This window comes from Ixodes scapularis, unplaced genomic scaffold (genome assembly GCF_016920785.2).
Source record: "Ixodes scapularis isolate PalLabHiFi unplaced genomic scaffold, ASM1692078v2 PGA_scaffold4__175_contigs__length_147842914, whole genome shotgun sequence".
Taxonomy (NCBI): domain Eukaryota; kingdom Metazoa; phylum Arthropoda; class Arachnida; order Ixodida; family Ixodidae; genus Ixodes; species Ixodes scapularis.
In genome coordinates this window covers 43,947,594-44,226,570 of record NW_024609879.1, presented here as the reverse complement: position 1 = coordinate 44,226,570, position 278,977 = coordinate 43,947,594, and the positions used below count along the sequence as shown (strand labels likewise).

The 278,977-nt window shown below is 45.6% G+C and overlaps 2 protein-coding genes across 2 annotated transcripts; one reads left to right on the top strand and one right to left on the bottom strand.

Moving 5' to 3' along the window:
• Nucleotides 1–39,741: 39,741 nt before the first annotated feature.
• On the top strand, nt 39,742–43,199 carry LOC115318724 (the record flags this gene model as incomplete). Its single annotated transcript, XM_029978440.2, has 2 exons — nt 39,742–40,236; nt 43,164–43,199. Coding segments are annotated over 2 exons (531 nt in total), but the record flags the coding sequence as incomplete, so codon positions are not given.
• Nucleotides 43,200–53,749: 10,550 nt separating this feature from the next.
• LOC8028428 (medium-chain acyl-CoA ligase ACSF2, mitochondrial) lies at nt 53,750–200,438 on the bottom strand. The gene is made up of 16 exons (XM_002399246.4): nt 200,356–200,438; nt 180,154–180,319; nt 168,090–168,218; nt 167,943–167,996; nt 152,825–152,943; nt 152,687–152,734; nt 106,118–106,235; nt 97,922–98,017; nt 89,746–89,894; nt 86,044–86,135; nt 81,578–81,654; nt 81,374–81,481; nt 67,341–67,486; nt 59,745–59,886; nt 56,538–56,648; nt 53,750–53,916 (listed from the first exon to the last, which is right to left on the bottom strand). The coding sequence occupies exons 1-16, from the start codon at nt 200,436–200,438 to the stop codon at nt 53,797–53,799; spliced, it is 1,758 nt and encodes a 585-aa protein (XP_002399287.3). The 3' UTR covers nt 53,750–53,796.
• Nucleotides 200,439–278,977: the final 78,539 nt, after the last annotated feature.

The window sequence follows — 278,977 nt, the reverse complement described above, 5'->3', positions numbered from 1 at the left end:
GAGAGGAGCACGTGGTAAACCATTATTCCTCGAAAACTCTGTGATGTGCAGTTTTTTATTATTCTCCGTGAAATATCACATTTTAAGCCTAAATAATATTTGTGTTTGTCTTTTAGCCACCTTATTTTTCTACAAGTCTAAGGGCGCACCTGAATAAGTATTGCTTTAAAACCTCCGACCGTCGTGTCCCCACTAGCCAAAAATCACCTGCATTTACGAGTTTCCATTGCGATGTGCACGACCTTTTCCTTTTAGCAGCTCCATTTTTCCGCAAAGTTCTCACTGAAGTAGCTAAATAGCGCCCGACAGCAACAAACCACGTCGGAGTCTCACGGTCGCCCCAGTTACGCCATCGAAAGGGATGGACGACGACGAGCTTTTGGGTATGGTTTGGTGGCTTCAACAGCAGTTATTCCAGTTTAGCTAGATGGAGGAGCGGATCCAAGCAATGGAAGCAGAAGCGGACAAACTCGGAATAGGGCTCACAGTGGTCCATCGCGTTCGGGTTCGTAGCAGACATTGTTTTCCACGTGCCGCCGCTGCTACCTGCTAGATGGAGTATGGGCTCCTCGGTGATGTGTCGTCCTATCAGATTTGCGCTCGAAATCATTTCATAATTCGCTACTTATATATAGTATTCAGGTAAATTGTCAGCTAGAACGAGAGGGACAAACACAGACAGGGAGAAACAGAGACATACACACCGCTGACTATCAACTAAGACTTTATATTTCTTCTTCATCACTGTGTAGAAGAAATATAAAGTCTTAGTTGATAGTCAGCGGTGTGTATGTCTGTGTTTCTCCCTCTCTGTGTTTGTCCCTCTCGTTCTAGCTGACCATTTACCTAAATTATGTACCAACTAGCTCAACTTCAGCCTGTTATATAGTATTCAATTTTTTATAATGCTATAGGGAAGATATATTTCTATATCTGTGGTTTTTATCTTCAGATCATGGGTCCGAGGCTACTCCCTGTAAATGTAAAGGAAGCTTGGCAAGCTCCGTTTAACACAGCACCTCCCTTAGTGAACGGGGCTTTTATGCACCGTGTGATTACGATTTCCAGATCCTTTTTCTACAGGGACCTGTGCCCAAGGTACCGTTGCGCTGCCCTATGAATTCGGTATAAGACGATACACTTTTTTTCAGATTTTAGAGCGCACGTCTAACTCCGACGAAAAGCCCTTCCGCCGAATGTCTTCGGCTCAACAACACGTGAGAGCGCCTGTGGAACAGTGGCATTGGTCAATAACGTTGCGTGTGAGCGTACGGGAGTCCCATTAGCACTGGTTAGAGGGGCGGTGAAACGATTTTTTTACTTTCCTAAATACTACTCAGATTCACTCCCACGCTAACAGCCGAATAAACTTGCCTTACTTTTTCTTTCTAAGAAATGACGGCAAAATATTTTGAAAAAATACCAGCATTGTTCATCCCCTCATCTCGGAGTCAGAACAAACGGCCACGCAGCTTCGTCTCTATCCTATGCCGCAAACGGTAATCAAAGGCACGCGCTGGGGTCGGAAAAGTGGAAAACGCTTGCTCTACCCATTGTTAGAGTTCCGCTATTATCACCACTGCACTGAAAAAGAGGAAGTAGACGGCGTTTGGAAGAATCGGAAGCCTTCCGCACCTTGGAAAAACGATACTTTTTGCTTTTGAGGCCCCTACGCCGAAATATTTGTCTACGAAGGTCAAGCGGCTAGTTCCTGGACCCGAGAAACTTGCCGCTGGACCTTTGATGGAGTTCCTGGACCGGAGGAACTCCACCGTGCAACGTTTAGTTACCTTGGTTTTGCCGAAGCGACAGAACAACGTAGAGGCATTCTGGAGGATCAAGAAACTTGCCTTCATTACCTTCTACTTGCCTTACACACTTATGTCCATCCCTTATCTAAAGAAATTCTTTGACGAACTGAGTGTCTCTTTTTTTGTCGCTCTGTCGACTTGCCACCTTGCCCATGGTATTCCCTTATCACTCGCTTTGACCTCCATGTCTGCCTAATTCACATTGGACAGTTTTCTTCCAAATATACAGACTTAGATTCTACGATTGGTATCCAAATAATTCGGTAACTCCTATGGTTGCCACAGTGATGTTCCCAATTTATTTAGAAGGGCAGTACAAGGGTGATGATACTCATGGTTATGCTGACGAGCCAACCTCAAAAAAAGGATAAATTTCAGCTTAAACTTTCCAGATGTTGAACTCATTCCAAAGTTTCCGAATATCACAGTTAAAGGCATTTGCGAGAAAAGTTGCTACAAGACTGACACGTTTCTGAGTAGTTTTACGAGTCATTTTAGCATGGAAATGTGTTTTTTTTTGGGACACCCTCTAGTTGTTACACGTTTCTTGCAGTTGACAAGAGTCCCTGACTTAAAATTTTATGAGGGGCCTTTCTTATTGAATTGAGTCGAAAACAGGCCTACAGTGGCAAACAATGCAATAGAGCGATCGTTCCTAAAACCGAAGGAACAGGTGGCTTTATTTCAAGACCTTCTGAGAAGGCTGCGGACTTATGTCGAAATGAAAAAGAGGAACGATTGAGGGTTTATGCAGGAACTTTACTTCGAAACCTGAATTCTCTACGACACCCCGATATCGATGTTGCAGTACCGAACGACACATACGTGTGTACGTGAAGCCTAAAAAAAACCGCCTTTTCTCAAGAGACCGCTAACTGGCTTCTTCGACGACAAACGCTCCACGTCTGTCGTCAATAACCGTAACCAAGATAACCATATAACGGACACCCAGAGCAAGCCAATCCTGTCGACCGGGTAAGCGTAAAGTGTCCCTGCTACCTGTGGTTCGGGATTACCTCATTTATGGGGGGGGGGGGGGGGGGGAAGGGGGGGGGGTCACATTTTTTCACCCGGTTTTTATGTCTTATAACAGAAATGTTCATCCCTTGCTAAAGGAGGGGAAGAAACTGTTTACAATCCACTCAGGTGTTCACCTTCGTTTTTTTGTTTTTTTTTACTTAAACGCAGAATTCATTCGAAGTAATTATGATTACTTAAGCATCATTTTAGAAGGTTTTAAATTTCTTTTTTATGTAATTATGTTCACTCATACGCGGGCTGACGCGAAAACTGATATTCCAATTTTACAAATCGCATTCCGTAAACCCCTCTTCACAGCATGCAGACGGTGTTTATGTGTATGTAAAAACTAATTTTAACGGCACCAAAATTAGCGAATTCATGAAAATGCAACGCGATTTTAGTTTTTACGGCCAAACATTTTAAGTGCGTGTACTGCATAATATATCGCCCTCGGAATGGCAATATTTCTTGCACCTTAAGGTTCATTGACGATTTGTTTGTTTTTATTGATGAAAATATACTTACTTTGTTCTTTGGTGACTCTTAAATCACGATATGCTCACCTCATCAGCGAGGCAGCTAGAGTTTTTCTCCTTATATCAGTCGTCCGGATACCTCAACCCAATCTCTAAACCCACGCGAATAACTACTTAAAGGAACACTACTTTATTTGTTTCTAACAAATGCCGACGAATATCCCGTCTCATGGGAAGCACCATGAGTGACCACTATTTATATGCTTGTCGACTTGAAAGTCGGCATACAAAAGGGTGGAGACGACTGCCCAAGTCATAATCGAAATATCACTACTGAAGGTCTAGAGGCTTTTTAAGCTGAGATTTACCTTACTGATTGGAGAACGATGTTGTGTAGTTTTTAAGCTGACGAAGCATACGATTACTTTATTGGGAATTTTACAAAGATTTATTAGAATAGCTTCCCGGACAAAAAAAAAAAATAAAAACTTTCCCACACGAAGGATCGGAAGCCCTGGTTTATGAAGGAGGTAGTAAAAATGAATAAAAAGAAAGACGCCTTCAACAAAAAAATCACGAAATCCAGAAAACCAGGCGTGCTGGCGTTATTTAAAAATCGCTGAAATACTCTGACAAGTGATTTACGTAAGGCTAAGCGTCCGTATTTTTGTGCTGCCTTTGAAAATGAGCGAAGAATAGATATTACATGGAAGAAGCATAACCCATTTCTGTGATGTTTCAACGACCGCTCACCCCACGGCGCTGCGTGTCCCTCAGCGCGGAGCGTCCAAGGCAGACTTGTACGTAAGGCGTTACAAGTAATTGATTACTTGTAATCAATTACAGTTAAGTGTAATTTTGTAACGCTTCAATTACATTTGTCAAGCTGTAACGCTCGGAGTAATTCAATTACTTTTTTTCTGTAATCAATTACAAAATCAATTACACAATTACCAATTACATTTTTCATCCCACAATTTTTTTTTTCTCACAAAAATCAGCATAGTCACTCAGCCATGGAGCAAAAATGATTGACATTTTTTAACATCTAAAAAAAATAAAACTAGGATTAGTCGGCAAATCCTTTTTTCTTTTACGCCACGCTCTTCTACAAGCGCGCCACCAGCCTTGGCTGGGGAGTTCCGGATCTCGTTGCAGATTGCTGATAAAGTCGACGGGAAGCGGGAACTCGCTATTGACTTTTTAGTGGGCTTTGTTCCTTAGGTCGACGCGTCAGCTACACGACAAGGTCCGGGTCTGAAAACAAAAAAGGAAACAATAACCAAACAAAATTGTGTACGCAATATTTTACTGTGTATTTGTGTATTTCTGTCATCGCAATAAAAAGTAACGTGAAAGTAACGTGAAAACTAATCAATTACTTTGCAGTAATTGTTCAATTACTTCTGCGAGGCAGTAATCAGTAACGGTAATCGGTTACTTTTTTGACTGTAGTGATTGTAATTGTAATCGGTTACTTTTTTTCAGTAACGTGTACAAGTCTGGTCCAAGGTAACCAGAGGAGCACACGCGCCGACCTGAGACGAAATTTAGGCAGCAGACGAAAAAGGGAGTGGACGAGCGGCTTTTACGCTTTCGCATTCACAACTCATAAAGAATGCTTAGGTGTACCTCGATCTTTTTTCCTGTCACTAAAGATAGTCGTGAGTTGCTCTCTTTTCTATCCTGTTCTTCTCTGTATTTAGTCCGCTAAATACATCAATATATTAATATCTGGATATGTTTGTTCCACTGTTCTTACCTTTCTACTGCTTTTGTTAAAAAAAGATTGTAGTAGCGATTACAACTACAAAGTATTTGGCTATGGCTCCTAGAACTTTTAAAAGGCAATACAGGCTTATTGGCTAAACTAAAACGGCAAGCAAACCCAGGTTTTGTTTTAGACAGTAAAGTACGTCAAGTGGAACCCAATACACGAATGCAGCACAAGAAATAAATCTACTAAAAAACATGGTATCAAAACATAATTTTCTCTTTCGCATTGGGCAAAAAAGGCCGTCGTAGAAGGTAGATATGCAAACTTGAAAGCATAAAACAGCGAGGACAAGGACGGGAACGGGACATCCGTCATTTAGCAACAGCATAAAATGCCACAACAATAAAAGCGCCCCCAAAGTTTATAACGTTCTCAAAGAAGGAATGCAGATGATTGCTATAAAGAACAGGGAATTTACTGTTAACATTAAAGTTTAAAAAGCGCTGGTGTCACGACGAGGTATCACTTATCTAGTTATATCTGATTACTTAGAATTCGAACTTTGTCATCTTCAATGATAATGAAGGCGCAGATATAAGGTTGTTTACAGTCCCGAAGGGAAATGTACTGTAAATATAAAAGTTTAAAAAACTTTAGCGTTACGACGAGATGTCAGTTTTCCAGTCACCTCTGGTGTTAAGAATTATACCTTTGCCTTTGTCAATGATAATGAAGGTGCAGAAATGTTGTTGTTTGCAGTGCCCATGTCAAATAATTCAATGATTTCTCTCTCAAATCTGTTGTTGTGCCCGCCCAGTATTCTAGTATCAGACAAAGAAGGAGTAGAGACATCGCACGCGTGGCTGTGAATGACATTTAGTTAAAGGGATACTGAAGCGAAACTTGAAATACACCTATTATGGTCATAAGTAGGTTTAATATGATCAATGATATCCGTAAATCATAATCGCGCGTTTGTATTTTGAACGGATGGCTATATTTTTCACCCTGAGGGGCCCGATTGGGCGCGCGCTAAAAAATCAGCCATCGGAGTGCGCGATGCGTCTTGGGATATTGGGCGCATTCGTGACGTCACTTGTTCTAGACGGGAAAGGCTACGGCGTGGATGTCGTGGTTACGAGCGTTGCCACTTGGTGCCGCGTCGACGATTTACGACCTGCGACAACGTGGCCGTTTGAGATGTGCAAGGGCTGCACGCACGCTGCACCATGGCAAGTCGGCTACCACGGCACCACTGACAAAACCAGCTCTGGGTCCAGATTTTCAAAGCGAACTTACGACGAAAAAAGTGCGTACGACAAATTTGAAAGAAAACCCGTATTCTGGAAACGAAATTGTCGTACGTTTGCGCAGGTTACGAGAGAATCCTACGACAGCTCCGAAGCTGTCTTGCGCACTTTTTACGATCAAATCATCATGGCCGACAGCGTCGCTCAGTTACTTTGTAGCGACGACCAACGGACATTTATTTTTCTACGTGCTCTTCTCGTGCGTCCCGACTTCAACCAGCAAGAAAAAAGGAAGGAGTGCTTGAAACAGACCACGACGATCAAGAACGCACGATTCACAAACACCGAGAAGAGCTACAACGGCCACGATTCTACCGACCAAGCGAGCTCGGCACAATATAGTAGGCCTAGCAGCAACACCGACTCGGCGCACCACTGCTCCGGTGGGCCTTGGCCAAGACCGTCTGCCCATGACCGGCTGGCCTTCTGAATGGAATATGCACGCGCGACCCTTGTGGGGCCTTCCCGGATGAATAGTTTGATCCCTGAACTAAATTTCAGAGGTCAATCTTTTCCCCTTGTCATCTCGATCTGCTTGTTTTCCGAGACAGCTGTGATGAACGCTGTCGTCGAAAAGGGACTCTCATTGATTCTATCTCCTTGTTTTGTGTGATATAGAGCTCAAATAAACGCCATACGGATTACCTTCGCAACACGGTATGTACACTTTGTTATTAGTATGCCATCTTTATTCTGACACGACGCTACGTCACTGTCGAGCTATAGCAGTTCGTTGGAGCTACGCGATGTCGGTCCAACCTTTCTTTGCCGAGTGTCTTGTCAGTATCGAGTTGCAATCGTAAAAGATCGGTCCAGAAGCGCTTACCGAAACGCGGTCTAACAGAGCGAATCCAGCACTTCGATCAAACGCGCGTGTCCGCTCCGAGTGTGAACAGGTATTTGCGTGGCTCTTGCTGACACTCTCGTAGTTCAAACATATCTTTTTAACAGTGTTGTACGGAACGGCGTTCCAAGGAACGGCGTTCCTGGAACGCGTTCCTTTTCGGAGGAACGAAGGAACGCCGCCGTTTCATTTTGCATCAGTGGAACTGGAACGGGAACGCGTGACTTTTTTACTGAAACTGAAAAAAGAACTGCGTTCCTTTTTTTTCGTCCAGTGGGGTGGTTTGTAATTCATTTCTAAAAGGGAAATTCTGAAATGTATAAAAACAATATCGTTACGAAGAGCAGGTTCTCGTTAACTTTGTGTTACTTATCTTAAGGCACACTTGTGCAAGCGCGTACGACATTGAGAGACAAGACCTATTTTTTAGCAACTTATGACGGCGAAGGACCTGCTCCGCAGCAGCGCGCCTGGTCCTACGCCGTCATGAGAGGCTTAAAAACCGGCATTATCTCGCTGAGTACTTGGTTGCAAGTATGTGAACGACCCTTTAAGGCCCGTACACCCACTTGCAACCAAGCCGGACCGACCGAGACAAGACCGGTTTTTAAGCTTGTTGCGACGACTTAGGACCGGACGCGCTGCTGTGGAACTGGTCCCAACACGTCGCAAGAGGCTTAAAAACCGGTCTTTTGTCTCTCAGTTGTACTTGGCTGAAATTGTGTGAATGGCGCTTTAGGGTTTATTTTGTGAGGTTTTCTCTTGGTAACAGTTAAGTGCAGGAAAGCTAATGGACATCGATACATTTGTTTTCAGTGGCCGAGACTGCAGTACAAAAAAAACCAAAACTTTTAGTCGAAAGAAAAGACACAGAAAGAGGGACGTCTCAAACTCAGTTACTTTCTTTGATTCCACGAATCTTCATACACCAGAAATGAAACGCCGACTACAGCCATCACTGAGCTTTCAGAAAGAGACCTACAGTGACAAGAGAACAACAGGTGACCAGATATCAAACGCAACCTTGTATCCCGAACATGGGTCACTTAAAGTATACACAGGAATTAACCTTTATTCATTCTCCCGTTGTCCCCCACCTTAAAACAGAACAAGAAATCCAACCTTCACGAAGGACTTGCAGCTTTCAAGGCTGGCCTTCCAAAAACCCTACCTTCTTCTCCACTTGCTCGTCTTGCGGACAGAAGCATCGAGAAGCAAGTGTTGTTAAGTTCGTGCACTGTTAGCGAAAATGTAATATTACGCCTGTTTACACGCCATTTTCACTCGTTAGCATATTATTACACGCTCTGCTAGTGATAAATCGTCAAAAAATTACTTGGGGTAGTAAAAATTGGTGTTTCGGTTTCGGTTTACACGACTAGGCGTGTAAGCAACACTGAAAACACCCCAGCCCAACACCCCAAAACGTCGCCTCGAAGCCGTACGGCGGATGTAGCAGTCGAAGGTGAGTGCTTGATTTTTTTTATTAAGTTTGTATAGAATGTAGCACGTCTCAGATTTTTATTACGTGCCGTTCAAGAACGTTAGATTTGCTTTGAGCAAGCCGGCTCAGGTGTTAAGCCCGATTCACACAACCGGCGTTTAGCCACCCCGTCGATTGGAAACGACTCGACTGCTCGCCGGTTCTTTTGCGCGAGCTTTCGCTCGGGCGCTGTGAACCCTATGAACTGTGGTGCTCAAAGCTAGCACAATTAGGCACGGCTAGCGTCCCGGTGGAAGCTGCAGAGAGCGGAAACCGAAGACACCGTCGCATAAGAGTGGCGAAGCCGCGATCCTGCACTGATCGTTGTCTTGCCGCTCTCTCCGGCAATATCGACACTTCGCTGCTGGGTGTCTCGTATTTCGACGTTGTGGAGAAACTTGGCAAGCGCGAGGAGTCTCTATATCGTTTTCTCCGTCGCCTGCGTGGAGGAAACACGGTGGCGATAGAAACATATGCTCATGGAGTCAGTCACTCAACTTGGACAATCCCCCTGTTGTCCCTCAATCCTATGACATTCTTTGACTGCGTTTGTGACAACAACAACGTTTCCCCAGTGTGAAAGCTTTCAGTCACAACGGGCTACAAACTGTGTTGTGCATTGCATGTAGCCCTGAGGGAATTCTTCGCCGGAGACACCAGCACATTAGTTTCATTGGTAAGGTGACCGGCCACTAACGTGTTTGGCAAATGAAGCGATCACGGGTATGTAGAAATGCAAACAATGTTGAATGAATATTAAGGTGGTTGTAGCCAGAGCCTGCCAGTTGAAATTTCTAAACAGCAACCTTTAACAGTATAGTCTGCGGTAACTTCTTTTTGCACTTGGGATTGCAATTTTAAACACAAAGCCACTCAATATAACTGTCAAAAATCGTGTAAACAACAGCAGTCATCGTCCCCGGTTGGGATGAGCGAAGCCTTAGCTTGATGAAAAGAATGGCGGTCTATACTTCTTGGTTGTTTCAATCACAACCTCGCACAGATGAATACACAAACAAATCAAGGAAATATATCCCGCGCTGGCTTGCAAATCACAGCACACAAGCAGGGTACATAGCAGAGCAGAAAACACTGGCAATGAGCACACGGAGGCATGCAGCTTTCTTTCTTTTTCCCTCGGCGAATGGTTGGTTTGCTGCAGCATTCCGTAAGCACGTCGACATTCAAAAGTTGAGCCTGATCTGTCTTGCAGTGCCTTGTGGAACGGCAAGTATCGCCCACCATTCCACAAGGCACTGCAGGACTTGCAAATGTGTTAACATTGCTTTGCAATAAAGGCCATGATCGGGCAGCAGGTGCCCATCTAAAGCCATTTAATATTGATTGGCATTGAACTAAGCTTTGGGCTTCATCACGTAGCAAGCATGGGTGAGGTGTAATTCAAGAACATTTAATGTTCGACGAGTTTGATACTTTGTGGTGCTTTATCATCTGTTTCGGTGTCACGAAGTGGGGTTCAAATTAATAAAAATAATTCAATGATCCACTCTGAGGATAAACGAGAAATTACGGGAAAAGAACAAAAGAGCTAAGTTCGACCAGTGACTAGCGCTAGGTCCACGCCTGGTGTATAATCAGTAGAGAAAGACAATGACACAGGGAAGATAAGCAAACAAAAGATTAGATTTGATAAAGTGAAAAACTAAGCTGTACACGGCAATAGAGCACTCAACACAAACCACATTCCAGCTCAAAGCTATGGAGCCCTGCGAGCCAGAAACTAATACTAAAAAGACTCGACGCTCATAAAACCGGAATAAGCCAACAAAACAGTGACGAAAACCAGACACTAACAACGAGAGCAAACCGAGATGGAACTCGAACGTTGCCGTTACACACATGGGATAATCCCCCAAAACAGTCGTGACAGAAAGTAGCACTGCGTAAAAATCTTCCCTATGTTGAACAGTTCATACTTCAGAGCCAGAGGATGAAGTAGACAAGTCGTAGAAAACCAGGCTTAGCGTTCCGGTAGGTGCTGAGTCCAGAGTAGTGCGTAGTCTGGAGTTGTCGGCCGAAGAACGACGTCTCGGAGTCCGGCGGTCCGGTTAGAAGCTTGATGAGGTCAACACCGCACACCGCACAGCCACGCGAGCTTCAGCACAACAAATTCAAACACTTGCCCGACAGACAGGGCAAAAGCCAAAAATTACACATTCCAAGACTCATCTGCAGGGAGTAACCGTGTCGAGCAGCGGCCCGGCCAGCTCCGGGGTTCGACTACCTCCTTTGTTCCCGAACCCCCTTTTATAGGCTCGTCTACCGACCAGACTCCCGTTTCCCCGCCTTTTGGGTCAGTCAACTTCCCAGAAAAACAAAGCTGCCCGGCATCGACCCAAATGGCAAAACCTATTACATTTTTCTAACAACCAAGCCGTCCATTCCCCCGTACGAGTCCAAAAACATCGATTATCGCCGATACGTAGAACACGACAACCACGACAGGTGACAGACTGGGCAAAGCCGCTGCCTTCAAAAAGCACGCTAGCCAGCGTAAACATCTTTGTATCCCGGCGGCACCCCCTCATGTCAAATCGGCACCATATGCGAGCCAGCATACGCACCCCTCTGTCCGAGAGGTCAAAGCCACAAACTATGCGCCGGGATGATCCGCATTGCCCGTCAACAAAAACCCATCCCGCAAACGAGCAAACCTGTTAGGGACTTAGAAAGGAACTACGACGTGACGAACTGAGATTAAAAGTGGCAGCTGACCGTACAGACACTTAGAGTGGTCCAAAAAAATATCATAAAAATATTTAAAAAATAAAGAAAAGCCTGAATTTGCGACACCCCTCCCCACTTAAAGAATTTTTCACGCGTGAAAATTTAAACACAGCACGAATTCAGGCACATTGACGCCAAAGCAGCCGCTTCAAAATATAACGAGAAAAAAAACGACCACATATGTCTCCAGGCGGTAAAAAGCATATACACAAATGAACAAGAGAGAGCGGTCCAACGCCTCTGAAGTCAAAACCCTACAAAGAGAAAATAGCAATAATAAAAAAATGATAAAAAGAAAAAGAAAACTCTTAAAGCCGACCTAAATAATCGGCTCCAACGTTTTCCCTGCCCTTTATGTACTAAACTTGCTGTTCGATGACGGCTCATACTGCATATGGTAGCAGGTACTGCTTCGTTCGCACTGGCAGATCAGTAGAGGTTTTTGGTTCATATCCAAGGAGATCTGTCCTTCTCGGAAAGTCAGAGAAGATGTTATGGAACCTCTCTACTACGGCCTCGACATCCGTTTTCTGTTGAAGGCTAAGGCCCGTGCCAAACACAGCGTCTTTCGAGCTCTCACTTGCTTCCATTAGTAAAAAGAAATCCCGTTCGCGTTCCTTTTCTTCGTAAGTTACTATGTTGCAGGCATTGGTCACCCCTCCGTCTGTCGCTCTTCGTACTTCGTCAGCAGGTTGCCGTGAAACAAATTTGTCAAGTGCCCCAGATCCACCTCCTTGATAAAGAACTCGCAAGGATGTCTCTGCTTCTTGAAAGTCATTTCCTTGCCCTCGTTCAGGAAACAGTTCCAGAGGCCCTCATCCTTACGTTGTTCTGCCCACAGAGCTTCGGGACTGACGGTTTCATTTTGGATTTCTGGGACCTTTAGTTGCTTAGATCCAGCCGTCTTGCTGCTCTTCTTTTGAAGCCTGGTTTCCACGGCGGCACTCATGGCAGACTCGACTTCATCTTTCCTGTGGGCTTCGGTGGTGATCTCATCATCAGCTGCCTCTACATCACACTCGGGATCGGGCCCTCCCGGGAATGTTGCCCAGAATTATGTCGAGTAATGGACTCTCCATGCAGAGTGCTGTTACCTCGCTACTGAAGAAGGGAGTGCGCATCGACAGCCTGGCTTCGGGGAGTACCCTGACCGTGCCATCCACCAGGTAAACCGCTTTAGACGTTCCCGTGAGGTCCTCATCTGCGATAAGGCTTTTTCAAACGACAACGGTGTTGCACCCGGTGTCGCGGAGGATCGTGACGACCCGTTTTCCCACTTTTCCAGTTCGTACTGGTCCTCCATCCGTCAATGCTTCGTTTCGGCCGCAGTGATCGAACTTACGATTGGGAGTCACTCCCCTTTCTGAATGAGCCCGTTCTGAATGAGCCCGTTGGTCATCTGGGCGTTTTCAGCAGCCACGCAGCAGAAAGCTTGAGATCGCCCTCAGGGTCCTTCTTGGGATCCTCCCTGGTAGGAACTTGCGGTGTGGCCCGTCCGACCACATCTCCAGCAGGAGGAAGTCTTCGGGCCTTTCTCCCGGCAGTCAGCAGCCCAATGTCCCATGCAGTCGCAGAGAAAGTGTCTCAAGGGAGGCCGTTCTACTCCCGCAGGTTCCTTGTTGATGTCTCGTGGAGTATGAGGGTTCGGTTTCTTCTCTTCCGCCTTGAATCCAAGAGATTGGGCCCTTTGTGCTTCCAAAAACCGATCAACCAAGTCGGCCATGTCGTCCAGAGCCTTAGATCCTCTTTCCTTGATAAAGATGGCGAGCTTCAGCGAGCACCCCTTTATGAATTGTTTGGTGAGCACTAAATTCCGGGAAGTGTCGTAGCCCTTGATCGTCTCGGCAAGTTTGACCCAACGGTCGAATAGGCTCGCCAGGCGTGCTGCAAACTGTGCTCCCGTTTTCCCGCTTTCTGGTTTGGCGTTCCAATACTTTCCCGGAATCCCTCTGCAGTCAGACGGAACCGTCTCATCAATGCCTTCATAGTCAACGGACTCCTTCAGTGTGAGTCGAGAAATTACCGACAGTGCCTCGCCCTTCAAACACAATGCGAGAATCATAGCCCATTGGTCGCGAGGCCAAAGTTGTCCAAGGGCTAAACGCTCGAATCGAAGGAGATATGCGTCTAAGTCGTCCTTCTTCTCATCAAAGGCCGCCATCCAGCGTTGAGGGCTTGTTAGGACGGCGCTGTGATTTGCCAGAGCCCCATTCGTAGGGCTCGCATTTTCGACTTCTTTAAGCCGAATCTTCAACTCTATCATTTCCTTTGCCTTGACTTGCCGCTCGTCCTCCTGATTCATCGCATCTTTCACCCAGTTTCGCACTTCTACCCCCTCGTAGCCCAGCTCTCTCCCAAGCGTGGTTAATTCTACTCGTGACATGGTAGCACAATAACTCTCACACTCAAAGCAAGAAACAAACAATTACTCAAATCGCCCGCCCTCGTTCTTCCTCGTGGCCCTCCTCCGCAGTGGGGTCATCTCCCTAACCTTACACCCAGAGCCGTTATATTGGGAGAGTTTGGCCAGTGGGTGTGGCGACGAAGGCGCCAGAGGGGAGAAAAGTAAATGAAAGGGAGGAGAGTGCCGAAGGAGCGAGAGAGAAAGAAAGGAGCAGAGAGGAGACGACTGCCATTTTTTCGCAACGCTGTCGGAGACTGGTCGGAGAAGAGCACTGCTGAGGCTACGCGTCGTCTGCTACGTGCCGACTTCTTTTACTCCTGGATAAAAGTTTGTGGCCATACGTCGAGAAAACTTCATTTATTCGCTTTTTAACCCACCGAGGAATAACAGTATATCCTTCTCTTGCCAGAGCCAGTGATATAAAAGGAAATAATCGAGATTTAGATGCCGATCACATGCATTCCGCCGGGAGAATAAACGAAAATGGCGGCCCTCCCTACTCAGCTGCGAGCAGCCGGGAGTTCACGCGCATGCGCTCATGCCTCTTGCTCTGTGCAGCGTGCTGATTGGCTTGCTTGGGAGGAGAGCGTTACGGCGGCGAGATCATAGACTGACCAAGCTCTCCCCATATACGGCTCTGCTTACACCATGCCACTAGAGTTACTGTATATGCTCCGCTTGCGGAGCAGAGTACCGCAATGGTGACATTCTGGAGCCAAGCACTGCGGGAAGCCACGATCGGTTTTTGCAGGGGCACGAAGGCGCAGACGCGAGGAGGCGGCGTGCTGAGGCGTGCTGCGGCGCGCTGCGGAAGGAAAATAGTGCGGCGTGCGGCGACGAGCCGCGCATGCGCCGTAATCGTTGTCCCGTCGTTTCCTGTCTCCTTCCCGCAAAAAGCGCACCCGCGTACGCACCCGCGGGACCCGCGGGTCGCGTGTGGAATGAAGTCGTCAAGTCGCTGTTGCTGGGCCGCAGATAGCGTCGTGAGCCCGCCGTGTGCCCAACTTTTTGAGGACCTTTTCCCTCGAGCGATCGCAAGCAGCAAAAGAACGCAGGCCTGCTTATTTCCCTCTTGTGTTTAATTGAAGAGCAAGTGCCGCTGCTCAACCTGACTATTTTTTTCCAGCAGACAGTTTACTAGATATTATGTAGACGGAAAGGTGCTTTACCTTCGTGCGTTCCAATTATATGCGAATATGAGGAATGTCGAGCACCTGCACTTTCATGCTAAATTAGAGTACAACTTTTCTTTTTCTTTTTTATCCGAAGTTTTTGCCATTTCACGAATTCGAGACGCCCGAATTGAGAGCTCTTGGAGACCGGAATTTTCGCAAGCTTCCAAGTTCGGCTAAATTTTGAATTCGCTTGAATCGCAAACATTAGGGGCTCGCGAATAATAAATGTTAGACGGTGCTCCGAACTCTGGGAGATGCCGCAAGGTGCAAACTGCTAATATAAAAAAAGTCCACCGACGTTCCACTTTCATTGCGGATAAGGCTTTGAAAACGCTGTCCAATTCGTTGCAGGGACCAGAACGATGCCGAGACTGACTGTTTTTCTATTGACCAGTTTATTCCGCCCCGAGAATAAGGCGATACTAGAGCTCTGTCTACTTTCAGTGCGTGACACCAACCTACCATCTCACTTTCTCTTCTATTTTGAACATTTTGCTGAACCTATTAAACTGTTTTACTACCACCGACATGGCAGAAATCTTTTGGGGTATTGTAAAAGGGCAGACAATGATTAAAAATGATCTCCTTTCCATACGAAAAAGCCAGACGAGGGAGCGTCTCACACCTTGTCTCGTCGTCGGAATCCGGTACAAGCTTTTGCCACTGTCTGCGCGTATTGTGCACTTGGTAACACTACAGCCTGTCATTTTCACGGGGCTCTTTCTACGCGCATGCAAAATTTAATGCGGCAAACGACGTAGCGGCTGACGAAAACGCCGTCCCCACGCTTTCAAACTAGAGCTCGGCGACTCGCCAAGAAGGCCGGATGTGCCGGTCGCGTATCGGTATCGCGTATCACTCCGCGAGAGCCGCAGACGCGGGGAACGCGATCGCCGTCCGTGTCGTCTGCTTCACATACCCTGAAAACGAATGTCCCAGAACATCGCTCGCGTTATAACAAAAAGGGATTCTACTGTACCCAGTTGATACGCATAATGTTCAATGACTTTGGACGCTTTCGGTTTGTTCGATTTTGGTCTAGGATCTATATTTTGCGAACGCAAAGCGGAAAATAGGTTACCCCCGAAACTCAGCCCTCTGGAAGGCCACTTTCCCGCACGAAACTCGGCTCCAGTTCTGCGCACGCGACCACTCCTCCGCCAATCCGGAGATGGCGGCGAAAGGAAAAGGAACGCGCTACTCTGGCTCTGCAAGCAGAGCCTATACAGTTACTCTACATGCCACCGGCCCTGTTGCGGACGCCAGTTTGTCACGGAGTGGGGGTCAAATTTATAAAAATAAATTAATGATCCACTCTGAGGATAAACGAAAAATTACGGATAAACGAGAGAAAGAACAAAAGAGCTAAGTTCGACCGGTGACTAGCGCTAGGTCCACGCCTGGTGTATAATCAGTAGAGAAAGACAATGGCACAGGGAGGATAAGCAAACAGAAGATTAGATTTAATAAAGTGAAAAACTAAGTCGCGCACGGCAATACAGTCAAACCCGTATATAACGCACAGCATGAAACGCTCCAATCAGTTCGATATAGCAAAAACCATTTACAACGAACTTCCACGATGCGTTCGTTGTAAGGTGAGAGTTTCTTTTTCTCTCTCATCTCTTTTCTTCCACCTTGTAACAAAGTGCTGGAATGTTTTTTATTGTTTTTTTTTTGTTTTTTTTATTTTTTTGCATGCTTGCAGCCTTTGTTTTTTAGCCTATCTCCCCTTCCGAATCACTTCTCTTTGTAGGCTTTGGAATGAGTTTTTTTTTTGGGGTTTTTGTTTGAGTACGTGCAGTTTTTTCTTTTTAGTTTTCTCCCCTTCTTAATCGCTTCTCTTTGTCAACTTCGTTCGCGGCTTCAGCTTTTAGAACTTGGTTTCTTTCCTAGATTTTTTTATGGATTGGAAGGGACAGGCTAGAAGGCGATTGTTGGCACGTTTTTGGAACCCTTCTCGGATGGAAAAAGTTCGATATAGCCAATATGTTGTTCGTTATAAAAAGTACTTTTTACATGCATTTTTATTTATATTTTCCGTGAGTTCGATATCGACAATAATTCGCTGTATCCGTGTTCATTCTAAACGGGTTTCACTGTAGAGCACTCAACACAAACTACACTCCAGCTCAACGCTATGGATCCCTGCGAGCGAGAAACTAATACTAAAAAGACTCAACCCTCATAAAACAGGAACAAGCCAACAAAACAGTGACGAAAACCCGACACTAACTAACAACGAGAGCAAACCGAGATGGAACTCGAACGTTACCGCTAGACACATGGGATAATCCCCCAAAACAGCCGCGACAGAAAGTAGCACTGTGTAAAAATCTTCCCAACATTCAACAATTCATACTTCAGAGCCAGAGAATGAAGTAGACAAGTTCTAGAAAACCAGGCTTAGCTTTCCGGTGGGTGCTGAGTCCAGAGCAGTCCGTAGTCTGGAGTTGTCGGCCGAAGAACTTCGTCTCGGAGTCCGGCGGTCCGGTTACAAGCTTGATGAGGTCGACACCGCGCACCACACAGCCGCACACGCTTCAGCACAACAAACTCAAACACTTGCCCGACAGGCAGGGCAGAAGCCAAAAATTACACGTTGCAAGACTCATCTGCAGGGAGTAACCGCGTTGAGCAGCGACCCGGCCAGCTCTGGGGTTGGACTACCTCCTTTGTTCCCGAACCCCCTTTTATAGGCTCGTCTACTGACCAACCTCCCGTTTCCCCCCCCCCCCCCCCCCCCCCCCCGCCTTTCGGGTCAGTCAACTTTCAAGAAAAACAAAGCTACACAGCAACGACCCAAATGGCAAAACCTATTACATTTTTTCAGATAACCAAACATATGTACCCATCCATTCCCCCGTACGAGTCCAAAAACGTCAATTATCGCCGATACATAGAACACGACAGGCGGCAGACTGAGCAAAGTCGCCGCTTTCAAAAAGCGCGCTAGCCAGCGTAAACATCTTTGTATCCCGGCGGCGCCCCCGCATGTCAAATCGGCACCATACGCGAGCCAGCACACGCACCCCTCCGTCCGCGAGGTCAAAGCCACAAACTGTGACCTGGGATGATCTACGTCGCCCGTTAACAAAAACCCATTCCTCAAACGAGCAAATTCGTTAGGGGCTTAGAAAGGAACTACGACGGGACGAACTGATATTAAAAGTGGAACCACACTCCCCCTTTTTGACCGTACCGACACTTAAAATGCTCCAAAAAAAAGATCATAAAAGTATTTAAAAAAAATAAAGAGAAGCTTGAATTTGTGACACCCGGTTTCTCCATCTTGTGTTTTTTTTTGTGCTTTTTCTATTACAAAGCAAGACATTATTCCAGCCGTAGGCACCAGATGTAATTCCCGTCTGCGATCATAAGATTATAGGATCTTAACTGCCGGCAGCTAAGTGTCAATTACATCCGGTTTGTGCATACGGTGCAACATCTTGTGCTATTCAACCAATCATCACTTTACAGCCTGGGTATCTGTTCTTGTAAACGACAGTAGTGCTACATGTTAAACGGCTCTAAAGTGATAGAGCAAACTCACATCTCATTATTTTTTAGCTGAATAAACTGTTTGTTTGGTTATGCTTGTTATCCAATCTTTGTTTTAAATTTAATTTTCTCATAGAAACACCTTACATTATAGAAAAAAAAATTTTTATAATACGAAGGTGACATGACTGTTTCATCTTTGAAACTAGTTTGCCACAGCCAGTGTTATAACATGTATTGATTTTTTATGCAGTGCCTGTCTTTTCTTGCCCCTTGTGAGGACGACTGAGAAAGCGACTTTGCGCCACAACGACGGATGGCAAGTATCCCAAGTGTCGTCACCTATGGTGGTCATGTGCTATGTGTTCACAACATTGTAGGCCGACCGTGGAGCACTTTCAAAAGGGAACTTTCGCAGTGTGCACAGTATGACCGTGTACGATACGGGGCACGTACAGTCAGAAGAATTATGAGAGGGAACATGCGGGCGTGTGTCACTTGGTACAGGCGGAGCAGCCTAGCAAGTGTCATGCTTGTGCACTGAGGGGCCCTGGTTTGAAGAGCCGAGGCAGATGTTTCAGCGGCGGTGTCACCGCCCTGGCGGCTTGTCGCCGAAGCAGAAACGGGGTTAGCTAGCTTTGCTCGTGGCTGGCTTTGTGTAGTGTGTGTAGACCGGGAACGTAGGCTTATGAACTTCGGCAAGAAGAATACTACGCGGCTTTGGTGTTTTGGTACGAGCAACAAACGTGATACTATCTGCTACGACTAGCTACGACCACCCACCGCAGCGGTGAAGGCATCGAAGAAGCAGAACCTGTGTATTACGCCGTTGCAGTAACCCAACAGTGCTCATTTGTCATGGAGGGCTTTCCGCCCAGAGACTTTGCTCGTCACAGAGTGTTATTTCCCGTGTTTCTCTTTGTGTGCTCAGTGGCTGTACGGGCCTCATACAGCAGTTCTTCAGGCTCAAAGGTGACTAAACGTTGAGGGTGGATAGACTTGCAGCAATCCCCTCGGTTGGTGCGTGTGACAGAACCTTTGTACGGCATCACCGGGAGGACGCTGTTGTAAGTTAGCAAGTTTCCAATTGTATGTTCATTATGCTAATATTTGAAAAATCTTGTTTAAAAGGATGCTGGACCAAAATTTGGATTTCATAAAATAAGGCCACGAAAGCTTTCAATGGGAGCTCTACAAACTCCGAAACATCACTCATACATTAATATCTCAAACGGATGACCGTATTCTTGGAAAGGAAAGGGCGCAATCAAACAAGAAATGTGACATCATACTTCTCCCGGTACACTTTAGAATGAGGGGAAGCGGCCTCGTTTCTTTTATTCCCGCTTCGGTACACCTGCTTAAGGGGATGAAACCTAGAGGAGAGGGAATGAGAATCGCGACATCACATGTCTCCTCGGTCTTGTTTAATCCCACATGTTTCCAAAAATACGGCAATCCGTTAGAAATAATGCTCTATGTGTGATGTTTTGGGGTTTTTTCAGCGTCCCGCCTACCGCCCCAGTGTTGTTTTGCAAGCTTAGAATTTCGGTTAAGCATACCTTTTAATATGAATAATTGTGTCATCAGAATGTTAGAATATGTCAGTTCTACACAGCTACTCTCAAACATTTTCGAGTGGTCTCGCCTGCCAGATTCAAAGGGGGGGGGGGGGGGGGGGGGGGGGGCAACATGTACATGTTTTTATGTCTACAGCACAAATAGTTCCTATCATGCACTGTAAATAGCTGTCAATTGACAGACTGGGTAAAAGAGTGAGCACAAACAAGTCCAACTACCAACAATGCCGTCCATGGCGAATCTTGGACAGCATGTCTTACGTTATGTGGCCTCAGCGGTCTTTGTATAGTTCTTGTCATTGTTTCCAGTAGAGCAGCTACCGATAAGGGGGGTTGCGAGGACGTCAACTTTGAAATGCAGTTTCTTCACATAATGTTTGCATTTTGGGAAGTTTCTACACATATACCTTGAAGTCGCTATTGTACGGATAAAACAACTTTGTAAAAGTGTCTATGAAAACTTTGGCAGGGTTCTCTTTAACGTGCCTGACTTACAACAAGGCTGTCCTGCTTGAGAAATTTCACTGGTGGGAAGCTTATTTTCATATAAGAATGGTGTAATTTTTCACAGCGCTGTATGAATGCAACAGAAACTCCAGATGTGTTCAATAAAAGTAGCATTTGCTAATATTGTGTTCTCTGTGCATCTGATGCTCTAGGTTGTATTTGTTTTGAATGCTTGCTACGTTTAGGCTATAAAAATAGTCTAAATTTTATGAGCATTCAAAACCAGTTTAACTTAAATCCGACAAGCTTATTGAGAAAGAAGTGTTCGGTCTGAATAAAAGATTCCAGAAATTACACTAAAATAAATTGCTACTTGGGGTAGCAAAAATGGTGTTTTACAGTCGACTCTCATTTTTTCAAACTCCAGGGCCCGTTTGCTCGAAGCGCTAACCGCGGCTGAAGTTAGCCGCAGTACCTAGGAGAGGGATTTTCAAATCACTTGACTGGCTCGGTAGGGATGCGGGGAAGCGTGGCGGTGCCCCGGTGAGTGAGCGCCGCACGCTTTGGAACTAATATGTCGTTGTAGCTGCAATACCGGGCGCGTTAGTCAGCAACGAATGGTGCAGGAGGCTTTCGCTTTGCCTTACCTCACTTCATCACAAAGCATGAGCAAGGCTCTCGCCGCATTTTTTAGATAGTCTTTCGACTCTGGCCATTCCTAAGCCTAAATGAATGCGGTAATTGTCAACTTGGCAACATCTTTCGAAAGCGGATTGTCTTGACTCAATCGGTCGGGTATTGATTGCACACAAAAGCAGACAGCATCCCTATAGACCTTCTTCTAAATTACCCAAGCATCAAGAAGAACGCTGGAAGTGTAATTCTGCGGTCCGCGCGCACTGGCCTTCCTCTTATAAAAGATTCAAAGTAAATAATCATAATAAAGCTTTGACCAACGCACGTGCAAGACACAATTTGTTTTAGACTTTTTGCTTTAGAACAGTTACTACTTCAGACGCCAGCACGTGCAACGCGTGTAACTACACTTGTAGCATGCACCTCGGTGCTTGGGAAATTTAGAGAAAGGTCTATTATGGTCTATTGGGACGCTGTCTGCTTTTGTGTGCTATTAATACCCGGCCGATTGAGTCAAGGCAATCCACTTTCCAAAGACATTGCCATGCTAACATTTATCACGTTCATTTAGGCTTAGGAATGGCCAGAATCGAAAGACTATAAAACAATGCGGCGAGGTCATATGCTCATGCTTTGCAATTTAAATGAGGTAAGGCAAAGCGAAAGCCTTTGGCACCATTCATTGCTGACTAACGCGCCCAATATTGCAGCTACAATGACATATTAGTTCCAAAGCGAGCGGCGCTCCCTTACTGGGGCACCGCCATGTTTCCCAGCATCCCTGCCGAGCCAGTCCCGTGATTTCAAAATCCCTCTCCTAGGTACTGCGGCTAACCTTAGCCGCGGTTAGCGCTTGAGCAAACAAGCCCTGGAGCCACACACTTTAGTTTGAAATATCAGAAGATTGAATTATCAAAATTAATCTAAATATTGTCACGAATAAAAACATACTTATTTATTAAACTTAATATCAGTGTGAAATGCGCCGAACTTGTGCTGAGAGACATAAATTAACAAAGACCTTTGATGGTGTCGGAAGGACAACTGCCTCAAGCACCCATGCGAAGGTACTTTTGTAAGCGCGTGGGTATCTAGAAGTTTCTGAGCTCGAACAAAAAAAATTTAGAGTCATCTCATCATTCCAGTCACGCAAACAAAGGAAAGAAGGGCATGCGCTGGCGGGGTCAGCGGCATGAGAGTCGATCACGCTGGTGACTCGGCTATTTGCACGTGGCATTGTGAAAGACTCGTCTCTATGCAACACAAAATTAAATTAACAGCTTAAACAAGACTAGGTCACAATACAGAGTCACGTAAATAGCAGATTTTCACAGTCCTACCGAGCATACCTAGTTCAGTTGAGTCGGAAGACGTGAATCGCCTTCGGGTCGCAGAGGGCAGCGTGACAATATTGATGTGCCATTGGCCAACGACTTACAACTTAGGTCTCATGTAGCGAATAACCTTGAGGTCAAAGCACCACTTTAACAGTTCCTTGCCGCGACGATGAATTCTTGTTTAGATTCACAGTGGGTAGCCAGGCCGAAACTGGGCGTCGTGGCGACAAAGATTGTATCAGTCATCGTCAGGTAGTTGTGGCTTGCATCAAAATGCGACCAAGCTGGCAAACTTCCTCCGTTCGTTGAGTGACATACCAGGCGTCGTCGTCCTGTTCGTCTTCGTGGCAGATACCACACTTGCCGTAGGTATCGTCATCGGGTTCATCATCAAGGTCGCCGTCAAGTTTGTAGTCGTGGTTGTCGTTAAAGGGCAACTCCGGACCATACTTTCAACTTTGGGATTATGACTGTTTTTAGTGCAGTCAGCGTCCCTGAAATGCAAGGTGTAATTTTTTCCTCGTTATTGTGCGTAGTGTAAAGATATGGACGCCTCAAAGTTTTGTTTGCGGCACGGCCAACAAACCGAAACTAGCCGCTCGAGGCCCTGGCAGCACTAGAAATCAGCCGCTATGTGAACGTGACGTCAGGATCGTTCTCGTTCAACGAGTACGCAGGCCGAGCAGCCGCTACTTCTGTTGCGCTAGCCGTCTAAAGGTAGGAGGTAAGCTGATTTTATTTTAATTCTGTATCCGTGGTAGTTATCAAGCATATGTAGTGAGAGTTAGTGCGTATACCCAAAAGCTAGCAACTGGAAAACCTGTAAACTCATACAGTGCCGTACTCGGCGGCCGCTGCCACCGTGCGTGCGCCATGCCATACTTGTCGCTAGTATACGCAAAAGGTAGCGACTGGAAAACGAGTGAACTAGTTCAGTACCGTACTCAGCGGCTGTCGCCGTGTGTGCGGTCTTCCGTACTCTGTCGCTAGGCCTAAATTGTCATCGGGGCTCCGTGGATGGAGCGGCATTGCTCTACGACGCGCTGCCAGTGAAGTACACTACTGGGGGCCCTCTCGCTTTCGCTCTGCGGGTCAGTAACAGACACAAAGCTTTGAGGCTTTCCGGCACGGGCTGCTGCGTTAGGGCTGTACATGTCTGTTTTTGCGTTCTTTTTTCCTTGGGCGCGTAAAAGCCAAAGTCCACTCGTCGAACAGCGTTTACCCACACCTTCTTCAATTCTGGTACGTTGGAAACTTGTGAAAAAGCACCTCCGGGTTGTGCAGCGGGTTGTTTGAGCAGCCCACAGCACTACAAGTTGTACTCGGCATCCTTCGAGGAGCAGCTGGGCAGTCTTGAGCGCTACGAGTTGCTCGCTAAAACCAGTCTTTGAGTCCTCACAAGCAAATAAACGAAAGGCTATACCGAAGCTACACGGGCTACAGATGAAAGCAACGGGTAAACATGACAATCACAAGTCCAAGTAGTGGTGGTAGCGGCTCAAAGAAGCGCACTCCGCGTAACGCTCGGACTGGAGGAAAAAAAGAGAACGATACTGACGTCACGGCCCAATGTTGCTTCAGTGATCGGCAACCCGCTAGCCGCCCGCTAAGGTGCAGCGGCTCGCGGCGGGTCACATTTTTACTATCGGCATTAGTTGAGAATGCGGCGTCCCACGGACGTAGTATTTTGGCTGGGGTCGTATTTTGTGTCACTACAGCGATGCCAGTAATTTCTTTAATCTCGAGTTTTGGCCGGAGTTGCCCTTTGAAGTCATCGTCTGGATTGTCCTTGGGTAACTCTCAAAGCCGTAGTCGGGATCGTCTTCGATGAAATTGTTTGAGTCTTCGCCTGGGTCATCATCAGTGTCGTCATCAGTCTCGTCATCACGGTTGAAGACTGTTTGTCATCGAGGCCGTTGTCAGGTTGGTTGTTGACATTGTAGCCGGGTTTGGTCTTTGGAGTTGTCGTCCGTTTCATCATCAGCGTAGAAGTCGTCATGATGTTTTCGTCTAAGTGTGGTAGCCAGGGGCTTTGTCAAGTTTATTGTCCGGGTCGCTTCCGAGGCCATAGTTGAGGTCGTCGTTGATGTCACAGTTGGAGTCGTCCTCGGATGATTTCAAGGACGTCGCCTTTACAATCGTCGTCTTCAGAGTTATCGTGTTCACAGATGGTACGCTTTATGGGCATAGACTGCGTTACCCTGCACATCCACCAATATGTCATGAACAAAAACAAACTTGATTAATAAAACTTCAGATCAATGTTATATGCAGCGAACTTGTGCCGAGAAACATAAAGTAACAAAGGCCGCACATACTTTGACAGCGACAAAAGAACGACTGACTCGAGCAGCCATGCGAAGTTCTTTTTGTAAGCTCGTAGGTATCTAGAAGGTTCCGAGCTCGAACAAACAAGATTCTCGAGTCATCTCAAACGTTCTAGGCATGCAAACAAACGAAAGATTCCCCATTCCACCCAACTCCATTCCAGAGAATTGGAATTTTCTAATACTAATTCCATTCCTTTGAACTCCTGGAAAGGAAAAACTGGGCCCATCCCCACACCTGGAATGGCTGAACTGCTGCATTCCATTCCTCTCAATCCCTCCCAATTGTGAAAATGCCACTTGACAGCTAGTACTAAGTTACCGGAAAATAACGTCAGCGTAAAGCTGACGTTGTGAAATGCGTAGACAACTGCAAAATTCAAAACCCTACCCGCAATCATTGATTTTACTGACTTGAGCGTTGGTCACACATAGCACTAGTGGCAATTGGTATGGGGGCACTGCAGATATCGATCGCACCACCAGGCGTAAAAGCCTCATAACAGAGAGGAAAACTAAGTCGCCCATCTTTTCCACAAAAGAACCGTATATGTCCTCCACTTTTACGAGATACATAATAAGTGAGGAGTCACGGGTATTAACGAAATGCGGGCGGTGTGACATTGTCCCTGCCTGGTGGCCTGCAACTGGTGCTGTAATCACACATGGTCCCAACAGCCTTTTGGTTGCATCTCGCAGCGCCAGGAACGACACTTTGGCTGTGTTCCAAATCTTACCCAAATGAGTCCGAGTTACTCCGGTGGGTTGTGTCACGTGACTACACAGATTGAAAAGTGCTGGGCACGGGTAGGTTTTGGAACGCCGAGGTACAAAACCCTTACCCTGGGGTAAGATCGAGTAAATTGCCCTTGTCCGTCTACAACTCTACAGTTTGGGTTGCTTCACTGGGGTTGCCACTTTCATCCTCGAAGGAGCATAAGCAGTCAGATAACCAAACCGTCAGTTACCAAAGTGCAATAATGCCGTTTCGAAAGCCCCTTTGACGGCATCGACGCAGCTCGCATTACAACAAAGCCTATTTCATTCCTACTCTATTCTGGGCAAAATGTAACTACCAATTTCATTCCCATTCCATTCCAGTGCTGCCACCATTTTATTTGCATTCGATTTCAGGGTTGTGGAAGTGCGGAATCGTTCCAACTCTGGAGTGGCAACTCCTCAACACTGGTAATAGTCACCGAGGCACCCAGTTCAGTGCGAATGCTGTCCTCACAGCCCATCCAAAGCTGTTATTACTGTAACAGACTCCAGTACGACGAAGTAGTTGAATTCGGAAGCCTGTTGTGGAGATTTGTACCTTGCATTGTTTCCGGTATTTTGTATTTCTTTTGCATTTTATAATGGATAACTCTTCTTTGTTAAGAGGGTAACAAGTGTTGTAATCTCGGTATTGTTGCCAAACCTGAAGGTTTTATCATCGGTGCACTTTTAAATAAATATATGCCACAGCCGCAGCTCAGCGACGAGCACTTACACTGCGACTAAGGTGTTTCGTAAGTATTTATTTTGATTGCGCGATAATGATGTTTGTCTTTTGTTAGAATTAAAAAAAACCAAAACAATATTCAACATGATGGATAATTTTGGACACCCGCGGCATGTGTGATCTGAGCATTTGTTCTTTTCATCTGAAGTGTGTCTCTTGCTTACTACCTATAGAGTATACGATGTTGTGGACGGAAAAGATGCTGCGACCGACTCCTAGCAATAAAAACATTCTGTTTATTCTCATGTCGTTGAGCTCGTGGCAACGAGTATGAGTAGCATTGTCATCTTTCGCGAGGCCAAGGCTGAACCGATAGACTGCTGCAGAGCTATCACCCTCAGCTCTGCACTGTGAGGAATTGCACAATTTCGTTGAAGTGATTGCGGCTCCAGAGAGGTGTTGTTGCTGTTGACATGTACCGCAAGCAGAATGACATACTAGAGAGCAGGAAAGAGAGCGTTCGGAAGCCGTGCATGGTAGTCGACGCCGAGGTCAGGAAATGAGGCAGCAGACGGGGGAAATCGACACTGTCGTGCGTTCAGTCCGGCTCGATCAGTTTGGAGTGTACAGCCTCGGACTGAAAGGGGGATGCCGGCCGACTGCGGGGCCGATGCAACATCCCCTAAGATGAGGAACCGAACTGAGAGCGAATGCCTGACGTGGCAACGATGAGGAGACCCTGGTCGGCTAGCAACATGCCTTGTGAACAGTGTGAAAATGTCGATGAATATTCACTTGCCGAGCCGGTGGGGCAAGCAAGGTGGTCGCTGCCCATTGCTGGGAGATGCCGGCGCTAGATGCGACAGAGCAGAGCGGTTGCGGAGGCGCTGCAGATGTGGAGGCTGAGAAAGTTGATTATGTGCCTACTGCCTTTTCGTCCGAAAAGGCAGAGCCGTTGCCGTGCCCTTGGCCACGAAGAACATTCCCCTGGATAACAGGTGCTCGGAGTCAATCATTATGTCCAGGTCACCAATTTGTAGCACTTTCGATCTTGAGGATGGAAGAGACGGTGCAACAGACTCTGAGTTTAACTGTGAAAACATTCTTTTTATTCTCGTACTGTCAAGCTCATTCCGACGAGTAGCTTGCTTTTATACACTGCAGTCATTAGCCTTATAGTTGATCTAAGTATTTTGCAACACCATTAATACGGCAGATTGGGCGAGTTGGTACGGCATAATTACGAGCCAGCGCACAGGTAGACAGTTACTCAAAATCCAAATACACAAAAATATACACTCGCACAGCACTGATGTGAGTTTTTTGTGTTTGGATTTTGGGTAACTGCCTACCTGTGCGCTGGTTCGTAATATTGCAACACTGCCGTCTTTAGGCGGTGTGGAGGCTGAACGGATGGACCGCCAGAGGCCCATCTCTGTATCTGTTTCATATACTGAATGCCTTTTTGCACGGCTCTGTGTTTACCTTTGTCTTCCAGATTTTTACTGCTCACTTTTTTTAAAATTTTATTTAGAGGATACTACAGGCCATTGAAGGCCCAAGTAGGAGTGGGTACAACATATGCATTCACACACCTACAACAACAAACAAATATAACATGACATTAAGAGGTTTACAACAACTAACCAGCAAATATACAGGATATATATATTTAAAAGGGGGGGGAGGGGGGGGCGGCAACACAGCATGCATCAAGCAGCATGGAATTCAACCATTTGTAATAATAGATGTGAAATTTAAAACTCATATTTAAGATTGAACATTATCAAACAAATGTGAATTTAATTAAGCTATAAATTTTATATAGACTTACTTTTTATACAATCTTGTTTAGATTTGTCAGGATACAATCTGCAAGTACGCATAAAGTAACTGGAACGTTGAAAGAAGCAAATTAGAGATTGCAAAACCTACTTCTCAATAGATATTTTTTTCCCAAAGTATTTACATGATAGTGCAGCTGAATTAAGGCTGCTTTTTCAGTTTTTTTATTTGAAATACCTTAAAAATACATTGTTTTCTAAGATTTTTTTATTATTATACTTGGAAAATTAAGTTACCGATTGTGTTCAGTTTATTCTAAACTATTTATATGAAATGCCAGAGTGCTTTTGTGCATAACAGTGGCTAGATAAGGTTTTTATAATTTCTGATAAAACAAACTGACTAGTTTCTCTTTAGTGACAGTTTCGCCAAGGTGACAACAGAACAAGTAACGGATCCCGACGTCAAACTGCAGGAATTTGAGATACATGTTTTCTTAGCGAATGCACGCCACTGTTGTGACATATTTGAATATCCTTATCGCTTGCTTGGGCTCAGCTGGTAATGCAGGTCGGCACTAGCGTGAGTATAAAGGCTGAACTGCGTAAAGCGATTTAGCGAGCGACGGCGACAGCGACGTATTACGAAGATTTCTTATTATTGCTCGTCGCGTCACTCGGTTTTTGGATTTCTAGAAAACATCGTTCCGCTTGCATGCGGCTTGCGTCGTCGCGCGAGTGGACCGAGCGTCAGCGAAGCGGGTCGCCGTTGCTTTTCTCGTCGCTCGCAAAATCGTTTACATTCGGTTTATACTTCACGCTGTCAATAATATCGACTCGAGCGCGCATAATTTCATTTCCACGGGAGCGCGTGTAAATCAAACCCTAAACCAAGACGGGGGCTGCAGCCAGAAGCTTTGAGAGCGTCATACAATGGATTATAGTTTGACAGAAGCAAGCACACACTTCGCTAGCGCATTCCAGCCTTGAGCGCTCGAACTTCCGAAAACGAAACCAGATTTTGCTACATTTTGGCTAGCTCGAAACATTTTTTTTTTAATATACGGTGTTTTTTAGCCATAATCTAGACTAAGAGAAATGTGTAGCTTCCCAAATTATATTTATGTCACCGTACTATATAAGTAATAATTGTGTAGTATCGTTACGTTCATGTAAAATACGGTGGGGGTCACCGGACCTTCGTCTGAAACAAAAAGTCTGCTATATATACCGAGCGGGTTACTAATGGAATTGAGTAGGAGTGTCGGGTCTTGTGGTATGTACTGTGATGTATGTGTTGGTATGCCGCCGTCCGTGTTCGAGCGTGTCTCTTCCAAAAATGCCGAAATGCCCTTCATATTTGTAGTTTTCCGCATACTCACTAGGTGGCGCAAGCTGCCGCCCAATTTTGTTTTAGCTTTGTTCGTACGTAGTCCACTTAGTGTGTAAGGAAAACCACACCACTATAGCTACGGTCTAGTAGAAAAGTAACCGCGTGTTTAAATGGCGCATAGCGCCGGCGTTCAGTTCGTCTTCGTTCGCTGGCCGTTTCGGTAGCTGATTCGTACCCGGAAAGCCGCAAAATTTGCGTACACACGAGATATGAGTGGATACGTCGAAACGTCGCGTACAACTTTGCTCGCGGTAAAGAGGTGAGCGGGACGTCGGTAACGCCGGTCGGGTCGGGTCGGTGTCGGAGATATTCGTCGTCGCTCACGACAAACGGGCTTTTTCAATAAAGTTCATGTTTGTGGTCGCGAAAAGATAACTCCTGTGGAAATTACTCGGCGTCGGTGACAATGCAACCGGCTTGAGGCCTCGGCGATCGGCTGAACCGCCACGCGAACGGGACCTGCTCGATGGGGAAACACGCTGCTGGATGCAGTCGATGGTCGCCCCCACTGTCGCGTAATCACCGTAATGGATACGGCGTCGGCACTTGGGGGTGAATGCCTGCGGTAGTTCAGCACGTATGGACGATTACGAACGAACACGTGCAAACTACGCTTTCCCTGCGGCGAAAAGCCGTGTAAAGCGCTGGGCCTTGCTCGTAGAACCCATCTTACGTCAAACGGCCGCCATTGTAAAAAAACACCCCTAGACGTGTGATCGCAGAACGAAGTACACGTTCAAAGATGTTCATTTTACATGAGACCTCGGGTGCAAACGAAATACACTGAGCCTCGCGTGTAAAACGAACACCCTTTGGGGAGTCCGCCCTGGGACAACGGTTTACACGTCCAGGGCTGTACTTTTTCGCTGTGTGTGTGTGAGATTGTTTTAAAACACGCGTGCAACAGTACATTTGGCTGGTCTGAACTGCCCACCACAAAGATGAATATGGCTCAAAGCTGAGATTTTAAAGTGCAGCTTTTAGGGGCCCGTTTCCAGCCTGAGCGGCGTCGGCGTCGGCGTCGGCGTAACCGGGGGGGCGGGGGGTCACGTGACCCCCCCCAGGTCAGGTGACCCCAGCCCCCGAGATCACGTGACACCCCCCCCCCCCCGAGGTGACGTGACCCCCCCCCCCCGAGGTCACGTGACTACCCGCAGGTGACGTGACCCCCCTCAGTACCCTTTCCTACTCCTCCTCAAGAGCTGCGCTCCAATTCGGCACAACAGGGATTTGTAAACGGCTTTCATTTTAGAGCGCAGCTCTTAGGGGCCCGCTTCCGGCTTGAGCGGCGTCGGCGTCGCCGTCGCCGTCGCCGTTGCCGTCGGCGTAACCGCGCGGTGCATTATGGGTAAATTTCCCCGCTAAATATAGCGGAAAAATTTCCCCGCTAGATTTAGCGGAAAAATTTCTACGCTAAATCTAGTATAAAAATTTTCCCCGCTAGATTTAGCGGAAAAAATTCCCCGCTAAATGTAGCGGAAAAATTTCTCGCTAAATCTAGCGGGAAAAATTCCCCGCTAACTCTAGCGAAAAGATATCACCGCTAGATTTAGCGGAAAAATTTCCCCGCTAAATCTAGCGGAAAAATTTTCCCCGCTAGATTTAGCGGAAAAACTTCCCCGCTAAATCTACCAGAAAATTTTTCCCGCTAAATCTAGCGGAAAAAGTTCTCCGCTAAATCTAGCGGAAAAATTTCTCCGCTAAGTTTAGCGGGAAAAATGCCCCGCTAAATCTAGCGGAAAAATTAACCCGCTAAATTTAGCGGAAAAATTTCCGCGCTAAATCTAGCGGAAAAATTTCCCTGCTAGATTTAGCAGAAAAAATTCCCCGCTAAATCTAGCGGAAAAATTTTCTCGTTAAACCTAGCGGAAAAATTTCCCCGCTAAATCTAGCGGAAAAAATTCCCCGCTAAATCTGGCGGAAAAGTTTTTCTGGGGGTCACGTGACCCCCCAAGGTCACATGACCCCCCCCCCCCCCGTCCCGAGAACAGGTAACCCTCAGTACCCTTCCCTCCTCCTCCTCAAGAGCTGCGCTCCAATTCGGTGTTACAGGGAGTTGTAAACGGCTTTAATTTTTTTAAACGTGAATACATCAACAAATGAAACCTTGCTTCTGCTTGTCTTCTTCTCCTGTCCTTCCATCACGGCATTCAAATTCGCTTGTTGCCTTTTGATGGGATATATAAAAAAATAAGAAAAACAACTATGTTTGATCCAATTGAATATGGTAGTTGTGGCCACGCGCCACTATGACATCTCTAGAAAAAGAAGAGAAGGTCGAAGCGCGAGGGGATTAGAATAAAAAGCCCAGTTGGATTTCGGACATCAACCTGGTCGGTCGTCTCTATAGATTTGGTGACCCGGACGTGATCAACCGAACTACTCTATCATGACCGACGAAGGACAACCGGGCACTAGCGGCACGACCGGCCGCCAACCAGGCAACACCGGTCCACCCACCCTTCAACCACACGGCGACATTGACGAAGCAAGCGGGGCTCAAGTGACCGGAACTCTGCCTCTGCGGTTACCACCATTCTGGCCAAAAAACCCTCAGGTTTGGTTTACGCAGGTGGAGGCGCACTTCCATCTGCGAAAAATCACTACGCAGATATCCCGTTTTTTCCATGTCGTCGCCAGCCTACCACCGCAGGTTGCAGACGAAATAGACGACGCGCTGTCGCAAATACCACCCTACAACGTGAACGACCATCTAAAGTCTGTCCTCCTGACTCGGACAATGGCAACAGAGCGCTCACGGATCCAACAGCTGCTGACCGCACAAGAGCTTGGTGATAGCCGGCCGTCGCAGCTCCTCCATCAGATGCGTCAACTGCTCGGCTCACATAACCACGACGGTCATGACGCAATCCTGCGTGAGCTCTTCTTACAAAAGCTACCAGAAGGCATGAGAATGATCCTAGCCGCTGCAGACGACATATCGCTGGATCGTCTCGCAATACTAGCAGACCGAACCGCTGACTACTCCGCTCCGGCTGTTCGTGCAGTCACAACACCTGCTTCACAATCGTGGGAAACGGCCGCCGCCAAAATTGAATCGAAAATCGAGCAATTGGCTGCTGCCATTGCCGCCTTCGGACCTGCCCAGGACCGACCAGATCGATCAAGGCCGCGCAGTTCTTCTCGTGGCCGATCGCCCTCTCGCCGCACTACCAACTCCGGTGGCCTGTCCATCTGCTGGTACCATCGCACCTTTGGTGACCAAGCAAGACGCTGCACCCACCCCTGTTCATGGACGGGAAATGCCGAGGTCCGACACTAACGGCGGCGAGTGATCCCGGCCAACCCAGCAGCCGCCTGTTCTATGTTCGCGACACTCTCTCAGGCATCCTGTTCCTCGTGGATACTGGCGCGGAGGTCAGCGTGTTACCTGCTTCCCCTGCCGACCGCAAGCTACAACCGACTAGACCGTCTCTTCGGGCAGTCAACAGCTCCGCAATAGCCACATACGGTCAACGTTCCCTGACGATTAACATTGGGCTCAGGCGGACGTTCAGATGGGTATTCGTCATCGCGGACCTACAACAGGCCATAATAGGCGCTGATTTCCTGGATCAATTCGGAATTACAGTCAACATTAGCAGCCTCACACTGTTGTCTGTTCAGGGTATCATATCAAACCTGAAAGTTTCCCCAATACGACGTTCTTCGGCTCCATCAGCGTATGAAGCCATCCTTGCCCAGTTCCCATCTATCACAAAACCATGTAACATGGAGTCTTCTGTAAAACATGGAGTCATGCACCATATCACCACAACAGGTGCGCCCGTGTCTGCGCGACCTCGTCGACTCGCTGGTGAGCGTCTGCAGATCGCGAAGAGAGAGTTTGAACACATGTTACAGTTAGGCATCATCCGGCCATCTTCTAGCAACTGGGCATCACCACTTCACATGGTCCCGAAAAAGGATCCAAATGACTGGCGCCCGTGTGGAGACTATCGGGCACTCAATGCTTCCACAGTGCCCGACCGATATCCTCTCCCACATATACAGGATTTTTCTGCTAACCTCTCTGGAACCATAAATTATTCCAAGATAGACTTAGTCAAGGCGTACCATCAAATTCCTGTGGCGCCCAGTGATATCCCTAAAACAGCTATCACCACCCCATTCGGCCTTTTCGAATATATCAGAATGCCCTTCGGTCTGAGGAATTCGGCCCAGACATTTCAAAGGTTCATTGACGAAGTCACCAGAGGGCTCCATTTCATATTGGCCTATGTCGATGACATCCTCGTAGCCAGTTCAACCCCGGCCGAGCACGAACGACACCTCCACCTGCTTTTCGATCGACTTCAAAAAGCAGGCATTGTCGTCAACCCAAGCAAATGCCAATTCGGGGTCAACGACTTGGAATTTTTAGGTCACCGCGTCACGCCCCAAGGAATCTTGCCTCTTCCAGAAAAAGGTAAGGCAATCCGTGAATTTCCTCGCCCCACTTCTCTCCGAAAACTTCAGGAATTTCTGGGCCTGGTCAACTTTCACCGCAGGTTTATACCTAACTGCGCCGGCCTCCTGCAACCACTAACGGATCTTCTAAAGACCACAAAGGGCCCCCAAGCGCCTCTACCATGGAGCGAACACGCTGAATCAGCATTTTCATCGGTAAGGGACGCTCTGGCAAGTGCAACGCTTCTTGTTCATCCGCGGCCAGACGCTAATACTCGCGTTATAACTGATGCGTCAGACACTGCTGTAGGCGCGGTGCTACAGCAATATCTGGACCGCGAGTGGAAGCCCATAGGTTTTTTCTCCCAGAAGTTAAAACCAGCAGAAACACGCTACAGTACATTCGGGCGAGAGCTGCTAGCCATATAGCTAACTCTGAGGCATTACCGATACTTTCTCGAAGGAAGACAGTTCTATGTCCTAACAGACCACAAGCCGCTGACGTTTGCTTTTAAAGGTAACCACAACGCCTATTCTGCACGGGAAATTCGACACCTAGCTTTCATCTCAGAATGTACCGTCGAGCTTCGTCATATCAAAGGACAAGATAACGCAGCGGCTGATGCCCTGTCACGTGTCGGAGCTATGTCCTCGCCCTGCGTAGACCTCGACCTGGAGACACTGACTGCAGCGCAAAAGGAAGCCTCTGTACTTCAGCATCTCCGAAACACATCCACGTCTCTGCAGCTGAAAGAGATACTCTTCCCACAATGTCCCACAAAAGTCATCTGCGACATATCCATGGGGACCAACCGACCCTACATTCCTCCCAAATTACGTCGACAAATTTTCGAACAACTCCATGGCCTCAGCCACCCGGGCGTGCGAGCTACGCAACGCCTTATTGGTGCACGTTACGTGTGGCCACGGATGAACACTGACGTTCGAGATTGGACTAAACAGTGTCTCTCGTGCCAGCGATCAAAAATTACTCGACATACCAACACACCTCTCATGCCATTTCGCACCCCGGATGCCCGCTTCGATCATATCCACGTTGACATTGTGGGACCTCTTCCTCCATCCCGCGGTTTCACCTACATTCTAACATGTGTCGACCGCTACACTCGTTGGCCGGAAGCAGCGCCGATTCCAGACATTACGGCACAGACAGTTGCGGCGACCTTCGTTAACATATGGGTCAGCCGTTTTGGGTGTCCATCCATTGTCACAACAGACAGAGGTCAACAGTTCCAGTCCGCTTTATTCTCATCATTAACACAGTTGCTAGGAACTCGCCACATCCATACAACGGCCTACCACCCCTCTGCCAACGGCATGGTGGAATGCCTACATCGGCAGCTCAAAACCGCCATCGTAGCACGTGAAGGCCGAGCTAACTGGGTAGACCACATACCCATGGTGCTCCTAGGTCTACGCTCTTCATTCAAAGAGGACCTCAGCTCTACATCAGCAGAGCTGGTGTATGGCTCACCATTACGTCTACCGGGCGAGTTCTTTGTTGCCACACCGGACCACGGCAACGCCCCTACCCCTCACCAGTATCTCGATGAGTTACGAAACTTCATTCGTCGCTTGCAACCTGTGCCACCACGCCAACCAGCTCATCCAAAGGTTTTCACCAGCCAAAACCTTACCACTTTTGCCCATGCATTCTTACGCAAGGAAGGAATTAAGAAGGGCCTCACTCCACCGTACAATGGTCCCTACAAAGTTCTGACGCGGACTTCCAAAACATTCACGCCGGACATCAACGGTCGCGAAGAAGTTGTAGCGGCCGACCGCATAAAACCTGCGTTATGGATTGCGCTGGCCCCACACTCGCCAACAGCGTACCACATCTTCCTGGTCGACCCATCAAGCAGGTTTCGTGGCATTGATAGCATCGCTTCTTCAGCTCGCAACTTTGGGACTCCATCGTTCATAGCCCACGACATGGATTCCCCCTAAACACCATGCGCACCTCCCTCGCGCCACCTTCGCCAGAACTGTCCTGCCTTCATCAGAATACAAGCCTATTAGCCTTGATTCCTGGGGGGGAATCCTGTGGCCACGCGCCACTATGACATATCTAGAAAAAGAAGAGAAGGTCGAAGCGCGAGGGGATTAGAATAAAAAACCCAGTTGGATTTCGGACATCAACCTGGTCGGTCGTCTCTATATTAGTCATCGAAATACAAATGTAAGGCATATGTAACCGCACGTTCCACTTTTTAAACTGTAACTGGAACGAGTTCCTTTTTCACGAATGGAACTTGTAACGGGAACGTGTTCCGAAAATCAGAAGGAACGAGGAACGAGCTTTCGTTCCTTGTTTTGAAGAACGTGTACAACACTGCTTTTTAACGTCGGCTCGAGGGTCGCGACTCGCAGCAAGTAATACCGGCCGTGCCAGAAGCATGCTCGGGTCGTGTCGTGCAAAGTGCCGCAACGAGAACGAGCTCACTGTGGCCAACTACGCTTTGACTTTCTCCGCCAAGGCTTTGCAAACGCGTTCAGGCCTAGGCTAATTCTACCGGCACGCATTATTGCCGCAGAACGGCGCTGCTCCTATGCCAAAAGTGGTGTCACGAGAACTTTCCCACCATCCACCAGATGTGAATTTGAAATTGTTTAATTAGGTTTAAAATTAGTTCTCCTGTGTTTTGCAGCGCGATATTCATATTTCCGAGGTGGTGCCTGTCCCTAGTTCATATTTATGCAGAAAGATCGGCGCTAAAATTTCGTTTTCGTACCTCTTTAATCCGACTCATTTGAAGCCTTTCATGCTTCCAAGTTGTGTTCTCCGAGCCGAAGGTTAGCGCATCTCCCAGTCTGTTCAGTGTACTGACTGCCACAGCTTAGTGGAAGTTAATAAACCTTTCTTCACATTCTACGGACTTGTGGGCATGCTTCACATTGCACCCTCTGAGACTGTCGCTAGCATTAACCTTTTTACACATGTGTTTCAGGCGCATACGACAGAAAAAAATAACACTTGTGTCGAACTTGGACGCCGTAGATATTAAACTGTTCGCGGAATTGTGCATGTAAGGAATCACAGGGAAACGACCTTTTTTTTTGCAACAGTTTTCGGAATATGTGGTTTGAGAATAAATCTCTCAAAGGTGGAACAAAGTGGGTCAGCAGGAAAGCCTGCTTGAGGTTACTTTCGGAGAAATGCATGCACGACTTGGAGAATGAGGACTTGAAAAGTGACCTTACTATACCATGCTTGACTGTCTTGGAGTGGGCACTGGTGAAAGGGAGGACTGCCTTCTCCGATCTCTATTGGAAGGCCCAACAATGACCTGAGGAATGAGGATGTAACCGTATATCCAGGAATTGTAATCCTTCCTTTGAACGATTTTCCCAGGTAAAAGTTAGTTCTGCCGCACAGTCTTTCAAAGCTTCAAAGATGCTGTCAGTGGATACAGCGTCTGAATAAATGACAAAGCAATCGTCAATGTACATACATACTAGGCAAACCTAGAAGGACTTGTGCAACTGATCGTTGATATAGGCCTGTCAACAAAGAGAAAACAATATTTTACTAAGGACAGGTGCAAGGCGAGAGCCTATACAAACGCCCTTCTTTTGTCTGTAAATATTTCCTTCGTATTCTGCTAAAGTGGACTGCAAGTAAATATTTATCAGGCCGATGAGGCCCTCAACCGAAACGCCGGAAAAATTTTGAAAGTCGCAAATTCCGTGTTCATAGAACGCATTAGTCACCGAATCCACGATGAGTTTTGGTTCTAGGCTGTAAAACATATTGCCGCGAGCGCAGCTGACCAAACAGGCAGAGCGCCCTTGGCCTAGCGGTTATCGCGCTTGCCTTCCACGCAGAAGGCCAGGGTTTGAGTCCTGGCCGTGGCTACACATTTTTATTGACACTGTAATGTGATGCTCTGGTGAATTCGGGAACCGTCTTGCTGATTCGAGGTTAGAATGTTCTACGCGCCGAACCTTCTACGGCGAATGCTCCTGAAGCCCACGCGTGTACAAAGGCATCTTAGCGTGGTAAGGCGGAGTCAGTCTCGCCCCTGCGCTCGATCCTGCGGTTTCGCCGACATCGACGCCCGCGACGCTCTACTGTTTTCTTCTGTTTCCTTTTGTTTTGGGCAGAAGTTCGCCCTATTAAACGCTTAGTGTCTCCAGTTATTTTTGCCTCATCAATTGTCAATCGTGACAGTATATTCAATGTGTAAAGACTTAATTTGAGTGCGGAATGGAACGAAAATAAAGTGAATTGAAGCGGGGATTAATTCAAAGGAGTTCTGGACTTTGAAAGGCTGAGGGAGGATGATATTAGATATTTTTTTGTAGATATCGAGCCAGAGGTTTTTTCCCAACTGCCAATTTCTAGAATTATGCTCCTGAAGGGAACCCCGTACTTGTGAGTCGTCACAGTAAAAATACAGACAAGTATTGTTGGCAGGACTAGCAATGACGCTCTTTAGAAAGGTCAGGTTCAAGGAGGAACACGGTTCCTTTGCCCTCTAGCGCAGTCTACCCGGTGGTTTAGATTTTAGGGGCTAAACATTTTTTTAACAAGGCATCAATAACCTTCTCATCAAAATCACCTTTCTTCAAAATTACAAAAAAAAAAACACATTTTTTTTTCGATTCAAGTAATTTTATGTGTTCTTGACGAGGTTCTTGCAGAGCCGCACATAGGGAAAATCTGCTTGGCCGAGTGGGTGGATGGTGACACACTGCGCGCACTGCAGATGCCAGAAAGTCTTGCCGTTGATTTTCAGGGCCTTCCAGCAGAGATCGGAGAAGCCATCCTGCCTTTTAATCAGTGTTCACTCCAAGTCAGTTAAGCATGGCATAGTCAGGTCACTTTCAAGTCCTCATTCTCCAAGACGTACAAGCATTTCTCCTTAATTAGGCTCAATTTGCAGCAGCAGAGGTTGGAAAAAGCAGGCTCTCCTGCTGACCTACTTCGTTCCACCCTTGAGTGATTCATTCTCAAACCACAGCTTCCGCAAGCTGTTGCCAAAAAGAAAGGATGTTTCGCTGTGATTCCCTACATGCAAAATTCCGCGCACCGTTTAAGATCTATCGTGTCCACCTTCGACCCGAGTGTTGTTTTTTCGTCTCGTATCCGCCTTAAACGGATGTGTAAAAAGGTTAATGGGAGCGACAGTCCTAGAGGGTGCAATGTAAAGCACGCCAACAAAGTTCGCAGAATGCCCGAAGAAAGAATGGCTTATTGAATTCCACTAACCTATGGCAGGCAGTGCATTGGACAGACTGGGAGATGCATCAACCATCGGCTCAGAGAACACAACTTGGATGCATGAAAGGCTTCAAATGTGTCGTATCACCCAATTGTCGTTCACAGCCGCTCTTGCGATGACTGTGAAGCGATATCTTACATCGCTGGCTACGCGCCAGCATATCGCTGCGTCATGCTGCCTGGGCAGACACTACAAAAGGATTGAAAAAGAATAAACGGGGGCTTTTTGGCTCTGCACAGAACTTCTTGCTGGTCGTTCCTTCGTGGCTTCCGTCGAAACGGGACATGTTGTCAGGAGTGGGGTCCGTCTGACCGGGAATATGCACGAAGAGCAAGCCATGGGGACGCCGGTACTAGCTCAAGGGGGTCTAGGACTGCAACCACCACCTAAACTGAACTTTGAAAAAGCGTCAGAATGGCCAGTGTGGATTCAAGAGTTCGAAGACTACCGGCTCGCAAGCGGTCTCAACGAAAGAAGCGGCCAGGCTCAGGTCAGAACCCTCCTCTATACCCTAGGAAGGCAGGGACGACAAATTTTTGCAACCTTCGGCCTGAGCGAGGAAGACTCGAAAGACTGCGAGAAAGTCCAATAGAAGTTTAATGAGCACCTCGTGAAAGAAAGAAACGTCGTCTACAGAGCGCCTGCTTTCATCGGCGTGTGCAGAATCCAGACGAGACTATCGACCAGTACGTGACAGCGCTTCACACCCTAGCAGACCGCTGTGATTTTGGGGACTTTAAACAACGAATGCTGCGTGATCGACTGGTTGTCGGCATGCGGGACGGAAAGCTGTCGGAAACGCTTGAGATAGACTCGCAGCTTACGCTTGCTTCTGCGTTGGCGAAAGCAAGGTTGAAAGAGACAGTACGACAGCAGCAACGAGAACTGCGTCCCGAGGAATCGCCGGTAACATCCGAGGACGTGAACATCGATGAAGTAAGGCGGTACAGTGGAACATCGTGGCGTCAAGGAAGTGAAAAACTGGCGTCTTCTCGGAAGGGGCCCTGTTCGTCCTGTGAAGGGAACCAGCACCCACGGTCAGCCTGTCCAGCGAGAGCGGCCAAATGCTTCAACTGCAGCAACCGAGGCCATTTCAGCAAGGTTTGCAGAACTGGAGCGGGGAAACCGAAAAAGGTACGAGAGGTTGCCCTTGAAGAAAAACCTGTATATTTGTGTAAACAACCTGCAGATACAGCGGCCGCGAAAGCACGGTATGTGCAGATAACCGTTAATGGTGTTCCTGTTTTTGCAAAAGTAGACTCGGGTGCCGAAGTGTCTGTTGTGCCATGTACAGCTGCAACGGAAAAAGAGTAGCACAAGTGAGCGACGACCGGAGCGGCAAAATCGCGACACGCGGCGCTATTGTTCCAGAGCGCGCCGATAGCGAGAGTGCCAATCACGTTCCATGTCTCAACGGGGGGGGGGGGGGGGGGGGGGGGGGGGTTGGCCGGCAAAAAACAGCCCATCCTAAAGCCCTCATTTTAACAGCTATCTTATCTTTCCATTTTCTGCCGGCCACCCCCGCGTTGAGACATGCAACGTGACTGGCACTCTCGCTATCGGCACGCTTGGGAACAAGAGCGCCGCGTGTCGCGATTTCGCCGCTCCGGTCGTCGGTCACTTGTGCTACTCTTTTTCCGTTGCAGCTGTACGTTTCCAGGCATCCCGACTAAGCTGGATCGAGTCGAGGAAATCTTGGTGGGGGCAAACGAAAAACGATTGACGGTCTTGGGACAATTTACGACATAAATACAATAGAAAGATAAGGTGTCTTGTCAAACAGTGTATGTCATGAGCCCTTTGCGTGAAGTGTTGCTAGGCCTACCGGCAATTTTGTCCTTGGGGGCCATTAAATTTCTAGATAGCATCGGCAAAAACGAACGCTACGACGTTTTGTATCCGCAGCTGTTCAACAGCTTAGGTACGCTTCAAGGGGAATACACCATCCAGCTCACCCCGCACGCCGCACCTTGCGCTGTTAACACAGCCACGGTGGGTTCCCATTCCTATGATGGAAGCTGTAAAAAGCGAAATAACCAAAATGGAAAAAAACTAGGCGTAATACGTAAGGTGGAAGGACCCACGGAATGGTGCGCAGGAATTGTGCCAGTCCTAAAACCGTCAGGCGCGGTTCGTATTTGCGTGGATTTGACGCATTTAAATAAAAGTGTCCGCCGGGAACGGTATGTGCTGCCAACAGTCGAACAAACACTCGGCCTGCTTGGTGACGCATCGGTTTTTTCAAAGCTGGATGCAAACTCGGGTTTTCACCAGATTAAACTATCGGAAGCATGCCAAGAACTGACAACGTTTATCACGCCATTTGGCAGACACTGTTTCACAAGGCTGCCCTTTGGAATAACGTCCGCTTCAGAATATTTTCAAAAACGGATGTCGGAAATTTTAGAAGGCCTTCCTGGTGTGGCCAATCTAATGGACGACAGTTTGGTGCACGGAAAGAATCAGGCGGAGCACGATGAAAGACTAAAGAAAGTTTTCGACAGGCTGGTGGAGTTTAATGTTACGCTGAACAAAGAGAAGTGTGGGTTCAACGTCAGGGAAGTCACATTTTTGGGCTACAGCATAAGCGGAGAAGGCATAAAACCCGACGCAAATAAAGTTAGAGCCATCAAAGATTTAAAGTCTCCGACCAATGTATCTGAAGTCAGAAGGGTGCTCGGAATGCCAATCACTTAAGTCGCTTTCTACCCCACCTGTCAGCAAAAACAGCTCCGCTACAGGAGTTACTCCAGAAAAACACTGTGTGGGTATGGGGCCCAGCGGAAGAAATGGCGCTTGCTAGCGTTAAAGATATGATCTGCTCCGCGGAATGCATGGTCAAGTACAACTCAAGCTTACGGATAATAGTCTCGGCAGACGCGTCATATTTTGGTCTCGGAGCGGTTCTCCTACAAGAACAAACAACTGGTGAACGCCGGCCGGTGGCGTTTGTTTCTCGGTCACTTGCGCCTGCAGAAACGCGTTACGCGCAAATTGAGAAAGAGACTCTGGCCTTAACGTGGGCAGCAGAACGGTTTGACGAATACCTAAGAGGGCTTGACGCAGTATTCGAGATCGATCATAAACCTTTTGCTGGGGCAAACGCCGGTTGACATTTTACCACCTCGGATACGAAGGTTTCGCTTGAGACTCATGCGGTACAGGTTTAAAGTTGTATACGTTCCCGGCAAGCTGGTTGCCACTCCAGATACTTTGTCCCGTGCCCCGCTCGCCGAGACAGACAGCGTTCTTTCAGTAGCGGAAATTTCAAGCTATACGCAAGGTTGCTTGATGAGCCTAGAGGGAGGAGAGAACTTTTTGAGAAAAGTAAAAGAATATCAAAGGATGGACGAGGTTTGTGATCCTTTAACACGCCTATGTCGAGAGGGCTGGCCGAGAAAGTCGTCACTGCCTTGTTTTCTTCAACCATACTGGCAGGACAGAGCTCTGATGACGGAAGCGAATGGATTTTTGCTAAACGGTAACCGGATAATTGTGCCACAATAACTACGGTCGGAAGTGTTGTCTCGGTTGCACGAAGGCCACCAAGGCGTCAACAGGTGCCGCGCACGTGCTCGAGAGTGTGTTTGGTGGCCAGGCTTGAGCAAGCAGATTTTCATTACGGTCCGTAACTGTAAAGTATGTGCTCAATTCGCTAACCAAAGCTCGGACCCAATAATGCCTTCGTCTACCCCAGACTTTCCGTGGCAAAAGCTGGGAATCGATCTTTGTCAGATAAAAGGTGCGAACTTGTTGGTGGTGGTGGATTATCTCTCCAGATATCCCGAGGTTTCAGCTCTTTCATCAACTACGACAGCAGCGGTGATCGAACATTTGAAGCGTATTTTTGCGCGTTATGAAATCCCGGAAACGGTGATTTCCGATAACGAACCGCAGTTTGTTTCGCCGGAGTTTGGAAATTTCGCCGAAACGTACGGCTTTTGCCACCGAACAAGTCCGCGATACCCATAGGCCAATGGGGAGGCAGAACGAATGGTCCAAACAGTCAAAAGGTTGATGCAAATGTCGTCCGATGCTAACCTTGCGTTGTAGGCTTACAGGTCGACTCCTGGTATAACTGGGAAGAGTCCCGCTGAGATACTAATGGGTCGACGGCTCAGAACGAGACTACCCATGATACCCGAACAACTGCATCCAACAAACCTGAGTCAAGCGGAGTTGATCTGAAAAGACCAGAGCGCAAGAGATAAGCAGCGTCAAGGGTTTAACAGACACGGAGCGAAAGCGTTGCGGACTCTTCACATCGGCGATCGGGTATGGGTGACGGACATGAAGGCGAATGCGGAGGTCGTAGCTCCAGCCAGAAGGCCAAGGTCCTACTAGGTACAAACGTAATCTGGGATTACCCTAGTGCGGAACAGGACGAGTTTGCGGTTTTTGCCGCGACAACAAGAAACCGGAGGAAGCTACGACTTCCCAGCCAGCATGAACAGAGGGGAGGACGAGATGGTATCGAACACAGTTCATTCAAGTGCTTTGGTTTCCGCGCCTGTAACGTCAAAAGAGTCCAATGACTCTCCCGTTGTCATCACGCGGTATGGGCAAACAATTCGGAAACCTAAAAGATTGGGTATTGATGAGTAGGTAAAAAAAGAAAAGTTACAGATGCTTGAAATTGCTGAGTGAAGTGTCAATGTTTCTGGTTGTGTATTCAAGTGATACGAGTTAGTCCTGAAAAGGTACCGTAAGAATTATATAAATGCGTAGTTTATGTAACAGCGTTTTTTGCTTCGTTGTTTCGTTTTCTTTTTTACAATCTGAGTTCTGATTGGAAGTTCTGTTTTGCTTTTGTGAAAAAAAAGATGAAGCGATATCTTATAGTGCTGGCTACGCGCCAGCATATCGCTGCATCATGCTGCCTGGGCAGACAGTATAAAATGATTGAAAAAGAATAAACGGGGGCTTTTTGGCTCTGCACATAACTTCGTGCTGGTCGTTCCTTCGTGGCTTCCGTCGAAATGCGACAGACTGTACTCCTTCTTTCTCTGATAGGGCACAACAACAGATTTACTAGAGAAATCATTGAATCATTTGACACGGGGACTGTAAATAACAACATTTCTGCACCTTCATTATCATTGACAAAGACAGAGGTCAAACTCCTAACAGCAGGGAGGACTAGATCACTTGCACTTTGTCGTGACGCTAGAGCTTTTTAAACCTTTATATTTATAGTCCATTTGGGACTGTAAACAAAAATATTTCTGTCTCTTCATTGTCATTGACAATGACAAAGGTCAAATTCTAAGTAATCAGAGATCACCAGATTAGTGTTACCTCGTCGCGACGCCAGCGCTCTTTAAACTTTTATATTTATAGTAAATTCTCTTTCCTTCATAACAATTATCTTCTTTCCCTCTTTGAGAACGTTGAAACCCTTGGGGGCCGGTGTTATCATTCCGGCATTTTGTGTTACTGCTAAGTAAAAGATGTCCTGTTCCCGTCCTTTCCCTCGCTGTTTTGTACTTTCAAGTTTTCACATCAAATAACCAACACGCCTGTATTCAATTGTTACTAGAAGGTACAATTTGCAGCGTTATAAAATTAAAAAAAAATTCATTTAAGTTCATTAGGATGGTGATTATCTATCAGTATAAATTTCACGAAAATTTAATATTTTTTTTCATTGCCCCCAATACTTCCTAACGTTGTTGTTTAGAACAGGTTTGAAGCAATATTATGCCTTATTTTTGGGGTGAGAAAACAATGGTTTATATATCATTCGAAACAATGTTTGTGTGAGAATAAATGACATAAAATTCAATGTTGTAGCTATTTATTCTTTTAGGTAACGGCACAGAAGTCTAGTGACAAAACGTCAAAGAAAACATGTTTTGCTATTTGACGCAAAATGTATGCACCTCGCAATGGTGTACATATCAAAATAAAGTTCCCATGATATGTTATAAGTGGTAAATATATCAGATTCATCACGTTTCTAGTTAGCGTAGAAGGTGCCACCAAACTTGGCATAAACGAAAACTGCAGAAATAGAATCTGCAGTTCTGCTGCACTGAACACTTGTTTTCCTAATATATTAAGTTCTATGTAGAATTGTTTGTATTACTTTTTCTACACATGTTGAGAAATAATACAAAAACAGCTAATAACAAATATTGGTCCGGTCTCGCCTGCATGATCTTATCCGAACATAGTCTAAAGAGAAATATTGCGTCTTCATTCTATAAACCATCTCGAAAAATGGTATTTTTTACACTAAGTTGGTCTGTATTGGAGAGCACGGCACACTAAGGTGGCCTGATGTCCACAACAAGGGCACTAATCTGGAAACTTAGAGGAAAAGTCGTCGAAAAACCCTTCGGCCATGATTGGCAGGCGCCATGGTCAAGTCAGTTATCGTCCTATGACGTCGTTAGAGTTCTCGCAGACGGTTTCGTCAAGTGTCCAAATTAGGGCCCCAGTGCTCTGTTGTGGAGTGCACACCAAAACACTCTAAGCTGGTCTGAGCTGCATATGAGGATCCATTATCCGGTGTGTTGTGCACACATATACGCACTAAGCCGCTTTGATGTGTCCACGAGGATACATTACATGGTGCGGTGCACCCGCCAAAGAAGACTAGGCCACCCTTATGTGCACGTCAGTATGCACTAGGCTGGGTGTTGTGCACACCGAAACACACAAGCATTACTGAAGTGCACATCAGGGTACATTAGGTGGTTTAAACAGATTAGCCCACTCTCATATGCACGTCAGGATACACAAGACTGGTTGATGTCCACGCCAAAACACACAAGCCGCTTCGATGTTCAGACCAAAATACACAAAGCCGCTCCAATGCACACACCAAAACACAACGAGTCGTTATGACATGCAGATTAATACACATTAGGTGGGGCTGACCTGCACATCAAGACACAATAAGTGTAGACACAGTAACACTGGAGCTAGGGAACAAAATAGAAGAACAGACACGAAACTTCTAACACAGCTTAATTCTTATGTTTTAGAACACCTTCTTAAATAGGCCCACAAACCTAAAAAGAGACACACGTTGCCCAAGGACACACCCGTGGCAGGTAAGAAGCAAGAGCAAGAAAACGAAATACACACGCTGCCCGTGGTGTGTGAACTTGGGCAGCGTGTGTCTTCTGGTGGGTTTGTGGGCATATTTAAGGAGGTGTTCTGAAAAATAAATCGTTAGCTGTATTCGGAGTTTCGTGTCTGTCCATCCCCTTTTGTTCTCTAGCTCCCATGTGTGGCTGATGTTTCCTAGTGTACCCTGGCTCCCTAGTCCCCTATTGTGTCTGATGTGCACACCAAAACCATTAGGTTATTTGATGTGCACCCCAAAAACATTAGGTGGGTCTGATGTGCACACCAAGACATACGATGTGGGTCTCATGTGCACACCAAGACATACGAGGTGGGTCTCATGTGCACACCAAAACAGATTAGGTGGGTCTGATGCGCATACGAAAACAGGTTAGGTAGGTTTGATGTGCACACCAAAACATATTACAATAGTGTGGTATTTACATCAGAAAACACATAAACAGACCAGGTCTGGTGGATCTTTGTATAGGGCGTGACAAATCTTTATTGAAGTTAAAGGAAAATGCATCGATTTTTACTGCCGAGCTTTATGGTCTGATAACTATAGTTGACCACATGGTCAAGCATCTTTATAGAAAGTATGTTACTTTCCCTGTGTCGCTAGGCTCTCTAAAAGCGCTCAACTGTGCAACCTCTTGGAGCACCCTCTTGTTGTACAACGTTATAATGCAGTAGAAAAAGCACTGGCAAAGAAAATACAGATTGGGCGCTGCTGGGTTCTAAGACATATTAGCATTGATGGCGACAAGGCAGGTGATGGTGCAGCTTGTGGATATGCAGAAAGGACAATTGTCTAGGACAATATCCCTGCTATTGATTACGGAGCACCACTAAATGGCCGATAAAACACACATGGCTGAGGGTATGGGATTCCGATTTACAAAAGGAACTCAACTTAATTAAACCCATATGTTAAGTAACGAAGGATTTTGTTAGAAATACGTAAGATTTGTTTTAGAAAAGTCTATCTTTCTACAGTTGCGTCGGCATTGTTTTTTTAACTGCCTATGTTTGTGTCCATACTTTTTGGGCGTTCGCTCGCAGACCTGCGACAGGGGCTGAGAGCGTGAACGGGGAGTCGTCTTGTTCTCTCAAGCGCGGGGGGCTTGGAGCAGCCGCGGGGCTCGGTAGAGAAGAGTCGGACCCCGGTCGTTAACAAACGGATTGGGTTTCAGTTGGGGCGCCGGAACACCCCTTCCTTGGGCTTCGGTCCGCACTTGTGGCTTTTGAGCGGGTGTGCATGTGTCCGGCGTATTTCGCCGCTTAGTGTAGAAACCCATATCTCTTACCAGCACATGCTCCAAACTGCTCGAACATATCGTATCAAAACATCTTCTCAGTTATTTAGATAGCAATGATTTCTTTTATCATTCGCAGCACGGGTTCAGAAAGGGCCTTTCTACTACAACCCAGCTGATCGAAACCGTTCACGAGCTAGCCCAAACAATTAATCATCGCGGTCAGACTGATATAGTATTCTTAGACTTCGCTAAGGCTTTTGATAAAGTGTCTCATCAGAAGTTATTACTAAAACTGAACAATTTGTTTAAAAACACAAGCATAGCACAATGGTTTCATTCTTATCTATCTTCTCGAGTGCAGTTTGTTGAAACTGGTGGTCGCACATCAAGTTTTGCTCCAGTGCTTTCTGGGGTGCCTCAGGGAAGTGTTTTGGGTCCGCTGTTATTTCTAATCTTTATAAATGACCTCCACAATGTAATTAACATGCCAATACGATTGTTCGCAGATGGCTGCGTGATATATAATGAAATAAGAACACCCGATGATCACGCCAAATTAAATAAAAATCTACATAATATTAACAAATGGTGTCAAGATTGGCAAATGGTTTTAAATCCAGGAAAATCAGTCTTTATGACAGTTACGAGGAAAAACAATTTCTGAGGTACGACTACTGTATCAACGAGCATGAACTCGCAAGGGTAATTGAGCACAAGTGTTTAGACTTAACATTCACTTCAGATTTACGTTGGAATGCTCATATAGACATAGTGTCTGCAAAAGCCAATAGATCGCTATGGTACCTAAAAAAAAAACTTGTCGTATGCCTCACCGGAAGTAAAAAACCTCGCCTATAAGACCCTTGTCAGGCCAGTCATAGAGCACGTCAAAATAGCATGGGTTCCACATACTGTCACTAATGCATTTAAATTAGAAAAAGTTCAGCGCTTAGCTGCTAGGTTCATTTATAACAAATACCGGCGCGATCATTCTCCTACTGAGCTGTGTCAAATGGCTAATCTTCCAACCCTCGAGTCTAGGACGCATTTTGAGAGAATAAAATTAATTTTCTTAATTATTAATGAATATGTAAAGATAAACAAAGATAATTATCTCGAAGTTCTTATATACGAAAAATCAAGGCACAGGCATAGTCTATACATAAGAAAATATTCTGTGAAAAACGATTCCTTTAAATTTAGTTTTTTCCCAAGAGCCGTCAGGGAATGGAATAAACTGTCGAGTGAAACGGTGACATCATCATGCATTACGACCTTCCTTCACTGCATTGAAAACGTTTTCATATGTGCGAGTAACTGAATGAGTATCGTGTGTATCGTCTTGATTATGTGCCAGCACGGGAAGTTATCTATGAAGTGTCAGTATTTTTATGAAACCAAGCGAAATGCGAGAACTGTGTGTATTTACATCTTGTATCTTTTTGCTTTTTATCGTTTGTACCTTCCACTGTAATGGCCCTGTGATGGGGCTAACACTATCAATAAATAAATAAATAAATAAATAAATAAAAACTTTGCATTTAGTGGATGCAATAACTTATCTTGGTGGCGCCAGCCAGACGGCTGAGAAAGCATGTTGTTACTCTACAGAGAATTTGGGTTTGACCGTTGAGGTGTCGGAAAGGGGTCACATTGACAGCTGGCTGGTCATTGGGTAAGAGTGTACCACGTGACGATGGGCAAATTTGAAGTGATTGGCCAGTCTCTGGAGGGAAAGGAGGAACCTACGAGTCTATAAAAGGGCTCTCAAAAGGATTCTTGGGGATTCGGCTTTTGAGATTAGGCAGAATCGGCTCTTGAGACTGGGAGACTAAAGTATGGGTTTTAATTTTGGAAGTTTTGTAAATTACTGTTGACTTGTTGTCGTTTTGTTTTGAAATAAACGGGGCCACACTGGCCGTCCTAAACCAACCAACGTCATTATGTGTCCAGCAGGATAGAACAAATTTTAGTTCTTTTTTCTTATTCGACTTTCTGGGGCACTTCCATCGGGCGAATACCATCACCGGTCGTCACCATCCTAAATGACCGGGCCCCTCTGCCTCCTGGGAAAGTTGACTTCATCCTAATTGTGCTGCTCAGTGCGAACGCAGGAAGCGTTTTTACGGAGTACCTAAATGTCGGTTGAGAATTGGACATACAAACTTTACTCGTAGCTACTTCCGCGTAGGGAAAGTGGACCGACCTGTGACGTTTGTTATGAGCCATTACGTATCCTTTACATTTTGATAGTTGTTCCACATTATGAAGAACACCGGCTAACGCGTGGTTCTATATTTTATCGGGAACATTTACCATTTCACTTTCCTCTTTATTGGGTCAAAAGCCTCTCGTCGCAATCTCAGAAGTTCTGATTTTTTAAGGGAAATACAATTCTGCGAAAATTATCAACACTGCGTAAGATGTCTAGTTAATTGTAGGGTTCACTTCGATGTTTTAGTCAGCCTAGAAAGAATGTAGTCGTCCTTTACACAATTGTTCTAGGGCAGTATAGTCCCAATACTGCTGTGGCGAAAAGACTCCAAACTAACCTAAACGAACCTAAGGATGCTGCCCTACGAGCCAGCGGGCGATTGGAGCTACGACGCCTGAGTGGTTGCTCAACGTGCAGAAGAACTGCGCCAGCTGGCCGGACCGCGATTCAAAACCTGCAACGCGTTGACCGCGGCCGCTACAACCATCGTCCTCCGGACGTTATTCAGAAGAAATTGTGCTATATTCATATAAAATACTGTACGCTCTACGGACACGCTGATCCCTGTATTACACGCAGGCCACCTGTTGATCAGGTGATCGACAGGTGGTTATACTTTTTAGCATAAGCCTTGTCTGTGGCGTCGGGGTGGAGTGCTGGCGTCCGGACCACCAGATTACGGATTCGAATCCCGGCTAACACGTTCAAGATCCGGCGAATGGAGTGTTACGATAAGGACACAGAGTACGGAATAATTCAGTAACCGTCAGAAGGGTCCCAGATGGTCTCGACTAATCCTCAGTCCTTCGTTGGGTTGTAGATGGTTGTAGCGGCCGCGTTGACCGCGGCCGCTACAACCATCGTCCTCCGGACGTTATTCAGAAGAAATTGTGCTATATTCATATAAAATACTGTATGCTCTACGGACACGCCGATCCCTGTATTACACGCAGGCCACCTGTTGATCAGGTGATCGACAGGTGGTTATACTTTTTAGCATAAGCCTTGTCTGTGGCGTCGGGGTGGAGTGCTGGCGTCCGGACCACCAGATTACGGATTCGAATCCCGGCTAACACGTTCAAGATCCGGCGAATGGAGTGTTACGATAAGGACACAGTGTACGGAATAATTCAGTAACCGTCAGAAGGGTCCCAGATGGTCTCGACTAATCCTCAGTCCTTCGTTGGGACGTCCTAGATAGGCTGAGTAGATTTGACACGTAAACCCCAAAATTAATTCTTTGCTTGTTTCATACGATGCTTGCGTAACGAAATAAAGCTGGTGTCCAGCTCATTTCCAACAAATTTTCTGCCTCTTTGAATTTATCAGTTTGATCAATACAAGGCGAATGCTTGACCGAATACGTAAGCTAAATGTAACGGTGATAAAAAAAAAACAATGAGTGGCACGACAGAAACGCAAGCACACTGGGCACTTGAATATTGCGACTAGAGTCTCTGAAATACTTCTAAAAAATTGGACCGACGAATTTTGAAGTCAGTAAAATTAAACAACTTTGGTGTCCCCCGCAAACTATAACAAGAATCCCATGACCTAGAATGAGTTTGCATGCACTCTAGAGGTTTGAAAACAAGAACGCTTGCCCTGCCAGCCAGATTTATCTTTATAGTTACACCAACCGCACCGTTACGAAGTCCGAGTACAGAGCTGTTGCTACTCTTGTTCCCAACGTACGAGGCAGTCGTCTAAACCGTAACCCCATAACGCGTACGCTAATACTTGGCGGCTCGAGGTGACACGTCCATGGTGTTCAGTAGAGCCCCACTTAACCTCTTGTAGAAAAACCCCTTACGCAGCAGGCTTCCGTCTAGAGACAGATTTATATGTTGTGTGTGAGAGAAGTGATGAGCATTTCCTGGAAATTGCAGTGTTTGGGATCAGCTCTTCAAGCTCAGACCTTCATTCCTCTAATGCCAGAGTGCGACAAATTTGATGGGGGATCCCTTTTGCTCCCTCAATGTAACAGTTCTTATTACCGTTAGCTGCCTCAAATATAAAACAAAAACACAGGCAAAGTGCCATAAGGCGAACTGTGTTTCATCTGGCTTACGTTAAATCTCATACATTGCTCGCATAAAGGTGTCGAGTCTTTATCAGGAATTTGAACATGAGAATCACAAGGGTAAACATCGCCAAGAAATACATTGCTAAACAAAAGACGTAAAGTCTCAGCCAAAAGGGCCCATTTGAAGAGGTATCTACCTGGTTGCAATTCACTTAGTACAGGATCAATGAGTAGAGCACCAGGTTCTCTAATTTGTATAGCGTTTTGAACTTTTAGATTTTTATAGACCTCGGTGCAATCCTCACATCTTTGTGGTGGCTTGATGCTGAAATGCCTGATGTCGAGTTCTGCAATGTCCCGCCTCACTAAACAGTTTTTCCACAAACCTCAGGTCAGTAATTTGGAAAGTGGCTTGCTCTGCCAAGCAAAACACAGTGCCTAAAGTGCAGGAAAAATCCCCAGACTATACTGAAGTGCTCAAGGTTAATGAGGGTGCAAACGGTCTTTACACCCTAGGGAACAGTCCCAGTTTGAGACGCGAACTGCGTGGCTCTCTGCCTTTGATTGTCTGAGTGCTCCTCGAGATCATCTTCCAGCATTAGATACTTAACTGAACCCCACCGTATTCACCAATGTGCAATAGCCGGTTTCAACCATAGTAGCCATTTAACCGTACAGTCCCTTGCATGGGGCCGCGTGAGACCAAATTTACTGCTGAGGAAATGCAAAAGGTCTTAAAATGTTATAGACAGAGGGTACACGAAGGCTAGTGGGAGCCTGTGTGAAAATTGTTCTGCACTACAACTGCAACGAAAGCTTTCTGAAAAATATCCCATTTTGGCTTGCTCTTCCCAAACTAAAGTGTTCTAAGTACTATTCTCTTCATTCGATCTTTGGGTTGTATTTCTTTTGCCGAGAGTTATATAGGCCATATGGCTGTTGATAACCTAAACACCGGGGCACCATCTGCTTTGAGCGTATCGCTTACGCTATGCCCAGTATGTGCAGTGTCGTTACAAGAGCCCGACAAATACTCTCATATGAAATGTCACACATAGGGTTTGCATCAACTAAAAGCCTCGTGAGGTTCGGAACGTTTCCATCTTTCAGAACCTTTGTAATTGAGGCCTAACCGCAAACGTGATTAAAATGGTTTATCTGAAACGCTAAACACCTTAGACGCCTAGCCGCACTAAGGTCATTGAACACGAGTGCAGCTTGCATCCAGTTAAAGAAAAAACTGCTGCAACAAGAGGAATTAAAATTGGCACCGCCATCACCAAAAATTTTTCCAAAGTACCGCGCCTTAGGCAAGATGAGCTCAGTAAAGCAGTTGTTCATCATTTTTTATAATGTGAGTTAGATCTCTGAAAGTGAGTTTGTTCGTTGCAGCATGGTTCAGCACCATACCGAGAGTGTCACCCCAGGTTAGCTCTACTCGTTCTTCAAGAATTCGAAAAGAACATTGCAAATTAACTTGCCAATTTCGGTGCTTTCATGTCTACACCAGACGCGACCTCTTCTGACGTGTCTTGACCCAGTACGGTAAAAATCTGCAAATCGTTGTCCGGTGATGTCCATTTATTATCATTTTGTACATCTTTTTTGCAACTAATGATCGTAGAATAATCTTTCCATTCATTACTGTACTTTTCGATTTTTTTTTATTTTTGTTCCATTTCGTTAATGTTTTGTAGAATCCTTTCTCACACCCCTGTAATTGCTCCACTACTTGAAGGACTTGTCCCTGCGTGCAGTGTTTAAAAGTAAATAAAACAAAATATATGCCAGAGTTGGTGATCCGAGCCTTAGTATTGTATTCCACACATCCCATGAAATGCGTGGATAGAGTCGAGGTTGCAAGGATAATTGTAAGGGAACTACTAAAAAAAAAGTAGGAAGCACTGAAAGTCCCTACAGCTTTTGGTTTTTTGGCTCGGAGACTTTCTGGTAACTTCCTGCAGTTCCCACATGTTTAACAAAAGAGTGATCGTGGTCGATGACGTATTTCGTCCCTGTAGCTTTCATTTAAACCTGATTGAAACATCCGTTGAAGTTGCATTGATGTATTGTAGAAATAATTCTTCATTGTTTTTATTTGTTTTTTGTCTTATTCACTGCTTGAAGAGCCGCACGCTTTCCTCCCGCATCTTGTGCTTCTGAACTTTTCCAGTCTGAGTCCTCGGGAAGGAATTCACGAACAGCACGTGTTCAGGTACCATGAACCATGACAGCTGTAATAAGACATTTGGTTTTGTTACGTGCACACTTCACAAAAAAGGACTTCAATTAATTTTTTTCTCTGTCTTGGTATTTCTTCTTGTGTGCCGCACGGAGGTTGTGAGAAGATTTTTACTGCCGTCAAGCGGCTACCAAGTTTAGTCATGTTTAAGCCTGTTGAGGCGGAAAACTTGAGGTAGCTTTTGCACCCCTTGACTCTGATGTTCCAAAGAATTCGCACAATGTAGGGTTAGGCGAAATTGAAATTTTTCAGTAGGACATTGATTGGAGCAATGAATGTCGAGCAAATAGCACACTAGCTCTAGAAACATTACCTCAAACATAAAATTATACCAGAAATGTCTGCTACTAGGGTCAGCGCTTAGCTGTTTATAATGAAAACAGCGCGTTTCTTTATGACAAAATTTAAAGATTGTTATGGAGGCAATTTTTATGAGTTCAGAATGCATTAGAATACAAAATGGTTCTCTCTGCACAAGCGCGAATCAAGATTCCAGTCACGTGAGTTCCATTCGCCTTCGTAGCCTAAGCGGACTGCGGTAGACAATACACTGCACTAAAGAAACAGCGAGTATACTTCATTATTGAAAAGTGCCACTTCCTACCTCGATATTTTAATGATTTTTAGTTGCAGCATGTTTTTCCAATACCGGTTTTTAAACTTGCAACTTGAATTCGCTCAGCAGCGGGGGGTCGTGCAGGCTTAACGATTTGTACAATGATGGATTTTTGGCAGAACTGGCTTCAACTTTAGTGCCGCAACTTAAACTTGCCTCGCCGCTGAAAGTATGAATGATGCAGGTCTAAAGCTGTCTCTCGGGTACCGGCCAATTAAGGTTCAATCGCTCTAGAAATGTTGCGTATTGTGAATTACGACCACGGGGAAAGCACGCACCATCCTTTAGTTGAAGGCGTAATGTTTTCTTTTGATTTACTACTCCGTATAATTTTGTAGACATTTTGTGTAAAGCTTCTGATATTTTGGGTACTTCCGCCAAAATGTAAACTAGCTCTATATGAGCGGAGCAAGTACTGATAAGCGAAATGAAAAAGTAGCGCTACAATTCTCACGGTAGGGTTTGCCACATAAACCATGGACACTTGATTATTTGTATACAAATTCAAATGACCGCGCACGAGTACGCACACAAGCCAGTTTCGTTTGTCAGCCGATGCAAGAGGAATAAGATGGGGTTCTCAGAAGTGACGATTGTTGCCCAGATATGCTTCAACAGAGCTGCCCTGAAACACTTGCGTCAGTTGTTCAGTGCCAAGAAACGACAAAACAGTCAAGAGGGGTGTCCTCGTAAGGGACATGTCGTCATATCTTAGTATCATTTTGGTGTTCAACGGGGAGATTCGTGGCGATAGGACGGGTAAAGAATGTCAAGGTAATTAATCTTAACGAACGCAGCATACTTAGTATGCTTGCTGGAGCAGCCCCTTGTACTAAAAGGCTAAAATAAAATATTATAACAAAAATAGCGGTCTGAAAATGTTATTATATTCTCTAGTAATAAATGATAACCTGACCACTTTTTTACATGCTCGTTGTATTTCGCGCCTTTCTCGTTTTATTAGAACACGGTTTACAATTAATTTGCTTTGCTGCGCCTTCCAGGTTACGGATGGTGCCATGTTGATAGTGGCTCATAAGTTATAAAGTGCAGGACCCTTCTCAATCACCGGGAGATGAAAAGAATCGCCTCAAAACCTGGTCTATGCCATATGACAGTGTGCCGAGCTTCTACCGCTCTTTATAAACCCGGTGCCTGAATCGGGCAAAAACATTCGGAAATAACTCGATGAATATCCATAAGCCATAAGTAATATTTAGCATGTTTTATAAATTGATTCATTCAAAATATTTTGGCTGTTTTTAGAACCGTATTTTGAAAAGGCGTAAAAGAATTTTACACACTCATTTCATAGAATCAGTGAATAATAATAATTATTTTATCGCGACGGTCAACCTTCCACTTATCCTCTATCTGACAAGCTTTTAGTGCCGGTAAAATCAAGCTCTCGAGACGGTGGCTTTATATAATGCTATATGAACTTGTGAACTCACGCATAGAACATTATTTCGAAAGCCTTATGGTCGCAAAGCTTTATGGTCGCACCCAGGCTTCTACCAAGGCTAAGAACAAGTTAAGAGATATTGTGTAATGTTTGCCGAGCCTAATAAACAGAGAACAAGGAAAGCATTTGCGTAGCAGTAACATATTTATAAAAATATTTTGCCTCAATTAAAAATAAACACCGTGTTTATAGCTGTATTATGGTTATCTGAAAATGTCGGCATCCCAATGCAGTACTCTTGCACCAATGTGGTTAGTAACGTTGGATGCCAATATTCTTTTAAAGTCCCCTCTAACATCTGTTCGATGACTAAACCCTTTGTTAAGTGATGTCTGAAAAACTGTTATGACCATGCCAGATTGAGATATTGTTAGTATTTATGCTGTTAATAAGTCGTAATATCTAAACGCTCATTCCAAGGTTATCAAAGGTAGCCTCTCTGAGGCCTTGGCTGTTGTAATGATTAATTTCGTTTTGTCTTAATTGCTTATGTTGAATTGTAGCCACTATACATCATCAGCTACTCACATACCTTGTCTTTACAAAAGGCTTTGATCTCTTCTTGGATTAATGATTTATTTGGTTGCAGCTTGATCCACGCGCAAATCTTCTCCCCCACCGTTTCGTCTGGTACTCCAATCACCTGCCGAAAATATGAAGAAAATGAAAACCAATTCTAATTCAACTTTAGCCACTTTATGAAACCACGAAACAAGTTTTTTTATCAGTATCTAGTAAAAAGTACGAAAGAGTGGCTATTTAAGGTGTACCGGCATTGCTTACTGCATTTAAAATATAGCAGGCAAAAACCCCAAGTACAACATTGTTTTCCAAAATGCTTGGAAAATGGCCCCTATTTTACCTATCAGTATCGAAATCCGGGTCCGAAAAAATAGAACTTATCAAAATCGCACAAGGACATGTCCTCGGGGATGAAAATTTTCATGAAGAATATTTATCATCCAGAGACTTCTCCCTGTGTTTAAATATACAAAATATAACCCGCTTGATCCACAAATGGGTCAATAGATATGAGAGAACCATAGACGTTCGTAAAGTATAACGATACTTCTTTAGTTTTGCATAAAACATAAAAGTTTCTCAGAAACAATGGCATTAAGCACGCCACCAGCGCCACGCGCCATCGATCTACAAATCGCAAGTGCTGAGAAAAAAATTAAACTGTAAAACTGACATGCAAGCACTCATGGCTCGTGCTCAGAGAGCATACCACGTTAATTTTCAGTGGAAAACAGGACCCTGGCAATGTCTCGTGTTCGGCGAGAACTACCGATTGCGATTTCTTGCTTGAAGAGATGTGACCAGCAAGTAAATTATCCTAAGCAATATTCAGATAATTCACGAAACATTGCTGTCGACTGTGTTGTCTTCGGGAGGAGAGTTTTAGAGAAACCAACCAGGTTACCATGAACTGCTAGAGCGAATATTGGTAATGGTACATGTTTTGAATGCCTACACGTGATGATCCGAGACGCCACAGGGACAGCAGGTGAAAATTGATGCGGCGATGCATGAGTATTTTTTGTCATCTGCAGGCCCAACATCAATGGCCAATCCGGTAGGAGACAGGCCAGCAGGAAGGCTAGTGGATGACAGTAGCGCATGAATTGTTCACAACACCGCTACTGTGACACCCGCGACGTTTGTTGTCCTTCCGATCCCATCCACACACACGGCACCGTAATCAGCGCGAAACCGTCGTCCAAGGCCTAACGAGCTTCTAAAAGGTGCAACGTGAATGAAAACGGGCACAGCGCTGCAGTTTCCATGGCAACCTGCGCGAATGCTGTAGCGTGAACTTATGGCATGCTGCCACGTCACAGCGTTCGCGCGAATTGCTATGGAAACTGGCACACGGCGCCCGTTTTCATTGCTCATGTGTCCGCGGTTTATCGATTGGTTTACACCATAAGGCGTCGGCATCAGAGAGACGATCGCCAACGCAGGTGTTGTGTCAGGGGTTTGCACAAGTGTTCTGTTCGCTGTGCGCTTCCAGAAGACCACCTGATTACGCGAGACACAAAGGATCTGATCTTTGCGGGACGCGGAATCGTCGACAGGATTGTGAAGAGTTAATGCTTTAAGCTGGCGAGGTCCGGCGCAGGGGGGCCCATCTTCTGCGTGTTCTGACTGACAAGTATAGCTTTGCTTCGTTTATATTTTTCTACCGGCAAACAGAACAATAGTAATTAATTTACCGGATATACTTTATTATGTAATATCGTGATCATATTAAACACTACATTGTGTCCAGTAAAGAGGTATAAAAATAATGCAGTGCCAGTTGGTGTATGTGCTTAGTTGTGCCACCTTTACTTGTGTAGAGTGTTCGAGTTTAGTATTTTTACGAGAAGCATCCGCCAAAGCATATTTTATATTTCGTAAGCAATATGCTCGTGTAGTAGGCTTTTTGTACGGTTTTTTAACCTTTTTTGTTTATGCGCAATATCGCCATGAATCATCCCCTGATCCTAGCGAAGTAGCAAAGCGCATACACGTGTAGCTTCTCAATTTCACACAGGAAAGCAGTTGGATACATGTCGGATTCTTTTCATTACCTTTCGGCACAATAATGCAGCACGTGAGAATGCAAAGTTCGAAATCGGAGTTGATAAAGCACATAGACGCGGCAAGTCGGAGGGATATACGTACATTTGTCGAAATTTCTGCGTTGGTTCTCTTTCGTGTTCTTTTGTTTTTATAGTAACCCCGACTTTATTAACATTTCCGGTACAGCCTCGTACTCAAGACGCGTTACGGTACTAAGGAGAGAAGAAAAAGGTAACGTAGGCTCAAAAGGGGGTTAAATGAGATGGCTTTAAATGAGTGTTGGTGCTGCGCTTTTCTTACAAACTTGAGCATTTAATGTTAAATTGCCTTCCGATGCTTTTGGAGTGCCCGTGGGATAAATCTATTCTTTTGGCGTGGTGGGTCTAGTCGAGCGTGGAAACTTGCTTAGAGCTTTACCCCTGTGAGGATGGAGACCCTGGCAGTCCAAAATCACGTGGGCGCTGATCTTGCTGACGTTGTCGGGCATTCTCGCTCCTCTTCGTCTTCGGTCTCGTCCTCTCTGTTGTATTTCCGGTGCCGGAAAAGAACAACTCGCGTCGACTTGATTCCTTTTTGTGCCTTCGAACCGATTGATATCGATCATATTAACCGAGAAAGTTGGTGATTGGTCGGGTTGAATACGGAAGATAACCAAGATTTCTACATGTTAAAAAAGTAAGGAGAATTTTCCAGGAAGACATAATAGGTTGAGCTGGAGAAGTTAGTTTGGAAGAAGAATGGTGCACCGCTTTATATGCCGGTCTCACGCGCTTACTGTAACTATCCGTAGAACAATGCGCATATCATCGAAATATTTTAAGAAGTATTCAATACAGAACAATATTCCGCCACTCATCCGTCACGCAGTCCGCCTTTCTGGAGTTTCTCGACATCATCGCAAAAACGTGCAATACGTGAACGGGACTCCGACAAACTTACCTGAGCCTGTACGTGTATCCATTAAATTACGCGCACGTTTACTGGTAATCTAACAATCGATTAAACATGGTTATCTCTCACGAGGTCTTATTGCAACGCTAAAATGTTACAGGTCCTAATATACTGAAAACATGCAGAGACCCACTGTTGAACAGCAACCCGTTGCTTGCAGGTAATACGTCTACGGATACGAGTATCGCATAATCTGTTGTACTTGAGATGAACTCACCTGCGCCTCCTTCACGTCGGGGTGCATGTTGAGGACATTCTCGACCTCCAGTGGCGGCACTTTCAATCCCCTGTAGTTGATCATCTCCTTCATGCGGCCCACAAATGTGATCCGACCGTCCTCGCTCATTTTCCCCTCGTCTCTGGAATAGTTTGATAAGACATGGAAAAAACTTTTCAGGCAGAAGTCCAATTTTTTTTATAATTAAAACTTTTTAAATGTCAATATATTTACTGAAGGGATTGGGATTAAGGAAAGCAATTCATTATGTAACATACATGAAGAACGTTTTAGTCTAATTTTTCTCTTGCTTAAAAGAGCACTGAATTGTCGAAAGTATTCCGGTTTGAGTGAAGGGTTAGGACTTTTACGTCACAAAGAAAACCTACCGTGGAAAATAATTTTAACCAATTATTTTTCATTGGCAGACATATTTGGCTTAGGCGCGTTTCTCTCTGTCTCTCTTTCTCTCTCTCTCTCTCTCTATATATATATATATGGGTTAAAGCATCAATATCGGCTCCCCTCAGTGGAGCAGATATTGATGTTTTTAACCCAAATTTCGTAGCTTTTAAGACTTTTGTAACTAACCTGTCAACATTTTGTTGTGCATCATTACCAAGGCGTCAAGCTGTTCATGAGCACATAAAATAAACAAATGAATGAATGAACATATATGAGTGCGTGCGTGCGTGCGTGCGTGCGTGCGTGCGTGCGCGCGCGCGCGCGTGTGTGTCTGTGTGTGTGTGTGTGTGTGTAAAAACAACAGGAAATCGTTACTTCAAGACAGTCGCCGTTCCATGGTAGACGTACGATAGGGGACGCTTTTTTATATTTTGCTTGAAGGCACACGCTTCCTTCGGTAGAGCTTTTCGTTTTCAGATCGGATATCATCTGCTCTTTTTATTAAGTCCGTTATTTATTTTGCGGCATAAGGTAACAGCTTGAAAGGAGGTGCCCTCTCCTGGATGGAGTGCTGAAGGAAGCCATGGGACGGGCCATGTGTCCAACGTTGAAAGTCTGTCGACCGGCTAGCATGAAGTCTCAGCTATATTTGAGACAGTAGTCGTGTCCTATCCACGCACTCGAGCACTGATTTTTCATGAGTTCTGTCTTCTTTCAAGATACCAGTAATTGCAAGTTGCCGGCATTGTCAGGTTCTGAGGCTATGCGCTCGGAAGACAATTCGAATCCATGGCTCTATTGAGGAACGAAAAAAAGTCACCCACTGAAAACTTCTGTACTACTAAATGCCGGCATACGTACACAGGTTCATAGTAGCCACCGGTATTGTGGTTGTGGCGACCCCCATATTTTTACCGGTTTCCGCTATAAGGGTACCGAAAACTGGCAAACCGGAACCCGGATCCAAGGGTTGCGGAAACCAGACATCGGGCCACCAGGTATCGGATACCGGCCTCCGAGACGGGTTAACTGTTCGCCGGTAGAGTGATACATGCAGCATATGTTGTTACCACCAGCAAATGAGATAGCCAAGAGTCGAAATTCCTTAAACCGCTACCGGCGTTTTTATACACGTGAGCACTACCGCGTACACGGTGGCCTATAACAGTGCGACGGTTGGCGGTACCGGCAGTTCGGTTGTCATACAAGCATGCCGCCACAACATTAAGAAATTTTATTTTGCATTTTTTCTGCAGATAACTCAAATGAAATGTCCTTGATGGCATGCGCTATTGAGAATTTCGAAATAAATAGGGTAAGAAAAAACTAAGCTATCTACGTTATAAACAAGGAAACAACAGTTGTAATCGGCAAACATGTTCCAAGACCTTCCGAAAACAAAGCACTGCCGGGTAAACTTCCGGCTTCCCAGCTTTCCCATTCAAGGTAAATAAATATTTAAGTTTCACTTTGACGCTCATATATTAGTATTTCTGTACACATAAACACATTCCTCTTGAAACTAGTACGTTTAGTGTATATTATACTACAAAGGAATGATTGATCACTAATTAATTCGAAATCTGTATATGCTAATTTGCTGTTTTTATTTTTTAATTGCCCGGACGGGTGGAACGAGTTATCTACCACTAGGGCCTACGACAACAAGCCGATTAGAAACTTCGTAAGGTAAGCTTTTGGTGTTATTTTTCCATTTATTAAATTCAAAAGCATAGGCATTCCTATAGGGCAAAAAAAAAAACGCAGAAACGTTTGTCGTTGTATTTGAGGAATACTATAATATTATCACAAATAGCAGCTCAAGAGGCAAAAAAAAAAGAAGAAACCGAAGAAATTTCGAAGTTTATTATGGCGAACCTGTGCCCAATTCAAATACTATTGAGTGGAAGATAACAGGCGAAGATGGCAGCGTAACGGCAGGGCCGAGCTCAGGCGAAAGTCTGTCTTATACGGCGGGGCGTCGCATCTTTATACCTACCCTGGGAGCCAGAATATTCTTCCTCTATCCATCTCGAACTACACATTCTGAACACGAACAAGCAAGACAGTTCTCCAGCCTTCTCGAAACTTCTGCTTCCTTAAAGAAAGCAAACGGGCGTGTGGTGCTGGGAATCGAACCCGAGACACCTGAGTGTGAAACCAGTGCGATGCCCACTCGGCAACGTGAGCGCGCGTAAATACCTCGGCTGTAGTGTTTGGACGCTAATACCGGAACGAAAGTGTTTACGAGGAACTCTGGAGAAGGGCCAAGATGGTTGGAGGCGATGGTGACGTTACAGTCGGGACAATGTCTTGTGTGTTGAAGTTGACTACACCACACAGAAGCATAAAATGGAAGCGGCGTCAAAACCACATTCCTCTGAGGGTGGTACACCCTGAGCAACCATCGTCCGATCACAGTCACAGGAACAGGAGCTAGGCCCCTGGGTAAGCGTTGGAATTGGTGAACGAGGACACCGTGCCAACTCCGTGGCATGGGCAAGCAGCTTTCGGGGAGGTGGGAGACTCAGGACAACCGCCCAATGGTGACGAGTTGTTAAGCCCCCGGTTCAAAGACAAAGTTAACAACGCAAGGCCTCCTCCTTGTGCCGCGAGCAGAGAAAGCTTACCGCAGCATCGGTATTATCGGTAAAGGAGACGCCCTCCCCTTCCCCTCCGGGGTGAGAAAGAAACCGCTGTGCAGTGTCCGCGCCACCGAAACATTCCCGATTATTGTGGTGTTCAAAGTATTCCAATTAGCCATGTATGAGGACAATGTAGTATTTGCGCGGTGATAGCATAATCACTTTCACTCCTGTATGAAGCGGCACCCCCCTCCTCTCCCCCAACTCCCGCAAGCACACACAGACGCCAATACCAATATAACATAAGCGAGTGGGTGCCAGCCTTCGTCCAACTAGTCGAGCAGGCTGGCGGCCTACCGAAAAAAACCAAAGTTGTTTCCTACTACTCAGGTGTGATCGGGTCCCTTGTGAAGACAGCATCGGCCGATCGGCTACCTCGACAGGTGCAGGTTGCCAAGCAAAAAATACAAACAGGTGCATCAAAATGTATGCACATATTTAGACCCTTTTACCGTGTCCGCAACTACTATAAAAATTCTAAAGATCGAAGTGTGAAAGCGTAACAACTGCTTAAAACTTCAAAACCAATTCAGCGAAAAATCTCAAGCTTAGACGATTTGCAAAAAGGAGTCCTTGTTGCAGGTGACGCAGCATGTTGAAGACTACTCGGGGCACTGGTCAATTGTCTTGATATCTTGCAGTATGCGAGATTATAATAAGAAAGGTGTGGCTCTTTTTGCAGAGTTTGCCTTGTGACTTAAGAGACATTTAAATATAAACTTAGTTTAAAAGATTGAGTTGTGTATGTTTCTACAGCCTAGAACTTGGTCTGCCTCAACGGGCGACGAGTCTCCTAGCTGTAGATGAGCAATTTAGCCAGTGCAGTACAACCGCTAGCCTGGGGTCTTTAACGTGCATCATGCAGTAGTGATACACGACCGCACACCGGTACGATGCTCACCTGACTGACATATTTATTTAAAAACAATATGGCAACGTTTAATACTCTCTCGTTTATATTTGTATTTTGCATTTTTTTTGTTATTTTTTCGGTGGTAGAATACCACTTTAAACGGTGTTACATTGATAGCTTTCATGCCATCCTTTAAACATGAGAACTGCGTGCAAACAGTAAACCCTCAATGAATGCAGAAACGGTATGCATATGAGCAAGCCAGTTTTGATACAAGTCTATGTCCAGAAAATGATATGAATTTAACTTGTAAACACCTATTAATTTTTGTGCAGGCTTTAATATTAGGGTTATATAATGGGTCATACCCGGTTTGAACAGACGCGGTTAAATTTCGAAGGATATATTGCCGTCCTTTCCACACGACCATGGCTCTTCTTACAAAAAGGTTTTACCTAAATAAAGAGCGGATATGCGATATACTAATGCACACACGTTACGCAGTAAGACAGAGAACATAGCAGGAATTTGACTGGAAGAATGTCTCTGAAAAAGGAGGTCCATTATAAGTTATAACTAAAGTACAACACTTTGAGAAAAAAAATGAAAGTGAAAAAAATATATATGTATATATATATATATATATTATTGAGCAAGAAGGTATCAATGAGATGTTATTTGAAACTAAAAAAAAAAATACTTACTCATGAAATTTTTTTTTGTATTTCATCCATGAGAAATGAAGTGAAAAAGCAATCCGAAAACTAGCGGAGGATAGTAGTCATATAGAGCAAAATTGTTCTTAAACACTGACAAGACCGAAATTAATCAAAATATAGTTAATACCAGCGCCTCCTATGTAGTTACACAATGCCTGTAGGCTGCGAGCATGTGGCAAGAGGAAGGGAGAGGGGAAATAGGATGTGTGGCTGCCGTGCGGTGGAGCCACCTAGGCCTTTAGCACAACTGTCGTGAAGCCAACCATCTTTTCCGTAGGAGAGTCAATGATGCTGCCATATTGCCACTAAATGCAAGTTACATAAACTTCCTTGACCAATAGTGTAAAACTTGGTACCAACTCCTGGTTTTCAGCGAGAGGAATATCATTTATTATTTTTTACATAATTCAGCCAATCACAAGTCGGCGCCAGCCAAATCTGTGCGCCTGATTTACGGTAAAGGGCGGTCAACAGCAGGCCGCAAAACGTGGCCCGGCATAATGCAGAGTACGGAAACCCTTTTTGTATTGAACATCAGAGGCTGAAGAGATTGAATGTTTACGAAATCTTCTGAAACATGCTGAGATCCCGCGTACCGTAGACGGGAGACATTAGTCTCCGCGTGCGGGGAGAGCTAGGAGCCGTCTTTTGCGTTATTTTTGAGTGGCCTTGAGGAGGAAAATACAGCAAAAGCAACTGCTTCTTAAGGCGCTCTTTGTCCTGTCGTAGAGTTCTGGAGAGCCGACATGCGCAACTCCCCCCCCCCCCCTCCCCCCACTCCCCTTCCGACAAACTCGAGCGCAAGTTTTGCGAGGAGGGAGAGGATTGTTGACCGTTTTTCCCTGATAGGCTACTGCGAAAATCCGACGTTCTCGGGCCTCGACCGACTGACATGAATATATTGAATTTTTAACCAGAAGTGCGGGACCATTAAAACGGTACCGTTGATGTAACAGACTACGTCACCCCGTTTACCCAGTTTCTTTTTTGTTCTTCCCAGGAGGCGCTTTGGGGGCTGGTTTGAACCGGCCTTAACCGCCAAAGCCCCAAAGTGCCGCCGAAGCAGACGGCCAACCGGCCAAGCGTTCTGCGCGTTCGCGCCGCAAAAGCGCGGCCTGTCCGTGCTTGCTTCGGTGTTTCGGTAATTTGTGTTATCGAAACTCATTTGAATCAGGTGGGCCACGCCCAGAAAACTTCCGCATTTAAAAAAAAAAACAAGACATTTATATGATATGTTTTCAATAATAAGGTAAGTGTGCTGCAAAAAAAAATATTTAGAACGACCGCTTCCCGTCGCTACCTATAGTCGTTTGTACATGTTATGAGGTGAAGCATTGGGCCTGGACCTCTCTTGGAACGAAACCAACAGATATAGTGTAGCTTATGTAGGAGGCGCTGGTAACACGAAGTAGTAAAAAGACACCACAGATGCACGGATACTTCATGTTTGTATGTTTTGTTTCTCAAACGGAAATAATGTGATGTCTCAATGACAAAGTTTCCTCGAATGTACGCATAGCAGTGCAAAAGAGGCATATAGTGAAGGTTTTGCGTTTTCCTTAGCCAACATATCACTGCAGAGTCAGCGTCTAATATCTGTTGATTTATGACATAATAATGCGCAACATATAGAGCCACTGACAAGATGATTACGTCAAGGCGTGGCTTCATGCATACCGACTCCTGCGAAAGCTCCCTACCTCCCATTACTCATCGTCGTCTTCTACACCTCGCGCGCAGCTACATCACGGCGCAAGGCAACGGCTCACGCAGCTTCACTTCACTAATGCAGCTTTACCGACTCACGTAAAATCTTAACGAAGAAATAAAACCTTGAGACGAGGAAGCAAAAAGGGAAATAGACACCATCCTCTCAGAATCAGCAAAGCATACAGCTGTCATTTACTTCCAGAACAGTCTTCTTCGCATTAAAGCGCTCTTTTTTCTGTTTAATTCCAAATAGGTTGTCACTCGATTAATTTCTCAATGCTTTTCTCCTGTGAGCAATCGACATTTTAAAACTGTTTTTAGACCTTTGTTCGATACTCATGGCTTCTCGGTGGTTTGTGTGTGGCGCCGGTACGACACTGTTATTTGGAATACCAAAAGAAAAAAAACAAGAAAAAAAACAAAAAAACGTCGACAAGAATGAAGACTTAGTTTGTGTGGACGAGGTTCCCTTAGTGTAGTGAGTGTCTCTGCTTTCGAATGTGTATAATTTGGATAGAGGTTGAAAAATAATAAGACCGTTGTGGAAGCAAATATCAGTTGTATGCTGCGCTGGTTTTGAAGCGGTGGTGTGTATGACCCTTGTTGTTTCCTTATCTCAAGTTTTTATTTCTTAATTATGATTGTTCACCAGGTCGCCTGCTACTTGACTTTCAAATCAGGATCACGTAAAGTCTGAGTGGCAATTTAGCTACTCCATTTTGGTAGATTACAAATACAACTATACGTAACCTACTTTTTCTGAACAAACGAGTGGAGTATGCCTTTTTGTACTTTAAACAAAGAATGACCGAAGTCATTCTGGTAGACTTCAAAGAGAAATATTCGAAACCTACTTTTCGAGAAGGAACAAGCGGCGTATCGTTTCGTAGAGTTCACATTAAATATTCATTGAGTGGTCAGTTTTCCAGATAAAGCTGTCACGTAATGCTAGTTTCTTTTCGAAAAAGCTTATTACGGTTTCTTCTCTTTTTTATTCGGTAAAATCTTTACCTATAGATAAGAATTGTTGCTAATGCTAAACGTTTAAGAGTTCCCACCAGTCACTGCAGAGATTAGTTGTTTTTTTTTTCAAAGAGGAAGATATGTTCTCTGCTCAGTGCATCTCCATGTCTTTCTCGATATGCGTCTTCTTTTTACCATGCCTGGTAGCCAAAGCATACGAAATATACATATTTTTCTTTATCGCATTTGGAAGGCTTCATCATAGCTTTGGGCACAGCACCGACGTAGCTGTTTTCCTTACCCAGTGTGGTACCAGCCGTCTCGTTTGGCTTCCTTCGTCTTGGCATCATCGTTGAGGTAGCCCTTGAAGACGTGGGGGCCTCGCGTGCACAGCTCTCCCCTCGTGTTCACTGGAACAATCTTGCCTTCGGCGTCCACAACCTTCACCTGCAGCGATTGAAGACGTCATATATATTATGGCTTTCTTACCGCGAACGTTACTATGCTCAAGGACACCTTTCTGTGGCGATCAAGCCAAAGCAACAAAACCGAAGCATGCCGTTTTACCGCACAGCTAAGTGTAGTTCGACCGAAATAATCTACTGGGTGAAATTTGACCAACTAAAAATAATAAAGTTATTCTCTCTTGCTTACACTCTCAGAAAAAAAGGGTGTACGTGGGTGTATCGCGCACCCTTACACCCCCCTTCGACTGGAGACACCCGGCGAGCGTAATCGCACTCCCGTCACACGAATCCTCCTCTCCCGAAGGAATCGGCGGGCGAGGCGAGGGTGTTGCCAGGTGCACCATTACACCCCTCCCCTCTCCTTTCCTTTTTCAAAAAGGGGAGAGGGAGTGCTATCAGGAGAGCGCAAGAAAACAAACAAAATGCGCGCGGTAATAGAGTAGAGCGCGCGTCCTGATTAGCAGTCACTGGTTACACGTCATCCGACTGACAACCTATCACGATAGCGATCGCGTTTCGCGCGTGATCTGGCCTTCGTGTTGCTAGGAGACTTGACCTCCTCACCTCCTGCATTCCATCTCGGCGTGCTTCGGCGGCCATACTTTTGCTTCGGCTGGCGGGTGACATCGCCTTTGTTCATTCGCGCTATTTTGAATTGCGTGTTTTTTTAGAAGGTGGTTGGACAAAGCGGATCGTGTTCACGAAGCGATGCTTGGCACGTAGCTACACTGCAGTCACAAACCAAGATGTGCCCGCCCGTTAAAGGTAAGTCTGCCGTTTACATGCACTCGTTGGATGCTGCGTATTGCGAGGCATGGGGCCTGCTAGTTGGGGACGTGCTTTCCTTTTTCTCCTGTTTATGTCAGAGTTTCTTCGCTTTTGTATTTGTGGCATGTGTGCGCGGTGGCGGTGCCCGGTTCTCTGAGTGTACAAACGAGCACGACATCGCAGCTTCGAGACATTATTCTTGCGTGTAGAGCTGGCGTCATTCAGAGCAACGGGTCTCTATCGTTTCGCCAAAAAACACTTTTTGTGGACAGATGTTTCATGGACCCTCGTTCGTCGACACTACCGTTCCATCGACAGTCGTTACGCGGATTTAGCGTTGTAGGGACATTTCGTCGCAGGTGTATCCTACACGTACTATCCGCTTCGTGGCAACAGTGTGAGGCAGCTCCTTACAGAAAAAAGGTAGTTTGTGCTGTCGATGAAGCATTCTGGCGATGAATCAACGCGTATCTATAAAACGATCTGTCGGTGAAACGTTCGATTGCAGAGCAACATGCTCGCGCTTGTTGTTACCGGCTTCGCTCGCACGTATGGTTATGCAATGCGATTTTCAGTGGGGATGATGGAACTAAGGTGGCGCTTCAAGACAGGGCAGTTAGAGTTCTTTTATAGGTTCCCTACGGGAGTCAGAGTTGCGCGTTCACCTTCTTAGCGCCGTCTTTCCTGCACGGCATTTTGATCCAGCTCCTCACGCGACTTTTGGACCTCTTGGCGAATATGTGCTGCCACCTCGACACGAGGCTAAAGCGCGATCCAAACCAACGCTTCTTTTTGCGCCTGTAGGTCGTGCGGCTGCGGATGTGACGCATTCCGCGTCGTTTTTGCTGTTTCCGGGCGCGCTTTCTGAGTCAGAAGCGTGCGCTTTGGTTTGGACGGGCCAGCTACGGGCGGGGGCGCACGCGCGCACGCAGGCACGAGCGCACAAGCAAAGTGCAACAGCGACAGGCTGGCCGGCGAGAGAAAGAGAGAGGGAGAGAGATCGCGTTGTCATGTTGGAAGAGAATAAAAGGGGGAGGGGGGGAGGAGAGGGCAGCCAGACGGCGAGAAACGCGGAGCCGGAACTAGCTTGCCCTCCACCGATTGGCCGGGACACAGGCGCGGCCTGCTACGTCACCGCGCTTTTTTGTGCGGCTTGAGAAAGAAGTTGAAATCAACCAACTTCTTCGTGCGCGCCCGGAAGGAGCGAAGAAGCGGCGCGACGTCACGAAAATGCGTCACATCCGCAGCCGCACGACCTACAGGCGCAAAAAGAAGCGTTGGTTTGGATCGCGCTTAAGTGTCGAGAAAACAACGCGCGCGCAAGGCTTCTCCCACCCGTTCTACACCCAAAACGTCAGCTACATCCTGTTCAACCATTGAGGCGCTGTGACCTAGATACTGAGTCCCCAACCTCGCCTTTGTCCCCATCGTGCGTAATCTTCCGCCCCCGAGGTCAACACAACAAAACCATATTCCCTCCCTGCTCGCAGTGCTCGGCGACTTCGAAGAGGGAGAGGGTACTGGAACCATTGACTCTCGAACCGACGAGGCGCGCGGCGCGCTCAAAAGCAGGGGTGCGTACGGCGGGGCGCGTGCAACGTTACTTGCACGGTACGTGGTCGGATCTCGTCAAATAGCGGCGCGGCGGCACGTAGAAAATAGACGCGCAACTCTGGCTCCCGCAGGGAGCCTATACAGGAACTGGTACTCTAGTGCAGCATTGAGATTATAGGCTCCAGCCAGAGTTGCGCGTCTGGTTTCCACGTGCCGCCGCGCCGCTATTTGCCGATATCCGATCACGTGAGGAGCAGACTCCAAATGCCGTGCAAAAAAGCCACCGGTACGGCGGCTTCGCCGACGGTGCAAGCGCCTCGGTGTGCATACCCCCGCTTTCGCCTCCTCCTGTCCTGTGTTGCCCCCCCCCCCCCCCCCCCCCCCTGCCACCCTCCTAAAACAGCCGCCACAGGGCAGGTTAAAGACTGGCCGGCGGCGCCCAAGGGATACTAAGAGCACTCCCCCCCCCCTTCCTGACTGGAAAACAAGTTGGAACGCCACTGACCGTACATATTCCCCACGAACTACACCCTCCACAATACAGATACAACTACACATTGTATCTGTATTCCTGAATACTTTTTCACCAGTTTCGCGGAAGTGTCTCGGGGATATAGCATTGCATAAAAGACAATGTATCTCAGTATCTGTATTTTTGGCCTTAAAGCAGATGTATCTCAGTATTCCCGAATACTTTTTGGAGTGTGTCTGCCCAGCCCTGGTTTATGGCACATTAATTTATTCTATCATTCTTATTATTTTCCAGGTACTTCGGGCAAATCAACCCATCTGAAGTGCGATACAAAAGTGCAACCAGTGGCATTGCACCGAAGTTGCGAACTCTTCAAGTGCTTTGACATCTGTGAGTGTACCGTCCTTCAATTATACTCCGTGTCACTAGTTGTGTGTAATCCAGGTGAATGCAACGGCCATGCGAAGAGAGAAAAGGCGAGCACTAGGAAGGCATATGGGAGGGGAGGGCAGGGCTGGGGGCGAGGGGGAAAGCACTACGAATGTTAGATAGAAGAGGAGGTTACTCTCCTCACCCGCCTTTCTAGCGCTTGCCCTTTCCCCTCTTGGGGCATTGCCTTAGCCTGTGCGGCGCGCAAGTAGTGACTCGGAATATATTCACCATTGTACAGATTATGATGCACTGGCAGGTAATAGATAACTGGGTAAAATTAATCTGCTCAGTGCTTGAAGACGCAGCTCGCGACTTGCTTGAACACGGCCCACAGGAAACCAGCTGCAACCTCCCGTTCTCATAACGAGCATTACAAATCGCATGCATTATAATATGTCGCTAATATACCGATCTCACCAGCTAGTTTGAGTACGCCACCGCTGCCGATATGCATCGTGGGAGCTGTAGTCTTTCTACACGCGCGACAACCATGCTGGAGGTTTGCGCGAGCAGACCACGAGGCAGCATGACCTGTCGCATGAACTGGAGTCTGCCTCTTACGAACTGCAGTTATGGCGGCGTCACGCATGCGTGGAAAACTTAGTGGGATCGGTCTATTCATTTACGCTGAAAACGTAGCTATGCTCTTATAACATATCCACATAGTTAATGTAGTTTCGTTTTTATTTTTCAGGTGTTTAGTCTCTATTTTTCCTTCCCGTCTTTTTTTTAGTATTTAGCACCTGCACGACAATTCCGCTGGTAGGCTGCAACCACGAGCTCTTTGCCCAAGGATGCACTTCAACTGCATGAACTATCGCTTGTCCGAAGCAACCACCAAAGATAAATTCATGAGCTCTGGATTCTCGCCCTCAGAAAATATCTCCAGTAAAATACAAGTATTCGCTCAGACTGGTGCTACCAGAAATTCTCAGGAAAGCAAAAGGCATTCTTTCGAGACATGTTGAGCTTGAATATATCCTGAGTGAAATAAGCAACGGCAACAACAGTGTACTTGTTCTCTTGTCCTCTTACAAAATGCCAGTATGTTGGTGGCAGTACCACTTTAATTCTTGTGATTGCATCAGGAAAGGGATAAGGGGAGCACTACAAATGAATCACGGCTAAAAATGTCACTGTCAAGATTGCAAGTTACAAAATGTGGAGAGCGCAAGGTCCCTTTAACAAATTTCTTGACCCCCATGCCTTACAGAAGCCCTCGATCTTTTGGGGGTGGGCTATCTGGCCTCTACACTCAAATGTGTTTGAGAGCACAGTTTTAGGTGGTCCAAAATTTTGTTAAAGGAAGCTTGCATTAGGACACCTCTGATGTTGACATTCGTTTATCTGGTTAGGCGCCACAGTACAAGGTTGCTTATGGCATTTTTCGGCTAATTGTGCATTTTATTAGTAAAAAATAAACACAGTTGCAATAAGAAACAGGCTGGCATTGTTGAAAACCGCCAAAATCAGTTGTTTAAGTGTATTGAAAACACATGCTTTTTATCTGTGTTTTCGGTTTGCCAGCCTTGCGCCTGTATCTAAACTGGTAAGCTTTCCACCCCACTATTCTTCAATGGTGTGCAAAATATTTATGAAGTTGGCTGAGTTCCTGGTTTTTGGTAATGCTCATTATGTAAGGTGTGGGGCCTTGACAGTGTCCTATATGTATCTAATCATGGTATACAACTGGGTTTTGCTTTTCAGGAATGCTCCATGGCTCTTTTTGGTGGTCAACACCCAAGGCACAAGACTAAAAGATAAGACATGCAAAAAGAAGAAGAAAGGAAACAAGCGACGTTTCTGGCGCATGCATTCAATGTGTATTGTTGTAGTATATGTTTCACCCAGTGTTTATGAGCAATAAATATGTAGGAACAGATACCAATTTTCGTAGCTTATCTTATAAAATATTGCATGATCCTAACAATATTATATTCGCAGGAGTGACACAAAAGCTCTCAATTGTATTTCAGGTTGACAGTTAGGACGTCAAAATGATGACAGGCCACATAATGAAATGACGATAGAATGTGGGATTGCCAGCTTAATTGTTTTCGGGTTGACAAATGGGACATGAAAATGACACAAAACACCGTCGTTTGACGGTTAAAAGCTTGCAAAAGAGCTGCAAAGACATTTCCTGTCAATTTGATGGAAAATGTTCTAGTGTTAGTTTTGTTGACTTCGCACGTGTACACCTAAGAGTGGGGTTTATCGGTTCCCAGTAAGTGAGAACGGTGTGGAAAACGGTATATAAGTACACCTAAGAATGGGGTGTAACTGCATTCCCAGTAAGTGAGAAACGGAATATCTGTGCACCTAAGAATGGGGTGTATCAGTATTCCCAGTAACTGAGAAATGGAATATATGTACACCTAAGAATGGGGTGTATGAGTATTCCCAGTAAGTGATAAACGGAATATATGTGCACCTAAAAGAGGGGTGTATCAGTATTCCCAGTAAATGAGAAACGGAATATACGTACACCTAAGAATGGGGTGTATCCGTATTCCCAGTAAGTGAGAAACGGAATACACGTACACCTAAGATTGGGGTGTATCAGTATTCCCAGCAAGTGAGAAGCGGAATATATGTACACCTAAAAATGGGGTGCATCAGTATTCCCAGTAAGTGAGAAACGGAATATATGTACACCCCGGGGTGGGGTGTGTCTTATGCACCCGCTGAGGTGCACATGTGCACCTCCAAATGAGGTGCATGTATGCACCCCTTTTTGGGGTGTCGCATATATACCCATGGGGGTGTCGTATATGGGACAAGTCACATACACCCCACTGGGTGTAAGTACTACACCCTTTTTTTTTAGAGTGTAGAGTTTACACATCCAGTATATTTCGAGACGGAATATTCAAAATTTGAAACATTTTTGTTCGCTGCTTTAAGTTTTCCGTTTGAAATCGCCGCAGCTTTTCTAGTTTCCCGCCAAAGAAACATGGACTGTTTCTCGTGTGTAGTGCATTTTCGGTACCTTCCGTGAGCTCGTACCTTTTTTTCCCCCGTAGGATTCTAGCAAAGTTCGGCACCCAAAAGTTTTCAAAACGAACCAAGCAGGTGGTGTGTAACATGTACGCACAAATGAGATAGTAAACGAAAACTCTACATTGTTTCCATAACCCGGCTGGTTTCGCAAACTCAGTGGCGTAAGCGAGCAGGAGACGGGATTATGCACAGGATCTCTGGATTCAGAAACACGAGATTTCGCTATACAAGTTCTGTGCTGAAGTGCACCACCGACTCCACTAGGGCCAGCGGTAAGTGAAAGCGACCCAATTGAGATTTGACTTTGTGCCGTAGTGTGAGCGTACTCCTATTTTGGAATAACGCGTCAGCGCTAGCATTTTTCGACAACAAAAGAATTTAGGTTTCAACAACCTAAAAACTGCAGTGCATGATGAAATTCATGTCATATCATGATTCAAAGCCGCCTATGTGCGTCGGTTGCAGGAGAAGTAGCGTTCGACGAGATCGAGCACTGTTACCTCGCCAGTTGGTCCGAGTTCCTCAGTCAAAGCGTTGTTTAGTCTGTTCAAACGAGGAAAGCGTAGCGGAAAACGCGCGTAAATGCCTGCATGCACGCTGATCGCGCTTCGGCACCCCAACCGTGATTCTCGCACGAATATGTATCAAATGCCTGTCTGTAGCGTCAAATAACAGACAGAAACCGAAAGCAAGAATGTTCGGAACTACTTGGGGTATTAATAAAGAGCTGTTAGCCCCCCTCCGACACACACTCCACCTAAGGTTTTTTTCTCCGTTGCCACGGTGAAACGCCATGGTAGACGCTGTGCTCGTGAACATTTGTATTTCATAGAATACGCTGCAGTTATCATTGCAGACGTCCGAAAATGGTGGGGCATCGAACGATAGGGCGTGGGCTATGAACAGAAAAGTGAGTAACGATCCAGGAAGCTGCGTCTTTAAGTTGCTACTTTAAAGGACTACTCTATTTAAGTTACAGTGCTTTAAGCTAATTTGGAAACGATTCATAACGATTTTGTTTCGGTAAGGAGAAGTTCACTTTGTGGGCAGCCTGTTGATCCAAAACGCTATATAGACCAGGTTTTTCGCATGCTTAATCGTCTGTAATCATTTTCACTGCGCGGTGGGCGAGCGCAATTGGCCGAGCGAGTGCCTCACCGTTGCTTCAAAATTACCGCGCGGGTTAGCGCCAGGCGATTTTCGGGTCGCGGCGCGCAGCGAGAACAGTCATTAAATTACTACGTTTCGTTGAACCAATGCGTTGTATGATTCTCCGAGGTAGGTAGGATCAAGATATATCCTACACTGTTGCCCATGGGTGTTAGGCTCTCGTCTGGGAGGATGTCTGCGAGCTGCCATTGTTTCTACCTTTTACTTGGTCATTTTCATGCTTTTAGGGACAGGCAGCGGTGACGAATCCTGCGGCTCTGATCAACAATACACGTGCCTCGAAGCTACGGGCGCAGACGAAGCATTGTTACCCAGCCTAGGTTTTCGACCTCCCCTCCACATTACAGCACGTCGTCTGCGGAAGGCACCGAGAAAGGTGCGCGAGACTAAGTCAATTGTGAGTGGGCAAATTCGCCGAGAAGCTTATCGCTAGAAACAAGGAACCCGACACGTAGCCGGCGTTCGTAGTCCTGGTATACTACGATTAGCAGAACGAAAAGTGCTCATAGACATGCATTTTCAGTTGCAACGGGAGAAGATGACGAGCACAATCCCCGCTCCTGATTAAACCCCCCCCCCCCCCCCCCCTGGACCTACCTCGTGACGAAGGTTCACCTCGGAACTCCGAGACTTCTAAGCTCAGACTGGAATTGAGAATGAAACTTTACGCGCTTGTCTTTTGACGGTCGCAATGAATGGTATTGCAGCGCTCTCAAAATAGATAAAATAATTTTTGAGCACGGCGTATTTTGATGCGCGATTTAAAGTGGGCTTCCTGCAACCGGAATACGAAATCCGGATGAAGGACGAGCTCCGTACCCGCAGAAAACACCCGCGGGAGTCCCTGATACAGTTCATAATGAAAATCCAAGTGTGTTTGACCTCGCTAATTTGGAGGCCCCAGATACGGAAAAATTCGCACGGTCCGTCCGTCAGACCCACCTGCTCTTCCCCCCACATCTGAAGTGCGTAGATTTAGGGAACTAAATAAGATGGCACTGGCAGCTCCAACGACTCAGGCAGACGTCCTCAATGCACTTCAGTACCCACCTCCCCCACCAAGAAGCACAGCCCTTGAACCATCCTTCACTTGGTATCAACACTTAGGGAAGTCCTAAAGCCGCAGAGAATCTTACATATCGGCGGACTATGCCGATCCCCGAGTCCTTGATCCTCACGCATACGAATTATGAAAACGCTTGGGGCACGAGCTCACAGGACAAAAATGGCCTAGCGAGAAGCCATATGGCTACCCGCAGCCAGTACGCGAGCCAAATGTAAAAACTAAGGACATATCACATTTTCCTTTATATGGGACCAGAAAAGACGATGGAAACCAGACCTGGCTCCGCCGCTTCAGGTGCTGCCTACCAGGACATGTCTGTCGGGGAAAGGGCGAAAGCCCACGGTGGCAGACTTTTTCTATTCGCCGGCAGCGCGAAAAGTGCCCTCTTCAAGGTCCAGCTCTAGCAGCCGCGTCCAGTCGACCGGAGAATGGCACGGTTCTCTGCACCAGATTTCCACGTTTACAAGCACCCTGGCGCTTCTCCTCTTGCGGTAGATCTATGGAGGCCCGCTGAGTACAGATTCGATCATGAGCTACTGTGGTGAAACGGGCCAACAAAGACACAGCAGCGTGCGGTCTCGAGCTGCACGCGCGCCTCATGCTGGCGGCGAGATAAAACAACCCGACCCGGGCGCCGACCTGTTGCGAGATTAGCGGCAATCAGCATCCGGCCTTCCTGTCTTTGATACAGGCTTGTACCATTCTTAAGTACTCGACTCAAGGTACTGTATTTAAAATAGTTTTGGTAGTATTCTGGCATTTTGAAAATACGCTAAAATATTTCCGACTTGATCAAAATTAGATTACTCACTATGTTGTACTCTGTTCAACAAATACATTTTTCAGCGCTATACGCCTCGCAAGTGGGCTCATTTTCGTCTTCTGCGCACGAGAAAGGAAGTAGCGGTGACGTCAGAACGCCGAGTCCTGATTGGCTGATCACGACCCCCTATCTGAGCGTCGTCTGCTCCTTTGCAACGTCGTCTGCTCGCAACGTCGCCTGCGTCTGTCTTACCTTTCCTGCGACTTTCGGAAGTGCGGGTCTTTATGAGCGACCTCGACTTCGCCTTTCAGAGAGGGCAGACGAAATAATTCGAGCGGTATGTTGTTTTTGTCTAACAACTAGCAGACGCGCATCTTGGAGGGAAGTCAAAGGACTCACTGGCGAGGTGTCCCGAGGCGCCGAGGTTTGTTTGCTAAGAACTCAGAGTGAGCGAGTTAGTGTCCGCAAGTTCCCTCCCAAATACTTTTTCCCTCCTTCTGTGTGCGGCGAGACTCCTCACTCTTTAACGGCGTCGGCGGGTTTGCGCAGTTAACGTCGTCTGCTTTACGTCTGCTAGTCAAAGCGATGGCTGCTTTACCTTTCCTGCGTCTGTGGGAGATTCACGCTTTTTCAGCGGCGAGAGTCACCGTTGCCTCGGAAAACAAGGAGATGACAAGAGGAAGAGATTGACCTCTTGATCTAAAATTGAGGTCAGCGATCAAAGTATAATACGGGAAGGGTTCACGAGGGTCGCGTGTTTATATTCCATTCAGCACGCCAGCCAGTCGTGGACAGACGGTCGCCAAGTCGGAGTGCCTGCTAGGCCAATCTGCCCCGCTCACTTGGTCGTTGTCGGTGGAATCGTGGCCGTTGGAGCTTTTTCTGGGTGTTTGTGGATCCAGCGTTCTTGTTCGTCGTGGTCTGTTTCAAGTACTTTTTACTTTTTCTTGCTGCTTGAAGCCGGGACGCGTGAGAAGCGCACGTAGGAAAATAAACGTCCGTGGGTCGTCGCGACCGCGGCTCTGTCGGCCATGCTGATTTGATCGTAAAAAGTGCGTAAGATAGCTTCGGAGCTGTGGTAGGATTTCGTCGTAACCTGCGCAAAACTTAAGAAAATTTCGTTTCGTGAATACGAATTTGTTCTTAAGTTTTGTCTTACGAATATTTTTGGCGTAAGATCGTTTCGTGAATCTGGCCTCTGCACTTCCGAAAGTCGCAGGAAAGGTAAGACAGACGAAGTTGCGAGCAGACGACGTTGCAAAGGAGCAGACGACGCTCAGATAGGGGGTCGCGATCAGCCAATCAGGGCTCGGCGTCCTGACGTCACCGCTACCCCTGCGCAAGAAGCAGACGAACTTGCCCTCCACATAATCTGTACCGAGAAGAATCTACGGAAATCTGGACCGCCAGATTTCGGGGCAGAACTTAGTCTATTGGAAACTTTTAGTCAAGCGACCGAACACAAAACAGCAAACAAGGCGCGAGAAAAAAAATAGCCGTTTTGTAAGCCAACCGGTCCAGTGACACACACAATGTCTTCTCTCCCGCTGCTGGGTAACAAGTCCGACCGCAAGCTGGGGGACCAAGTCACGCTTTCGAGATGACCGCTGCCCCGGTCAACTCCAGCACGTACCCCTGGAGCCCTGCCCATCCCATCATGGCCATCCTGCCAGCCTTGCCCACAAGCTGCATTTAAACATAATCAGCACTTTGAAATACCATTCCATCACAATGAAACGCGGTGACGCATGCCATTGTGGCATGGGCGACTTGCTTTTCTGCGGCACCGCGGCTATTCTGAGCAAGCATAAATATCGAATAACAAATATCCAAATTCCAAAGAAAGACCAAATTAATAGCCCCAAGTACGGCCGCCTCTCTGTATCGCATTGTCTTCTTGTCCACTTTTCTTTTTCTTTTTTCTTTTCAAGTCTCTTTTGAATGGCACGTCATGTTTTAAGTTAGCAAAGTGCTGGCGACATCATTTTTGCACTTAGACCCGATATTTTGTCTGCGGCTGAGGTGGTTCTGTCAGCGGAAGTTTTTGACGCCAACACTCGGTACAATCACGCTGAACTATTATCCAAAATTGCCGGTGTTGGGGGTTCTGGTACTCAAATGCGCGAGCACGTTTTCATGCGAGCAGATGCGTTCCCTCTCCCTCGGCCAAAAAAGCTAAATCCTGCTGGATTTATTGTGCTGCAGTGACCCTGATTGGTTAACACCGCTGCTTAGGCTAGTTGGTGTTCCATGTTTTTGTACTTCACAGCGCATGAACGTCTCACAAAAGCAGGCACTCTCTCAATTACAGACACAGAAAGATAACACAGTGCCTAACTCACAACTCTTTGTATTTTGTCTTCGTTTTCCTCTTATAGCAAGCACAAAATCTAAAAATTGTTTTTTTAATTTTTTCTTTCTTTCTCTCCGCCTAATAAAATGAATTCGTAACATAGTCCGGGATTATCGTCTTAAGCTAAAGTAAGCCAATTTTGTCTTTGCAGATAAGGTGAGAAAAAAAGAAAGAAACCCAAATGGGGCTTCTCCAAACATTGCATTGTGCCTATTGAGGCTTAATTTGTGCTCCCAATCTCGCTCAAACGCGTTTGTTTCATCTGTATTCGAATGCGCGCATTATTTTATCCTCAAAATCCTCGAAACAAGTTTTCGGCAATGTGGAGTCAGTTATTTCTAAACTGGTAAAGTGTGATTATGGAATCTTGACCATATTGTACTGAATGCTGTCTTTAATGAAATTTAACACATTTAGGACTGAAGTGAACGTATTACAACCGTGTTCTCATCCAATCAACCCGTGTACTTAACTTCACACAGGAAGGTTTGGAAGGTTATACCCTGTTGTACTGAACGTGGTACTGAAATGATGGAATGTATAATGCCTGAACTGTTAAACTTTCTTGTAGAAAAATAACTTTACTTAAGCGCTATCCCACCAAGAACTTGCATTCGTAATTTCCGTAGAAGATACTTCAGCAACTGATTTCACCTCTTTGTGCATGTTTTATATGAGCTAGCACTGTCCGCTACATAACGTGCATTCCTGCCGTGCTTTCTTCATTTCTTGTGTGAAATAGCAGTGCACGTATTTAACATTGATACCATGAAACAATATGTTTATTTGCTGCAAAGCCAATGTATGGTTTAAAGGCTTAGTCAAACCTCCATTGAGCACTTTGCCCTTTCTTTATCATTAAACCTCAAATTAACTCATTAATAGTTCTAAATGGTGCAGAAAGGGGCAGAGGGAGGGGTTTTAGAAGCGGTTTTGAGGAGACTATACTGTGTTTCCTGTCTCCCTCTAGACATTCCGAATTTTGTTTTAACAGTTTGAAGGTACGGGTGCACCTTTAACTTAAGACAATGCCCGAGACTGGGGAAAGGAAGGACGAACACAGCTTATTACGATAACAAAAGAGGGACATGGAATGCCTGCGTCGTCTGTTTGTCTTCGAATTCACTCTTTTGTTATCGTTATTTAAACACCAACACGCTCAACCATCCACACAAGCAGAACAAACACCTGAGTTGCGTTCCTGACTCGACGTGACCACTTCTATGTTCAATCTCTGAAGGGCCGCTGAGTGCGGTCTCGGTCAGGAAGTGCCTTCATGATGGCAGCTGCTTTTTAGTTCGTTATTGATGTTCGGCTGCTAGTTCCGCACTTCGCGCGTATTTCCTCCTCAGTTTTTCGTCCGTCTCAATCAAAGAGAGTGTTTGGTATAATGGCTTTCAACGCGTTCTGCCCACACTTTCTATATATTTCCTTTGTAAAAGAACTGACGCTTTTCTTGGTGACGGTTAAACCGTATGGTAAGAATTAAGAAAGAACGCGACAATGGAAACACTTCCTTTAAAAGAAACAAGTGCGCTTCTTTTTCCCTGTCGAGTTTTCTTCATGCTTCTCAACCTCAGGAGGTAATTTTATGAGCCTTATTTTTATTCGAGATTTCTTGTGTCAGTTATCATAGTTATAAGTGATAGTTTGATATTTTTAGAGCCTGTACTCAGTTGCAGAGATGATACATAAGCACGAGACACACGCTTAAAAAATTCTAATTACACCGGCGTTACGCTGCTCCAGTGATTTTCCTACACACCTCCTTGTTTTTCTGAAGGCACCCCCTTGATTCGCAACGACTCCTTTATTCTCAATGCCCCTCTTAATCCCCCCCCTCCCCACTAATTTCCAAAGATTGGAATCGCTTACCTACATCATTCACATCAATTAATGACCACGCACTTTTTTGTACATCTATTGCCAATTTCATGTTCCCTGTTCTTTAAGTATTGTATATTTTGTTCCAATTGTTTATTATATTTACTATTGCTCCCACTCCCCTCTGTAATGCCATGTGCCCTGAGGGCAAAACAAATAAATAAATAAATACATTTAAATTGCTGGGGAAACTCCTGCACTGCTCCTTGCAGATTGCAGCCATATCTCGGACGTTCTTCGACACGTCTGACGCCGTGTTTATTGTGTCTCTTCTATTAGGCATACTACAGCTTGACTATTTGTGAAGACTTTGAGATATCTTATAAAAGGTTCGAATGAATGTGAACAACAGCACCGGATGTTCCTGGCGGGCTGAAAGTGATCAGCGCCCAGAGTACGAACCTCGACGTGATCCAGCGGTGTCCCAACCGTCCGAATCCAGCAATCCTTTGGTTCATCCGGATTTGTGCTGCTGAAGATCGGACTGGTCTCGGTGGCGCCGTACATTATCTGAAATGACACGAAAATGACACGTTAGGGTTAGAAACCTGATTAAACTGGAAATGATGTCGTAGTAAAGAGGCCGCTTCAGGAGAGCTTACGTACGTATAAACTTTGGACGTTCAGCTTTGTTCGTGCCTTTTCAGCAAGGGTAGGATTACATACGGACCCGGACAGCACACCTGCGAAAGAAACGGCCAAAGTCAAAAAGCATTCAAGAGCCAAGGTAATAGAGTTACTTGAGGGCAAAACGCCGGCAGAGTAAAATAAAGAGAAGGCTCAGGTAAAAAGACGAAAATTGACGTGGAAACTTTACCGAAGCCGCCACGATAGCCAAAGGATTGATTTACACGCCCAACGTTTTAACACCTTTAATGGTGCATTTGGCCTGCCCCAAAGTTAGTATCTTTATCGTGTAATAAATCACCCTAGAAAAATAGTGCAACTTCGATCAGCACTGAAACGGTTCTTCAGTTAAACCAACCTTAAATAACTTATGTTTTAGCTCTCTAAATATAAGGCGCAAAGTCTTAACAGACTAAAAGTTTGATTTATTGTTCTAACACCCTCAAATAATTTTTTTACGCAGTTTAATTATTGTGTAATTTTTTGGATCACACGTCTGAATGTGGTGTAAAGATGGAATAAATGGCATTTATTGAACAGGGTGTGAATATTACAAGAACTCCTGCCAAGAATCTACGGAAAACGACTGAAAACTTAACACAAATATACCTGAGTCACTTCAATATTTCACTTTATTGAAGGAACACGTTTCAATACAGATTCAATAAAACACTTGTAACGCAGCGTTTCGCGCTTTTGGACAAAAAATATAGCCAAGAAACAAACAAAATAGCTCAGCAGATTGCATGGAATTTTGGCATGTACCTGAAAATCTCACACCAAAAACCTGATTCAATTTATGTACAAGCCTCCGCACGTGCGTTGGCTTTTAAAACGTGTACACGTACACGTACCACACACACGCGCACTCACATAAACACAAGGTCTTCCTTGATGTTTGTTTGTATTAGTTTTGTAGCCGCGGCTGAAATTTCCTGGCACATTAGTTGACGATGTCCTAGACGCTACAGAAGATCACACGTTTCTCTTAAATCGTCATGTTCTGACAATCTTGTCTCCAATTGAAGCAAACATTTGTCCCAAGATCAAGCGAGTCCTCGTGAAGACAAGCATTAAGGACACCATGAGTTATTTCTGAAGCAAGCAACTGCATCTATAGCCCACAAACGCATGAATAAGGATAGCAGCGGCATTTCCTTCGCGAGCCAAAGGTTGTTGAAAGAAAGCACAGTGAAACTTGCTTCTACAACCCCCCCCCCCCCTCCCCCATTCTTATCGGCCGTTTCCACGTGCATGGCGTACCTTCTGATCAGTCAAGCAAAATAGCACAAACACTGCTCCACGGTCGAGCAAGGGGGACGATTCAGCATTTGCTTCCTCCCTATGTGAATAATTACGGGCCCTACCTCGCGTTCAATTCAATAGTACGCTTGAAGTAGGCCACGAGACTATATGGTTAGGCCCCGAGATGCGTAGGGTGCATAGTCACGTAACCTTTTCTGACTCTCTCATAGGCCTACAAAGCCCATAGCATAGGTTGCTGCTCATTCTATAGGGTGGTCCAAGTCACCAGGCTCGATCTAAAATGGACAGTAAAAATCGACGCCTGCACGCACCAATCTAAATTTTTCGTCAAATCTGTATTTTACAGGTCGTTTTTTCCTTGTAAAATTACAAATCGTAGCTCTCTTTTTGTAAAAAATAAGGCCAAGAAACTTGCCAGGGTCTACGGCGGGCAGCCATGCAGACGACAGGGGTCCAGTAGCAGGGTGTGTTTGGCGTTCGTATTGATAGATGGCGCTACATCCTTATCACGACGGCTAGCGACCACCGTGGTTTATTAAAATAAACATAATCTTTTTGAAATGTACCTTCGGTTAAAAAATAATTGAGAACAATAAAAGCAAAACTTATAGTAAAAAAAACGCGTCTGCATAACGGCGGTGCTTTTGCTGCCAACGGATTTCGTCAGCGTGTCGTCTGCTTTCATTCGCTGGTCGGCTGCGCCTTCAGGCGCTGCCCCCAACGCCATCTATCAATACGAACACCAAACACACCCCACTACGGGACTTCGTCGTCTGGGGCACCGCCCGCCGTAGACCCTGGCAAGTTTTTTGGCCCTATTTTTTAGAAAAAGAGTGCGATGCATTGTAATTTTACAAGAAAAAAACGAGCTGTGAAATACACCTTTGACGAAGAGTTTAGATGGCTACGTGCAGGCGTCGATTTTTACGGTCCATTTTAGATCGAGCCTAGTGTCTCAAAAAAGGTAGCGTGAATTAAGAAAGAGGTTACGACGAAGGGCGTTTCTTCAAAAACAGAAGGAGAAAAACATGCTTCTTTTAATTGATGTAGTTGGAGTTGTCTGTAACGTCAGCGTCGTTTTGAAACATAAATACGGTGACGTAATTCAAAAAGTGTACATTTAAGGCCACTATTATTGCGTTAATTCGGCTTGTTTCTACACTAATCAACTGTTCCCATAGTTCACGGATATTGTCGTCATAACACTACTGTAACGATATATCTCTCGATTTCCAGGTCCCTCGTCTTTTTTTTATAGTGTCATGGCAAACCCTGTCCAGGCGGTGAGCCCCAGAATGCAGCAAAGTTTAGTACGTTTATTACGATTGATGAGTTCGACAACCGTGTTAGATTAATACTCAATATGAGGAAAGCAAAAGACAAACAGGGGGCAGAGACAAAAATGTACAAGCTTTCACTAAATTTGGATTGAAAGCTTGCAAATGTCTGTCTCCGCCCCCTGTATGAGTTTTGCTTTCTTTGTGCTGAGCGTTACCGTCTGTTGCGTTGCAGTAAAAATTTAACTGATTTGTGCAATTGGCAGGTCGACCTCTCCGGAACGCGAATGCTATCGATTATATTAAAATGCAACGCTTTATACATAGCGCGGCATTGTGAATGACAAACAGTTATGGCCACAAACAGGGTGTAAAATCCAGGATTGAGCTTTAGTTGTCCCGCCCTCAGCGCGAACGTCCTCCCAGTCCTACCTTCGACAATGTCACGGAGTCTCGTACAATTTGAGAGAGCGCGCGCGCGCAGTCAAAGCACGGCGGAAAGCACGATGCGCAGGCTGGAGGCAGGGCGTTCTAAAGAAACGCCCTACCGCTTTCACTTTCTCTTTAGCCTTAGTACTCTTTTTCCTTCAAATCAATCTATTTTTATCAAACCCATTTGCTAGGCAGGAATTGATCGTGGGGAGCGCTAAAGCAAAAATGGTCGATATCATATTCACTCTAACAGTGTTGCGCAGTGACATCTCGAGACTGGTAGCTTAATAATTACATCAGGGTGTTTTGTTTTATTTTATTTTCAAAAGACAGTAGCCAGCACCATATTTTATTTACTATGTCGTTTAACGCCTTAGTCTGTGGTGCAGAAAAGGAACAAAGGTCTATGAACATTTTCATGCTCATAAATTCATGAACCACTAGCTACTAAAGGTCTTTCTTCTCCTAAATCCTCCTATGCAATAGTTTCATCTCTTGGTGCATCATAGTCTCAGTGGCTTTTGCGCCATAAAACCTCAGTCTACTACTACTACTACCTTTCGTACGCGCATGCCGCAGTTGACTCGGCTCTGCGATAAAAGCTGAACGATCGCTAAAGGTGCTGCGGTCTTCTATACAATGCCTCGAAAGAAACAAACAGAAATTTCAGAAAGGCATCTCTGAACACGGCGGCGGTACACTGAAGATCAGCGCGTATTTCGTGCCACTAAAACACTGAAAAGAAAGAAGAAAAAACAAACAGCGCATCAATGTGGGCCAAGAAGCGAGCCGGGCTCATCGGCTACGGCTGAGAGTCGACAGAAAGATAGAGATTCGGCTCGATTTAATCAGCAAAATATGACCCTTAACAAAAAACAAAAAAAACATTGGAATTTTTAAACATGTAGTCTGCAACGGGCAACTCAAAAAGCAGCCCCGTCTTTTATACTAAGGATATTAGTTCAAATATATCATCCATAAGTTTGATTAAGGGTTGAAAAACGCGCGAGAAAAATCGACTGAAATGTGCTTAAAAATTAAACTTAAAAAAATTGCTCCTCACCGTTTCCCAAGAAACAAACCACACGAAGGTATTTATGTTAGAAAAAATGGAAACATCTTTTAACAAGACCATATCTACAGCTTACGTGAAGAAAATGTGCAATGTATTGTTAGCGTAAAATATATCGCAGAGGTTTCAAATTCCGTCAGATTTCCGCAAGGTGTTTGTCAGATGCGTTTCAACTTTCACTTCCGCAATTATTACCGTAAAAGTTAAAAGTGCAATCGCGTTATTTTTACTCTTGTTCGTGGTGTACAAGCTGCACGGCAGTGAGTGCAGGTGAGGCGCTATAGAAGGCAAAGATCTAGCGCTTAGAGTATTTACTAGGGGCAGCGTTAAGGTGAGCCGAAATCCAGGCGTTGTCAGAGCATGCGACGAAATTGATTAATTGAATCAAACATCCATACCTTTTCTAAGAGATGTAACGTCGTACGACCCTTGTTCAAGCTCGCGCATCATCTCGAAGAGCATAGACGGTGTAGCGTAGGCCACGGTGCATCTGGAATATTGAATGAAATTTTCAAGCTAGACCAGCGAATCGTAGGCGATTTTGCTCATGTTTTCAGTTAATATGCAAATTGTGGTATCCAATGGAGTCAAACTATGGTTAATACTTTGAACTATTGCATCAGGAGCGAAGATGGGCGATACGCCTTTCTTCACGAGGAATGCTGTCTTAGCTGAATCGCCACGCCGTCGATCAGGTCTAGTCATTGACTGCTTCAGAGAGCTTAGCGACGTAAAGCCGTGCGTACGGAGGAGAAAATTGAGAGTGCAACCTGTAACTTACAGACGGCAGTGAATAGACGCAATACAGCGTAAATATTATTGGCGGCTGATTTAAAACTAACTAAAACAGCCTAACGTTGAAGTAAACAGATTGGTAAATACTAAAGTATAGGTAGGTCCCCGACGTGGATTGGTCTCGAAGATGGCTACCTGAGGAATCGTTATGGTGTTCGCTTGACATGACGGTGATGCAGTAGAAAAACTGTACAACATGCCTCGCCCATTGTCCAAACTTTAACCATGACTATGACTCTGGGCGAACACAAGCATGCTTTGAGGCTGCTAGTTCGTTCATACAGAAAATTATTACTGTGCAGATCGTTTTCTTGTTATCTTCGATGGTAGAAAAGGCTGCTTTTGCGATGACGTTCTGTATGTTCTTATAGGTATTCTGAAAGGTCAGCAAAGAGTTATTTTTTTGTACTTGGTTTATTATCTTAATTATTATCCAGTGTTATTTCTCGCATTTATTAATGATATCATGACAAATTCTGATTCAACAAAGTTGGTCATGTTCGCCGATGACACAAATGTATTTTTCATTGCTAGGTCTAAATCGGCTCCAGAAAAATCAGCAAACGAATATCTAAGAAAGCTGTCGTCCTGGCTTGAAAATAGCAAATTACAACCCAATACGCATAAAACCAAATATATAATCTTTAGACCTGTAAATAAACACAGCGATGGCTCGATTACCATTAAATTTGAAGATAATTTAATCGAACAAGTGCATTATCAAATATTTTTGGGTATTTGGTTCAATGAAGAGTTAAAATGGATAACCCATGTGGCGAATCGGAAGTCAGAACTAAGCAGGTCGGTTGGTTACATGCAAAAATAGCAACGCTTGTTCCTACTTGGTTAATGAAAATGTAGTATTACACTACTTTATTCTAAAATATGCTACGGAATTTTGGAATGGGGCACTACAGGCGTTTGCAATTACGACAAAATATTTGTTATAAAGAAAAGAGCGCTACACCTTCTCGAAAACTACAAAGGAAATAAAATCCAATTTAATAACTCATACAATTTCACCAAACACGCAATTCTTAAGGTAAACCAAATATATTACTTAAAACTATTGCAAGCGATATATAAGGAAAGACTCCATGAAACAAATCAAGACCGTTCAAATAATCGATTTACATTTCGGCATGACAAAAGAAGAAATCCGAGCATGCGCACAAACTACGGAAAGCAAAAAATGAGTTATCAGGCACCAAATTTGGTGAATCAGGTTGGCAATCACCTCGATTTTTCTGTTTCTTATCTAAACTATAAACAACTGCAAAGATCATTCTTATAACACACAATATCACTTACTCATATTCACCAAAGTTAAGCCTGCAGACATATATATTATCTTTATGACTCTCGATTGGAATATATTTAACATTACTTCACCATGTCACCATTCCCGTGCGGATCTGGGATGCGTCTTCTACTTGCTCTTGTTTTTCCTGATGACCACTTTAGTTTCCCGTAAAATATATTATATTTTATTTATCAATATTTCGTCTCTTCTTGCAGTTCAGACTACTCTCATAGCAACAAAAAGCTGTGACAAGTTTTAATGTTGCTTGTGCTTCCCATTTTATCGCCGTTATTTCCTGCGGATCTGAAATGAGTGCTTTACTGTGCTTTAGACCATGTTATTGTTTTATTCGCGTGACAATTTTGTATTGCGTGAAATATATTCACCCTTAACTGTCCATATTTTTATGTCTCTTCTTGCCTTTTAAATTGTAACTTTTTAGAAGCCACTGAGGGCTGACAAGTGTTGCTGTTGTTTCTGCTTCCGATTTTATTACAATTTTATTTTAACAGTGTCGATATTGCTATGTTGGTCGGCGTTTTAGTCATGAAATGTGGTGCTGGCATATTTTGTATCCTGGCAAATGTACCCTGCATGCTGCTCTGAACTGTACAGGGGGTGGGGGCCCCGTCAACATCGGCCTTTTGCCCCTGTCTCCCTACCCGGCATTGCCGGTGAAAATCAAAATAAAAATGAAGGAATTAATTTTAGCAGAGATGAAGATTCGGAAGGAAGATTGATAAATCCTTAAAGTACCAGTATTGAAGTCAAGTGAGTGTCACTGAATCGTTCATTAGATGCCAGTTTTACATATCTGTACATCTTGTAAAGCATTTAAAAATTTCATGTTCTAGCACTTGACTGTGTTTTTCTTTTGTGAATTTAGTTTATATCGGGCTAAACAACCCGGGATAATACAAGGTATATCGAGTGAAACTGTGCTTGTTCACACTACATGTGAATTAGCTGCAGTCATCAATATGAGTGGGCGGCAGGTGTTATTTATATTTGATATTGCTTAAGATTTTGATTACTTCCTATACAATAAACTGCAGTATAAGTTGCGTTGCATCACTACTACCAATAATATGTCATACGGCGGTTAGAGCTGATCCTAATTATTCTTAAAGTTTGTGAGCGTTGACACTGTATTTATACCTAAGTCGCCGTTTTTCTTTGTCGTTTCTTAAGGCGCAGTTCTTGAGTGGCTACTGTTCCTCGTGATTATGGATAATGTTAATGCAGAAGACTTATCAATTCAATCTCACTGTGTTTCGGACAACTGAATTTTTATTCTAAATTCAAGTTTGTTTCTTATCGAAGAAAACAAAATATTGTATCTCATTGATTTATTCAAGGCGCATAAAATTAGGTATGATCTTGAACACCAAATGTTTCTATAAATATATATGACGCGAATAGGCAAACATATATTTCTTATTCTAACGGTCTAAACTACTCGATTATTTTAGTTAGTACTAATAATTTGGTAGTGAACTTTGACCTGGAGTCCCCACATTTACTTCAACGCCATAACGGTCGTGCAGAAGCTTTGGTATTTGAAGCGTAAGCTTTGTCACAGAGAGCGAGAAACCCGTACAACGAATTATTGAATCAGAGTTGAAGAATAAGACAAATCTTAACAAATTGGAACAGAAATAACTGTAGATATACAATTTTCAAACCGTGTAAAATTAATTAAATGGGAATATTATAAACAAACACGGGCTTCTCAATTCCATGGTGTTATGGCACACGCCATAGTGATATATACCTTCGTAGGAGGACAAACTCTGTTTAGAAAGGGTCTGTACCAGCTTCATAGAGAGATGTTTTACGGCATAGGATAAAGTGGGTGGCAAGTTAACAGAGTTAATAATATGGCTACATTTTAAAATCGTGGGTCCGTGCCTGACCTTAATGCCGCATTGTAGTCATCTCTTTACGACACCACAGAGGATAAAGAGGACGCGAATTGACATATGTGAAAGGCCTGCTTCACCTGTGGTTTGCGATGGTCTCTAGGGTCGCTTTTGGCGAGAATGCAAGTCCCGGCATCATTACGGTGCAGCCAAACATTGTGGCAGCCAACACGCCCAGTGTTCTGCCGAATCCGTAGATCAGCTCGCCGTTCAGGCAAATCGACTCAGGCTGCATTCAGAAACAATCAACAAGACAATAAAAAAAATAAAAAAACGTCTTCAGTGTTTCACAGCTTTAAGCAAGCATGAGCTCGAAGATAAAAGTGGCGGATTCTGTAATGTAAAATCTTCCTATAAAATTTTTCTTTGCAGTGAGATTGGAAAGCACTGTACTGAAGGACGATTCATTAATGCTGCAGGCTGCGTGTTACAACTTTATTGGACCTGTTATAGTTGAAAAATCGAAAATAAAATGCACGTTACTATCATAACGAGGTGCTTAAAAAACTTTTCCAAGCGAAAGTGTATACTAGTACATGCCTGAAAATATATGAACTTTATTTAGCCGATCATTACAACAAGCCGCCTTGGGGCTTCGTTAATCTGACGTCACGGAAGGACGAACCACCGTAATAAAAAGCGAATGCATATATTTTCTGCTGGAACAAGTGCCTTCGCAGCTCTGGAAGAAAAATAGTGCCATGTCGACAATCCGCTCGCATTGCGGTGCAACGCTACCGAGACGTAATTCTTAGCAGAAATGTTTCCTTTTCGCTTGAATTCAGAGCACCCCAAGTCAGCAACCTTTTAAATGGTAATGAAGAGCTCTGCAATATCGACATAATATCGCCGAAGGGCAATCTTTGGTTGAGCTCTTTTTGAAGATTACAGCAAGGCTTCAGGTCATGGCAAAATATGTCGGGTGTTAAAAATGTCCGTGTCTTGAAGCCACCTCTCCGTTCCTTCTTTTTTTTTAATTTCAGTAATGTCGAGTGGCTCCACTTTTAGCTGGCGCTATTTCTGCAGTTAATAATATATAAAAAAATATTGCAGAAACCAATTATTTCGGAGGGCACAGGGATATCATTCTATTCATTAATATTCAAATCTTGGAATATCAACGCGCTCGCGTAGTTCATAGAATGGGAACAAAGACAGCGCGTACGCAGAAGCAAATTTTAGAATTGAATTTGTTCACTTGTATTTTATGTAAAATTAGAACAGAAAACAGCTAACCTTTTTTTTTGCTTACGGTATACTAAATGAGCGCGACCAAGCGAACATGTAACAAAAACAAAGACTTAACTGCGATATATAGCAGCGTTGCTCCCCTCCTACGGACCTTCTTATCTCCCTAGTTAGAAAAGCGGTGGACAGAGGGCGCTGACTCAAGCGCCGCCATAAGGTGGCTTCAATTTGGATGATATTGTTTTCAGCGGGCTTGAGGTTTTGTTGGTGTTTATTATGTCGCTCTCGCTCAGTTTCTTTTTTATATCAACGGGGCGTGTCCTGTGGTACGAATTAATGATACACTTATAATGGGCCACCTTGAGAACTGCAACATAGTTACGAGCCTAAATTGTAGACGTTCTTACGAAAGAATTTATCTCATCATGTTCTTCGTGCGGCCAGGTTCGGCGGCGAAGAGATTGAAATGACACAGGGAGAGGATTACAGATGTCTACGGCCGTATTGGACGCTCCAGCTGAAACAAGTGTTTATAAAAATAAAGTAATGAAGAGACTAATGCTTGCAGGCACCGTGAAAAATGAGGACGATACCTGACTATCAACGTGCTGAATCACACAGAAGAGATGAACTCGCAAGTTCAGTTCTCACAGTTCGGTTTTCATGGACTCAAACGTTTTGTGCGAATTTCCGACCGAAAAACACCGTGAAATAACCCATGGAAAGCAAAAAACGCAAACGATAATGTCTCCATCAATTTCTTTAAAAAAATGAAGTGCTCAAGATATGTTATGATGGTTCATCCTTGGCAAAGTATGATATATTTTTTTCATCTTTCAGCCCTGCTAAAATAATCTTTACCAGCGTTTCACAATGTTGACTTTAGGGTTTATTTGTTATAAGGATATATCCTTAGAACATATTGCGATTATGAGATAAGAGACAAATTCCTAAATTAATGCATGACGTCGGCTTTCATATAATTTACGAAATAAAATTAAATGGAGCAAGGGAATTTACCTCCAGCAGGCTTGGCTCAAGTCAAATGCCAGGCACTACTTCATAGATTTGTGCAGACAGATTTTTATTTGTTTGAATTGATACAGGTTTTACTTTCAGCAGCGTGTAAAGGAAATCCGGCATCGACAACGTTGCACGCAAGTGATTTCCATGCAAACGGCTTCTTTTTGGCGTCACGTATTGCGTGCGTCAGCCACATTCATCAGGCGCTCTAAAGCAGTCTTTGTCGCGTTTTTCACCCGGGGAGCCAATTATTTGTGTGTAAATAAATTAATTGAATTGGATATGTTAAAAAAACATTTAATGACTGCAGACACGAGACCGAGCGCAATGTAGTTTTTTAGTTTTTTTTTTAATTCATAAATGAACTGATCTAGCGAACGGTTATACCGCAAAAATGATTCCCTCATTTAATCAAAATAAACTGTTCCGGATTTATTATGAAGGCAGACCATGGGGCTTTCAAAAAACGCAGAGAGTCACCACTTGCGTTGATATTGCCTTATTCTTCAAGATCATAAATGCGTGATCATAAATGTACATTGGGCTTCTTTTTGGGACACTAACACTCAGCAACAATCTCCTCAGCAAATTTACACTGTCATAAAAAATCGGCCTTTCCATCCTTGCCTGTCTTAGAGACATCTACATACCAGATTGGCGCCAGTGTTAAAGGTGATAACTTTTCTCACACGCATCCGCTACGCCAACGGCGCAAATAGCTATAATCTTTTATAAAATAAAACGCAGATGTTCACATAAAGATCGCATGCAGCTCGCCCGTCAAAATACGTGTCGGACGACATTTCACATATCAAGACAAAAATGTGCAGCAATATGATGGGAAAAAAAAAAGAAAACGAATGCAACGCCTTCTCCAAGACGCGGAGTGGAGACAGGAGCGAAGATGTGGAGCCACCTTATGGCCTCCGCGTCACAGGATTATAAGATGGCAGTGCCTATGCGACGGATTGTGAAAAGGTCTATAGAAAGCTAAACTCCTTTATCAGCTTTGTAGATGCCATCGGCCTTTCACTTTGTCACCTTCTGTTTGCAAGCGCTATCTGATAGCGAACCTCCCAGAATTCCGGAGTATAATTTTGCAAAGTGCGCAAGCTTGAAGTCTGAATTCGTCCTAACTCAGTGGTCAAGAAGGCTGCAATATTCCCTTAAATTTGAACTAACAGTGCCACGGTGGAGATTTGATATAAAGTTTGAAGCGTGAGAGTGAAACAGTTTGGCCGACTGCCGGGTCCTTCGACCGTCGAAAGGGTGATCCCCTCTCTTCCACCTATGGGTGCCCTGCAGATCTAACTCAGTGCCGAGACGCACTCCTCGTGGCGGCGTCGCACGTAGTCATCGGGAAGCGATGTCGGCAGTTGCAGCTCGGCTGCAGTGGTACGCCGGTGGGTGTTGCAATGTCGACATGTCTACTTGCAGGCACGTAGCCAGGGGGTGGCCCATGGGGCCCCGCCCCCCCCCCCCCCAAATCTTCCATTTTGCTGGGACCTCCTCTCCCCCCTCCCCCTCATACAGCATCTTGTCATGGGCGGCGCCCCCCCCCCCCCCCCCCCCCCCCCCCCCCCCCCCCCCGAAACAGAATCCTGGCTACGTGGCTGCCTACTTGGGCTACCACGTTGGCGGAAGCGCGGGAGCAGCCTGAGAGGCGGCGAGGCACTACCGCTCGCCCTACGCTGACTCAAAACTGGCCGCGGGCGGCGCTGTTCGCCGGGTGATCGTAGAGTTCCTGCATATAGCTACCTACTGTAGCAGAGTTGCGCATTCAGCCTCGGCGGGTGGCCGTAGCGTCGGCTTTCCCTCACGCCAGGGATGCTTTGCTCCTCACGTGACTAAATTTGGCGAATAGCGGCGCCGCGCGCGCCGCCGCGCGTGGAAAACAGTAAAAGAGGAGAAGGAGGCGAAAGCAGGGGAGCATACGCCGGGGCGCGAGCAACGTCGGCGGAGCGACCGTAAAGGTGGCTTTCTCGCACGGCGCCGGATGCTTTGCTCCTGACGTGATGGGTCTCGGCGAATAGCGGCATGGCGACGCGGGGAAAACAAATGCTCAACTATGCTCCCCCTTCGGGGGAGCATATTGAGGAACTCTAGGCGATCGGTAGCGTCTCCTAGCGGACGCAGGGTGCCTATTCGGCGCTCATAATACTCCTCGGTTCTTGGGCACCGTAAAGCTTGACGCACATAGGGCATACGTTCGACATGTGTACGCGCGTTTTAGCCGGCGCAATGACGGCATTTATTCTGGGTGTTTTCCAGAAAGGTAACGACGGAGAGATCGCCCAACCACATACGGTGCTTTTTGTCTACGTCTCCTCGGCGTTTGGTCCGGTGTAGAACGACTCGCGCTGGTCATGAAACGGCGCAAAAATGTAGATCGGCTGCTAAATTAACGTTTTCGGCAAGGTGACATATATAACTAAATGTGAGTGAAGTACGAATGCTTGATTCGCTAAGGCTTGTCTCATAAATGTACCTTGCAATCGCCCAATTGCCAACAAGTACCGTCAGGAGGAGGGCAGAAACCTCAGCTTAAAATTATTTTCATTTTTTTACGTTGCCCGCCATATAGATATTTTCTCTCTCAGTCGTTCATCTCTCGTTTGAAAGCGATAGACCGAAATCGTAGAGTTCGCCGATAAACCGGCGAACGCGACAAGCCAGCACCCATTTCGGTGGCTGAGTGTCGCTAGCCAAGAGCCGCAAAGATGGGCAAGCCGATCCTTGAGCCACTTCCGAGTTGATTCGCCCGTACCGCGTCGTATGCTTCCGGTTACTCCACGCCGAAATACGCCGCTGCGGCGAGATCTATCTTGGTTTGAATGGGTGAAATGCATTATGGAATATGGGCCCTATGAATGGTTCCTTTTTCAGTGATGCGCCTATCCTTTCCAACGCTTATCATTCAGATGAAAAGAAAAACTACCAGCACACCGACACGGAATATTGTCCGCGAATATACATAGCCTACCTTCGAATGTAAATACGGCCAAGAGTTTGTTTAGTTCTCTAAATTCTAACAAATACTCAAACCTGTTGCACTGACGGGCAAAGATCTTTAACTAAAATGCTCCTTATAACGTGAATAATTGTAACTACAGTTAGTTAATTGTATGTATTTATATAGCTAATTTCATTTCAACCTAATTTTTTTTTGTATCAGCCGGTTTTTACATATGTATGCAACGTTTTAAAGGGACACTGGCAAGGTACTTATGCTTGCCAAGGTATTTTTTATTCATGAAATATGAAGCCCAACTACCTAGACCACAATTTGCGGCTCAAAATTTGTTTTCTTTCTGCCCAAAAACCGCCGATCGAGAACTGGCCGGTTTGAGTCTCTTCTCCATGGTCATGTGCCGTTTTCTATGGTTTAGACACAACCACCAAATATAAACAAAGTCGTAATTAATCGAAGGCATACTTCAATATTAAAATAGACAGGAAATATGATACCGATTTGTTTTGGCTTCTAAAAATATGCAGATACGTTGATTGAAAAAAGAAAGTTAAACAACGTGATTTCCGCTAACACTCTGCTCCTCTGTATGCATTCCTACCGTGCAGTTCAGTTTCGGTTAAAGTTTCGAGCAGGTGCGTTTTTTTTACTTTAATAAAAATATATCTGACGCTGTAGCAAAATATCTATTTCTGACACCGTAATTATTTGCCTGGCAAAAAAAAAAAAACACTTGTGGGGCTGTCAGTGTTTCTTTGAGTGTAACGTTTTGTTGTGACAAAAACCAACAACGACAGCGTAACGCCCGTAAGAAAACACATAAATAAAGTTTAATTTTCTTATATGCTTTGCTCTATGTACGACTAACTCATGGCTAGCTCAGTTGGGAAAGCGCTCCACTGGAAAAGGGGAGGTACCTGGTTTGATACCAAAATCAGGCGTATTTTTTCAGTAGCGCACTAGGTCACCTAGCTGTGTTTGGAGATTTCTGTTTTTCGTTTTCCTCTCCGTTTTCCCCTTTTTCCCCCTTTCTAGGGATTATTATGGTTTATCGTCGTACTTCAGTTCCCCAGCAGAATTTCAACTCAGCACCATGAGATTGTAGGCCAAGTAATTTAAAGGCGATTCACACGACAGACCGAATCGCGATTTTCGTCCGCGGACTGTGTACCACGTGGCCGACACGTCACTGATTCTTGCGATCCGAGCCTCGTCTGCGGACTCGCGGATTGAACTAACCGGGTGTCTTTTTACCTGTCTTAGGTAGTGACGCGTCACTAGTAACGCTTTTCTGTAACTTTGTTACTTTTTTGGTAACTTGTAACGGTAACGAGTTACTTTTTAAAAGTAATTTACCCATGACTTGCTTTTCCCTCAGATAATTTTGGTGTTTTAGTAACTTGAAATGCGTTTAGTCTCTCAACGGTACAATGTTTTCTTCTTTTTTTCTGAGCGACTAAAGCGAAGATGTCTTAATATATATATATATTTTTTTTCAGTTTGCTGGTTTATTTCTTTTATGTGATTTTATCTTCCGCGCGTGAAAGACGCCCCAAAAACTTTGCAATGCTGACGCGACGCAGCTTTTGATACTCTTCCTGGTCCATGTAAAGAAGCTTCTGCAAGAACTCGTCTAGCACGCCACGATTTTTCATGCGGCGGTGGTGTACTGAAATGCTGTGCGCGAGCGCGAAGTGCGTGAGGGCACAAAACCTCCTAGACAGCTCTCAAAGCCTGCACGCAACGTCACATGATGTCACGTCCCGGAGGCCTACACAGGCTCTGATTGGATGCGAGTGCCGCGTCAGCGTTCGCATGGGGCACTTTTCCTATCATAGTCCCACGCGAAAACTGACGCGGCACTCGAATTCAATCAAGGCCCGTGCAGGCCTCCGGGACGTGACGTCACGTCACGTGAAGCGCAGGCTTCAACGCTGTTTAGGAGGTGTTGGAGGGCATCTCCAAATGCTCCCCCGCGAGCCCATGGCTTCGTCCCTCCTACGCCGAGACCTCTTCGAGCAGTGAGATGCTTGTGTCGCTATTATGCTTGGGTTAGTGAAGAGATAATAGTGGAGCTTTGTGCTAAGCCTATGACGGCTCTTCTGTCTCGCTATGCTCGTAACAGCGGCGCAGGATTCTTTGTAGCTCAATGGTAAGTTGGAGTAGTTGGTGTACCATTCAAAAAAAAAAAAAAAAAGGTAAAACAAGCAGCGCATAAAAAACGACACGGACAAAAATGGTGTATACACACAGTGAGCGCCGACTTTCAACTGCAGGTTTCTTTTTCGTGGTAGAAAACGTCGATTTTGCACTTGGGCAACTAAGACACGGTGTTATCGTGCGATCTTGGAGTTTGGCGGCTCTGTGGGGTCGCGACCAGGTACGATCCATCCCTGCTGTCGTCTGCTCGTTGTCTCTTTCGCGTGAATGCGCTTGCAAGACGGACAAACAGCGGAGGTGTAATCTCAGAATAAATCCGTCCGCGGATGAGTCCGTCGTGTAAAACGTCCACTACCGCACTGGTCCTCAAAGCGAAGCGAGGTTCTTTCGCGTTGCATTTGAAGGCCGCACGCCCAGGTGCAGTCAAGCCCAGCACGGCGTTTGTCAGCAAAGGGTGTACTGAAATTCGCCTATGTAGCGATGCGGTGCCGTTCAGACGCGCCTCTCTTCTTCCACCATGGCCATGGTGAAAGAAGAGACAGGCAAGCTTATCGAGAACGCAAGAAATGGCATACGCAGCAGGGAGAGCTTTCACCAATAGACCACGCAAACCACGTTGAGAAGTATAAGGCCAATCATGCATTCTGTGCTTACAAATCTCAGTCAACATAATTAAGCTTGTATATTTTTTTCATACTTTTGCGCACTCGTGGGTACTGGTCGGCAATAATATTAAAAGGGAAGCGAATTTTTGTTTTGGTTGTCCTTCTTTACATTATCTAAAGTGTGTGAAACACCTTCCATATGATTCACCCGCAATCACTCGATTTCGTAGAATACTTTTTAAAAGTTTAACGAAAAAGTAACTATATTTCGCTATAATTTAAGGACTGGTTATAAAAACAGCACGATACCTGTTGGTGGTATCCAATGAAGCGGCCCACGATGTTGGCGTTGTTGACAACGTTAAAGTGAGACAGTCGCACAGGTTTGGGTTCTCCAGTTGTACCCTATGTTAAAAAAAGCCGTAAAGTGTACCATGGCAATCATATAAGAATGGCGTAGTATTATGTTCAAAACAAAATTATCGTACTTTCTTCCGCTTTTTGTTTTTTAAACAACAACGGAAGGTACAATTTCGACCAGCTAGCCTGGCTATAGTACCACCACACGTAAAAATGTGACGAACACTACACGTATATTTAACATCTGCACATATATAAATCCATTAATAAAGGCAGGAGACCTATATGATTGAATAAGAGACTTGGTGCCTTTATAGGTGGCCGTGCTTTCCTGAAAATAAGATATTATAAGGCCACATCACGTGTGGGTGATCTGGCCATTTTCAAGCTTCTAGCTGGTTCAGGCTGCCCAACAGCCCGACGGGCCATCCATATTTGTGCAGCCTATGTATAATTGTACATTTCAGACACTTCGCGGCTGGAAGACCATATCTATGGTAAATCCATTAATCGTCTAGCCCACGTCGAAACACACGTAGTGTACTAGTGATGAGACCCAAGGCTCCGCGTATATTTTCCGGGTCGGGTTTGCAGCGTGGAAAACCCTGCCCAGAATCCAGGCTGGATTGTCACGCGCGTCTCCGAGCGAACGCGGCCGCTGCCGAATAGTTATCGTGCTCGACTCCAATGTAAAAGACCGAGGTTCGATGCCAGGCCTTCCATACACCTTTTTTGTTGTTCTTGTAAATGCCGCGTTCTGGTGAATTCGAGAGCCCCGTTGCCTGTTCGAGGACCGAATATTGTACGCACCAAGCCTTCCGCGCCGATTGTCCCAGAAGCCCACGCTCGTACTTCAGAAACTCTTCGTGGCGACCAGGAGTGAACTTCGCCCTGGCGCTATCCTGCCACTTCGTCGACATCGGCGCTAGCTTTCTTCTATTTTGTGTTGGTACAAGTTCGCCGCATTAGAAGTTTAGTTACCGTCCGTCATTCTTCGCCTCGTCAATTGTTATTAGTTACATTTGTTGGAGCTGCGTGGTATCACATTACATGCTCGTGAAATGTACAACTCAGATGACCTGCAGGGCTCGATCTTTTTTTAAGTCTTGGAAAACTAATCCTCATAGACGAACCCGAATTCCGAGCCAACCGCCACAACCAAGGACTGCCTCCGGAGTTCGGTCAACTGCTAGAGCAGCCGAGGAAGACGAAAACGCCAACGATGGGGAACGAGTGGCAGCAGGCAACGAGTGGTTTTTCCGTTTTTTACCCGCCCTTTGTGCGTCGGAAAGCGGCACCGTTTCACGGCAAGATTCAGGATGACGTTGAAGACTGGCTCATCCGGTATGACTGAGTGGTGCGACACAACTACGCGACACCAGAACCTCACCTGAAGAACATCTACATTCCATTAAAGGGCACCGCTAGGCAGGCACGTAGCCAGGAGGAGGCCCATGGGGCCCGCCCCCCCCCCCCCCCCCCCCCCCAAAATCTTCCATTTTGCATGGGTCTTCCTCTCCCCCCTTCCCCTCATACAGCATTTTGTCATGAGTGGGCCCCCCTTGAAACAAAATCCTGGCTACGTGCCTGCCGCTAGGCGCTGTTTCGAGAACCACGAGCCAACGACAACAGCGTGAATGTCTGCAGGAGTGAGTTGCTGTGGACGTTTACTGCGTAACGCGGAAGGGAGAAGGCAGAAGCCATTTTTCCAATGCGAGCTAATGTCCCCAAAGAGACCGTAACGAGCTTGTTTGAAGACGTCTTTCGCCTAAGCAACCGTGCCGACCCAAAAGTCACAGTCAACAAGAAGCTGTGGGCCGAAATGCGTGGCGTGAGATACGAAATCCTTGGAGGCCTCGTCCGCTACCCGTCAACAACTGTCGAAGCCTTCGTCACTTACGCAACAAACATCAGGAGTACCCTTCAAACGTGCGCTTGTCACTACCAGCGACAACCTGGCGTCTCTGCATTCATCCTGTTTAGAGACAGAATCGCCCTTGTTACCCAGCTGGAAATAACCCAAAGCGTCCTCCGGAAGTAAATCAGGCATTTGCTGCTAGCCGCTAATCGTCCAGCAACCCTCTCTATCGACGATGTTGTGCGCGAGGAAGTCCAACGGGCGCTCCAACCTGAAGTTCCTATCAACACTAGGACGCCAGAGAAACTGACATTGAGCTACGCCGCCATGGTAAGGTGACCGCCGCAAACCAACCACCGAGCCACGGAGCAACCCCAACGAGACCATCCGATGCCGCCCTGCTCAAACCTCGCCGAAATATACCGACGTATGGAGGACGGCGGACTAACGACCGTTTTACTACCATTGCGGAGAAGCCAGCCATATCTACCGCCGTTGCCCCTGCCGGTAAATAGGACTGTGCGGCTTCCACCCAAACTAACCACGCCCATGCTACGGCGAACGATCGTGTGAGATCGAAGAGTACCTCTGACGACCTCAGTCTCCCCCGCCTGGAAATCTGCGTGGGTCTTGGTCGCCGCCACCACGAAGTCCCGCTTCGGATATGCACTGACGTGGTCGTCAGAGCCTCTCGCCATTGTCGCTCCGGAAAAAAACTAAGCGCAGCAAGCCCTGAAGGTGGAGTAGCCGTAGACCGACGATATAAAGAGGCTCCAAAGACGCCGGAGACTTCGTACTCGACCGAGGCCATCCGTCGGAGCGACGCTTCTGCAAAGGTGCCCAATAGTTCGAAAGTGACCAGCGACGGCCACGACGCGTCGACACTTGTGGACATCGGAGCAGTATACTCCATCTTGAGTGGGAGGCTTTCACGCCGTCTTCGGAAAGTGAAAACGCCTTGGGGTGGCACTTAAATACGAACCGCCGGAGAACACCTCATCCTACCAATTGGAAGATGTACTGCCCTCGTCAAGATTCGCTGTGAGATGGTCCCTGTGAAGTTTGTAGATCTGCAAGAGTGTGCGAGATAGTTACCCTCATAATGAGCTTTCTTTGTGTGTATGGCGCCCTCATGGACCTCAGAGCAAACCGGCTGACGCTACAAAAACCTCTTCCACCACCGGAGGAACCCAAAGCGATGCCCTCTGTTGTCAAAGTCCTCGTAAATCATGGGTTCGCTCGAGGTTTGCGAGACAAGCCTCCAGTTGCTTCTAGAAAGAGGAATCGGTGTCTTACATTCAGTAACAGAACTTCAAGACGGGCGCTTCATGGTCCTGGTTACAAATTTCCGACAAAAGCAAGATTCCTTACGAAAAGTATCGGGATTGACCACATTGACTAAATCTACAACTCAGTCGCAATTGCTAAACTTTCAGAAGAGCCGACTTAATCGCAGCACGAGAGGACGCCGCCCTCGTAACTTGACATTGAACCAAAGGGTGCACCTATTGAACGCAAAATGTCCCAAAAGCCGGGTGGATTCATGATTTAAAAAGTTTACTTCGACTTAACATAAAACATTAATACCAAAGAAAGGTACAGACGTTTCGCCACATATGCAGATGGCATCTTCAGTATACACTGACTCAAATGAGGCGAGGTCGACCAGTCTACTTATCACACACGTTACCGCAAACGCCTGGCAGGGACCGTGGTTGGTGTTGCAGACCAATGCGTCACAACGAATAAACCAGGACTGGACGGATTTCCTTTGCCCCCACCTTTGTTTTCGGGCCAGCGTCATCGCATTGTCGAGGTCGAAACTGCTTCCTGTCGTCCAGCACTGTTCGGCAACTTTCGTCTTGGACTGCGTGGCATGGGTGGCCTTGGCAACGTTCATTTTGTGTGCTTTTAGTCTCCTTACCCTCTTTCTGCCCATTTCGCCGTAAGTCGAATGACCATGAGAGTTTGACACCGGACATTTTTTGTCCTTTGACTCACATCACCCGACCGAACACAAACGGTCCGTTGTAAGGACTTTTGTATCACGATGTCATGCAGTGTGCTCTAACACTTGGCTACTGGTGCAAGAAGTAGAAATTGTGGTTGGTGCGTTAGAGCGACGCCATTGTACCTGAATGTTTATTAACGATACGCAGAGGCGAATGCCGAGGGGAAGGCGAATAAGTCACGAGTGCGCGCAACATCTATTGTATCTATTCCCTATGTTCAGGGCGTGTCAGATGCTGTTCGAATAGCTTTGCGTCCGCTGGGCGTACAAACAGTTCTTAAAAAACATTACACCTTGGCGATTGTGTTACCGAATCGAAGGACCATACCCCTGCGGGCGGTCAGAGGGGGGTTCTATACAAAGTGAGTGTGGGGATTGTGACGCAATTTACATTGTAGAAACGGGCAGAAAGAGGGCAACGAGACCAAAACAACACAAATGGGATGTTGCCAAGGCCACTCATGCCACGCGGTCCAAGACGGAACTTGTCGAAAACTGCCGGACGTCAGGACACAGTTTCGGCCTGGACACCCGACGATCCTGGCCCAAGAACAAAGGTGGCCGGAAAGGAAATTCGTCGAGTCCTGGTTCGTTCGTCGTGACGCATCGGTGTGCAACACCAAGCGTGGCCCCCTGCCGGATGTTTACGGTGACGTGTGTGATAAGTAGACTGGTCGACCTCGCCTCATTTGTGTCAGTGGCAGACTTGTACACGTTACTGAAAAAAGTAACCGATTACAATTACAACCACTTCCCTCGTTACTTTTCATTCAACTTTTTTTTTATTACCGTAGCATAATCCGTAAGATCTCAAGCTCAATTTTTCCAGAAAAAAAAGGCTTGACCGTTTTCGTTCAGAGCTGAGTGAGAAACGCCAACATACCCAATCCCTCTCGTGAAAAAAAAAATAAATAAAAAAGCGCTGTTTAAATACATTACTCGCAAGAGCCTGGATAAAGTCGTTTTCCCTTCCCGGCTGTAGTCTCCGGTGTATCAAAAAAAAGAAGTAGCCAAAAAACGAAGCCGTGTGATTAGGCTTACTTAGCATCAAGGTCCCGTGCTTAGTGGTTTCGGGAAAAAAAATCGCCATTGCCCAGAGCTGAGTGACTCCCCCCCCCCCCCCCCCCCCCCCAAAGAATAGATTGTAAAGTGAGAAAAATAGTAATGGGGAACTTAGTAATCAGTTACAGCAAAGGTAATTAAATTACAACAATCGTTACTCCTTAAAGGAAGTTTTTTTTTTTTTCGAGTGATGTGCCTTTTTCGGTGCCGTCAGTTGGTTTGTTGGTTTGGCCCCAATGTTAGAGGTCCGGTGTGGTATCTTTTGTTGAGAGAAGTGGTGCGACGGAGGGTTCCCTTTCCTTCTTTCTTTTTTAAACCCTATATAAAGGGTTCCGTCCTCTATAAAGGTTTAGCTTTGTTTGAGACGTTCTCTTTTTTCTTCCTTGTCGTCGTCTCTCAGTACCTCAGTCTCGGGTCTTCCTTGTCGTCGTCTGTCAATACCTCAGTCTCGGGTTTTTATACTCAAATATTTGAGCCGCCACATTTCTCTGTTTTGCTTGTATTGCTATATTTTGTTTCATTGCACGTTGCATCGAGGTGATGCTCTCTTTAAAAGGTAGAGTAATGCCACGCGTGTCTCCAAGCAAGGACACCGTGGCGGAAAGTTTACCGTCCTTTGCTTCCATGCAAACGGGCGAGGTTCGATTCCTGACCACGGATGCACATTTTGTTGTTTCTATAAATTCCACGTTATTGAAAATTTGAGAACCCTGTTGCTAGTTTGAGGACCGAATGTTCTATGGCACGAAACTTCTACGCCGAGTGCTCAATAAATTCAGTCCTGTAAATAAGGGACTCCGCGAGACGAGCCTGAGTCAGTCTCGACCCAGCACTGGATCCTGCTGCTTCCACGACATCGTCGCCTGCGACATTAGCATTCTTCTATTTTGTTTTGGGCACATGTACACCCTCTTTGGCGTGCTTTCGTTCAGTCATTCGTCGCCTCATCATTTGTCATTAGTGACAATATAATCCTATGTGACCGTATAGGCAATACACAATGACCACCTGGTGCTCTATCTCACTATTTGCGCCTCATCCGAATCAAGCCACTGCAGGGAGAGAAGGGCTGGCGCATTTGAACAAATTTTGAGTGGCCAGATAACATTCTTCGAGGAAGAAAAGCAACTGGGGGGGGGGGGGGGGGGGCAAAAAGGGAGTAAGGAAATAAAGGAGACCATAGCAGCACACTTCCCCGGCTCATACTTGGGCCAGTTTGGCGCAAGCTTGTGCCAGGCTCGAGCCAATTTGGCTCTGGCTCGCGCCAGTCTGGCCCAAGCAAGGGCTGAGGAAGTGTGCTACTTGGGGAGTTTCTACTTCCTTACTCCTCAATTTCTAGCAAAAAAACTCCCACTCTAGTACATATGATAGTTATACGTACAACTATTATCGTTTGAAAGTTAAGAACCACAGTAAAAAAGTGCAGCTTCTCAGGGAGGGTTAGAAATTTCCCCTTCTATGTAGGGAATTGAGATAAATGTAGATGCATTTTACTCGATTAGATATATCTTATCTTATTAAATAGTCCACGTTTTAAACGCCCAAAAGCACCCCTCTTCTTCCGAAAACCAAATGTTTTAGGAACTACTACGCGCGGAGCATGAACAATGCGTAAAACGTCCTTTTTTCTTGACCTGAAAAGGAGTATAGTAAAATTGCGCACGGATAACGCGTTTTAAACCAGCAATTCTTGTATGCCGAGACTCACAGTACTCAGAAGCAAGAAAAGGGGCTGCTCAAGGTTATTTCATAGTGTGTGTTATGCGGCATCGGGGTGCAACCTAATGCTCAGCTGCCGATTCAATTAAAAAGTGCAGGAATTGATGAGTTTATTATCTACCATTTAGAGAGTGTTTCAGTAGATTTTTTGGTCGTGTTAATTCTGAGAGGTTATTTTAAATATATTTCGTATCTTTCTATGCGTGTTTGACGCGCTACGGCGTTCTGGTGTGCAGCGCATAAAACATTTCCTATGAATATGAAACAATTTCGCATGCACAAGTTGTAATATCAATTTCAAATAAACTAGGACGATTGCAACGTACAGTGTGCGTCGACCTTCCTTTGAGTTGTTTTTGACTCTTATTTTGAATTTATAATAATTAGGGTCCTTTTTTAGAGCTCTATCTTCTTAAATAAGGAGAGTGTTGTTCGGAGTTTCATTTCGCTGAAAATTCGGGGTTTTTGTTTTAATTTGCCATTCTTCGCAAGAGAAAGTTTTTTTCCTGTTTTAGTTTTCCACTCTTTAAGAGAAGACTCAATAATACCGAGATATAAACGTACTCTATATTCATCAAAATTTGCCTGTATAGATTGATATGTAAGAAGCTGCATTTAGAATTCATGTTCTTGCCATTGGCTATATTAACTATCCTACAAAGCATCATGCAATGAAGTGTTGCGTTAGCGATCGTCGCTACTTTTAAATGCCTAAAAATCCAGATGTACTTTTTAGGGAGCAAGCTAGATCCAGCTGGCACTGCCGCCTTCTTATGAAATTTCCAGTTTCATTGTTTTCACTGTTATCAAAATACAACCCTGTCGCCTTCCGAACAGTGATCTTTTCGTGATCCGAAATTGCATTGGCCCGATGCTTCAGTGGATTAAATGTGAACTCCCTTTCTGAAGAGACCGATGCTTCAAAGAAATCACAAGTAGCTTTTCCTCAGGACCACCGTCCTTGTGCTTTTAACAAAATTTAGTCTTAAATTAATCAATTTCTTGTTTTTAGTGCCTTTTATATTGCCATCTTGACCTCGAAACTCTTACTTTTTTTCAGATTTATTGAAGGTTATAATACTAACAAGTGTTTTTTGAAGTTTTTATTTTCGAAAACGCGGAATCCTATTATAACCTAGGAAATAATTAATGGCGCCGCTGCTAGAATATGCAAATCCCCATAGTCGGTTTGACCGTGCCATTGAACAGCCCCGCAATTATCCGCGTCGCTCGATGGATTGCGGGATAATCGCGAAGTGTACTACGATTTCCCTTAAGGGTGAATTCATAAAACCTTGAAAAATGTTTCTCAATATGTCGACAACCTCTACGATGGTCCGGCCGGCCGGAACAAACTGCACGACTGTTACAACCTCCAGAGCTTCAAATGCTGCTCTCGTCTATCTGAATCCATGGTAATGGCTTAGTTTTAGAATATTGTTCCATGGGAGATACAGGTGTTCTAAAGCTTAAAAAGTTAGCTTCTTACACTTACCGAGGAAAATTGAATGAAGGCGTCCTGGTCGAACTGCACTTTGGCAGACACGGCGTTCATGGCGACGTGGTGTTCAGCCGTCCCTGAATTTATCAAATCATCGAAAGTAATACTGCCGCTGCGGGAAAAGAGAACGTCGATTAACCGTATTTACGTTATAGGAGAAAATGTCTCTAAGCTACAATCATGTGACGGGCTAGTTGGTTATACAAAACTTCATTCGTCAGTCCTGACGGGCTGTGCGTGTTCAGAGTGATGCCGTTCGGATTTTTCACAGCACCAGCCACCTTCCAGCGTGTCATGGACACCGTGCTGGCATGTCTCAAATGGCAGAGCTGCCTCGTCTACTTGGACGATGTCGTAGTATTCTCACGAAATTTCGACCAACACCTGAGACGACTTTGAGGCGTGCTTTAAGCCAACAAGTGCGCCGGCCTATCATTCAAGTCAACAAAGTGTCGGTTCGCCTATGGGAGACTAAAGTTCGTTGGCCGCGTCGAGAACAACAAAGGTGTCTCTCCCTGACCCAGAGAAGACCCGCGCAGTAGCTGCACTTACTCCGCCGTCTGACAAGAAGGCCGTGAGAATGTTTTTCAGTCTCTGTGCCTACTACAGGCGCTTTGATCGAGACTTCGCCAAGCTGTCCGCACCGCTGACGCACCTTACGAAGGACGCCGTAAAATTTGAGTGGACAGATCACCAGCGGTCATTCCACAAGCTCAAACGAAGACTCTCCACGCCCCCGATTCATGGCCATTTTGATCAGTTTGCTGAAACAGAGACCCACACCGATGCCAGTAACACCGGATTCGGTGCGGTACTAGTCCAAAAGCAGGACGGAGCAGAGCGAGTCATCGCATACGCAAGTCGGACGCTGTCTAACGCGGAGAGGAACTATAGTTCCTCTCCGCGAGGGGTACCTCGCTGTCGTCCGGAATAACAAAGTTTCGCCCATATTTGTATCAAAACCCTTTTCACGTGGTCACCACCCCCACTCGCGCTGCTGGCTCGCGAATATGATTGACCCCTCCGGAAGCCTTGCCCGGTGGAGGTTACAGCTGCAAGATTTCGACATGACCGTGGTGTACAAGTCCGGCCGGAAGCACAATGAAGCCGACTGCATGTCAAGGGCCCCAGTCGAGGCCGCCCCTGCCTGCACCAAAGACGACGCCGATGACTGTTTCCTCGGCGCCCTGAATTTCAGAAACATGGCAGCACTCCAACGAGACGACCCTAAGCTGTGAGCACTCATCAAGCACTTAGAGGGACAAGGAATCGCCGTCCCCCGCGTTTTCGTACGAACACTGCCAACCTTCTCTATCCGACAAAGTGTGCTCTACAAGGAGAACTTAAGTGACAACAACACGGCGTGGCTGTTGGTGATTTCTTCCAGTCTTCGAGAGGAAATATTTTAAGCCTGCCACAATGGCCCGACGGCGGGACATCTTCGCTACTGCAGGACTCTTACCAGGATACGCGAAAAGTACTATTGGCCCAAGCTTGCGAAGACAGTCCACCACTACACCCGATCTTGCCACGAGTGTCAAAGACGCAAGAAACCACCGACGAGACCGGCAGGACTTCTTCAGCCTATTACGCCGCCATCTGCCCCATTCCAGCAAACCGGAATGGATTTACTTGAACCATTCCCACCATCGACGCAAGGAAACTGGTGGATAATCGTCACAACCGATTATCTCACACGGTACGTTGAGACTAAAGCGCTTCCATCAAGTACGGCTCTTGAAGTCGCCAAGTTTATTTATCGAGTTCAATTTCCTCCGTCACGGGGCCCCCGAAGTCCTCATTACAGACCGTGGATCATCGTTCATGGCCCAGCTGATGCAGGGCCATGAACGATGCAGGGCCATGAACAATTTAACAGTAAAGATAGCTGTTTTCTCTCAGCTCATATCAGTGCCGTTTGTGCAAATGCAACTTCATGAGTCCTACTATGCAGGTACTGCAAAACAAACCACAAGTATTTAAAACAATTACTTTATTAGAAACTAATGTGATACATATTGGCTCGAAAGCCTGCTTCGGCTTATCACAGGGGTTTTGTCAGAATAACTAAACAAATAACATCATAAGAAATAATACTAACACACAACTGGTATAACTATTAGACCAGAACGAAAATAAATTACAATGACAAGATTTGTGAAGGCTTGCTTTGCCTGCTTGGTTTTGAGGATTAAGTTAGAATAAAAAATGACGTTTCCTAAAAGCTTTGTTCGTCTACTTGCTGTTTTTTCAAAGCTTTGTTTTTCTTTTTGCAGTTTCTTCTTTTATGGTTTAAATCCTCAGATCAACAAATGCACAAAAAAAAAAATCTAACAGATGTTTAAATACACAATGGAACAGACAAACCTTTGTATTATAGCTGGAATATCCACCAAATACATATGGAAAACATTAAAACAGTAACCGTTATTGGTAATTCTTTTTCCCTGTTCTAGGAATGTGCTCCGAGTGCCGTCACAACTTTCACAGCTCTTACCAAAACCTATGTATTTATTTTAACCATGAGGTGCTCAAGCACAAAACGTATGCTTCGTCAATTCCCCCCCCCCCCCCCCCCCCCCCCACATACTGACCTTTCTATGCTTAGTACATGGCTAATACCCGAGAGATTCTTTCTGAGAAGTCCAGGACGTCAATTCACAGGTCCTCGCAGACAACGCACATGCTGCCAGATGTCCATGGGTGCTTTCCAGTGAAAAGTAACGCCGGGTTCCCGAAAGTCTTTACTGGGTCCTGAGGAAAAAAAAAGCCAATGATAAGAAATAAGTTCTGGAAGTCAGACGAAGTTGTAGGTTAGAAAAGTAAAATTGTCGAGAACATGTTAAGTGCCCACAGTGTCATAGATGGAAAGTGCATGCAGCAGAGTGAAGGCAAGTGAGGCGGACGCCCATTGCTGCCTTTCTATATTTCGCTTTCCCCAATTCTCACTTGATTGTGAAGTGTTTCGTACGGTGGAACCAGTGCGTCAGGGTGTCTACCGAATTGCTGATTTCAAATTCCTTCACTTTTCTAGAATTCCCCTTGACTATTTTGATAAAAACTTCCTGACTACTTCTGGGTCAAAGGATTATAATTCGGAAACGTTATTCAGCATAGTGGTGCCCTTGCGCAACCGTCAAGCTTTGTTCCGTATCTTTGCCCTGATGAAGCCAACTTTTTGACGATTTCCCTGAGAATTTCAGGTTGGTAGACACCCTGATGATGTATCAGGTTACAGATGGACGCCATAAAAATGCAGACTATTGCATTCAAAATTATTTTAGCCATCAGGAGGAACCTAAAATATTCCCGTGGAGAGAGATAGAGAGCGGAGGGGCGGGGGAGGCTGCTGCTGTTATTGTCTACTTTTTCTTTTAAAAGAATACCAATTGAAGGCTCAAAGGGAACGTAAGTAATAAATCAGTAAGTGTACTGAGAGCACTTGAAGCACAAGGGGCACGATCCCTACTGAGGAAAGAGGGGAGGGTACCAAGTCTAGCTGAACCTGTTCTGCAGCACCCTGCATAAGCTAGGTGCTAGGCAAGACTGGGGCTTATCTACTGAGACTTTCTAGTACAGTCACAGAAAGCATTATAAGATTCTTTGCTGGGTAAGCTGCATCGTGGCTGCAATGAAAAAAAAAAGAGTACATTAGGACAGGGACAAGGAAGGAAGGGAAGACTTTTTTCTGAATAAACTAGTTGGTAGTGTGCGCTTGTTTCTTCCTTTCTCGTCCCCGTCTTATTGTGCTCCCTTTTTAGTTGCAACGAAAGCAAGCCACGATAGAATTTAGAGGGCTTAAAGCTTGCTTTAACATCTGTGTGCATGTGAGGGAACGCTTCATGTACAAGGTCTACTACAAGGTGGTAATCATCACAATTTTCCATCTGAGTAACCAAATAATGCATCCCTGAATTACAAAGTATCCTATAACTTTTCGTGTGCTGTACCGATATAGGCATCTTTTGCATGCAGAAATTGTGGGACACTAAATCTAATAGTAATTTGTTTATCATCTTTGCTTAGATAAATGTTTCTGAAGTTTGGCAGGAAAGAACCGCCTTCCTACATAAGCCCGAATCTAGTCTTTGATTTGTTTTGAAGTCATGGCCAAGTACTCCTAATAAAATATTGAAATAACCAGTTGAGAAGACAGTGAATGATACTTATCTCACTTGGTCTCCAGCTTTAAAAAAAAATGTTTACAGATTGGCATAGCGAAGACACCCTTTCAAACAGATTTATCTTAAACAACCATAGTTACATGTGATTTAGCTTTAGCATGAGTAGTTACATCGACCACGCAAACGGCACGGCTTTCCTCTGCTCTTGTCCCTTCCCCTATCGTGTTTTATTTTGCGAAGATCGGCATTAATAAGAATATTGTAGGCTCTGACGACAGCAAACAGGGCTTGTTAGTGGTTGTCCGCACCAATTTAATCATAACAGTCTAACCCTCTTTTTTAAGAATGCAAACAAAAAGATGCTCTCCCCCTAAAAAAAAAAGGAGTAAAGTAGATTAGAGTATGACCATAGCACCTCTATACTCACAAAGCCTGCCAGTTCGACGACAGAGTCATAGAGTGCCTGGTCACAGATTTGGAGCGCGAGGATTTAGTAGCACAGAGCATTAAAGAGCCGTTCCTCGGGGAACCTGGACGTTAGCTCACAGCTTTTGCAGTGGCGAGGACCCAAAACATACTTTTTTCGTGCTTCGCGTCCGCTGCGGCGATACTCTTGTCCGTTGTATGCCACTCCACCTTTTCCATTTCGGCGACCGCTTCTTGTGGCAAATCTGCCAGGTTTTGTCAGTATAAAGGAGGCTATGGTATACGACATATACTGGTGCTCTGTAGCGGGGCGCCATCCTGCTGTGTAATCTTTGGGCAGACCCTTTGTCCACAGAACTCTGAGCATGAAGAGGTTATCTGTCCTACCTGTGACATTATCTGCAACTCACAAATTTCAGTGCTGCATTGGATTGTTCACAGCAAGGCATGGAAGTGAGTCATGTTTTTTTTTTCATCCGGAAAAACGCAAAACTTTGAAATGGCCCAATTGTTTACCTCGGCAAAAGCTGCACGGTTCGGGGCACAGCCACGCAGGCGGCAAGGCGTTGACACCAAGAGGTCCCGTTCTCTTTCCCTCGCTGGCTCCTGTGGTACCCTTGTCTCCGTCGACTGAAAGGAAAGTCCTTTCAGTGTCGTGCATACTTGAGCCTCCACTGAAGCAAAAATGATTCCATGTGAACCTACTTGCCATTAAAGAGGAAAGTTCACTTCTTCAGTCTTATTTTCTACCCACCTAATACAATAGTTTGCTAACAGGAACACCACCGTTAACTAGAAAACTCATTCGTAATGCAAGTCCTACGTATTAAGGAATCATGTTCAAGGTCTAATTAAACAACAACCATGGGCACTAAAGAAAATTTCCTACATGGGTGAGTATTATACTCCGTCTCACCCTACGATGGACTAGGGCCCGAAGGCTGGCGGGAGGAGCACCGCCTCAGAAAAGCGTGCATCCGCATTGCAAAAAAGTGCGGAAAAGAAATTCCGATTCGCCGAGTACGAAGAGCACCTATATTACGCGTATGGTTCTCTGTTGTTATCTTATAACACGCTATTTTATATTGGTGAAAAAATGTAATTTGTATATAGGTTGATAAATATTGGTGCCATATTTCGCACACATGTCAACTATTTTGAGAACTTGGACGGTGCGCAGGCAACACTGATGTAAAGTCGTTTCGCCTTAGCCAAAACAATCCACTCCAATCTTCGTGCACGTTTAACACGTACGTTCCCGTGTCGAACACGAGACCACTCGATCTGACTCATCTTCATTATCTAATGGCCACTGGTTCTGATCCCGGGTTCTTTTCGCCACATCGCTAGCGGACGGTATTTAAGAAAGCCCCCTTCAGTAGTCTGGCGCGGCAGATTGTACTTAACGTGTATTTTAAGCTTCGAGTCGAGAATCCGGCTGCGCCGTATCACGAGACCGTTCGGAGAGTGACGGAATTAACGGGTGTAGGGTACGCCACAATCTTTAGATGGAAAACGCTTCTTGAAAAGAGTGCCTTAACAGGCACACCGTTGAGAGCCCTCATCTATACGCACGAGATGGGAAAGGCCTCCGGCCACGCCAAGTGTGCTGGACTCGTTCCATCACCAGGGTCTCCGGCTGATCGTGCGTGGTTTCTTCCGGCGGAACGAATGTCCTACGGTGCTAAAGGCAAGTCCACATCTTAATGCCTTCGCTTATTTTATGCAATCTATTCAACTGCTAACGAGAAAAAGGTGAGGGATTGCTTAAAGATACAGATATGATTACCCCGTGACATCTTAAATAACATTCAACTGCCTCCCAAATGAGTTCACCGTTTGCACATATATAGACGTTCGTGAGCAAAGCCCAAATATTGCAGATTAAATGACGTTGGCGCATATTTGCTGTCTGTATAAAAAAGGCTGCTGGCACCAATCGGGGCCAAACATGAGCGCCAGATTTAATATTGTAATTAAACAAAATGTAGTTAGAATATGCTGATAAGTTCATTTCAGTGTGTATTATTATTACGCTGCATTTATAACGTGGAGTAGAGTTTCCCAGTATCCGACAAATGCAGTCACAAATTTGTGGGCACACTGATAAAATTCTCAATGACATTTGCACATAATTGCGTCTGACAGTCCAAATGTCTGCCTTGAGCTCAAAATTTTTTATGGTTTGTTGTCATGACAGGACATTTTCATTGCAACAACTAACTTGTTGTGGTGCTGCAGGTTCATGATCAGGCGGCATTATCGACGACTGGATGGTGCGTCTCTTGCTCACTCCAGAACCGAATCAAGCGACAGGTTCAGGATCAGGCGGCATTATCGACGACTGGCTGATGCGTCTCTTGCTCACTCAAGAACCGAATCAAGCGGCAGGTTCAGGATCAGGTGGCATTATTGACGACTGGCTGGTGCGTTTCTTGCTCACTTAAGAAACGAATCAAGCCGCAGGCTCAGGATCAGGCGGCATTATCGACGACCGACTGGTGCGTCTCTTGCTCACTCAAGAACCGAATCAAGCTGCAGGTTCAGTATCAGGCGGCATTATCAACAACTGGCTGGTGCGTCTCTTGCTCACTCAAGAACCAAATCAAGCAGCAGGTTCAGGATCAGGCAGCATTATCGACGACTGGCTGGTGCGTCTCTTGCTCACTCAAGAACCGAATCAAGTGGCAGGTTCAGAATCAGGCGGAATTATCGACGACTGGCTGGTGCGTCTCTTGCTTCTCTCAAAAAGCAAATCAAGCAGCAGGTTCAGGATCAGGCAGCATTATCGACGACTGACTGGCGCGTCTCTTGTTCACTCAAGAGCCGAATCAAGCAGCAGGTTCAGGATCAGGCGGCTTTAGCGACGACTGACTGGTGCATCTCTTGCTCACTCAAGAACCGAATCAAGCTGCAGGTTCAGGATCAGGCGGCTTTAGCGACGACTGACTGGTGCATCTCTTGCTCACTCAAGAACCGAATCAAACAGCAGGTTCAGGATCAGGCAGCATTATCGACGACTGGCTGGTGCGTCTCTTGCTCACTCAAGAACCGAATCAAGCAGCAGGTTCAGGATCAGGCGGCTTCAGCGACGACTGACTGGTGCATCTCTTGCTCACTCAAGAACCGAGTCAAGCTGCAGGTTCAGGATCAGGCGGCATTATCGACGAATGACTGGTGCGTCTCTTGCTCACTCAAGAACCGAATCAAGTGGCAGGTTCAGAATCAGGCGGAATTATCGACGACTGGCTGGTGCGTCTCTTGCTCACTCAAGAACCGAATCAAGCAGCAGGTTCAGGATCAGGCAGCATTATCGACGACTGACTGGCGCGTCTCTTGTTCACTCAAGAGCCGAATCAAGCAGAAGGTTCAGGATCAGGCGGCTTTAGCGACGACTGACTGGTGCATCTCTTGCTCACTCAAAAACCGAATCAAGCTGCAGGTTCAGGATCAAGCGGCATTATCGACGACTGACTGGTGCATCTCTTGCTCACTCAAGAACCGAATCAAGCTGCAGGTTCAGGATCAAGCGGCATTATCGACGACTGGCTGGTGCGTCTCTTGCTCACTCAAGAACCGAATCAAGCAGCAGGTTCAGGATCAGGCGGCTTTAGCGACGACTGACTGGTGCATCTCTTGCTCACTCAAGAACCGAATCAAGCAGCAGGTTCAGGATCAGGCAGCATTATCGACGACTGGCTGGTGCGTCTCTTGCTCACTCAAGAACCGAATCAAGCAGCAGGTTCAGGATCAGGCGGCTTTAGCGACGACTGACTGGTGCATCTCTTGCTCACTCAAGAACCGAGTCAAGCTGCAGGTTCAGGATCAGGCGGCATTATCGACGAATGACTGGTGCGTCTCTTGCTCACTCAAGAACCGAATCAAGTGGCAGGTTCAGAATAAGGCGGAATTATCGACGACTGGCTGGTGCGTCCCTTGCTCACTCAAAAACCAAATCAAGCAGCAGGTTCAAGATCAGGCAGCATTATCGACGACTGGCTGGTGCGTCTTTTGCTCACTCAAGAAACGAATCAAGCAGCAGGTTCAGGATCAGGCAGCATTATCGACGACTGACTGGCGCGTCTCTTGTTCACTCAAGAGCCGAATCAAGCAGCAGGTTCAGGATCAGGCGGCTTTAGCGACGACTGACTGGTGCATCTCTTGCTCGCTCAAGAACCGAATCAAGCAGCAGGTTCAGGATCAGGCGGCTTTAGCGACGACTGACTGGTGCATCTCTTGCTCGCTCAAGAACCAAATCAAGTTGCAGGTTCAGGATCAGGCGGCATTATCGACGAATGACTGGTGCGTCTCTTGCTCACTCAAGAACCGAATCAAGCAGCAGGTTCAGGATCAGGCGGCTTTAGCGACGACTGACTGGTGCATCTCTTGCTCACTCAAGAACCGAATCAAGCAGCAGGTTCAGGATCAGGCAGCATTATCGACGACTGGCTGGTGCGTCTCTTGCTCACTCAAGAACCGAATCAAGTGGCAGGTTCAGAATCAGGCGGAATTATCGACGACTGGCTGGTGCGTCTCTTGCTCACTCAAGAACCGAATCAAGCAGCAGGTTCAGGATCAGGCGGCTTTAGCGACGACTGACTGGTGCATCTCTTGCTCGCTCAAGAACCAAATCAAGCTGCAGGTTCAGGATCAAGCGGCATTATCGACGACTGGCTGGTGCGTCTCTTGCTCACTCAAGAACCGAATCAAGCAGCAGGTTCAGGATCAGGCGGCTTTAGCGACGACTGACTGGTGCATCTCTTGCTCACTCAAGAACCGAATCAAGCTGCAGGTTCAGGATCAGGCGGCTTTAGCGACGACTGACTGGTGCATCTCTTGCTCACTCAAGAACCGAATCAAACAGCAGGTTCAGGATCAGGCAGCATTATCGACGACTGGCTGGTGCGTCTCTTGCTCACTCAAGAACCGAATCAAGCAGCAGGTTCAGGATCAGGCGGCTTTAGCGACGACTGACTGGTGCATCTCTTGCTCACTCAAGAACCGAGTCAAGCTGCAGGTTCAGGATCAGGCGGCATTATCGACGAATGACTGGTGCGTCTCTTGCTCACTCAAGAACCGAATCAAGTGGCAGGTTCAGAATCAGGCGGAATTATCGACGACTGGCTGGTGCGTCTCTTGCTCACTCAAAAACCAAATCAAGCAGCAGGTTCAAGATCAGGCAGCATTATCGACGACTGGCTGGTGCGTCTCTTGCTCACTCAAGAACCGAATCAAGCAGCAGGTTCAGGATCAGGCAGCATTATCGACGACTGACTGGCGCGTCTCTTGTTCACTCAAGAGCCGAATCAAGCAGAAGGTTCAGGATCAGGCGGCTTTAGCGACGACTGACTGGTGCATCTCTTGCTCACTCAAGAACCGAATCAAGCTGCAGGTTCAGGATCAAGCGGCATTATCGACGACTGACTGGTGCATCTCTTGCTCACTCAAGAACCGAATCAAGCTGCAGGTTCAGGATCAAGCGGCATTATCGACGACTGGCTGGTGCGTCTCTTGCTCACTCAAGAACCGAATCAAGCAACAGGTTCAGGATCAGGCGGCTTTAGCGACGACTGACTGGTGCATCTCTTGCTCACTCAAGAACCGAATCAAGCAGCAGGTTCAGGATCAGGCAGCATTATCGACGACTGGCTGGTGCGTCTCTTGCTCACTCAAGAACCGAATCAAGCAGCAGGTTCAGGATCAGGCGGCTTTAGCGACGACTGACTGGTGCATCTCTTGCTCACTCAAGAACCGAGTCAAGCTGCAGGTTCAGGATCAGGCGGCATTATCGACGAATGACTGGTGCGTCTCTTGCTCACTCAAGAACCGAATCAAGTGGCAGGTTCAGAATAAGGCGGAATTATCGACGACTGGCTGGTGCGTCCCTTGCTCACTCAAAAACCAAATCAAGCAGCAGGTTCAAGATCAGGCAGCATTATCGACGACTGGCTGGTGCGTCTTTTGCTCACTCAAGAAACGAATCAAGCAGCAGGTTCAAGATCAGGCAGCATTATCGACGACTGACTGGCGCGTCTCTTGTTCACTCAAGAGCCGAATCAAGCAGCAGGTTCAGGATCAGGCAGCATTATCGACGACTGGCTGGTGCGTCTCTTGCTCACTCAAGAACCGAATCAAGCAGCAGGTTCAGGATCAGGCGGCTTTAGCGACGACTGACTGGTGCATCTCTTGCTCACTCAAGAACCGAGTCAAGCTGCAGGTTCAGGATCAGGCGGCATTATCGACGAATGACTGGTGCGTCTCTTGCTCACTCAAGAACCGAATCAAGTGGCAGGTTCAGAATAAGGCGGAATTATCGACGACTGGCTGGTGCGTCCCTTGCTCACTCAAAAACCAAATCAAGCAGCAGGTTCAAGATCAGGCAGCATTATCGACGACTGGCTGGTGCGTCTTTTGCTCACTCAAGAAACGAATCAAGCAGCAGGTTCAGGATCAGGCAGCATTATCGACGACTGACTGGCGCGTCTCTTGTTCACTCAAGAGCCGAATCAAGCAGCAGGTTCAGGATCAGGCGGCTTTAGCGACGACTGACTGGTGCATCTCTTGCTCACTCAAGAACCAAATCAAGCTGCAGGTTCATGATCAGGCGGCATTATCGACGAATGACTGGTGCGTCTCTTGCTCACTCAAGAACCGAATCAAGGGGCAGGTTCAGAACCAGGCGGCATTATCGGCGACTGACTGGTGCGTCTTTTGCTCACTCAAGAACCGAATCAAGCGGCAGGTTCAGGATCAGGCGGCATTATCGACGACTGATTCTTGATCACACAAGAACCGAATCGAGCAAGTCGCATTTGTTCTTTGCTGGTGCAATATGTGACACCATGTCTGGTATGATAATAAAACCTGTTTTGAGAGATACATTGTAAATCTGCATTGTTTAATTCCAGCACCTAAAAATATGAAGTAAGCGTAGTATTAGAAAACTCTGAAGTAAGCAAGATTTCAGTCTGGTGAGTAAGGACATCTTAAAACTGAAACAAACGATGCATCATAGCATGTGTCACTGTTAATGAGATTCCTGTTACAAAATCGCATGATTATAACGAAGTAAAATGCGCGTGGGGGGAATAATGAGTTTATTGCTTTTTGTAGCTTGTAGTGTTTTGCGAGCGCTGTGTGAAGGATTGTCCAGAAATCTTATCGATGGATGTTTTAAGCAGCGCTGAGCGCGTGCTTTGGGGAGAATGCAAACACTCACGAGAAAAAAAGTTCCTACGGGAAGTGCATGAATAAACATATGGCCTTTCGGGAACCCCCCTCAAGGTTCGGCGAGGCCAAAGCGAGGTGAAAATTCGCAAGGACAGCATCGCCACGTTCACGTGAAGTGGAGGCGTATAACGTAGAGACAGCACACGTCATTGGGCTCAAGCATGTTTCGCCAACACTCTCATCTATCGACTCAAACACTGTGTTCAGCTCATGCAGCCTTTTTTTAATAGATCGGACCTTGGGATACCAAATGTGTCAACGGCGTTAGGCTGGGAGAGACAAGAACTTTCACCCACGCTGTCCCCACAAATTACGCTTGACTACTGACGCCGATTGTCCCGGCGCAGCGGGAACACGCATGCCGTAGGCTATGGTTCAGAGAGATACGGAGGCTTCGCCTCCGGCAAATGATAAAATTAACCAAACGACGTACCGACGAGTAAGTATACATTCAAGGAAGGCTTTTAGTCCTAGCGGCAACCCAGGCGCGTACGGTGCTGACGGCGGTACGGGCGAAGCACACGCATATGGATCAGCAGTCGAGATTCCTTGAGTGCCGTAACTATTCGTTCTGTGACAAGGAATTAGAGGAAAAACTCAGCAAGCAGCCGGAGCCGCCGCTTCAAGTTTTCTATCAGCAGACGAAAAACTCGCCTCCACATGACGCGTCCTGGCGCACTGATACGTACGACGGAGCAAACATGCAACGTGGTTTCAAACAGGCTCGTCATTGGACCCGGCGGCCTGTATCATTGGGCTTTAGTCCATCGAAGGATGAGACGGAGTATAGTGGACCCGATTTGGCCAACATTTGCGAGGCCTAGCTTGACAACATAATAAATTACATTGTTTCTGGTCACTTTATTTTTTTAGATGCCTTGGCATTAGTTCTGACCTTGGACTGGTTTTGAGCGCATCAATATAATGTTTGCAACTTCGCCATGGGAACCACGAAGTTCTTTCAAAACTAAGTAGCAAGCTTTAAAATAAAATAACAAAAAAGTTGTACAGATGCACGATTATAACTACCATTGTCTATGCCCGTACCTGCTGGCACCTGTTTCCAGAAAAATCAACAAATACCAAAGCAATGCACGAGGCCTGCCGACAACCTGATGAAATGCCAAGAACGCATGAACTGTTAAGTTTTCCCTTCACTTCATGGTTCTCTAAAGGCCCGTTCACACTCTTGCGACCTCTTAAAACTGAGTTCCTTAAAACCTCCTACAACGAGAGGACACACTGGCGCCATCTATTGGGTAGCAGTGTAAACTTGGCGGTCCGGCATATTTACTATTTCTCTTGCGCATTATCCTTTCTTTCTTGGCTCTAAAAACTTTTGTAAACGTTATAAACAAGCCTTTCTTACAGGTATTACACACGCTTGAACTTGGAAATCCCGCGAAACCTTCGCTCTTGTAAAATGCAGTTCCAGGGTCACCCCATAGATGGCGCCAGAATGCCAGTGTGTACCCTTGTCCTAAGAACTTTTAAGAAGTTTTAACAGATCTTGTCTCTCTCGGACGTACTCGGTTGCAAGAGTGTGAACGGACCTTAAGACTCAAGTCTTTGCCAACTGTGTTCATTTTCTTTAATCTTGGAAAGTGCTTCTAAGATAGCCGTGCCCATGTATCCTCCCGAAGTTGCTGGCGCAGGCTTGGGACACCCTCGGAAGCTTCTGTCGTTTACTTTGGAAAACTGTGGTCGCACACATACTGCAGTTCCATCCTCCAGCCAAGGCTACCCACTTGCGCTTGCACAGCTTTCGCAGTTAGTTCATGCTAAGGTGAGACGAGGTATAGTGGCATTTGCACATTCAAGATAGCAAAACCCACCACATGTCGCTCCGAGCGGCATGATGATGATTCCCAAGAGCTATTTCGCATGTGGTCTATAAAACCTATATATTGCACGATGCTGAACCTGCCAATTGCTACATAGTTTAGAGCCGGGAAGGCGGACATGCAGCAAGGCACGCACCTGGAACTGCATCCACTTTAGCAGGTGCAATGGGCTTCCTTCCCACGGCACCATACTTCGTTACGCCTGGAAGGTTGGCCTGTCACACTAATATTGACCAGGTCCTCGCCCTTGTAGAGGCACCGGGACAAAAGGATCAGCAGCGCAAGTCGAACTTGGCCTTGCCTATGGCCCAGTCAAATTTTTTTTTCTGGTAGGGAAACCCCGCCTTGGAGGTAACGCTGCAAGTGTAAATATAATTATAAATAAACAGGTGCTCAAACAAGTTTTAGTACAGGTATAGTGCCTGGACGTATTCCCCACTGGTGCAATTGCCATCTTGTTCCTCCCATGTATTAAGTGTTGTCCCAAGGAAGCAACAATGATGTTGCAAAACCAAAAGTGTCATACAGTCGAAAGTCTGCAGTTGGTGTTCAAGCCTCTAGTGAATAAGACAAGGAGGCACAAGTGCCGCTGTCATCATGGCGTCCCAACCTGTTACTGTGAAGTGACTGTGGACAGTCGAGGCACTGAAAAGAATGGTGCGGTAAACACACCGGATGGCTAACCCCACCTAACACCTCTTGACGAGTTTGTGCCAGTTTCGTAAGTGGCATCAAAGCGCCTGAGCAGGAGGCCCGTGCAGGACTCGGAAGCAAATGGCAGTGTAGCCCTGAAATAAGAAACACTTGGAAGTGAGTGCCAGCACGGCACTCACTCGTGGCACGTGTCTCTCGCTTTCAGACAATTAAGGCTTGACCGCATGTAAGTGATTTAGTGAGCAACGAGACGAGCATGGGCAACAGCGACGGAGATTTCTCACTGTCGCTTGTAACGCTGCCCGGTTTTTGAATTACTAGAAAACGTCGCTCATCAAATTGGTCGCCTGCTCCTGTGGCTTTCATGCAGTGTGCCTCGTCGTGCGGCTGAGCGATAGCAAAAAGGGTCGCCCCCCCCCCCCCCCCATCGCTTGTCCCGTCTCTCCCTTCATATTTGTCAGCGGTTGCAAAAATGTGAAGTGTGAAATTTATGTAGGGCTTTATCCATGCCGGCTCTCAGACTGCTGGCAGAACTTTGGGTTTCAGTGAAATACGACCACATGGTTTCTCACTCTGCTTATGTACTGAGGAGGAAAGCTGACGGGGAAGTAGTTGAAAAATCAGTTCATGATCTCTCCAAGAAAGTTGTTCGAAACACCTCGTGTTTCGTTGTTTTTTTGGATGTCTACAGTGCCGTACGACGGCACTCCACCTACGCCTACAAGTGCCGTCCGAAAGAAAATCGAACAGCACATGTATCCCTGAGGAGCTCGTTAACCAACTCCTTGCATACATTCATGCCGCCCCGCGGCAACAGTATGCGGCTGCTAATTACAAAACTATTAACCTACTTGGCCCCGTTGCGCATGACGTCTCGCAGCTTCCAACCCCTCTGTCCCATACCAAGCCCCGCTTTCCCCCATGTACCTCCTGAAAGGGACGCCCATACCATTTTGTTAAAGGGGCTTTGCAATCATATTTAAGCGCCTACCTTCTTTGCGGTTTCCACGTCTCTTGGAATTCGGGCAGGCCAGCGGGCACGGGGAGAGTAACTAAATGTCAGCGAGTCATATTTTAATCGGAAGACGCGGAAACCTCCTCCACCTACGACGGCGACCCGCGTTGCCGAAAGCGCGCAATATGTGACGTCTTTGGTCCTGGGCTTACCACTGGTCAGAGCCGCTAAAAGCTTCTTTTTTAGTCGAAATACAAAATATAAGTGTCGCGAACCGTTTCAATTATGTATGAAAGTAGTTTTTGTTCGGTAATTTAGATTAGAAAAGAAACAAATGCAGTTTATAAAGTACGGAAACGAAAAAAGACTCGTCGACAAACCCGCCACCAAGCGGCGGAAAAAACGGCGCATACTAGAAAAGGCTAGTGGGATGAGGCTCCGACGAACAGCGAGCGTAGAGAGGTCCCGGATGTACGCGGCGGCGCTGCGGTCGTATACCGGCTCGAGGATCCGACCGGTTCCGAGCGTTCCGAAGGCTTTCGGCGCGGGCTGGGCAGGAGATTTGGCCATTTGGCGGTTTTGCAGCGCGAGGTGGCTCCCGTTCTGAACTGATCTTTACACCGTGTTTGCTGTACCCTATTGAAAATCGCTCTGATGGGACTTCGGACTTTTTTAACGGGTGTGAAGGGGACTTCAGGAATTTCTGAGATGTTTGAAGGGGGCACCGATATTTCCTGGTGGGTTCACTGGCCCCGTCAGAGGCTCTCCTGAAATCTCTAAAGTGCCTTGAAATTTCTGAATGCTTGCCAAGAACTTTTCCAATGGGGTCGGAAAAACCTTCAGGCTTCTTGAGATTTCTGTGGGACAAGGGCTTAGGTCGAGAAAACAGATTTCGCAGATTTAGAACATAGCTGCTTATTGTTCGCGACGGGGGAAAAAGTATTTGGAAGATGCCGATCGTATGTGTGTACGGTCAGATTCTTATTACTGCTCTTCTATCAAATACGAGTGGGCTCCTGGACCCGTCTGTCACTGCCCGGGTGTTCAGTCGCCAAAAAGGCCACTGAGGGCGACCGCCTCATGTGGAGAATTGACGAGCCGCGGGCCGAGTGATGTTGGCCGAGCGGCATTTTGAGGCGACCGAAATCCGTGCAACCATGTATAAAAAAAAGAAAAAAAAGAACAAGCCGAGAGTAGTGCGCGCTTTCCAGGAACAGGGACACACGCGGGAGCGACTCGTTCCGGGAAACGGTCCCTCCACGGGGGACTGACCCCGATAAACAATCCACACTGCGCCTCTCTCCGCCCGGCGATGGGGAGAGGGTGCAGGGCTGCCAGGCCAGCGGTCGGGGGGAGAGGGTGGTGTGTGCAAGCGGGGGAGGCCATAGCCATTTTTTCTCTGCTCGTGTGCGGTTCCGGTTATCCCACGAGCCGGGATGTTTGGAGCGGACCAATTTCCTCCAGGAAGATGAGCATGCATGGTTCTGACGGCTCACCCCTTGGTCTGTTTTGATCCGTGCAGTTTCTTTCTTGGTACCGCAGGTGAACCCTAGTTCGGCGCAGGCCGCCTTCAGCACCGCTCGAGCGCCATTGTGTTCAGCGCCTTTAAGGAGATGGTGGCCGATGTCGGCTTACTCGCTGCAAAGCCTGGCAGTCGGGGTCAGCGTCCCACCGCATGTTGTGCCTGCGCACCGGAATTATGGCACTGTGGGTGTTGAGACGGCGGATCACGGCCGCTGTCCGGACTTGTTCCCTGCGCCTCTTCGTCCGGCCGACTTCAGACCAGCGAGCGAAAAATACGCCGAAGACGCCGGCGCGATGTCATCATGGACGAAACCGTGACTGTGCTCGGGATTTCTCAACGGCGGCGGGTGCTGCTTACGAGTTCGTGCTTTTCGCTAAACGTGCTTAATGAGACTGTGTATGTGTCCGTGAGGTGCACCTGCTCGGTTTTATTAGCTGAACTACCGTACATCAAGAATATACCCAGCGGCATTGTGAGTACTTTGAAAGGTATTTTCTTTGTGATAAAGAAGTCAGTTGTCCCCGTTTGATTTGATCTCTTTCGCCTACAGTTCCTTGCGCCGGGTTTGAACAAGCGTTGCTTATTATCACCTTTTTGAGTTATAATATGCTTGTAAAACTAAATGTCGACATTAAATTTTCAATAATGTTTTGAACTGCATTTTTGTTTATGGTGCACAGTCATTAGGGCGTCTCGAGGGTCTGACGGGTTGAAGGGCTGTGGGGCTAATGGGTTTTTCTACGGGGTATCCTTGAAGGGTTTTTCTGTAGGGTATTTTTGAAGGCCTGTGAGGTCCCATAATCCTTCAAGGCTGACGGTCCCTTTAGAAATATTTTCAATAGGGTAGTTTGTAGTCAATGAAGTGTTAAGCCAAATTAGTCCTTAAGCGCGCAGCAAATGCAATGCAAGCCGCCCTGGCCGCCCGCCTCATACAGCCTATCCACCACGTGCTTTAGTGGCGCCCTCTGGAGCCGTCGACACGGAGTGCGGCAGCCGTGAGCGCTCGATGAGCTCACTACTCTTCTAGTTCACGGCCACTCAAGCCAGGACTTACGACGTCATGAAGGAGGTTATTTTTTGTTTGTTTTTCGTAATTCTAAATTGCCTATAACTTTTAAAATAAAGCGAAATTTGAGAAAAGAAAGGTTTCTTTAAGTTACTACTTCAGTGTGCTCAAGTTTGGTGCAAATTAAAAACCAGTCAAAAAGTTGTTGCAGGGCCCCCTTTAAGCAAAGTTTTGTCGACAACATCCTTTTTTTCCCGTGTTAATGTTAAAAAAGAAATGACGTAAATATCGCCAATCGCCTCGACGAAACAAAATGTTCGAGAAAAAGATTTAAAAAAGAAAGCCCACACTGTGGATTGAATCCGGGTCCGCTGCCTGTGAGGCGAGCTACGCTACAATTTCCAATAAGCTACGCTACAACTTCGAAAAACTCGTTTTGACAATTCGCTTTACATAAGACATTCGGACGGCACTTGAAGTCGTGAGTGGAGTGCCATTGCACGGCACGTAAACGTTCTGCAAGAGTGCCATCAGGCGGTACTCGACACTTCATTATTATATATATATATATATATATATATATATATATATATATATATATATATATATATAAACGAATATGTGCAGATGAATGAACCGTACTTAAACGAATGAATCAAAGAATCAAAGTTTTTTAGGAACCCGCCGAAAGCCAAAAAATCAATTTTACTGAAATTCTAGATTTCTTTCGCTTCTCCCATACGCTTTATGGATGGGAGATTTGCCGACTGACTTACATAACCAGTCCCAAAAGAGCCTTGGTCCTTGAGCTGCTTGTAGTGCCATACAAGCTCGTGAGCAGCTGCACTGTAGTACTTCCCGGGGTAGCTGAAGTGAGAAGTCAAAAGTATTAGGTGAAATACTAAAGGAATATAGAAAATAAAGATTTTTGAGGAGCTGATTAGGTATAGAAAGCCAGAGACGCTGATATTAGTGAGAAATACTGCCAGATCTGATGACGTTTCCTTGAGACTTTAAAGTGGCACGTTCTGAGTCGGTTCGAATTTTGGAGCAACGCGTGACATGAGTTGCCACATCGACTACAATAAACAAAACACACACACACAACTGCATACATGATAAATTTGGTCTCATCAGAAATGTGCCTCATGACCGAGGCCAAGGGAAGCAATTTCCAAAATTATATTAACGCGAAACGTTTATACCCTGAAGAGACAGAAAACTGAAACCGTAAGCTGTTTGTCCGAATGTGTGGAGAGGAGAAGGCAAAAGGCGTTTGCACGAAAGGAGCCGTGAAAGACGACGCCAAAGCCTGGGGCTCGTCGAGCGGCTCAGCAAGCTGATATGACTGACAATGAACTTTCATCTTCGCAATTGCAGAAGTATGCTGATGCTTAAGCCGATGTATATACAGCCTAGAAAGAGCTCAACGCTCGGAAAAAGACTAAAAGCTAAGCCTAACAAAAGCATCAGCGAGAGGGCCATACCATTTACATTTCATATGTCGCATTCAAATTGCAGGGAAATTCGCGATATTTTTATCGCCAACAGGCAGCACCAGGCAGAACGGGCAGCGCGCCTCAAACCAACAATCGCTAGCAAGTGTACTTCGTTGCGCCTTACAATGGACCAGAGAGAAGCCTCAAGACATGAGCGCTTAGCGTCTGGTCACAAAGGTGTCCATTCATTTCAGGTGCATTCGAAAGCAGGTAGCTCACGCTAAAAGGGCCCCTCCAGATTTTTTGACTGCTCGGAAACTTGCGCTGAGACTGACCTGGGTCAGTGTAGTAAGGCGGAAGAAACACTATATCTTGTGGTTTTGTTATTGTTCCCCAAGTCTCCCGAACAACTAGGAAGGCAAGGAGCACAAAAAAGGCAGAAGCTAAAAGAGCATTGGAGGGGCCCTTTATTATTCGCTGTCGTCCATGTCAAGACGAGACGTGAGTACAGCCGGTATAGCTATGCGACGCTTCTCTGACGCGTAGACCTCCCTAGCCTGGTGGTCTACCCAAAATGAACCCTGTCGCGATCCGTCAAAACTTTGTTTACATTTTTTTTTTCGCAGAATAACATTCTGGGTTTGCAAAGGTCATGAACATCCATTCAAGGATGCCTTCCGGCACATGATAAGGAATGAGTCCGCCTACTTTGATCTGGCTCACGGCAAATTGAATATCCTTGGGCAGCTCTGGGAGCGTGTACTGTTGCAGGAGAGCCACACTTTCTGGCCACGACTGTCCTTGCGGCCCAGGCAGTATCACGAAACTTTGAGAAACAGAAAGAAGGCATATTACATTCTTCGCACAACATCATAGCCAGCACGTGGCAGTTTTAGAAGCATCATGGACAACTAAGGTTGCCAGTTAAAATTGCAAGGCTTCGCTCCAGCTGAAACGCCTGGCTATGAAAAAGATGCGTTGACCGACACAGCCACGTGCTGAGCTAGTGGCTGAGTCCTGAAATCTTTAGAATTCAGGAAGAAGTGTGTAATTATCCTATCCACTTATCTATCTGCTTACAAGAGATTGAAAAGCAGTCATAGAATTACGAGCCTTGAACGAAACAAATGTTATTATTTGATGGCAACCCTTAAATGGCTTCAGCTGCCATGACAGCTCGGCCCATGTCAGTCGCTGCAGGCTTCGTGACCAGCTGTATGCGTGATTTGTCTTCCAATGCGGTGTCGGGAAAAAGGTCGAAACACGTTTCGCACTCTGCCATATACCTGTTGATAAGAGAGCGGAAGGTATATCGGGCACGTGCTCAAGTAGTACCTCAGAATTGCTTCACCCATTAAAATGAAAAAGAGTAAAGCTATACGCACTACGTCGTGCACCTCAACCGAAAATGGCTATAGGCAGGGCGCGGAGAGCTCACGCCATTTGGGTCACCCTCTTCGGACCGCGTGTCTATCACTGGGGAGCGTGTTAAGCCAGCCCCCACCTGCTTTCATGCCGCTTTGCAGCGACAGGGTGCCGCCGCTAATTACAGAACTATTAACCCACTTAGCCACCCCCGTACACGCCGCGAAGCGGCGTGTACGGGGGTGACTAAGTGGGGTGGCGATGTAAGCATCGCCAAATGCTTCGACAAAAACAAAATATTAGGAAAAAAACATACACCCATGCCGGGCAACGAACTCGGGTCCCGCTGCGTATGAGGCAGACGCGTTACCCGCTACGCTGAGCCACATATTCAGGAACCACGTTTTGACATTTGGTTTTATACGAGAACCAAAAAGTTTCGTGTCGCGCGTATAGCCATTGCCGGTCGAGGTACACGACGTAGTTCGTATATCTTTATTCCATGGAAAAAGATAGCTACCAAAACCGGCATAGCTTTACGGAAATACGCAATGAGCGAGGGTAGTGCATACCTGAAACAGCACCTCGATAACGTCGAACTCCAGGAACTTGGCTGCGATGAACTGCCGCAGCGTTGTTTCGCTCCACCCTTCTTCACATCTAAGACCTGCCTGCTTCCGTTATGATTAACACGAAAACTCGTTATGATTGACACGTAAAAAACTGACGTCCGAACCGTTCAAACCGTGGTCCCTCCCAGTCGTTCCTAACGCGGAGAAAGTAACCCTAAAAGGGTAATCCGCGCCAAAACAGTGGCTTCGTTCGATTTACCTGCGCCTCTTGTACCGGTGCAAAAAGGTGGAGGGCGGTGTACTACCTTAATCACAGCTAGCGGGAACGCAGGAGCGCGTGGCTCCGGGTGCTATCAGAGCGCTCTGGCGGCCCGGCGCGCAACTTCAGCGCATGCGTATTACGCGTACGACGAGGATATATCTTCATCGCGCGCATCGCGTCATCGGAGCGATCATGCGTCGTCTGTTACTCCCGTCGTCTGCTACGCGTTTGGTGCCGGTGCTAGCGAAAAGATCAGTATATTCACAGGGCGATGAACTGAGGTAAAATAAAAGCCTCCAGCAGTATGAAGCTCTGCCAACCCTTGTTTAGTTGCATATGTGTTAAAGCAAAGAAGCAATTTTTTTCTCTCTTATGTCAATCAGCGCCAGCATTGTTGATTCTGAATCCAATGCAGTTTAGTGCCAGCTAGACCTGTTACCACACATGCAGTGTCAGCCGAAGCCTCTACTTTCAATAAAAGCTTTTCCGACTCGTGGCCATACTCTTTTCAAACTTGTAATTTTCTTCTGTAAGCCATGGCCGATTGCTTTTGTAACCCGTGCTTTATTGCCTTTGTAACCTGTGGCCCTTTGACTTTTGAAACCTTAATGTGCGTTTTGGGCAGCGGAGAACAGACGTCGCCGTTTTTTGCACATAGCGGAACATAATGACTTGGTGCAGCCGAATTTTCGTAATGATGAGGCTACGCGAGGAGTGCCAGTTAAGAATGTAAACTTTATTTTTTTAAGTAAAACGGAATCTCGAAACTGCTGCCTGCGCAGTTAAACAAAAAGAACGAATCAATCAAAATAAGCTCATTTAAGTAAAAAAAAATCAGTAAAGAACTGCTGCCAGCGCAGTTAAACAAAATGAACGAATCAAATGAAGCTCAATAACGAGTAATTTCCCCGTTTAACTGATGACAGCTGCCATCCTTGACGGCAGCGACTCATATAGGCTAGACACAAAAATTCTATCCGCCTTCAAGCTTTCCCATTCTGCGAGAACAGCGGCCAATAGTTGGTCTTCGGTGGCCGAATAAATTGGCGTCCGAACCATGACCACTTTTATCGGGCCCCACACGTTCTCAATTATGTTCATGTCTGCGCCCTTGGGAACCCACGCCAGCTCCTCTATTCCCCATTGCTGCAAGTGGTTCTTCGCCACGCGAGCAGTGTGCACGGGCGCAAGATCCTGTGGAAACAAGAAGTTGTGGTCGGGAAAAAGCCCACTGTGGACGAAAGGTAGCAAAACGGCGTCCACGATGTTGGAATAGTTGGCGGTGGCGGACGTCAGCCTTCCAGCGATGCGTCGCAGCGGACCGAGACCATGCTTGGACACTGCACCCCAAACGTTGACACACGTCCTCCCGCTGTTAGCGACGAGCTGAACGTAGGCCCGGTCTTTACTGCAGGAGATGACCGACTTTAGTTGAGTAATGCGCATTGTGACAATGTCTAACAGTGCACACAGACGAGGAACAGAAAAAAAAAGCAATGAAAAAAAAACAAAAAAAACGTCAATGCTAGGTGGATAAGGACGCAGTATTATAGAAAAAAAATGTTGATAGGAGTGACTGGCAAAATATTTATTTCAAGCAGCACTGCATAACTTGAAGAGTTGAGAAATTACATTGTTTCGCTGAACGGAAACAACGAGTGCGTAGCAAGACCGCAAACTAACAAGACAAAGTTGCCGCAACGAAAACGATTTGCTGAATGTATAACAGCGGGCGTATTAAAGAAAGTCTTACCGTGCGCCGCGAACTAGCCACACGCGCACACGTTGGTCCTGTCTCGTGGTAAACGTCGACTCGCCTGACAAGACGACCCGACCCAATCATCCGCCTTCCACGACGCGTGATCAGTTGCAAAACGGAGCCTCCCCTCTTTGTTTGAATCTGTAAGTAGAGGCTTTTGCGCGGCCATGCCGCTAATCAAACCGGCGCTTCTGAACCTACGACGAACTGTGGTGTCTGAGGCGTCCAATCCCAGGTGCTCGCAGATTTCTCGTGCCGACAGAAAGGGATCGTCCACGGCAGCGGCTACAATGTAGTGATCCTCGTCCTCAGTCCTCGTCCTTGGGGGAGGTCCTCGAGGTGCGTCACGAATCCTGCCTTCGTAACGGAAAGCTTGCACGATGCGGTTAACCGTCTTAAGAGGCCTATTTACAAGGGCCCCAATGACCCGCTGCGAGTGCCCCTTTTTGGGCGAGCTCGACGATCTTCCGCCTGTCCGCGTCCGAAACTCTGGCCATGACGAGGTGGCTGCAATAGTTCTGACAGCCGTGCAAGGACACACCTAGTTATCAAGCACATCGGATCCATGAAAAGAACTACCATTCTTTGATTCTTACAGAATAAAGTATAAATAAAAGATATCTATGAGCCCTTTTATCAAACAAAATTTACATGCGCATTGTATCAGTTAGGCTGATAATTCTGTCTACACGCAGTTTCTTCCACGCGACATGCCGCGCATAGCAAACGACGTGGCCGTAGCAGACAACGGGAGTAGCAGACGACGCACGGTCGCTCCGATGACGCGGTGCGCGCGATGAAGATATATCCTCGCCGTACGCGTAATACGCATGCGCTGCAGTTGCGCGCCTGGCCACCAGAGCGCTCTGATAGTACCCGGAGCCACGCGCTCCTGCGTTCCCGCTAACTGTGATTAAGGTAGTACTTCCAGTCGTATCTCAATACACATACTTGAAGTACGCTGCCCTACACTTTTCTCAACCGGTGCAGACGCGCAGGTAAAACGAACGCAGCCTACAACGTCCGATTGCAGAGCTGGCAGAACGACGAAAATGACGTAGGGGCTAACTTTATCTCCTAAAAATGAATTTGAAATAGGGGGCGCTAGTGTCTGTCTCCGCTGAGGAGGTAATAAACGAGGCATTTACTGCCTCACCTGAGTGAGGGTGTAAAAGTTGCTTGTTCGACCCTTTTAGGAACTTTTTTGGGAACCTTTTTTTCTAAGAGTGCAGGGTGTGGGTGTGGACACCGATTCGCCGACGAGGTCTCAGCGAGAGACTCCTGAAGCGCTACTTTGGACCCTACAAAGTGCTTCGTCGAGTCGGAGATCTAAACTTCGAGGTGATGCCCGACGGAACACGGACTTCATCCCGCCGCCCTCCACGACCGGAAGTCGTCCACGTCGTACGCCTCAAGCCGTACTACAATCGATAGGACTGTGAAGTGTGTTTCGCAACACGCTCGATAGGATTGTGTTGTACAAGTCTACGTATTTTGCCGTTATTTGTGTTCGTTTGCTGTTTTGTTTCCCAGCACATCGCATCGAGACAATGCGCTTTTAAAGGGGGGAGCAATGCCACGCACGTTGCTGAGCGAGCGCGTGCGTGGCCGAATGGTTACCGTGCTTGACCATTGCGCGAACAGTCTAGGTTCGATTCCAGCTAGCAAACTGCAGTTTTATTCATTATTTCAACTTGGCATTCTCGTAAGTCCGAGAACATTCTCGTCTGATCGAGTTCCCAACATTCTTCGCGCCAAATGTCCTAGGATGAATGTTCCGGAGACATAAGCGGGTACAGAAGTGCTCCACGTGGCGAGCCGGAGTCAGTCTCGCCCCAGCGTACAATCCTGCTGTTGGCCCTACTTCGACGCTCGCGACGCTCTGTTATCTTCTATTTCCTTGTTTTGTATTGGGCACAAGTTCGCCACATTAAACGCTCATTTCTTCCTGTTTATTTATTGTTCTTTTCGTCGCCACCCGTGACAATATGACAATTCAATATTGGCAAAACATTTTTTTTTTCAGTTTCTGTATTAAACAAGACACCACCACTTCCTGCTTGGAAACAAATGCTCAGCAGGAACTTGCAACCTGTCGAGTAAAGGAAGCGCACACAGGCGCGACGTGTTACTTGTCGAGGTTGCTTTGTAGAAATAGGTGATTGCCAGCGATGGACGGATTCTGACTAGATTTTCTTGAATTTCAAAACCCCCCAGTGACAAGTATCTTTCTCTGAAACCTTTGATTTTGGGATGGCATGCGCGAACTTGACTACCAACATGAGGCCCGGAAACTTATTTTGGCTTATGTTTTACCACTAAAGAAAATCTCATTCGCTCTCCTGGATCCACATGTAGATCATGTGTCTTTTTTTTTAGTTAATCACTTGCGTGTCTGCTAATTCGTCGTCAGTGTCCCCCAAACAAGTTAAGGCAACCGCGTCCCTCGGATGTATCGCTCTTTTCGAAGGAGGTCCTTAAGCAGACATAACCTCGACATCATTGACTTGAACTTCATTTGTCACTCGACCTTCTTTGGCAGGCGCGATAATATTCGTGGCATCATTGCGTACATGAAGCCTTCCTGAGTGGTTATAAAACCCACCCATGCTTTTTAGTATGTGGTGTAGAAAGAAATGAAGCAAACACGTGCAAGGTTTGTAGTTATAAGTTTTCTTATTATGGCGATGAGCATGTATCTTCAACCGTCTGCAGAAACTCAAAGTCCTTAATTCCTCGCCTTAAATGCTTCAGAAGTCCTGTTCGCCACACGAGCGTCAAATAAAGTTAGATGACATGACGGCTCCAAAGCACCTTAAAGGAGCCAATAAAGTTTACAAGACAGTATTTCTCCGAGATGGTTTTTCGCGCTTTCCTGTCAGAACTGCAGCAATTTGGTCCCAGTGAGGAAAAATTGAGGAGAACATGGCGACTTGCTGTTCCACCCAGTTTAGACGTCTCCATTGAGCAAGAACGAATCCCTTGAAGGATGGTTGAAAAACGGCGGAAGGAGGCTTTTTTTTGTAGTTTCTACACTTCTTTTTTTGCCCGAATAGCGTTTTTTGGACTTTTCTTAGTAAACAAGAACACGCTTTCCAGGTGCGTTTGATGGTCTTGCATTGCCTCACATCTGCTATTAATATTCATTCTCCGAGTCGAGTTTTGAAGGTTCCTCCGACCTTCCATGCTATTCACATGATCCCAACCAGTCCCTTGTCCCGTACTCAACACTTCTACAATACCCTTAGTGGAGCAGATATGAATGTTTTTAAGCCGAATTTCGTAGCTTTTAAGGCTTTCGTAACTAACCTGTCAAAATCTTGCTGTGCATCAATATCAAGGCGTCAAGCTGTTCATGAGCACAGAAAAGAACAAATGAATGAATAAATGAATGAATGAATGAATGAATGAATAGTTGACACTTTCTAGAGCTAGCATCTCTGGTAAGGTAGACGCTCTTGAGCAATCTTTGGACAAAGACAGATATTTCTTGGCGTAAAGATAAATTTTTCTCCCGATTGGCACTTGTTTCTAAAATATTGCTTTATCCAAGAAATCTTCTTATCGTCAACTCGATAGTATTACAAACTCACACAATTGATATTCTGCAGTCACACATCTTTATAAGCCGTCTGTGTCAAAAAAAAAAAAAAAATCAGATCCACACCGGCGGGTATCCGCTGCCTCTGCAGCCCATTGCATCCACATCAAAAACTTAAAACGACAAATTAGATTAATTTTTATCCGCGTCCTCCTGTTGGTGATCCGCTGATTAACCGCGGATGTACAGGCTTTATAGACTGTGACAAACTAAATGTTCAGGGGAAACTTCTGCCTTCTTGTTCCACTTGAGCAGAGCGAACGCTAAAAAAGAGGTTGCTCCTCTACAGCCTTCGCTCTGCTGAAGTAGACATGGGCAGAAAGATAATCCACTGAACCCTAAACCTCCAGACCAAGGAGCAGCTGCTGCGTCGCACACGTGGCCACACCTTCGCACGGCGACTGTTCTCCTCCTTTCGTACACCTGCGCTCCGTAATGTCACCAACGGAATGAGAACAGGATTGAGTCCATTCTGTCATCAGTGCTAGGCTAGTCAAAGCAGGATACGATGCAACCTTCCCGCGCTCGACGACCGACATGTCAAGGAGAGGCCCGGTCGTCCTCATTTTCTCATTGATCAGCAAGTTTTGAACGTGCAAATGCTATTTTGTTGGTATATCCGCTCTACGCACAAAATAAAAAGCCTGAGCGAAGAATTGCTTCTGCGACGCCCGTCTGATAGCTACCTAACCAGTGAGCTTATGTTACGCAAAAGAAGAAACACCGTTATAATTATTTCAAGATTACTGTGCAGGAGGCAGTTATATTAGTTCTGATAAGGGTAAATAAAAATGAGAGCTTGTTTAAAAATGAAATGCAGCACAAGTGTTAGTCTTGAATCAGATTTATTTTATTTTAAATCTTAATACTTTGTCTTAATTAGTGCAGCTAGATAATTGTGTTTCTTCACCACTAGATGCATGATTCGAATTTGGCAAAATGATTTTTCACTTCATTCAGTCAGTGATAACAATGCGAAAAACAAAATTACTGTAAGTATGAGGAACAGCGTAACTGAATTTCGTTATTGCTGTCATCCCGATTGAAAAATTCATCAATGTAACCCTGTTTGGCAGTCAACGTTTTCTAGTGGACCACTGACTGTGCCTGACTGTACGTCAAGCATGTCTGATTGGCCAACAAGTTACTCTGACCGACAGTCAAACTCCAGTCAGACTCCGCTTGTCGGCTTTCTGATGGTTCCCTGGTGGCAGTCGGCCGCCGCGAAATGCCGTCACGATGTCTTGGTGGCGATTTTGATTGTACATCGATTGTCTCTGACTGTACGTCAAAAAGCTTTGACGTGCAGACAGACGTACGGTCAAAGGACGTAAAGTTCGTTCGGATACCACTATTTTGTCAAATCTATGGATACAAAAAATAATCTATGCACGAGAAAACGATTTCGGGACGTGAGCCCATAAAACCGCCGATGTTAGAGATATGACACGCAACCGACCGACAACCTTGATCAGAAGCCCGCCGAAACGCCGAACACGCCACTTTCGCTTCGCCCATAGAGGCTTCGCCGACCTTCCATGAACGATCGCTTTTGACTCGTTTTGTTTGCCCGCTTGCTCCAACCTGACGATCCTGCCCGGGCTCTACAATGTCTTATGTTTTAGCAGAATTCCTACTCTACAAGACCCAGCCTGTTGTGAGTTCCGAATATGTAAGGGACTTTACAGGTGTAGTTGAAGACGACAAGGTGTACCAGGTCTACTGCGCCAGAGACGCGCGAACAAAAGGATCGTTCTACTCCGCGAAAGTACTCTACATGGCAAGTGAGTAGAACTGAAGTACGGCGAGTGATGTACGAGTGCTTTGGATAACATGCTGAAGGCTTAACTGCATATGCAGCCGAAGCCTTCTTTAGAGCGATGCGCTCATTCTCGGAATCTCGCGCTGCAATACTAAAATGTTCCTGACTCGGTCCGAGAGGTTTGGGCTAGAAGGTTTATACCTTTCTATCTGGCATTAGCTATTGGCCTTACCGCTGTGTCGCACCTCATTAATATTGTTTCATGAAGAGTGCAGACAAAAAGCATCCGCGAGCGTAGTTCAGATATGTCTGCTGCTCGCGTTCGTCCGTGGAAGCCGGGGCTGTCTGTCGTAGCAGGCATGCTTGCTCTCTAGCTTCAACGGAGTCGCATAGGGTTTGTGAATAAAAGTGTATACGGTCGTCCCGAAAGGTTCAGGCATCAAGGGCGTTTCTTTGAAACATGCTTACGGTGAATGTGGTCCCATATGTAAAAGAATGTCCCTTTTGCACGAAAAACGCAAATTTCAAAAGGGGGAAAAACAAAGGACGGGTACACACTTTTCCTGATTTTTGATGTCATGAATTACTTTCATTTTAAGGATTTGTTAACCGTTTGACAGCCATGCAAGATGGCCACCTCGGCTTGTGAACCGTTTCATAGCCATCCAAGATTGCCATCTCGGAATTCGTGCTTTAATAAAGAGGAAAGCTATACGCACTCCGGAATGAGCTTCGGACGGAAATGGCTATACGCACTCCGCTAAACTCTTATAAAACGAATGTTCAAATCGAGTTTCCTAAGCGATGGCATAACATAGGGGTTAAGGTGTCCGCTTTGTGCGCGAGTGGACGCGGGTTCGATCCGCGGTGGATCTGCATTTTTTTTATTCTTCCTTTTCTCGAACATTTTGTTTTGTCGAGGCATTTGGCGATAATTTTGAATGCGTATAGCTTTACTCTTATATAAATGCTGCCCCTGTTGATGAAATTCCCTTGGCAGTGGCAGTCAGAAGTCATCTGATAGACCATCAGGGCACGTTTCCTCCAAGGCTGCTGACTGGCAGTGTCCCAAATTACGTATCTTGATGGAATTTTCAATAGGGATTCCCGCTACGCTAGAACAAAGCAGCCCGAATTTTTGTTAGTAAAACATAAGTTAAAACATGTAAGTAAAAAAGAAATACTAAGTAGCGGCACGCTACAGCGAGTAAAGAAGACGAAGACCAGCACGAGGAAATACCATCACTTGTACGCGGGGGCTCGAGAGGACAAGGCTAGTGGGCTTGGCGGCACGGAGCCAGCGAGGATGCCTAATCCACTACTGTATTTCTTTACAGATTGTGCTGCTGCAGCAAGGCGTCCCCTTCGGAAACATCGCAACACCGGACTATCTCAGGACAGGCGAACTACCAATATCCCGGCCGCCGTGCAGCGTCGTCGAAAACAATAAACAAACTTGGGCTGGCCAAGACAGTCGGCACGTCACCAGCAATGACTGCGCAAGATCACCTGCGATGATCAACTACGGACCGCCCACAGCGATTGACGCGACATCCTCACTGCACCATAAAAAAAGGGAGCACCAGCCTTCCGACTTCAGTGGGCTTGGTGGCACGGACCAGCGAGGATGCCTAATCCACTACTGTTTTTTGTACAGGTTTGTAAAAGTCCTTCCCATACTTGCCTAAACAGCAATTGTACTGCTTGAATCGTGTTGCCAAGCCCACAGGTTTTGCGTGTATTTTTATGTGAGTATTGGAACGTCACCCAGTTAATATTATAACTCAGTGGAGATGTTGAGCTGAACCCAGGACCTCATACCCGGGCACTTCTGAATGAACTTCAAGTAGGACCAAAACGGATCGCAAACGACATCCGAGATATGAAACAAAAATATAGTAGTCTTGGCCAAAAACTGCAGGTTATTGCAACTTCGACGACACAGGTTAAGAACATTTCAACTAAACTGGATCTGTCGGTAAAGCGTGCCGAGGCTTTACAATCATTGATTAGAGACCTGCAATGTAATGTAGATGACTTTGAAAATAGAAGTAGGCGAAATAATCTTGTCACCTACGGGGTAGAGGAGGCCACGCACGAGACAGAGCAGTTATTGACAGATACAAGTGTTGATGAAATATTCAAAGCGTAACTAAATTTAGAAGTCAGAAGTGTTGAGCACATTCACAGGATAGGAAGGATGTTCCCTGATAAGCCACGACCAATCATTCAGCGACTTGGGAATTTCAATGAAAAGAGAGACATAGTCCGAAATGCGAAACGTTTATAAGGAACGGACGTTTTTTATTAACGAAGATTACTCTAAACAGGTACGAACTAGTCGGGAAATACTTTGGGAAAGTTCACGTGAAAGCAGAGCGAAAGGTGATGAAGTATTTCTGGCGTTCGACAAACTAAAAATAAACGGAAGAACTTACGTTTGGAATGAACAAAAACGGCAAAAAATGATCCCAGAGTACATGTACAGAGAAACATTCAGCCTCGAGAAGAATGACCACGAAGTTTAGGGAATGGAAAGGCCTTTTCAATAATCAATTTAAATGCGAGGAGTATTGTGAATAAAACTGTTGATTTGGAAGACATCCTTGTCGAGCATAACGCTTTTGTTGTAATAATCACTGAGACATGGTTGATTCCTTCCATTTTTGATTGTGAAATCGTTCGCCCTGGACAATATATCATTAGGAAAGATCGTTTGGGCAGAGGCGGTGGGGTAGCCATTATAATAAAGAACTGTATCGATTATTTTGAACTAGAAAATACCCCTGGCATTAAAAGCGTATGATGCAGACTAAAATGATCAAATTCGGAGCTAATAATAGGCGCGGTTTACCGTCCTTCCGGAAGGAGCCTTGACTTCGCTTTGTATAGAAATGATTTTCTTATTAAATTACACGTTGATTCAAAAAAGGTAATATTTGCAGGCGACTTCAATGTTGGGAAGGTCGACTGGAATGCATCACTACCAGGAGGTCGCAATTTTTCACTTTCTTCTGCATTGATTTACATGTCTTTTTCACATGGTCTGACGCAAGTCACTAAAGACTTCACTAGAATCCAAGGAAATAGCAACTCTATATTGGATATGTTTTTCTTATCTGATAGTATCATTACGAATGCAGAGTCTTGCCAGGGAATTCTGATTATCTCATGGTTGTTTTATTACTCTATTTAAATGATAACGCTTCAGCGCGGTACGAAGTTACTACCTATAAAGATTTCAGTCATGCAGATGACGTCTTATTTTAGATATGTTTGATAGTTCATATAATGCATTTCACCAGTCCAGTCTTGCTAGTAAAATGAACGTCAATCAACTCTGGCAAAACTTCAAAGGCCTAGCTACGCATTGCATTGCTCAACATGCCACGGAAAAGGCGAAAAGAAACCCAGTACTAACCCGTGGATTACCAGAGGCGTAATACATCAATAACGTAAAGTTTCAAGATATTGGTTGCAAGCGCGCAAATCGCAGGCCGATGTAGTGCGTGACAAGCTACGGTGCCTAAGCAAACATCTTAAATCAATGATAAAAAAGCCAAGCACTATTATTTTAACGTAACCATGACTGGCTTCCTGCGGCACTTCACCTAAAAAGTTTTGGAAGCATCTTTCACCTCAAAAACCTGGCATGACTAAACTTGTAACCGATAACCGGGTTTTTTAGAAAAGACTGAGATAGCGAATGTTTTGGGAGATTTTTTTCTACAGTTTTTTCTTGTGATGACGGCAAACTACCCGAGTGTGATGAATTCGTCAGTATACCAGCAACTCCTGATGTATTGTTATCTCGGGAGGGAATTTTTTCCTTGCTTCTTGATGTAGACTCTTCGAAGGCAGGAGGCCCGGACCGAATTCCAAATGCGTTTTTAAAAAGGTGCACCGAATAGTCGTCCAAATATTTATTGCTTATCTTTTAGAAATCGCTCCATACTTCTTTTGTTCCAAACGACTGTAAATTGGGTGAAGTAATTTCAATATTTAAAGAGGGTAATTCATGTTCCCCGGCAAATTATCGCCCCATGTCCTTAACATCAACTTGCTGTAAAATAATTGAGACCATCATCTTCAAGCATATTCATACATTCCTGGCTGAGCACAGCTTACTAAACTGTTGGCAACATGGATTCCGAAAGGGGCTTTCTACTGTTACGCAACTGACGGAAATTATGCATTTCTTTTCGAAAACTTTAGATAGTGGAGGCATGACCGACGTTATCTTTTTTTGTATTCTAAACTGGCCTTTGATAAGGGGGACCACATAAAGTTAATGTACAAAATATGACCTATGCTAAAGAACGAAACTCTGTCAGGGTGGATAGGGTCATCTCTTTCCGATCGAAAGCAGTTTGTTAGCATTGAAGATAACTACTCGGATATTTGTGCTGTTACTTCTGCTGCGCCACGAGACTTAGTTCTGGGGCCGTTGCTTTTCCTTATGTTTATAGACGATATGTTTAAAGACATGTCGGGGTGTGACATTGACGTGTTCCGAGAATGACTGCCTCGCGGAGCCGGGGTGTGGCAGAACAGGAAACAGCGCGCCTGGAACCTTGGAGAGACCACCCGGGCTTCCCCGCATTCCGTGCTCGTCGGGAACAAAGGGGAAATCGAGGGAAAGGAGAGGGAGAGAGAGAAGGGGAACTTGACGGCCGTCGGTGGGGATTTCCGCGGGAGCGGCAGTTGGACGGGCGCGTCGATTGACTTTGGATGCGAGGCCAGCGGCCAGCGGAAATAAGACAAAGAAGGAATGCCGTGCTGAGTCCTGAGGCGGAAACAAGATTTTGACGAACGCCTTCCACGCAAATGCCACGACTCATCGCCAGCCAGACTGGACTCTAGACGGGAGCCCCGGTCTGCCTGCCCCTGCGGTGTCCTGAACGCATCGACAAGCACGTCGTCAATGCAAGAGCCCCGGTCTGCCAGTCGCCAACAAGCCCGTCGTCAACGCAAGAGCCCGGACTCCACACGGGAGCCCCGGTCTGCCTGTCGTCAACGAGCACGTCGTCAACAAAGCGTGAGCCCCTGTGTCACCGACCCTCCCTCCAATTTCTTACAATTAAACTTGTTGTCTCTGTTCGACGGTCTCCTCACTCGCTCTCGCCCAAAAATAACCCCGGGACCAGGGTTGAGGTACCAACCGTCACATTGGTGGCAGCGATGGGATACCTTAGCTTTTGGGTTATCGGACGGGATCCTAAGAACTTCGAAGGGTACTCCCTTCTGGGTGGAGAGTGAGTGCGGAGGCCACTAATTTTGGCGATCATGGCGACGGACCAGGCAGGAGCCGTTTCGGGCCCTAGTATTATGGCTTTAAGCAGTATGGTGCCGGTTTTCACTGGAGACGGCAAAGGCGTAACCGTACATGACTTCGTAGATATGGTGGAGCAGGTAGCAGTAATGGGGTCATGGAAAGAGGTGCACAAGCTTGGGGTCGCCAGATGTAGGGTAGCGGGAGTAGCTTAGGATTTCGTATGGCGCGACGAACGCGCGAAAGACTCCAAGACGTTCACTGACCTTAGGGCTGCGCTCCTGAAGCGCTTTGACACTGAGCTGCCCGGTGTAAGGTTGCAGCGTCGTTTTCTGGCTGCCCGTCAAAAAGACGACGAGGACGTTCAGACGTACGCCACGCGTCTTCAATCGTTGGGGACGAACACGTTGCGTGCTGATCGTGGATGGGTGGCAGTTCCTGGGACGGACGATCGAGCTAAAATTGCCAGGGAGCTGATGAGAGAGCAGGTTTGCTCGCAGTTTGTGCAGGGGTTAAGAGACCCAATTCGTCGTTCCGTGTTGTCTCGTCGGCCAGAGCGGTTTGAGGAGGCAGTCGAAGTGGCTACGCAGGAGGAGGCTAACGAAAGCCTGACTTCCAGGATTCAGCCGGTGCGCATGGTGGGACAGCCCAGCGAAATCGACGAGTTGAGGGAGTGACTAGCTCGAGTCGAAACACTGTTTCTGCAGAGAGAGGAACGGCCTCGCGGGGGATCCGGAAATTGAGGACGCCGCACTCCTAGGTGCGACCCGTGTGGCGAGCCTGGTCACTTTGCTCGAGAGTGTGATAGACAGACGGCACCACGGTCCATATAGGATAGTCGAGACACGGTTCCAAAAAACTTCTAAGTCCCCCTACCGCCCCGTTTGTAAAGAGGGACGAGGGGGACAGGAAAGAAAAAGAGGCCTGCGCGGGCTCGGTCGCAAGGGAAAGGGTGCAAAGGGGAACGCATGCCTACCCTCAGAGAAAGAAGAGTGAACGGAGATTCGACACGGGTCCGTCTGAGATAATTGTTGTACGGTGTTCAGAGGAGTCGAGCCCCGTTGTTGAGTGTGAAGTGAATGGCTGCATTCTTAGAATGTTGATGGACACGGGATCGCGGGTTACGTTGCTAAAAGAGGTAGCGTTAGGAAAAATGAAAGACAAACAGCTGAAGCCGTGCGCGGAACAAAACAACAAAAGTTGTCACGGGTCACCGGAGATGAGATTAAAGTAAAGGGTTGTTTCTGGATGAAGATGAGCTTGGGGAACTGCCGCTTTGAGCATCCGTGTTTTGTAATCTCTGATGATTCAGCACTCGCTCTTGATGGAATCTTAGAACGGGACGTTCTTTCTGGGCAGGGAATAGATGTTTCGGTGACTCGGAGGGCACTAACGGTGGCGGGTCAAGAGGTCCCCATTGTGAACTGGCAATCTCCGGGGATCAAGAGCGGCGTGCAGGAGAATTTTTTGCGCGGGGATCCCAGTTCGTCCGGCATCGCCGTGCACCATTTCCCCTTTGTCCGAGGTTCTATGCTGGGCGATGACGGCTGAAGAAATTCCTAAGGAGGAATTTCTTCAGCCGTCACTGGGAGTGCTTGAGTCGGCTGACCTTCTGACTCACGGAGTCAAAACTAGGGAGGCTCTTGTGATGGTGAATGACAGATCGAGAGTACCGATAACCTAAGTCGAGAAGAGCTGATAGTCCCACCCCTCCCGAAAAAAAAACAGTGGCTTATTTTTATGTAGTTTCTTTCAGTAAGTCCGAGCAGGTCATGAGTGTGGGTGTTGCGAGTCCCCCGTCAGAGCCGACAGACGAAGAGTTGGAGACTAAGTTTAGCCTCACGGGGGTAGCTGGGGAGGAGAGAGCTCGCCTCATCGGCGTAATTCGCCAGCACCTGCCGGCATTTGCATGGGGTCCACTGGACCTGGGCCGCTGTGACGTGATTAAACACCGCATTGATACCTTGGATTCGGTACCCGTGTTTCAGCGTGCATACAGGATTCCATACTCCCAGACGCGCGAGATGGATTATCAGGTGAAGGAGCTAGTGGAGAAGGGCATTGTGGAGCCGTCGAAGTCACCTTGGGGGGTTCCGGCCCTGCTGGTTGAAAAGTCAGATGGATCGTTTCGGCTCTTGATGGACTATCGGAAGTTGAATACCCTCACGCGAGTGGATCCATACCCAATTCCTGACATCCAGGAGACCTTGGCCCAGTTTGGCAGTGCTGGGTACTTCAGTGTCGTGGACTTGGCCTCTGGGTTTTGGCAGATTGAGATGGATTCCACAGACAAAGCTAAGACGGCATTTAAACTCCATCAGGCCACTACGAGTGGAACCGGATGCCAATGGGTCTCGTCAACAGTCCAGCGGTGTGGCAGAGGACTGCCGACGTTATTCTCGAAGGGCTGGTGGGACAGTTCTGCCATGTTTACATGGACGATATTGTCATCTACAGTCGCGATTTCGACTCGCACTTGCAGGACATCGAGTGCGTCCTGCGAAGGTTTCAGGCGGCTGGGCTGGAGTTGAGGCCCTCGAAGTGCAAGTTTTTGAGGCAGCAGGTTAAATATTTCGGACATATCGTATCCGCGGAGGGGGTTCGGCCCGACCCAGACAAAGAGGAAGCCGTACGAGATTTCCCGATGCCGACTAAGTTGAGGGACGTGAGAGAGTTTTTGGGACTCGTTGGCTACTATCGGAGATTTATCGATAACTTTTCCAAGATCGCCAAGCCCCTGACCATGCTCACATCCAAGTCGGCTACCTTCGAGTGGGGTGATGATCAGCAGGAGGCTTTTCGGGAACTGAGACAAACTCCTTGCAGCACCGGTGCTTTTTTACCCAGATTTCGAGACACCCTTTGTTTTGGTGACTGATGCTTCGCAATATGCACTTGGGGCTGTACTCTTACAGAGAAAGAATGGAGTTGAAAGACCCGTGGCCTACGCCAGTCGACAGCTGAACCGAGCCGAGCAAAACTACAGTGGAACAGAGCGGGAGTGTTTGGCACTGATTTGGGCTGTACGCCATTTTCGGTGGTATTTGTACGGCCTCCGCTTCCAAATAGTAACTGATTGCAGGCCTCTGCGGTGGCTAATGAATGTGAGAGATCCCGGCTCTCGCCTAGCTCGGTGGAACCTGCAGTTGCAGGAATATGACTTTGAGATCAAACACAAGTCAGGAAAGGGAAACACCAATGCGGACGCCCTCAGTCGATCGAGGGAGGCCTTTACGACAATAGGCGCCGTTGAGAGTTTTGTGCCGGTCATCGAGAGCGCTCGTATTAAGGAAGAGCAGAAAAAAGATCCGGGCCTCGCAAAAATTTTGAAAAGGGTGGCAGACGACACCGCCGACGAACGAGCCTATTTTAAGAACAGCGTAGGTGCGCTTTGTAAGCGCAGACTAGGAAACAGTGAGGGTAGGGCACATGAGAGGGTTGTGATCCCACGAAATTTGGTTGATGCTGTGCTGCGGGCCTATGACGATGCCCCATTCTCGGGACACTTTGGAGTCAGAAAAACGCTTGCAAAAATTAGTGCAAAGTATATTTGGACGGGAATGCGGAGACACGTCAAAAGACACTGCGATTCCTGCGAGTCATGTCAGCTGCGGAAGACGGGACAGAGGAAGCGAGCGCCTGTAGAGAGGTTCAACGATGTCAGGGAGCCATTCGAGAGAACCGCACTTGACATAGTGGGACCTCTTGCGACCACTACAGAGGGAAAGAAATATGTTCTCGTCTTTGTTGATCATTTTACGAAGTACGCGGAGGCTCTGCCCTTGAAGGACCAGAAGGCAGAAACGGTAGCTTGAGCCTTCGTGGAGAAGATAGTCCTGCGGCACGGTACTCCCCAGCAGCTTCTCACGGATCAGGGGACGAATTTGGTTTCGCGCCTGATGAAGGAGACATGCAGAATCCTGAACATAAGAAAGCTAACAACTACTGCGTATCATCCTGAATCGAACGGTGCCGTAGAGCGACTCAACAAAACGCTAAAGGGGCTGGTGCCCCACCTCGTTAGCCGGGACCAGAGGGACTGGGATCTTTGGATTCCGTACGTGTTATTTTCATATAACACTGCGGAACACGAGAGCACCAACAAGACCCCTTTTTTTTTTGTGCCACGGCCGCGACCCACGACTACCCCACGAGATCCTCGACGCGCCGAGAGTGCCAAACTACGGTACTCTAAACGACTTCAAATCCGAGTTGGCGTTACGGCTACAGGCAGCTCACGATCTCGCTGGCGAGGCGTTGCGTTGCTCACAGGAGAGACGGAAGACCCTATATGATCACGGATCACGAAATCCAGACTTTCGAGAGGGGGATCGCGTCTACCTGGACGTGCGCTATCCAGGGAGGGGCCTATCGCAAAAGTTGGGACCTAAATGGAGGGGCCCGTACCAGGTGGTTAAGCTCGCCACGCCGGTCACAATAAGGGTTAAAGAGCTGGCTACTGGAGCCGAGAGTACAGTGCATGTAAACCGGCTGAAGCTTGCTATTGACGACGCTCTTTTGGCCTCCTCTGGCGCCCCTTTGGCTGACGGTTTTCCCGCCCCTTCCTGCACTGCCTTAGACGACAGTCTGCCTCGGTCAAGGACAGATGGCACAGACACAACTAAAGGGGAATCGGGGTTAGATATACCTCCCGAAACTTGGGAGATGCTCGAACAAGCTCTAACTCCACCGATGCTAGAGGTCCCGGGTGCTGCCTCGGGACCAGAGATCCAGACTGCATGTGTCCGTCCTTCTTCGAGCGGAGAAATCGTGGTTGAAAAAGAGATCTGGGAGATGTGCTACCCTTCTGGTGGCGACCCCGTGGCTGTGCACCTTTCAGGGAGAAAGTTATTGGCTTGTCTTTCTGTGTATGCACCTGACTGGTTTTATAAATTCTTGAGCGTTCACATTGATGTAAACTCTTGAATTGGAGGAGGGTTGGAGTGGTTAGGGTGGACTCTTGAAATGGATTCTTAGTATTGTTTTGAACGTAGTTCAAAAAGAAAAGTAGGGGCGAGTGCGACGATCGCGAGTTCCGAGAAGGCCGGTGTTTCGTGAAGCCGGTGTGTGACATTGACGTGTTCCGAGAATGACTGCCTCGCGGAGCCGGGGTGTGGCAGAACAGGAAACAGCGCGCCTGCAACCTTGGAGGGACCACCCGGGTTTTCCCGCATTCCGCGCTCGTCGGGAACAGAGGGGGAATCGAGGGAAAGGAGAGGGAGAGAGAGAAGGGGCACTCGACGGCCGTCGGTGGGGATTTTGGCGGGAGCGGCAGTTGGACGTGCGCGTCGATTGACTTTGGATGCGTGGCCAGCGGCTAGCGGAAATAAGACAAAGAAGGAATGCCGCGCTGAGCCCTGAGGCGGAAACAAGATCTTGACGAACGCCTTCCACGCAACTGCCACGACTCATCGCCAGCCAGCCCGGACTCTACACGGGAGCCCCGGTCTGCCTGCCCCTGCGGTGTCCTGATCGCCTCGACAGGCACGTCGTCAACGCAAGAGCCCCGGTCTGCCCGTCGTCAACGCAAGAGCCAGGACTCTACACGGGAGCCCCGGTCTGCCTTTCCTCAACGAGCACGTCGTCAACAAAGCGTGAGCCCCTGTGTCACCGACCCTCCCTCCAACTTCTTACAATTATACTTGTTGTATCTCTTCGCCGGTCTCCTCACTCACTCTCGCCCAAAAGGAACCCCGGGACCAGGGTTGGGGTACCAACCGTCACAAAGGTAAGAACTATGTCTGACCAAAGTAATTTAAGCGCGAACCTGCATAGGATTAAGGAATGTTGCACGAAGTGGAAAATGCCTCTGAATATAAAAACAAAACAAAAAAAAAACGTTTGTATGTCCACCACACATAAATGAAATCCCCTATTTTGTCCGTACAGCCTTGATGGCGTCCTCCTAGAAAAAGTGGACAATTATAAGTACCTCGGTGTTACTATTTCGAGCGACCTTGGACAGAACATGCATGGGACTAACATTGTTAAAACCTAAGAAACGACTGCATTTTCACTACGGTTTTTCAAACTAGCATGTACAGAAACTACACTGCTCGCTTACAAAATGCTCGTTCGTCTCCTGCTGGAATACGCGCCGGAAGTATGGGACCCGTACATGAAAAGCCTAATCCTTGAAGTATAAAGTGTACAGCGACTGGTCCTGCGTTTTATTCATTCTAGATATCGCAGATTAGATTCGCCGACAAAGCTGTGTTCGCTGTGTGATCTTCCGTTGCTTCAGTCGAGACGGGAAAATAAACGCTTGAAGCTTATTTTCAATATTATTTCTGGTTCATTGCTCATTGACCAATCACGTTACCTAACCCTTTATCAATCCCGTATCACTCGTAACAAACATTCGCGTCACTTACAATAGTTTTCATTCAATAAATATTTGTTAAGTATTCCTTTTTTTCCTTGTACGGTGCGGGACTGGAGTCTGTTGCCAGAACATGTCGGTACTTTCACCGATCTTGAATTATTCCTTTTCCAGCTGGACGCAACCTAACTATTGCTTATTCTCGATTTGCATTGTTTTTTATTGTTCTTTGCATTGTGCTTTGTTGCTTTACCAGCTGCTTTTACAGGTGTAACTCGTTGCTACTCCTATCAAAGTCCTAATTAGGACTGACACTATGTCAAACCAATGAAGAGCTACACACTCCGCATTCCACGACCTTTAGATTTGGCCTCCTTTGTCAATAATATAAATATACAATTTGTTAGCAAATGAGAATATCTTTCTTGCTACAAATACAGGGAGAAATTATCCCCAGCGTCTTGTGTTAGATCTAAATCAGTGGTTCTGAACCAATGATGCTTCGCAGAACCCTGGGGGAACGGCGGAGGTGAAGGAAGACCCTGTTCGTGGTGAGGTGAAGGGAAATGGAAAGGTAACTAGGATAATGATTTAATAGGTGGCAATAACTAAGAACTAGTGTGAAGTAGACTACTGTAAATGGCATGCAAACCAGAAAATTCACGCGGAAATTAAAACGTTTCCGCTCCATATCGGACAAAACTGCAACTTTTATTGCCGGGCCTGACTGAAAAGGCAGGGCTTCGCGGACCCCTAGAACGCCTTCGCTGACCCAAATGGGTCCGCGGACCCTCAATTGAGAACCACAGATCTAATACATGCTTGCATTTATAAGTATTCAGAAACGAACCATTTTGACTAAAAAAAGTTAGTTTCTTGTGTTTTTCAAATGAAAAAGTTCTGATCCCGTTTTTTTTCTTTTTTTATGGACCTAACGAAAAGTACGCACGACGTCATTTTGAACTAAAATAGTTTGGGTCATTTACAGCAAGCTCTGCGGAATATAAACTTTTTTCTTCGTTAGGTTTATTTATATCACACAATACTATCAAAATGCAAATGACAGCGATAATTGAACCGGCCACTTCCGGTAACTTGTCGCTCGCCACGGCGTCGAGCGAGGTGCCAGGCCGAGACGGAGGAAGACGTCATCCGATTCAAACGGTTCAGCCATACCCGCCCTTTCCTCTAGCACGTTGACTACCCTACTGAAAAAAAACATTTGAAATTCAAACTGGTCGACCCGTTTGAATCAAACCTGTCGATCCGTTTGAATCAAACGTGATTATGGGATACGGGTACCCGTTTGAAACGGTACTCGTTCGAAACGGTACCCATTTGATACAGGTGCCCGTTTGATACGGGTGCCCGTTGGATACGGGTGCCCGTTCGACCTGGCACGTGACCATACGTTTGAACGTGCCATTCGGATTCGCTAGCCCTAAATGGGTATCGTCTGGGAGGTTGGTTATTTTAAACTTATTTAAGACGTCCCAAAACTCATAAACGTATTTATAACATGGAAAAAACACGTAGAACAAATGCGCTCGCGTAGGTGCTCGCAAATGGACAGGAAAACAGACACAAAGGATTGTATTAAATTCTCCTCGAATTTATTACCTCTTCTGACGACAAGTACAAACGATCTGTGAAATGTGGGAGACACTTTAAGCTTTTATTCAACTGAGAAGATTGCAAAGCAAACAAGAACCGAGGTAAGTCTAGACTATACAGCTAGACTTTCGGGGAAATTATTCTCCCGGCTGCCGCATGAATAGGCGCTGCATAATTCTACGGATAACCTAGAAGAGTACGCGTAGAAGAGCGGTCAATCGTTGCCAACACGTATTTTGCAGTGCACTTACCATAATAATAGCGGACTTGACAGATGTAATCCGTGATATTTGTCGTCACGGTCAAAGCAGGACAACCACACAAATACAAAAAACGAGAAGGAAGGCTCGTTGAAGTTTCAACACGATGCGGCGCACAAGCTGTCATTTGCCGAACCCAGCCAAACAGCAAGAATTCCTGACTTTGAAGAATCGCTTGTCGCCGATATACGCGTAGGACTTTTCGAACATTTGGTGCACATCCCATACGTTGTCCAGAGACATTCTTATTAGACCGCAGGGAAAGGCGGCAGATCGAAGCAGGCAGGACAAACGAAGTTGCAACGGAAACCAAGCAGACAAAGAAGCACGCGACTGTCAACGCGCGCGCAGCCGGATCTGGCTATGCTTATCAGCGTGAAGTGTGCCCTACCCTCTCTCTGGTCACGTGACAGAGCCGACCAGAGAGGAGGAAGGGGGCGACAGCGAGGTCAAGGAGCAAGACACCGGGATACCACACCCCCTCATTCGCAACCCTCTCCCTCATGCATTCTATAAAAAAAAACAAAAAAACTTGCGGTTATTTTTTTGTGGCAATGCAGTCAATGCTAGGGGAGAGGGTGCACGAACCGCTGTACACGCGCTTTTCTTCTCTCTTGGAGTTGCCACTGCACGTCGCGTTTGCAGCCTTGGAAAGCAGGCGAAACGCGCGCATTTCAGCACGCACGCTGGAAGTGGCGTCGGCCATGAGCTCGTCTTGCGCCCGAGCCAAAAAAGCACCCAGCGCGAGCTCGTTTTTTGACTGCTGCAAGGGCGGGCGTGCTCTCGCAATGCTCGATGTTCTTGCAGGCACGTGTTCGCGCTACCTTCGCCGCGTCTTGAAATGAAGTGAAACGGACTCTACAAGTACATTCTTTCATGCGGTAGCGTCTTCTGCGAGAGAGATTCGAGCTGAATAAGAAAATTGAGGCAAAAAAGATGGACAAAGTTTTAAAGTTCTGTCAAAAATATCGGCTCACCAACGTCGCGCGTTTACGTAAAAAAGAAAAAAAAAGAAAAAAATGTGTTCGTTTTAGTTCAGTATAAGCGCACATCAGCGCACTTAAAATATAAATACAATTACTTGCATTACGCGGAGGATCTGAAATCAGCCAGCCTTCCGGAAACATTGGCTGCCACGGCTCAAACAGCTAGGCGTGCCCAGGCCGCCGATCTGTACGTTCAATATCAAACGGGCTCCCGAGAGCCGTTTGATTAAACCGGTACAGTTTGACGGTCCGGTCACCCGCTTGTGCAACATGTTCACCGGTTTGAGCAAACGTGCGACAACTTTGCCCAAACGAGTCGCCCATTTGCCCCGACGAGTGACCCGTTTGCCAAAGAAGCGACATGTTTGCCCAAATAAGTGACCGTTATGGCTCATACGGGGGACCCCATGGAGCCATACGGGCGACCCCTTTGGCAAACTGGTGACCGGTATGGCTAAACTGTTACCGGTATGGACGCGTTTGTTTTCATACAGGCGCCAAATGGTTTTTTTCAGTAGCGTACGCATACGAGGATGTGTGGAAACTCGGCGTTTATTAGTGATATGCCTCTATACATCCCGCGTGTCCTTTTCTTCTCGCCCCTATCCATGGTGTCTTCTTTTCAGCGACACACGTTATAGGGATTTCCCAGCTGCATTCACGGCGTCGGCGTTGTGCCATACAGAAAACTCTGTCTCGTGCACTTACCCGTGCACCTCTTCGTTACGACAGGCGAGCAAGGCGCGCCACCTTTTGTCTTGCCAGGCGGCAGTCTTCTACTTTTACGGTTGGCGGCAGCTCCGCTAGTCAATCATGACCTTAGAGCTCTATATGCATGTACAACCAATTACACAATCGATCCTCCATCTGCAAAGACACCCGTGCTCATTTATTTTAGACATTGGCATTGACTCCTACGTGAAGTCTGTTTCCTTGCCTGAATACTTTAGTGGCCAAATGTGATCGAGTAAATATTAGGTGGATATGCGTAAAACGGGTTGTTCACCACGTGGAATAACAGCTATTTCTCACTTTTTTATTTTGTGGATACTGCGATATCAATTGAGGACATTGAAGGAATGCAAGACAGGGCTTAAAATAAATCAATATTAAACGAGAAACAATAGCATAACACTAGAAATATTGTTCAACAATCATGCGTCAAGGCCAGAGAAGTTTCCCTCTTTCTAATATAATGTCATCATTGTGAAGCATGCGTCTTGATTGCTTAGCAATGTTCCATAGCTCAGCACTGCGTGAAAAACATAAATTTAACTCGTTTGATATGCGATTGGTATGGAACACTGTTCAAAGTTTGAGACCTTCTGGTGCGAGTGAGATCTGAGACATTATTTTAGTTCATGCGCTACTTGCCATGATCCTCATTAACAATTTTGTTAAACATTTTTAGTCACTCGACAGTCCTCATGAAAAACGAAGTTTCAATTCCCAACACTATTATAACTGTCGATGATGAGAACTGTTGATCATATCCACATATTCCTAACAGCCTTAGCCTGGAATGAATCAACAAGATTAATCTCATATTCTTTGATAAGAACCCCAGACAACAAATTCATATTCCAAAAGCGACCGAAGGAGAGTTTTAAACGCGGTTATTTGACCTCTTTAGAATGATACTTTGAAGTACGTTCGACCTTCCCTAGCCGTCCAAGGGCGCGAGAAGAAATGAAGTTAACGTGCTCGTCCCATTTCAGGGGGGGAGGGGGGGGGGGGGGGCGTAAAAACTTCACTCTAGCATCTGAATTCATAATCCTTATAAGAAACAGTATCACCACTGCCATTGCCAAAAACACAAAAAAAACGTGTTTTTTTTTCTATTTCTAAACGCCATGAACACTGACTTGTCGAAGTTTTTTTTTCATCTGCCATTTGTCGTTCAGGAAAAGAAACGCTCGAAGGATTCGTAAGGGGAGAGTTCATCATTTTCGGAAATATCTCCATTCTACAGAACGCAATCGTCAAAATAAAAACGAATTTCCTAGTTACTTATTGTGCATAATTGCGAAAGTATGCGAATTTTATACTGGGCATCAACTATTTTGTACTACGCTGCCATGGCTGGTGCAGCTTTCACAGTTGGCCCGCTTTGGTTGCCACGAGGAAGGACCATTTGGGCTGCCCAATCTGCGACGACATGGTCTGGAGTTGTAAAACCAACGTGGGACCGACGTGAGCTGCCAACGTGTGACCCCTGTCTGTGCCCCTTTTGGAGCCCACTCCGTGCTACTTGGGAATGGTCGAAGTTTTAAAAATAGGTATCTGCTTTGAAAGATATTACATTCCTTTGCGACTCAATAAGCTTCCAGCTGTTCCGGTTGAGCGAAAGCCTGTGCAGCCAGGATGTGTGTTTTATGGACAGGTCGAGCGTAGAGCGACAATGCATTGACCAGTGATGTAAAGGTCAGGGAGGTGAAGAAATCGAAGCTTAATCAAGGCGCCGTCCCACGTTATTTAGTGTGCTTAAATCCAAACCCAGGAGACTACCGCAGTGCTCTCTCTTAGATCAACATAAAGAAAAACGAGGGTGGGGTTTTTGGTCACAAAACTGCCGAAATTTAGGAATCGGGGGTAAATTATTACAAGGTAAAAATATTTATTTCGCGCAGATGTCTCGTTTACCAGACTTTTCAGACAAGGCGTGGCGTCGTGCAATACAAACGAGACGATTTTCCGGTATATATGTTTTTCTATAACGTTGTTACGTTTTTGCATTTTTTGTATCAGTTCATTTGTTTTTATAATACAGGGACAAGTCCGAGGATAATCAGAAATGTGCGAAACTAATAAGAATGAGATACTGTCAACATTTGTGTGAGGGGAGTTTTTTTCGTCTTCTAAAGAGTGCGTGCATCAGCGAAACTAAACCTTCAGTAGGTTTTATGTTATGACTTAGATGTTATTAAATTTTTTTCTTGCGAGATTCTTTCAAAGTTCTTGGGTGGAAAAAAGCAAGATCATATTGGAAATCCAAAGCTCCAGTTTTCCCTCCGCTCGCGGTTATGCCTTTATCAGAATTGTGTTCTCCTTCACAGACTATGTAGTTTCTACGGAATGTCCAAATTTTTGCTTTCCCGGCGATGTTCCTCGTTTTGTATTTTCTTTTAATTATCTCATTTTCAACTGAAAAACAAAAACTAAACTAAACTTTTGTTATTGATACTTTAAAGTTGATTAGGAGCACAATAAGTTGTTTTCGATTGATAGACAACCCTTGAGACAACGTAATAAATGCACAATGTGTAATGACTCGCTTAGACTCGACTTCATAGTCTTCAGATTTGCACGTAAGGTACAGCTGGCTATCGTTCTTACACAGTACGTTTGAATAAATGTTACTATGCACTGAGTCTATGGTGCCTTCATTGAGTAGAGCGAATTACGTTTGTGGCTTTTCACTCAAAAAAATGTATTTATCTTCAGATGATATATTCAATGAAGGGTCGACAAATCTTGAGATACTTTTATAAATCACGTTAAACAGGACAAAAAAATACCACGTAGCACGTTTTTCTAATGACACTCATGACACTGAACATTACAGCCCTACTTTTGTTTACTCACGGCTTCCGGATGTCGCCTATGGTGATGACGTGTTTCAAGAACGGTAGCCTGGGAGGATGCAGCGAACGTTATTGCACTTCGAAGAGTTTCAGTTGCTACATTTTCTTGCACAATAAAACTAAATATTTCAATCGTCACCTTTGGCTGCTCAACTCTCCAGGCGCCGACCTCTCCATTTCCGGTGCAATTTGGAGCAACGTCTCGTAGAAATTTGTATCCGTAAATTTATCCGCAAGGATCAGAGCCGCACTCTCCGTCTGAAAGAAATGAATGTATTTTTTTGTTTACATAATGACGGCACTAGGGGGCTAACACTCGAACTTTTACTTGTGTCCAAAAGGGGAGTTACGTTACATCTCCCGCCTGCTCCGTGATTCAGATGAGTTTTGGAGGAGGTGGAAGAAACAGCAGAACACTTCGGGACGCCGCATGTAGTTCGACTTTTTGCTTCAGGCAAAATAACAAGCAGAGTTGTCATTGTGCCTTAAGGATTCGCAGTAGTAGCATACGTTTCATTGACTGCACGCCTATATTTTATTGAGCTTGTTTTCCGCGTCAAATATGTGTATGATATTAAAAAAGTAGCCCCTGACAGGCTGCCTTTGTTTACGTCTTCAAGATGTCAATGAGATTTAATATGTCAACTATGATTCTATAGATGAGTAAATGAACTCTGAATGAGCACGTTTCAAACCTATTCCTTCTACTTTCATGTAATGAGGTAAAAAAGTGACGTATTAAAGAAAAGAAAACAAGTGAAAGCCGTTTACAACTCCCTGTTACACCGAATTAGAGCGCAGCTCTCGAGGAGGAGGAGGGAAGGGTACTGGGGGTGAAGTGACCTTGGGGGGTCACGTGACGATGCGGATAATGTCATCAGTGACTTCACTGATGACGTCATCAGTGACGATGACGATGCGGACTCCGATGACGTCATCAGCGATGATGACGATGACGATGCGGATGTCGGTGACGTCATCACTGACGTCACTGATGACGTCATCTGTGATGATGACGATGACGATGCGGATGCCGGTGACGTCATCAGTGACGTCACTGATGACGTGACCTTGCGGTGACCTTGGTTACGCCGAAGCCGACGGCGACGGCGACGCCGCTCAAGCCGGGAACGGGCCCCTAAGAGCTGCGCTGTAAAAAGTGACCTATTCGGTGGCGTGTGTGGCTCGCAACCGAAGGGTCATGGGTTGGAATCTCACCCCCGTCTAAAATTCTCTATTTAGTTTTAAAATAAGCCAAAATAAATAATTTTATAACGTAACTTCCTTGAAACATGCGGCGAAATTTAATTCGAAATACATGTCAATATTCAATGAATTTCTTCATGCGCGACGCCATGTTTCCGTAAGGGTTGTGGTCTTCTTTTTAAATTCGAGCTCAAAGTCATGTGTCTGTGACGTCATGACCCTACCTACCAATCAAGAGTTTCTCGTCCCATCAACACCGATGCCGACACCCGGCTTTTTTGTGACCCGAGCTCCTTAACGCTCTCGGGTTACAATGCAAACGCCATCGAAGTGCAGGGCAAAGCTAAGTCGCTTACACGTTTTGCCGCTTCGCTATCTCTTTTAAGTTGTAGGTGACCTGTCCTCCTCTCAGCGCATAATAAGGCTTATTTAATGTGCCGCAGTATTAAACAAGCATCAATCAACACCAAAGAATTGTGTAACACCAGCCACCGAACACAATACACTCCATCTAACAAGGAAGTCATCTATAACACAACGCCAACATGTGCGCGCTGCTATATAAGACACTCCTTGCTATAGACGAAGAAGATGACAAATGCGTGATCACCCGTTTAATCACCTTTCATGCCCCAAAAAAACTTTTTACGTGGCACCCTTGGTGGGTAGTTGATTAAAAAAATAATGATACGAGCAATGGAAAATAAAGAAGCAGAGGCTAAAGGGAGAATGCATATAAAGTAATAGAAGGGGAAGATGTAATAAAGCATTTGGCAGCAGACCAGCCGTCGGTTGGCCTTCATTTTCTCCCGTCTACCTCTCTCGTTCCTTTGTTCAGCTGGTTTCACCGGAGATGTATAATAACCAACTACCTAAGTTCATTCCCGTTGCGACATTTTATTTCCGTCTAGAGAATGCTTTGGAAACAATGCAGTGACGCCATTGCCACACGCATTGCCTTGCTAGAGCTTCCGCGCGCCTTCCTTTCACTTTCATGAGTGTAGTGCATACTTATTGGCGGCCAAAGCTGTGTGCTCGACTGCTGAGCGCGTTCTGATGCCGGGCTTCCACTGTTTATTTTCGACGTGCATCCCGCATGATGAAGACTCCCGGTCTTAGCAGCCTACTAATTTCAGCTCGCTCCGATCATGCGCTCTAAACAGCGGGCTAAAATATGGTGTCCAAGGAAGCTCCCGCAACGTGTGCGTAATTATAGCTTTGGCAAGCATGAAATTGCATGGGTTTTTTCAGCATAAGCAGAGACGTGGCGGCGGCCAGTAGCCTTGGTTACGATCGTCTATGTGACCGGGGCCGATGCGGCAAGCTATTCCAGAGTACCTATCAGTGTCAATTCAGTCCCGCGTGACCTAGAGCTCCAGCAATCATAAGGCAAACCTGGAGAGTGGTGTGCCCTCACTCTTGGATTACTTCTAATGCCTTGTAGCGTCCGCATGATACATCTCAGCAACGCGTCCTGTACAAAGGGGTCTGACAGGTCGCTCGCTCTCCCATTGAGGCCGGTCTGCCATCGTGTTGCAGACAAATGCCACGCGGTGGCGCTCGACTGCCTCACTAATAGCGCGTCCACACTGGAAGCGGATTCGCGTTCGCGAAGCGGTTGCGGATGCGGTTCGCGAGCGACCCCGTTCAGACACACCGAGAGGCGGTTGGCGTTTTCTCGGAGATCACCCGTGATCTTTTGAGACTTACGTTTTACAACCCTATTAAACAATCCGAAATCCACTTTAATCTACGATCTAAAGCCAACATTTTGCTTCTTTGGCACTTTGAAGATTTTTCTTCTGGAGGTTCGCACGCATTACGAGTTCAGGCAGCGAAAAAGGAGACGTGGACCCGCGAAACTTGCCTGCGATTCCCTCGACTTCGCCCACAAGCAAAGCCCAGCTAGGCGCGCCTTGCTGACTCATATGAGGATGCCCCCGACCTTTTCATCGAAGTGGACCCTTCCCGCATGAACAGGCGGACCTTGTCCTCGGGATAGAAAGCCACATTCCCCCCTCGTTGTCCGCTCTTAACATTTTCGAAGTTAAGAGTGGTGGGGTGGACCGTCGTGCGGGGGAGTGTGTTTGGTGCTAGCCGGTCGTGGCTTCGTTGGCGGCGGACTCTCCTCTCGTCACTCGCACATCGATCGAGTCTACTGATCGTTTGACATTAAGCTCAAATAAACGCCGTATGGATTACCTCTGCATCGTCTGGTTCGTACACTTTATTCCTTGAGCATGTTTCCTTTATTTATTTTGTTAGTAGTAAACGTTAGAGGTCGAGTTAGGGCGGGTACCATGACGACTCCGCGGGAGTGCGTTGGCTACGCAATCAGGCTCGCGACGTCTCAATCGGCCTTCGTGGTGTTCATGCACGGTGTCCAAAGCTTTGAATAGTTCAAGCGACTATTTTAGTGGGTAGACATGCTGACGTTTCAGTTAATCAGGGATGAGTTCCGGCGTTCTACGGGCAGAGACTAACAAGGCAGTGAGCTTCGGGCTGTGGCACCCAGAATAATAAACAAGGTCTTACTCGAAAAAAAAATCGCCGGTGCGAAGCCCGTTGAGATTACGAGTTACTTCTTTTAGCAGCGGATAGAAATGACGGACGTGAACATGAGGTTTCTCCGTTGATTTGTCTGCTGTAACGCTAGGACTACAGCGCTTGAACGCCTCAGCAGCGACAGGTGCCATCTTGTTTCTAGAGCCATTGACGTTACGTCAGCGTCGCGTTGTGATTGGTTGCCGCTTCGCGGTTCGTGAAAGCGGTTGCGAAAAATCGGTCCCGACGCGGCTGGCAAAAACGCGCCCCAACCGCTTGATCTTAGCCGCTTTGCAGTTAAAAAATGCGCGGATCCGCTTTGCGTTTACGGATCCGCGTCCAGTGTGAACGCGCCATAACTCACGCTGGGCGCTTGGCGATCTCGGCGCGGCCGGGGCGGCCAGCCGCTCGCAGCAGAGCGATAATCTTATTTAGTTGAACATTCTTTTAATTTTAGTTTTCACATCGAAGCTGTTAAGGTATAGTTCGCCTACTATCATGTTCACGGACAAGCGGCGTGTCGACACAAAACTCAAGCACTTCACCGTCACCCTCACTCTCGTACGACGAGGTGAGTCGTCTATAGCGTTCCGTGCCGTTTCTCCCCTAATGCTGTCTGCAATGGACGTAAGCCGGTCCAGTGTGCTGTCGTGCAGCCTCAACTTCTTCTCCGGCGTCCGCGTGAGCGGCCACATTGCGTTCGTACCATCGAGCAAGCCCCGTGATTGGCGCGGTTCTACTAGAATAAAACGTCATCGTCTCACGTACCAATTGTTTGTGTACTGTGTCCCGCGACGTTGAAATCGCGCTATCGCTCTTATCAGTTGCCCTTTGGACACACGATGGGTCGGCCGCGTGCCGTTCGTTTGGAGGAAAAAGAGCGGGAGCGTAAGAAGGGGCGACGCGCGCAGCAGCGCGATTGGCCTCGCAAACGCTGCGAAGCCGCTATCGCCTTGAGTTCCACTGCGTCGAGTGGTTCGAATCCCTTGCGAGAGAAGAGCAAATCGCTCGCCTAGAACGCCGCCGAGAACAGAAGCGGCGATGTGACCGGCGCCGTCAGGTCAGCGGACGTCGATCGTGCCACAGAAGCCAAGTGCAAGCGCGAGGCCCGGCGACGACAGGACGCCACGCCGGGCCCTGAAGGGTTTTTATAAATACTTCAATACCAGCATAGTACAGCTTCGCTGGTCTTCCATCTTCGGCAGAGTGGAAAGGCTTAAAATTTTTAGTTTACGGTTTAGCATCCTCTTGAAGAAAAATACAAAATGTTTCTCCATAGCCCTATAGTCCATAATACCAACAAAGACGGAGACGAAAGTGATAATATACCAAAGAGTTGTTAGAGCTGCGTAAGTGTGTATTCATTTTGTGTGCGTGGACTTGAGTAAGTTTTTTGCGTGTGTGCAGCACAGCATGTAATTCATAGCCTTTGCGGTGCAAATGAAAGCTGATGCAATCGGCTCTCTTTGCACTGTTGAAGCTATGGATGACACTGCACTATTCGATTCGAACCGCTATGCGCACACCCCTACTGGTATCACAATAGAAGACGTCAAATCTGGTCTTAGTACATTGGGCGGTGATTGTGGCTATTGAGTAGCCTATTTTTTATTTGCTCGCTAATTACATGACCTTTTTCACCCCTCGTCAACATTGCGTGACCGCCGCCATAGCATGAGCCTTCCATGTTTGTTTCCTCTTAACTCTATAGTAGGGCAGGTTAGTGCCATTTAAGATTCCAATGTTTCCTTCTACCCAGCGTTGGCCTTTGTGAGCGCTCGTCAACTCCCGTTTCAGTGGCTCTGTCTGTGCGTAAGACAAAAGGAAGTCAGCATTAGCGGCCCGTGTATAAAGCATCGTTGTACTCAAGGCTCTATTTTACCGTAAGTGCGAGCGAACACGAATGCACGAGCACAGTGGTTCATGACCTGCACTGACGTCATGTGAGCTGCCATTGTGATAGCCTTGCTGCTAAGTATGTATGTTTTGCAGTGTAAACTGTGTACTATCGCATTAGTTTTGCGAAAATAATTACAATGCGCACCGAAACGGTCTTTAGAGGTTACACTCAATTTCGCCGGTAACTTGGCCGAGCTAGCGTCTTCTTGACTTTTGAGCTGCACGACAATATATAACCAGTCAGCTGAGTTGGACGGCCGTATTCACGGTTGTCGGAGGGTCATCATCAACGCTCGCCTTAATTCACGCACATAAGCAATGTGAGCAAGAAACATGACATTACTACTGCGACGAAGCTCGATTGGTCGTCGAAATATATCTTCTACTGTTCGGCTCCGTTGAGGCGTGGTGACATTCTTTTTCTTTTCCAGCTCGATCTTCTTCTTCGTTTTTGTTAGTTTGTCATAGTTGCCATAGACTACCTAACCAAGTTTGTTGAGGCGAAAGCTGTTCGTAACATTGAGGCTTCCACGGTGCAGAAGTTCATCGAGAGGAGAATTATCCTCAACCACGGATACCCCACAGTACTAGTTACGGACAGGGGCACACAGATGACTGCCAGATCAACTTCCGATTACCTCAAGTACCGTGGTATACGTCACGCAACGACTACAGCTTATCACCCAGCTGCCAACGGCCTCGTCGAACGAGCCAATAAAACGCTCAAACAGATAATGCGAATCACCACCTCATCTGGAGAGAAGTGGGCTGATGATTCGCATCATCTGCTTGAGCGTTTTGTTGGCTCGTTCGACGAGGCCGTTGACAGCCGTAGTCGTCGCGTGACATATACCACGGTACTTGAGGTAATCGGAAGTTGATATGGCAGTCATCTGTGTGCCCCTGTCCGTAACTAGTACTGTGGGGCATCCGTGCTTGAGGATAATTCTCCTCTCGATGAACTTCTGCACCGTGGAAGCCTCAATGTTACGAACAGCTTTCGCCTCAACAAACTTGGTTAGGTAGTCTATGGCAACTATGACAAACTTGTACCTTCGTGAAGCCTGAAAGGGCCCAATTATGTCGAGTCCAACTGTATGAAATGGCACATCGACTTTAACTGGCTGCAGCAGTCCGTAAGGGCACGTCGTAGTCATCTTCATCCGTTGACAGAGGTCACAGCTTTTCACGAACCGTTGGACATCCGGATACTGTCGAGGCCAGAAATATTTACTGTTGATTTTCTCGTATGTGCGACGGATTCCCATGTGTGCTCCGAATCGACTTCAATGAAATTCGTGAAGTACTTCCGCTCGCTTCGTCGCCGGCAAGCACAAAACAAATCGTTCATGCGTTGGTCCTGCATCCCTTTTGTACAATACATCATCAAAAAGCACGAATTGTTTACTTGCTCTCTTCTGCTGTTTCTTTGTACCAGCCTTGTTCTGCAGTATCTTTATGATTTTTGTACAGAACGGATTCTCCTTCTGCTCGGAGCTTAAGTTGGGCTCTTTGACCTCAAACACATCGCGAGTGCGGGTCCTCCAAGTCTCTCCCGAGCCGTTGGTACTCGAAGGTTCCCCTGAGCACAAGCGGCTTGGAATACGGGACAGACAATCGGGGGCAGTGTGACATGCGCCAGACTTGTACACAACTTTAAAGTCGAATTCTTGGAGCAGGAGAGACCACCTGAGCAGGCGTTCGTTTCCTTCCTTGTAACGAAGAACCCAGCAGAGCGCATGGTGATCTGTAACAACATGAAACTTTCTGCCCATTAGGTAGGGACGTAGCTGTTCCAGGGACCACTTAACTGCAAGGGCCTCAAGTTCAGTGGATGTGTAGTTCTCTTCAGCTCCGTGAAGAGAACGGCTGAGGTATACAACAGGCCTGTAATTCTCAGTTTCATCTTCCTGGAGGAGGATGGCGCCGAGGCCGGTTCTGGAAGCAGCAGTGTGGACCTGGAGGCCGTATTTAGAGTCTTCTGAAAAGTGCTTCAAGACGGGAGGTCCACATAAGGCAGATTTCAGTTCATGGAAGGCGTGTTCTTGTGGAGCTCCCCATGCGAAGGCTTCTTCTTTTTTCAGGAGCTTTCTCAAGGGGGCTGCGATGGCACTATGGTTCCAAATGAACTTTCGGAAATAGGACGTCAGTCCCAAGAACGATTGAACTTCAGCCGCAGTTCTAGGAACGGAAAATCGCGTTACGGCATCGACTTTCTCTGGATCAGGTGCAATACCTTTCTGGGATACAATATGTCCAAGGTAAGTCACTCTGGTGCAAAAAAAAAGGCACTTCTGCGGTTTGAACTTGAGATTTGCGGCCTCAAAACGCGCGAAAATATTTCCCAGTTGTCGAAGGTGATCTTGGAACGTTGTGCTATAAACAATGCAGTCGTCCATGTAGACCAGTGCGTTGCGATACTTTAGATCACCGATAATGGCATCTACAGTTCGCTGACACGTTGCGGTGCCCCTTTTAACCCGAACGGCATTCTTAGAAATTCATACAGCCCCCACTGCGTAACAAAAGCTGTCTTAGCGGTGTCGCCAGGTTCCACCTCTATTTGGTAGAATCCTGAAAGGAGGTCTAATGTTGAGAAATACTTGCTCCCACTCAATGCCGCCAGAGCATCATCAATTCGTGGTAGTGGATAGACAACGTTTTCAGTTACAGCATTTAGCTTCCTATAGTCTACACACATCCTCGTCGACTTGTCCTTTTTTTGAACTAGAACCAGTGGTGATGCCCAGGAGCTTTTCGAGGGCTGGATAATTTTTGCATCTATTAGGTCTTTTATCATTGCCTTCACCAAATCTCTTTGAGGCGGTGAAATTCGCCCTGGGTATTGTGCAATCGGTTTTGCACCACCAGTAGAAATGGAATGTTGCTCCATCGTACAAGATCCCAGGTGTGCAGTGTCGGTTGCAAAACGAGAACGATATTTCATCAAGAGTTGTTTTCCTGCCTCCAGCTCTTCGGAGTTCAGCGAAGCTCCCACGTTGAAGCTCAACTCATCAATTATTATCTGCTGCGTTTCGTTGAGGACTTTCGGCACATCTTCCTGGTTCTCAAGATCAGAAAAACTGAAAAATTGCTGGACTGATTCCCACTCGATGGGAGACAAGTCAACCGCTTCAACAGCTTCTACCTTTTCTGCTGATCCTAAAGATGCCCTGGCAGGTATTTTGGATGGCCTCAAGGAAAAGTTTGTAGCCAAAAGTTTGAAAGTCTTTGTCCCTGCATCGATGACTGTCGGTTGCAGTTCCAACAGGTACCGTTCAATAGTTGATGGAGAACCTGTTACGTATAAGATATCGCGACTTGTCTCGCCGTCTGGGACTTCCAAAACGACTTCGATGACTTTCCGGGAAAGAGGCGGTACTACTTGGGTGGTCGTTGCATAAACCTTGAGTGGTTTTTCGGCTTGGATCGAAAACGTGTTTGTACCCCAGTCGATAAATGCTTTTGAAGAGCGTAGAAAGTCATCTCCAAGTAAGACTAAGTCTTCCATTAAATGTGGGACAACCACAAAAGTCTGTCGGAATGACCTTCCGTCCACCGTAATGTCAACACTCACTTCTCCATTATTTTTAAGTGGCAGCCCATTTGCTTCCACAAGTTTCAGGGAAGATTTTGAAGGTGTCATCTGAAGTCTCTGGCAAACAGCTTCATTCACAAGGCTTCTGGTGGAACCAGAATCCAAAACTGCACTGAGTTCAATTGATCCCATAAAGACTGGGACCCGTTTGACGCCCACAGAAGATTCACAGCTAACGCGCTGCACTACTGGTGTTTCCCCGCAGGCCCCGAAGACACCAGGTCGGAGTTTTCCAGGTCAGTCGGAACGTTAGGCTCCGCTTGAAATGCGCGCTGCCATTCAAGAAATTTTTGCGTGAGAGGCTGGGGGCACCATGTAACAAACATACATGGGTAAATTACTTTCAAAATGTAATTTAATTACAATTACAATTACTTAACTCCAAAACTAGTTTAACTACAATTACAATTACTACTACGCGAAAGTAGTTCATTGCAATTACAAATTACTTTTCAAAAGTAATGCAATTACTTTACAATTACTTATTTCTGAGAGTTACCCCCCACATTGGGCCATATAACTGTAAACGACTTATATGGCCGCTGTATAAATGTCACGCATTGTACTTTACTTTTATAAAATTTGTTAAATGGATTATAGAACTTAATAGTTTGGAGTAATGAACTCCTGCGTTCATATATTCTCAAAACATAAAAAATGGCGACAAAATTCACAGGTGCGAGGTGAATCTCCTTAGAACTTATGCAAATGGTATCCAAGTCAAACCAAGAAAAAATAAACTTAAAAATAATACAAGGAAACAAATATGCAACAGTACTGGTATCATAAAACTCACGGAAAAATGGCTAATAAGAGAAACTTGTAAACGACGTCAAACATTTAAAGGATACGACAACTTACGAAAACATTTCAGCCACGATGATTCGCTTCCTCTCCCTGTCTGTGCACTTGAAACATGCCGGATTTGGGTAACCGTAGCACACGAACTGTGGTCGCTTTCACAAAACTAGTGTCACAATAGAAGCAACTCTATTGCCAGGGATTCTGGGTCAATTCAGTGCACGGTAACACCCAAAAAGCTCCCGAGATAAATAATAAATTTAGGATCGTCATGTAGCTAATCATTAGGATAGCAATGATTGTATCGATGTTATGCGTCTCATAAAGAAGATCGATTTGAATTTAGCATGGCAAGAACAACCTCGAAAAATTCATGATACACTGCAAACGACTTTATTTTCGCGAATTTCGCGAATCGCCTACAATTCGCGAAAAAAAAAAGTAAACACATTGGAATCTATATCGCGACCGCACCGCGTCGCGAAAATTAGAATCCGCGAATTATTCCAAAACTCCGGCCTCTTGGACGCCTCGATTTCACGATTTACTTGGGCGTGTTTCAGCTGGAAGATCTAGACGAGATAATATTATTATTTTTTTTATAACTGTAAGTATTATTCAAAGTAACAAGAAAGTTGCCTACCTGCAAGTGTTTCCGCAAATTGGAGGTCGCCTTTCGGTTTATTGAATTTGTTTTCAGAAACGGTGCGGAGAGTTTGCTCCTCACGATTATATTTTTACATTGCTGCTAATCTGTTTAAAGAATTTTTCGCAACAAGGCCCCGGCAGCCTTTCGTTTTCCATTGTAGATAAGACTGTTGCAGCTTCTCAATGCAAAGCAGCACTGCGCGCCTCGGGGCGGTTCCACAGGCCAAGACTAGAGGACAACGCGTGGAGGGTCACGATAGAGGTGTAAAAACAAAGCGCAAGCAAAGCCCTCTATAAAAAAAGAAGCCTTCAACGAACAACAAATGTAAAAACAAGCTCCCTACAGCTAAAGCCGCGGTTTGAAGGTTTTGGAATCTCGTCCAATCAGGCTGACAAACGGTTGAAAGGGTTAGGTAGAGCGAACACTAAATAATGAAGATTTATACAAAAAGGTAGACGAGGATTGGGAGAAGGAAGAGCAGTGTAGCAACAACAGTTGGAAGTATTGCAGGGTGAGTCGTATTAATGAGACCTGCTGCTTCTTTGCTTCTTCGCCTCGATATTAGAGTAGCACGACTTACTGTTAGTGGTATTAACATACGAGATAGAGGAGAAGGACGTGAAAAACTCATAAAGAAAAGAGAATAATTTCATGAACAAAAAAGTCCCCAAACTTGACTGAAATATGTAAGCTAATATGCTTTGCGGCGAAGACGCGTAAGGAGAACCTCGAACCTCCCCGCCTCGACCGGATGATGTGATCGGAGCCAACCAGCTCGACTTTGACCTCCGATGCCCCCGTGTGGGAATGAGAAATAAGAAAGACCCCTAGAAGCAGGAGCAACAGGAAGCAAACGAGACGAAGAGTCAGATTTAACTAAAACAGGAACGAAAACGGACGCGAATGTAGCCCTCATTTATCAAATTATTTCTCAAATTCTTCATTAAATCGTTTTACAGTCTACAAAATCCTTCATTCCGTTCTATCCCAGCCTCTCTTTCCCACCCCTCTTTTCCATTTTTTTTAGCAGGTTGGGAGACGCTCTCTCCCCTGTCGCTTTGGCTGTGCTGTCGTCTCCGTGGCCAGAGGGGAAAAGCGCCGCCGCCACAAAATCTTGCAAAAGTAATTGTAATTGTGCCTGAAATTTAGCAATTACTGACGCTAGAAAGTAATTAAATTACAATTACAATTCCCTTTAGCCAAAAGTAATTATTACAATTACAAATTACCAGGAAAAGTAATTAAATTACAGTAATTTAATTACTGTAATTGAATTACTACCCAAGTATGGTAACGAAGTGGCCTTCCTGTTTGCAGTTTAGGCAAAGCTTGAGTACTTTCCGACGGGATCCTTGAGCCTTGGTCTGGGCTGCATTGTTCTGGCGACGGAATTCCCTTTGGTAGGTCAGGCTTGGTCGTGGTTTGTCATTCGCACTGCTCGCTGCATCGTATTCCTGACGTTTTTCCCCAGGCTGCTGTTGCCGATCATGTTTGACGAAACTGCACAGCTCATCGGCCCCTCCTTCGTGGAAGTTTGAAACTTTTAATGACTTCTCTTCGGGCTTCTTGGCTTTTCCGCTTGCCCGATCAAACTTCATAAAAGAGTCGAGCAAGTCATCAAGCGATGTGAAGCTTCTATCGAAATACATCCACTTTGCCTTGTCGTTCAGCGATTCAAGAAGCAATTCGCACTTCTCGGCTTCGCTTCCTGTGAAGACACATTCTTCTATCAGTTGCAGCTTCTGAATAGCGTACTCCATGCACGTTTCTGTGGAGGTCTGTCTTCGAGCGAACATTGGTCTTTGATTTTCCACAGGGCTTTCTAAATTGTAGTGCCGCCGAAACGCGGACTTCACGTCATTCCAAGTGCTCATCTTCTTGGAGTTAAGCTCGAAGCGCATCCAAGCAAAATCTTTGGAAGGTAGCTTTGATATGAGCAGCGGGAGTGCGATATCTTCCGGCAGCCCGTAAATTTTCAGCCAAAATTCGACCTGATGGAACCAACCAATTACGTCCGTGGCAAGGAGGGGAGCTGCACTTACGGCCGCGGTGGATGGCTGAACTCGATGGTTGATGGTATCTCCCAGTCCTCTCCCCTGGCTTTGCTGGTTCGAGACCTTGTCTCTGCTTTCAGATGTGGTGCATGAGTTGGGAACGCTCTCTTGTAGTTCGGTATGCAGCGACCGCTGCTACCGTTTCTTTTTCTTGGATATTTTATTCTGTTGCCCTTGGTGCTTGGAGCCCTCGTCACTGCTTTCAGAGTTGCTTCTCGAGCTCGCGGCCTCCAAGCAGTTGAGTCTCTCGATGACTGGGGACAGTAATCCGCGCACCAGGGTCTCCATGGCTTTCAGAGAAGCGCTATCCCCAGCAGCACTTGCAGAATAGGCAGGCGTCGGTGCGGGTACAGTCTGTTGTCGGCTAAGAAGCTCTGTGATGCGTTGCCTCAATTCAGCGATTTCTTCGTCCCTCCTCGAAAGGATCTGCTGAAGTTCTTCCCTCCGTCCAACTGCCGCCTCAACTTTAGCTTGCAACGACGAGTCACTGCCGCTTTTTGCGCCGTCTTCATCCATCGTTGCTGACGTTGTAGTTAAGCCTTCTTGTTGATGCGAAGAGCTCAATGGGCGATTTGATAATGACCGCCGTCCCCACATAAATTTACCTCATTACGGAGTCCCCGTTCGGGCGCCAAGTGCGACGAAGCTCGATTGGTCGTCGAAATATATATTTTAATGTTCGGCTCCGTCGAGGCGTGGTGACATTCTTTTTCTTTTCCAGCTCGATCTTCTTCTTCCTTTCCTTTTTCTTCCAGCGTTCACGCGACACCGTCAAAACTACGCAGACCGATAATTAAATGTCACATAGCCTCAGCCCTCACAATCAGTACGCCGCTGCGCATGTCTTTCTGCAAACATGAAATGGCCAAAAATAAAATGACAGAAGTGTGAGGCGGGCGATATACGCCAGGGAAGCAAATTCTACGATGTGAGCTTAAATCCCTGTATAGGATTCACGCTTACATGTGGCGACAACCACTATTGGCGAAAGCGGAAAAAAAAACGTACCGCGAGACAACAAGCGAGGGAGGTACCGCAGTTTCCTTTAGAGGCCACTTCATTGCCTTTTACTTTTCGCTGCGCCGCCATTTGCTTCCAAGTTTTGCACGAGGCACGGGCTCGTGCGTTGGGGTATTTAATTATTCACTGACGCGTGCAAGACAAACACACCAATGGGCTTTACTGAGGACGTGTGACACTTCTGTGGGACCTAGGGATTAGGGACTCGCGTAGGGCAAGGTTGAGCCGCACGTTTTTACCACTAGATTCGGTATATTGGTTGTGGCACCGGTCGCGGTCACTGTAAAATTTATTGTGAAAGGTCATCGTGCGGCGGTGAGGCTTACCACTGTTGTTATGGCATTACTAGGTCATACATGCGTCTCCTTTTATCCGTCCTATATTTTGCGTGGCTGTACAGACAAAAATCGCACAAAGGCCAATGGTGTGTTTACGTGGATGAGACCGTAGCTAATCGAATAAAGATTTGACTTTTTCGATTGGTAGCAGACGGGTAGAAGAGGAGGAAGTGGAAAGACAGTCTGCGTGTTATTGGTGCGTCCTCGATTTGATGTGCTACGACCACATTTATTTTAACGTAGCCAACAACTGCGTTTACAATGATGTGGTTGTTGAGGATCGAATTGAGATTTTAATCTGCATCGCTACTATGCAACGTTTTCCTATGTAACGGGCCATTGTTATCTGAAACATGATTTTTGTAGAAAGATATCAAACACAACACTACAGTTTCAACGAATGTCACATATCGACAATCGGATGGAATCCAAGAGGTTATCGTGTTGTATAACCTATTTTGGAGAGCTTCTTTTTTTGACAACACCAGCACCAAGGCAAAGGGACGGACGCGACACGTTGATTCCCCACATTACGCCGAACTGATATTTTTGTTGATGACTGGCATGACATCTACGTGGATTAACACTGAGAGTGGAAAACCAAGATGTCATTGATCGCAAAATAGTGTCAAAGGCCTTCCAACGTTCTTTCCTTTCTTCGTTTCTAGGGAATGTCGAGCAGAAACGCTTGAATGACATGGACTTACATGCCCACTTTCACGCAGTAAAAATATGACACTAATAGGATACGCTGCATGCGCACGAAAAATGAAGCGAACATTTTCAAGAGAGGACAGGTAAATTGGAATTTAAAACCGCAAAACAGAAGCAGAGAATCGCGATGAGCAGATTTTAACAGTCCAATATACTGGCACAAAATGGCTACGTGATAAGGTGAGCGAACATCGCACCAGCTGTAACATCATCATCCACATGGCGGCGGCCTAGGAGCGTTTTTGGAAATGTGTATGGCCCATTACACCTGGAGGAAGAGTAGCCTAGGAGCAGGCGATATCGAGTCTTGACACCACATTCCACCTTAAGCTTTAGATGGCATTCAGCGAAATGTTTGTCACGGTATGCTCTTTTTTTAAATTTATCTTCAATGTTGCAGCAGAGCAAACAGCTTGCAGCTGGAGACAACTTACCTTATTCAAACAAAACTCAAGTTCCGAAACCGTGCAGAATGTGTTGATGCCAACCTACAAAACAGAAAAGGTGGGAGCCAAAATTCGTTGCTGCGTGCATGGTATATGCAGCAAGCATGTGCAACGGAACAACGTAGTCGCATTTACCATAACAAGTCCCGCCTTGGACGCCGCATAAAGTAGCTGGGCCCCTTCGTAGAGTCTTGGAACGAGTATGGCAACCCTGGAACCCTCAGGAAGTTTGAGAGAAACCAGGCCTGCAGCTAGTTGGTCTACCTATAAGGGGAGAAAAACGAGACACAGACACAACATAATTATTTGAATCGTGGCTGCAGGGGTCAATTATATAAGAATAGAGGACTTGAATTAGCTAACTATGATAACGTTTCTTTGTAATCGATCCTACGCACCAGCTCCAGGAGGGGACATGTGCAGAACTAATGACCAGCGACCCCTCCCTTTTCTCTGCTGCTTGGCAACATCGCATGCTACTGCCGCCATCGCCTGAATGCCGAAAAGCATCGGTTCATCCCACACCCTCATCCATATTGGGCTTCCGATTACAACAAACATTATTTTGACGCCCAGCCTTCAGGTCCCTTTTTTCAGTGTGACAACTGGACAGGTCGATCGCCGTCTTCGTTTCCCTTGGTGCTCCGTGTCGCTCCTCGATGCAGCCGCCGTGTCAAACGCGACGTCAAAGAAGAGCCTGCAGCTTCCGCTGCCGCCGGACGCCAGGCTGCGCTACAAAATTGCGTAATAAATCTTCCTACAGATCACCCAAATTCTGTTCCTGTTAAAATCGATAAATTAAAACTTGAATATCTCGTTGACAATGGTGCCTCAAGATCCTGTATATTTGGCTATTTGCGACGCCATTTACGAATAGTATTGACGCCAGCACCTGGACACTATTTCTGCATAAAAAACAGAGAGTTAGTTCTCTTGGCTGCTGAATCCACTAAGCGCCCGCGACTCGAATAGGCAAGTCATTATATTTAGAATTCTCTCTACCTGTGTGACTGACATTATACTGGGCTGAGACTTTCTGTGGTCCAAAGATGCCGTCATTAGCCGTAAAGAGCATCAGCTCCATTTGAACAGTTCTGACACTGACTAATTACCTGTGTTTGATTTCTTTGCCCTTGGCACTACAGCCGATGTAGTCATGCCTCCATTGACAGCTGTCGCAGTAACACACGAGCTTGATTTACGCATCCAGGAGTTTACAACCTTCTTGAGTCTTTACGCAAAAAAAGTTAGCAACGCCACAGCAATGCGATTTTCACTACCTCGAAAGCTTCGTATCGCAACCGTCCAACTCTGCAACCATAGCACTGTCGTCATTTAGTCTCGCCACACGTGTCACGTGAGGCCCCGGCTAGTTCCCCAAACAGGGTGCTCCGCCAACCCTACAACATGGAAGGTCGTCAGGAATTCAGCAGGCCCACTGCATGCTCTTTCCAGTTTTATGGAGACTGAGAGTGTTTATTTTACCTTGATTATTTCACATTGAATTAGACATGGAACATGGGCCATCATATCTTAAAGATAGTACACGATATATATATATATATATATATATATATATATATATATATATATATATATATATATATATATATGGTCTCCACCAAGATTTCTTTTACGTGATTTACTCTTGAAGTTTAAAAAAGGGTCCGTTGTCACTTGATTGGAAAACAGCCTAATGTGTGCTTATCTATAAGAGGGAAGCGAAAAAGGGTGCTAGCAATTATAGTCCAGTGGTCTTAGTGCGTGCATTTATACAAGTTCTTGAATATGTTATTTTAAAGACCATTATAACTTTTCCATAAACTACAAAATTTCTAATATACGAATAACATAGTGTCTGTAGAAGATGCTCGACAGTAGCACAATTTCTGATGGTTCATATTTTTGCTAAAGTAATTGCTAATGTTGGTCAAGTTGACGTGGTTTTCTTAGACTTCGCAAAGGCGTTCTACAGAGTGCATTATTAAAAGTTATAGCATAAGACGAAGCAGGTACTTGATAATGATTGCATCCTGGAATGGTCAATATTTTACCTTAACAACCATATACAGTTCTTCTCTGTTGGAAAACCATAATTAATTGAATTAGCAGCTCTACCTGGACTAGCCCAGGGCTCGGTGCTTGGACATTTGCTTTCCTTATCTAAGATGTGATGCACATCAACCCCCGATACAGTGTCGTTTTTTCTTCTTTATGCAGATGAACGTATACTATTCTCAAAAATAGCTTTTGTTTTTGTTGAAAAGTATTGACATGATTTTTTTTTCAAATTGATTTTGTGTGGTGTCAACACTGAAAATGCACTTGAAAGTTAAGAAATGCGTGCTAATGACAACGCTGAACAAGGTACCGCTTTGTTTCCATTCACTCCCGAATTCAATGCTTTAGAAGAAGTTATTGAATACAAGTATGAAGGTTATAAAATTATTTCTCACTTAAGCGAGACGTTTCACATTTTGTGTAGAAAGTTGATGTCGCTGCGAAGAACTTTATTACCCTTCACTCCTGAAACAAAGCTTACGGCGTTTAAATATTTAATCCGTCCTTGTACTAGAATAGGGTGGCATCTTATGGGACTAGCATTTACAATCGAATATAGGCAAGTTAGATTGTTTTAAAAATATCTTAGGTTCACTTAGTGTGCTTTAACGTAGTAAAACTATATATATATATATATATATATATATATATATATATATATATATATATATATATATTGTAAACAAAGAGGGGAGAGAGAGAATGAATATTAAATTTATTAGATCAATGTAAGGGCCACTTTTTCGCCAGCTTCCTTTCCTTTTCCCTAACTTTTATGTATTAAATTTAATAATCGGTTTCTCACCCCTTCGATTACACCATTGCTACTGCTGCACTGGTCAATCGTTTTGCACTTCCAATGATTGTATATATATATATCGTAAAGAGGAGGTGAATGCTTTAAAACGTATGTATTGGACGACGTTCCGGGCGGGGACCGCTTTTCATCAGGTCCTAATATTGCAGTAAAAGTTGAAAGCCCTCCAATTTAACACGGCGGCAAAAAAAAAAAAAAAAAATTAAGAAAAGCCGAGAAACCACCTCTCAGAATCGACCATGGGTAGACGAAGACCGCGGTAAGGGAAGGGGCCCCGCATGCCTCCCCAAACAGCCTCCCGTTAGGCGCGCTTGAGGCTCGGCAGTGTCCAGAACGAAACAAGGGAATAAAGCAAAATCAAGTGGGCCCAAAAGCGCGCCCGGGGGGCCAAGAAGAGCCAGCAGAGACACAGGAGCAGCTCGGGCGCCAACCGAGACGCGCGATGATTCATCTTATACACCTAAACACTCCTCTCCACTCCCCCCCCCCCCCCCCCCCGCACACCCCACCCACCCACACACTCACATGCAAGCATGCCCCCCCCCTCCTTTTTTTTTTTCTCTTCTTCCATTTTCCTTATTTTTATTTTCTCACCACCCGAATCCCCATCTCGCAACCCAGAGCGAAGACAGTTCTCGAGGTCGTAATGATGTCTAGCGCAGGGAGAACTCTAGGCAGGGGACTCCGTCTGTTCGTTTTCCCGTCAACGTGGGGGTTTCGAGGAGGTGAACCGGTCAAGATATGAGCAGTTAAGCAGGACGGCGCTCTCGTTAATGCCCACTCGAAGCGTGTTAAACTTTTTAATTTGGTGTGATTCCCTTTGCTCCCTTTCGCGTGCTGTACTGAAATCCCGATTGAAGTATAGTTACAAATATGTTGTTTATGTTGTGTTGACCGAGACGTGTATTTTGGAGTTTTTGGAGTGTGTTAAGGTGCGACCTGTGATTGTTAAATCTTTGACGGAAGGGGAGATCGGTCTGTCCAATATACTGCATGTTGCATACCCGGGAGTGCAACAGATAGACAACATTAACAAAGTTACAGTTATCATTTCCGGTTATCCTAAAGGTGAAGTCCGAATTTGTACTTTTTGCCTCCACGGATTCCGTCAAGTGGCTACACACTGCGCCGCGGCACCCGGCATGGCCGAGATCCCAAGAACTCCTCATGTGTGGTTTTGGATCGTACTAGCATGTAAAGGGGCCCTGCAAACATATTTAAGCGTCTGCTTTTTGTGCGATTTCCAGGTCTCTTGGGGTTCGTGCAAGCCAGCGGGCACGGAGAGAGTAACTAAATATCAGTGCATCATATTTTAACCGGACGACGCGGAAACCTCCTGCACCGACGGGGGCGACCCGTGGTACCGAAAGCGCGCGAAATGTGTCGTCTTTGGTCCTGGGCATACTAGTGGTCAGAACCGGTAAAAGCTTCTTTTTAGTAAAAATACAAAATATAAGTGGCGGGAACCGTTTCAATTATTTATAAAAGTAGTTTTTGTTCAGTATTTTAGATCAGAAAAGAGACAAATGCAGTTTATGAAGTACGGAAACAAAAATTGACCCGTCGACATACCCGCCACCAAGTGGTGGAAAAGGCGGCGAATACTACAAAAGAGTAGTGGGATCAGGCGTCGACACGGAAAGGTTCCGGATGTACGCGTCGACGCTGCGGTCGTTTACGGACTGGAGGATCCGACCGGCTCCGAGCGTTCCGAAGGCCTTCTGCGAGCAGCTTTGTCTTGCGTTTTTGCCCTTTCGCGTTACGGCAGCGCGAAATGGCTCCCATTTTGAACTGATCTTCGCACTGTGTTTGTTGTCGTTTAGGGCCAACCAAGCGTCATGCCGAATTAGTGTTTAATGGCGCGGCAAATGCAATGCGAGCCGCTCTGGCTGCCCCCGCTGTATACAGCCTATCCAGAGCACGCTTTAGTGGCGCCCTCTCGCGCCGTCGACACGGAGTGCGGCAGTCGTTTGCGCTCGCAGAGCTAACTATCCCTCCACTAGTTCACGGCCACTCAAGCAACCAAGGACGTCATGAGGGAGGTTATTTTTTGCTTGTTTTTGTAATTTTAATTTGCCTATAACTTTGAAACTAAGGCGAAATTTGAGAAGAGAAAAGTTTCATTAGGTTACTACGTTTAGTGCGGTCAGGATCGGTGCAAATTAAAAATTAGTAAAAAAGTGCTTGCAGGGCCCCTCTTAGGCTTTTTTCTCGCCGGTACGCGACGCGTAGAGCCTGCGGAAAGACAGATTGAAGGCGCTGGTTTTGCGAGAGAATATTAAAATTTTTGCGAAGGATGTTGTTGATGTTGAGAAGGTTACTTGCGTAGGTTAGCACTAAATTATATTGATTATTCTCTGAGTTTCGAACGCTTGTTTTGTTGATGGGTGTCGTGCGGTCTGGTCTACTAGCCTTTTCTATAGCACTGTTGATGGCGCCTGGTGGATAATTTTGCCTAATGAGTGCTGGCGTTAGATTATCTGCGTTTTGTTTGAAGTCTTGCTCGTTGCTGCATATTGGTTTGTACGTATGCGCCTGAGAATAGGGCAACCTATTTTTGCAGTGGCGGGTGTGGCACCTATCGTAGTTAAGATATTGTTGCGTGTACGAATAGAGGAATGAGCCGAATTGTATTCCGAAATAAATGTGTTGAGTTCGTCCTCTGTGCCTGTCCATAGGATAAAAGTATCGTCAATATACATTTTAGAGAAATATGGCTTAATCGAACGATCTGCGAGGAACCGACCCCCCAATTCCGCCATGAGAATGTTGGCATAATTTGGGCCATTTTTGTGCCCCTGGCGGTTCCGCTAGTTTGAAGGTACTGTTCATCTTCGAATTCAAAATGGTTGCATTCAAGCACGAGTCGAAACAATTTTGTTCAGGACTGGCAATCGAGGATTGAAGAGTTTTGGGTGTTCATATACGCTCCAATAACCGCTGCGATGCCGTCATCGTGAGGAATGTTGGTGTACAGTGCAGTTAGTTCCAATGTTAGCAGAAATGAACCTGTGGGTATGGTTAGCTGGGATATATCTTGGATGAAATGGTTTGTGTCCCTTAAGAATGACGGAAAGGTTGGGGGATTTCCTTATATATATATATATATATATATATATATATATATATATATATATATAGTTTTACTACGTTAAAGAACACAAAGTGAACCTGAGATGTTTTAATACCCTATAACACGTCTATATACGATAATAAATGCGGGTCCCATACAGTGTTAGAGAAATAGCTCAATAAAAGTATTTAACTTAAGCTACTAAATACCTGCTTCATGAGTTATTAAAATACTACTCAAGTTACTTTCGGGGTAAAATATCTTAAGCAGATTACAAATAGCAGTGCAATTAATTTTTTTTTAGATACATCAGCATTGCATATTTTTTATCGACGTCAGTGACAAACAGAATTACATAGTTGCACAAATCTGGTTTACCAAAATTGTAAACCAGATTTGTGTAAAAAGCCATAGTAGAGGTATTTTATGCAGCCTAATTATAAGGAGCAGGAAATCACTGGCACATGTTACAAATATTTTCAGGGAAACGAAAGAAAACGTGGGTTGCTTTAGCTATAGTGACTTATGCTGAATATCACGTCCCGCTACCGACCTTACACGCCTCGTTTAACAACAATCCACATTTTCTATAGGAGAGTGCTTTATAAACAAACTTGGGATACGGAAATGAGAGAATGGACAGCAAAAAGAGCCCACATATTAGCGACGGCACTGGTTGTACCTTGTTTATTTAGGTTGCGTTCAGAAAGGAACTTAATGTTGGGGGACGCTTTGGTTGGAATTTGAGAGGTCTCCTGCACATAGTTCGTTTCTTGTCCTGTTCTCAGCTTATCAATGTTCATTTGTAGACCGTGTTCCCGGAAACAATAAATACCAAACTGACGAAAAAAGAAAACACTTGATGTATATTGTAGTGGTATCAAATAGAAAAGCAAAAAAAAAAAAACAGTTTACAACTCCCTGTAACGCCAAATTAGAGCGCAGCTCTTGAGGAGTGGGTAAGGCGCGGGGTCAAGTGACCTCGGGGGAGTCACGTGACATCGGGGGTCACTTGACCTGGAAGGCCACGTGACCTGGGTGGTCACATGACTTGGGAGGTCACGTGGCCTGGTGGGCCACGTGACCGGGGGTCACGTGACCTCAAAGGGGGGTCACGTGACCTCGGGGGAGGTCACGTGACCTTGGTGGGTCACGTGACCTTGCGGTTAAGCCGACGGCGACACCAACGCCGACGCCGCTCAAGCCGGAAACGGGCGCCTAAGAGCTGCGCTCTAAAAAAGTCTTCTTTTTGAGTCCGCTTCTTATTTTCTTCTACTTAGTATTTCTTGACAGTGAAGACTGAATTGCTGTTGTGGGTCGTTTTCCGTTCTGCGTTACGGGTCAGTATGGAAATCTTTACTTCCGTAAAACCTTCCCTTTTGTTTGAATTTTTTGGGGGGAAGCTCTAGGAACAAAAAGGCGTCTTTGGGAAGCCGAGGGGGAAACCTTTATCTTACAAACTTGGGGGTGAAATATCAGTCACAGTTGGCACAAAACCGATATTTCCACGAGCTCAATCAAAATACCGTTGCCTACCGGAGCTAGCAACAGGATTTGAATGTCCGAAACAATATTCACGTTTTGTCGTGCCATACCCACGCCACTTCATACCGAAAAACTCGGAAAATGGCGGAATGGTAAAAATATATTTGAGATTATGTGGACAAGATGCCCAGACCTGTATTTACAGTACAGTATCAATTACTCTCGATCAAAAGTATTTCAAAAATACCAAGATTCCAAGATACTTCAAAAAGTATTTGGAATACCGCATCTTGAGTATAGTATTTGAGATACACAAGTCTGGTCCAATAAAATGTCAGCATATTCTAGGATATATATATATATATATATAATTCCGACGTTTCGGGCAGACTCCGGCGGAAACGTCGATTAATAAACAGGCCGACGTTCTCGTTTTCCCCAGGGGTTTTCCATTCGACACCTACAAGTAGTAATCCAAACTTTGCGTCAAAAGTGTACTTCACGGGTTGATTTTTTCTTGTGAAATTAGAAAGCGTAGCACCCTTTCGGAAAAAAATAGGGCCAAGAAACTTGACAGGGTCAACGGCGGGCGCGACGCAGACGACACAGACCGTATTGCGGAGTGTGTTTGGCGCTCGTATGAATAGATGGCGCTACCTCTTTATTGAGAGTGGCCACAAACCCCCTGGTTTATTAAACTGAACATAATACTTTTGTCTGTACCTTTGGTTTAAATATAAATGCAGAAAATAAAACCAGAACCTAAAGTAAAAAATAAAAGCCGTCTACAACTTCCTCTAACGCCGAAGTAGAGCGCACTTCTTGAGGAGGAGAAGGGAAGGGTAGTGAGGTTCAAGTGTTCTCGGGGGGGGGGGGGGGGTCACGTGACCTCGGGGGGGGGGGGGGGATGGCCACGTGAGCTGAGGTCACGTGACGTTGGTGGGGTCACATGACACCCTCTCCAAGGTCAGGTGAGGGGTCACGTGACATTGGGGGTGTCACGTGACCTCGGGGGTCACGTGACCCCCCAGAGAAATTCTTCCGATAGATTATGCGGGGAATTTTTTCCGCTAGATATAGCTGGGAAATTTTTTCCGCTAGATTTAGCGGGAAAATATTTCCGCTAGATATAGCTGAGAAATTTTTTCCGCTTCATTTAGTGGGGAAATTTTTCCGCTAGATTTAGTGGGGAAATTTTTCAGCTAGATTTAGCGGGGAAATTTTTCCGCTAGATTTACTGGGGAAATTTTTTCGCTACATTTAGCGGGAAAATTTTTGCGCTAGATTTAGTGGGGCAATTTTGCCGCTAGATTAAGCGGTGAAATTTTTCCGCTAAATATACCGGCGAAAGTTTTTTCGCTAGATTTCCGGAGAAATTTTTCCGCTAGACTTAGCGGGGATATTTTTCCGCTAGACTTAGCGGGGAAATTATTTCGCTAGATTTAGCGGGGGGAATCTTTCTGCTAGATTGAGCGTAAAATTTCTCGGCTAAATTTAGCGGAATCTAGCGAAAAAAATTCCCCGTTAAATGTAGTGGCAAAATTTCTCCGCTAGATTTAGCGGAGAAATTTTCCGCTAGATTTAGCGGGAACATTTTTCCGCTAGATTTAGTGGGGAAATTTTTCAGCTAGATTTAGCGGGGAAATTTTTCAGCTAGATTTAGTGCGGAAATTTTTTGCTAGATTTAGCGGGGATATTTACCCATAATGCACCGCGCGGTTACGCCGACGGCGACGCCGACGCCGCACAAGCCGGGAACGGGTGCCTAAGAGCTGCGCTCTAAAAAATGAAAACCGTTCACAACTCCCCGTAATGCCGAAGTAGAGCGCAGCTCTTGAGGAGGAGGGAAGGGTACTAAGGTTCACGTGTTCTTCGGGGGGGGGGGGGGGGTCACGTGACTTCGGGGGGGGGGCGGCCACGTGATCTGAGGTCATGTGTCACATGACCCCCTCCCCAAGGTCACGTGGGGGTCACGTGACCTTGGGGGTGTCATGTGACCACGGGGGTCACGTGACCTCGGCGGGTAAGGTGACATCCCAGAGAACTTTTTCCGCTAGATTTAGCGGGGAAATATTTTCCGCTAGATTTAGCGGGGAAAGTTTTTACACTACATTTAGCGGGGAAATTTTTCCGCTAGATTTAGCGGGGAAAATTTTCCGCTAGATTTAGCGGGGAATTTTTTCCACTAGATTTATCGGGGAAATATTTCCGCTAGATTTAGTGGGACATTTTTCCGCTAGATTAAGACGGGAAATTTTCACGCTATTTAGCGGGGAAATTTTCCCGCTAAACTTAGCGGGAAATTTTCTACGCTAGATTTAGCGGGGAAGTTTTTCCGCTAGACTTAGCGGGGAAATTTTTCCGGTAGATTTAGTGGGGAAATTAGCCCATAATACACCGCGCGGTTGCGCCGACGGCGACGCCGACGCCGCTCAAGCCGGAAACGGGCGCCTAAGAGCTGCGCTCTAAAAAAAGCGTTTGCATAACGACGGCGCTTTTGCTGCAAACGGATTCCGTCTGCGTGTCGTCTGCTTCCTTTCGCTCGTCGGCTACACCTTCGGACGATGCTCCCGACGCTATGTATCAATACTCGCGCACAACACCCTGCAACTTGACTTAGTAGGCAAGTTTTCTGGCCCTATTTTTACAGAGAGGGAACTACGCATTCTAATTTTACAAGAAAAAACCGACCTGTGAAATAGACCTTTAACGAAAAATTTAGATCGCTTCGTGCAGGCGTCGATTTTTACGGTTCATTTGAGATCAAGCCTGGGGACTTCGTACACCCCATATGTATATATATATATATGTTTCCTCATTATTCGTTTCTTTTCAGGCGCAACAATCGTTCTTGTGCCAAGCTTTCGTTATTCTTGTAAAACTAATGCGGCTTTTTTGGGCGTGTAGACAATTTTTCTTGCAAGACTTTTCCGCCATTAAAATTAATTTTTATTCTCACCATCCTACGGCTGCTTGGTCCATGCACCTTTCTTTGGCCTATTTACATATATACAGCGTGTTTAAGACAACTAAGACCAAATTGCTTTTGGAAAAACTAAGCAAAACTAAGCATCGCACAGAAAAAAAAGGTTGAATCCGTGTTTGTGTCTGCCCAAGAGCCCTTTAGGAAAAAGAATAACGTTTGAAAAATAAATAGTTTTTGTTTGTTTTTAGGAAGGAACTTTAAGGCTATAGTTTCAGTTAGAAACTTACTCCACATCATCAATAACCGCTATATCAACCCTCAATAGACAACTATAAAGCATGCCGAGAGTTCTACAACGTTTTGAAAACCTTTCAATTTTGACGGATACTCTGGTTTCGGATTCTTATCCAAGCGGATCTTGACGGCAGCTGTCCTGCCCTCCGACGGCTGAAGCGCGGAACCAAGGCCGGACAATTCGCTATACTTCGCTTCAGCTTAGGTCCGAGCGCAGCGGATGTTATCAACCGAAGGGCCAATCAAACAGCGAAACAGGCACAACGTCATGGCGTGCTCTCTGCAGTTGAAAGGACTGGCTCCTGTGTGTGCTTCTCCACCAGCTAGTCCTATCAAGCGCAGAGAACATGTCGCGACGTTGCACTTCTTGCACCGTTAGATTGGCCCATCGGTCCAATCAAACAGTGATTGGCCTACGTCACAGGTCACGTGACCCTGTGACGTAGCGTAAGGTAAGGCGTTGTCAGACTCAACTGGCAAAACAGCTTCACGTTCCGTCCAGGTGTTCAGTGGCATGACGTCCGGATAATACATATTGATAACAGCTGACGATGCTGTGTTACGTTAGCAGACGTCACATCACGCCATGGTGCCACATAATGGTATCACATAACCTTGAGGTGTCACATAGCGTCATTGTCTAATGAACTGACACTTCATTCTGCGGATTAGATGCCGTTCCGGTACCATGTTCAGACGGAAACTGTTATGAACATTGAGACGTAATCAACATGACACAACCATCGATGCTACACCTCAATCGCTGACACACAATCCTAAGGAAGGTCACACCTGAAATCCGGCATTTTCAAACTCCACTGAAGTATGAGCGCGCCAGCGTTATTTAGAACTGGTGTGTACAATGTTATCTGTGCGAACGTATGGTTCCCAGCCAAGTTAATTCTTATCGTAGTTTCAATTATAATATAATTTTGTCAGCACTCTCTTCCAAGTTAAGCATATTGCACCCCTAATCTGTAAGAGATCATTCAGGTGCCTCGAGTTAGCCCTATAAAAAGATGGCCTTGACTTTTTTTTTTTTTTTTACTTCCTTCAATCGAGCGTTCGTTGACATTATCTGAAAAGAGGGAAATAACTGCCTCTAAAGTTGGAGATGAGTCAACTGGTGAAGGGATCTCGCTGCTAAATTGTGTTTTAGTGAATACTTAATTGCCTTAAGCAAGTACGCGTTAAGCCAGAGTGCGAATAATGCTTAATTTCATTAACCTCGCACTCAAGCTTTCGTTGTAGATTTATTTATCTGCTATTTGATTACCTTTTTGTCTTCTCTGAAACGAGCGGTTACTTGCCACTGGTGTGTGTTTTATGTCGATGTCGCGCAAGTTTGGATGAATCTGCGTTCTTGTGGTGAGGTAAGTATAGGCAATAAATGTTGGCTCCTCCTCGGTCCATATTGAATGTTTGCGGTAAGAGTAAACAATAGTAAGAGGGATAGCTTGTCTTCCTGGAATGCGTTACGTACGGAATACTTGATGCCTGAAATTTATTTCAGGAATTACGAATACCTTAAGCTTACACTTACGTCTTTTCTATATTCCGTGTATGTCTTGCTGATGTTTTGATGAGAGTACACAATGGCTGTGGTGTCACCGATTCTCTCTGTCGCTCTGTCAATCAAATGTCCCACAGTCCAGGGCAGTAGCTGGTCTTTCCCGGGCTTGTGAAAGTAGCTGAGTTTGGTGAGGTCCCTGTTTAGACATAAGAAGAAACATATTTTATATCTTACTAGGCCAGGCCAATCTGATGGTCTCCTTGCAACGTCAGTACGAGACATGTGCGATTTTTTTTTTATTTGAGTACAGGGGATTAACAGCGTGCTAGCACTTCTTCGCTTCTGCTAAATAAAGGCCGTGTATTTCTGCTCGTAAAGTGATTATAGGAATTATTAAAATTGCAAGGAGGCCCGGAATATCCAAGACATTTACATTAAAATTCTGCTGACATAAATGGTGTTCTTGTACGAACGTTCCAATGTTTGAGGTATTAACAAGAAATATTTCGGTTATGACATTTCTAATATACAAGGCGTTGAAAAGAGGAATTTACAAAGTAAATCAACACACTAAAACAAAATAGGTTGTGGGACCTAGTGTAAGCAACTAGGTGGAAGCTAAAATATCTGTTATAGAGTTCGAAATTAAGCTATTCGGTGCATGCTGGTAACAGGAATCAACAGCGCCGAAAGACACAAAGGAAGAGGACGAAATGCGCAAACACAGCACTAACTCATGATTTCGTTTTCTTTTCTCATCTTCTTCAATACATAAAATCAAAGAAGGGGGAAAAAGAAAAAAAGACTCACTCATAATCTTTCAAATAACCATTCAACAAATTAAAAACAAAAATGTAACGCAGTATCTAACAAATAAAAAAATGTAGGTACAAACCCTCAACTTTCTCATATACTTACCCAATCTACGAATAAATTCAAACTCTCCATTACACATGGTAACTGACGCTGCACTAACACGAACATCACGACCGTATATACAAACGTAATAAGCATTAATGGTTTTCCATAGCAATTTTTGGGGGATATTTTTTCAATATGTCAATGCGTTTGAACATAGCTGTATAACAACATTTGTTGGCGTGAACTGCAACGTTATCCGATGACCTAGACCTCAACGACGGATAGAAATATATATGTAGAAGTTTTAGCCATTCACCTGTCTCTCCTAGCTGTTCCTTACTGCCAGAAAATATATTTTTAATCGATTTCGACTGTATTTGAAACATTGTTTGATTTACACACTACAGGAGTACGTTTTGCTTTCTAAATTGCATCAAAGAATCGGGAAAACTTTGAAGGGGTCCAAAAAGAGAACAGAAACTTTGTATTTTTCCATCACATTCTTGATTCAATGGGAGAGGTTATTAAGATATGGTATTGCCACTGGTTGAGTGGGTGTGTTGTTTCGCCAGAATGTGTTTTAAAATAAATCTAGCCATGCTGTGTCAAAATGGTTTCAAAACAGTTCCGAATGTGATTTTGGTCAAAGTGATGCACGTGCTCAAGACTTTGCAAGCAGTTTGGCTTAGAGAAACGCTATAAGTCCGTCATGGACTAGTGATCTCAATCGCTGGTGAACTTCCTCCTGTTGTGACTTTCGTTCCCTTAAACGTACGGCAATTTAGAAAGGCAGATTTCCAGCGCCGCGGCACCGTTCACGAAAGAAGGTAAAAAAAAATGCAGAATTTTTGCCTTGCTGGTTAAGCCGTCAGCTCTGCGTGATAGTGTGTTCTCCAACTGTCGAAGAACGAATAGGCAAACATGTTTGCCGGTGGACAAAAATAATTTTTCTGACTGTTGGTTTTGCCTTAATGCGACAGGGTCACCAGAAACAGGTTTCCTTCGTGTTGACGGTCGAAATTGTTCACCTCTTTCGTCAATAGGACAGCGCCTTCAATTTAAGACTGATCGAAGCTGTAAAAGTTTTTATTTGAATATGTTCCTTCATAAACCATATAATCCAAAAAATGTGTAGGTGTGTATATAATCTTCCGTGCGGCTGGTCCATCGTGAAGAATTCTTCTGACCCCGAAATATCCGATTCATGGTCCGAGATATTCTATCCATGTTCAGGCATCAATGTGCCAAGATATCTGTCTCCAAGCTTGCCACATATTCCGACTAATTCCGCATTAATCCGCGAACTGTAACCCAAAATCTCTCCACAATTTGACGCTTGATTGTGCGAAGGGCATTCTGTATAACAACGCGGAGGAGATGATAAGAACTTTTCTCTCCGGTTCCAAGGACGACATTCCTTCTTCGCCCACCGAGATCGGCAGAGGAGCCTTCACATCAGTTCGCAATGCTGCAAAATGAGAACAGACGGGCAAGCAACAGGAAGAGCAATGTTTTCAGAATTGCTAAAGGACCGGGTAAGGTGTTCTGGGTGTCTTCTAAGGTCATGGAAAAAAGTATATTGAAAGGCCTCGAAGTAGACAGATCTGGCCATATATATTTAGAGTGGAAGTAAAAGCATAGAAAGTGTTATGTTATCTACACGCCTGGGCTTCCCTTCGATCATTAAGTATAATTGCGTTTGCATTGCGTGCCCGACATTTACCTGCACTGGAATGGCTCAGCTATTTGCGGCGTGATTTCACATGAGCTCTATGATTGTTATGATACAATTGTCCACTCCGATATTCTCAACACTTTAAAAAAGAGTGTCGTGTCTGCACATTATCTGACATCATAATTTAAGCGAAGAAATATTTAAAAAAAAGGTTTATTTGGTTAACCCTACGTTAGCCATAATGTGAATAAACACTTGGAGGTGAAGTTGTTGCTTTTTTGTGCAGTCCCGCCAGGAGTTTGAGAACAAATATAATGTAATCGTTTCACATGTGGTAGAGCTATATTCTATATTAAATTTCCCGCTCATAACGTCATTTTCGTGAAACATAATATAACTTTGTAAAAATATTGTAAGGTTTCCTGAAATCAGGAGCTGTGTTATTTCGACATTTTCCAAGAACATAGTTTCCAACCTCTCCCTCACAAACGGCTTAGCCATGGACCATGTTGTCATGGCTTCTCGGAATGTATCTAACGCGCGTTCCTCCCACCCGACACTAAAAGTATCTTGAGCGTGTTTGTAAATGACAGTTGGATAATTTCTTACATGAGCTTTTGTTGGTTTGAGTTGCTGTAAATATTGACTAAAGCAAGGTCGCACCATGGTTTCAGTGCTTTGAGACAAGACTACACTGAAAATATAATCCTAAAGCAAAATAAAGCTCAATGGCGATGTATCCTGCCTAGGTATTCCATGCGTGAGTTCCAAGCACAACATAACAGGATGAGTTCAGTGCAGGTTTCCTGCCTGCAATTCCGTGCCTACCTATTTGAAAGGGTCATAAATACTTTTTGTATCCGGCCTCTCTCCAATTCTCAGCGTTGTCGTTTTGTTTTCCTGTTTTTATATCATCTAGGACCAGTGTGTGTAGGGCTAATGAACACTGACGTGTCAAATAAACTCTCCCAAATGACGACATTGACTTTTTGATGGTTGGTAGCTGGTGAAAAAGAAAAAAAAAGTTTAGGCGCAATTTATTTAGCGGAATAACGATGGCACCAAGAACCTGCAATTTATGGGACTGGCATAAACGTATTTTAGGTTATTTGCGCCATCAGATGAAAGACAATGCATTGAACTGCACAACAGTTTCTACCGGTAACAACGAATACATTCTAAAAACGTGAAGACAACAGCTCGACGAACATTCTTATGCAACAAGAAGTAAAAGAAAAACGAAAAATATATTAACTGTAGCTTTTTTAACGTAAGACCTCCGTGTTGTTAGAAAACGATTTTTGACGACAGAGGTCAAAATCTTTTCAAAGTGTCTAAGTATCCTTATGACTCAAGGAAATCACACCACAGACGCGTGTTTAACGTTTGAAATTATTTTTGACGTTGTATGTCGAAGTAGTTGCCGTCTACAAAAAACTCTGGTGAGGCTTAACCTTTTAGCAAGAAGAGTGAGCTTCGCACATCCATCGTGTTTTCTTAATACCACCTGGTTGACAATTCCTCCGCGTGACGTCATTTTTACTAGTTTCCCGGCCCACCCTGAGCGACAGTCAAGCAAAAGCCCGATGGGAGAGCTCGCCAAATAGGAAAAAGCCTGCAACTTGGCGACGCGTCTGCTAACATCGTGAACGTCGTGAGTCGTTGCAAGACTCGTTCACAGTCAACGGGAACGCGAGATCTGCGGAGCTGCGAAGGTCCACTAGGGATGACGTTAAAGGAAGAACGGTATAGGCCTCGTCTTCTAGGTGGCATCCGTTCATCTCTAAATTGAGAAGGGAAACAACAGATCTTCGACTCAATGAAAATTTCACGCAGAAAACCTGTGACGAGGCTCGCTCGTCCACTCTGTTTTCGCTTTACAAGCTGTTCTCCCGCTAAGCACCATCGAAAAAGAATACGCAATATTTCGCAAATATCACGAGTCATCCGACAGTGGGAGTGTTAAAAACGCCTGCCTGTTCTTTCATTACAGACGCCACTCCAAATATTCAGCAAAACAGACGCGCTTGGAATTGTAATGTTCAGCCACAGAAACTGCTGACGTAACGTAGACACACATGGGTCGTCACTGGGGGAATTCACGAAGAAATCGCTCGCAGCTTGGGCACTCCTGTAAAATTAAAGTCCCCATTCGCGTTTCAGAGCTCTAAACCTTCCGGTCTTTTTTTTCTGTTTTTGTTGTTATTGTTGCTTCCTTTATTTGTCTACCTAACGTGCTGTTCGATTGCTACTACTTTTGAACCGAAAATCTATTTCCTTACATCGCGTGTCGATTCATGTCCCGCATTTAGTAGATCAGAAGGCGAGCGCGTTGTTGACGACCAGGGTTGTAGAAGTTACTTTAAAAATATACCTAAGATACAGTTACAGCTACTCATACGAAAAGGTACTTAGGTACGCACCAAGGTACTTGCTTAAAGTTGTACCTAGGTACAGGTACAGTTACTTTAAAGATACTGTCTTTATATATTTTCCCCAAGTTTGTCAAAATATATTGGAAGTAAAGCTTTTTATAATAATGATACACTCAAAAATTAGTTCGATAAATGTGCTTTATTGGTGCCAATGCGATGTCGACATCGGTGTTGAGTCCTCACGTGCCTTTCCCCAAGCTCCAATTGGTTCACTGAGGCCGCAGCTTTCACTGTTTACCATGTCACACCAAAGCCGCCGAAACTCGCTTATTGAAGTTCTCGCCCTCAGAGCCGGTGCTGACGCCGACGGGCCCAGAAGACGTCGGCCGCATGAAGAAAGGCATGAGTCGAGTGCATATGCACCTAACCTTCGCGACGACGAGCGAAAGGCTTCAAGCTTCTTCGTTTTACTTTTTCTTTAGTTAGTCAGAAGAAAAAAGAGTTTTTTTTTTTCTTTCGGAACTTTTTCAGTTTTTATAACTGCAAAATTTGAGTCCAATTTATTGAGTGGAAATTGTATTATATACGCGATGTTACATTGCTTTACGATTCTAATTATAATTTATTTGCAATTATATTTTATATTGTATTTATGGTAGAACAGTGCCACCACCAGGACAAGATACGGGCAGCAGAAACAGCGCACGTCGTTCAAGTTATCTTCTTCCTTGTATAGCTGTCAGAGGAACTTCAAACACGCAATGAAGTCGATTTCAGTTTGAGATGATGGAAGCAGGTCGCTATTTCCCCTAAATGGAGTTCCGAAGCGATTGAATAAACTGGTGTCGCTAGAACGGCATCGCTAATCCACCGTTCCCTCAAATGAACACCTACATTCACTAAAGTATGTCGTTCGATGAAACATCATAGGCGGGGCTTCGTTCGGTAAAACGTCGTTCGATCAAGTCAGTGCCTCCGATGTCGTACCCAACTCAACGTCAATCATGGCAGATGGTAGTGTGTTAATACTTTAAGATGTATAGTTTCTACCATTTTGACGAAGCGAATTGAAAAGTACCTGTAAAAAGTATCTCCACTTGGTTACAAGTCACTGGAAAATGTACCTAAGATACAAATACAGATACTGAGAAATTAAAGTACCTAGGTTTGTACCTCAGATACAACACAAGTACCTAGATACCGATTTCCAGTTACTTGTACCTAGGTACTTTACAACCCTGTTGACGACTCATTTACTCTCGCGCTTATCCAGCTGTCATGCCGAGGCATCGTCGCTCGCTGCTCCTGCATCCGTCGTTGCTCGCTGGTGCTTTTTCGACGCTCGTTTCTTCTTTTATAGCTGGCACTGTTTCGCAAACTAAATCTGAATTTCAGTTGACGCAGGTCAAGCCTTTTTCCATTCGCGCGAAATGAATATTGTCAAGGGTGGTGACTAATAAACAAGAAATAAACAGGAATAAATAAACGTTTAATGTGGCGAACTTGTGCCAAAAATAAAAGGGTACAAAAGATAATAACAGAGTGTCGAGGGCGTCGAAGTCGGCGTAGAAGCACAGTCGAACGCTGGGGCGAAACTGACTCCTGCTTGCCAGGCGGAGCCACTTTTGTACACGCGTTGGCTTCTGGACCATTCGATGTAGAAGGTTCGACGCGTAGAACATTCCAACCTCGAATCAGCTAGACGGTTCTCGAATTCACTAGAACATCACATTACAGTGTAAACAAAAATGCGTAGCCGCGGCCAGGAATCGAACCCCGGCCATTCGCGTGGGAGGCAAGCGCGATAACCGCTAGGCTATGGCCGCGCTGCCTACCATGCGCGCGGCATTACTCCCCCCTTAAAACGTGCGTCGCCCCGATGCAACACAAAACAAAACAAAGCACATAAAAAGAACAGCAAACTAAAGAATCATTTGAAACACATAAGATCCACAGTCCTATCGAGCGTAGTACGGCTTCAGGCGCACGACGTGGACGACTTCAGGTCGTGGTGGGCGGCGTGATGATGTTCTTGTTCCGTCGGGCATCACCTCGTAGTTCAGCTCGCCGAGGCGACGAAGTACCTTGTATGGTCCAAAGTACCGTTTCAGCAGTTTCTCACTGAGGCCGCGGCGACGGATGGGCGTCCACACCCACACCTTGTCTCCGGGCTGGAAGTGAACGTCCCTGCGACGAAGGTTGTAGTGGCCCGCGTCGACGCGTTGCTGGTCTTGAATCATGAGTCGGGCGAGCTGGCGGGCTTCTTCGGCGCGTTGAGCAACCGCCTGAGCGTCGTCGCTCTCATTGTCAGATGGCTCATGGTTCAGCATTGCGTCCAGCATGGTCGTTACCTTCCGAACATGTACCAGCTGGAAAGGGGTGAATCCATTGGTCTCCTGAACGGCCGTATTGTAGGCGAACGTGACGTAGGTCAACACCTTGTCCCACGTCTTGTGCTCTACGTCGACGTACATAGAGATCATATCGGCGATTGTCTTTTTGAGTCGCTCGGTCAGCCCGTTGGTCTGCGGGTGGTATGCAGTGGTTCGGCGATGGCCGGTGCCACTGAGACGAAGGATCTCTTGCGTCAGCTGGGCCATGAACGAAGATCCACGGTCTGTGATGAGGACTTCAGGGGCGCCGTGCCGGAGGACAATGGACTCAATGAAAAACTTGGCGACTTCAACAGCCGTGCCTGCTGGAAGGGCTTTCGTCTTGGCGTACCGTGTGAGATAATCGGTGGCGACGGTAATCCAGCGGTTTCCCGACGTTGACGATGGGAAAGGGCCAAGTAAATCCATTCCGATCTGCTGGAACGGCATAGACGGGGGAGAAGTCGGATGCAAAAGTCCTGACGGCTTCGTTGGCAGTTTCTTGCGTCTCTGACACTCGTGGCATGATCGAATGTATAGGTGAACGGTCTTCGGTAGCCTCGGCCAGTAGTACGTTTCTCGAATCCTGGCGAGCGTCCTGCTGTAGCCAAGGTGTCCAGCCGTTGGGTCGTCATGGCATCCTTGGAATATTTCGTCTCGAAGGCTGGCAGGAACAACCAACAGCAATGCTGTGTTGTTGTTGACGAAGTTCTCCTTGTACAGCACCCCTCGCCGCATGGAGAATGTATGCAGGATTCTTAAGAAAGCACGGGGAACCGAACTCGCTTGTCCCTCTAAGTGCTCGATGAGCGCTCGCAGTTCGGGGTCGTCTCGTTGGAGTGCTGCCATGTCGCTGACGTCCAAAGCGCCGAGGAAACACTCATCGTCGTCGTCTTCGAAACAGGCAGGACCGGCCTCGACAGGAGCTTTTGACAGACAGTCGGCGTCATGGTGCTTCCGGCCGGACTTGTACACAACGGTCATGTCGAACTCCTGCAGTCGTAGGCTCCACCGGGCGAGGCGTCCGGAGGGGTCTTTCAGATTCGCGAGCCAGCAGAGCGAGTGGTGGTCCATGACCACGCGAAAAGGACTTCCATAAAGATAGAGGCGAAACTTCGTTATTGCCCAGACGACAGCAAGGCACTCCTTTTCAGTTGTAGAGTAGTTCCTCTCCGCCTTAGACAGCGCCCGACTCGCGTATGCGATGACTCGCTCTGCCCCGTCCTGCCTTTGAACAAGCACCGCGCCAAGTCCGGTGTTACTGGCGTCCGTGTGAATCTCTGTATCAGCGAACTGGTCGAAATAGCCGAGAATCGGGGGCGTCTGGAGTCTTCGTTTCAGCTCATCGAATGACCGTTGGTGTTCGTCTGTCCATTCGAACTTTACGGCGTCCTTCGTGCGGTGCGTCACCGGTGCGGACAGCTTGGCGAAGTCCCGAACAAATCGTCTGTAGTAGGCACAAAGTCCGAGGAATCTTCTCACGGCCTTCTTGTCAGACGGCGGCGTAAATGCAGCCACGGCGCGGGTCTTCTCAGGGTCAGGGAGAACACCTTTGTTGCTCACGACGTGGCCAAGGAACTTAAGTTCACCATAGGCGAATCGACACTTTGTTGGTTTGAGTGACAGGCCGGCGGTCTTGATGGCTCGAAGCAGGGCTCGAAGTCGTTTCAGGTGCTCGTCGAAATCTCGTGAAAATACCACGACGTCGTCGAGGTAGACGAGGCAGCTCTGCCATTTCAGACCTGCCAGCACGGTGTCCATGACACGCTGGAAGGTGGCTGGCACAGTACAAATCCCGAACGGCATCCCTTTGAATTGGTACAGTCCGTCGGGAGTGACGAAGGCAGTTTTCTCCCGGTCGCGTTCGTCGACTTCAATCTGCCAGTAGCCACTCTTCAGATCCATCGACGAAAAATATCGGGAGTGGCGCAGTCGGTCCAACGTATCGTCGATGCGGGGGAGGGGATAGACGTCCTTCTTCGTCACAGCGTTCAGTCGACGATAGTCCACGCAAAACCGCAGGGTTCCGTCCTTCTTCTTTCAAGGACGACTGGGGACGCCCATGGACTTCTTGAGGGTTGAATGATGTCGTCGTCGAGCATTTCTTGGACTTGATCCTGAATCATCTTCCTTTCCTTTAAGGAGACTCGATACGGCGACTGGTGGACAGGGAGCGCGTCGTCGTCGGTAATAACGCGATGTTTCGCCTTTGGTGTTTGGCGAACTTTCGACGACGTGGCAAAACAGTCACGGTATTCAGCGAGGACATCAACCAGTTGCCAGCGCTTAGGAGCTGGGAGCTCGGGGTCAATGTCCATCGGCGGCGGCGGCGTGCTGTTCTGCGACGAGGTTTCTTCGGAGATTGCGGTGACCACGACTGGCGCCTGAAGCTCCTCAATGTGGCCCACAGTGGTGCCCTTCGTTAGGTGCTGCGGCTCCTCTCGGAAGTTTGTCAGAAGAACAGTTGTACGTCCTTCTTGGAGATTCGTTACGCCTCGTGCGACGCCAATTCCTTTCTCAAGGAGCAGTTGGACGCTGCCTTCCAGAAGAGCTTCACCGTGTATGGCTGCGTCGGTTATAACGGTGACGAAAACACTCGACCGCGGCGGTAAGTTCACATGGTCGGCGATAACTCGGATTGTGGTTGACGTCGTGTTGGTCTCCACCGCCGGTAAAACAGGCTTTCGCAGCGTCAGCTGGTTAGCCCCGAGGGCGATGACGGCGCCATACGCGCAGAGAAAGTCCATTCCGAGGATAACGTCCCTTGAACAGTCTTGCAGAACGACGAACTTCACAGAGCACGTCTCACCGTGGATCTCGACGCGAGCAGTGCATCTCCCGACTGGTGTGATGAGGTGCCCCCCGGCGGTTCGTATTTGTGGTCCATCGGACGGCGTGGTGACTTTTCGAAGGCGGAGGGAGAGCCTCCCACTCAAGACCAAGTAGTCTGCTCCGGTGTCCACGAGTGCTGATGCGTCGTGCCCGTCAATAACGACATTTAGGTTATTGGACACCGCTGCCGGGGCGTCGTTTCGGTCTCTGGTAGCGTTCGAGTGGGGGCCCTCCGACGTTCCTGGAGGATCTTGGCGTCGGTTGTCTTTGGCAACTCCACCTCCAGGGGTTGCCGCGCCTAGTTTCCCCGGCGTGGAGCGAGGGGCGACAGGCTTTCACGTCGGGGTCGGTGCATCGGCGAAGCTGGACGTCGTGGCGAAGGCGACCGGAACTCTCGGCGGAACGCAGGCTCGGGGGACTGAGGTCGTCGCAGGTACTCGTCGATTTCCTGAGGGCGTTCACCATAACGGGGTCGCGGGTCGTTCGGGTGGAACCCCCGCAGCCCAAGTCGTCGGTATGGGCATCGGCGGTAGGTGTGGTCTGCTTCCCCGCAGTGGAAGTACAGAAGGCGTCGGTCGGGCGTTCGCCACACATCGGTCTTTCGGGGTGTACGGGGTTCCTGGCTGGCGTACTGGAACTGGTCGTCGCGGCGTCGGTCGTGCTGCGGCGCAGGAGACTGACGTCGGGGCGGCGCAACATAGGTGCGAGGAGGAGGCGGTAGCCGTCGGGCCACTGCGGCGTAGGTCAGGGTGGGCTCCTCGGGTGCAGCTACGCTGGCAGGAGCCTCCGGTTGAATTGCCTGCTGAACTTCTTCGCGCACCACTTCGGCTATCGACAGCGAAACTGGCTGGTTGGGAGCAGGCAGCAGCTTCCGAAGCTCCTCCCGGACAACGTCTCGAATGACCTCGCAGATGCCCGGGATACTGGAGGCAAGCTCGCAGCTAGACGGAGCGAGGGCGGCGAGGCCGGGTGGTCGATGGTAGTGGCTGGCTCGGGCTTGCAGGGCACGCTCGATGTTCGTCGCCTCGGCGACAAAGTCTTCGACAGTTGTCGGAGGGCTGCGGACAAGGCCACCAAAGATGTTTTCTCTCACGCCCCGCATGAGGATGCGTAGCTTCTTCTCTTGTGTAGCCCGAGGGTCGGCGCGGGCGCTCAGGCGCAGGACGTTCTCTACGAAGCCGGTGACACTCTCGTTGGGGCCCTGGGTTCTGGTTCGCAGTAGGTCCTCGGCTCTCTCTCGGCGGTGGTGGTTGATGAAGGCAGCCTTGAGATCGGTCTTGAAAATGTCCCACGACGTCAGGGAGGACTCATGATTCTCGTACCAGTGCTTGGCGGTCCCCTAAATCGAAAAATAGGCATTGTGCAGGCGCTGCTCGTCTGTCCAGCAATTGTGGCGGGCAACGCGTTCAAACTGGTCAATCCAGTCTTCGACGTCTTCGTACTGTTCGCCGTGGAATGGAGCCGGTGTTCAAGGAGCGACGGGTAGGTAGACGACAGCAGGAGCGGCGGGGGTCTGCGACTGGTTGGCCATCGTCGGCTGCCTGGTCCTGGGTGGTAAAAGTCCGTATTCCGGGTGTAGCCGTTGGGTTCGGCGACTTGATCGAGTCTCGATCTGGTCTTCGTTGGGTCCTCGGGAGCTTGCGTTCGGACTTGTAGCGCGGGAACTCGGAGGGCTGCGCTGCACGGACATGCGGTACCCCGCACCTCCACCAAAATGTCACGGGTGGTGACTAATAAACAAGAAATAAGCAGGAATAAATAAACGTTTAATGTGGCGAACTTGTGCCAAAATAAAAGGGTACAAAAGACAATAACAGAGCGTTGCGGGCGTCGAAGTCGGCGTAGCAGCACAGTCGAACGCTGGGGCGAAACTGACTCCTGCTTGCCAGGCGGAGCCGCTTTTGTACACGCGTTGGCTTCTGGAGCATTCGATGTAGAAGGTTCGACGCATAGAACATTCCAACCTCGAATCAGCTAGACGGTTCTCGAATTCACTAGAACATCACATTACAGTGTAAACAAAAATGCGTAGCCGCGGCCAGGAATCGAACCCTGGCCATTCGCGTGGGAGGCAAGCGCGATAACCGTTAGGCTACGGCCGCGCTGCCTACTTGGCGCGCGGCAATATTAAAAAATGAAGGTAAAGACGTTCTAGACAAAAATATAATTGGAGGTAATTTCTATTGTATTTTTATACATTGAAGTTTAATATTGCGTTCATTTTCCCTGAAGATGTAAGTAAACGCAAGAAAACACGAAAACCCTCAGAGTTGTTATGTCATGCCCAGACCTTTTGGCCGCCAAGCGCCTATCGCTTGTATGGGTAGCGCGTGCAATTGCAAGCTTGCCAGGTATATTTCCCGGCACTGACACCAGTCGTAACGTGTTTTGCTGATCTTCTTTGAAAATAGCAAGAGTGTGCAAGGCGCGGAAGGTGCGCGATATCGTGGATTCAGAAAACTGGATATGACGTCACGCCCCAAGAAGAAGGGTACTTTAGGAGTACATTCTAAAGGGTATTCTGCAGCCTCCGTGCACCAAATTGAAAAATAATTTCGATATGCATAATCCCGGGGCGAAATGAAGAGGATATGAAAATGTCCCTTGGTGCCACTGGCGTTTTCTGTGCTTCAAGAGTGAGAAACGGAAAGGTTCAGTTCCAGCCGCATGATAAATTTTGTGCCCAATGCACAAGGGCAACACATAAAACTTCCCAACACTGTTTCGTTTTTCTGAGCGTTTGCATCCAGAGAATGGCTCACGGAAGGTGAACAAACACTGGACAGAGGGACACAGGCACAGATCCTGACACAGCTCAAGGTCGAGAAGCACGAATTCAGAAAAAATTATATTTCACCTGGTTGCGCTCATTTGTATGACACATGTGAGGAAATCGTCACTTTGTCGCACTTTTCCTCTTCGATGAAAAGTACAATAAGTAGAGATGTATGCATCTCTCCTGTGCGGAAAGCTACTGGACTCTGATGCGTGACGACTTTTCCTGTCGCCCATCTACCCATCCCTGGCACGGAAAACCAGTCGTTTCCTCAAGGAAAGTCCAAGACCTAGGTTCACAAGCAACTAAGGTTACGAAGGACATCGCAGCAAATTTGCTTGGTCAAATTTCAAACTTGCACACATATATCAATTATCGATTTACATTTGAACAATCCTACGCGATTTTACATAAAAAAGCCTGTGTGCTAAATGTGGACGGAAAATCTCCCGTACGACAGTGAGACGGTTGCGAGGCATAATGCCCCTGGCAACCCCAATCGAATCGAATAACCTATGATCGGGTAAGTGAAGCTTAGGTTCAATATTACCAGCAATATATTTACGCTACTTATAGTTGTTACGCTAAACCTTTGGAGTAAGATTGATTCCGACCTAGAAGAAGCTTTGTTTGGAAGTTGGAATAATTCCACGCTTTTGAACTCCACACTCTGTGAACATAAAATGTAGAAAATAATGTATAATTTCGGCGCACGAAAATTGTAAAACTTCGAAAATATGCATCAGTTTTAGTGCCAGAAATTCGAAAGTTAGATAGTTGTCGATGTTCTTAGTGTTAAATTTACGAAATGTCAAAAAACGTTTTGAACGGTTCGAGCACTTTTGTTTTTTTATGGCGGCTGGAAGGGGAAATAAGACGGGCGGTATCCAAGGGTTTCGCAGCGTTCCGTTCAAAACGACTCTCCTGCAGAATGCAGCGCCCCTCGCGGTGGCCAAGATTTTCATCGCAACTTGCGCCCCTTTTTTACGAGGCGCGTATGAGCCTCCAACACTGTAGTTTCGTCAGCCAGGTGGCGCCTCGTTATGGCGACTTCAGGACCCATTGGGGACGCAGGCTTGCAATAAGCGGTGCTGCGATTATCGTTTTGGGTGGTTTGCCGCCTTCAAACCTCCATCGAAAATGTCTTTCCTCACCGTTTGCTGTTTCGTCGGATGTCACAACACCCCTCTGAACGCCAGAGGTACGGGGACGCCGATCATGGTTTATAGGTTCCCGACAAGCCATTAGGGGAAATCGAGGAGAGGAGCGTGGGTCGCCGTGGTCTGTCGAATCAAGTGAGTTTATTTCAATTTAATTTGTGTTCATAATGATACAATTTCACTTAACGCATACATATTTTAATATCATTCTAGTACTCGCAAACTGCGGGAATTACACATACCACGGCTTATCAGGAGATCAGCGTGCCTTCATGGTTATCCTCATCAAATCTATGTTTTTTTTAACTCTGAAAGTTTATTGCTACTGGCTGAAGAGCATCTGCGCGAGGCTCTGTTCTTTCAGATTAGTTGAGGCTCTTTGGGACTAATATCATGTTATATTTACACGTCTTTAACGTGAAGTCTTCTTTAAGTTGCTCTGGCACTCGAGCTACTGAGAAAATGCCTGCATACAAGATGGAGAAAGAGAGCCCGCAGGCTCGCGTCGAGAGAATCAGCATCATCAAATAAATTTGTTGTGTTTCGACCATTTATGTAGCTCCCGATCAAAATACTATATTACATTTCGACTGACCGATCACTGGCCCGCTTGGGGAAGGTATCCAGCTAATTTTTGATTTATTTATTTTTCTAGAAAATATCATGAGATCGGTGTTTGGGAAACCGATGAAGTTTGAATGCAAAAGAAACCAGCTTTAAAATTGTACAAGGAAAAGAATCCGAAATTTTGATATTCGAATAATTAAATAATTCTGTGGTAGTGCATTAGGCTGGGGAAGTGATGTTGTTAGCAAGGACACAGAGAACCAGATAAAAGGTGAAGGACACAACATCTATCATATTGGGCCAGAATACTTCAAATATGTCACGAAAATTGAAGAACTCATAAACCTAATCGCGTAACTTGAAAAAACAGGCTTCTTGAAACCCATGGGATTCGGTGAGGATGATTTTACAAAGGACTGTAATGGTCGAAAAAGGTGGTCTTCGCCCGAGGCAGGTTACCTGAAGACATTGTCACGGACAATGGTCGTCAGATCATGCCTTGAGAGTTCGTAGTGTTCCCGAATATTCATGGTATCCGACATGTAAAGGCGGCACTTTGCCACACCCAGGCAAATGGGCAGGTGGTGAGATTCAACCGCCCGTTAAAATCCATAGTCCGTTTTGCTGTAGTAAAGCACTGTCATTTGCGGAGGTGTCATGAAGTGCTTGGGAGTGTGCAGTATTATTCGCCATACTGCTACACGAAAGATTTATGCGTTCCTGCTAAGGCAAAAGTAGTCAAACATGTCTTCTCGCGACTGGCTGTGGAACTCCCGAGCCTCGTGTCTCAACGGCAACAGTGCACCAGCATATCCGAAGAGTGATCAAGCAGTATCAAGGACGAATAAAGTCTTACTCTATTGCAAGGTGTGTACAGAAGTCAGCTTCCTTTACCCTTGGACAAGTGTTAAAGATCAACAAGCCTTGCTACAGGAGCAGCTAGAGCTTAAGTCCTCGCTGCATCAGAATATTCAGAGGCAGGTGGGCTCAGCCATCTACACGGTTGATAACGGGCCGACAAGGAAAACTGCGAAGTTTTTCGCCCAATGTCCCCGTGTCGTCAAGGTGTCCTGTCGACCTGTTCTCTCCTCTTCTCCTTCCCTAAATTGCATAGAACGTTCTGACTGTTTCGGGTCCAGTGGCTTGCGATCTGGTTAGCTCCGGCACCACCGTGCCGGAGCCTGAGGTTTCTGTCGAAGCATAATGAGCGAAAGTGTAAAACACCTGTAAGTCCTGTACCTCCTCGAGACGAAAGTCAGGGACAAAGTGTACCTGGGATCTGGTCTCAAGATGCAGAGGTTCCAGAAATACTTCCATGAAAACATGAGTTTCTGTCAGTAGCGACTTCCTCATTTTCCACCTGGGCATCCAACCGAAGTGGATTGCGACCGATGGATCTCGCTTTTCGTCCAGCATTACATTAAGTGGTACGAAGATGGAAAGAGAGGTATCGTCACCGGTGTGGGCGTCTCCTGCACCTTAAAAATACATAAGCGCGCCTTATACAAAGGTGCAACTTATACACTAACTTTATGCGCAAGAATGACAATTTATAGAGGGTCGTGACGGATTCATAACGCATACTATAGTCCGGACAAATAGTAATGTATTTGTAATTTTCTATAATTTCACCTAGATTTCAGAAAACCACAAGATGTCACCTCTGCGCATATATAAGTCAGGAAGAAGTCCTTGCCAACTTTATTTCTAGGCGCCTTTTAGTTTGAAGCGAGTGATCACATACACCGATCTGTTTACACTGCACAGAACTGTTCTGCGAAAACAACTTTATTCCTTTTATTGCTTTCAGCTGTAAAAGGGTTCAAATGTAATGCAGATAGTGTTTAAGATTAATGTCCAATATTTGCACACTCAGCGGCGTAGACTTTCCACTTTCCCGGGGGGGGGGGGGGGGGGGGGCAGGTGAGAAGTTCTTCGGGGGAGGGGGGGGGGGGGGGCGCTGTTGCCCGTTACCTCTTCGCCAGAACTGAAGATCGAAGCTAACGAAAGCACGCTGGGATTCCATTTCCAATGTACTTTGTCAATTAAGGTAATGTGGGCGTTATTTTGTTTACATGCCACTACTAGAAGCTCGTTACAAGGCACGTAAACAGTGTCTCGGTAAGAATTACGGCCCGTGCCCGGGGGTCTCTGCCCCCCCCCCCCCTGGATCTCACTGGGGGAGGCACAAACCCCGATGCCCCCCCCCCCCCCCCCCCCCCCGAAGTCTACGCCTATGCACAGACTAGTAGTTTTAGTGGCGACTTGTGTTTCAAGTGGACAAGTGTTGAACAAGTTTTGTTCTGTGTACCTATCTGCTGCACCGACCGATACTTGGTATCAACTTGGTATCATATTGCTGTGAGAGCCAGTGGCTTCATCTTGTCTTATTCACATGTGGTTTCGTGCGAAGAAGCTTTGATAGCGTTGGAGTACTGCCGGAGATAAGGCAGCCTTCACATTATAACACTAAAAGTTAGTGTACTTTATTGGTGCTAAATATTGCAACCTCATGTAAGCACGCGTAGAATGCTGGGAAAAAGGGTACAGATTGCATAGAGTTTTCCTGTGTGGCAGAATGTGAAGGTTAAAGGAAAGGGATAGTTTCATCGTTCTCTCATGAGTTTCACACCTTATTTATCTTGCGTATCACGATTACAAACCTTATTATAAACTTTATAAGAACGTTTACGTCAATAAATATTTCTCGACAACCGATCAGTTGAACACTCCACGCGTCACCATGGGCAGCAGCTAGCTTTAGCCATGTTAGAGCATTGATAGTAAATTAAAATTAGTTGTTTTTTGTGGAACTTTCAGTTCAAGTATACTTGCGCAACATATCAAGGATGTGTATACATGGAGTGCAAACATGGCAAAGTAGAAGTCAGCTGCTGTCTCCTGAAAAATGTACCATTGTAAGCACATCTCGGACGGTGTGTGTACGATGACTTAAAAAAAAAACATTTTTGACTATTAAAAAGAGAATAAGTCCTGGAGTTTTAATTAAATGGTCGATGTAATGCAAGAGATAATTGACGGGCAAACGAGGACAGAGATATATAATCAACGATCGACAAATTATCGGCAACAAAACGTATGAGAAAACCACCCCTTTTTGCACTTTCATCATTCTAAACAAAAATTACTATCACTGAGTTTGGCAATCACGCGAGTTATTAGCCGCGAAGGTCCATGTAAATATTTTAATACCGCGCTTGCTCCTCATCAACAACGCCCGAACAGTGGCGACCGTCAAAGCGACCACACACACACTACGAACCAGCGTCGGTGCGGAAGGCAGATTAGCTTGAGCAACATACGGCAATTAATGGGTCCCGACTCGTAAACGGCTTAAAAATATATACAGGGTGAAACTAGGAGACGGCAGGCTCTTTAAATCGACCGGAAAATTCGGTTTCTTAACCTATCGCGCTACGACTTCGTGCAGCGTTGCCCACAGATGGTGCATTTTTTTGGTAAAATTTGCGAAGAGCGGAACTTACCTGAGGAAAAAGTAAAGAAAGAAAAAGGCTTATCGCCTATGGAAACGCAGCGACGCCACCGGTCTGCAAACAACACGGCGCCGTTTCTCACGGGAGACAAGAGATGGCGCAACAAACGCCGCCAACGAATAGGGAGGCTCAAGTGAGGGTGGGTGCAACTCCTAGATCGGGCATCACGGGACATGGACGCCCTTTAATTGCTCAATTTTGCTGGGAGTCTATGGTGCAAAGGGTCGTTTTCTTTCCTAACTCAGGTCATAGAGGCCCATTAACCTGGTTGAATAATTTACACAAGGTATAAATGATTACTTTTCCATAGCCACCAGTTTTGTTGCGATAGGTTAAGTATTTTTTAACGCGAAAAATGGTAAATTGCGCCATCTTGGACGTTGCTGCTTGTCTGGCAACCCTGCTTGCTCCTCTCGACATTTGCAATTCTCGGAGCGAGAAGGAAGCGAGAGAGGCTGCGCCAAGGCGTTCGTTGCTTGCAATGGGAGGCGAGAGGAGGAAAGGCGCATGGAGCAACAGAGTAGCAACAGAGCGGGCGCCGGCTCTCGTGCAGGCAACATTGGAACATATCCTTTCTCGAATCCTCTCCCTCAGGCGCCGCCATTAAATTGCAACCGCTCTCCAGGTTTTGAGTTGCGCCCACCCTCACTAGAGCCTCCCTACCAACGAACGAGCATACGGCGCCGAGAGCAGGCCTTTTTAGCAGACGATCTTTTCGACTCAAAAGCGGCGCGCGTTCCGCAGGCGGCGACAGTCGCAGAAACAAAAAAGACAGGCGCGGTAACAGCCATGAGCTGCAGTTCCTTGTCTGCAAAAGGGCCGGCTCTCGGCGTCGTCTGCTTGTTCGTTGGCGGCTCTTGGCGTCGCGACCGCTTGCGCCATCTCTCGTCTCCCGTGCGAAACGGCGCCGTGTTGTTTGCAGACCGGTGGCTTCGCTGTCTTTCCATGGGAGCTAAGCCTTTTTCTTTCTTTACTTTTTCCTCAGGCAAGTTCGCGCTTCGCAAATTTTACAAAAAAAAATGCACCATCTGTGGGCAACGCTACTCGAAGTCGTAGCGCGATAGGTTAAGAAACCGAATTTTCCGGTCGATTTAAAGAGCTTGCCGTCTCCTTGTTTCACCCTGTATATTTCAGATTACTCCATGCTTTTGTTTAGGTAAGAAATTTGAGAAAATTCCAATGTAAGCTTAAGAAGCCCCTTACATTTTTGCGATCTTCGACCTGCCTGTAGAAAAAACTCTGGCTATAGAAGAGGCCAGCATAAAACGAGTGGTTGAGTCGCCTGGTTAATGATGAAAGCTCATCAGATGCTCGTCACACTCCCCCCCCCCCCCCCCTCCCATGTAGAGCCACCATATTTATCTTTATATTGATAACACACGCGCTGCCCGCAGCGGGTGTGTTGAAATGTAGCATAGCTTTTCTTAACTTTTGACTCAGGTTTCTGCAATATTGAAAGTGCAACTACTGTCATATTCCTTTGATATAAAAACGGGTATGGCTCTATATCTTGTTCAACTGCATGGATTGCGCACTTTCACTCGTTAAATAGTTTGTGCACAAAAATAACGAAATTCAAATTCCTCGATTAATATTTTGGGCACCGTTAGGGGCGCTGCATGAAGCAGGCCAGTCAGCTGTCCCAGATCCTTTCATGGGGCCTCGCGCCTCTTTTTATCATTAGGTGGATATCGCACCCGTCAAAATTCCCCTTCTAGATGTTATAATTAAATATTCCATCTTCAGCCCGAAACAAAAGTTCACAGCATGTCCAACTAAACTCATGACCCTTGCATGCTGCAAATATGAGCCATTCAACCTTTACTTTGTTAATTAACACCTAAGATCTTTGGTATCTTAAAATGCGAAGGCGAATGCGTTTATTGCGACCTATAACATTTCAATTGCTTTATTCAGCCGACGCCTTCCCATTTACATGTCGCCTTAGTACGTAGAGCATTTCGGCAAAATATGAAGGTATTGCTTAGCTTGGCTGACCGCACCGCGATCTAAGAAATAACCTTTTTAAGCTTTTTTTTTTCTTGCCCCTTCTAAACTAAACATTTAATCCACCAATATGAAGAGGTCATGGCACTTACCGTTTGCAGTGTGTTATTCTGTTCGCTGTTCTAGTGATGAAGCGGAGAGGATTAAACATTGCCCGACCGCAGATCGAAAGCATCTCTACAGCAGGCTCTAGAAGTAGAGACGCGTAGGAGGCACGGATTATAACGGAATATCGTGGTCAAGAAAACAAATGATGAGCTCGTCTCGTGGCTTTGAAAAGAAATAATCTGATTCGCAGCTCGCGGGGGAAGGAGGAAAGATATTGAGCTCTATTTTATTCTTCCTATTCGGTAGAGGGAGAGAATGCGCTTTTAAGTCCCACATGTGTTTAAACCGAGTTCAGCATTTGCGCCACATCCCGACAAATCTTCTTTTTTGTAATTTTATTTTATTTTAGCGGCGAGCTCGTCGATGAAAAAATAAGGTACCATGCGGCGAAACACGTACATGTTTTTTTAACGCGATATGGTTAAGGACCTTGCATAGCTCCGGCCTCGGTGGCTTGCCAGAAAAGCTGCCTTGACGCAAGAACTTTAATTGGTCGATAGGGCCATGACTTCACAGCCACGTGACCTATGCTCCTCGGTCTGGAGGAGCGGAATGTTTCCGTCCGTCGCTGAGTCCGTTCATTGGCGCTGCGATCCTGCTGTCATCGGAGCCCTATATGCTGAGAGAGTTCGGCCGATAGGTGGTGTGTGTCGCCTGCTAAAACAAGTGGACTTTGCGATAACACGATGTGGGGGATTTTGCTTTTGATCACTCGACTTGCGTGCGCTAGTCAAAATGTACGGTTAGTAGCTGCTTTAAAAACACGAAACTTCTAATCTGAGATTGTGTTATGCCTTCAATTGTTCACTATATTCAAGCACTGGTCATGCGTTTTTGTTCGCCTAAAACATAACCTACAAATAAACTTTATTTGTTTTTGTTTTAAACAAAAACAGGCTTTCTCAAACAAACAATAACCTGAGGATTGAGCGCAAGGATTCCAAGCGCCTCTTTTCGACCGAGCCTGTCACGACAGTTAAGTTTGGTGGTGGTCAATGTTTAGAAGTAATATTTAAAGTCTAGACATTCACTCTCAAAAAAGTGGAATAACTAAGTTCATGTTATTTTCAAAGATCATAGCAGATAAGTAAGTTTGAGCTTCTGATTATGTGTGTAGCGACAAAAGACACTTACATTGGCGATAAACATTTTTGTTGCAATTGTGAGTCACAGCGTTCTTTGAGTGCCAAATCCAGAGTGTGTTCAAAATTCGACAACCCTAAATGGCAGAGGCAACGTGCTATCTCCAGATTGTCTTACTCTCAGCTGTGGCTGCTGGGTCGTCGGCATACTCAAAAGTGTGCCGATCTTTCCCAGTATGAGGGGCTCTGGCCGTCATCGTTCGTCTGTGAAGAATATGTATCACGCGGAGGTCCCCAGCTCTCCCGGCGCAGTTTACGGCGGCCCCACGGGAGGGGAGAGAGGAAACGAAGGATATATACATTTAAGTTGGAACGACACTTAGTCCGGGTTGTCACGAACGGCAAATGATGATGGAGCGGATAACTATATAAACGGAACGTTTAATAGAGGGAACTTGTGCACACACAAAAAGGAAGGTTAGTGTCGCAGACGCGTCAATGTCGGCGAAACGGCAGGATCGAGCGCTGGGGCGAAACTGACTGTAGCTCGCACGCGGAGTCTCTTATCTATGCGCGCGTTGGCTTGTGGAACAATCGGCGTAGAAGGTTGGCCGCGTAAAATATTCGAACCTCGAACAAGCAACAGGGTTTTTGAATTTACGGGAATATTAAATTGAAAGAATAAATGAGAAACACGTAACTCCCAAAAATTAAACCCTGGGACTCCGCACGAAAGACAAGCGCGGTAACCACTCGGCCACGCATGCGCTCGCTTGCCGACGCGCGTAGCATTACTCCCCCTTTTAAGAAGAGCATCGTCTCAATACCACATGAAAGCAAAAAAACAAAAAAAAACAAAAAAACAAGAAACAGATCAAGGCCCACATGTAATTAGGAGAATACAGAGGCCTGCAAAACAGAGTTCTATCAAGCTTTGCACTGGATCACAGTTCACTGTCTTATTGTATGCTTGAGGCGCACGACGTGGACGACTTGAGGTTGTGGTGGGCGGCGTGATGCTGTTCTTGTCCCATAGGGAATCATCTTGTTGTTCATCTTTCCGAGGCGACGATGTCTCTTGTATGGTCCAACGTACCGTTTCAGCAGTTTCTCACTGAAGCCGCGGCGACGGATGGGTGTCCACACCCACACCTTGTCTCCGGGCTGGAAGTGAACGTCCCTGCGACGAAGGTGGTAGTGGCTCGCGTCTACGCGTTGCTGGTCTTGCATCAGGAGTCGGGCGAGCTGGCGGACTTCTTGGCCCGTTTAGCAATCACCTGGGCGTCGTCGCTCTAATCGCCAGTTGGGACATAAGGCAGCATCGCGTCAACCATTGTCGTCACCTTCCTACCATGTGCCACCTGGAAAGGTGTAAATCCAGTAATGTATTGAACTGCCATGTTGTAGGCGAACTTGACGTACCGCAACACCGCGTCCCACGTCTTCTGCTCAACGTTGACGCACACAGAGATCATGTAGGCGATTGTCTTGTTGAGTCGCTCCGTCAGCTCTTTGATCTGCGGGTGATATGCAGTAGTACGACGATGGCTAGTGAGACTGAGCCGTTGTATTTCTTGGGTCAGCTGTGCCATAAACGATAATCCGCGAGCTGTAATCAGAAATCGGGGAGCGTCGTGCCCGAGGACGACGGACTCAATGAAACACTTCGCGACTTCAACAGGAGTCACTGAAAGAAGGGCGTTCGTGTCTGCGTACCGCCTGAGATAATCTGTGGCGACGATTATTCAGCGGTTTCCCATGGTCGACGGTGTAAAACGACCAAGTAGATCTATTCCGATCTGCTGGAACGGTGCAGTTAGCGCAGGAAGTCTGTACGGATATCCTGACGGCTTCGTCGGCGGGTTCTTGCGTCGCTGGCACTCCTGGCATAATCGAGTGTAGAGGGGTTTTGGAAAGCTTGGGCCAGTACTGTCGAGACCGGTTATAAAGAAGTCGGTTATAACAAAACAACGGTTACAGCAAAGCAAACAGGATTCCCAATCCCCTTTCGCACTTCGTTAACCGAATTCGGTTATGACAAAATGTCGGATATAGCAAAGTGATTTACGATTCTCGTTGACTTCGTTGTAGCCGGTCTTGACAGTAACACTTTTCACGAATACGGGCCAGTGTACGGCCGTAACAAAGGTGTCTGAATTTCGGGTCGTCCCGACATGCTTGAAAGATCTCCTCTCGGATGTCGTTCGGGATAACCAGCAGCCACGGCGAGTTGTTGTCCCCGAAGTTTTCTTGGAGAGCACACCTTGTCGAATGGCGAAGGTCGTCAGGGCACGTGAGAAAACACGTGGCACGGTACTCCCGCGCTTTTCCAGGTGCTTGATTGATGCGCACAACTTGAGACCGCCTCGTTGACGTCGTGCCGTGTCGTCGGTGTTCATTGCTCCTACGAAGCACTCGTCGAAATTGTCGTCGCTACCGACGGAAAGGGTTTTGACAGTAGACCTGGAAAGGCAGTCGGCGTCACTGTGCTTGCGGCCTGACTTGTAGAGTGCAGTCATGCTGAACTGTTGTAGTCAGAAACTCCATCGAGCGAGGCGTCTTGAAGAGTCTTTGAGTTTGGCAAGCCAGCAGAGCGAGTGATGGTCTGCGACTGCGCAGAACGGGCTCCCGTGCAAGTACAGGCGGAACTTCGTGATTGCCCACAGGACCGCAATACAATCTGTTTCATTTGTGGAGTAATTTCTCCCTTCCTTGGACAGTGTCCAACTTGCGTAGGCGATGACTCTTTTGGTGCCTTCTTGCACTTGAACCAGTACCACTCCAAGTCCTGCATTACTAGCGTCCGTCTGAACCTCGGTTTCCGCATCCTGATCAAAGTATCGAAGAGCAGGAAGAGTCAGGAGTCTTCGCTTTAGCTCTTCGAATGCCTGCTGCTGCTCCTCGGTATTTTTGAACTTCTCGGCGTCCTTCGCGAAGTTTTGAGTGGCGCGCAAATCCTTGTGAAATCCCGAACGAAACGTCAATAGTCAGCAAAAATTCCAAGGAATCTTCGCATTGCTCTCTTGTCTGTCGGCGCTGAAAATGCGGCGACGGCGTGAGCCTCCTCGGGGTCTGGGTGGACGCATTCCTAACTAGCCACGTGGCCTAAGAACTTCAGTTAATCGTAGGCGAACTGGCATTTTAACGGCCTGAGGGTGAGTCCGGCGGTCTGTATGGCTGGGAGAAATTTTCGGAGTCGTCGCAACTGCCCGTCGAAGTTTCTTGAGAACACTACGACGGTTCAAGGTAGACGCGATAGCTTTGCCATTTAAATCCTGGCAACACAGTGTTCATGACACACTGGAAAGTTGCTAGTGACGTGCATAGTCCAAATGAAATCACCTTGAACTCGTACAGTCCACTTGGAGAGACAAAGGCTGCATTCTCTGAAGACCGAGTTGAGATCCTCAACGGTCTTCAGGAGATCCAAGCTCTCAAAGTACTGCCCACCCTATTGAAAAATCCACCAGACCGGTTTGGTGTGCCCTAGTGTTTTCTTATGTAAACATCAGACCGGCCTGGTGTGTGTTCTGGTGCGTACATCAAACCAGCCTAACGTGTTCTGTTGTCCGAACCAGAATACGTTTTCTGGTTTGGTGTGCCCATCCCACCATCCTAGTGTGGTCCAATGTGCACACCAAAACATAATAGGCTGGTCTGATGTGCACACCGCAGCACGCTAGAATGGCTTGATGACATTCTAGCGTATTGTGCCACTACGCCACACCAGACCAGTCTAATGTTTACACCACGGCACACTAAACTGGCCTGACATGCACACCATTGTGCCTCGGGTGAGCACACATTACGAATATATGTCTGGTGTTGTATGAAAACATGTCTTCTTGTATTATTATACAAGATGTAGAGAGCTCAAACACCAGACATGATTTTATAAGGTGCTTATTTGAAGGGGCGATGCAACGATTCAGTTCGAATAATATGTACTTTGTGTACGCATGCTGACACAGTGTAACAAACGTTTACCCATACGCTCTTACCTGACGCACAGAAGAGAGGTTTGTCTCGTCAACAATCGTCAGAAGCTTGTCATCAATGAAAATTTGAAAATATTTCAGTGGGTTTTTGACAACATCAGAGGCCGTAAACATGGGTTTCTTAGGCTCCACGAAACACCGGTCTTCCTTTCCCCAGTTAAACACTTGCGGCTGTGACTTTTGTTTCTTTCTTGCCTTTGACAGAACTGCACAGGCGGGCGTTCTGTCTTGAGTTTCGTTATCGCTTGGAAGTTCTGTTGTTAGGCCTTTTGTTGGCAAGTTCTCCTCGTCACCGTCACTCACTTCACTTTCACTAGATCCCGCATCGGACACTGTTCCACTTTTCAGAATCAAAATCATCGCGACTCCGTATCTGGTAGAAAGATCCCGATGGAATTTCCATGAGGCAGCATTAGAACACGAAACCTAAAAGAAAAGAGCACCACGTCAAATTCTATCAGTAAACAGTTAAACAGGGACTACTAAACCACGCCAAACAGGAAGCTTTCTCCCGACAATTGCAGCTGATTCCTCGTGCATAGGTATGAAAAATTCAGTGTGAATGCCCGCCCCTAAACTGTCGGCCAGCCTATTTACCTGGCTAAAGATTTATTGGCTTAAAACTACCGAAACACTGCCAAATCTTAGCACGGAAGGGAACACCACAGAAATCACAGAGCTATTATGGGACTCCTCTCTTACGCCGGTTTCACATGCAGCGAATGTGCGAAAAAAAAAACCGGTGCGATAGCCGACGCAGCGAGTGCGATCGCAATGTTTGGTTTCACAAGCTCCAACAACCACGCGATTTCTGTCTCAGCGGCCGGCGCTTCGGACACGAACGCGACGCGTTTGACTTTTTCAAAAATAAAATAAAAGATTCTTAATCAGCGGAAATATTTTAGGAATGCAATATGTAACTAGAAATTTCTAATAATGAAGCATTAAACGCTGGCTAATGAACGGCTGGTTGACGAGAAAGCGATCGCACCGACTCTGCGGCAAAATACCCCAGGCAGCAAACCAATGTTGGTCCGACATTGGCCTAACATTGGCAAAGACCGGCCTCAATATCGGAAGCGGTACCCTATCCAACGTTGGCCCAGTCATTAGTTACAATGTTTAGCAATTGTTCCAGCCAATGTCGGCCCCATCATTGGCACCAATATTGGGCCCTTGCTAAACCACGGTTCCAGCCATTGGTGGTCCCATATTGGCAAAGACCGGAGTAATATTGAACAATACTGGAAGCGCGACCCGATCCAATGTTGGCCATCATTGGTGCTGATTTTTGGCCATCGTTGTACTGGCCCAGCTGTTCGCAAGTGCACTCGCCAAGTTGTTTGCAAAAAGGAAGGTACACAGACACAAGGGATTGTTTTGATATCTCCTAAAAGTTTATTAGACGCAACCTATTCTGTAGACAAGTACAAACTAAGCAATCTGTAATATGTCAAGCTGTAATACAACTGAGAAGATTTCAAAGCAAACAACAACCGGGTTAATTCTTGGGTAGTTTTCAGTCTCCCGGCAGCTGGCAGAAATTTTCCCCCGAAATTCTACCAGTAGTCGCCCCTCAGTGGCGGTGCAAGCAGTTCATCGAACGACATTTCATTGACAGATCGTTTTATCAGCACGCGATGGCTCATGAAAAAACTCAGAATAGCTTTTTTTTTTTTTCTCTTGCAATGAACCGCTGTAGACTTACCATGAAGCGGTGTGAAAGTATGGGCTGGTTCGGTGAGCACGCGCCTCAGGAATACACGCGCGTTGAAATGCCCTTACAGCGTGCAATTCGCGTAACGAATGTCGAGGAAACGTTGCGCTTCAGGAATACACGCGCGACGAAGTGCCCGTACAGCGTGTATTTCGCGTAACGAATGTCGATGAAACGTGAATATCGACGAAACGTGTATTCATGAAAAGGTGCCCACGAAACGTGTTTTCGCGAAACGCAGGGAGAATAACAAAGTCAGTATTCTACCTGCAGTTGTGACATTATTTCAGACAGATAATGGCAGGCGACTGTCGGTAAGATTGCGGAAAAATTATTCTCCCGGCTGCCTGGAGATAGGCACTGCCTCAATCTAGAGGTAACCCGGAAGAGTACCCGTAGAAGAACGGAGAGTGATCAGCAAGTAGGTTGCAGCGCACTTACGTTGAAAATACCGGACTTGAAAGATGTAATCCGAGGTATATTTCGACACGGGCACTGCAGAACAACCACTCAAACAAACACTACAACGAAGTGATCAGTGAATATTTAACACGATGTAGTACACGCTGCCATTTGGCGAACCGAACACTAAACGATTCACAAGAATGTCTTGGTCTTCTTTGAAGACATCGATACGGGTAGGATTTTTCGAAGAAGATACCATTTACCGCAGAAGCGAAATCCACAGCAGGCCCGCAGGCCGCATCACACGCGAAACTAGGTCCGATCTTCGCAAGCATTCCGGGTTTGTCAACGGCTAATGCTTTATCCGTCAAACCACGTGATCACGCTTCGGCGGTTACCTGCGCACAGAGAGCGGATTCAAGCGATAAAACGTGTAGGGTTCATTGGTCCGACGAGTACTCACCGTCTACCACGCCTTCAGCTTAGGGAGAGAGAGAAAACGAGAGAAGGAGTCGAAAGGAAGCAGGCCAGAACGGGGGTGCGCTTACAAAGGCTAATCTTCAGGGGCATCTCAACAATGAACACAACGAGAGGATTTTTCACTTGTACCCACGGTTGATAGTGCAGTGGATGTTATGCGTGGCCTTAGGCCTAGGGCAGGTTCCGTGCTCTGCCTTATCCCCAGCTTCGAGACTGTAGTCACGTGACCCTAACCGGAGACACCTTTGGCCTAAAACACGCATACCGTCTACCCTGCTGTGAATACCGATTGAACAGGACAGCTCCTTGAAGGCCAGCTTTTAAACTTCTAAAGAAGCTGTCCAGCCAAAATGTGATTCTAAACGGGTCAAGTTTGAAGACACTGTTTTACGTCGTGTAACCCATATTATAATTTAGAATAAAGAACTATGCGCGACTCTTTTTTGCGCACGCTGTCGACAAATGAATAAATAAATATATATAGATATATATCTTTTTTTATCAATAAATCTAAAATTATTTGAACACTGTTAGGTTCACTTTTTTAAACTTAAAATATTTTTACGAAAGAGTTACATATAAGAGACACCACGGACAGCACATCGTCCGACTTTCAACACACAATGAATCGCCGACGCTCGCAGACAGAAGGTTGCGATGCTGCGCGAACGGTTTCTGAAAGATGCCGCGTAGGGTACGCCAGGCGCAACCGCTTCGCGACCATTCGAAGGTCAAAGGATTCGCGACGACTAAGTAGCGTCTCGCAACTTCAGTAATTTAACGCCCGGGGCTCGAGAGTCCCACGCTCACATTTCCGAAGAGCGAGCGCGGCCAGCCAGATCGAGGCGCAGTATGCTCTCGCGTCGCGATTGCTACATCGTTGCTCTGCCTACACTGATGACATGTGCACTGGCAGTCGTAGCAGCCTTCTCGAGACTTCATTCGAGTCCATTAGACGGCTTTATAGCGCGATAGACTCTCGTAAAACTGAGAGTCGAAGTCACTTTCAGTTGCGGCGTAATCGGCGGCTTTATGTTTGTTGACACCTGCGTCGACAATGACGAAATAAGCACAGGAACATTAAATATAAAAAATTGAGCACGCAGAAATAAATACAAACATAGCAGGGGCACGGACAAAGTTAGCGCTACGTAATGCATATACATACAAAATACACTGGAAAAGAAAAGAATAATTGAACCTAAAAACGTAATTAAGTTGTCAACACCGAGGTAAGGACCGCAAGGAAATGCGAAAGGACAGCAGCCGGCAAAAAAAAAAGAAAAAAAAACTGCGATAGTCCTAAAGGCAGCTAAAGACGTATTTGTGATCGCAGTTATAAAGCACCGGCGACGTACGCCCCATGAAGTTGGCTAAATAAAATTCTCGCCTCGAGCGAGCGCATGAATGACCTTCTCCACTTTCCAGCCTCTGCAATGCAAAAAAGAGGGTCGCGGGTTGATCGCCTAGGCGACACAAATATTGATCAGCCATTGGCTATGGTAGTACAATATTGACCAGCCTATACCGTGACATCACCAATATTAGAAAACTCTTGGCTTTGACAGTTTAATATTAACCAGTTTAAGCCAGCGTATATTCAGTATCGGAAAGTCATTGGCTCTGACAGTCCAATATGGTAGAGGTTATGCCGGTGTATGTCCAATATTGGAAAGCTATTGGCTTTGACAGTCCAATATTGGAGAGCTTATGCCGGTGTATAGCCGATATCAGAAAGGCAGTGGCTCCGACAGTCCAATACTGGACAACGTATGCCACCCTATAACCAATATTGGAAAGCTATTGGCTTGGAAAGTCCAATGTTAACCACCCTATGCCAACGTATCACCAATATTGGAAAACCATTGGCTTTGATAGTCCATCAATGTCTAATGTGATTCCAATATTGGGAAACATATTGCTCAGTAGCGCCATTGTTGGGCCATTCTTTGCCACATCAAATCCCATGTTGGCCCAATACTGTGTGCCCCCGGGGACCAACTTGGTGGAAATCAGTCGCAGAGCCGCTGCGATAGCGCTACTGCGATTTTAATCGCACACATACTGAAAATCGCACCGATTTCTGGCAAGAATCGCAGCATGTGAAACAGCCTTTACACGATGCGCATATTTACTATGTACTTTTTTCCCGACTTTCATACGTTTCAGGGTAAAATACGTCTACGCTATGAAATCCAGAACTTCTAAAATTGCAAAATTAACATATTTTAGAGCAAAGTGCGGCTTACCTTTGTAACAGCAGGTCCAAGTGCGTAGCACTGCGTGGACAAGACGCGTCCTGGCCGCCGCCATGCGCATAGGAGCCGACGGAGTATCTGGAAAACCCCAGGCGGCAAACATTCGAGGCCACGAAAACGAAACCAGAAAATGTATCTTCTAAGATACGTTAAACATTTCGCGTGAGTGTTGCATTGAGTTCCAAAAAAAACTATTATTATATTGAATGTATACTGTAATATACACTGTGCCTTAACGGGTTAAAAGTATAAAATATAAACAATAGGGAAAACTCTTGAGTCGCTAGAAGTGGTGGGAATCGTCGGCGGCGTCTGTGTACACTGGGCAATTTGACCCGCCAGCTCGTTACGGTCGTGCAAGGACGTTAGAAGTACTAGGAGAGGGCACGTTGCAATATTGGTGAAGCCTAGTCATAAAAAGTTTAAACGATGTTGTGGCCAACGTGATCATAGATCTCTCTGGCAATTGGTGCGCGTGACATGTCACGTGTGAGATGGATGGTTGATTGTAGAGGGACTCCTTGCAGGCTTGCGCGCGCTCCGTCCGGCAGGATTTATCACATCGAAAGCTAGACTGTGGTGTATTTTAGTTTTCCATGGCTATACGAAGGCTAGCTATGGTCACGTGATCTGGTCACGTTACCCTGATAAGTGAGGAGAGCAAGGAGGAAAATGAGAAAGAGGCGAGGCGTCAAGAGAGCATGGCTTGTGGAGGCTGCGCGTCTGGCGTCATGCCCTCTCCTACGCTTCTATCCTCCTTGCGGTCGTGGAAGGAAGTCACGAGGAACGTAAGGATATTTCTTTGTTTCTTTTTGTGTTTGATGCATTGCAAATCGGGCGTTTGGCAATATTAAATACGTTGAGACGTTTGTAACTTGATAATTAGTTGGTGATACGAGCCTTAATGTATAGATTTACAGAAGAAAAACTTGTGGCGGCTATCAGTTCGAAAGTCTTTGTTACCCAGCATAGCCAGCTGGCAAGCATATTGAGTTGTCATTTGGACACCTCTTTGAGTTGTCTTCACCACTTGTAGGATCGCTCTATAATAATTGCCGTCCGGTCGCTATGTGTTTAGCTCGTCTCCTAGGGAGTGACACAACACAAGAAGACAGCTAATCGCTTTACTGTACTTCCCAGTTTTCCGTCTTCGAGAGCTGGCACTCCGAACCCGCCGACCCTGGTTGTCGCCCGTCGTTCAGAGTTTGAAGTCGTTGTCGGTGTCCAGGCCTGCGGATCGTCCTTCCCACGCCAGCGCTGTGTAGGCTAGCTTTTCGGGCTATCACAGCCCGAGTCTCGCTGCGGAACCAGTCCGGGATCGTCATGGCCTATGCCGGTATGACGAGGGCTAGCCGTCTCCGCCGTTCCTGATCCGAACCTCGCTGGCGGAACGCTCTGGGGATCGCAATGGGCCAGATGAACCAGAACGGCTCCATCCTTCCTGCCCGGCCCCAGCCTGGTGCGGCACAATCTTCGTGTTTCCTCGCGCTCGCCTTCGGCTAGAATGAAAGGTGGGTAATTGGAACCTAACTCTGGATGCTAGAGAACAGTACGCACGTTCCATTGGCTGTAATGTCATATGCAAGCCTGATGTAAAAAGGTGACAGGCAACAAAGTGTGCGTGAGAGAAGGATATTTATGCTTCGAATGATGTTTAACTAAAAAACTTGTGCATCCTGTTTTCGGCATGCCGTCACAATTGTTACCTCACTCAGCATTAAATTTAGTTGCTGAAACAAACAAATCTGCTACGAGAATCCACTATATGAGATCGCTCAGGTTTGAAAGGCATTGGTTGTGACCGCGTGTGTGCTCAACGTCTATGCACACGTACAATTACGAGTACCGGAACGGGCCAACGGGGCTCTCGCTTCTTGAAGGTCTGATCGCCTGATTCTCGACGGCACAGCAAGGCGACAGTCGGCCGAATTATCTCTACCGTATTTCCCTGTGTGGCTGTCTAACTGACTCGTAAAAGAACTTGTATAAATTTGCTGTTTTGCCGAGTAGTCTGCAAAGCGAGTTCGTCGGGCCACTTTCCAAGCCTGCACATCTATTTCCGTTCACCTCAGCAATTACTATAGAATTCACTTACTTGATGCGTCGCACTGCAGTAATCCGCTTGTGTCGCTGTGTCGCTTGTAAAGATCTCGAAGACAATCGTTATAGTTTCACGCTTGAGTAACCTTCGTGACTGTGGCAGTCTTTCAGGCAGCAGTAGCGACGTTTATTTTTTGTGGGAACTCTAGGAGTAGGCGAGCTGTCACAGGAGCCTTGTGAGGTCATAGAGACGTGAAGCCAGGACTTACTTTTAAGGAAAACTGTTCTCAAAAAAGCTCACGCCGATCCGAATTGCCACATTATCACGTGGTTTCATAAATGCGCCCACCAGCGATTCCCGCGACCCTGGCCCTCCTGGCCCACCCAGTGTTTTGTTTGGCAGCCGCTAGATGGCGCAACGTGTAGTGCCAAACTTCGTTGCCGGTTAATAATTGGGTAACTTTCAATGAGCGGAGGGGTGGATGGGGATTGAAAGAGATTCATATTATCGAGATTCTGCTGTGTTTTGCCTGCCTTCCCCCCCCCCTCTCACACACACAGTGTCGTTTCCCTAAGCGCCTCTGACTGTATGTTGCAAAACCTAATTTGTTTTGATCTGTATAAAAGCAGAAATTAATTTACTGAGATGGTGACAATGCTGGTGGGCCCGAATCTAATTATGTACTTGCAGGACTTCATTTCATGACTTCTTTATGCAGCATAGCGCGAGACAGCCATTGCTTACTTGACATGCGAATAGGTGCAATGAAAAGAGTTGGTAAGGTTGGCAGTACCACAAGGGGAAAAAGTACTATCGTAAAGGCGTAATTTCAAAAGGCAGTCTTCGCTTATTTTGTGCATGAAGCAGCCTGCACTCTAAAAAACGACCGTGCGTTTTCTTTCCCGCCAAACACGGGGAGAGACAATCACTGCTGTCTCCAGAATCAGCTCAGCGAATGACAATGCAGAAACATAGGGTTAGACCAAGAAGCGTTGTCTGCGATGTAGCATCACGCAATGCAAGCGTGACGACCTGCATTGCTTAATGCTACATCGGAGATTTCGCTTTTTGATTTAAACACATTTTTCGGCATTGTCTTTCGCTGAGCTGATTCCGCAAAGAGCAGTGATTTGCTGTCCACCTGTTCCGTGGGAAAAAATGCACGGGCTTTTCTTAGAGTGTAGCTGTGGCAACATCATAAGCAGCATACCACTTTAATGGTAGTGACCACAGCACCCTTGTGTCACCTCACCAAAAGTACCGCAAGGAAGAGCCGACACTTCCTCCACAATTTGGCGCCCTCAAAAACCATAAAACAAGTGAAAGTGATTGGCTGACTGTGTGAACACCAGTCAATCACTTTCACTTGTATAATGATGCATTACTGAAATCTCACCCTATTAGTAACTGTAGCGTACATTTTGTTTGGGCATATGCATGCTTCCTTCAATCACAACAACAAAAACATGGGGATAGATTGATGTTGTGAAAGAATATTGTGCTTTATTTATACTGCATTGCACGTCATGTTGGATATGTTGTGCGGCTATCTTTTTCTTTATTAAAGCTACAGTATGTCCTAAGCGTATAAGCGAGTTAAGACCTTGATGTTACTCGTCTCTCTAACCTTCAATTTGCACTCCTAGGTGCTGCTGTGGCTGCTCCACCTGGTGAGGTCCTGGCCTCCTCTTGGGCACCTCTCTTTGCTGTCCGGGATGGTGAGGTATTTACCAGGGCCTAGAAGGCATTTTGTCTATCGTTTTCACTTCATTGACTTATTCAGGAGAAGAGACTAACGGCAGAAAAAACAAGGACACAAACAGGCAGGCACACAAAGAGGCAAACGCAGGTACTGACTTAAAGGTGCACTAAAGACGTTTCTGAGACCGTCTCTACTTAGTGATAAATCATTCGACGGGCTCTAAGCATACTAAATATTCAAAAATTTCGCTCGTTCGAATCCTATTTTCCTACTGAAAATTGAAAAAAATAAATAAATAAAAGAACATAGTTTACGTCCCGAAAGAGGACGAGAAGGTGAACTACCTTCGAAAAAGTGTACATGTGGATGAGAGTGACATAAGTGCTATCTGATATCCGTGTCCCACGAAGTACAGTTTAGCAGTGCCAATAATGCCTACCCAGGGTTAGTAAGCTAGTCCGCTTCACAAGTAAAGACTAGTACAGAAGACAGAGCTCAGACATATTGATGCTAATTTCTGAACACAGAAAGGGAAGGTGGTGAGCTATGCTGGTGGAACACTCATTCGTGTTTTCTTTTTCATGTCTTGTCATGGAGTGGAACCAAAGGTGTTTTTTTTCACATCGCTAGGCTGCCCGAGACTGCACATATTTGTATAAAACATGGGAGTGCACAGCAGTATACTTCTTTTCATACTTTGCGATGTCGAATTTAAAAATTTTCAAATGGTTCATAAAAGGTTACCTAAAATACCATATATGTGAAAAGCTTTCATGGAACAATTTGTATGTCATTATTAGTATTTGATCTGTACAGCAATAATGGACCTCCTTTCTTAATGCATATTCCAAAGCTGAAATTCCTTCTCTTAAAGGGGCGCTCGGGAGCTTTTTAAGATGGCCTATTTATGGCCGTAACACACTGTATGTGCTCTAGGCATCCCAAAATTTTAGAGTCACAATCATGTGCAGCTTATTTCACTAATAAACATGTGATAAAAGATAGTGAATCTCAGACGTAAAAATGGCGCCACTGAACCCGGCCGAATGTAGGCGAACTACGATCGGAGATCATCAGACAATCACAAGCGATGGCTTCACGTCCGGACAAGCAGCCGACCAGTGTCTGCGCTTCTGCACAGGAAGTTCTCGCTTGCAATTGACTGACTAGTGTCTCTTGCCGTTGCACCCTATTCGCCCTTCATTCGGTTCAACCACATTCACAATCTTTGATCACGTTTTCTCAATAGTGAAATCAACCGCACATGATTGTAAGTTTTGGACTTTTGGGATACTTAGAGAACATAGGTAGAGTTAGGAACATAAATAGGCTAGACTGGAATACTAGGGAGTGCCCCATTAATTTATTTTATTTATTTATTTATATATATGTCCAATTCAGCGTTTTAGTGAAACAAAGCAGGCACATGACTGAAGACGAAAGTGGAGAGCCGATTTGTGTTGCCTGTATTTCTCCACTTTTAGTGAATTTGCTTGAGAATGTTTCTGAATGCAGATTCATCTTAGACCTGACATCAAAATGCGAGGGGCAGCATTTACACACACCGTGGAAAAGGCTGCCACCCCTGGCCGCTTCCTCAGAATGGTCAGCTGATCACTATGGGAGCCTCTTTGACAGGAGTGTGTCAGGGCAAACCTGCAGGGTCTCCTCTAGAAGGTTGGGGTGGGGAAGAAGCCCCTAACACACGAAAAAGTTGACGCTCTGACAGGTAGGTATTTCTGATCCACCTAGAAGGGCACAGAATCTGTTGTGGCTGTGCTGTGCTTAGCTCTGCACATAATGTGTTTAGAGTGTGAAGTATAATTTACTATGATTTGAGATATTTTTATGAAACTATTATTGATTTTGCCTTGTGCAGCACACATGTTCATTTAGAGGAACTATGAGATCAGACAAGGTGAATGCGGACAGACTAGGAGAAATTCCGCGTGGAATGCAGCGCTTTCTTTGCACACTGGGAGCGAGGCCACGATGTTCGATCTACGCTCGAACCCAATAATATCGAACCCGATTAATTTAAACTATTTGTAAATGAAATGGTAGCAGCAATAAAATAGCATAGCGAAAAATTCAATTACATGGAACGAAAATTGCAGCGTCTCCCCATAGATCGAACTGCCAAGAGAGCCGTTTAGCTCTGCAAGTTGCCTTTCCGCCACCGAAGTTTTATACTTGGGGAAGCCAGCTTGCAGAGAAAGCTGGCTTTTTTTTTAGGGGCGAAGCTCCTTAGGGGCTAGCCATGTCCGTATGTCCACCCAATGTCCGGTGTCGGGTGCTCGTGCTCACCAGCACGTGAGCACGTGCTCCCGAGCTTGTGTAGTGCAAAAGAAAAACAACCACATCTAAACGTGGTGAATGATGTTGATTGGGACAAAGCTCCGGTGGTGCTTGTCTGCGTAGTCGGTGAGGCGCAGCATGCCGAGCCTTTCGTTCGTTTTCATCCATGTCAGAAAGAGAATGTGTGGTATGGAACGTGGTTATATACGCATTTGAGCATTTGACCGCAGCGTGACATGAATGAAAACGAACGGAAGGCTCGGCTGGCTGTGGCTCAGCGTCTACGCAGACAAGCACCACCAGAGCTTTGCCTTAATGAACGTCATTCACCACGTAAAGATGCGGTTGTTTTTTTTTTTTGTTTTTTTTTGGGGGGCGGCCGCGTCGACCACCCAGAAGAAAAAAAAAGAAAAATCTTGTCTGCGAGGGGAGAGGGTGAGCCGGTAAACAAAGAGGTGGCCACTAAATAGCTGCGGTGAGCGTCCCTCATGACGTACAGATGCCCCTTCGAGAGTAAACTACTTTTTTTAATGTGGCGTGCTTGTTCGTTGTCAAATTCATTAAACATTTATAGAGAATTGCCCGCTATATCGAAGTGGTAGACGGTATTTTGAGAGTTTGATATAGCCGAGTTTGACTTTATTATGCTGCCGACAGGTAGGGGAAGCAGATTGAACGCGGGTGGGCGGGCCGACCGCAGGAAATTTCTATCTAACGTAGCGGAGGAAAGGTTGCCTTTTCGATATCTCTTGAAAGGGGAAATGAGCTGCCTTGGGAGTGAAGCCTTAGAACAAGCATTTCAAAGGACCTAATACTTGTTAGAAAGGACTCCAATCATCATGTTCTTTTGCCCAAATGCGCACCGGACACCATCAGCCGATGTTTCATCGCATGGCCATGGAGCTGTGATTACACCAGGAGGACGAAGACGGCATCAGGCGTCCAGTAGCTTACGCTTTGAGAGCACTGGCCCCAGACCGAGCAGAAGTACGTGCGAGTTGAAAAAAAAAAAGCCTTGGCGATCGTTTGGGGTTTCAAGCATTTCCGCACCTATTTGGGCTTCCTGCAGAACTGAGCACTACACAAGGCCTATTAATGCACAATGATAGGCTGATTATCCCACGCAGCCTACACAAAGAAATATTAGAGCGACTTGGCTGTCGATATCAGGGGGTCCTTCGGTGCAGAGCAGAAGCGAGAGATTCAGCGTGGCGGCCCACAATCAGAAAACAGATACAGGACTACGTCAGCCGGTGTAAGAGATGGATTCAGCATCGACGACCACTCAGAGCCTCGGCTTCGGGCTCCTTTACCCAGTTGCCGGTGGCAGGAACTCAAAGGAGACATTTTCGAGCTCAGTGGAAAGAAGAACATAGTAGTCATCGACTACTACTCGAAGCTTATAGAGCTGGAAGATTTGTCATGAACAAACACAAAACACATACCAAAAGTGTTCAGCCAGATATTCGCGAGATAGGGATGCCCAGAAGTATTACACGCAGACAATAGCCCTCTGTTTTGATTGAACGACTATCGGCAGTTCGCGAACGAATCGGGAGTTAGATTGGTGACTTCAAGCCTTCACTACGCTCACAGTAACAAAGATGCTTAGGTACCACTACAAACAGCGAATAATCTGCTGATAAAATCACCCAATGTAGCGCAGTCTCTTCTAGCCCACAAAACAACTCGAAGCCCAGAAGGTCTCTTTCCAGCGGAACTCATCAGGAGAAGGAATATACGCTCAACAGTTCCGTCTGCGTCAATTACGCTGACGCCTTGGTGCCACCATGTACGCAAGTATAGGCAAAAGTACAGCAAACGAAAAACAAGGGAAGCGTCGCACTACGATTGAGGCCACCGTAGAAGAGATCGCAGTACGATACCTCCTCACTCAGAAGACTGGACACGCCACCCGGCGCGAATGCCGTGGTCATACGTGGTGGAAACAAGTTAAGGTACAGTGAGACGCACAAGCCGTCGTTCGCAGCCCGGGACTTTGGAAGTGTACAACCAGACGGTAGAGAAACAGCAGCCCGCGACTTCGGATATACACAACCAGACCGCCGGGCAACAAATCACTGACATCTCGATAAGTGTAACATGAAGCGGAAGGGTATCACGCCCACCAGACCGCTACGAACAATAATGCTTCTAAAGTAAGATGTGTCATATAAAGTGCCTCGCGGTCTGGGATGGGTGTGGTAAGAAAACCAAGAAGACGAGTGTGTGGGTGAGCAAGAGATAAACCCGGCGGTGTTCTAGTTACTATTGCCACGGTTCTTCTTTACATAGCACTCGTTAATACGACACCTGGTTCCGCCTAGGTGGCATCCGCGGCGTCTTTTTCGCTCGCTGCATGCTTCTGAAGCCGGACGCACGGAGTTGCAACAGGGCACTTCTTGATGCGCCCCCCAGTTGCTCTGAGATAGATCCCACGCATGGGCCGTGCGCAAAGACTGAGCGTTTGCTCGTTGTTACGCATTTAGTTTGCGCTCGTTAACGAAGTAAATGAGGGTGACCAGCTTCTGACGAAGGCTGTATTTCGACTGACAAAAACAGTTTATCTTCAAACAAACCGCAAAAACTTCCCCTCCCATTTACACCACGCACTCTTTTTTCCTCTTGAAAAAGGAGAAGGGGTTCGTGGGGAGACGTCCTTGGGCGTCCCTAGTCCAGACTGTGAAACATACAGAAAATGCACAGACACAGCAATAGGCCGCGTTATTCAAGGCCACGACAGGATAGACATGAAAGAACGTCTCCTGGATTTCAAACACCCGGGGCGGCCACCCGATACATAATGGCCAAGCGGCTCCCCCAACGCATATATCCACAGGTGCGACGTGACTTCTTCTACATACCCATTAAAACGATTTTCATGGGTTTCATTGTTTCACAGAATAGATTGGGACCGACCGAACAGGCCTCTCGAAAGCTATGGCGGGTCTCTGACACCCCTTAGGAGTTATTGAAGGGAAGGTCAGGCCCCTTAGAAGGACTTAGAAGAACACGTCAAACACTGAAACATTTTTTAAAAATATGTCAAAACATTCCCGACATCCTGGTGAGCCCCATAGGCGGTTTTTCAAAAAGTAAGACTATTTTTTGTTGTTTTTTTTGTAGGTAGAGAACTAAAAATTAAGGTGATTTATATCACAGATAAGACGCGATATGTCTTATAAGATCATAAGCATCCTGATACATTTAGAGAGTTAAAGCGCAATCGTTGCTATAATACATAAATAAAAAGAATTCTGAACCACCTGTGGGTTTTAATAACGGAAAACCCCGTGCAAAGAGTTCGGACAAGTCCTTTTGTCCTTTTTCTTGAAAGCAACCAGACGTATTCGTTTTAATAAGCTTCAGACACACATGCCTTGTATAATTGCAAAATACAAGCCCTTACGGAACCGCGAGATTGACACCAGCGAACATTAAGAACATTAACATTTCGCTCTTTCTTCACTCTGAGTGGCATTATTCGTGCTCTAAATGTAAGCTTAATGTTAAACGTCAAGCTTAGAAACGTGTGTTCTCTTTTTACAAGGATTGGTGTACCCTTGGTGTGCTGTGATAGGTCGGGAGCCACTCGCTGTTTTCATGTAAACATTCGAACCGCTGTCTTCCCAGCAGCAAACTTGAAACCTTTGTTATCAACCCATCGGCTCTTCTTGGGTGTCTGTCAGTGGCAACTGGCAATCACAACTAGCCAAAGCACAAAGGAAGATGATATTTGGACATTAGCAACATAGATAAAGTAAAACCAAAGGTGGAATAACAGAAGATATGGAGTTATATTTTTACGATCTTCAGAGTGACACTCAGCAAACGTCCCTGTGGAACACAAATCTTCTGGAGAACAATGTCAGAGAGGCACCAATTGAAGCTAAAAAATTTGATTCCGGAGAGGTCTATGATATATTTGATCAATTTCACTCCGACACTCATGTTCCCAATCTCCCGAGGGATGCCATACGGCAATCCGTGTCATTTGCTTTGTTAAGGTCCAATTATGCGGAGGGACATAGCTGTTTGTTAACGAACGGAAAACAGACGGCAGTTTCAAAGCGTGCTATATGATCTACGGTAGATTTGGACGCGCAGAATTTATATTGAGCGTTATGCGAAAGATTCCTCCTTTACACGATGTACATTATTCTATTGTTCACCAATCGTTTAAACGGCTTGTCGAAGCAACTGGTCAGAAAAGTGGGCATGTAGCTCGTGGCTTTAATTTCTTTTCGTTATCGCTAAAGCGCTAAGGAGCTCGTTTCGCAGAAAAGCCGATATCGGTGGTGTGACGGAAAAATTCTGATTGGTTAATAGGGTCATGACGTTAAAGCTACATGACCTCGCGCGAGAATTTCAAACAACCCACAACGCATACCTGAAACGTGACTTCACAGGCGAATGCAAGTGATGAATAAAAACGTGACATGTAATATGAATTTAGGGATGCATCATGACTAAAATAATTTTACATTATAAAGTAAATCATTTGCTTTGAAAATAAAACTTTTAGGTGGGATTCGAACCCACAACCCTTCGGGTGCGAGCGAGACACGCTACTAAAAATGCAATTTATTTTTTTTTCTTTGTTGCATGGTAGTTACAGAAACATTTATGTCATTCTAAAAGCGCTTTACACCTCTTTTGCACAGCGGATTAAAAATCACGGATTTCGAGGAGTGATTTTAGAATACTAGTCCGCTCCAGTTCAGGTTCACAGTTCAAATACACGGTCTGAGCTTGTTTTACAAGGTTAAAAAATGTATCCGCACGTCTTTCGCATCGAGGTCAGCATGTCGAAGAGGTATACGTGATCTCCAAATGCTGCACAAATCTAACAACAGGATCATGTCATAAGATATTCATTATCATTGTCCACACTAAGGAAACGTATCCTTGTTGGGGTTACACCTAGTTCTTTCTTTAAACTGCGTTGGAGGACATCCTAATGAAATACCGCGTCACAACAGAAAATAAACACATGTGCAATAGTCTCAGGTTTCTTACATAAAAATCAATTTACCGACCATGATAACATAAATCATGGATGAAGAAAGAATAAAACAATTAAAACAGGGACAACACAACCACATCTTTCAAGATGTGGTTGTGTTGTCCCTGTTTTAATTGTTTTATTCTTTCTTCATCCATGACTTAAACCAACACGCTCTTCTCCCAAGCATAACATAAATCCCTGTTTCTTTAAGCCAAACCTGAACTGGCAAGGTATTCGTGTTTAATATATAAAACATTGTCTTCACAGCGGCGGGAACGCACATTCTTTTTACACGTATAAGCACAGGGTGGGCGCGCTGGGACGCACCTCGAGAAAAGGACATCGAGAAAACACTCACAACTAAATCGCGGCAAAGCGTTTTCTTACTGACATCACAGAGGTAATTAAAAAAAAAAAAGTGCTGCCAAAACCCCCATCGTGTCAACAGCCTCGTTTAGAAAACCAACGATTCTTTTTGGCCCGCCGCCATGAGAAGAAACAAGAAACGATAAACAATGTGGTGACATTTTTCTTTTAATCAGCGTGCGAATAGACGGGTGCTCTTGGTCTCTCAAATAAAAAAGAGTGACCCAAGCTGGTTGAAAAACAGGTGGGAAAGCCCTACACCACCGTTACAAACTCGATGAAAAAGATTGTCTCGTCTCATGGGATCATATTTCGAGCTACAAATAAACGTGGCAAAAATTCGATGAAATTTTTTATCATTACCTCGCGCACAATAAATTACTTGAAGAGCATACCAGAACTTCGCAATAATGAAGACGTTACAGACAGTCGCTTGGGCAAAAATGGACAGCCCACGTTGCTTTCAACGAGAAGCACGCCTGTCCAGGTCGGTAGCGACGCCCGATCAGTATGTTTGGCTATTCCGGAAAATTTGCAATGGCACCCCGAGGTACTGACACGGCACTGTGTCCCAGCATACACCCTCAAATTTTGTGGGTGTAGCGGCCCAAGCGATATGTCAGAAACCACGACACTTATCCCAGTTTATAACAGCAACAGCGGCGTGGAAGAACCTTTTTGCCAAAGTTATGACTTAGGTGACACTTTCTTTGTCCCTACAAAAAGCAGCAGTGTCATCACTGTAACTCATTATTTTACTTCTGCAATATAAAATTGGAAACCTCGGACACGTTGACTATTTTCACACTTAAACAAAAAAAGCCCTAAATACAAATCGAACAAAAGGGGAGACATAGGGCAACCTTGTCGTACCGACTCTCGTACGTTAATAACAGAACTGAGCTCTTTGTACGCAATAAGCCTTGTTGTACAGTCCTTATAGGCCATCCTTACACCTCCAAGAATGGCGTCACCAACAGTGAGAGGACTCAAAATATCAAAAAGAACATCACGGCTCACACGATCGAATGTCTTATCTAGATCTACCTGTAGCACTGCAACCTGCCCGGTGCTATCACTACGGGCCTCCAGGACACCGCGGGCCAGATGCACATTTGTCAAGATAGTCTTCCCTTGTATCCCACACGTTTGATGTTCACTTATCTCGCATGCGACCCCTTGAAGGCGACGCGGAAGAAGTTTAGCGAAGATCTTGTCATCGGTATTGCATAACGTTACTGGGCGATAATCGGTGACGATGCGCAGTTTCACGATGTCATCAGATTTTGGTTTTAAGACAGTGTAGGCATGGGAAAACGAAAACGTCAAACATTCTCTTTCATAGGCAGTATAAATGACATTAAAAAAACACTAGCTATTAGGCTCTTAAAGTTCTTGTAAAATTCTGCGCCCAATCCATCCGGTCCCGGCGTCTTAGAGTTGGGAAAGTTGTCGAGTGCGCGCTCCACTTCTTGGATCGTAATTTCTTGCTCAAGCTTTTCGCGTTCATCATTCCGTAGCCTTGGCAGTTTTTCTAAAAGCTGGGCAGAAATTTCCGTATGACGCCTTTGCACTTTGTTCGCAAAAAGCTGTGTGTAATGCTCGAGGAAGGCGTGTGCTATTTTCTCGGGATCCCTACTAATCATTTGCTTGAATTTAATTTCCGCTATTTCTTTCCGAAATGCGCAACACTTCTCGTCCGCCAAGGCACGCTTAGTGGGCTGCTCGCCCGTCGTGTATTTTTCTGCACGGGCGTGCACTACTGCACCACGGTAGTGCTCGCGGTGGAGCTGTTCTAACTTTTCTCTGAAATACTCTACGCCTTTTAATCCATTCCCGGGTCTTTCGCACTCTGCTTTACACAGCTCTATCAAATCTAAGTTAAACTGCACTCCTAACACCGGGCGTTGTACGAAACTATTGAGGACCTCTCAATGAAACTTGCCTTGATTTCTTGTTTTGTCATTTCCCATTTGTCGAAAATGTCCCCTACCGATTCTTCAAAAGCATGTCTCAAAAACTGTTCTACATTTTTTAAAAGGACGTTGTCTTTCAGAAGCTTTATATCTAGTTTCCATAGGTTTTAATAAACGTTTCTCTTTTCGGGTGCTCTATTGCCTTTCGTCGCCAAAACCAAAGTGTGGTCTAAAAAAAAAAAAAGAAAGGCTGGAGTGACACGGTACTTTCATAAATCTAGGGGGGCAGAAACATACACACTGTCCAAACGCGCACGGGATGACGCTTGAAAATGAGTAAAAAACATCTCCTTTTTCGGGTTACTTACAGTGCCCACATCAACCAAGTCGAAATCCTCCAACATTTTGCCCAAAAGTAGTTGACTCTTATCAACGACCGTCTTATTAGCGATCTATTCAACTGTCGTAGAACGCACTTAAAGTCACTCACAAGGACTAGGGCTCTATCGCAATCAAGATACCGCCGTAAACCACCAAAAAATAAAGCGCGGTCAGTGGTCAAATTTGGGGCATAAATGCAAATAAGCGTAAATTGATTAGACGCTATCACAAAATGACAGATAATGAAACGTCCTTCAGTGTCAGTAGTAACGCATAACTGCGACAACGTTACAGACTTCTTCAGAAGCAGGAAACGCCATGACGAATAAATAACTGCGTGCGTCACACATATTTTGTAGTTAGACATGAAAGGCCTAACTGCTTCCTCTTCCTGTTCCACCTCCGCCAATTCAGTTTCTTGCAACGTAAAGAAATCGGGTTGCTCTTTCAACTATAGTCGCTGTATTTGGTACTGCTTTTTCCTAGAGCATAAACCACGAACATTTAGCGTTGTAACTGTAATGGCGAATTGGGACTCACAAATCATATGCTCTGGTTCGGTGCAAACACTGAAAACCTAAGCAGTCAGGTTCGAACCTGCCTTGGTGTCTTAAACCAGGAAACCAGGCAAAGAACGCCTTACTTTCTTTCGCTGCGCCGTCGTTCCTCTGTAGGGTCGTTGGACGCGGCCTGGTAACGTCCCTTCTTCGTGCGTTCCATCCAGGAGTGTGGCGGGCGTGCTCCGTTTCCTGCTGTCGTACCGTCGTCGAAGGCTCGTTTAGTCGACTCGCTGTTGTCGTTCATATCTGAAGGTCCATCGGTGCTCGCGACGTTCAATTCCTTGTCTGTTCCGGCATCAAAGGGCTTTACGCCGGCACTGCTGGAAGCTGCGCCTTCCGGTTGACCTCCCTTCTCTCTAGCTGCCTCCAAGGAGCTGCTTCCCTCACTCTTGCGTTCTTTGGCAGGAGTTGAAACTTCTGGCGCCAAGCGCTGAATAGTACGCTGGACATCCTCGGCATCCATGGCGTGTTCATTTGTTTCGCCCGGCCCCGGACCCGCTGGCCAACCTGGCGTACGACCTGACATACTCGGTGCCGTCATGCCCGAAGCGAAAACATTCCGAGCAATTCGGCGCCCTGCATTCCCGTCGAATACGACCTGTGCGCTTACAGCGTGAGCACAGGGGAACCCGTCCAGGGATCACAAGAAGTACGTTACTACCTTGGATCCGAAGCTGGTGTGGCATGGTATCGGCCGTACCACCTTTGTTCAGTGTCATCCGCGCCACCTGGTCGTTGATTCGATCCCTTGGAAGCCTTCAACCCTCCACTTTTCCCGGCTCACTTCCAGGACCTTGCCATACGGCTCCAGTCCCTTACGAACAACGTCGTCTGGCACATCATACGGGATCCTGTGGAGACGAAGCCGTACATTCGTGATGCTGGGATCCACGGCAAGGCATCGAGTTCTTTTCACCTGCCGTTCTTTGGCGTCCACAAGTCATCTTTGTGCATATGCCGTTCGCAGGGTAGCCATCCAAACATGATCGATTCGGTACGGACCAAGTGCTGCTATGTCGCCGAGTACACCGAACCTGTCCATCTCTTGTCGAAAATCGTAGGTACGGTAGGAACGTCCTTTCAAATCGCAATGCAGAATCACCGGTATTTTTGCACCTAATTCCTGTAGGCATCTGTGGCAAAACAACTTTATATCCATCGTTCGTCGATTCACCGGTGTGGTTAGAACCGCGGCCAGCAAGGGCCGGTGTAGCGATAACCGCTATTCCAGAGCTCATCATTCTGCGACCGTCTCGGTGGAGCGCTGGGAGCAGAATCCTGCCATATATTTCTTTCTTCTTCATACAGGGCATACAAACAGGCTACACATATATTTTGGGCAGTTTACGAAGTTAAATTTTTTCATACACAACAACTCGTCCGACAGTTTTCAGCAGTCAGGCATTACGTATCTAGGTTCAAAAACACGTTTCACAGGAGAATGAATGCAGTAAAATATTAGGGGGATTTATGATTTTCAGTTCCATGGGCGTACATCCATGCGGTATTTCCACAGCCCATAAATCTAACCCCCAAATCATTTCAAGGGAACCCTTTCATGGTTTTAATAGAAAGAAATTGTATTGAATAAATGTGTATCCATAGGTCTTTTCTAACGATTCGCTTTAGAAAATCACATAACATAAGTGCATCCAATGAGTGTATAAACACATGCTGAATCGTCTTGAGTGGCTTGCACAGTAAGCAGTTTACTCACCACATTAAAACACGTATGTCTGCTCCATCCACCCCTTAACAGGCAACTTCGCACTAAACAGCCTAAAAAGAAAGATTTTGCGGCGGCGGATAGGCACATTTTTTATGCGGACTAGAACATCTTCCCAAGGCATAATTGTTTCCCTATACAGCGGAACAAGAAAAAGTGAAAGCCGTTTACAACACCCTGTAACACCAAATTAGAGCGCAGCTCTTGAGGAGGAGGAGGGAAGGGTACTGGGGGCGGGGGGGGGGGGGGGGGGTGAAGTGACCTTGGGGGGTCACGTGAACTTGGGGGGTCACGTGACGATGCCGATGATGTCATCAGTGACGTGACTGATGACGTCATCAGTGACGATGACGATGCGGACCCCGATGACGTCATCAGTGATGATGACGATGACGATGCGGATGCCGGTGACGTCATCGGGCAGGTCACGTGACCTCGGCGGGGGGGGGGGGGGGGTCACGTGACCCTGGGGGAGGGGTCACGTGACCTCTGGGGGTCACGGGACCCTGGGGTGACCTTGGGGGGGTCGCGTGACCTTGGGGTGACTTTGGATACGCCGACGCCGCTCAAGCCGGGAACGGGCCCCTAAGAGCTGCGCTCTAAAATGGCTGTCAACCAAATATTTCAGTGATTTTTCTCACGTTACAGTGAAGTAATTATCCCGCGAATAACGCACCATCAAAAATCCAAAGCATTCACTACTTCTTTCGTGAACCAAGTCGTTTTAGCGGATAGACCAATGAACGATGATACAAAAATATACGGAATGTGATGTGTTATTCTGGGTCTGCATTGTGGCCTCAAGAAGGGAGTGCTTTTGAAATTTAAAAAAATGCAAGCGCGAAGCAATTTGTCTGAAAAACAAGTGGCATAGACCAAGTCAACTTGGACTCTTCAATTTGCAACTCTTCAAAAAAGGTTATGACGTCTCATTAACTCCGAGTTAGAGCGCAACTCTTGAAGTGGGCGAGGGGAAGGTACGGAGAAGGAAATATACCCCTCCTCCTCTCCTGCTCGCCTCCCATTTAGGGGATATTTTTCCGCTAGATTTAGCGGGAAAATATTTCCGCTATATTTAGGGGTAATTTTTTTTGCTAAATTTTCCGGGAAAAAGTTTTGCGCAATTTGGCGGGAAAATCTTTCCGGAGAAATTTACCCATCATGCACCGTACGGTTACATCGACCCCTGGGGCGACGGCGACGGCGACGCCGACGCCGCTCAAGCCAGAAACGGGCGCCCTAAGTGCTGCGCTCTAAAACAATAAAAACTCTTTTCATTTCTTTGAATAATGGTTCGCGGACATTCTAAGATTTGCAGCACATATCATAATTTAGCTATTAGAAGAAAAAAAAACAACATTGCACATAGTGGGTTTTACGAAAATGGACAACTGTCGAGAATACAATTTATTTGCCCGCACTTTCATATCTACGGCCACGCCTGCCAAGTACTATGCATTATACCGAAAGGTCTTTAATGGGACCCAGATATAATTATATGGCGAACATGTCCATCTAAGTACTGAGGGGCTGTTTTCCGCTCGCTGCACATGATACCATTGCACTTTATGAACAACGGCTCGTGTTGCTTTGGAGAAGCTGGAACAGAGTTCTAACACCGTAGTGACACTTTCTTTGATGATACAAAACACAGGGTTTTCGTATGCATATGCTAACACTTCTTCGGAACCCATCCATATCCTTGCACTCATTACGACTTGATAATGCTTCAAAAGTGGTTCTCAATGAACTGAATACAAAAGAGCGACCATAAGGCATCCTTTGCTTACGGAAGAAAAACCATTAATGACGTCACTTGGTTCTAAACCACTTTTGTAACCTCTTATACCTTTTTTCCTTTTTTGCAAATTTGGAGCTTCTGAATTAGCACTCTGGTGGCCTGACGCAATCGAGTCTACTGCACTATTTCAGAATGTACAGCAAGAAATCGATGTGGGCAGTCTCCGGAACTTTCGATGCGAGAATAGACCCAAAATTCAGAAAGAAACCGATGTCGGCCGGTAGACAAAACATTCACTGCTATGCTGGTCAGATAATACAGCAAAAAGCTTATGTCGTTCAGTAGCTAACACTTTCTCTTCGAGACTGTTCAGCCAGGCCAGCGAAGCCCAGATGCCGGTAGGGACTGGCCGCAGAATGGCGCAACTAGCCAGGCCCCACCGTCCAGTTCGCGGACTGTCCGACGTGGGCTCAGTGCTGGCTGACAGTTGTGCTAGCTGGGATGATGTATGATGGAACGGTATGGCTATACGTTAAAATGTTTAAAAAAAATATTTAAGGTTGTTGTATCGATCACAAGTGTTTTTTTTTTTTGTTTTTTTTTTAATGCTCGTCTATTGGCGACGTGCGCGACCGAAAGCGTTGCTGTGGTCGGCTATCCACGATTGGCCGAACGCTGACTATGACGTCAGAAAAGGGTTTATCATCGACGGAAGTAAGAGGAATGAAAGAGCTTTAATTTTGACGGTGTTGGCAGTGTTCCTTTCAGGGCGCAATGATTTCAAGCTTCCACCATGCTATTTACAAACACCATCGAACTTGTTGTTTGCAAGGTAGTGACGTCACAAGGGGGAACCATAGGAGGGCGCCACCAAAACATCTCGCCGGTAAGAATTATCTTTATTATTCACCATAACCACTATTTTTATTTTAAAGAATTTGACATACACAAATCTTAAACATCTTAATTCTGCCAAAAATGCAATTCATATTGCACGCTTCGCTCTTTGCGACAGTAAGTGGAAGTTTTTAATAAATTTAATTTGGTGCAAATTCTGAGTCATTGCGTCTACAAACTTGCCCTTTATTACAATAACTTTTTTTCAAAACAATGAAAATGTCTACTTAAGAATAGGCGACCTTGCGCGAAGGAAAATAGTTCAAGATCCCCGCTGTTTAGAAAAGTAGGTAGTTTCGCACTCCAGAACAAACTTCGGAGTTCAAAGTCTGAGATATACGCTGCCGTATCCTTAAACCTGATTAGACATACTGAATATAGAAATTCATTTCTGTGACTAGGAAAAATATACACAGGATATTTATCTAGGGATCGGTCAGTGTTGAAAATGCTTGTATGGGAACTAAATGTACGTTTCTATTATCAAGGGGTAAACCTTACTTGTCTCGTTCACCAACCCAACGTGTCCCATTATGTAATGGACGACACTTCTTGCCCATTACCTAGGTGTTGTCCTCGCGCTCGTCGTAGATGTCGCCCTAGACCTATAGGACGACCTCACTTGTCACAGTACCTGAAAAACAAGCATCTTCGTTGTTGTGCCAGAAAGAGGGCCATACATATACGTCATCAAGCGTCATGAGCATGATGTCATCAAGCATCATCATACGATATGAACGTGATGTCACCGCCGGGGCGCCGTTTGCAAAATGTGCCCTTCGGGCCTTATTTGTGCTTGTTGTGTGCTTCGTGCGATGGACTGCGAGATGACCGCGTCTACATCTACTTCCTCGGCATGGGCAGCAGCGTCAATACCTACAGCGGCTTCCGGAGGCAAACGCGGGCGCCCACGAAAAAATGCTACAGCCTCCTTAATACCCCTGTCAGACGGGCTAGTTTAGTGACACTACAAGCGAGTGCACTTCAACCCATCGAAACACACTCCAAGTGTGTTGGTGCTACACGGGAATACTTAATGTCACTCCAAATTGATGGCAATAACGATGGGTAAGTAATGGGCACGCAAACTATTACAGTGCATACGCATTTTTTCATAAATAACTTCGTCGTCTTTTTACAAACACGTTACCACACATTGTTGCGCTAAGTCACGAGCTTTAATCCAAATTTAAATCCATTTTGATCATTACGATCAGCCACTAAAAGTCAGTGATAGACGTCCGCACGCCGGTACGATGCTCATCTATACTCTGTTTCACCTTATGATGTACCGCAGAAAAGGCTACAAGCGCGAGCTCCTTGCTCTAGGGCACATCAAGGCGGCGCAAGCTCTCGTGCGATAAGAGTAGCTCCCAACGATATTAGCTCGCGCTTCTAGCCTTGTCTGCGGTACAACATAAGGTGAAACGGAGTATAGATCGAAACGAGCAGAAGTAGCGATTGAGCTCAGGATTCCAGGGTTTTGCAGCGCGAGCTTTCGCTCCGTGTGCTCCGAGCTGGTGTGCGCGAGCCCACTCGACCACTCGGCCACTCGCCACTCGCCACAACGAAACATCATGAAGTGTGTGGAGGACGAGCTGGGGGGGCGATTTCCTCGATGTTGGACACTGGAAGAGCGTGGTTGGGGCGCTTTCCTCCGTGAGAGCCCAACTCCTTTCAGTAAGAAGCAGCTGGACCTGAATGCCGACGCACAGGCAAGAATTTCAAGTGACATCGATCAGCAGCTGCAGGCCTGCCTTCACCATAGACGCTCTCATGATCGACAACCTAACTGTGATCAGTCGAGAACGGTGGACTTTCCAGAGGAACCAACGGTGGTTCGAAGACACCTTTCCCCATCGGGCGAATTCCATTTCAAGCAAGCCTTTCGCGTCTCTCCTGCCACTTTCGGACTCCTGGCGGAGTCTTGCAGGTGCCTCGTGGCCGTCGCTGGCCGTCGCGCAGGGGCCAAGGCTCGAAATTAGATTAACCGCTTGTTTTTCTACAATGCACTGCTCTCCTGCCAACAGAAAACAAGTGCGCATCTAATATTACTCCTATCAAGATAATACCAATTTTACGCAGCGTTAATTTCTTCTATTATTTTTCCTCCTTGAACATTAGCTGCTATCGAGATTACACACTTGGCCTACCGGAGCGAGCGTAGCGCGCCCCGAACTCACTTCATTGGAAGTGTGTTCTTCGGGCAGGGCTGGGGATTGAGCTCAGGATCACTGGTTTCTCCAGCGCGAGCTTTCTCTCCACGGACTCCGATCTGGTGGGCGCTAGCCCGCTCGGCCACCGATACCCCTTAATAAAGACACGTTAAAGAAATTAGATGTTTACTATTCTCTGTAATGCCGAATTGGAGCGCAGCTCTTGAGGAGGAAGGGGGAAGGGTACGTAAGGGAGGGTATGCCAGCTGCTCCCCCTCCGTAGCCTCCCATCCTCCTCTCCTGTTGCCATCCTACTTAGCGTAAAAATTTCGCTAAATATCCCGCTAAATTTAGCCGGGAAATTTTCCCGCTGAATTGACGTGTGACGTCACATGACACGTCATCTGAAATTTTAAGTGTGACGTCACACGGGTAAAATTTTCCCTCTAAATTTAGCAGAAAATTTTTGGCCAAACTTAGGAAAAACTTTTACCGCAAAATTTAGCAGAAAATTTTACCCTCGTGACGTCACACGTGATGATACACGTGACATCGTTTTGGGAAAACCGCGTGGTTACGCCGACGCCGCTCAAGTCAGAGTGCCTAGGAGTTGTGCTTTAAGACAACGTTACATTAATGAACGATTTTTACGCCAATGGGATTATTCTGATCGATCATCACAAGCCAAGATAATGACGAAGCGTATCCAACTCTGTCGTTCCGCTTCGTTCCCCGGAAGTCTACGAGGAGGCCCTGACACTGCCTAATCAGATCATAATTATCATGTTGTCTCGAATAGTTACATGCTAAAACGAAAGAAGGCTCTATCATTCTATGCTAACCAAGATAGCCATGAATGACTGACTTCGTCGTCGTCTTTTATCAATTCACCGCTGCGCTAATCTTGATTCAGATCAGCTTAAACTCCAAGTCCACCCCACTATTTTTTTGCAATGCCACTCTTCCACATGTCGTCTCTTTCACGAATTTCTTTTCCTTTATAAAATAAAACTTACGCCACGCTTTTGGTTTGTGTGTTGTTATGTTTTACTGTTGAGACACTCTTACTGATGCCACGCACTCGATCGGGCGAAGTGAGTTCGTCAAACCCACTCCAAGCCAAGTGTGTTCCTCAGGAAGGAGCCGCGTGGCACTCTACGGAAATGACACTAAGAGCGAAGTGCACTCGCTTGTAGTGACACTAAACTAGCCCGTCTGACAGGGGTATAAGTGTCCCCTCTAGGCGTCGTTCTCAACGTCATCCTAGATGTCGTCCTCTAGGCGTCCTTCTCGACGTTGTCCTTATGGTCGTCCCAGAAATTGTCCCTGAAGTAATCCTAGACGTCGTCCCTAAGGTCGTTCAAGACGCCGTTCTTGAGGTCGCCGGAGAGGTCGTCGTCGGCGTCGTCCTAAACGCCGTCCCTGAAGTCGTCCTGTACCTTGTAATAGGGGTCGTACTAGACACCCTACTTGGCGGAAATGTCTAGGACGTCGTCCTCAACGTCGTCCAATACGTCGTCCTACACTTTAACACCTTTAGAATCATTACTCGAAAATATTTCTGCCGCGGGACTATAATGCTTTAGACTTTCTACACATAAGCAATCTTAGGTGTACACCTGTAATTTTTGTGTGTTAATTTGGATTTTCATTTATTTTGTCTCTAATTTTACGCAAGATATGTATATATAGCTCTGCCGGGTGGTCAAAAATGTTTCTATGCAGATTGAATGTGCGTCATTATTGTATATTAAGCTGTCTTCTTTTATTTTCTATCTTTGATTAGGGTGAACTGCGCGTTTTTTTTTATTTATTTTTCAGGTGAAAGCATTATAAATCCCATTCAGCGAAAAATCGTCAAAAAAGCCGATAAAAACGCGATTGCGCCGCTCTCGACTATCGATGGATGACCCTGCTTGTCCCATTACCTTGCATTAGTCCTTGCAGTCGCCCTTGAAATAGCCCTATACTTCTGGGGCGACCTTACTTGTCAAATTTACATAAAACACAAGCGGCGTCGCCGTTCTTGTGTCCGAAAGATGGCCATAAAGATACGTCGTCAAGTGTCATCACCGTGATGTTAGCAAGCCTTATCGTACGTCATCAGTGTAATGTCACCGCAGGAGCGCCCTGTGCAGAAGGTGCACTTTGTACTTCATCTCTACTCGTTCGGTGCTCCGTGCGATGAACACTGACGCGGCCGAGTCTACTCTACGGCCTCAACATCCGCCGCAGCGTCTACATCTATGGTGTCTGCCCCAGGCAAACGTGGCCGCCCACGCAAATACTCCACAGCCTCAATAAGTGTGCTCCGCTAGGCCTCGTTCTTGACGGTTCTGTAGGCGTCGTTTTCGACGACGTCCTAGACGCCGTCCTTGAGGTACGCATAGAGGTGGCGCTAGGAGTCGTGCTAGACGTCGTTCTTCATGTCGGCCTAGAGGTCGTCGTAGGAGACGTCCTCAAGGTATCGTTCTTGATATCGTCCTAAGTGTCGTCCTCTAGCCGTCGTTCTAGGTTTTTACCTAGATGTCTTTAAGTTGGTCCTAGAGGTAGTCCTAGAAATCGTCATAGTGTTCGTTGTCAAAGTCGTCCTAGGCGTCGTCCTTGACTGCGTTTCTCCTTCCTATACGTAAACAGTTTTAAATATCCTGCCCTATTTTTTCTGACCGGCTCTTGCTTTTGTTTGTTGGCAGTAACATTGTCATGCAGCTACTAAATTGCATTTTCTCTCCCTTCCCTCTCCATTCTGGCGGAAAAAAAATGAAATCTTTTTTTTTTCGAAATCTCGGTGGTTTCCACAAGGAAAACGTCCACCTTGAGGTTAGATTAAAAAGTTATGTTTCTGCAACTAGAAGAACGAATTCTGTTCAAGCGAAGAAGTGCACTTGGATTTATAAAGTCCGATCCGACCAACCGAAGTAGGAACGTGTGTGCAAGCAGTTCTTTCCGAGGCTTTATATGATCACGAATGGTGGATTGCAGAGAGCACAAAAAATCACGTGCTCAACGACGGCCGCGGAAAACATGCCGCGCAGTTGATCAAGTTGACCGAGAGACGTGAAGGACCTCATCATAACTTTTCGCAAAAGCCTTCTACACAAACGATACCGCTATAGTCGTCGGGACTCCGACTTGTTCTACTTCAAAAAGAGTGACCTCAATTCGGTAGCACTGTATTCTCTTTTCCATGACTATCTCGAGAGTGTCACGGGCGAAGAGATCTTTGTCTCGCGCTCTAGCTTCTGTGATTATTTCAATCACAAGGTTCCCTTCACTTTTCGACCACCTCGCAGTGACGTATGCGACTTCTGCCTCGAACAAGTTCAGAGTGCTAAAAGCTCACTGGAATACAAGTCGCATCTGAGGGGGCAAAGAAACTCAAAGAACTCAAACAAAACCTTATCGACGACGATACGGCACTTGTTCTTGAATTTGACTACTGCCCAAATCCACCGCTTCCAAAAGTACCAGTCGCGGATCAGTTTTACTGCCGCCCATTTTGGATGTATTTTCGCAATGTCCATGTACATTGAATAGACGCCTCCTACACGTTCTTCTATATGGAAGGAGTGGCCAAGAGAGGAGCCAACAGCGTGTGTGCTTTCTTGAAGCATGCAATTGATCGATGTTTCGACAAGCAGAAACACAGGAAAATTGTCCTGCATTCTGACGCTTGTCGCGGACAAAATCGAAACTACATGGTCCTTCAATTCTGTGCCATCTTTGCAGCATCCGTGCACGTCACTGTCATTCAAGTGTTTCCCGTTCGTGGGCATACAGTTTGAAGGAGTGACCGAAATTTTGGGACGTGCGCGAACCTTTTAAAGCGAATGAAATTTGTAGAGAGCCAAGAGGACTACGTGTCCGCAATTCAGATCTTTAGAAAACCACCATTCACGATGGTTAAAGCAGAGAAGAAGGCCATCATCATTGACTTCTAAACTATTCTACAGAAGAATGTCCTTCGCGACCGAAAAATTAAAATTGCGGAAGCTTGCGTGATTGAGTACCGACGAGGTTATGACAAACTTCACCGGAACTATCCGTTGATGTCAGCCTCCTCTCAGTCTGTTTATTGCAGAACAATGCTGAGGGAGCTTTTTGCTAAAATAAGAAGCCTTTCTCTCTTCCCGAGAATCAGAGCGTCATTGGCCAAAGCGAAGCACATGACGAAGCTGCTTCCTTATGTCTCTGCCGGAAGGCAGCTAGTATTGGAAGAGTATCTCTGGCACATCAACGGCGTCGCTGACAACGAACATTTTCTCGACGTAGACGATTAAGCAGGATATAAATACTCTGGCGAAATTCGAGTAAAAGAAATCACAGTCTGCATATAACGCAATAAAAAGTGGAGTATTATGTTACAAAATCAGTGGTTGCACGCAATAATGGTATAACGTTGCTTTTTCACGTTCACCTTTATAAAACCTAACATTTGGCATTCTTGCACATTCTAAGCTTGTGGTAAATATCACAGAAAATCAGTAAACACACACAAATATTGGTAATATTGTGCACATATTTTAATTTTTTTCTGTTAGTGAAACATTTATTGTTAATTTTTCCAAAACAATATTTTTGAGCTTGTACCACTATTCCACGTTGCCCCTCATTTCATGCCGTGCCCCTTTTGTAGGCCCATATAATTTCCTTGCAAGCACAAGTCTAGTAAGATTTTTTTTTTATTTCTTGCTTAGCTCATTTTAGTTATGACACTTTCGGAGAGAGCAAATTTGACGGTAGTTATGGTACGTATTGTGTATCATAATAAAGTAAACTTGTTAAGAGGCCCTATTTTGTTCAGTAAATATACCTGCAAAAGAGTAGAACCGATGGAAACTATTGAACGCTTCAGGATACAAAACAGATCAGGAGAAAAGAGGTCTTTTCCCCATCAATACAAGATAAGCATATTATTTTTTATTTTTAATACCCCTTGGAACCCCTACTGAATCAGAACTCAATAATATTTCTTTGTTGAACTTGGTAAAACACCAATGTCAACGGACTGGCAAGATGCCTCCTACTGCAAAACGTGTTGTCCTTTCCAGTAACTTCATTTCATCCAGTTTCATTTAGAGAGATTGACTAACGGCCTCACGGCAAAGATTGAAATGTCGATTAGGCTGAGTTTACACTAGGGTTGCAACCGCAGCGGCGGAGCAGATCAGCTCTTTCTCATCATGGACAGCGCGTAAGGTTGTATTGCTTTTTAAAGCAACCCCGCTCGCACCCGCTCTCCGAATGCGGTTGAGTCGGCCGTGTGAAAGCCCTTTAATGCTATTTTTTTTTTTTTTGAGAGGTGCAGGAATAAGTGGAGAATTCTTTACAACTGTATGTTTTATGGTTTGGGTCGGCCAAAAGTTTGTATTCATAACTCAAGGTAAATTATCGATGCCAGTACGGCTTTGCTGGGTTACCTTGCGTCGTACGAATATCCAGATACGCAAGGCGTGACAAACTTTGATGTGGGAACTTGCGTGGCTTTTGACGGAGAGGAAGTTGCTTCCCGTGCCCGTCGAAGGCATACTCTTATGGACGTGTTAGTTATTTTAAATAAATAATTTAATATGTTCGTAGAGAATAAAGATACCTCACAAAAACAATACTGCATAAGGAAACTTGACACCTCTCGCACGGTGTTGGGAAGGAGGTGCTTTCTTGTTAGCTTATGCAAGCTGAGAATTGCGCTGGCTCGTGGGAATAAGTTGCGATTATGGGACATTGTCGCTCAAATTTCCTCGACAGGGGTCGATTACAGATCGTAAACTCTCCAGCTCCAGCGCAAACCAACAAGCATTTAATTCGTTTCCACTAAAATTCATTTGGCCGATTTCCTTTTGGTGGACCTGGCGAATCCCAAACGCGTCGTTAGCTAGGCGTTTCTCACTGATTAAAATGCCACAGCCAATCGGCTTACCTCCTCACAATGTGGCAGTTGCTTAAATACCCACGTGAGACCCCGAAATCTGTATGTATCGCACGGCCAAAGGTAAGGCATGTTTCGAGGCAAGCGCACTAGCCGACCCCGGAGTGGATAGCGCTGACAAGGCTACCCCGTCCCTGATTCAGCCTGGCGCAGTTTGACGTTGCTGTTCTGCCGTGCCCTCCCGCCCCCCCCCCCCCACACACACACACCGAGACACTCATACACACGCGAGTAGAAAAGAGTCCACTGCTCTCTCAAACATTTGCAGGTAGGCCAAAGTAGCCTGGTAAAATGTTCCAGCTCATTTGGGCTATTATTTTTGTTTTGTTTTATACACCAAAGCTTCTAGGTTCAGGCACCTTAAGTGTCCGTGTGCAGAAACGAAATTCAGAAATTGCACGTAATAGCGCTCTATTGTTTGGAAATGCATATACGAACCGTCACCTCGATATGTATTTCGATACGGAAAGACGTCAATACGTGTTATAATTAAGTTAGATCCGAGAACAATGGGCCTTCTCCCGCTCGAGTCGTGTGACGTCACTTCTTAAAATATATAAATGCAGCAGCTTTTACGTATATGTAAAAGCTTTATATGTAAAAATTTAGCTTTAGCAAAGAATCTGACTAAACTTATAATAGAACCCATTTGTGTATATCAAAGTGATCAGAAAAATATCGTCCCTACTGTTTCAAAATGATGGACATATACTGTAAATAAATATTTCTGATAGTCTTTTGCGAGTCTCTTTGTGAATCATTTGGGGTACTGCTCTGCAGCTTCTCTGGCCAACCACCTTGACAGAGTGGAATGGCTCACACTTTTTTCAACAATAAATACATACACATTAACAACATCTGCATTGTTGTACTTTTACGAGTACTAAAGCAAATGCTAGCCAATGGTGATCCTGAGAGATGAAGAATTGAGCACCAAAATTCCTGTTTATGATCTGAAAATGTCTAAATCAATTAAAAAATAACTTTCGACTATTGCACTTGAAGCGTAGCCGCACAATTTCCCAACGGTCAACAAAACACAATTCCAATAAAATGGCAAAGCTGCGTCGTCTATCTTGAAGACGTTGACTCGCTTTCAAGTGACTTCGACGAACACTTAAAACGACTTCAGGCCGTTTCACAAGGTCAAGATCGCAGGAGTGACGTTAAAGCAAACGAAACATGGGTTAGCCTATGACCAATTGACTTTTCTCGGTCACGTCGTCAGCGACGAAGGTGTCCACCCTGACCCAGCAAAAACGGCCGACTTAGCCGAATTCCCCAGATCATCAGACGAGAAAGCCTTTCGAGGGCTCCTTGGAATATGTGCCGTGTATCGACGATTCATTCAAAATTTTGCTAGACATTCCGCGCCCCTCAGGCATCTCACGAAGGACGTCGGATAGACGACCACTTGGGAGAGAAGACCAGGAGCTGGCATTCAAGGAACGCAAGGAAATATTTCAGTTGCCATCCTGTCTCGACCACTTCGATCAGCCCTTGAGAAAGAAATCCAAACGGACGCCAGCAATACAGCGAACGGAGCGGTCCTGGTTCAGCAACAAAAGGGTCCGGAACGAGTAATCGCCTAGGACAGTCGGACGCTGTAAAAGACAATAAGCAATTACTCAAAGACCGGTAAGGAGTGTTTTTCTGCCACCTGGGCCACCACCAAGTTGCGCCCGTACTTGTACCACTGCCAGTCTAAGATTGTAAAGACCAGCCTCCACTCTGAAAGCTGGCCGACCTAAATGGCCTTCCAGACCTTCTCGCTCGGTGGAGTCTGCGGTTGCATGAATTAAATTTTACCATCATATTCAAATCTGGTCGTCGACAAACAGAGCGGCGGTGGCTGTATCTTAAGGGCCCCTCTTGATTCCACTCCCGCCACCGCCAACGAAAATGACGACGAGCGATTTCTAGGCGCAGTTGCCCTCAATTAAAGGGCGGCTCGTCAGTGAGACGATCCTAAGCTACGCACATTGATCGAGTATCTTGAAGGACAAGGGAGCACAGTTCCTCATGTCTTCTCGCGATCCCTGCAAATATTTGCTTTTCGCCTGTTGTGGACAATGAGCCGCACGGCACGTGGAGGGACGGTGCCGTGAGCGAAGAAGAAAAAAGGAGGCTCGTGGCGGACGAGGAGCGTGATGCAGTTCCAAGGCAGAGACAGACCGAAGAGCAGGTGCAATGGAGCCACCCTTACGAGAGACCCGGACCACCACGGCAGCCTTCCAACTTCCAAGACTACTCGGCGTGGCTGCTGGTCATCCCAATCGGCCTTCGAAAGGAGATCTTCCAAGCCTGCCAAGATGACCCGACGGCCGAATACCTTGGCGATAGTAGAAACCTCGCCTGAATTCATGAGAAACATTCGCGTCCCAAGCATTCTAACTCCCTCCATCCCTACACGCGATTGTGTCACGAGTGCAAGCGACGCAAGCAACCGCACCGCGACAAAAGCCGACAGGACTCCTTCATCCGATTGCTTTCTCGACTTCGTCGTTCCAGCAGATTGGGATGGATTTGCTTGGTCCATTTCCAACATCGACGATAGAGAACCGACGAATAAATAAAGAATCCTTGACGCAGATTATCTTGCACAATGCACCGAAAATAAACTTTTCGTATAAAGCTGCTATGTAAGTCGCCAAGATTTTGTTGCGTCTATCGTTATCCTTCACCAAGCGCCGTAAATCTTTGTTACAGACCGAGGAACAGCGTTTTGGAACAGCTGACCTTAGAGATCTTTTGGCTCGGCCGCATCAGATATTGTCAAATCACTGGGTTAACGGAGGCGCTCAAGAATTCTATCGCCGATATAATCTCGATGTACTACGTCGCCATAGAGCACAACGCGTGTGACAAGGTGTTGCCGTATGTCATGTTTTCAAACGACACAGCGGTTCAGGAGACCACTGGCGTGAGGCGATTTCAGCTGGAGTGTGGAAGAAGGGTTACGACAATGCTCGACTCTGTGGTGCCGCATGAGCCTGTTGACGACGGGAGCGATGACGCCCAGATGGCTACTCAACGGGCAGAAGAGGTCCACCAGGTCGCAAGACTTACGATTCGAGATCAACGACGTGTCGACGCTGGCCGGTACAGCCTCCGCAGTCGTAACGTTCACTTGCAGACCGCTCACAAACTGTGGGTGTGGACACGTATTCATTGCCATGGTTTCAACGAGAAACTACTAAAACAATACTTCAGATGCGTCATGGTTATTCGCCGCCATGTGGATTTAAACTACGAGGTGTACCCCGACGTAGCCCGACCATCAGGACGCTGCCGGCTTCGACCCGAAGTACTGCATGTCGTTCGTATCAAGCTGTACTAGGCTCGATAGGACTGATTACTATTCATATTTCAGACGACCCCACAGTTAGCTGTTCGCTGGGATTTTGATTAGCTTTGTGTTTATTTAAGGTTGCATTGGGTCCATGCACTTTTAAAGCTGGGAATAAAGCCGCGTGGTTGGCCAGGAAGAAAAGCTTCTCCGAAGTTCTGGAATATTCCAGCTTAATCTTGTGCCGAGTTTAAAACAAACACACTAGGACTGCCTACGTGGTACTTAGGTGAAAGCTTGTCAAGTATGACGTCTAAAACGACGTCGAGGAGGATGTCTCAGACGACTTTGAGGACGATTTTCAGGAGGATGTTAAGGTGGACGTCGAGCTGAGGGGACGACGTCATGATACACGTCTACCACGACTTCTAGGACGACTCCTAGGACGACGTCTAGAACGACATCCCGGACGAATTCTTGGACGACCTCTAGGAGTACCTTAAGGACGGCGACTAAAACGATGTCGAGAACAATACCTAGAGGAGACGAATAGGACGACCTCAAGAAAGAGGCTTAGAGGAAGGCACTTAACGTGACTGTTTGGTAGTTGCCGTAGATGTATACGGCAGTCGCCTCGCAGTTCATCGGACGAAGCACACAACGAGCACAGATGAAGTCCGAAGCGCACGTTTTGCACACGACACTCCTTCTGGCGGAAACACCATGCTGAGGACAAATAATGACGCTTGATGACATCACGCTGGCTGCGCTTGATGACGTATTCTTATGCCCATCTTTCGGGAACATCGCCGACGACGCCTCTTTTTCTCGTACTGTGACAAGTGAACTCGTCCAAGAGGTGTAGGACGTTTTATAGGACGACCGCAAGGACGACACCAAGGAGAGCGTCTTCCTTGACGCTCTCCTTGGTGTCAGCGCTCGTGTCAGCGCTCGTGTCTGTCTTGTCTTTCTTTCTTTTGTCCTCGTCCAAAAAAGCGCTACCATGCCTATGGCAACCCAAGACCAATACCAACTAGCCCAACATACAGCTTGGATAAGTCTTCCTTGAGCATACGTTTGAGTGGCGCGTGCCGTGGAGTCACATTTGTATTGTCGTTTACTCCGAATTTTCGCTCAAGGGAGCATGTAAGGCTTTCACCTTAACATTACAAGGCCAGCATGACCTTGGTGTGCTACTCTCGCCCTAGCTCGCTCCCGAACGTTCTATGTTGATTATTCCAGGTCCCGAGCTTAGTAGGTCAGGAGCCGAGCGCGTTGTTGCCGACTCATTCACTCTCGCGCTTAGCCAGCTGCCACTCCAAGGCAACATCGCTCGCTGCCCTGCAGCCGTTGTTGCTTTGTGCAGGGGAGCGAGCGTTCGTTCGCCGATAAATTCTTTATTTTTAATGAACGCTCGTCTTGGCTTTCCAATCTGCGCCAAACAAATAGCTAGACCCAATCTAAAGACACTCGTAAAAAAAAAAGAAAAAAAAAATAAACGGTTCGAGGTGATTTTTAAAGTATTTTTTATCCCGTGACTTTTATTCTGTGGTTTATTTTCCCCGAAGATGCAACTCAGCCCAAGAAACCACTTAAAACGTCAGATCTTTTGACCGTCAAATGCGTGTCGCTTTCGTGGGCAGTTCGCGCGATTGGAAGCTTGCCAGGTATATTCCCCTGCACTTACACCAGTCGTGACATCCTTTTCTGACCTTTTTTTTAAGATAACAAGAGTGCGCACGGATAGTTTTGTTGGGCGATGAAGATGCGGTGCGAGAGCGTAGATTACAAAACTATATTTTACATGACGCCCCGAGAAGAAGGGACTTCAGCGGTACATTCATGATATGTTCTGCAGCCTCCGTGAACTAAATTAAAAACTAATCTCGATATTCGTGATCCTGGAGGGCAAATGAAGACAATATAATTTCTTTTTTACGCGAATACACAACCGTTTTACATTTATTTTAATATATTAAGAGAAACACGCTTCGACAATTGCAGATGTTTCGCTGGAAGTTTGAAAATGAAGCAGCTAGGAGGGTTCTGTCCAGGTGAATCGCTCATTAAGAGACCATAGGAGTGGGAGTAGCAAGGTCACTAATTGTAAACGCCCTGAATAAATATTTATGTGTCACCCGAAATGCCCTTGGCATTCAAATCAATTACCTAATGTGCTGAGTATAGTTCGAAGTTTGGAAATTCCAGTGTGAGCGTAGAACTTCTAGGCGCCTTTGAAGTGATTGAAAGAAAATTCAGAACAAACATTTTGCGGTGGTTCCTCACCTTTACGATATCAAGCATTGTTTAAAATCTATAGGTGTGTTATTCAAAAGTCAATCATGTGTTTTCCTTTTTTTTTCAGTCGGTGTTTAGATTGAGGAAACTCACCCTTTTACGTTTAGGTCTGAAAGTATTTGCGTTGTCACGAAGGTGGTGTACAAAATTTACCTGTATGGCTGGTTGTGTCATCTTGTTTCAATGACTACGACATAAAACACAAAACAAAACCAAGGAGAATGTCGCAAAGTCGGAAATTGCTAAGCGTGTCAGCTCGAGTGACCTATGGTTCCCACTTTTGGTTGAAAGTTTAGTTCAGTGCAGACATGTACGCAACGCGTTACTAGTAAGAATATACTCCTACCTAAACTCATTTTCATGTAAAAAAAAAAAGAAGTTTTCCGCTTTGTTCATACGTGGCCAGAAATAGTTCTTACGAGATTTGATTATCGGAGGAAAGAGCAATGGTTCTGGTGTTTGGAACGTCTACGTCTTCATAAGAGAACATATATATCTAATCCACATTTCATATATTTCTTAATTACGTACATATATACTTTTTAATTATCTAAATATCTAATCTACATTTCATATATTTATCTTATTTATCTGCATATGGGTGGAAATCACTAATGCTACGCAAGGAGCCGGTCTTTTCTGTTACGGTTCTTTAAGTAAAAACGGCTATAGCTAATTTGTTTCGGTAACGAGCAGCGATTTTAGTTACTTTATTAGAAAAAGAACGAGTAACGTATTCAGTTAATTGAAGGACAAGCAACGATTAGCGGTTTTTTACTTTTGGGAGTGTAACGTGCATAATACCATTTAAACCTTGTTTTATTTACAACCTGAGTTTCCGCCTATTGCGACAAAGGCCTGTGGCGAACCCGAAACACCATTAAAGAGTATGGCAGCATACGAAATATTATGGGTGAACACGTTTCCCGATCTCTACAACTCCGGATGTCTTTCACCCAGCGAACACAATAAGGTTCGTTGGATGAACCTTTTAGAAGAGCATACAGACCCAATGTACACCCAGAGGTTGCCAACACGGAAAGGCACATAGCCCAATGTCAACTGCGAAATCTGGAAACAGAGTGAAGAAAAGAGAGAGAAGTAACCCAAAGTAGGGCATAATCATGGGAACGTCCAGGGGGCAAACCACCTAAACAAGACAGTTCTTTTTTGTTTTTGTTTTTTCTTGGCGGGGGGGGGGGGGGGGGTGTAGGGAGGTGGGTTCGTTCTTTTATGGGCTGGATGTTCACCCGCTATTCACAATGAATGCTGAGATCCCGAAGATTCAAAAACTATTATCACCTTCGTTCCTTCGAGCCCGTCAGTCGAACTACTCGTCACCGTCACCGCAGATGTATGAGCAATGAAGCGGAAAAACATAACTAATGGACATTTTGAAAGGCATGTGAACGAAAGGCAGTTTTAGGTCGTCAGAGCAGCGAGAAAAGTAACTAGTTACTTTTGAGGGAAAGTAACCCTTTCCTCTGAGGAATGGGTAGCCAGTAACATATTTAGTTATTTTTTGAGGAAATAACAAATACTGAAATTTAATTTTTTTTTTTTTTTTTGGGAAGGGGGGGGGGGGGGGGGTAACGCGTACATGTCTGCTTCGACGGAACGAGAAAATGAGTTTACAAAATATTCAAGGAGACTTTGTGTATAGGTGGGTATGGTAACTGTGTAAACCAATCATCTCTAAATATAAGAGAAGGGTGAAGCAGTATATAATTTTGTAAAGTGTTGGGCTATTTTTGGTTCTGTTCATAGAGAATTGCTCTAAGATTGGGAATTTACAAGTTAGATGTTTTTTTGTTTTTTTTTCCTTCGTCCTAAATGGTTCGACCTCTGCGGGAGGTTGTATTGTTCAGAAAAACAATTATACATGATGATTGTGGTTTGAAAAACGGCAGCTCGTGAAGTTGGAAGAAAAGGGGACAGAAAACCTCTCAATTATACATGATGATTGAACCTGGCACTGTGATTTGAAGAACGGAAACTAGTGAAGTGGGAGAAAAAGGCGAAGGTTAAGCGTCCTCCTCTCATTTTGGCCTGTCCATGTGTGGAGCCTTTGCGCTGGTATAGTCTGTCCGCTCGGAGTTGGTGAGCGTGTGTTTATCCGTCTTTGGAATTTTGTTTTTTCTTATCCTGCGCTGTAACGTCTGTTTATTGGTAGGTTTGATCCGGCACTTGTCAACTGCGTTTCAGACATGTTGTGCAGGACGTTTTTTTCTTATATTCGCCTTTCAGGTCTTATATGTACAGTACGTTGTGTTTTTGTATTCGTTCAAGCATAGTTGAGTAACAATCTTTTTCATTTTTTTTACACAAATTAAGAATGACGCGTGCTTTAGGGTGTTTCTAAAATTAACGAATGTGCAAGCCCCGTGTTTGGCAAAATGTTATTCTCAGGTTCAGAGCCATTCACGCGACCGTAGAGATAACTGACGCGTTCATCGGCCGCCGGAGATGGTGCATTTGTGGTTATATGCTCTCGGGCATACGTCAATCTCAACTCGATCTCTCGAAATGTTTTTCAAACTGAGCGGATGTGATGTGGAAAAAAAAAATAAGGCCACGCCGGGCTCCCGCGTCGCCTTCCAGGTGTAGGGATAAAACTCGAGCATCCGCCCGCCGTGGAGTGCAGCCGCAGCGCGCAGTTGGTTGAAACGTTGCTGGGTTTAATGTGCACATGTGTCACGGCTTGCATGCAGAGCGTGGAGCTAATGTGCGCTCTGGTGACTCATGCAGCGCGGCATTAAAACTAACTTCATCCGTGGGTGAGGCTATCGCGTAACTACAAGTTCGGGATGAGATATAGGAGCGATAGGCGCAAACTCTAAAGTGATGATTTGTCACTGGAAAAACTGTCCTTCTACGCGACTCGTCATGACTACACAGACACAAAGTACAGATACGCCAATTGAAAGCAGGTGAACACCATGCTTACTAAACGCTCAGAAAGGTTCGGTCAGCAACGTCGATTAAAATCGACTAACAGAAATTAGAGATAGCAGTAAGTCAGTCGGCCTTGAGTTGAGGTGATTGATGTTTCTCGATTGAGCAGCGAAAACAATTGCTTTCTTTAGATCACATTGGTATCTCAACATTAAGGAACAATTTCCGCAATGTAATAAGCGCTTGGTAGGGCGAACGGCCTTCTCGGCATGTCTAGAAGCTCAGGCCGATGCTGCATCTTCACCTTCCAAAATGCCTCCTCCTACAATGTAAGAGGCGAGTGATTTCTTTTGTGACCAATAGATACCTACCACGACGAGAAACAGATCTCACTGAAACGGACGCGCGCTCAATAGCTTCCGTAAGATTCAGCTAAGTCTCGCACCCGGTGTCCAACGACGGTTTTTCCAATATCATACACCGTGGGGCCAAGTAAACAAGATTGTTTAGGTGTGTCATATCAGTCGAAGAAAGCGCCTGGACTCGCCTGGCATATCGGCCGGTTTTTGCCACAGAAAACATTGTCTGGAGGCAGACGGCACAATAGTCCGAACCAATAAGGCTGGCTCAAAAGGCCTTGTCACTGAAAAAAGTCTTCCTTCAAGATCGCCATGTACGACTGAATGCGGCCATGGTAGCCTGAGAGGGACGTAACGGCAGTCGGCTTGGCGCTCGGAGCACGCAGTATGCTGTTACGGAAGCCGGCCAAGGTGTTGCGAGCCTTGGTGTGCCCAAATTGGACACGGCTTGGATGGTATCACGCGCCCTGGTGAGATGACTCATCTTAATCAGCCGAATAATAAAGGCATAGCTGAATCTCTCATCAAGACTGGTCGAAAACTTCATCCGTCGTTTTCCTTTTTTTAAGTTTTTTTTATCTCAACTTTTTTCGGCATAATTTTTCACGTGTCTAAAGTTATTGAATTTTTGTTGTGTAGAAGGTACTGCTAAGGGTAGCCAAAACCGATTTTACGTGACTTGCTCAGCGGTAGTTTTTTGCTATATTTCCATTCCGGCCTGAATATTGTTTAACGGTATACTTGCTCAGGAATAGTCGATTGTTCTGCAGTTCCACTGTACGTCCTTTGCCAGCCACGTAAACCGACTATGTTTTTTATACATTTATAATAAAAATATAATAGTAATAAATATTATAATAGTAATATTAATATTAAATACAGATAATTTTCCATCGCGTTACATTCGTGATGGAAGGAGAGCGAGAAATCTGCTGCATATATGCATCTTGACGAGTTTTCGGACCCCTCCTAGTCATCAGGAGTGGAAGCAAAAAACAAAATAATCAAAAAGCGCAAGATCAAAACACAAAGAACGAAATTAATCAGGCCAAGAATTCAAAATATGACATTGTAGCACGGCGCTAATTTAAATCTAACAAAAAAAAAGAAATATAATTAGAGCAACAAAAATGCACCTATTAAGGGACACAAAGAACACGATTCAGCACTGACAATAAAGTGCTACTAAGCTTACAGACATATAATAGCCAAACATACAGCTTGTCCACTGCGTAAAACTATGATTAATCATATTCATGACATTACACTTTTAAAGAACGATCGAATTTCTTTCGGTGTGGAGGTTCACTGAACACTCAAACTAGGCTATATTGAAATATAGCCTAGTTTGAGTGTTCAGATAATTAAGTAGGTTGGCGAGAATGTACGATGACATCTGCTCACCGTAAGCTTCTCTGCAATTGGGCAGTTCCCAGGTTTCTAAGCTGCGAGTGGGATATGTAGAAAATCTCATCGTCAGAAATGCTAGTTTGACAATGCCAGACGTTACTCATGTCATTTGACCTGTAACCTATGCATGAATGGTATTTATGTAAGTCATACATATGCAATTTATTTAAACTTTAAAAAAAACATCTGCTAGATGAATCAAATGAAAGATTCATTATTATTCATAATATGTTTTTCTCAAGAATAAATATTATATTTAGATTTGCATTAGTACTATTTCCCTAGACAAGTTGGCTATAGGTCACACGCAAAATAAGTCATGAGTAATGGATCGTTAATTAAGTTAGTATTTGCTGGCAGAATAGAGCGATAACGGTGTATTATGCCAACAGCTTATGACAACTTCACCAGAATATGATTTACATGGCCATCTCAAGTCATTATTTTCGCAAATATAACACGAAGTATTTTAAAGGTAGTAAAACACCCATGACGGTTGAATCCAACACGATATCTGCCTTGATAGAAGCATTGTTATTTTTTGGTTGAAACAAAACAGCCTTGTTTTTTTCACATTTATTTTTAACGCGTTACATTGACTTCTGCTACCCAGCTCCATGAGAGTTTGATTAGCTCTATTGGCTAGTTGAATACAGATGTCACCTGCAAAAAAAAAAAGAAGAGTAGTATCGTCGGCGTAAATGATATATTTTATTATTTTATTTACCTTTACAATGTAATTAGTCTGTTTGTAACGTAAGTTACAATGTCGTAACAATGTTTTTGGCTCGTTAGTTTGCAGACAATGGGAGGTCTGATTTTTCGAACGCCAGAGTTTGGGGCACTTAATGTAGCTATCAAGAGAGCTCTTGATATTTCTGTCCATCATGTCGGAATCCAGTGTCCTAAAAAAATGACAGCAACCATTCCCCAAACAGCACTGATTTCGTCCAAGCATTGGCCATTGGCTGGTGATGGTCTCTTGGCCAATAGGCGAAGATTGGTTATTCATCAGCCAGTGCTAGACTGAAGGATGGTGGCCACTGGCCGACTAATCGGCTAATAGCTTTCCATTGTCTGGCCTCTGTCTGGCCACTAGCGGAAAGATCATGCCATGCATTGATCAACTATTGGCCAAATTTTTGCTGCATGGGTATACCCTGTTTAGAGAAGTGCCCGCTCCTAGCATGCCCTGGAAGAGATCACCATGACGAAAACACTTCAAGGATAAGTATCTAAAAATTTATAAGGCCATACCTAGTCAACGTAGAAACAGTTATGAAAGAGAAGTTTTCCTACAGTAACAAACTTCCCTCGAAGCCACTGCACAGGAAGCTACTGTTTAGTTTGTGAAAGTGTGTCACGATTTTTAGCGATTGTGTATAGTTTATTCCTCTATTTCCCCTAGCCACCGGAGATAGCTTTTCGTTGTGGGATGGCGCCACTGAGACGGCAACGATTTGGGAACTCGAGTACCGCATTTTGTTCGGGGAGAATCGCTTTGTTGAGACGTGAAACCTTTCAGGAGTGTGTAATTATTGCGCGTTTTCATCTTTGTGGTGGAACCCTTTCTGGTTTTATTGACGCCTGCGCATGTTTGGGTTGTCTCGCTCCAAAAACGTTTATTTATTTATTTTTCTTAGGCAAATTTTGGTTTGGTATAATAGAGAAGGTCATTCTGACTGCCTGCAAGAAATTTGTCTGTTAACCACGACGGAAAATATTTTGGGTCAAGGTTTTCTCCGTAAACCTTGACGATGCCAACGGCCGGCGGATGGTACGAGTGATGGCCTACAGATGCGAAAGTTTTGGCGAACTGCGTCAGTCGTGAGCGGCCAGGCTGGCCTGCGCTCCACTTTGTTTATCATGCTGCCTAGTGAAGTTTTATTTAAGTTGTCCTTGCACAGTTCTCTTTTGCTAGAGTTGTGCCCTGTGTAGCCCGTTGTTGCCTGGGTGACCGTTGACGGCGTGTGTGCTCTGATTTCGTTAAGCGATCGCCTTTTCCAGGCTTCATCTTCGGGCGTCGTCTAAAAGCCAAGTTCGCTTTTTGGCGCACTAAACGTCGGAGAAAAAAAGAGTTTGTGATACAGAAGTTTTTATTTCTCTAGGGCAAACTTTGTTTCGGCCCGAAGAACATTAGTTGTACTTACTATTATCTTATTAATAAATAGTATTGGTACGGGGATGTTTCTACCTGGCTCGCTAGCGTAGATATTTTGTTGGTGTGATTTGTCATGGCGAAGCTCTCAGCCGAATTATTTTAGAGTCATCGTGTTCGCACACGTATTGTCGGTTCAGTTTTTTAACCTTTATTTTAGTTATTGACCACATACCTAGATGGCACCACCGACCTATCACTGTCGTCTCTGCACCAGGGTGCGATCCGGGTGCATTTTTCTTCTGCGTAAACAATTCGGCTCTATCAAACCGTCAGGACGTGTCCCATCTATTCGGCGTTAGCGCACCAGGCCCGCGCCTCGCGTTCTGCCGCCTTTTCAGAACGTGAGCTTTTTGCCTCCGGCATCCCAGCGTGGGCCCTGCGGGAAGCTAAGAGCGTTTTTCTTTGTAAACTTGTACAATAGCGTTCGGTGCAACATATTTTTTTATGAGTTTTCGGTTTTTGCCGTTTGCTGCTGATTTCGCTTTAATAATGTTCTTTTGTCGTTACCCCCACGTGTCAAGGCCCCTCTGTTTAGCTGTACACGGGCTGTGGACCTGTCGTTTTCAACCGGTCTAAACGAAAATTTTTAATTATTTTCAGTAATTTTTCTTTATCTCAGTTTTTTTCTTTACCCCACTTTGTGAAAACATGCAATATGTGGAAATTTCAAACATAAAATTGTTGCTTTGGCGACCTCCAATTGTCTGTTTTCCGAGCGAGTTGCGTCAAAAAAGTAAGATTGTTTTTACCACAACTTTCTCATATCTACAAGTTTTTTCACAATTCAGCAGCTTTTCATAATGATATATTAATATTCTTGAATTTTCGAAAACTAGCTATTATATCCCGGTCTACGAACACTGTCTGAACAATTGCCAGGCGGTTACTTTTGTAATGAGTGTATCAATCGTAAAACAAGCAACAGAGTATGACTTGTGAAAACTACGTAATAACGAGAAAACCAGCGCCGGAACTACTAATGCCTACATATTTTGTCGTATTTAAAGCAGCTCTAATTCGTTTCTTTTGCACAGCCGACACATTTCTGAAAGTTAATGCATTAGAAAAGCGCGTGCGTGTAGTTCCAGAGACCACACCTTAAGATATGTCAACCATTTCATAAGCAGACCAACATTGTTATTTTAAGACATATAGGTGAACCGTAGACAAGCGAGCTTATAGCTTCAACGCCAAAGTGAAGTCAGGGTACGATAAGAAACCGGTATTGTGTATTTTGATCTTTCAAATTTACGCGAACTGTTAGACAAGTTCCATAAGAATGATCCGGGTGAATTAGCTCAGGTACATATTGCAATGCTCACGTCGGTGTTCGCTTCGCAACTGAACAAAACATATAGCCCAGATCCCGGTTTGATATGACGTATGTTCGAAATAATTTAATGGGAATCTCGCATATGAAAGAGGAAAAACCATGTTTTAATATTAAAGCGGAAAACGACGTGGAAGGAGCGCTAACTGGCAACAAAGAGGAGTGCTAACTGACAACTGACATCGAGTATTCATTTAATATTTAATTTTATAATTTAATGCTCCTTTAAATAAACAAATTAAATTTAAATATAATTTTAATTCTAGTTTAATAATGCGCTTTAATGTTTCATAACTATAATAGAATACTCCTTAGATTAGAAAAAAAACTAAATTTAAATATAAATGTAGTACTCCTTTAATGATGCGATTTAAAATTTATTATGCAAAACCAACAAGCATGCCAGATGATCTTAATGTAGAACAAGCATGTGTCTGTATAAGGATAGTATGACCAGTGGCGTACGTGGACTCTGTTCTGAATTTTATGAAGTTATGAAGGCTGGCTTTGATCCCAAAACGAAAGTTTCGAGCTCAAAGTGCGAGGAGTGCTCTACGCTCCTTCGGGCGTCCTCTGAGTCTGCAGGCTTCATTCACTCGCTCGTGCGACAATGGAGGCCTCCTATACCCAGCCTCACCACTCTAGCGTTTGGCGAACGGCTTGAAATATCTTCAGAATATGTCTTAGTAGGTGTATAGTACACGAGACAAGCATATTAGATGTTCTCACTATGACCAATGATCAAGGCAAAGTTCCCACAATGCCCTGGACTAGGATGTCTTGTTCAAAGCAGCAAGCCGTGCGCAGATTTTCTCAGCTTTTACATCCACACCCGCTGGCACTTTTTCACTGAAGCACTAAAGCAGGCCAGAGCAGCGGAACGCCTGAAAATGAAGTACATGAAGATGAGGCCCGTAACATGACTCCGATAAGGGGCGGAACTGTGCGCGATTAAAGCTTTTTTTATTAGATTGCTTTTCGGTTTTTACGATTAGTTTTTGGGGCTTTCTTTTTATATTTTGTGTATACATATATTTTTCTTGTGTGTTGTTTGTTTCTAATAAAAACGATTTTTCTCCTCTATCATCCCCGATCATCCCTTCCAAAAAAGTGTAATTCTTTTTTGTGGAAATTCTGCTGAAAAAAGTCAACAGAGGTATTAAATGTCAACAGCTTTCCGCCATACTTTCTGCAGATTGTATTTAGCTTTCGACTTGACTTCCAGGAGCCGTTTGGCACAAAGTTCATTAGAAAGGCAGTAGGCTTCTCTTCGCCTAGGTGTCAACTTTTTGTTGACACTCCACTGAAAAGCTAAACCTCTAGCGTAAGACAACCTTGTGACTCCAAGGCGATTTATTGGCACGAGACCATTTGTAGTCTCTGTGTCGCCAGAGCCTACAGCTTTTCTTGTGACCACCTTGCGACTTTCGAGGCTGGCGCCTCGAAAGTCACAAGGTAGACACAAAAAAAACTTGATCTTTTTTTCTATTTTGTTGGTATGTTACTAAATCAGTACATGTTAGTAATTTGTTTGGAATTTGAAGGCACAACTACTTATATCCCACAACTACACATTAGAAACGAACACAAACACAAACACCATGAAGCAGTAAACACCTGAATCACATTCCCATTGACTGCTCGAGAGCCTTATATAGCCTACATATTAAAGGTAATCATTTGGCCGGTGACCACATTAGCACTTATTAAGGTTCCAAGTCTTTAATGTTCTCCTCGGGAGTCTATCAAAAGGAAAACAGTGTTTCGAAGCTTGATAATGTGGATGCTTGGGCAAGTTGGTAATTCATGTTCATCCGCGCTGTTCCATCAAAGTGTTTCGAAGTTCGTGGACAATATCTATTCCTAAAACGCATTGCTACAACTAATAATAATTCGGCGCAGTCGCTAAAACAACATCCACAAAACGGCTCCTAGAAGAAATATTATCGCTTCCCCACATAGCAGGACTCAGGATGAAGCGACTCAAGGCAGTTTTTCCCCTTTCGAATAGTTATTTTAATTTTTTCTACAAGTTCACTATTTAATGGGGTCATTAAAGTCCCCATAGTCACAACGTCCTAACGGCAGGGCATGCGTTTTGAATGCCTGGCCTCCAGAACGCATCCCATGCCTTCCGTCGAACTTTGACTGCACGCGCGCGCTCGAGGTGCAGGAACACTGAAGCGTTGTCAAGGGTAGAAGGCTCGCGCTGGAGGCGAAACAACTGAAGTTGTGTCCCGTTCTCACCTTGGCAGAGACTACTGAGAAACATAGCAACTTTTGGCATCTAGTCGGGGCGTACTATGTTCAACAAAACGTCAACAGAAAGTCTGTAGCTTTTATATTCGCAGTGGCTATTGAGAGTCAACTGAAAATTTTCAAAACAAAGTAAACAGAACGTCTGCAGTCATTCTGATGACACTGTCAACAGAAAGTCAGCGGAAAAAAATCAACATAAAGTAAATAGAAAGTCAAGAGCTTTTCATTTGAATCAGGCTGAAGAAGGCCATCAGAAATGTTTCCGCAGAAATTCAACAAACTTTCTGTTGACCATGTCAACAGAAAGTCAGCAGAAAAAAAGTCAACATAAAGTTAATAGAAAGTCAACAGCTTTTCTTTTGACTCGGGCTGAAGAAAATCACCAGAAAAGTTTCAATACAAAGTCAACAAACCTTCTGTTCACATGGTCAACAGAAAGTCAAAGTCAAAAGAAACTAATCCGAGTCAACAAGAAATCAACACGTTTTCAATAAAAAGTCAAAAATGATTTTTGTAGGGGATGATGTCCCAAATTTGCCGCTCGTGCAGTAATATGAAAAAAAAGGAAAAAAACAACAACAGATGTTTAATTTACTTATTTTGTAGGCTGACAATGCATGGCGACAACATTCTATAGTTAATCCCAAAAGTTCGGCCCTGCGCAAAAAAAATGTTGTTTGGCAAAACGCTTTGTAAGTACTACAATTTCTGTGTTGAGAGCCACTCGCTCACCAAAGCACCAAAGTAGCTGATCGGCCTAAACGCACTTTTTTGGATCGACTGCTTGAGTGCGCTCGTAACCGCGGAAGGTTCTACCGCGTTACATGAACAATTAGGCAATAACATGCAATGGTATGACACGGGAATTACAGGCAGATTTTGACACTCTTCAAACATCTAAATACAATTTAAATGGCGGTCATCGCACAGAGCTTTGCAAGAGTAAACTGGGCGGAGCCAGAGGGGCCGGAGAACTTCAGTGCATGGCGGCGGTGGCGCCCTCTACTAGCTTCCACAGAAATAGGAACCTCTCCGGCCAGTTTTCCGCCAAAGTATAGCCCTAATTTTTTTTCTTAATTCTAAATTATTTTTAACATCTTTTTGTATCAAGGCTCTGAAGGAATATATTATTTTAATTAGCTTGCGTCCTTTAAGCGTCGACCGAATTTGGCACTCATGATTGTATGAAATGACTTTACAATGAGGCGCTTCACTTATCTTTTTTTAAAGGTAACTAGGCCGCGTACTACATAAGCTCGCACTATTGCAGATACTCCGTTTTACGTTGAGTTCGGTCAAAACCAACGCTACTGTCCGATGAAGCCTATCAAGCAGTTCCAAAAGCGCATTGCCCTATAGCACTCATCGTTTTTTTCGCGTTGCTGTCGCCGATCAAACCAATCAAAAAGTAGACAGCGCAGGATCACGTTGCATTCACTGTGTGTGATTGGTTTCGCAGGACGTAGGGCAAACGTAAACGTTTCGATGACGCACTTTTGGATGCTCCTTCATTGGTTTAATCCTATCGTAGCGTATACTGTGGTCGGACTTTGAGTGAATCGGTATTGGGGAGGAGATCGAATAGTCACGCCTCTAGCGGCACGTTTTACCTGTGGGGAAAACAAACCGAATTTTCTCGCTTGTTTTTCATCAGAGATATCGAAGATGACGATTCAAAAGTCGCTCCTCGTGTGGTGAAAGTGCGGTACTATCGAAGCCCTCATGTCTAGACCGTCCATGAAGAGGATCAATTTCTTTGTAAGGCTGTGTTAGTAAACACCGGGCTACGGGAACAAGAACGTCGATAAAGCGCCCCCGTCTCTCACTGGTGGCGTCATTCTGCAGAATAACTCTGCCAGTAAAATACGTGTCTGGCAGCGCTTCCAAGAAGGGCACATATGGCACGTGTGATGCTCGCTTCTCTGGGAAACAGCAACATTTAATCTGCTCGGCTGTGTTGAACCGGCGCTTCCACTGCAGATAACTGAACATCAGCCCGGAGGAATACAACATATTTATGGAAAGTGGTCCTAGTGCCTTTCAACGCAAACACTGCAGCCGGCAACGACGAATTTCGACAGGCTGTGACATTGACACCAACCACACCACTCGGCGGGGTCCAGCTCCGTCACCACTGCCAGCCGACCAACTTGGCGGCAGGTGTTTTCCCCTGATGTTCTTCGGTTCTTAAACACTATGACTGTCAAGTTTGACGCACTGACCGCAGAGGCCTAAGGATGGAAAATTGGCAATTTTGTTCCGATTTGACGTTGCTGAACAGGAGGATGCTGTATCACCTTCCTTTTGCGTCAGCTCCTCTACGCTCATACTCAGCGGCACTGGAATCCTTGACACTTCCATTGGTAGTTCCCGAACCACCAGCAGCAAGTGCAATATCCGGTCTGAAACCCGCTTCTAAGAAGGAAAGTGCTAGCCACGGTGCTTCTGTGTCTATGCCTGCACGTGCTTCTTTGTGTGAAACGCCTGATGGGCCGGAGCATGATGGCTTTATCATGGTAAAGAGATAGAAGCGAAATCCACCGAAACTTTGCTGTAAACCACAATGTTTTAGAAGCCTCCCCTGAGCTTGAAGGCTCCCCTTTCTCTGTCACCCAGATCCATCTTCAGAATGACGTCAATCAGGTCGTTACCAAGTCTGAGTACACAGCTGCATCTTTTGTTTTACCCAAAGTACGAAGCAGTCGTATAAACCGTACCCCCTTCAGCGTACCCTGGCACTTGGAAGATTGAGGTGGCACTTCCAGGAGGTTCAGTAGAGCCCCCCTGGGCCCTTGGTACAAAAACACTTTCCGCAGCAGGCGGACTCCGGCCGTCTAGAGACATACATATTTATTTGTCGTGTGAGAGACATGAGATGAACAGTAGCTGGAGTTACGGTTCACTCAGAAGGGATAAAAACACTGAAATAGACCAGGGACAGGCATTCACGTTTTTTTCAATGAGAAACAACATTTATATAAGCTGTAGTCTATCCACCTCGCTTTGCTACCTGCAAGTAGCTTGATATCGCATGTTTGTAACCAGCTCTTCAAGTTCAGGCATTACATCCTACAATGTTAGCGGTTGACAAATATTATGGGTGATCCCCTTAGCTCTCTTAATGTAGGATTTTATATTACCGTTAGCCCCCCAAAATCTGAATAAAATAAAGAGACACATAGCTCCAAAGGTGAGCACACTTCACGATCTGTTCCATCTGGCGTACGTAAAATGTCATACATTGTTCTCTTTAAAGAAGTTGAGTTTTTATGACGAACTCGAGCAAGCGAATCACGAAGATCAACATCAACAAAACATATTTTGCTAGGCATAAGTTTTTAAGCCTGTCAGAACAACCGATTGGGAGAGGTGCCTACTTGGTAGCAATTCACTGAGTACATGATCACTGACTAAGGCGTCCAGTTCTTGCATGTTTTCGCGTTTTAAACTTTTTTAGTTTCTTTAGAGACATCGCTGCCATCCTCCCCCCTTGTGGTGGCTTGATGCTCGAAAGCTTGACGTTAAGCACTGCATTGTTCCGCCCCATGTAACAGGCTTTCTTACAAAACTCAAGTCAGAGTTCCAGATTCGAAATGAAAAGTGCATGTTCCTATGCTTCTGATTGTCTGATTGCTCATCCGGATCATCTTCCAGCACTTCCTACTTAACTGAACCCCCTTGATGGTTGCCAATGTGCAATCATCAATGGCAATTACAGTAGCCATTATACTGTAAAGTCCTTTGCATGGGGGCACGTGCAACCAATCTACTGCTGAGCAAGTGCAAAATGCAATATTTTTTTCTGACAGAGGATACACGAAGCCGTGAGCAAACACTGTGTGAGGAAGGTCCTGCATTTTTTCATCGAATGCCTCCTATAAAATATACTTTTTTTTGGCTTGCACTTCCGAAAGCAAAGTGCTGCAAGTACTATTTTCTTCATTCGATCTTTGGGTGGGATCTTATTTACCTACAGTTGTGTAGGCCATATGGCTGCTGATGATGACTTAAACACCGGGACAGCATCTGCATTCAGCGTGCCCAGTCTGTGCAGGGTCAGCAGAAAAGCCCAATGTATACCTCAATATGCAATGCCAGACATTGGGTTGCATCAACTGAGGTTCAGGAAGTCTCCAGCTTTCAACACCTTTTGCAATTGAGACTTTACACAAAACTTAACCGAAACGTTGGGTCTGTAAAGTTAGACAATTTAGACACTGAAAGGGAAGATGCAACAGCTCTGCATTTGAGAAAAAAAACAGCTGAATTGCGTTTATTTGGCCCTTGGAATAACAGATATCAGAATAACGTTTCAATGTGACGCACCGGGAAGCCAGAAAAAAAATTTCAATATAGCGCTAAATCCCCGCCTCTTTAGCCTTGGGCAGCCAAAATATCCCTCCATAACCTCACATACGGCGACTCTCTTTCGCATTTTCTCGTGTTTGACAACACTTGCGTTGCAAATGGCTTGGGTATACGGGTTCACGGGGTAAAAATACATCAGAATTCACTTCTAAGTCTTTTTTTTTCCAAAAACCTCTGTAGCTTCTTTTTAACTGCAACGAGAGTGTAAAAACGTAGTGCACATTGTACCAAGTTAAACAAAACACAGCTGGAACAGAAGAGATGAAAATTGTAATCGCCAGCAACAAAGATCTTCACAAGCAAGTGGCCCGCGTCAGGCAAGATGTGTTAAGCCAAACAGCCGTTCACCATTAGAACAACATTAGTCAATTCTGTAAAAGTGAGCTTGTTGGTTGCAGCCTGCTTCAGCTACATACTGAAAATTTCACTCCTTGTTATTTTTATTTGTTCCCCAAGAATGCGTTGAATGAGCATTGTAAAAGAGCTTGCGAAATTCGGTGCTTCCAGGTCTACACCTAACCCGACCTCTTGTGACGTGTCTTGAGGCAGTACGATGAAAATCTTCAATTCGTTGCCCCGTGGCATCCATTCATGATGATTCTGTGAAAGTTTGTTTGTAATCAATACATATAGAGTATGCTTTGCATTAATTACTGTATTTTTATGATGTTTTGTTCCATTTCGGTCTTATGTTTTGTACACGTCTTTCTCCCGCCCCGCTCCTACAACAGCCTTAGCACTTAAAGCAGTTGCCACAGCATTGGACTGTTAAAAAATACATAAATATATTGTAGAGTTGCTAATCTATGCTTTAATATTTTACTCTGCAGGTCCTATAAAATGCCTGGGTACGGTAAGGGTTGCAATGACCATCATGAGGGAACTACGTAAACCAAAAAGATGCACCGAAAGTCTCAATAGTCTCTTTGTTGTTGATTGATATTGTCAATCATACCGAGGATTTTCCGGTAACTTGCCACAGTTTCCAGATGTTTCATCAAAGAGTGATCGCGATCGCTTACATATTTCTTTCCAATAGGTTTCGCTTCCAACTAAGTGAAAGATCCGCAGGAGTCGGATTAATGTTTACAAATTATTTTTTATTATTTTAGGTGCTGTATTTGTCCAGTTTAATGGGTGAGAAGCCGCACGCTTTCCTCCCGCATCTTGTGCTTCTGAACTTTTCCGGTCTGAGTCCTTGGGAAGGACTTCACGAACAGCACGCATTCCGGTACCATGAACCATGGCAGCTGTAATAAGAAATGTACTTGGTTACGTGTACACTATGCAGAAACAAAAGACTTGAAATAATTTCGTTCACTGTATTGGTATTCCTTTTTCTGTCACAATGAAGTTGTGAGCCGATTTGTACGGTTTTCAAGCGGTTACCAAGTTTAGTTATGTTTGTGCTTGTAGTGGTGGAAAACTTGCGCTCGCTTTTAACCTCTTGAATCTGATGTTCAGAGAATTCGCATAATGTAAGCTCCGCGAAACTGAAAGTTATCAGTGGGGGTGCTGCAATGAATGTCGGAAGGATAGCGCCACCACCTGTATGAATATTTCTTCAAACGTAAAATTGAACACGAAATACCTGCTATTAGCGTCAATACTCAACCGTTCATGATGAGGACAGTGCGTTTGTTTATGACCATACTCAAGGATCGCCATGGAGCCAATTTTTAAGAGTTCAGAACGTAATAAAATACTGAATGGTTCTTGCTGCAGGAGCGTGAATCAGAATTGCTGTTTCGTGTATTCCAGTCGCTTTGCTGCCTAAGAGGACGGCCGTGGACTACACTGTGTGCCAAGGTAGTTGAGAACAGTCTTTAATATTCAAGAGCACAAATTCTGACCGCTACATTTTGCAGATATCTTGTTTACGCACGCTTTGCCATTTCCCCTTTTTATACTCGCAAACTCAGTTTTAGAAGCTGCGGGGTGATACAGCAAAAAAAAAACAACAACAAAAAACGTCGTCGTTTTATCTAAGTACAAGGATTGGTCCTGACGGCGGGAGCTGCCATTTCTTCAGTAGAATACGTCCTGTCAACGCGTCAGTTTTTGGCTGCTGTTGATTCGTCACCTGCTGCCAGGACCATGCGCAAACTCGTCTTTAAAAGACAACACACTTCATCGGAATCTCACATGGCGGCGGCGGCGGCAACGGAACAACGTAGTGTATCCTCGTAAATTTGGAGGTTCGTTTTGAACTCCCTTGCGGATTGAAGTTGTGTTGATGTTGCTTTGCCGTCGCTGCTGCCAAGTATTTCGTGTCTTTATTTCCTGCTTTTTTTTTTTTTTCTCTGACTACTGCTGTTCGAAATGAGGAAAGATATAGCCAAGTTGTTAAGTGACTCTAAAGAAGGCATTAGACAGGAGCTTAAGTGTTTCAGGGACACTTCTAAGAGGGATCTCAGGACACAGTTACGGAAAATACGTAACGATTTAAAATAAATAACTAAAATAAAGGACAGCATGAACTTTATAAATGACGAATTTGAGACTTTCAAAGTAAAAATGGCTGCACTGGTGGCCGAAAACTCTGCCCTGAAAGAGGAAAACACCGAAATGAGACCGGAAATGGTTGCGCTGATCAAGGAATTAAAAGAAGCTTAAAATAGGCTAGTAAGTGCGAGCAGTACTCGCAAAACAACAACATCGAGGTTAAAGGTGTTCTAAAAGACGAAACCACAAATGCAGAATAGTTGATAACGAAAATCAGAGATGTGATCGGTGAACCGATTACCGAAACAGACGTCGAAGCATGTCACTGGTGGCTGCACTAAAGATAGTGTCAAAAGCAACATTATTGTACGTTTCACGTTGCGAGATATGCGAGACAGTGTCCTTGATAAAGCCAAGAAAAAGCGAATTTTGTGTTGCGACCTAAATCTGTCATCGGATGCTCCAGTATTTGTGAACGAGCATTTGTGCCCGTATTTGAAAAACACTGCTAAGAATGACATTGTCTAAAAGGCGTGAACATCGTTCGCGGTTTGTGTGGGTCCGATACGGCAAGATACTGGCGAAAAAATTGGTTGTCATTCCTGTTATTTTAGTACTACATGAAGTTGACTAGAGGCTGATATGTTAAACATTGCTGTCTTCTAATTTGTGTATGTGTATGTCTTGTGATGGCAGAAGACCTTGGTGCTGTAACGCTTGATCAGTCAATTTTTTTTTGAATGAGGGTCGCAGTACTAAGATACGTTTTCTTCATCAAAACGTGCAATCTGCTAGAAATAAAAGAGACAGGCTAATGTTGCTTTTTTAATTATTTTCAAACTTCATTTTTTTATCATTATGCTAACTAAAACATGGTATCTTGATGACTGCGATGTTTTGTACTACCTGGATATAGTCATTTTTATTCAAATCTAGATAACGGACTAGGTGGAGATGTCTAGCTGCAACCTAATTTTTCTGACATTGAGATTATTCCGTATTACACCATCGTGACTCGCAACTATGAGATACTCTGCGTCAGAAGAAAAGACTTCATTTACTCGGTTTTCTATCGTCCAACAGGTGGAAATGTTTCAATCTTTTTTAACTTTTCAGAATAACTTTTTTTTGTTTTTGAAATGAGGACAAATGTAAACGTTTTCGTGGTGGAGAACTAAGTATAAGCTTACACGAAGAATCGCGTGTCAGAGACGACTTTCTTATTCTACTTACTTGAAATAACGTTTGTAATTTTAAACTCTCAAACACGTGTCACATCCTCATCGTCCACAATGCTTGATGTGTTTGTAACAAATCAAAAGGTAAGTTGTATTAGTGCTGGTGTTCTAGAATATAGTTTAAGTGATCATCTACCCATATTCATGGTGATAAACAATATAAAAATCAGAAAATTGAGTTTGAAAACGAAAACAGGACTTTTACAATCCGAAACATAAATTCTGTCACGTTGGAAAAGTTTCGTGAAACAATTTCAAATACAAATTGGGAATCAGTTTTTTCCGATACATCTGCTGATGAAGCGTGTGATAAAATTTTAGATAATTTTAAGAAGATATGCGAATATTCTCTGCAATAGAGACAATTCAAACTAGCTAAAAAACCGCAAGCCATTGGTAACTAGAAAATGCTTAAGATTAAATAATAAAGAATATATAAACCTTATAGTACCTTTCTTATCACAAGAGCTCCCCCCCCCCCTAGAAGATCTCGCTCTTTTCCGAAAATGCAGAAATACAGTTAATGTGGTTTTTTCGCCAGGCTAAACAATCATATTTTCATAATTTATTTAATAAGACATATTGGAAGAGGTCATATCTGGTATGGAAACAGATAAACCAAGTGTTAGAACATGACCCCTCTGAGTCAGCTGTACCGTAATTAACTAAAGAAAATGTAACATTACAAGGGAAAGCTCTCACAGAAACGTTTAACATGTATTTATTAAATCTCGTAAGTGGCACACATAGTCCTTTGCCAATGGCCTTTATGAAACCTAGAAATCCACACAATGCTTTTTTTCTTTCCAACAGACAAACGAGACGTATTTTCCAAGATGTTACTATTTAAAAACAGTAATATAGATTATTTCCAGATCAAACCAATTAAGTATGTATAAGATGTTTTCTCAGCAGTTTTAACACATATTATGAATGCCTCATTGTATAGTGGTGTAATTTCTACAAAAATGCAGATTGCAAAAGTTTTTGTTTTGTTTAAAGGTGGAAACCAAATCGAATTTTCAAATTTTATACCTATATCAATATAACCTGTGTTTCCTAAATGCCTTGAAAAGATAATTCATGATAGGTTAGCAAGTTCCTGTAAAAATTTGCAATAATTACAGGCTCTCAGTTCTGTTTTCGCAAAGGCCGATGAACGGAATTGGCATTGTTACAACAGGAGGAGCTCATTTTGAAGTATTTCGAAGAAAAAAAGATGGGATGTTTTTATAGATTATTCTAAAGCGGTTGATCGTATCAATCATATTACTCCCATAAAAAAAAAAACTCGAATGTTATGGAGTCCGTGGCGTAACACTCGATATTATAAAATCATATCTTAATTTTTGGCCGCACTGTGTTGTAATAAATGGTTAAATTTCTACCGTTCAACCTTTCATACCTGGAATATCGCATGGTAGCATCTTATGTCCTTTTTTATTTAACTTGCATAAAAATGGTATCATTAACATCAGTAGGACCTCCTCTTCCATCGTTTATGCTGATCATACTAGCTTAGTTTTTTTAGGCACTGAGATACGGGAACTGGTGTATGAAACGAACACCACATCACACAAGCTACAAGAATGGAGTGTAGTAAACTCGTTAGAAATTAATATATGCAATAGTAAGACGGTCCTTTTGAGACATAAAAATAGAAATGTTAGTTCCAATTTTAATAATGTTCTTGGCCTGTCTAAAATCGAACTCGTTCAAAATGTAAAAACGCTTGGATTTTATTTATCAACCACATGTCTTGGACTGATCATATTATTAATGTAGCTGAAAAACTTTTAAAAGTGCTGGGAAAATTCTACCAGCTTAAAAATATACAGCCTTGTCGCTTAAGATTGCTTATATATCAAGCTCTTTCCGAACCTCTTTTAAATTACTGTATTTTAGTGTGAAGCGCTACAACCCTATCAAACCTAAATAAATTATATATTCTTCAAAAAAAAAGCTATTCGCGTAATACGAAATGTGTATCTTGACACACACACTCCTCCTCTATTAAAAGATATGTATCTAATATATGTTCTTGACTCATATGAGTATACTCTCCTCACATGATATAGATCCACCCTTTGATGTAATGAACCATTCTACTTGTATTTCAAATTTAACTCCCATTTCCGAACCTCATGACGTTAGGGAAAGGAAACGCTGGAAACTTCCATTAAATCGCACGAACTATCGGTTTCAAATGTTAAGCTATAATCTTCCGTCTGTCTTAAATAAAGTTGAAAAGAAAACTTTTAAAACATTCAAAACCTACATCTAAATGAAATACTAGAGCTTTGTTTTCACAAATGAAAAGTGTATTGTCTTTGTGAGCTGTAAATAGATCCGTTTTATATATTTTGTTCCCTGTATACATCCAGTCACTAGATGCTGTCGTTCTTTGTGTATAAGGCCAAATCCTTCCTCTAGCAGCAAATACAGTATATAAGTGTTTTCTTATTTTTTGTTTCATCCTATGTCACTGTTGCTCGTTCTTCTCTGGTTGCTGTAGTTTGCTACCGTATGCCAATTTTAAGGCTGCAGAGGCCTCGTCAAGTCAAAACGGTTTTTACTTTTTGCCACTGCAGCCCACATTAATATCTCATGAAGATGGAAATAAAATTGATCCATTGATTGATTGATTGATTCAGGCTTGCCGACTGGTACAGTGATTAATTTTTAGCTCAACTACCCTAAACTTAAGCGTCGCATATTGGAATTGCCTCCCCGCAGAAAGTGAGCATAAAGCACCACAAACTTTGTTCCTTGAGTATTGGCAAATTAGGTCTCTATCGTTTTAATGTTTTTACGTATTTTCAATTACAACCAAGGACAATGCACTTACAGTCCTTGAAGTTATGGCCGTTAATTTTGTTTTGATTTCCTATTCAGTACAGCTTTGTACACATTTTTTCTAAAGCTCCTCATTCGGGGTACTTTTAGCGAAGGTCAACTAGCTATATAGGAGCGGAGCAAACACTGATAAGCAGGAATGAAAAAGCAACGCTACAGTGCATACGGTAGGTTTTCGCCGCAAGACCCACGGGCAGTTGATTTTTGTGCATACAAATTCTACCGGCTCTGCACGAGTACGCCCAGCAGCCAGTTGGATTCGTCAGCCAATGCAAGCGGAATAGCACGGGGTGCTTAGAAGTGGCAATCGTTGCCCCCATAGGCTTCAAGAGTGCTGACATGAAACCCTTCTATTAGGTCTTCAAATCCGACAGACGACTGGATAAAAAACAGGGATGTCCTCGTGAGGGACATGCCATCATGTATCGGTATTATTACGGCGTTCATCGAAGGGACTTGCGACGATAGCACTGGCGAGGGATGCCAAGTTTTTTTTCAATCCTAGGAAACGCAGCATGCTTGGTAAGCCTGCTGCAGCAGCCCCGCTTACTAAAAGGATACGAGAAAAGTTTGTAGCTAACATAGGTCGATTGAAAAATTTATTATATTATGCAGTCATAAATAAGAGCACTACCCCGTAGATACATGTTTGTTATTATTTATGCCCGGCTAGTTTTATTAGAACACGTTTTGCAATGGATTTGCTTTGCTGCAACGCTGCCGGGTTACAAATGGTACAATGGTACATAAGCCGAAAAGTGTAGGATCCTTTCCAATCAGCGGGATAGGCGAGGGATCACCTCACAGCCCGGTCTAGGCCATAATATACGGTGCCGAACTTATGGCGATCTTTATAATTTCAGTTCAACCCTTGGGAAATAAACATGCGGGAATAATTTGATTAATATATCTAAGCCTTAAAAAATGTTTTGCATGTTCAAGAAATTAGATTAGCCAATTAAATTGGCGGCTCTTAGAACTATATCTTGAAAAAGGCGTGTAAAATATTACATACGCCTTTCAGTAAGGTAGTGAATATTATTTATTGATCATTGTTGATCGTAGACTCTCGTGTATACTCTATCACCAACTTTTTTTTTTTAAGTTCCGGTAAAAGCAAGCATTCGAGATGCTAGTCCTACATAATGTTCTTTGAGTATGTGAACTCACGCATAGAACGTTTTTCAGAAATTTTTACGGTTGCACCCAGGCTTTTGCCAATGCTAAGGATAACATGAGAGACAATGTGCAAAGTCTGTCGAGAGTACTAAACAAACAACAGGGAAAGCATTTGCATAGAAGTCACCTATTTCTTAAAATAATTTGCCTGAATTAAGAAGTGTCACCCTGAATATAGCAGTTTCATGGTTATGTGAAAATGTCGGCCTCCTGTAACAGTTCTCTCGCATCCATGAAGTTACTAACGTTGAAGGCCAATTTTGTTTCGAAGTCCCCATTATTATGTATTTATTGACTTTATGTATTTTAATATGTTCGTAGAGAATAAAGATACCTCACAAAAACAGTACTGCATAAGGAAACTTGACACCTCTCGCACGGTGTTGGGAAGGAGGTGCTTTCTTGTTAGCTTATGCAAGCTGAGAATTGCGCTGGCTCGTGGGAATAAGTTGCGATTATGGGACATTGTCGCTCAAATTTCCTCGACAGGGGTCGATTACAGATCGTAAACTCTCCAGCTCCAGCGCAAACTAACAAGCATTTAAATCGTTTCCACTAAAATTCATTTGGCCAATTTCCTTTTGGTGGACCTGGCGAATCCCAAACGCGTCGTTAGCTAGGCGTTTCTCACTGATTAAAATGCCACAACCAATCGGCTTACCTCCTCACAATGTGGCAGTTGCTTAAATACCCACGTGAGACCCCGAAATCTGTATGTTTCGCACGGCCAAAGGTCAGGCATCTTTTGAGGCAAGCACACTAGCCGACCCCGGAGTGGATAGCGGTGACAGGGCTACCCCGTCCCTGATTCAGCCTGGCGCAGTTTGACGTTGCTGTTCTGCCGTGCCCTCCCGCCCCCCCCCCCCCCCTCACACACACACACCGAGACACTCATACACACGCGAGTAGAAAAGAGTCCACTGCTCTCTCAAGCATTTGCAGGTAGGCCAAAGTAGCCTGGTAAAATGTTCCAGCTCATTTGAACTATTATTTTTGTTTTGTTTTATACACCAAAGCTTCTAGGTTCAGGCACTTTAAGTGTCCGTGTGCAGAAACGAAATTCAGAAATTGCACGTAATAGCGCTCTATTGTTTGGAAATGCATACACGAACCGTCACCTCGATATGCATTTCGATACGGAAAGATGTCAAAAAACGTGTTATAATTAAGTTAGATCCGAGAACAGTGGGCCTTCTCCCGCTCGAGTCGTGTGACGTCACTTCTTAAAATATATAAATGCAGCAGCTTTTACGTATGTACAGCATTATATGTAAAAATTTAACTTTAGCAAGGAATCTGACTAAACTTATAATAGAACCCATTTGTGTATATCAAAGTGATCAGAAAAATATCATCCCTACTGTTTCAAAATGATGGACATATACTGTAAATAAATATTTCTGATAGTCTTTTGCGAGTCTCTTTGTGAATCATTTGGGGTACTGCTCTGCAGCTTCTCTGGCCAACCACCTTGACAGAGTGGAATGACTCACACGTTTTTCAACAATAAATACATGCACATTAACAACATCTGCATTGTTGTACTTTTACGAGTACTAAAGCAAATGCTAGCCAATGGTGATCCTGAGAGATGAAGAATTAAGCACCAAAATTCCTGTTTGTGATCTGAAAATGTCTAAAACAATTAAAAAATAACTTTCGACTGTTGCACTTGAAGCGTAGCCACGCAATTTCCCAACGGTCAACAAAACACAGTTCCAATAAAATGGCAAAGCTGCGTCGTCTATCTTGAAGACGTTGACTCGTTTTCAAGTGACTTCGACGAACACTTAAAACGACTTCAGGCCGTTTCACAAGATCAAGATCCCAGGAGTGACGTTAAAGCAAACGAAACGTGGGTTAGCCTATGACCAATTGACTTTTCTCGGTCACGTCGTCAGCGACGAAGGTGTCCACCCTGACCCAGCAAAAACGGCCGACTTAGCCGAATTCCCCAGATCATCAGACGAGAAAGCCTTTCGAGGGCTCCTTGGAATATGTGCCGTGTATCGACGATTCATTCAAAATTTTGCGAGACATTCCGCGCCCCTCAGGCATCTCACAAAGGACGTCGGATAGACGACCACTTGGGAGAGAAGACCAGGAGCTGGCATTCAAGGAACGCAAGGAAATATTTCAGTTGCCATCCTGTCTCGACCACTTCGATCAGCCCTTGAGAAAGAAATCCAAACGGACGCCAGCAATACAGCGAACGGAGCGGTCCTGGTTCAGCAACAACAGGGTCCGGAACGAGTAATCGCCTAGGACAGTCGGACGCAGTAAAAGACAATAAGCATTTACTCAAAGACCGGTAAGGAGTGTTTTTCTGCCACCCGGGCCACCACCAATTTGCGCCCGTACTTGTACCACTGCCAGTCTAAGATTGTAAAGACCAGCCTCCACTCTGCCAGCTGGCCGACCTAAATGGCCTTCCAGACCTTCTCGCTCGGTGGAGTCTGCGGTTGCATGAATTAAATTTTACCATCATATTCAAATCTGGTCGTCGACAAACAGAGCGGCGGTGGCTGTATATAAGGGCCCCTCTTAATGCCACTCCTGCCACCGCCAACGAAAATGACGACGAGCGATTTCTAGGCGCAGTTGCCCTCAATTAAAGGGCGGCTCGTCAGTGAGACGATCCTAAGCTACGCACATTGATCGAGTATCTTGAAGGACAAGGGAGCACAGTTCCTCATGTCTTCTCGCGATCCCTGCAAATATTTGCTTTTCGCCTGTTGGGGACAATGAGCCGCACGGCACGTGGAGGGACGGTGCCGTGAGCGAAGAAGAAAAAAGGAGGCTCGTGGCGGACGAGGAGCGTGATGCAGTTCCAAGGCAGAGACAGACCGAAGAGCAGGTGCAATTGAGCCACCCTTACGAGAGACCCGGACCACCACGGCAGCCTTCCAACTTCCAAGACTACTCGGCGTGGCTGCTGGTCATCCCAATCGGCCTTCGAAAGGAGATCTTCCAAGCCTGCCAAGATGACCCGACGGCCGAATACCTTGGCGATAGTAGAAACCTCGCCTGAATTCATGAGAAACATTCGCGTCCCAAGCATTCTAACTCCCTCCATCCCTACACGCGATTGTGTCACGAGTGCAAGCGACGCAAGCAACCGCACCGCGACAAAAGCCGACAGGACTCCTTCATCCGATTGCTTTCTCGACTTCGTCGTTCCAGCAGATTGGGATGGATTTGCTTGGTCCATTTCCAACATCGACGATAGAGAACCGACGAATAAATAAAGAATCCTTGACGCAGATTATCTTGCACAATGCACCGAAAATAAATTTTTTCGTATAAAGCTGCTATGTAAGTCGCCAAGATTTTGTTGCGTCTATCGTTATCCTTCACCAAGCGCCGTAAATCTTTGTTACAGACCGAGGAACAGCGTTTTGGAACAGCTGACCTTAGAGATCTTTTGGCTCGGCCGCATCAGATATTGTCAAATCACTAGGTTAACGGAGGCGCTCAAGAATTCTATCGCCGATATAATCTCGATGTACTACGTCGCCATAGAGCACAACGCGTGTGACAAGGTGTTGCCGTATGTCATGTTTTCAAACGACACAGCGGTTCAGGAGACCACTGGCGTGAGGCGATTTCAGCTGGAGTGTGGAAGAAGGGTTACAACAATGCTTGACTCTGTGGTGCCGCATGAGCCTGTTGACGACGGGAGCGATGACGCCCAGATGGCTACTCAACGGGCAGAAGAGGTCAACCAGGTCGCAAGACTTACGATTCTAGATCAACGACGTGTCGACGCTGGCCGGTACAGCCTCCGTAGTCGTAACGTTCACTTGCAGACCGCTCACAAACTGTGGGTGTGAACACGTATTCATTGCCATGGTTTCAACGAGAAACTACTAAAACAATACTTCAGATGCGTCATGGTTATTCGCCGCCATGTGGATTTAAGCTACGAGGTGTACCCCGACGTAGCCCGACCATCAGGACGCCGCCGGCTTCGACCCGAAGTACTGCATGTCGTTCGTATCAAGCTGTACTAGGCTCGATAGGACTGATTACTATTCATATTTCAGACGACCCCACAGTTAGCTGTTCGCTGGGATTTTCATTAGCTTTCTGTTTATTTAAGGTTGCATTGGGTCCATGCACTTTTAAAGCGGGGAATAAAGCCGCGTGGATGGCCAGGAAGAAAAGCTTCTCCGAAGTTCTGGAATATTCGAGCTTAATCTTGTGCCGAGTTTAAATCAAATACACTAGGACTGCCTACGTGGTACTTAGGTGAAAGCTTGTCAAGTATGACGTCTAAAACGACGTCGAGGACGATGTCTCAGACGACTTTGAGGACGATGTTCAGGAGGATGTTAAGGTGGACGTCGAGCCAAGGGGACGACGTCATGGTACACGTCTACCACGACTTCTAGGACGACTCCTAGGACGACGTCTAGAACGACACCCCGGACGAATTCTTGAACGACCTCTAGGATTACCTTAAGGACGGCGGCTAAAACGACGTCGAGAACAATACCTAGAGGAGACGAATAGGACGACCTCAAGAAAGAGGCTTAGAGGAAGGCACTTAACGTGACTGTTTGGTAGTTGCTGTAGATGTATACGGCAGTCGCCTCGCAGTTCATCGGACGAAGCACACAACGAGCACAGATGAAGTCCGAAGCGCACCTTTTGCACACGACACTCCTTCTGCCGGAAACACCATGCTGAGGACAAATAATGACGCTTGATGACATCACGCTGGCTGCGCTTGATGACGTATTCTTATGCCTATCTTTCGGGAACATCGCCGACGACGCCTCTTTTTCTCGTACTGTGACAAGTGAACTCGTCCAAGAGGTGTAGGACGTTTCATAGGACGACCGCAAGGACGACACCAAGGCGAGCGTCTTCCTTGACGCTCTCCTTGGTGTCAGCGCTCGTGTCAGCGCTCGTGTCTGTCTTGTCTTTCTTTCTTTTGTCCTCGTCCAAAAAAGCGTTACCATGCCTTTGGCAACCCAAGACCAATACCAACTAGCCCAACATACAGCTTTGATAAGTCTTCCTTGAGCATACGTTTGAGCGGCGCGTGCCGTGCAATCACATTTGTATTGTCGTTTACTCCGAATTTTCGCTCAAGGGAGCATGTAAGGCTTTCACCTTAACATTACAAGGCCAGCATGACCTTGGTTTTCTACTCTCGCTCTAGCTCGCTCCCGAACATTCTATGTTGATTATCCCAGGTCCCGAGCTTAGTAGGTCAGGAGCCGAGCGCGTTGTTGCCGTCTCGTTCACCCTCGCGCTTAGCCAGCTGCCACTCCAAGCCAACGTCGCACGCTGCCCTGCAGCCGTTGTTGCTTTGTGCAGGGCAGGGAGCGTTCGTTCGCCGATAAATTCATTATTTTTAATGAATGCTCGTCTTGGCTTTCCAATCTGCGCCAAACAAATACCTAGACCCAATCTAAAGACACTCGTAAAAAAAAGAAGAAAAAAAAGAAACGGTTAGAGGTGATTTTTAAAGTATTTTTTATCCCGTGACTTTTATTCTATCGTTTATTTTCCCCGAAGATGCAACTCAGCCCAAGAAACCACTTAAAACGTCAGATCTTTTGACCGTCAAATGCGTGTCGCTTTCGTGGGCAGTTCGCGCGATTGGAAGCTTGCCAGGTATATTCCCCTGCACTTACACCAGTCGTGACATCCTTTTCTAACCTTTTTTTTAAATAACAAGAGTGCGCACGGATAGTTTTGTTGGGCGCTGAAGATGCGGTGCGAGAGCGTAGATTCAGAAAACTATATTTTACATGACGCCCCGAGAAGAAGGGACTTCAGCGGTACATTCATATGTTCTGCAGCCTCTGTGAACTAAATTAAAAACTAATCTCGATATTCGTGATCCTGGAGGACAAATGAAGACAATATAATTTCTTTTTTACGCGAATACGCAACCGTTTTACATTTATTTTAATATATTAAGAGAAAAACGCTTCGACAATTGCAGATGTTTCGCTGGAAGTATGAAAATGAAGCAGCTAGGAGGGTTCTGTCCAGGTGAATCGCTCATTAAGAGACCATAGGATTGGGAGTAGCAAGGTCACTAATTGTAAACGCACTGAATAAATATTTATGTGTCACCCGAAATGCCCTTGGCATTCAAATCAATTACCTAATGTTGTCTGAGTATAGTTCGAAGTTTGGAAATTCCAGTGTGAGCGTAGAACTCCTAGGCGCCTTTGAAGTAATTGAAAAAAAATTCAGAACAAACATTTTGCGGTGGTTCCTCACCTTTACGATATCAAGCATTGTTTAAAAGCCATAGGTGTGTAATTCAGAAGTCAATCATGCTTTTTCCTTTTTTTTTTCCGTCGGTGTTTAGATTGAGGAAACTCACCCTTTTACGTTTAGGTCTGAAAGTATTTGCGTTGTCACGAAGGTGGTGTACAAAATTTCCCTGTATGGCTGGTTGTGTCATCTTGTTTCAATGACTACGACATAAAACACAAAACAAAACCAAGGAGAAAGTCGCAAAGTCGGAAATTGCTAAGCGTGTCAGCTCGAGTGACCTATGGTTCCCACTTTTGGTTGAAAGTTTAGTTCAGTGCAGACATGTACGCAACGCGTTACTAGTAAGAATATACTCCTACCTAAACTCATTTTCATGTAAAAAAGAAAAGAAGTTTTCCGCTTTGTTCATACGCGGCCAGAAATAGTTCTTACGAGATTTGATTGTCGGAGGAAAGAGCAATGGTTCTGGTGTTTGGAACGTCTACGTCTTCATAAGAGAACATATATATCTAATCGACATTTCATATATTTCTTAATTACGTACATATATATATTTTTAATTATCTAAATATCTAATCTACATTTCATATATTTATCTTATTTATCTGCATATGGGTGGAAATCACTAATGCTACGCAAGGAGCCGGTCTTTTCTGTTACGGTTCTTTAAGTAAAAACGGCTATAGCTAATTTTTTTCGGTAACGAGCAGCGAATTTAGTTACTTTATTAGAAAAAGAACGAGTAACGTATTCAGTTAATTGAAGGACAAGTAACGATTAGCGTGTTTTTTTACTTTTGGGAGTGTAACGTGCACAATACCATTTAAACCTTGTTTTATTTACAACCTGAGTTTCCGCCTATTGCGACAAAGGCCTGTGGCGAACCCGAAACACCATTAAAGAGTATGGCAGCATACGAAATATTATGGGTGAACACGTTTCCCGATCTCTACAACTCCGGATGTCTTTCACCCAGCGAACACAATAAGGTTCGTTGGATGAACCTTTTAGAAGAGCATACAGACCCAATGTACACCCAGAGGTTGCCAACACGGAGAGGCACATAGCCCAATGTCAACTGCGAAATCTTGAAACAGAGTGAAGAAAAGAGAGAGAAGTAACCCAAAGTAGGGCATAATCATGGGAACGTCCAGGGGACAAACCACCTAAACAAGACAGTTCTTTTTTGTTTTTGTTTTTTCTTGGCGGGGGGGGGGGGGGGGGGGTATGGAGGTGGGTTCGTTCTTTTATGGGCTGGATGTTCACCCGCTATTCACAATGAATGCTCAGATCCCGAAGATTCAACAAGTATTATCACCTTCGTTCCTTCGAGCCCGTCAGTCGAACTACTCGTCACCGTCACCGCAGATGTATCAGCAATGAAGCGGAAAAACATAACTAATGGACATTTTGAAAGGCATGTGAACGAAAGGCAGTTTTAGGTCGTCAGAGCAGCGAGAAAAGTAACTAGTTACTTTTGAGGGAAAGTAACACTTTCCTCTGAGGAATGGGTAGCCAGTAACATATTTAGTTATTTTTTGAGGGAATAACAAGTACTGAAATTTAAATTTTTTTTTTTTTTTGGGAAGGGGGGGGGGGGGGTAACGCGTACATGTCTGCTTCGACGGAACGAGAAAATGAGTTTACAAAATATTCAAGGAGACTTTGTGTATAGGTGGGTATGGTAACTGTGTAAACCAATCATCTCTAAATATAAGAGAAGGGTGAAGCAGTATATAATTTTGTAAAGTGTTGGGCTATTTTTGGTTCTGTTCATAGCGAATTGCTCTAAGAATGGGAATTTACAAGTTGGATGTTTTTTTGTTTTTTTTTCCTTCGCCCTAAATGGTTCGACCTCTGCGGGAGGTTGTATTGTTCAGAAAAACAATTATACATGATGATTGTGGTTTGAAAAACGGCAGCTCGTGAAGTTGGAAGAAAAGGGGACAGAAAACCTCTCAATTATACATGATGATTGAACCTGGCACTGTGATTTGAAGAACGGAAACTAGTGAAGTGGGAGGAAAAGGCGAAGGTTAACCGACCTCCTCTCATTTTGGCCTGTCCATGTGTGGAGCCTTTGCGCTGGTATAGTCTTTCCGCTCGGGGTTGGTGAGCGTGTGTTTATCCGTCTTTGGAATTTTGTTTTTTCTTATCCTGCGCTGTAACGTCTGTTTATTGGTAGGTTCGATCCGGCACTTGTCAACTGCGTTTCAGACAGTGTTGTGCAGGACGTTTTTTTCTTATATTCGCCTTCTCAGGTCTTATATGTACAGTACGTTGTGTTTTTGTATTCGTTCAAGCATAGTTGAGTAACAATCTTTTTCATTTTTTTTACACAAATTAAGAATGACGCGTGCTTTAGGGTGTTTCTAAAATTAACGAATGTGCAAGCCCCGTGTTTGGCAAAATGTTATTCTCAGGTTCAGAGCCATTCACGCGACCGTAGAGATAACTGACGCGTTCATCGGCCGCCGGAGATGGTGCATTTGTGGTTATATGCTCTCGGGCATACGTCAATCTCAACTCGATCTCTCGAAATGTTTTTCAAACTGAGCGGATGTGATGTGGAAAAAAAAAATAAGGCCACGCCGGGCTCCCGCGTCGCCTTCCAGGTGTAGGGATAAAACTCGAGCATCCGCCCGCCGTGGAGTGCAGCCGCAGCGCGCAGCTGGTTGAAACGTTGCTGGGTTTAATGTGCACATGTGTCACGGCTTGCATGCAGAGCGTGGAGCTAATGTGCGCTCTGGTGACATGCAGCGCGGCTTTAAAACTAACTTCATCCGTGGGTGAGGCTATCGCGTAACTACAAGTTCGGGATGAGATATAGGAGCGATAGGCGCACACTCTAAAGTAATGATTTGTCACTGGAAAAACTGTCCTTCTACGCGACTCGTCATGACTACACAGACACAAAGTACAGATACGCCAATTGAAAGCAGGCGATCACCATGCTTACTAAACGCTCAGAAAGGTTCGGTCAGCAACGTCGATTAAAATCGACTAACAGAAATTAGAGATAGCAGTAAGTCAGTCGGCCTTGAGTTGAGGTGATTGATGTTTCTCGATTGAGCAGCGAAAACAATTGCTTTCTTTAGATCACATTGGTATCTCAACATTAAGGAACAATTTCCGCAATGTAATAAGCGCTTGGTAGGGCGAACGGCCTTCTCGGCATGTCTAGAAGCTCAGGCCGATGCTGCATCTTCACCTTCCAAAATGCCTCCTCCTACAATGTAAGAGGCGAGTGATTTCTTTTGTGACCAATAGATACCTACCACGACGGGAAACAGATCTCACTGAAACGGACGCGCGCTCAATAGCTTCCGTAAGATTCAGCTAAGTCTCGCACCCGGTGTCCAACGACGGTTTTTCCAATATCGTACACCGTGGGGCCAAGTAAACAAGATTGTTTAGGTGTGTCATATCAGTCGAAGAAAGCGCCTGGACTCGCCTGGCATATCGGCCGGTTTTTGCCACAGAAAACATTGTCTGGAGGCAGACGGCACAATAGTCCGAACCAATAAGGCTGGCTCAAAAGGCCTTGTCACTGAAAAAAGTCTTCCTTCAAGATCGCGATGTACGACTGCCTGCGGCCATGGTAGCCTGAGAGGGACGTAACGGCAGTCGGCTTGGCGCTCGGAGCACGCAGTATGCTGTTACGGAAGCCGGCCAAGGTGTTGCGAGCCTTGGTGTGCCCAAATTGGACACGACTTGGATGGTATCACGCGCCCTGGTGAGATGACTCATCTGAATCAGCCGAATAATAAAGGCATAGCTGAATCTCTCATCAAGACTGGTCGAAAACTTCATCCGTCGTTTTCCTTTTTTTAAATTTTTTTTATCTCAACTTTTTTTGGCATAATTTTTCACGTGTCTAAAGTTATTGAATTTTTGTTGTGTAGAAGGTACTGCTAAGGGTAGCCAAAACCGATTTTACGTGACTTGCTCAGCGGTAGTTTTTTTGCTATATTTCCATTCCGGCCTGAATATTGTTTAACGGTATACTTGCTCAGGAATAGTCGATTGTTCTGCAGTTCCACTGTACGTCCTTTGCCAGCCACGTAAACCGACTATGTTTTTTATACATTTATAATAAAAATATAATAGTAATACATATTATAATAGTAATATTAATATTAAATACAGATAATTTTCCATCGCGTTACATTCGTGATGGAAGGAGAGCGACAAATCTGCTGCATATATGCATCTTGACGAGTTTTCGGCCCCCTCCTAGTCATCAGGAGTGGAAGCAAAAAACAAAATAATCAAAAAGCGCAAGATCAAAACACAAAGAACGAAATTAATCAGGCCAAGAATTCAAAATATGACATTGTAGCACGCCGCTAATTTAAATCTAACAAAAAAATTAAATATAATTAGAGCAACAAAAATGCACCTATTAAGGGACACAAAGAACACGATTCAGCACTGACAATAAAGTGCTACTAAGCTTACAGACATATAATAGCCAAACATACAGCTTGTCCACTGCGTAAAACTATGATTATTCATATTCATGACATTACACTTTTAAAGAACGATCGAATTTCTTTCGGTGTGGAGGTTCACTGAACACCCAAACTAGGCTATATTGAAATATAGCCTAGTTTGAGTGTTCAGATAATTAAGTAGGTTGGCGAGAATGTACGATGACATCTGCTCACCGTAAGCTTCTCTGCAATTGGGCAGTTCCCAGGTTTCTAAGCTGCGAGTGGGATATGTAGAAAATTTCATTGTCAGAAATGCTAGTTTGACAATGCCAGACGTTACTCATGTCATTTGACCTGTAACCTATGCATGAATGGTATTTATGTAAGTCATACATATGCAATTTATTTAAACTTTAAAAAATACATCTGCTAGATGAATCAAATGAAACATTCATTATTATTCGTAATATGTTTTTCTCAAGAATAAATATTATATTTAGATTTGCATTAGTAGTATTTCCCTAGACAAGTTGGCTATAGGTCACACGCAAAATAAGTCATGAGTAATGGATCGTTAATTAAGTTAGTATTTGCTGGCAGAATAGAGCGATAACGGTGTATTATGCCAACAGCTTATGACAACTTCACCAGAATATGATTTACATGGCCATCTCAAGTAATTATTTCCGCAAATATAACACGAAGTATTTTAAAGGTAGTAAAACACCCATGACGGTTGAATCCAACACGATATCTGCCTTGATAGAAGCATTGTTATTTTTTGGTTGAAACAAAACAGCCTTGTTTTTTTCACATTTATTTTTAACGCGTTACATTGACTTCTGCTACCCAGCTCCATGAGAGTTTGATTAGCTCTATTGGCTAGTTGAATACAGATGTCACCTGCAAAAAAAAAAAAAAAAAGAAGAGTAGTATCGTCGGCGTAAATGATATATTTTATTATTTTATTTACCTTTACAATGTAATTAGTCTGTTTGTAACGTAAGTTACAATGTCGTAACAATGTTTTTGGCTCGTTAGTTTGCAGACAATGGGAGGCCTGATTTTTCGAACGCCAGAGTTTGGGCCACTTAATGTAGCTATCAAGAGAGCTCTTGATATTTCTGTCCATCATGTCGGAATCCAGTGTCCTAAAAAAATGACAGCAACCATTCCCCAAACAGCACTGATTTCGTCCAAGCATTGGCCATTGGCTGGTGATGGTCTCTTGGCCAATAGGGGAAGATTGGTTATTCATCAGCCAATGCTAGACCGAAGGATGGTGGCCAGTGGCCGACTAATCGGCTAATAGCTTTCCATTGTCTGGCCTCTGTCTGGCCACTAGCGGAAAGATCATGCCATGCATTGATCAACTATTGGCCAAATTTTTGCTGCATGGGTATACCCTGTTTAGAGAAGTGCCCGCTCTTAGCATGCCCTGGAAGAGATCACCATGACGAAAACACTTCAAGGATAAGTATCTAAAAATTTATAAGGCCATACCTAGTCAACGTAGAAACAGTTATGAAAGAGAAGTTTTCCTACGGTAACAAACTTCCCTCGAAGCCACTGCACAGGAAGCTACTGTTTAGTTTGTGAAAGTGTGTCACGATTTTTAGCGATTTTGTATAGTTTATTCTTCTATTTCCCCTAGCCACCGGAGATAGCTTTTCGTTGTGGGATGGCGCCACTGGGACGGCAACGATTTGCGAACTCGAGTACCGCATTTTGTTCGGGGAGAATCGCTTTGTTGAGACGTGAAACCTTTCAGGAGTGTGTAATTATTGCGCGTTTTCATCTTTGTGGTGGAACCCTTTCTGGTTTTATTGACGCCTGCGCATGTTTGGGTTGTCTCGCTCCAAAAACGTTTATTTATTTATTTTTCTTAGGCAAATTTTGGTTTGGTATAATAGAGAAGGTCATTCTGACTGCCTGCAAGAAATTTGTTTGTTAACCATGACAGAAAATATTTTGGGCCAAGGTTTTCTCCGTAAACCTTGACGATGCCAACGGCAGGCGGATGGTACGAGTGATGGCCTACAGATGCGAAAGTTTTGGCGAACTGCGTCAGTCGTGAGCGGCGAGGCTGGCCTGCGCTCCACTTTGCTTATCATGCTGCCTAGTGAAGTTTTATTTAAGTTGTCCTTGCACAGTTCTCTTTTGCTGGACTTGTGCCCTGTGTAGCCCGTTGTTGCCTGGGTGACCGTTGACGGCGTGTGTGCTCTGATTTCGTTAAGCGATCGCCTTTTCCAGGCTTCATCTTCGGGCGTCGTCTAAAAGCCAAGTTCGCTTTTTGGCGCACTAAACGTCGGAGGAAAAAAGAGTTTGTGATACAGAAGTTTTTATTTCTCTAGGGCAAACTTTGTTTCGGCCCGAAGAACATTAGTTGTACTTACTATTATCTTATTAATAAATAGTATTGGTACGGGGATGTTTCTACCTGGCTCGCTAGCGTAGATATTTTGTTGGTGTGATTTGTCATGGCGAAGCTCTCAGCCGAATTATTTTAGAGTCATCGTGTTCGCACGCGTTTTGTCGGTTCAGTTTTTTAACCTTTATTTTTGTTATTGACCACATACCTAGATGGCACCACCGACCTATCACTGTCGTCTCTGCACCAGGGTGCGATCCGGGTGCATTTTTCTTTTGCGTAAACAATTCGGCTCTATCAAACCGTCGGGACGTGTCCCATCTATTCGGCGTTAGCGCACCAGGCCCGCGCCTCACGTTCTGCCGCCTTTTTAGAATGTGAGCTTTTTGCCTCCGGCATCCCAGCGCGGGCCCTGCGGGAAGCTAAGAGCGTTTTTCTTTGTAAACTTGTACAATAGCGTTCGGTGCAACGTATTTTTTTATTAGTTTTCGGTTTTTGCCGTTTGCTGCTGATTTCGCTTTAATAATGTTCTTTTGTCGTTACCCCCACGTGTCAAGGCCCCTCTGTTTAGCTGTACACGGGCTGTGGACCTGTCGTTTTCAACCGGTCTAAACGAAAATATTTAATTATTTTCAGTAATTTTTCTTTATCTCAGTGTTTTTTTTTTACCCCACTTTGTGAAAACATGCAATATGTGGAAATTTTAAACATAAAATTGTTGCTTTGGCGACCTCCAATTGTCTGTTTTCCGAGCGAGTTGCGTCAAAAAAGTAAGATTGTTTTTACCGCAACTTCCTCATATCTC

What these genes read in the sequence shown, in the direction of transcription:
- LOC8028428 (XM_002399246.4), bottom strand. Translation starts at nt 200,438, where the DNA reads ATGCTTTCGATCTGCGGTCGGGCAATGTTTAATCCTCTCCGCTTCATC. An exon ending in ACACGGAATATAGAAAAGAC is followed by an intron (nt 168,219 to 180,153) that starts GTAAGTGTAAGC and finishes CTCCCCTTATAG; the next exon opens with GTAGACCAACTAGCTGCAGG. An exon ending in CGTTACATCTCTTAGAAAAG is followed by an intron (nt 81,655 to 86,043) that starts GTATGGATGTTT and finishes TTTCTTTCGCAG; the next exon opens with GTGTGCTGTCCGGGTCCGTA.